Source organism: Neofelis nebulosa, chromosome 15 (genome assembly GCF_028018385.1).
Source record: "Neofelis nebulosa isolate mNeoNeb1 chromosome 15, mNeoNeb1.pri, whole genome shotgun sequence".
NCBI classification, from domain to species: Eukaryota; Metazoa; Chordata; class Mammalia; order Carnivora; family Felidae; genus Neofelis; species Neofelis nebulosa.
In genome coordinates this window covers 68,922,097-69,193,086 of record NC_080796.1, presented here as the reverse complement: position 1 = coordinate 69,193,086, position 270,990 = coordinate 68,922,097, and the positions used below count along the sequence as shown (strand labels likewise).

Below are 270,990 nucleotides of genomic sequence, written 5' to 3'. Positions count from 1 at the left end.
ACACAGAGGAACCAGGAAATATCTGTCAGTCTCCCTGCGTTGAGAGGATGGAGGTAGGAGCTTGGGGAAACCAAGGTGGCTTAGAGGTCATAGGGTAGCATACTAGAGAACAGAGAGGGTGTGCAGAGAAAAGGCTGGAGATCTGCAAAAGCACCCCTTTGAATATTCAGTTGAGTGTGATCAGCATACATGTGTGGAAAGAAACTATTTGATTCCACATATAAGTGAAATCATGTGGCATTTGTCTTTTTCTGTCTGAATTGTTGAATCACTATATTGTGCACCTAAAAATGGGATATTGTCTATCAACTGTACTTCAATAAGAAAAAAGTTTTTTAATGGTAAAAAACAAAACACTTGAGGCTGAGGAAAAACCGTTTGAAAAAAATAGAACAGTGTGTGGAGTGGAAAGCCTCGTAATTCACAGGGTGTTGGGTAGAGTACTAAGAAAGGGCCTACCTAGATTAAATGCGGTTCCTGTCCAACCTAACAAAGCTTAAAAGCAAGACCTGAAAGGATCAAACTTCCTGCGTAATGGTGTCTGCATTATTATTGTTATTTTTAAATTGCTGAAAACAGCCCCTTAATTTTTTTTACAGTTTCTGGGGGTTAGGAATCCATGGAATGGCTTAGCTGAATGGTTCTGGCTCAGGTTCTCATGAGGTTGCAGTCAGTCAGCCAAGGTGTCAGTCATTTGTGGGCTTGACTAGGGCTGGAGAATCTGATGCTAAACTCACTCATTTGGCTGTTGGCAAAAGGCCTTATTAGTTCATTTGCCATGTGGGCCTCTGCATAGGGCAGCTCATGACATGGAAGCTGGATTTTCTCAGTGTGAGTGACCCAAGCGAGAGAGAGAGCAAGCAAGATAGAAGCCACCGTGTCTTTTATAAGCTAATGTGTCAGAAGTGATATAGCAACTCTTCTACATTATTGTATTGGTCAACTCAAGAGAAGCAGAGGTAATTGGGCTGATCATCTTAAAGGCTGGCTACCACAAACATAGGTATAAAAGTCTTTACAAATTTTTAGCAAGTCAAATCCAGTGATCTATAAAATGGATGATGTACCACAACAAAGTGGAGTTTATCCTAGAATTGCATGGTTGACTTAACATTTGAAAATTAATCCGTGTAGAAGGAGAGAGAAGGAGTTTCCCAGACAAAACAAAAAGAAACTAAAGGAGTTTGTGACCACTAAACCAGCCCTGCAAGAAATTTTAAGGGGGACTCTGAGTGGAGAAAAAGAGAAAAGACTAAAACAACAAAGACTACAAAGGACCAGAGAACATCATCAGAAACACCAATTATACAGGTAATACGATGGTGCTAAATTCATATCTTTCAATAATCACTGAATGTAAATGGACTAAATGCTCCAATCAAAAGACATAGGGTATCAGAATGGATTAAAAAAGAGAGAGAGAGATCCATCTATATGCTGCCTACAAGAGACTTACTTGAGACCTAAAGACACCTGCAGATTGAAAGTGAGGGGATGGAGAACTATCTGTCATGCTAATGGATGTCAAAAGGAAGCTGCTGTAGCTATACTTACATTAGACAAACTAGATTTTAAATGTTTTTTTTTTTTCAGTGTTTGAGAGAGAGAGAGAGAGCATGAGCGAGGGAGGGGCAAAGAGAGAGAGGGAAACAATCTGAAGCAGGCTCCAGGCTCTGAGCTGTCAGTATAGAGCCTGATGTGGGGCTTGAACTCACGAACTCATGAGATCATGACCTGAGCCAAAGCCAGATGCTTAACCAACTGAACCACCCAGGCGGCCCATCAGTAAAACTAGATTTTTTAAAAAAATTTTTTTTTTTTTAACGTTTATTTATTTTTGGGACAGAGAGAGACAGAGCATGAATGGGGGAGGGGCAGAGAGAGGGAGAGACAGAATCAGAAACAGGCTCCAGGCTCTGAGCCTTCAGCCCAGAGCCCGACGCGGGGCTTGAACTCACGGACCGCGAGATCGTGACCTGAGCCGAAGTCGGACGCTCAACCGACTGAGCCACCCGGGTGCCCCTAAAACTAGATTTTAAAATAAAGACTGTGGGGCATCTGGGTGGCTCAGTCAGTTAAGTGTCCAACTCTTGATTTCTGCTCAGGTTTTGGTCTCACAGTTTATGAACTTGAGCCCTGCATCTGGCTCTGCACTGAAAGCATGGAGCCTGCTTTGGATTCTCCCTCTCCCTCTCTCTCTGTCCTTCCCCCTCCCCACTCTCTCTCTCTTAAAATAAATAAATAAAAAAAGGACTGCAGCAAGAGATGAAGAAGGGCATTTTATCATAATTAAGGGGTCTATCATCCATCAAGATCTAACAATTGTAAATATTTATGCCCCCAACTTGGAGGCACCCAAATATATAAATCAATAACAAACATAAACTCATTTATAATAATACCATAATAGTAGGAGACTTTAATACCCAATATACAGCAATGGACAGATCAGCTAAGCAGAAAATCAACAAGGAAACAATGACTTTGAATGACACACTGGACTAGATGGACTTAACAGATATATTCAGAACATTTCATTCTAAAGCAGCAGAATACACATTCTTCTTGAGTGCACATAGGACATTCTCCAGAACAGATCACATACTGGGTCACAGATCAGCCCTCAACAGGTACAAAAATATGGAGATTATAGCATGCATATTTTCAGATCACAACGTTATGAAACTTGAAATCAACCATAAGAAAAATTTTGGAAAACCCTCAAATACATGAAAGAATGTCCTACTAAAGAATGAGTGGATTAACCCAGGAATTAAAGAAGAAATGAAAAAAAAAAATACATGGAAACAAATGAAAATGTGACAGTCCAAAACCTATGGATTGCAGCAAAGGCAGTCCTAAGAGGAAAGTACATTGCAATTCAGGCCTATCTCAAGAAGCAAGAAAGGTCCCAAATATACAACCTAACCTTTCACCTGAAGGAGCTAGAAAAGGAGCAGCAAATAAAGCCCAAAGCCAGCAGAAGAAGGGAAATAATAAAAATTACAGCAGAAATAAATGATATAGAAACGAACAAAAAAATCCCAGTAGAACAGAACAATGAAATTAAATGCTGGTTCTTTGGAAGAATAAACAAAATTGATAAAATCCTACCCAGACTTATCAAAAAGAAGAGAGGAACCAAATAGATAAAAACACGAATGGAAGAGGAGAGGTGACAACCAACACCACAGAAATACAAACAATTATGAGAGTACTATGAAAAATTATATGCTACAAAATGAGCAATCGAAGAAATGGACAAATTCCTAGAAACTCACACACTACCAAACCTAAAACAGGAAGAACTGGAAAATTTGAACATACCCATAACCAGCAAAGAAGTTGAGTCAGTAATCAAAAATCTCCCAACAAACAAAAGTCCTGGGCCAGAAGATTTCCCAAGAGAATTCTATCAGACATTTAAAGAAGAGTTAATACCTATTCTTCTCAAACTGTTCCAAAAAATAGAAATGGAAGGGAAACTTCCAAACTCATTCTATGAAGCCAGCATTACCTTGATTCCAAAACTAAAGACCCCACTAAAATGGAGAATTACAAGCCAACATCCCTAATGAAACTGGATGCAAAAATTCTCAACAAGATACTAGCAAATCGAATTCAACAGTGCATTAAAAGAATTATTCACATGATCAAGTGGGTTACAGGGCTGGTTCAATATCCACAAATCAACAAATGTGATATACCACATTAATAAAAGAAAGGTTAAGAAGTATATGATCTATCAATAGATGCAGAAAAACCATTTGACAAAATACAGCATCCATTCTTGATAAAAACAAAACAAAACAAAACAAAAAACCCTCAAGAAAGTAGAAGGAACATTCCTCAACATCATCATAAAGGCCATATTGAAAGACCCACAGCTAATATCCTCAATGGGGAAAAACTCAGAGCTTTCCCCCTAAGGTCAGAACACGACAGAGATGTTCACTCTCACCACTGTTGTTCAGAATAGTACTGGAAGTCCTAGCGTCAGCAATCAGACAACACAAAGAAATGAAAGGCATCCAAATTGGCAAGGAAGATGTCAAACTTTCACCCTTCGAAGATGAAATGATACTCTACATGGAAAACCCAAAAGGCTCCACCAAACAACTTCTAGAACTGATATACGAATTCAGCAAAGTCTCAGGATATGAAATCAATGTACAGAAATCTATGGCATTTCTATACACCGGTAATAAAGCAGCAGAGAGAAGAATCAAGACATCGATCCTACTTACAATAGCACCCAAAACTATAAGACATCTAGGAATAAACCTAACCAAAGAGATAAAAGAAAGCTATAGAAAGCTTATAAAAGAAATTGAAGAAGACACAAAGAAATGGAAAAACATTCCATGCTCATGGATTGGAAGAACAAATATTGTTAAAATATTTAAATGACAAATAACACCAGCATTGTTCACAGGGCTAGAAAAATCAGTCTAAAATTTGTAGGAACCGGAAAAGACACCACATAGCCAAATCAATCCTGAAAAAAACAAAGCTGGAGGCATCACAATTCCGGACTTCAAGCTGTTTTATTACAAAGCTGTAATCATCAAGACTGGCACAAAAACAGACATAGATTAATGGAGCAGATTAGAAAACCCAGAAATGGTCCCACAGACGTATGGGCAACTAATCTTTGACAAAGCAGGAAAGAATATCCAATGGAAAAAAGATAGCCTATTCAGCAAATGGTGCTGGGAAAACTGGACCACTTTCTTACACCATACATGAAAATAAACTCAAAATGAATGAAAGACCTAAATGTAAGACAGGAAGCCGTCAAAATACTAGAGGAGAAAACAGGCAACAACCTCTTTGACCTAGGCCACAGCAACTTCTTACTTGACATGTTTCCAGAGGCAAGGGAAATAAAAGCAAAAATGGACTATTGGGACCTGATCAAGATAAAAAGCTTCTGCACAGTGAAGGAAACAGTCAGTAAAACTGATGGAATGGGAGAAGATATTTGCAAATGGCATATCAGACAAAGGGTTAGTATCTAAAATCTATAAAAAACTTATCAAACTCAGCACCCAAAAAAACAAATAATCCAGTGAAGAAATGGGCAAAAGACACGAATAGACACTTTTCCAAAGAAGACATCCAGATGGCTAACAGACACATGAAAAGATCTATAGGTTCAACTTAATCCCAATTAATATCTATCCTGGCAGCCTTTAATTTACCTTTTTTTTTTTTGCAAAAATTAACAATATTCTAAAGTGCATATGGAAATGTAAAGCCTCAACGACTTTGAAGAATAACAAAGATGGAGAACTTGTGCCTGATTTTAAGACTTATTATAAAGCTACAGTAATCAAGATAGTATGGTAATAATGACAAGTAGACAGATCAATAAGAGAATAGAGTCTAGAAATAGACCCTCACATAGATAGTCAAAAGATTTTCAACAAGGTGCTGAGGCATTTCAGTGGAGAAAGAATAGTCTTTTTAACAAATTATCCTGGATAATTTGATCCAGGATAATTTGATATCCTGGATATCAATTAGATATCCATAGGCAAAAAAAGTAAACTTGTATCTATTCTTTGTCCTACACATAAAAATTAACTCAAAATGGACATAGACCTAAATGTAACACCTAAAACTATAAAACTTCTAGAAGAAAACAGGTGAAGGTCTTGTGACCTGTGGTTAGACCAAAATGTCTTATATAGCACCAAAGTATAATCCATAGAAGAAAACACCAAAAATGTATTAGAACCAAGAACTTCTGTTCATTGCCAGGCAGTTAAGAGCATGAAAAGATAAGCCATAGGCTGTTAGAGAATGTTTGCAAATCACATATCTGGTAAACAACTTGTCTCCAGAATACATAAAGAACTCTCAAAGCTCAATAAAAAGAAAACAACCTATCTTTTAAAATGGACAGTTAGAGCAGATACGTCACAAAGGAAGATGTATTGAAGGTATATTGATAGCAGAAAAGTCCATGAAAAGATGCTGAGCATCATTAAGTTATTATGGGAATGGAAATGAAAACCGAACAATGAGGCACCATGACACATCTAATAGAATTAAAAGAACTGACCACAGCAAAAGTTGGCAGGGATGTGGAACTCTTATATGTTGACTGGTGCCAGTATGAAATGGTGCCGCCATGTTGAAAAATAGTTTAGAAGGTTCTTCAAAAGTTACACATAAATCGACCATATTGCCTAGCAATAATGTTGGAAGCAAGAAGTCAGACATGGGGTGCATGGATGGCTCAGTCGGTTAAGCCTCCGACTTTGGGTCGGGTCATGATCTCACAGTTTGTGAGTTCTAGCCCTGCGTCAGGCTCTGTGCTGACAGCTTGGAGCCTGGAGCCTGCTTCAGATTGTGTGTTTCTCCCTCTCTCTCTGCCCCTCCCCTGCTCGTGCTCTGTCTCTCGCTCTGAAAAATAAACATTAAAAAATTTTTTTAAGTAATAAAAATCAGACACAAAGGTGCACACTATACTATTCCATTTATATATGATGATCAAGAATTAGCAAAAGGAGTCTGCTGAAAAAGGTCAGAATAGTAATACCTACGGAAGGGATATCTACTGAGTTACGGAGCTTGGTGAGTGCTGGAAATACTCTACATTTTGATGAGTGGTGGTTACAGATGTGCATGTATTTGTTAAAATTTAAGCTGAATGCTTAAGATTTGTTCATTTAAAAAAAAATGTTTATTTTGAGAGAGAGTGAGTGAATGGAGGAGTGGCAAAGAGAGAAGAGAGAGAGAATCCAAGCAGGCTCCACGCTATCTGCCCAGAGCCCGACATGGGGCTCGAACTCAGGAACCTTAAGATAATGGTCTGAGCCGGAATCAAGAGTCAGATGCTTAATTGACTGAGCCACCCAGGTGCCCCTTACTTTTGAAATTATGCCTCACAAGAAAAATAGGGACTTTGCTCTCCTGTGTATTTTGAAGTTTTAAAATACACTTAAAAATAATCCAGTGATCAAAGAGAAAGTTTAAACAACTTACCTACAATTCCATAATTCCATAACTTAGTGGATGGCCCAGTAGGGGTTAAAATCCCAAGTCAATCTGACTCTAAAAATCTGTGCTTTTAATTACTCTGTTGTCTGCTTCCTGGTACCCCTCCTCCCGAGCCCAACATCATTCTGAAAAATGCTGGATCCACCAAGCACAGATTTTGAAAGAGAAAGGGAAAGAAATAGTTGTGTGTTGCTCTCAAGGTCGAGGGGGAATGGAAACTGAAGCAGGCAGAGCTTCAAGTGAAAGGCAACTTGGTAGGAGATTGGTTTGGTCTGCAGTCTCAAAGCAGGAAGGGTCATAAGCACCCCAAGAGAGAGACCAGATGATGTCGGCACCAGATGGCTGCCACGAGAGCCATGCTCAGGTTACTGTGAAATAAGGGGAATCACGACAAGGTTATGCAACACCAGCCCCAAGTCAGTTACTGTTCATGAGCCTTTGCTACATTTTCTCTTATTTATAGGAAAGTGTGTGTGTGTGTGTGTGTGTGTGTGTGTGTGGTTGCAGGGAACACCAAAGAGCAGTTCTGGGAATAACTAATCAACATCTGAGAGTAGAATCGGGCTATATTTAGATAAGCATAATTGTTTCAGTGGAAAAGTTTTTCTCATACTTGTCTCCCTCCCTTCATTGTATTCTCAGCGCACATCTGTCCACTGCTCATAAAAGACATACTGAGGGGCAGTGCACTTGGCAGGCTGCACTTGGCCCTCGTCAGTCCCAGAGCAAAGGGCCCGAGGACACTAAATTCTGTTCAGTCCCATTTATTGAGTTGTTGGGAAATGGCATGGGAATCTTGATAATATGCTGCTGGGGATTGAAAAAAAGACACAGCCTACAATTTGTGACTTGGGTTGCAGGTGAAAGTTGAAAACTTCACCACTGCAGAGAATAAAGTTGTAAGACTAACAGCTTTGTGTAGGGGTCTAGTCTCAGAGAGATGAGAATATCTAAATGATGACCCAATTAAAGACCCCTCTGTGGACCAGCATCTATTAGGAAAACCTGTTTTTGCCTCACCCTTCTATCCTTGTATCCATATTTCGGAGGCCGTCCGACAGTGGCCCTCTGGGGGACTTGTTTCTGAAGCTGTCCCAGTACTTTGGCACGTGGCAGTGGCTCTTGGTCCTGCCTGTCCCACCATAGTCTGCCCTGCTGTAAGGGGGGCTGGAGGCAGAGACACTTGATAGTAATGAGGTCATAACTGAAGCCCCGGAACAGAATGTATTCGCTTACGCAGATTTTTATGGCTGGATTTCTCACTTCTCTGTGTGTGTTATAGCTGCTTCCTGTGAGTTAGCCGCCTCCCTGGGGGCCTCGTCCAGGCTGGCTGTAGTCGCTGGAGGCCCCTCTAGCCTTCCTGGTAGGCTTATTTCTGTGCAGTAGAGGGCAGCAGTTTCAAATGCTCACTCATTAGGACAAAACTGGGAACCGGAGGTTCTAGAATGTTGGGCTCTGTCTGCTTATCCCAGAATGCCAGCGCGATTGCACCATGAGCCCACTTTCCACTGTAGATCAACATTTCAGGAGGGGTCCCGCCCCAGCTTGGCCCACATGCATGTGTCTCTCTTCATTGTCACCACTCCCGTGTGCAGAAGGCCTCAGAGATCACTTTGTCCGAGCATTTCATTTTACAGGAGAGGCAGCCGAGGGCCAAAGAAAAGTGACTGCCTGAAGGTCACAATTCTAGTTAGTGACAAAATTCACACTAGATTCTGGATCTGAGCTGGAGTTAGAATTTAGGGGCCACTGATTTATTAAGAGTAATGAAAGGTCTTGGTGTGGATGAGAGAGACTGTAGAATAAGATAAGAATGGGCAGGGTAAGACAGGGCCCAGGACGAGTCCGAGAAAGACTGTTAACAGTATGGATTGTAGAAATTAGTGAAACTTCCAGGGCGCCTGGGTGGCTCAGTCAGTTAAACATCTGAGTCTTGATTTTGGCTCAGGTCATGATCTCATGGTTCCTGAGATTGAGCCCTGAGTTGGAGTCTGTGCTGACAGTGCGGAGCCTGTTTTGGATTTCCTCTCTCTCTCTCTCTCTCTCTCTCTCTCTCTCTCTCTCTCTCTCTCTCTCTCTCTCTCTCAACTTGAAAAGAAATTAGTGCTGGATTTCACTCCAACAAAGTCCTTTTGAAAAAAAGGGTCTGATAAATTCATCAGTACTAAAATGTTCCTTGACAGATTTAATTTTGTTACCTCTCTTGATGTGTTTAGAAAATTAAATCCCAAAAGGATTATTTAAAAAATACTAATCCCCTGCCCCACTCATACTCAACCTCCTCCCAGTCCTGTTGCCTAGAAGTAATCACTTTATATTATTCTCGTAGCTTTTTCTTCTGGTATTTATTTCCATGTTTTCATATATATTATATATGTATATATTTTACGTATGTGTTTCCATATTTTCATATGTATATCCTATGATTTCTTTGTCAGTTTTAGGCATTATTAAGTTTCTGTATGGTGGATGAGGGCTTAGCTTTCTAGTACCTTCTCTTACTGTCTTCCTTCATCCTGCTAATAGCCTCTCTGTATGATTATAGCACACTAATCGATCAAGTCAATATTAGCATTTGCAGTATTCGAGTATACAAATGCATCCCACAATTGCTTGAGATAGTATACTATGATTATGCTTTCTGTATATATACAACTTTTTGTTTAGCTTACAGTTAATAATTTCCTCCTTTTGCCTACTTGCTTAGCTGTCTATTAACCTACTGCTATTCGATGCAAACGACCCAAAAGATCTGTCAACTGCAAAGCAATTGTATTTTCAAAATGTTCAAACGCAGCAGACATCCCTTCCCTTCCACTTTTCTCTGTACTCCCACTTGAACTGGGTGTTCTGTAAGCCTGCTCCACGGCCTTCGTTCAGGTTTTCCCTTTGGCACCTGTTCTCTGAATGTTGGATTCTCTGAATGTCAGCTTCGTTGGCTTACTCCTCTGTGGTGATGGAGCGCATACTCCAGTACCTTCTGAAATAAGGGTGCGTGACACATAAATTTGTTGAGTCCTGGCATACTTTAAAGTATTTTAATTTAATGCCACACTTGCTAGATCATTTGCTGGGTATAATCTTTAAAAAAAAATTTTTTTTTAAATGTTTGTTTATTTTTGAGAGACAGAGCTTGAGTGGGGGAGGAGCAGAGAGAGAGAGGGAGACACAGAATCCGAAGCAGGCTCCAGGCTCTGAGCTGTCAGCACAGAACCCAGTGTGGGGCTTGAACCCACGAACTGGGAGATCATGACCTGAGCTGCAGTCGGACCCTTAACTGATGCCCCAGTACTGACAAACTTTATCTTGAAGGTTCTGTGTGTCGTGGAGGAGAGTCTAACTCTCCTGTGAGCCCTGCTGCTCCTCCCTGCCTGCTTGGCCCTGCAGGGCTCAGCGGCCCCAAGTCTCAAAGGCCCTAGGGGGACCACGTGGCCCACTTCTCATCCATCTCTCCCTGTGCGGGCACTTGAATTTCAATGAAACTTCTGCTCTGCTAAGAGAGTTAACAATGCCCAATCTAATTTATCTTCCTAAAGTTTGTGGAAATCCCTGTTCACTGTGCCTCCTTTCCCATGTGGTCAATCCACCACATTTAGTTAGCAGGTATTGTGTTTATATCTTAGCAGTGGACAGAACTTTAAGTCAGAAAAAGGATTTCTTAATTGTGTATTTTCAGAAATAGAGATTTGGGTGTTGGGAGTCTCTAAAGAAATCTTTATTGAAAACAAAACAAGACAAAACAAAACCTTTTTGTTTGCTGCCTCTTAGTAGTTTAGAAGGAGAAGGAATGTCTTTTTAGAGAAACCAGATGAATGAGTGAGGGCAGTTTGACCCAGAGAGGAATTAGAAGTGAATTATAATTTTTTTAATGTTTATTTATTTTTGGAGAGAGAGAGAGAGACAGAGCATGAGCAGGGGAGGGGCAGAGAGAGAGAGAGAGGGAGTCACAGAATCTGAAGCCGGCTCCAGGCTCCAAGCTGTCAGCACAGACCCCAATGGGGGTCTCAAACCCACAAACCGTGAGATCATGACCTGAGCCAAAGTCGGACACCCAGCTGACTGAGCCACCCAGGCACCCCAGGAGTGAATGATAAATGAAGAACGTCATGTGCCAACTTTCTATGAAAAAAAATTCAAAGTACAAACAAAATTCCTTTGTAGAGATAAATTTTAAGGAGTAGTGTGCTAGTAATAACATTTGAGAAGAAAAGTTAATATACTCATGGGAGAGGTACTAAAAAATACCTTCTCACTAGCAACTGCAAAGAGATTGAGGTTGCTATAAGATCTTGAGCAGCCCCAGGATTGAGGCAAAGATTAGAGTCTTTTTATAGCTATAAAAGAAAGCGCAAAATGTGGATACATGAAACTTATGAAAGGACGGTAGACCCAGTAGCAATAAGCGTACCCAGTATCCAGATCTCGGTTTCCAAATACCATTCTGAAGGGTTCCTTGGAGAAACAGCTGATGCTATGGCTGGGGCAGAGAAACCACCGATGAGCCTGGGGCATCTTGTAGTACCACAAAGTAAGGAAGTGCACAAGCAACCAAAAGGATGGGGCATGCCAAAGCAACACAGGAGTCACCTTGAAAAAGCTCTTAATGGTCAAAGCTGGAATAATTGGAGTAACTAAATAATGCAGTATAGGATTATAACCTGCAGTGTGAAGTAACTATACATGAGTTCATACTGATATGAATAAATGAGTATGTAAGTGGGGCACCTGGGTGGCTCAGTTGGTTGAACGTCTGACTCTTGATTTCAGCTGAGGTCATGATCCCAGGGTTGTGGGATGGAGCCCCATGTCAGGCTGCACACTGGGTGAGGAGTCTGATTGGGATTCTCTCTCCCTCTGCTCCTCTCGCCCACTTTCTCTCTCTCTCTCTCTCTCTCTCTAAAAAAAAAAACAAATTATATATATATATATATATATATATATATATATATATATGTATGTAAGTAAATAAGAAATTAAATAAACAGAGACGAAGAGACAATCTTTCTTAGAGAAGAATTTCAAGTAAAATATGTAGATATTTTCTCCTCCAGGAAGTGGAACCTAATTACCATCCACCTCCTCTTGATTTCCTTGCTCTTTCTGGACGGCCATTCATTCATTCATTCATTCACTTTTTATTTATTTATTTATTTTGAGAGAGAGAAAGCACAGGTGGGGAAGGGGCGGAGAGAAGGAGAAAGAGAATCCCAAGCAGGCTGCATGCTGTTAGTGCAGAGCCTCACATGGGGCTCGATCTCACGAACCATGAGATCATGACCTGAGCCAAAATCAAGAGTCTGATGGTTAACTGACTGAGCCACTGCAGGTGCCCCGAGACCACCTTTTGGTTAGATGTTTTCCTTTTCTGGACTTTGACTTAAGTATTTATTTATTTTATGTCTCTTTGACTTTTAGCTCTGTGTTCACAGTTTCTTTAACTTTCGCATCTGTAGAGTTCTTCTACTGAAATATATTTTTAATTTATAAAAGCTTTCTTTTCATCTCCTTGCCCACTCCTTCCTGCTGTCTTATCTACCCAAGTTATATCTTAATAAAATATAAACCTCTCAACACATTTTTATAACTCTTGCTTTATGCAGTTGTTGTCTGAATCAGGAAGAGAAAAGTGTTTAAAAAAATACATTATACTGTTTTCCTATATACTTGTGTAGTTACTTTTACCAATGCTTTTTATTTCTTCATAAGGATTCAAGTTTCTATGTAGAGTCCTTTCATTTGAGCATGAAGGACTCCTGTTAGTATTTCCTACAGAGAACATCGGCTAGCAATGAATTTTTTCAGTTAAAAAAAAATCTGGCAGTGTCTTAGTTTTTCCTTCATTTTTTGAAGGATAGTTTTGCAGGACATAAAATTCTGGGTTGCAATCTCTTGTTTCAGCACATTAAATATGTTATCCCCCTGCCTTCTGCCATCCATGGTATCAAATGAGGAATCAACATGTAATCTTAATTTAGATCTCTTGTTATGGTGGGTCATTATTCTGTTGATGCTTTCAAATTCTGTTTTAAAAGTCTTGGGCATTCTACAGTATTACTATGATGTAGCTAGGTATAGATACATATAGATTTATTCTCCTTGGAGTTCTTTGATCTTGGCTTTGTAGATTAATGTTTGTCAATAAATGTATGTTTTTGGGTATTATTTGTTCATATATATATATATATATATATATATATATATATTTTTTTTTTTTTTTTTTTTTTTTTTTTTTTTTTTTTAAGTAGGCTCCATGCCCAGTGTGGAGCCTGATGTGGGGCTTGAACTCATGACCCTGAGATAAAGATCTGAGCTGAGATTAAGAGTTGGATGTTCAACTGACTGAGCCACATAGGCACCCCTGTTCATATCTTCTTTTTTGCTCCTTCCTCCATCCTTTTCTTCCATGGCTGCCATCATGCATATGCTAGTACACTCGGTAGTGTGCCGCAGGTCTGAGGCTTGGTTGCTTTTTCTTTTTTTCTTTTCTTTGTGTTTCCCAGACTGGGTAATCACAATTGATCTATTTTCAAGTTCACTGATTCTTACTTCTGCCAGCTTAAGTCTTCTGTTTAGCCCTTCTCGTGAATTTTTTATTTCAGTTGTTGCACTTTTTAACTCCAGAATTTCTTCTTAGTTCTTTTTTTTTTTTTTTTTTTTTTTAATAGCTTCTACCCCTTTATTTATATTATCTCTTCGGTCAGACATTGTTTTCATATTTTTAATTCTTTGGGTATGATTTCCTATAGTTATTAGAAAATATTTATAGTAGCTGATTTAAGGTCTTTGACTAGTAAGTTCAACACATGGTTTTTCTCAGGGATAGTTTTTGTTGACTGCTTTTTTTCCTTGTGTGGGCTCCCCTTTCCTGGTTGTATGCATGTGTCTTTTTATTTTTTAAATTGTACAAATCACATAATACACTGTGGCAATATAGCAATCAGCGTCCCTCCCTCCCAAGGGTTTGTTGTAGTTTTTTGTTGTTGCAGTTTGTTTGTTTAGTGACTTTTCCTGACTAATTCTACAGTCTGTATTCTTTGTGTGTGTGGCCACTGGAGTCTCTGCTATATTAACTTAGTGGTCGGTCAATGATCAGGGAGGGATTTTTAAAAAATACTTCGAACCAGGAAGTCTCCCACCTGTATGGAGGGGTTTTGTCTTGGAGCCCACCTTCAATGCATTGGCCAGCAGTTCACAAGACTTCCTAGTCTTCACTTCCAACTTGCACAGAACTTCAAGGTTGGCCAGAGGTGAGAGCTGAAATCTTTTTCAGATTTTTTCCGAGTATGCCCACAGACATATATATGGGGCCTCCTACATCGCCAGAAATACATTGGGACTTTGCAAAGTCTTCTATGGTCACAGCACACCCACATTTTCCTTTTAAGTTTTCTTTTTGGCCAGCCTCTTTTTTTGCCCCAACTGGTATTGCTGCCTTACATCACTGCAACATTAAACCATTGCCATTGGCTGTTTTTTAAAAGAAAAAAATTTTTTAATGTTTATTTATTTTTGACAGAGAGAGACAGAGTGTGAGCGGGGGAGGGGCAGAGAGAGAGGGAGACACAGAATCCAAAGCAGGCTCCAGGTTTCAAGCTGTCAGCACAGAGCCCGATGCAGGGCTCGAACTCACAGACCGTGAGATCATGACCTGAGCTGAAGTCGGATGCTCAACCGACTGAGCCACCCAGGCGCCCCACCATTGACTGTTTTTGACAATTGACAACATGGTTTTGAGGCTGGGTGTTTTAAAGGCTACTGCAGAGCTGGGCAGAAGGGGTTGAGAATAGCGTAAGTTAAAACTCCCCAAACCTCACCTAGTTTCTTACCTAGATTCAGCTGTTTTTTCTTCAAATAAATGCTCCTCAGATGGGTATAAGCCTTTGGTTAATTTCCCGAGTTTTTTTTTTTTTTTTTTTTAATTTTCTTTTTCAACGTTTTTTTATTTATTTTTGGGACAGAGAGAGACAGAGCATGAACGGGGGAGGGGCAGAGAGAGAGGGAGACACAGAATCGGAAACAGGCTCCAGGCTCCGAGCCATCAGCCCAGAGCCTGACGCGGGGCTCGAACTCACGGACCGCGAGATCGTGACCTGGCTGAAGTCGGACGCTTAACCGACTGCGCCACCCAGGCGCCCCTCCCGAGTTTTGAGAAAGTTCGTTTTGACCCTTTGCCCAGTGCTCTTTTGCTTTTCTGGAGGAGCAGATTTTGGGAGGCATGCTTACTCCACCATTCTGAAAGAGCTTCTCCTTTTTCTAACATTCGGATGCAAACTCAGGTGGAAAGGCATGGAAATGCATGTAAATATATCACCTTGAAATGTCTAAATTGGTTTTTGAAATGTTGGATTGCCACATTAGTATTCCTCCCGGTCATAACACATCACAACACATCCCACACAAGCAAGTGCTTTTATAATCATGTCTCAAGGCTTATGAACCTAACCTCAAAACCTGGAGTTTTAGCATAAAAAAGCACACGTCTCATGAGTGATCCCAGTGACTTTGATTTTTGGAGAGACTAGAAACCGGTGGATGGTGACACATCCATATATCTTATGTTTAAAGGTTACCATTTGGCAGATACAAATAAATTTCTGCCTTGACAGTTTCCTTAAACATATCCAGGCATTGTTCTTATAGGGTACTATTTTTATTGGTAAAGCTGAAGTATCAAATTTTGTGGTTCAGACCAGAATAATTTATAACCAGTGGTTAGCTAAGTACCATGATTCTTTGAGCCTCTGTCCATCTTCCTTGACTTAGGTGCACGGACCAGAAAGGATTTAATGAGTGGCAAAGTTGGAAGTAGAACTTTGCTTCATCCTATAGAAATGCAAGAGATGAGACCCAGGGCCCTCTATCTCTGCCATCGTTTAAAAATTTCCCAAGAGATTCTTTTTCTTACTTCCTGTACTCTCCAGAAGGTTCTCCATAGGAAAGAGCTGTTTAACTCATGGAGCAAAACTCTACCTAGTATTTACAAATCAACCTTTGACTGAAAGCATAATGAAAATGTCATTTTTCAGTTGGGAGGCCAAATAAAAGTTCTGTTTTAGACATTTTTCCTTATTTTTTTTCAAATGTGCAACTGGAGTTATGATGGTAGTTTCACATTTCTGTATTCCCTTTCTTTTTTCATATTGAGCTGTTTAGGTCCCCAAACCCAGAGCACCAATTTTATTTTGATTCGATTCTTCTTTTCTGTGAAAACTACAAATTAACTCCCTTTATATTATTCTAAAAACAGTCTTCCTTTCTTTTTTCCATCCCTGGTTTCTCAAATAATTGCTTCTTTGTGAAGAACCAAACAATAGCAAACCACGGGTAATCTGCTGCTGGTTTAAGTCCTATATTTAACCAGCAAGCTGTTTAATCAGAAACATAATCCGACCTATTGGGTTACCAAATTTTGTCTAATATATCTGAGAAAGATATATCTCAATCTCTGACTGAAACATACTCATCTAGCTTTCCATAGGTAACAGAGATGTTAGTACAACAAAGGACACACTGAAATTGTATCATATCATTTGGTGAAATTTGAAAGTGGAATATTAAAAGCTTAACTAATATTTTACTTTTATAACCCCACAGTGAGTTTTGTGTGTGTGTGTGTGTGTGTGTGTGTGTGTGTGTGTGTGTGTGTGGTTGCTTTTTAAAACTTTTCCTTTTCTTTGTGACATGATTTCCAAATGTACATTTTAGGATATGATTATAATTATACAATATTGTGTTGCAGATTGGGATACTTTGTCAGTTGTTTCTAGAGACAATGTCTTTTAAACCAATTTCAAAATAGAAATAAAACTGTTGGAGAATTAAGATTGAGAGATAGTCTAGTTCAGTGTAGTTGGTCCTCAGTAAGCTTCACCTCTTAACCTCTCTGTGTGCCCCACTCATTCTTTTGATAAATCACTTCAGGTTTTGATCAAATGGTTGGGTCATCTTTACAGCATTTTTTTTTAATGAGATGGTTTCTTTCCACTGGATTGGGAATCAAGATACCTGGGTCCTAATTCTGTCTTGTTATTGACCAGAACGACCTGAGGCCAGATTACTCATTCTTTCCGAGCCTCAGATTTCCTCTTCTATAGAACAGAACAGAGTATGTGTGGGGAGAAGCTGGGCTCAATGAGGTTCAAGTATGACTCAAAAGAGAAATATTTATGGTTATGCAATATAAGCCTTAATTGTGCAGTGCTTTTGACTTTTCCTGATTTTCTTGATAGCCTACCTTTTTCTATGTACACGTAACCTCCACTATCTGAGAGCATTCCTATGAAACCTTTTTTTGTAAATTGGCATAGACAGGACATTGTATACAACAGCAGCAGAATATAGATTCTTCTCAATCTCACACAGATCATTCTCTGTGAGCTGAAGTTGCTGGGGATATAAAGATGGATAGGACATAACACCAGCTTTTAAGAGGTTTTGAGGCTGGTGGATGAGATACTTGCTTGACTATTCAAAGCAGAGGTAGGAGGAGTGGGGCAGGAACTATGTTAGTCAGGGGCACTGGAACAAGGTTCACTGCCAGTGTACCTCTGTGGGAGGGTTTCCTGGAGAAGCTAGTAGATTCCAGTTAGTCATCATCCTCTGTAACTGTGTAGAACAACTTTCTTTTCTTTCTTGGGAAATTTTCTGGAGGAGGCTCTTGAGGCTTATTGGAATTATTTAGGAAAGTAATTGTTTAATAGTTTCCAGGTAGAAGCAGTTAACAGTTGAGGGAGAATTAAGACACTCTGATGAACTTAGATTTGTGTAGGATTGAAATAAATGGAAGGTGGGAGCCTGAAGTGAACAGATGGACCATTAAGGGAGCTGGTCAAGCTTGCACTTAGGAATAATAATTATAAAGATAATGTATAACGGTATAATTATAATGATCATAATGGCTAATGCTGAGGAATGCTGGCACCATTATAAACTCTTGACATGTACTAACTCATAACATTCCTATTAACATTTCCACAGGATAGATACTATTAATATTTCCATTTTACAGATGACAAAACTGAGGCATCAAAAGTCTAGGTCATGGGTAGAATGGCTTCTGCTTAAGTTATGTTGCATGGGACCCTAGAATGGAAACTCGCTTTGCTCATTGTGAGAATTTTGATAAAAGTCTTGCCCAAATGTCATAGTTAATATGTGGCAGAATAGGCAGGAGGCAGTAGGTCAAGGGGAACAAAGTTTCAATTGCGTAAGACATGTGAGTTCTGGAAATCTAATGTATGGTAATGTGAATGTAGTTAACGATGCTGTATTGTATACTTCAGATTTGCTAAAGGATGTATCTTAAGTGTCCTCACCACACACATGCACACACACACAAGTAACTGTATGAAGTGATGCATATGTTAATTAGCTTGATTGTGGCATTTTCTGATGCATGTATGTCAAAACATACGACATGTACCTTAAATATATACATTTTTTGAAATTTGTCAATTATACGTCAATAAAGATTGGGGCAAAACGGCAGACATTGGATTTAAACCCTGTAATCCTCAGAGACCAGTCCAGCCATCTGATGGGTGCGTGCATAGGCGGGAGCCATGCCCAACTTCGCCCCCCGTGAAAGACCTGCCGGCTGCAGACTTGACTACACACCCCACAACAGCCACAAGACCTGGTTCCAGCTCTGCTTGCCCATGATTCTGGAGGTAACCTCATCAGCCCAGGGACCCAGCAGGAAAAGATCTGCCAAAACTAGTCTGTGAAGACCGGAAGAGGCGTCTGCCTTTCAAATGCACAGGCATCAATGCGGGACTACATGGGTCACTAAGAATTAGGTAAATGTGGGGCACCTGGGCGGGTCAGTCAGTTAAGCATCTGGCTCCTGATTTCAGCTCAGGTCATAATCTCATGGTTTGTGGGTTTGAGCCCCACGTCTGGCTCTGCACTGACAGTGTGGACCCTGCTTGGGATTCTCTCTCTCTCCCTCTCTCTCTGCCCCTCCCCTGCCTGCTCTCTCTCTCAGAAAAGAAAAAGAAAAAGAAAAAGAAAAGAAAAGAAAGAATTAGTCACACATGATACCACCCAAGGAGACTAATAAAGCTCCAGTAAGCAACCTTAAAGAAATAGCCACAAATGGCTACCAAAGAATTCATAATAAAGAAGCTCAGTTAGCAACAAGGGAATACAGACAACTACATGAAATCAGTAGATCAATACATGGGCAAAATGAAAAGCTTAACAAAGAAATGGAAATCATAAAAGAGAACCAAACAAATTCTGGAGCTGAAGAATGCAATGACTTCAATAGAGAGTTTCAACAGCAGACTTAATCATGCAGAAGAAAGAATCAGCAAACTGGAAGGCAAGTTATTTGAAATTATCCAATTAGAGGAACAAAAAGAATAGGAAAGAGAAGAAAGTCTACATGACTTGTGGGACAGCAGCAAAAGAACTAATCTATGCATTATGGGAATCCCAGAAGGAGCAGAGAATGAGAAAGGGACAGAAAGCTTATTTAAAGAAATAATGTCAAAGAAATAACAAGTGTTGACAAGGATGTAGAGGTCAAAGGAACTCTGATGCACTGTTGGTGGAAATATAAATTGGTGCAGCCACTGTGGAAAACAGAATGGAGGTTCCTCGAAAAATTAAAAATAGCAATACCACATGATGTAGTAATTCCACTACTAGCTATTTACCCAGAGAAAACAAAAACACTAATTGGAAAAGATATATGCACCCCTATGTTTATTACATAATTATTTAGAATAGCCAAGATATGGAAGGAATCCAAGTGTCCACTGATAGATGAATGGATAAAGAAGATGTGGTATATATATGACGGAATATTATTCAGCCTTAAAAAAAAAAAAAGAATGAGATCATGTAATTTGTGACAACATGGATGGACCTAGAGGTTATTATGCTAAGTGAAATAAGTTAGAGAAAGACAAATGCTATATGATTTCGCTTATATGTGGAATTAAAAAAACAAAACAAACAAAAAAGTGGAAGCAGACCCATAAAAACAGAGAGCAAACTATGGTTGCCAGAGGGGAGAGATTGAGGGAATGGTCAAAATGGGTGAAAGGTGTAGGAGGTACAGGCTCCCAGTTATGAAATGAATAAGTCACAGGTATGAAAGGTACAGCACAGGGAACACAGCCAATGTTATTGTCATAGCATTATATGGTGACAGATGGTAGCTACATTTGTGGTGAGCATAACATAATGTAAAGACATGTTGAATCACTATGTTGTACACCTGAAACTAATGCAACATTGTATGTCAACCATTCTTCAATAGAGAGAAAGAAAGAAAGAAAGAAAGAAAGAAAGAAAGAAAGAAAGAAAGAAAGAAAGGGCTTCCCAGATTTGCAGAGGGAAATGAACATTCAGGTTCCTGATGCCCGAAGAACCCCAGATAGAGTGCACATGAAGAAGTCTTCATTGAGATATTTTAAAACTAAATTGGCAAAAGTCAAAGACAAAGAGAATTTTGAAAGCAGCCAGAGAAAAACAACTTATCACATAGAAAGGACATAAAAGGTATTTTATGCAAATAGTAACCAAAAAAGAGCCTGGGTGACTATAGTTGTATTATACAAAATAGACTTTAAGTAAAAAAACTGTCACTTTCAATAATGGATAGATCATCCAGACAGAAAATCAATATGGAAACAACAGACTTGAACAACACCATAGACCAAACAGACCTATCAGGCATATATAGGACATTTTGTGTAACAACAGCAGAATATACATTTTTCTTAAACTCACACAGATCAGCTGTCCAGAATAGATCATATGTTAGGCTACAAAACAAGTCTTAACAAATTTAAGAAGATTAAAGTTGTATTAAGTATCTTCTCTGACTGAAGTATATGAAATGAGAAATCAATAACAGGAGGAAAATTGGAAAATTCACAAACGTGTGGAAATTAAACAACATATTCTTGAACAATGAGTGGTTCAAAAAAGAAATCAAGAAGAAAATAAAAAATACCCCAAGAAGAACAAAAATGGAAATATACCAACATTTATGGGATGCAGCAAAAGCAGTTCTAAGAGGGGGATTTATAGCAATAAATGCCTCCATTAAGAAAAAAGAAAGGTCTCAAACAGCTAAACGTTACACTTCAAAGTCCTAGGGGAAAAAAAAAAAAAAAAAGAACAAACTAAGCCCAAAGTTAGTAGGAGGGGTGAGGTCATAAAAATCAGAGCAGAGATAAGTGAAATCATGAATAGGAGAACAATTAAAAATTTGAATGAAACTAAGAGTTGGTTTTTTTGAGAAGATAAACAAAATTGATAAACCTTTAGCTAGACTAAGAAAAGACTCAAATAAAATTTGAAACATCCCAACTGATACTAAAGAAATGCAAAGACAGAAATAAGAAACTACTGTGAACAATTATATTGCCAACAAATTGGACAACCTAGAAGAAATGGATATATTCTCAGAAATATACAACCTACCAAGACTGAATCATGAAGATATAGAAAGTTTGAGGGGCGCCTGGGTGGCTCAGTCGGTTGGGCGACCGACTTCGGCTCAGGTCATGATCTCACAGTTCGTGGGTTCGAGCCCCGCGTCGGGCTCTGTGCTGGCAGCTCAGAGCCTGGAGCCTGCTTCAGATTCTGTGTCTCCCCCCCTCTCTAACCCTCCCCTGCTCACGCTCTGTGTCTGTCTCTTAATAATAAATAAACATAAAAAATTAAAAAAAAAGTTTGAACAGATCAATGACAAGTATGGAGATGGAATCAGTAATCAAAACCTCCCAACAAAGAAAAAAGCCTGGGGCCAGATAGCTTCACTGGTGAATTCTACTAAATATTTAAAGAATTAATGCCAACCCTTCTCAGACTCTTCCAAAAAATAGAATAGGAGAGAACACTTCCAAATTCATTTTATGAGGTCAGCAATACTCTGATACACCACAAGGAAAGACAATTACAGGACTAGAAACACCTTGTGGAGAGTAATGGTGAACCACTGAACCATTGCACTGGGACCTGGTCCACTGCACCAGATACGGCGATTGAACGAAAGTTTCGATGGCACAGCCAAGGCTGGCATTTAAGGAAGAAGGACACACATGGGTGGCAATGTAAAGAGGCTGGTCGTGAGTGGAGAGAGTGTCTCCGACAAGTGCGTAGAAATAGGCATGGCAATTTGCCTGTTGTCTCTTAGCCCTAATCCATTCTTCTACACTCTTCTCTGGGATGTTGCAGTTGGCTCTCTGCAAATTACAGTCACAGGATCCTTTTGTTTTATCCCCTAGCCTTCAGGTGGTAGCTCTTTCTGCAGTTATTTCTTCTGATTAGTCAGCCCTCCATCACCTATGTGATCAATTCCTTTTATTAAATCTTTTTTGTTGAAATCCCTAGTGTGGGGTCTGTTTTCCTGACTTGGTCCTAGATGGGTATAAGAGTAGACCTCAGAGGACAGAACTTGAGAGAAAGGTAATGCTCAGGAACCCAGGCAAGTTAGTTGGTCAACAGAGAGCCACAGGTACTGGGCATGCCTGTGTGAGTCTCTGAGCTGGTTTCCTTGTCTGTTGTAACTGGAATAAGGACACCTACCTTCTAGTTAATTTGCCAGAAGAGGTGCCTCTACAGAAATCTGAAAGGGGTGTGATGTCAAGTTACAGAAGCCCACCTGACATAATTTAAAGAACACACGAGAATGCATCTGATAGCTATGGAGTGTCTTATGGGATCCAAGAATAGGAAGAGCACACTGACCTTGGGAAGACCTCGGGCCTGGAAACTAGAAACCTGTTAGGATTCTGACTTGTTTTTGCATTTTCTGCACGTTGGCTTCATTCTTTTCTTCCTGCACACCAGCTGTCTTTGCTTTGACAGTCCATGCTATGCAGAGAAATGACCGCTTACGGTTGTAAAGTCAATATCTCCTCCTTCCGTGAAACTAGTCCAGATTGGATTTGCAATTATGGCCATGGAAGTGGAGGTTACGTAATATGAGCACGGAGTCTGGTAGCACGCCCCTATAAGGGAGGGCCAGCACTGAGGTCACTGTGGATTGAGCAGACCTATAAGTATTTACTATCCTGGGCCTCAGGAACGTTGATAAAACTTGGAATCGGGGCCATGGCCAGATGTTAAGTCTCTAATCCCAGACAGATGAGCCAGATCTTCTCACTTCAGGCTGGGAGTGGTTCTAACAAGGTGGGGGAAGGGAGGAAGACTGACTCTGCAGGGGAGGATCCAGGGATCTTCCACAGTAGGGGGTGGGAAGGATGCAGACTCAGAACCCATGTCTCCATTCTCTTCTGCCAGATGTCTCTGAAGCATATTCCAGCATTCTTGTGAAAAAAAAAAAAATTCTACCTCTAACCTTCATTCTGTTGAAGAAATGGGCTCCCCGCAGGCTAAGCAAAGAACGAGAGCCCTCAGGACTTGATCTGTGTTCTCAGAGACCGCTGACATCCATCCCACGGGGTGATCTCCTATAGACTCCACTCCTGGCATTGGCCTAGGGATGCTTTACCTATTTTTTTCCTGTTTATTTTGTTGGCTCAGATCTCTTAAATGTTTGAAATAAAAAGTATTTTGTGCAATTGCATGATGTTTTGGGAAGACTAATGGATGGGGACTTAAGAGAGATGGTTTTGTTTTGTTTTGTTTTTCTGTGCTTTTCTTTCCTGTATTGTGTGACCTTGGACAAGTCACTTTACTGTGCTGAGACTCAGCTATGAAACCAGGGGACTAGGCTGGTTGACCTCCAAGGCTCCTTCCAGCATACTGTGCACCCGAGGTCAGGGTAGAAGGACTTGCCCTTGCTCTGTGTTGCACAGGTCCCAGGACTGAAACTTGCCTCTCTGGTTGTGAGAATGTTGGCAAAAGGCCACTGCAGAATTCTGTCGGAGTCTGGCTTGGTGTAAATGGTTCCTCTCGGGGGCATGATGGGCCCTGGAGAATGCATATTCCACCCATAAGACGAACACCTGAGCCTTCCCAGAAGCACGCAAGGATTACATAGAATCAGGATCTGGTCTTTATCTTGAAAGGCAATTCGAGCCCTGCTGGACATTCCAAACTGGAATTGTACATGGAAAAATAACATTGGCGCTATAAATTCCTTTCTGCTTTGAAATATGTTGTGTATTAGAAACAGAGAGGTGGTGTTTATGGTGTAACTCAGGGCGATGGGATGGAGTTATGCTTTGAGAGCTGAATGATAGGACACGAAGCAAACAGAGTCTCTAAAGGGAGATGTTTTAGAGGATAAAATGTATTTAATAATGATAGAGAGGCTCCTTCCCAACAGGAGCTCACAGATATGAACCTCTCAGACTTCCCGATGCCGTCGAGGCACATGAGGAAGGAAGGATGAATCCCTCAAAAGCAAGACTCCAATGAACTAAACGTCCCTTGATGTCCCAAGCTTCTTGGATCCCTAACAGTGCAGTTGGTGGGGATCATGTTGTTTCTCTCCCAGATGCCGGAAAAGGCCCCAGCCCGGAAGCGAGACAGCTGAGGGCCATCAGATTTCATGAAGAGGGTTATCATCATGTAGAAGGTGATTGCCCCAAACTGGGCCCCCAGCGTGGAACAAAACACGGCTTCTCTGAGTCCACTCTGCTCCAAAATGCGTGTAGGTGTGCCTGAGGAGCTGGTGGGGGCAGTTTAAGTCGCTGCGAGCGCCTGCCAGGGGGGGATCCCTCACCAGTGGGGGCAGGGGAGGTTCAGGACAGATGGAAAGCAGGACTTTCGACACCGGTGTTGATCAACACTCAGGCTGTCGAGAGATCCTGTTCCCTGGGGACACTGGAAAGTAGGCTGCTTTCTTATCTGACCTGGACGGTTTAGGTTTCCAGCCTTGAGCCTGGAGAAGGGTTGTGTTCCCGGGAGGAGGATGTGAAAATCGTTGTTTTAAAAGCTCTTTTTGTAGCCCTCCCTCTCGTCGGGGGACGGGGAGCCGAGCTGTGCTTCTGAGTTGCTGTGCCTGGTTTTGCACGCCCCCCCCCCCCCCCACACACACACCTTGATCTCAGAATTTCTGCCAAGGTGAGGATGTGTTGTTCTCTCTCCACGGTTTAGAAGGACGTGGAAGAACAGGAAAGCAGGCGGGGAAACCAGATAACCTGGTTCACTAGAAGCGGGTGTAGATGGAGTCTTAGAGGCTCTGAGAGGGTTTGGTGCTAGTGTTAAATGGGCAGAAAGAGCAGTGACAACCCACACACGTCCACCAGCAAACACCCTGCAGTCCATTGCTCCTTCCCTGGGCTTCGGTTTCCTTATTTGTAAAACGAGGATATTAATATCCGCACCGAGGGCGTACTGGTGTTGTGTGAGGATCCGATGAAGTCATGTCTGTGAAAGCACTCCACGAACCGCCAACCAGCACACACGGCATTGCTAAAAACACAGGCGAGTAAGAGCTTCATTTTGGCCATTAACCTCGACTTCCTCTTCGCCTGACTTTTCGCCCCATCCACGCAAGAGTCACAGGCAGAGGGATTCTAATGTTCTTTAAAGTTTATTTACTTTGAGAGAGAGAGAGAGAGAGAGGTAGAGTGAGCAGGCGAGGGGGAGAGAGAGAGAGAGAGAGAGAGAATGAATCCTAAGCAGGCTCCACGCTGTCAGCACGGAGCCCAGTGCGGGGCTTGATCTCTCGAATCGTGAGGTCATGACCTGAGTGGAAATCAAGAGTCGGACACTTAACCGACTGGGCCACCCAGGTGCCTCCAGAATGATTTTCATTTTTAAAAAATTTCTCATTTCTTGGGCGCCTGGGTGGTTCAGTCGGTTAAACTCACAAAGATAGTACTCATGCTTCTGTGGACACAGCTTCATATGATAATTCTTTTTTTTCTTTTTAATGTTTTTATTTATTTATTTATTTTTTTTTTTAATTTTTTTTTTTAACGTTTATTTATTTTTGAGACAGAGAGAGACAGAGCATGAATGGGGGAGGGGCAGAGAGAGAGGGAGACACAGAATCGGAAGCAGGCTCCAGGCTCTGAGCCGTTAGCCCAGAGCCCGACGCGGGGCTCGAACCCACGGACTGTGAGATCGTGACCTGAGCCGAAGTTGGACACTCAACCAACTGAGCCACCCAGGCGCCCCTGTTTTTATTTATTTTTGAGACAGAGACAGAGCATGAGCAGGGGAGGGGCAGAGAGAGAGGAAGACACAGAATCTGAAGCAGGCTCCGGGCTCTGAGCTGTCAGCACAGAGCCTGACGTGGGGCTCGAACTCATGGACTGTGAGATCATGACCTGAGCCAAAGTTGGACGCTTAACTGACTGAGACACCCAAGCGCCCCCCCCCCCTTTTTTTTTTTTTTTTTTACCTTTTTTAATGTTTATTTTTGAGAGCAAGAGAGTCAGAGTGTGAGCAGGGGAGGGGCAGAGAGAGAGGGAGACACAGAATCTGAAGCAGGCTCCGGGCTCTGAGCTGTCAGCACAGAGCCTGAGGCGGGGCTCGAACTCACAGACCGGACCGTGAGATCGTGACCTGAGCTGAAGTGGGACGTTTAACTTACTGAGCCACCCAGGGGCCCCTTCATATGATAACTCTTAAGCGTACTAAGATTCCTGAATGATGAGCTAAAATTAAGCAAAAACCAAAGGAAAGTCTCTATACAGCTGTCTGGACATTCAGACCATTCTGCTGTGAAGAAAACCTAAGTATTTCTATTGCCTACAAGATTTCTTCCATATTGATTAAAAAAATTTAGCTTTTGGGGCGCCTGGGTGGCTCAGTCGGTTGGGCGGCCGACTTCGGCTCAGGTCATGATCTCACTGTCCGTGAGTTCGAGCCCCGCGTCGGGCTCTGTGCTGACCACGCAGAGCCTGGAGCCTGCTTCGGATTCTGTGTCTCCCTCTCTCTCTGCCCCTCCCCTGTTCATGCTCTGCCTCTCTCTGTCTCAAAAATAAATAAATGTTAAAAAAAATTTAAAAAAATTTAGCTTTTATGCCTTAATATATGTCAATGGATTTGTCTGTTGTGGACAGATTAACCAATAACTAGGCACCTTATTTTAAGGATTAAGTTCTAAAATTGGTATTTACGTGCACGATATGACTCCACCGTGTACTGTGTTCTCTGGTTTTGGCCGGTGAGGTATAATTTCTATAAAATCCAGGGATCATCAGAAGTTGTTAATTATTGATGCAGCGGATAATGTGACCTGTCTTCTAGTGTATGGCACACTTTTTCTAAGAAGTGACCCACTTGTGAGTGGGATGGAGCTGTATTCATATTACATGGCCCATTGGTCTCCAGTTTAGAGATAGAGGATGAGAACATGAAACACACCCGACCAATCAAATTCCTCCTCTCAGGGTTCTAGAACTGGGGCCTCAACAAAACTAGTCATTCTCTCCTGTTCATTTAAAGTGAGAGAGAGCTAAGGCGTCTTTTTAGGCTAACCATCTTCAATAGCATGTGAAACGAAGCAGAAAAGTCTGATCTGCTGAAAAATAGGTTAAAAGATGTGTTAGGGATACACAGGAGGGAGAGAGAGAGAGAGAGAGAGAGAGGAGAGAGAGAGAAGGAGCAGAAGTGAGGAGAGAAGACAGTTGACTAGGAACTAGGTTACTAGTGGCTTATTTGTATTTTTAATTCCTTGTGAAGCTTAAATGTACCAACTGGGTTTGTTTCTGTGAATACTCATAGAGTCTTTTAAGATGTATATGTGTGTGTGTGTGTGTGTGTGTGTGTGTGTGTGTGTGTGTTCAAGTTACACTCCTTACTTCCATCTTGTATTTTATTTCCTGAAGCATCACAAAGGTGTCTAATCCCTGGCCATTTGGAGACAGAAATACCATAGTTATTTCAATTTTTAACACTTGTATTTACTTGAACCTTGGCTTGCAGACTAGAAAAGATTTTGAAAAGTCATCTTGAATATCTCCTTACTTCTAATGAATACCGCATCTTGTCCATTCCAGATCTTTCCTATTTTTAGTAAAGTCCAGGTAGGGGAATTCTATACTCTTGTCAGTAACTCATTTTTAGTGTAAAACAGTCCTCATAATTGGGATGTATTACCTCCCATGCAACATAAATCATTCTGATTGCAATGACTCATGTTTCCCAAGCCAAACCAGGGGGCAAAATCTATTCACACAAGAGTAACAAAATGGCATTTTTCCACATCTGTTCCCACAATTGTAGGAATTCCAGCCTTACTCAAAACTCTATCAAATAGCTCTGAGAGTCTCCAAGAAGTTTTTTCTGTGTATTCCATGAATGACTCCTCTCAGCTTTGAAGTGGCACTTGCTTTTTCTTTCCTTCCAGCCGTGGCTTCCTGTAGCAATGGCTGTTGTCAAGCCTGAGAAAACATGGCCCACTCCCCCAACCTGGATGGTCTTCCAAAACGGGGGCTCCAATCTGATCATTCTTCTTGATTCTTTAAATGCCCACTCACATATTTTGGTAAAACATCACCTTGGCTTTTTCTTGCCTTTTTTTTTTTTTTTTTTTTTTTTTTTTTTTGGTAGCATCTTCTTAAGAGTTCAAGGTCAGACTCCAAATCTGGCTGAGACTAACTTCAGTGAGAGACAAGGTATTTTTCTTAGAGCTCTTCCTTACTTTTGACCCAGCCTATGGAGTAGAACCACCTTAAATACTGGTGATTGAAGACACATACCTGTAGGTGTCTCTTCTTTATTAGGTTCTAGATTTACGGAATTATTACACTGCTGTCCACATGTGACCTGTAGTCTCACCAAATCTGTGAAATTATTATCCTCTGGGTGCATTCTTTATGGTGGTGCCAAATAGGTAAACTACTCTAGACCGCAATATTTGGGGACGATTCTAGGACCCATCCCAGGACCAGATGTCTGGAGTTGTCTCAGGCAAGCACCCAGCCAAGGGCCTCCAAGTGCTCAATATACATTTACCGCCTTAAGCCAAGTGTCCTGGCCTCAGTCAGCCTCAGACCTGACTTCAGATTTTCTCACTGAAGAGCTTTCTTACGAGGTTTACCTCTTCTCTTTGTAAAATAACCCTGGTTCTAGTTTTTTCTTAGTCTCGTTTTCTACCTTTGGTCCTCTCTGTGGCTGCCCTCTGAGCTGGGTCCAACTTCTCTGTGTCCTCTTCTATGTGAGGCATAGACACCAAAGGCCACTTTCTGACTGAGCTTAAGGGCCTTGTGGGGATATAATACCGACAGCATGGCTCTTCATGGCCATTCCAGCTGGAGGTCTCCTTGGCCCCTGGTCCTCTTATGAAGTATCTCCTGCTCCAGGCTTACTATGGGAATGTCCTTCCATGGTCCCCTTCTCCTGTCCTTCTCCTGTGTGCCCTGTGTCTCTTCTTGCTCATCTTGGGGGCTGTGCGATCCTCTGTTGGCTGCCAAAATGCAAGCAGAGAAGAGACAGTGATAGCACAGGCCCAGAGGAAGGGGGTCTCTTTAGGAGGAGGCCATCTCTCAAGGCTAGGTTAGGTGTTCATAACCTCTCTGTTGCCATCTACTGTCCTCCCCGGATCTCCTGACCTAGAGTCTCAGCTTGCCTTGCCTTCCCTGTACTCATGGAGAATCAGGACCCCTGGGACAGCCCAAGCCTGTGCTTGGTCAGGAATGATCCACGCTCTGAAGGGTTAAGGACAGGGGCCTTGATGGATGGGAGAAAAGTATCAGGGATATGAGGAATGTCTTTTTCCGTGTCCCCTACACTCCCCTTTCACATGGTCTCTGGCCACAGCCATGGATAGGAGGGAAAGAAAAGAGGAAAAAGGAAAAAAAAAAAACCAAACACTTGTGTTTTCATTTAGCAGCATGAATCCAGGACAGCAATAGACCCACAGAAGCAACAACCAACTGGGAATTGAGTGGAAAAAAATAGGAATCCTAGAACTATGAACTGTCCAGTTTTTTTGGTGGGAGAGGGAATTGGGGGAGGGCTTAAATAAAATCTTTTTGGGGGAGGGCTCAGCTCTGGGCTTTCATGGATAAAACACCAAAGATCAACTCCATGTGTGTGACCCAACTGTCCTGGAAACTTCAACTGGAAGAGAATCCAAAACTTAAGTTGTGCTTATAACTTCAGCCCAAGTAAGAAAAATGAGGTGGGGGGGGGGGACACAGGGTGGGGACCAAGTCTTAGGTGGTGGGGGAGGGCTTGGGGACGCATGCGGTGGGGACATGGCGGAAGGGAGCTGTGTCTTTAATTCTGTCCTATGGTTATACATATTTTTTCTTCTATGAATGGGTTTTGCTGTAAATTATAGCTTTGCCCGCGGTCCCTTGGGTCAAAAGACATAGTCTCTAAACAGAAAACAGCTCTGATTGGTGACTTTCCTTTTTCCCTCCCCAACCCCCTTCCTAATTGAAACCAAATGTGCAATATATTGGATGCTGGGATCCCTGGCGCTCTCCCAGGAATCCTCAGAATGTGAGGTTTCTCTCAAAGCATCTTGCATCAGCCTGTGGACGTATGCCTGCCACCGGGCTCCTTCGCCGGCAAAGTGGAAAAAGAAGAGTTTCACAACAGATTCGTTTTTGGGGGGGGCTGGGGGAACGTGGTGGATTATAACTCTGTTTTCTTCTTTCCAAATCTGTGTGCTCCTCCTGGACGAACGTAAGTTATGTCTTTTTGTTTTTCTTTCCTTTTTTCCCTTTTCTAAAAACGAAAGCTCAGAGTGTACTTCTGATGTCTCAGGAAAAGTTGTAAAAAGGAGGCAGGAGGGGGTTTCAAGCCAGGCGGGGAAGGGAGAGGAATAGGGCACCGTAGACTGGAGAAATCCACGATCTCACATTTTGGTGGTGGTGGGGTTCCCGGATTTATATTTATGGAGGGAAGGATAGGGAACACTAAACCAAAGACGACAGGAGCAAAGCGAAGGAATCCATAGAGCTGCGGGATACAATAAACAGCATTAGCAGAGTTGAAATTGGTGGCAGGCAAGACAGGCCGATCGCAGAGCTGGTTCGGGCAGGGAGAAAGCCGAGCAGGGGAGCCAGGTTTTAGGCATTTCGTGGTGGACTTGAGAGTCCCGAGCCGTGGAGAGGGCAGCTTTTTGTACTTTCGTTTTCTCAGCAGCACTGTTGACTTCATCGTGAGAAGGGCCACTTGGGCAGAGGGGCGTCTGCAGGGCGAAGTTTGGGGTGGCCGGGAGGGGGGCCTGCACGCATAGGACGCTTTTCACCCCACCTGGCTGGCCTGGGGTGCCTTTCCCTTTGTTATCAAATGACTTGGGACTGTTTGCAGCTGGGACCTCTGTGTCCTGGCCGAGGTTCCAGAGTCCCATCGGGGGAGAAAGAGAATTTTTCCAAGTGGCTGAAACTCTCCTGCCAGCAGTTTGAGGCGGGAGCTCGCACCGTTCAAGCCAGTGGGGGGGGGGGGGGGGGGCGGCAGCACCATCTTGCCTACCGTTTTCTGCACCCTTTCCCTTGAGGAGCACGGAGTCGGAGCTCTGGAAAGAGCCTTGGAGATCCACCCGGCCCCTCACCTCACAGATGTCGGAAATGGTAGCAAGGAACTGACATGTTCCGGGACGCGCGGCTTGTGGTGGTGGGGCTCCAGCGGTGGGGCTGAAAATTAAGTCGGGGCTTTCTTGCTGCTGATCTCTGGCTCCTTCCGCCACCTACCTCTGCTTTCTTCTTCATTTCATGGCTGGGATGATGGAGGCACTTTAATGAACAAGTCCCCACAAGGACCCTAGTTACCAGATGGGAGGATGCCAACGGTGGTTCATCTGCTCGTGGTGTCTGTGCTTGTACGGTTGCCCCTTGAACAACAAGGGCCGGGGCATTGACCACCCCCTGCGCATTGAGAACTCACGTATAACTTTGGGCTCCCCCCAAAACTTAACTACGAATAGCCTACTGTTGGCCAGAAGCCTTACCCGTAACAGTCGATCAGCACATACTGTGTATGTTATACGTACGTATATGTGTATATATTATGTACTGTCTTCATGCAATAAAGCAAGCGAGAGGAAAGAAACTCTTAGTGAGAAAACCATAAGGAAGAGAAAATACATGAGCAGTACTGTACTGTATTTATTGAAAAAAGTCTGCGTAAGCAGATCTGTGAGGTTCAAATCCGTGTTTTTCGAGGGTCAACTCTATTTGGTGTACGTGTGCGTGGAAAATAAAGAAGCTAACGCTGAGGGTTGACTGTGCACCACACTCCATGTTCAGAGCTTTCTATGCAATATTTGATGGATTTTCACAGTTCTGTATGACATGGTTCCTGTTTTATAGGTAAGGCTATGAGGGCTTAGCAAAGTGGAAGGAGTTGCTCAAAGAAATGCAGCAAATAAGTTTGAAAGTCATGTAGGTCTGACTCTAAAATCTGTGCTTTTTTAAAAAAATCATTTGCATTTTGTTTTTTCATGTTTTTAAGTTCATTTTATGAAAAAGAGCGCACAGGTAAGGGCGGGGCAGAGAGAGACAGAGAGAAAGAGAGAGAGAATCCCAAGCAGGTTCCGCACCACCAGGATAGAGCCCGACATGGGGCTCGAGCCCATGAACTGCAAGATCATGACCTGAGCCTGAAATCACGAGTCGGAGGCTTAACCGACTGAGCCACTCAAGTGCCCCAACATTTTATTTTCTTTTAACTGAGGTTGTAATGACTGGATGTTTGTATGCATTAGGAAGTGAACCACAGTCAGTCCAGCTGCCGTCTGTCTCCTCACTTGGTGACCCCAAACTGTTTTCTTGGGATAGGAACTAAAATCCAAGTCCCTAGGCTGTCGTGCACCCCTTACCCCTCCACACATAGAGTTAGTTACTTTTGGAGGTGAAGTCTCCATTTCCTTCTGTGACTGCGAGTGAAAGTGCCAGGCTGCAGGGACAGTACGGATCCTCTCCTGAGGCCATTTCTGTGCGCGTGGATGAATATTTATCTGGACACGGGAAGGGGGCTGCAAGTGGGCATCTTTGTGGGCTAATTTCCGTGCGCTTGGTAAATACTTACCCTTGTTATGCAAAGAGCCTGGGATTTAGAGTCAGAAGAACCAAGTTCAGGTTCTGGCTCTCCTTTTTCCTTGGCGTCTGTACTTACTCCATGGGAATAACAGCCACACTTTTCGGCATCGTTGTTTGCAGAGCTATTGGACACACGTGTGTTCGGAAGGCTACGAAGGGCTTAACCATACCCGTTCTTCTAATGATAATCGTTGTCAACACTGGAACCCAGTGTGAGGCAGTCCCAGTGCTGCTGTGGCAGCCAGTGCTGGGGCCAGCAGGAGGGTGGCTGTATGTGGCCGTGTAACTCTGCAAGGAAGGCCTCAGTCCTTAGTGTCCATCTCTTCTGGGTGGAAGCAATCCCTCCAGGTTTTCTAGCTGGAACTCCCCTCTGGCGGCCTGGCCTGGCCATGACTCCTCACCCAAAGAAGGCAGTGGGGGCGGAAGGACACCATGTTGTTCAAGCATCCCCTGCTTCTGTCCACACTGCCTCTGAACACGAGGGGTGTAGTCAGGATCAGTTCATTGGTTTCTCCTCAGAGGAGATCAGCTTTGGAGGAACTTCGTATTTAGCTGAGGATAGATCCTTGGCCCAAGATTTTTTCTCATTGGCACAGACGCATCTCACCCTGTCTCTTACCTCATGTTCCCCCTTCTGTGCCTGGAGTCAGCAGGACTACAGCTGCTCCCGGGGGTGGGGCTGGAGGGCCAGCGGGGCCGTGGGGAGGCCCCTGCCTCTGCTTCTGGTTAAGGTCTGTTTGCTTTATAAACACCAAAGGTAAAGGAAGTGGGGAAGGCATTTTCAGAATCTTTTACCAAGAATCCTCAGATTGAAACTTCCAACGGTATCTGTGTCTGTGGCATAACAGAAAATAAAAGTATTGGTCTCTGCCCCTGGTTCTTGGCACAGAGCCCCTGAAGTCCTCATAGTTTTCTAAGTGATAAGAGCACTGGGGCATTTTTGTTCCAGTCCTTGGTCTCTGACTCTGGTTCCTGATGCGGAGCTCCTAAAATCCTCAGAATTTCCTGGGTGATGGGAATGTCCTTTTGTTCTAATGAGGTGACTCTTAGTGGGCTCCTGGATGGGGACTGGTCACCAGAAAGACTGAGCCATGATTAGAAGCCTGGAATTTTCAGCCCCACCTGCTCTCCTCCAGGAAGGGGAGAGAGGCTGGAGAGTGACTTAATGAGCCATCATGCCTATCTGATGAAGCTTCCATGAGAACCCCCAAAGTATGTGGTTTGGGGAGCTTCCAGGCGGGTGAAAGCTGCCATGAACCGGGAGGGAGGCACACCCCAATCCCACAGGGACAGAGGCTCCTGTCCTTGGGACCCTCCCAGACCACCCCTATGTATCTCTCCTTCTGGCTGTTCTTCTGTATCTCTTGACATATCCTTCTTTATGTAATAAACTGGTGAATGTGTTTCCCTGAGTCCTGTGAGCTGTTCGATGAGCAGCTCAAATCTGAGGAGGGGGTCGTGGGGACCTCCGATTTGCAGCCACATCAGCTGGAAGCTGCAGACCTACTATTTGCAATTGATGTCTGCACTGGAGGAGGATAGTCTTGTGGGACTGAGCCCTCAACCTGTCGGGTCTGCTCCAACTTCAGGCACTTAGTGTCAGAATTTCTGGTTGTGGAAAATCCACAGAGCTGGTGTCAGAGATATTGGGAGTGCGTGAGGAGAGGAAACAGTGTTTTTCCTAGACAGTGTCTGAGCACAGAGTGGAAGCATCACCCAAAGGAGCCTCATCACCCGCCACTCTCTTCTAGCCTGTTAAGTCACTGTCTTCTTCTCTTCTTTTTTTTTTTTTAATTTTTTTAACATTTATTTATTTTTTGAGAGACAGAGAGAGTGTGAGTGGGGGAGAGGCAGGGAGACACCGAATCTGAAGCAGGCTCCAGGCTCTGAGCTGTCAGCACAGAGCCCGATGCAGGGCTCAAACTCATGAACCATGAGATCATGACCTGAGCCAAAGTCAGATGCTTAAGCGTCACTGAGCCACCCAGGCACCCCTGTCTTCTACTCTTCTGATCGAGTCACTCCCCAGACTTTAAGTTGGATGAATGACCTATCACACATGAGGGATGTACTTCAGACTTTCCCTCTGATTGCGTTTTTAATAGACATGCTAAAAAATTAGAGTGACCACCCCCTTTTGTTAATATCACGTCATTCTAAATTAGTGTTAATAACTCTCAGACATGCTTCCCAGTCTCCCCTTTATATGATCCACCTTCAGGCACTTTACATCGCCCACATCTCAAACATGCAACCCAAACACACGTCTCACTGGCATCCAGATAGCTCACCTCCGTCTAAAGACAGACCTCCACAGACATGCTGAAGTCCTGTGCCACCTCACATAAATGGTGACCATCTGCAGTGCAGACACACTGGGCTCTTTATGCCCCTTCCCCTGTTGGAAGCCGTGCACCATATGAATCGACTCTCTCCCAGCAATGACGACTCAGTCCAGAAATGTGCCCAACATCTCCAGGCACCCGAGCGTCTCTGAATTCAGCAACCATCCACCATGAGGGCTGTTCCCCAGTAAATTAGAAACCTCGGTGGAATTTAAGGACCTCCAGACCAATTACATCAGAGTATCTGCAGTGGGGGTTGGGAACCAGTACTTTGAAGTGTTCCCCAAGTGATTTTATTGTGAACTTTGCCGGTAAATGTCCATGTCTGTTGCCTCAGCCTCTCCTTAGCATGGATGAAGGGCGGGCAGGGGAGAGAAACCAGCCCAGGCTACCTCCCCCTCTCCTGTTGTCCTGTAAAGAATTTCACTCTTAGTGCCTCTCTTCTCTGGTTGGCATACCTCCCTCCTCTAGTTGGCTTCTCTGAGCTTCGTGCAGACCTCCTTGTGATGGGCACGACCTCCCTTTTCCCCTTAAGTGGGAGCTTGTGCAGGCCGCAGACTCTTCCAGTGTGAAGTCGGCCAGACATGGGTTCCAATCCCAGCCTGCGCTCACCTGCTCTGGGACCTGGGGCGACCTGCTCAACCCCTCTAAGTCCTCGTTTCCCACCCTGTGAAATCAGGACTATAATCCCCATCTAACATGCATCACGAATGCCACCCCTGAGCACTCAGCGTGATGTTGCTCGTGTAGTTCATAGATGATGTCGATGCGGATGATTTTTATTATTAGTTCAGTGTTGCTGCTTGGTCCCCTTGTTGAAGCACAAAACATCAGCCCAGCTGTTTTCCCGCGGCCTGGTTCTTAGTGCAACAACATTCACCTGCCCAAGGCCACCTCTGCCGAGAATACCACCCAAAGTGCTCTTGCAGCGGAAAGGACACGGGCTTAAATTCTGGCTTAGCCCCCACTTATTAACCATGTGACCTTGGATAAGATACCTAACCTCTTCGAATCTCCTTTTTCCCATCTCATAGGTATGTTATGAGAAATGGGTGCCATTAGATATGCAGGGGGGCCAGCAAAAACCCTCACACATGGCAGATGTTTTGAATAAATAAATGCCCAGTAAATGGTGTCCCTCTCAGTTTTCTGAGGGAACCATTGATTCCTTCTGGTCTAAAAGCCTACCATGTATGCACCCTGGGGATTAATATCTTGGGTTGGTTCCTTTCATTTGAACGCTTTGACTAGGTCATGGATGTGATTTGTTGGAAAATGGCCCTTTGGGATTTGAAAAACAGTTATCATGTCATGTCCTCCCCTCCCCTCCTCCTTCCCCCACCACACGCACCGTTACCCAACCTTTCCCTTATTACCTGAGACACACTTGTGCCTACTACTACTACTACTACTACTACCGTCTTTTCATGGGGAACTGATCACAAGAGTGGATTACTTGGCTTGGAGTCTGCACAACACCAGGAGAAAAAGGATTGGCAATTTGGGGCAGGTAGGGAAGAAGGGATCGTAGAGGTTGTACATTGGGCAAGCTAATCCCACCACAATGGAAAGACTTAGGGTCCATTACAACGAAAAGACAGCCCCATTATGATGAGAAGTATGAGTGACCATGACTACTGCTGTTGTAACTGAACGTAAAATGCATTCAGGAAAGGGAGACCTGAGTTAATAAAAGAGAAATTCAAGTTTTGTGCTTTTGTATAAGTCCTCCAATACCAGATTGGTCCCACCAAAGCCTCCAAGCTGGAGGACGGGGGGGGGGGGGGGGGGGAGGCAAACTGGACTTGCCTTGTTTGCATTCACCTGTTTTTCTGTCCTCCTCTTCACTCCCAAGTCCCTACCTCCCTTCCCCATCGTGCTACACTTCTCTGGAGTTTCCATCTGTTTATCTCTGGTTGTTCTGGGTTCCATTTTATTTGGTTTTATCCCATTCGGCAAGCATTTATTCACTGCCTGTTAGTGTAAGACACTCTGTTTAAAATTTTTAAATAACCATAGCTTAATAAAGGAATTAAGATGTCCAGTCGTCTCTCCAGGAACATTCACCAGAACACCCATCACCTAATGGCTAAAGTGATGGTCTCCCTAAACTTTCTCTGTCTCTTTTCGTCTCACTTGCATACATTTGAATTTGTTATGATAGAGCCAGTGTTATTCAGACATGACTTGGTTGAAAATAATTCTCTTCTTATTTTGATTTCCTTTCTCATTTTTGCTTTCCTTTCTGTTTAAAGTGGAACTCTTTGATGTTTCCAAGTTGCTGTGACTCTCCAAGCAATGGTGAATCCCAGAATTCGGTAGGGTATATACGTTTTAGCTGGAATCTCACCTTGGCCTCCTGGCACTGAGAAAGGTCAGGTCTGGCCCAGCCCAAGTATCACTGAGGCCTGGAGATGCGCTGAAAAGGCAAAGGGCTTAGACTCAATCCGAAGCCCCTGGGTTCAGCTGGGATTCTCCAGGACCCTGGGCATGGTCTGCAGTGGCTCCCTCGGGGGAGGGATTGTGTTTTGTGCCTAGAGAGATACCAAAGAAGTGTTGGAGGAAATGACCTACTGCTCAGAGGTTAATGCCACCTGCTCCATGGTGTGGGGGCCAGAAGGGAGGGTGTGTGAAGCATAGAGCCTCGTGTGCAAAAGGCAGTGAGGGAAAAGAACGCGTGGTAAGGTGTTGGTCCCAGCGCATCATTTTCAAGATTTTTTTTTTTTTTTTAATTTTTTTTTTTTTTCAACGTTTTTTATTTATTTTTGGGACAGAGAGAGACATAGCATGAACGGGGGAGGGGCAGAGAGAGAGGGAGACACAGAACCGGAAACAGGCTCCAGGCTCCGAGCCATCAGCCCAGAGCCTGACGCGGGGCTCGAACTCACAGACCGCGAGATCGTGACCTGGCTGAAGTCGGACGCTTAACCGACTGCGCCACCCAGGCGCCCCAAGATTTTTAACCTCAGACAAGTCTCTTATCCTCGTTGGGCTCAGTGTCCTCATGCCGTGCCTATGAAGTTGGTAGGTAGGTTGTGTGCCCTTTCGGACACGTTTCACAGGGAGCCAATCCAGCACAATTCACCATACACAAGATTGTCTTTAGGGTCTTATGGGCTTAGGCAGCCACAAATGCATTGAGCTGGGAGATGGATTAAAAAGAAGGATGAATAATCTAGTTTTTTTTTTTCTTTCTTTTAAAATTTTGAACACCGTATGAGTTCAGAAAAATCAAACAATTAAAAGCTTGGTGAACTCTCGTGTCCAAGAGAAGTAGCTTCCCCCTGATTTCATGTCTTTACACCAATAGTGCTGGTTTAAAAAAAATAACATTTTTTAATCCATTATGAATTTTATAGCATTCTGGAAAGCTCTGTCATAACTTTGTTTTTGCTGAATTCATTTATTTATTTCTTAGCCAATAATTATCGTGTGCTCACTCTCTGTCAGGTGCTTCTCTAGGTGTTAGTGATCAAGAAGACTAGGGACGCCTGGGTGGCTCCGTTGGTTGAGCGTCTGGCTTCGGCTCAGGTGTGATCTCGTGGTTCGTGGGTTTGAGCCCCAGGTCAGGCTCTGTGCTGACAGTTCGGAGCCTGGAGCCTGCTTCAGATTCTGTGTCTCCCTCTCTCTCTGCTCCTCCCCCACTTGTTCTCTCTCTCTCTCTCTCTCTCTTTCTCTCTCTCTCTCTCTCTCAAAAATAAGTAAACATTAAAAAAATTTAAAAAAGAAGACCAACAAGATGATGGATGTTTATGATCACTCATTACTTTATTATTTTTTAATGTTTATTTATTTTTAAGAGAGAGAGAGAGAGAGAAAGAGAGACAGAATGTGAACAGGGGAGGGGCAGAGAGAGAGGGAGACACAGAATCTGAAGCAGGCTCCAGGCTCGGAACTGGCAGCACAGAGCCCGACGTGGGACTCGAACCCACAAACCACAAGATCATGACCTGAGCCAACTTCGGATGCTTAACTGCCTGGACCATTCATTCATTACTTTAGACAATCACTACTTTACATTCTGGGGACAGACAAAGTTCAGTTTGGAAAATTGGTATCCAGGATTGGGTTAATAAGATTTTACTTTTTAATTTTTTAATGTATATTTATTTTTGAGAGAGAGGGAGAGAGAGAGAGAGAGAGAGAGCGCATAAGTGGGCGAGGGGTAGAGGGAGGAGGGACAGTATCTGAAACAGGTTCTGTGTGACAGCAGCGAGCCTGATGTGGGGCTCAAACTCAGGAACCGTGAGATCATGATCTGAGTTGAAGTCGGACACTCAGCTGACTGAGCCAGCCAGGTGCCCCCAGACTTTGCTTTTTAAATTTGAACCGTAATCCAAAAATAGTGTCCTCGCACAGTGATTGTCAGCAGAGCCGGATGTTATACAAAAAAATAAGATCCAAAGTTTAATATTTTATTCTTCATAATTTATTTTTTAAAAAATTAATAGACCTTATGTTCTAGAGCAGCTTTAGCTTCACAGAAAACTGAGAAGAAAGCCCAGAGTTCCCACACACTCGCTTTCCTTTTGTACACAGTTTCCCTATTAACATCCTGTATTGTTATTACGTTTCTTTTTTTTTTTTTTTTTTTTTTTTGAGAGAGAGGGTTCAAGTGAGTGAGGGGCAGAGAGAGAGGGAGAGAGAGAGAGAGAGGCAGGGCTCACACCTGATGCAGGACTCAAACTCACAAACTGTGAGATCATGACCTGAGCCAAAGTCAGATACTTAACTGACTGAGTCATCCAGGTGCCTTATTACATTTCCTTTTTCTTTTTAAAAAATTTTTAAGTTTATTTATTTTTCACAGAGAGAGAGAGAGAGACAGAGACAGAGACAGAGCACAAGCGGGGGAGGGGCAGAGAGAGAGGGAGACACAGAATCCGAAGCAGGCTCCGGGCTCTGAGCCATCAGCACAGAGCCCGATACAAGGCTCGAACTCATGGACTGCAAGATCATGACCTGAGCTGAAGTCAGACGCTCAACCGACTGAGCCACGCAGGTGCCCCTACATTTCTTTTTTTAATCAGTTACTCACTATGTATTTATTAAACATCCGTTGTATGTTCCACACCAGTTATCATGGGGGTAGAAATGAATAAATCATATTGACGCCCCTCAAATTGTTTATAATGTTGCATATCTACAACTTGGAGGCTCTTGTTCATTAAAAATTTTTTCTTGTGCACTTGGTGCCTGCCTGATTCAGGGCTAAGGTTTAGTACAGTGCCTGGACATAGTAGACATTCAGTGAATATCTGTCGAATATATGAAAAACGAGAACGAAAGATCCAGAAGTAGAAGACATAATCACTGTCCTTAAGAACTTGGGAAACAGCTGACACATATGACAGGGACTAGATAACGTTTCAAAAGTAGAGGAAATAGTATTGGATCTTAGTAAAGGACACATTGGTATAGGCAAATAAGGCATAAAGCAATCAGTGACCGTCCCAGCTTCTTTACTGGGATTGTATCCCTCACCTTCTGGTCACCACTGTCTTTGGTGCTATGGTCTTCACATTATTGTCATAATTCTGGCCACCATTATGTGTCTGAATACCAAACATTAAAAAGCAAACTTCCACATCCCCACAGTAAGGCCAGAGAAGTGTATGTATGTGTGTGATTGTAGTAGGTTTAAAGTGCCCCTACCCCAATACATGCCCATTCCTTTGCTTACCAGGAGCAAAAGGACTTAGGCTGGGTAAAAGGGCACCACCTTAACCCTCACGGGGGCTGTGCAGCCAGGGCATCTCGCAGGACTGTAACTTCCCAGGGGCACGCAAAGCTTAAGAGGAGTGGTGAAGGGTCCAAGGCTGCTGGCACTTGGCCTTGAGGACGTGGCCTCTTGAGACCCGGGGAACAAGCTGATCCAAAGTAGAGAGCAGCGAGGGACAAATTCACTCAAGAGTCGTTAATTGTTCCTGGGACAGAGGTAGTTCTAATTTTTAGAATGTTTACATTTTGTAGAGTTTTAAAATGGAGATAATAATGATAAGATGATATCACAGGAAATCAAAACGAAATCCTAATCCTAATGAAAATCCCAGTAAGTTATTTTTCAGATACTGACAAAATGATTCCAAAGTTTATATGGAGAGGCGGGAGACACTGAACAGCCAATCCAATATTGAAGAAGAAGAACAAAGGCTTACTCCAAAGTCACAGACAGTGTGGTGTTGGTGCAGGTGTAGACAGATAGGCCAATGGGACCGGATAGAGAGCCCAGACTAATACAGTCAACAGATCTTTGACAAAGCAGCAAAGGTGATACGATGGAGAAAAGACAGTCTTTTCAATAAATGGTGCTGGGACAACTGGACATCCTTGTGCAAAAAGAAAACAAATAAATCAAGACACAGAGCCTTCAGAACAATAATCTAGAAGAAAGTCTAGGTGTCCTCAGGTGACCTCAGGTATAGCAATGATTTGTTAGACACAACACTAGGGATATGATACTTTCTTTTTTTTTTAATTTTTTAATTTAATTCAAGGTAGTTAACATGCAGTGTTATATTAGTTTCAGGTGTGCAATATAGTGATTCAACAATTGTATATATCACCTGGTGCTCCTCACAACAAATTCACTCCTTAATCCCCATCACCTATTAAAGACCTGATTCTTGAAAGAATCGATAAGCTAGGCTTCATCAAAATGAGAACCCCCTGCTCTTTGAAAGGCAATGTCAAGACAATGAGGATACAAGCCACAGACAGGCAGAAACTATGGGCAAAAACTCATCTGATAGAGGATGGTTATCCAAAATGTGCCAAGACCTCTTAAAATTCAATGATAAGAAAAGGAGCAGTCTGATTAAAAAGGGGGCCAAAGACCTGAACAGACTTCCCCCCAAGGAAGAACACACATAGCAAGTAAGCAGATGAAAAGACGTTCAACATGATACGTCATTAGAAGACCTCACATGGAAATGGCAGTGCTTTACCACTGCATACCGGTCAGAATGGCCAAAATCCAGAACACCCACTTCACCAAATGCTGGTGTGGGTGGAGCCGCAAGAACTCTCACTCGCTGCCGGTGGGAATGCAAAATGGTGCCGCCAGTTTGGAAGATAGTTTGGTAGGTGGTTTTTTGTTTGTTTGTTTGTTTGTTTGTTTGTTTTTTTAATAAAACTAAACATGCGCTTACCCTATGATTAAACACTCATGCTCCTTAATGCCTGAATGAATTGAAAACATATGTCCATCCAGAAGCTTGCCTCAGGTATTGGCGATGTTTATAGCAGCGTTGTTTGTAATTGCCAAATGCATAACCTGAACAGATAAACTGTGGCACACCCGATGGAATAGTATGCTGCGGTAAAAAGACGTTAGCTATCAGGCCCTGAGACGACTGAATGCCTATTACTAAGTGAAAGACGGCTGATCAGAAAAGGTTGCAGTCTGCAACTCTGACATTCTGGAAAGGAGCAGAAGTCTGGAGACAGCAGCAAGATTGGTGTTTGCTGGGAAGGGAGAGATGAATACGCCGAGCACAGGATTTTTAAGGCACTGAAACTATCCTGCACGATACCAAATGGTAAACACGTGTCATTATAACTTCATCCGAATGTACCACCCCAAGAGCGAACCCTAATGTGAACGCTGGACTTTGGGTGAGAGTGATACATCAGTGTAAGCACGCTGATTGTAAGAGATGTACCACTGTGCTCTAGGATGTTGACGCGGCGGAGGTTTGGTGTGTGTTGGGGGCCCAGGGTGGTTGATACAGGAGGACACTCTAGTTTCTTCTGCTCAGTTTTTGTGAGCGTGAACTGAAAACTGTTGTAAAGTCCCAAATCCCAAATTCCCAGCACTCTGATTTCCTCCTGGCTACTTTCTTATTTGAAGACAGACCTTTTTTTATAGTTATAATGATGAACGTTTCTATTGAAAAGCTATTAATTGTGTTTTTCAGGTAACTATTGCTATTGCATCATAACTTCAATAATATCTTATTTAGTAAAGATAATGGAGGCAAAACCCTTGCTATCAATGGTTGAAAGTATTGATAAAGACTGATGGGTTAATAGCAGGTATTGGGGAAATCTGTTTGCCACATCATTCAAATTGTAATAGCTATCACCTTAAATAACAGTCATATGGTTTTTGTTTGTTTTTCTGGTCATTTGTTTAAAAATAATTTTTTTTAATGTTTATTTTTGAGACAGAGAGAGACATAGCATGAACGGGGGAGTGAGGTCAGAGAGAGGGAGGCACAGAATCTGAAGCAGGATCCAGGCTCCGAGCTGTCAGCACAGAGCCCAACGCGGGGCTCGAACTCACGGACTGTGAGATCATGACCTGAGCTGAAGTGGGATGCTCAACCGCCTGAGCCACCTAGGCGCCCAGTCATTTGTTTTAATTAATGCAACATATAAATTTTCTCACTTAAAATCATAGTATGGTAGAAAGAGTGGAATAGGCCAGGTTAAAAGAGTAAGCTTCTTATTTTTACGTTTTTATTTAAAGTCCAGTTACTTAACATATAGTGTAATACCTGTTTCGGGTGACAGTATAGTGATTGAACACTTCTATACATCACCCAGTGCTCATCACGACAAGTGCCCTCCTTCATCCCCGTCACCTATTTCACCTACCCCCCACCTACCTCCCTTCTGGTAACCATCAGTTTGTTTTCTATAGTTGAGTCTGTTTCTGGGTTTGTTTCTCTCTCTTTCTCTATATTTTTTTCCTTTCGCTCATTTGTGTTGTTTCTGAAATTCTACATATGAGTGAAATCATGTGGTATTTGTCTTTCTCTGACTGGCTTATTTCACTTAGCATAATACATTCTAGTTCCATCCATGTTGTTGCAAAGGGCAAGATTTCATTCTTTTTTATAGCTGAGTAATATTCCACTGAATATATATACCACATCTTCTTTATCCATTAATCAATTGATGGAGACTTGGGCTGTTTCCATAGTCTGGCTATTGCTGCTATCAACGTTGGGGTGCATGTATCCGTTTGAATCAGCATTTTTGTATTCTTTGGGTAAATACTTAGAAGTGCAATTGCTGGATCATAGGGCAGTTCTATTTTTTAACTTTAAAAAAATGTTTATTTTTGAGACAGAGAGAGAGAGAGAGACAGAGTATGAGCAGGGGAGGGGCAGAGAGAGAGGGAGACGCAGAATCTGAAGCAGGCTCCAGGCTCTACACTGTCAGTACGGAGCCTGATGCGGGGCTCGAACTCACGAACCATGAAATCATGGCCTGAGCTGAAGTCAGATGCTTAACTGACTGAGCCACCCAGGCACCCCTTTTCAACTTTTTGAGGAACCTCCATATTGTTCTTCAAAGCGGCTGTACCAGATTGCACTCCCACCAATAGTGCCAGAGGGTTCCCCTTTCTCCACATCCTTGTCAAAACCTGTTGTTTCTTGTGTTGGTGATTTTAGCCCTTGTGACACGTGTGAGGTGGTATCTCATTGTGGTTTTGATTTGTATTTTCCTGATGATGCGTGATGTTGAGCATCTTTTCATGTGTCTGTTGGCCATCTGGATGTCTTCTTTGGAGAAATGTCTATTTATGTCTTCTGTCCATTTTTTAATTGGATTATTCATTTTTGCGGTGTTGAGTTTTTAATTTTAATTTTGCCACCTGTTAGCGGTTCAATTTTGTGCAAGTCTTTTTTAAACCTGTCTGCATTTCAGTTTTCTCATCTATACAGGGCAATATAAATTTTCTATGTCTTCTAGTCCAATTAATGTTAGTCACGGTCCATATCAGCACTCACACCATTTTCACTTTTATGGCTAAGTCTTCAATCGCTACAGTGTCCACTGCAGTTTTCACCCCATCCCATGTACTCTGAATATCTTCGTCTGTCCTCTTATGTTAGCTAAATGCCACCGTCTCTAAAGGCCAGCCTGAGTTTCAGATCCTCTGGCCACCTCAGATCTTACTTCTTGGAATCCCTGGTGTTTTGGGTCATAATCACCTCGTCTAGCAAGGAACATGTCTTAGGTGATCTCTATAACTCACTGTGTAGCCTAACCCATTAGTATTTGCTGACCTGTCAATATATATTCTATTAAGGTCTTATTATATGCCTAGCACAGTGTTGTTTGTTGCTGAGAACATTCTCAGAGGGCTGTCATCGAAGCCTCATATACTATCGTCTTTGAGGACGTAAGGGAGTTCAATAAATTTCTCTTGCTTGGTTATTCTGTGAGATCAGGATGTCCAGAGAGGCAGGTGACTGAGAAATGGTGTAAGCACTGGGCTTGCTCTGAGGAGTACTGGCCTCAGTTCCTGCTTCTCATGAGCTGTGAACATTGAAGAAAGGAACTAATGTCTTCATGAATACAAATGAAGAGGAGTAAACTCACACGTGAACACTTGGTGGGCTTTGGGTATGTAAACACACGCAGGGCTAATTTTTAAAAAGCAGAAAGTAGAGAATAGTTATTCCCAGAGACCGATGACTAGTCAATCTGGATATCAGGATATAACCCCAAATTTGGTTTGACGATGGGCAGAGCTGGTGTCTTTCTCCTGATCACGCTTCTTCTCTCATGGGTTTGCTCAAACCTCTGAGACAAGAAGTCCTTACCTTTCACCCTCCTCTCCGACACTGAGTGTTCACTCTTCTCTGAGACCCCTCTCATGTAAGAAGAATCATAAAAAAAAAAAAAAAAACCCTCTCATTTGAACATTAAGTGTCATGTAAAAAGCGAATTAACTGTTGTTTAATATCATGTTTGGAGGTGAAAAAACTTTTAAACCTTTTGTTCAGTCATTCCTTGCCAAAGGGCTGTCAAGTTAGGATGTAAATTCTAGACTTACGTGGATCCCCCAAAGGACTGTGAAAAGTGACTTTCTAATCCTTTTGCTGTGTTTTTGATGGCAAACTTTGTTTTTGCAGGATAGGAGGTGACTGATGGTCTTACTATTATCTCTTCATGACTTTGCAATGTTTACTTGCCTTCCTCATTTTTATGAGCAATGGTGCTAACTTTGGCCCCTCTCCTGGTTCCACAGGTACCCCACATCCTCCAGAAAAAGGTGGGGGGCGCTCTGCTGCGCTGTATGCTTAGTTGGAGTAAATTCCAGTTCTAGGATCCCGGGTCTCCCTACTTTAATTTTCCAATTGATCACATAGTTGCCAGCATTTATGAAACATATTCAATCAAAGACACTCCGAAAGTCTAATGTTATCCTATAAATGAGATGCAAAGACTTTGCACTCGCTGGTGATCCTATCACCTGGAGCTTCAGGCCTTGGGCAGAATAGTCTGGGAGACAGAAGGCATGCTGAAATAGGCCGAAGGTCTCATCTCTAGGCCTAACCTCCCAAGGAGTACGAATCCTGAAAGGGATTTCAGTGTTTAAGATATAAATCCTCATTTGAGTTGGGCAGGGCAAGGAAAAGTCTGGTGAAGTTCTTGGGCAGGTAAATAGAAAAAAAAAAAAAAAGAGTTCGACACATTACAAATGGCCCCATATTTGTTATCTCCAGACTGTATGGAACATACGAGTCCTGGTCTCAAGTGAGATGGTGCATGTGAAAAGTCTAGATACACTTCGATGTTGCTTTGCACAAAGGTGATTAAGGCACGAGCAGGGGCATTTCCAGTTTCTTTTGGAAATAGGCTGATACTTGGTTTTCCAAGGAAGTACTGAAAAAATCACAAGTGAAAAAAAAAAAGAAACTTTACTGAATGTTCTTATACTTACTGCTATATTATAGTGGTGTTTTTTCTTTTTTATAACTAAGTACTTGGTGGGGTGAGAGGGGGAGGGTGCCACAATACTTCTAGTGCTCAGAGCCTCTAAAGGTCTCGCTCCAGTGCTTGGTAGGAGCATAAATCATAATTGTCATTGCCGACTCGTTCCCAAATTTATTCAGCCACAGTTCCTTGGGGCTGTTGGAGAAGTACTGTGATGCTATTCAGAAATACATTCAAATCCATCCCTATGATGAGGTTATTATAGTTTCTACTGTGTGATCCAGCGATACGCATTAGGGAAGTGGTACGCATCCACCCCATGGGTCACGAGGTGTTAAAACACATTCTCCTTATTAAATGAGAGGTTAGGTGAGCGTGGTGACAAGGCACAGTGCCGTCTAGACCCATGTCATTTCTTCTGATCACATCTCAGCAATTCCCGGCCACACCACTAGCCACAGTTCTTAGGGCCAGCAATATGGCTTCAAGTATAAGGTAAATGATGTTCCACATTCAAAGAAGATGTTCTCTAGAGCCCCCCACCTCAGCTCCTCCTGCCACCCCCCCAGAATAGTACTTTTGCTGATGCTGATGCAGGGTGCTCTGGAAAGTTAACGAAATGGCACAGGAGGCTGTGCGGAACAGACATGCTGCGGGGGGTGGCTTTGGTCATGGATTTCGGAAGGAACGGATTCTCCGCGGCTTACCCTTGGTGAAAAAGGGGGAGTGGAAAAGCTTTTCATGGGAGACAGGTGCCGATGGATAGACTCAGCTGGCTAAACGTCTTCCCTTGGGATTATCCAATTCAATGTTCCTCAAACCTGAACAATGTATAGACATAGTTTATAGGAAAAAATTTTTTGCAGCCTCTGAGGGTAATTGATTATATGGACATCATTAAAATATGTACAAACGTAAAACTAGGTTTATGCTTCTTACGCTTATAGTTCTTTTGCAACGATGAAGCCGAACCAGATTTAGAAATGAAATCACACATAACTATAAACTCAACAAAATAAATTAAAAACATTATTTTACTGTGTCAAATGAGGTAGTTGGTTGAAACTAACCACTAGTGTGGGGGGGTGGGTAAAGATAGAGTGGAACCAGGTGGCCTCAGGGCCTGCTCTATGTTTAATCTCGGTTATTTATTTATTTATTTATTTGATAAAAAATTTAAAAAAAAATGTTTATATATTTTTGGGGCGCCTGGGTGGCGCCGTTGGTTAAGCGTCCGACTTCAGCTCAGGTCACGATCTCACGGTCTGTGGGTTCGAGCCCCGCGTCGGGCTCTGGGCTGACGGCTCGGAGCCTGGAGCCTGCTTCCGATTCTGTGTCTCCCTCTCTCTCTGCCCCTCCCCCGCTCATGCTCTGTCTCTCTCTGTCTCAAAAATAAACGTTAAAAAAAAAAAATTAAAAAAAAAATGTTTATATATTTTTGAGAGAGAGAGAGAAGCACAGTGTGAGTAGGGGAAGGGCAGAGAGAGAGAGGGAGGCACAGAATCCGAAGCAGGTCCTAGGCTCTGAGCTGTCAGCACAGAGCTCAACGTGGGGCTCCAACTCACAAACCATGAGATCGTGACCTGAGCCGAAGGTGGACGCTTAACTGACTGAGCCACCCAGGCACTCTTATTTAACTTTTTAAAGTTTATTTATTTTTGAGAGAGACAGAGACCCCACGAGTTGGGGAGGGGCAGAGAAAGAGGGAAAGAGAGAATCCCAAGCAGGCCCCACACTGTCAGGACAGAGCCCCCCGATTGGAGGCTTGAACTCACAAAACTGTGAGATCCTGACCTGAGCCAAAACCAAAAGTCACCAACTGAGCCACCCAGGCGCCCCTAATCTGGGTCTGTTATTTAAATGTAATTAATATGCACGCAGAAAATGCCCATTGGTATAAGTATGTTAAACAAAGTGTTAATGATAGCCTCAAAGGTTTATAAGTCCAGGAAAATCGAATCTCATACTTCACCAAACTTGGCGAGTAGGAAATGGTCAAATGTCAGTTTTAATGAGGTATCATTTGATAATTTGCTAACTTGTCTATTCACTTGAAGATCAAGTTTAGCGTTGCGGCGGCATTGAAATAGCTCCAGATGAGTATCTCGTGCAGTTACTACCAGAGTTAGAGACAGAACCATCCCGCTTTGTGTATTTCTGCCTCAGGTTTCTGCTTAGGAACCGGTAGGTGTCGGGATGTGGGGAGTCAGAGTCCGCTCCACACATCTGCTCGCAGCACAAACGTGGCACTGATGTCTGTGGTGAGCGGACTGAACAGGCCAAGCCATTCCATGACTCGGCTCTCCCACCGTGTCCCATTTGTGATTGGCTCTTGACTTGATCTGGCTCCCATCTGGCATCCGTGCAGTCAGGGACACAAATGAAAAGGCAGCCAATGAAAGTGCATGGCAGTATCGGGTCCCCATGAGTATTGTATGAAGAGTTTCAAATGATAGAATCGTAGATACAAAATTTTAAAAATTCTCCAAATCTTGCGGGCTGCAAGAATACACTTACACTTGGGAGACCCTGCTTTAAAACTAAGTTCAGACTCCAGTTTTCTCAGGAAAGACTTTCTGATCCGCCCTCTCTCTTTTAAATGTCTATTTATTTTTATTTATTTATTCTTGGGAGGAAGAGAGAGGGAGAGTGCTCTCTCTCTCTTAAATATTTTAATAATTAAATGACCAGGGGGCGCCTGGGTAGCTCAGTCAGTTGAGCTCCTCTGACTCTTGACTTCAGCTCAGGTCATGATCTCACAGTTGGTGAGTTTGAGCCCCACATTGGGCTCTGCGCTGACAGCACGGGGCCTGCTTGGGATTCTCTCTCTCTCTTTCTCTCTCTCTCTCTCTCTCCTCCCCTCCCCTGCTTTTTCTCTCTCTTCCTCAAATTCAATAAACTTTAGAGAAAAATAGAGAAAATATAATTAAACGGTCGTGATGAATTCAGTGATGTTTATTGTGTCCTAAGATTTATGTGAAGCCCTTTTTATAAATATGATCTCACTGAAACCTAATGATAGCTGTGTGAGGTGGGTATTTTTCCTATTTTATATAGAAGGACACACGGCGTGAATCACACAGCAGGTCGGTGGCAGAGTCAGAATTTGCATGTAGGTCTTTCTCATCAGCACACCTGACTTTGTACCACTACTCTGTTCCGGTCTGTGCATCTCAGTTACATACCATGAACTCCCCTCGCATCGTAAGCAGGCACCACTGTTTATAATGAGCTCCTTCTAAGCCTGTCTTTTCCACTGGCCAGTGGGTCTCAAACTTGAGTATCTGTCAGAATCACCTGGAGAGATTTTTTAAAAATGCAGATTCCAGGCTCCACCACAGACTTAGTGAATAAGACATGTTCGGGGCGCCTGGGTGGCTCAGTCGGTTAAGCGTCTGACTTCGGCTCAGGTCACGATCTCGCAGTCCATGAGTTCAAGCCCCGCATCGGGCTCTGTGCCGACAGCTCGGAGCCTGGAGCCCGCTTCGGATTCTGTGTCTCCCTCTCCCTCTGCCCCTCCCCCGCTCATGCTCTCTCTCTGTCTCTCAAAAATGAATAAACTTAAAAAAAATTTTTTTAAAGAAATTTTCTGTAGTGTCCAGGGAAACCTGTATTTTTTTTTTTTTAAATCACTTCCCTCGGGTGATTTTTTTGCAGGTGTATACCTTTGATGCATTTTGAGCAAAAGTGTTTTCGACTGTGGGTGCCTCATGGCTTCTAACCACCTCTGCATCTCAAGGACTTGCTTGCTAAACGCGTGTTGAATAATTCAAAGAATGAATGAAGAAACAATTGTTGACAGAAAATACGTTCTTGAGAAGAACACTCTTTTGGCCAGACCTTTGGAAAATTTAGAGATACGCGCTTAAATATCATGTAATATACTCAGTCTAGACTCTCTTCTGGGGGCTGCCCGTGGCAAGAAGCCTGCGAGAAGGTAGCAGAAAGCACAACTAAGTCTTGAAAAAAAAGAACAAAAACCCGCCGGGTCCTCCGGGATGGGACACAATCTGTCTTCTTCCGGTTGAAGAAAACAAAGATCAATCGAAATAGAAAAGCTTAAATGCCTTTGAGGGCCAGAATAAGGTTAGTTTCCCTAGCGTGTTATAGGCATGCAGTTTTCTGCTTAACTTACAGTTCTGAGGTCAAATGTGGATTAATTCCTTTATTCAGCAAGAGGGTTTTTTTTGAATGCTTCCTAAGTGCCTTGAATGTCATAAGGCATAGTCTTTTTTTTTTTCTTCCCGAGTTTATTACCCAGCAGAAAATTCAGAAAACAGTAAAGCTGTGCAAATGCACGTGGGGCTAGGTGGCCAGTGTCTACAAGCGCGAGAAGCCGCCGAAGGGTTTGTACAGCCAGGGTCTGGAGCTGGGAGCTGCATGAGCCCGGACAGGATTGGATGGGCAAGAGGCAAACAGCAGCAAAGGTGGAGCGTTGGCAGTCAGACTGCTTATGGCCGGCGGCTCGGTTGACACAGAGGACGTGAGCCCGGCGTGGTGGAAGTTGCACGGGGAAGCACCGAGAAAGGACATTGCATAGCTGTGCTTTCTTACGTTAAGGGGAGCTTTGGATGCTGTGGAGTTCAGAATGTTCTTTTGTGTCTTGAAGCAGGTGAAGGATTGTTTTAAGAAAATGAGTGTCCCTGTAGGGGGTAAGGTAAATGGCAGGGGAGAGGGGGTTGGGCCAGGAGACTTATTAGAAGGCTGTGGTCAGTGTTCCAAATGTGGTTGGGTTTGGGCCAAAGTGGTGAAGTGAGCCAGGAGAAGCCTGAGCAGCTGTGGAAGTACCTGGAAGGACACGAGGAGAGAGCATGGCTGGTAATGGTGCCCAAAGCCCAGTGACCCCCGGTGCTAGCGACGTATGGCTGTGAGCACCCAAAGAGCCCATTTTCCCACAAGAAGTCTTGGTTGGAGATCAGTGTCCGACGCTTGTGGCCAGGACCCCAAATTTCCCAAATAGCTGTTTCAGCCTTTGTGGCTGGCAGAGCAGATGGCTCTCAGACTGGGATGTTTGTCGTTTCTCTCTCCTTCTCTGGCTCTCGTCACTTCCCCACCTGGTTCCCACACAAAGGACCTGTCAGTCTTGACACGTCTGCTTGGGACCGACAAAGGAAATCTTGCTGATTAGACAAAGGTGGTGTCTCCCAAAGTGCGATCCCTGGAAACCTTCGGGGTTTTGAATGGATAACAGCAGGAGCAGGGCAAGAGCCTGCGTTCCGTGGTCAAATAAGTTTGAGAAATATTCTTAGAGAGTGACCCAGGTTTCTTTGTTGCAGGAGTCGCCGAGGTCTTTAATATGGTCATAAGCATCTCAGCTGTTCAAGAGAGGGGTAGCTTATAGCACTCCAAAAACTTTCGGGACCATGGAGCTCATTTTTAAAGAAGTGTCTTAGGGGCGCCTGGGTGGCTCAGTGGGTCAAGCGTCCGACTTCGGCTCAGGTCATGATCTCGCGGTCTGTGAGTTCGAGCCCCGCGTCGGGCTCTGTGCTGACGGCTCAGAGCCTCGAGCCTGCTTCCGATTCTGTGTCCTCCCCCCCCCCCCACCGCCCCTCCCCTGCTCATGCTCTGTGTCTCTGTCTCTCAATAATAAATAAACATTAAAAAATTAAAAAAAAATAAAGAAGTGTCTTAAGGGCAGAGGGCTTCGTGGCAGAAAATAAAGAAGTGTCTTAAGAGGAGAGGGCTTCATTTGGAGAAATTGGAGACTAAGGAGTTTGTCTTTAGAATAAGACTCCTGCACTAAAGGTTGGCAGTGAAATGGAAAGAAACAGGAGACTGGAATTTTGGTCTGATTCTCCTGGCTTATCTGGTCACTGAACTTCTCTGGGTCTGTTGCCACAGAGGTCACACTAATAGTAGATGTACTCGTAAGTTCTTTCAACCGTAGGAATCTATAATCATGTGCACATTCAGAAAAAGAACATCAGCTGTGAATTTTCTACTCTGTAATAAGCCGGGTGGCAGAGACAGTGGTGGGGGACCTCGGGGCTGAGGGGCGGTGACGACGAGATGAGTAAGATATGGTTTGAACCCTGAGCTGATTGTGTGGTCGGGCACAGTTACAGTGCTGGACTGATGTAGCAGACAGAGATCAATGAAGTTTCTGGTTTGTTCTCAGGCTCCTGTGAATCCAGCCGTATCGTACAGTGCACCTGCAAGGTGAAGTGGCTAAGTCAATGCTAATCCCCAGTGATCACTTAACCATCTCGTTTCAGTTTTGCTACTAAGCAGTTGTGAGGCCTTCGATAAATCAGCCCTCTGGGCTTGGGTTTTCTTCCTCTGCGAGATAAAGGAGTTGGGTTAGATTAAGGGCTGCGGGTGTTGTGTGACGAGGAGCTATTTTTGAGTGAAGTTTTTAAGTCCCGGGACTTACCTGGAGATGTTCTTCCTCCAGCCACTCAAGGCAGACAGGCCCCAAGGCTTTGTCTTCATTGTCTTTCTTTTCCTTATTCTCAGATCATTTTTTAAATTTCCAGATCATTTCATCCGCCTCAGACTTCTCTTACTGCTTTTATGTATTTGATGTTTCAATAGGTATCTGTTGCACCAAACTCCCTTGAATGGCAGACCCAAGTTTCCATCTGCTCAGCGTGTTTACCTGTTTCCAGCTTTAAAAAAATATATATTTTTATTTATCTTATTTTGAGAGAGAGAGCGAGCGAAAGTGAGGGGCACAGACAGAGAGAGAGAGAGAATCCCCTGGGTAGCTCACTACAAGTCTTTTTGCCCCAGTGAATAAACCCCAAGTATAATACTTGGTAAGCCCCAGCAATACAGTGAAAATTTGGATCTTTTCTCAAATGTTGAATACTTCAGTTGCCTGCCTTCTTAGGGAATTAGAAGGCAGAAGAGAGCTGGACTAATATAGGCGACGTCTGTTCTTGCCACGTGGCCACTTTATTCCCATTAAGTTCCGTGTCCTTTGCTGGAGACAGTGGCAACTTAGAGTAGCGGTTCAGCAACCCACCTGGACACTGTGGCACCACACAGAGTTACACATTGTTTTACCATCTAATGGAGGAAAGAGACCGGCAGAAAAGACAGAAATGACGTAATGACACATGCTAGAATGCAAGCACCCCAACATGTGGAACAGAAAACCCTAGGTGAGGGGTAGAGTGCGCTCATACTTAATTTAAAAAAACATTAGCAAAAACTGTACATCCATATATTTACATTTATGTGTCGATAGTTCTAGAAGACTGCTCAGGTAACTGATAACTAGCGGCGTTGAAGAATGGGGGCGATAGTCTGAGGGGGAAGTGAGACCTACTTTGACTGTAAGCTATCTGGACAGCCCTGGTAGCTCTGGAGACACTCCCAGGGGATCTGTGAGAGCAAAACTATTTCCACAATAATCCTAGGATGTTTGGCTTTGTTTCGCTCTCCTCCCACGATTATACGGTAGAATTTTCGAGAGGATGCATGATATCTGATATTGCAACAAATTGAATTCAGAAGTGGATATGAGAATCTGTGTTCAATTAAGCCAGATATTGAAGAGATTTTATTTATTTTGAGAGTGGGGAGAGGGCAGAGAGAGGGGGAGACAGAGACAGAGACAGAGACAGAAACAGAGAGGGAGAGAGAGAGAATCCCAAGCAGGTTCCACGCCCAGCATGGAGCCCGACACAGGACTCAATCCCATAACCCTGTGATCATGACCTGAGCCGAAATCAAGAGTTGGACGCTCAACTGACTGAGCCCTCCAGGTGCCCCTCAATGAGTTTTTTTTTAATGTAAATTAATGCCACTGTTCTCACTAAGAATTTTTTTTGAAAATAGCTATTGTTATTTAAAAAAATTATGTTAACACATAATCATAATAATTTAACAATAATTTTTAAGAACTTAAACATTAATAATAAAATTGAGTAATTATTATCTTAAATAAATAGTAAATGTAACATTCTGTTTAAATTTCTAGACTGATAGATATCAATAGGTGTAGCCCTCCTAAACAGACTCTCTTTGAGATCCCTTCAGTGCCTGGGGTACTTGGGAGGTATCAAGTTGGAAAGAAAGTGCGAGTGATGCAAAAGTTTGTAATGCTGGGGCGCTGGGTGGTTCAGTCGGTTGAGTGTCCACCTTCGGCTCGGGTCATGATCTCACGGTTCGTGAGTTCGAGTCCCGCGTCCGGCTCTGTGCTGACAGCTCAGAGCCTGGAGCCTGCTTCGGATTCTGTGTCTCCCTCTCTCTGCTCTTCCCATGCTCACACACTGTCTCTCTCAAAAATAAAGATTAAAAATAAATAAATAAATAAAAAGTTTGTAATGCAACATTGCTCTCCCTCCCCCCCCCCATAAAGGGATATCTACAAGTGGTCTGGGGTTCAGTGCTCTAGAAAGTTCCAAGTCCTGTGGCTTGAAGCAAAGACGTTGTGACAACTGAAGACACAGAAGCCAGCTGTCGTCGAGGACTTCGTTCCTCAGAGAATGTTCTGCACCCATGGATGTAAGTAAGGCCAGTCACTGAAGCTGTCACTCCATGAGGCCGGGGGTGAGGGTAGGAGGGGAAACCACCTGCTGCCAGTGTGGCCTCCCTGGAGCCCCTCACTTACCTGGCTGGTGTCACAGGGAATGTGGAGCACGCGGGTTCTGTGCCGAGAGCTGGTGTCAGCGGAGACCATGTGTTGGATTGTATAGGAAAGCTGATGTTGGATGTCAGCTCACTCCTCAGACTTCACTGATCCAGATGTGGCTTGTGCCAGGTTCGCGGCTGATCCTGGGGTGTCTTCCCCAACTCTGAGTGGCCCAGGGTATCTTGGTCTTCCCTGTCCCGACAGGATGCACTGGAATCTTGGGGTTCCTATGTCGATCCGGGTCTCTCCCAACACTCCGATTACATTCATTTATTTATTTTTTTGTAAGTTGCCTTCTTCCAGCAATAATTTGAGGTGGCTTAGAGAAAAATAATAATTCAGAGAGTTACTAAAATCAGGGTCATCGAATCAGAGTCCCATAATAAGCTTTGGAGGAGCTAAATGTATGAGAAAAGCCAGCCTGGGGTACTTACTGTAGATAAATGCAACCCTTAGCCCTGGGACGCAAGGCAGAAAGAGATGTGTGGGACATCTCAGAGCATCCACGAGCAAACTAGGAAGCATTCACCCACCTCAAGGTGTCTGCTCTGGGTGAATCTTGGTCTCCATGGGACTTCTCAGTTCATCCTTTAGTGGACTCAGATCCCATTAATGAATCTAAAATTCTAGTAATTCCATGAGTCTGAGACCTTTTCAGCCTGGAGCTCACCAAAGGCACAAGCCATGTCTCCTTCACGCCGGCATCTCTGGCCTCCAGCACGGGGTCTGGCTCACAGAAGATGCTCGGGGAGAACCTGCTGACTTCCATCCATATGGCTTCTGTAGAACTCGCTGAATGAATGGATGGCTGAGTAAATAATATGGACCCGTGAGTCCTTGGGAGTGAAGGATGAGGGCAGGAGGGACAAGTGGTATTTTCTCACATTTTCCAGGAGATTTCTTCTTATTGTCAGGATGCTCATTGGATTATACACTCCTTGCCATTTATTATGTAAGGACTAAACCTCTTCCCCATTTCTCCTTCACCTCCTTGTGGTGAGAAAATATCTTGGGTCCGTTTCTTCCCACAGATCGCCTTGAAACTAATGTATTTCCTTCCTTCCTTCCTTCCTTCCTTCCTTCCTTCCTTCCTTCCTTCCTTCCTCCCTCCCTCCCTCCCTCCCTCCCTCCCTTCCAATAGACTTCAAGTAGACTCTTGATACTGGAAAAGCTAAAAGGTCTTCACTGGAGCCTTCATGATGTGCAGTTGAGAATGAATAATTCATAGCTACATTTAACCACTAACCAGAAGTTATTGCAGATTTTCTCTATTACACGAGATTCCTCAAACATGATTCATCTGTGGATCATTCCGCTTTACCTTTCAGAAGCTATCACTGTGGACTTTTCTTCCCCTGCCACCCGATCTTAAGTGACTGTTTCCAGAAATTACTATTTCAGTATCCACGGCATATGCAACCTACAGCCTTGTCTTGTGAAGCCCCATCCGGCTGCCTCCCCCCATCTCCACTATCATGTTACACCAAGAACTATTTCAAGTCCTGCTCCCCCAAGACAGAATCCTTCTGGTCTTTTCCGGTGACCAACGTCGGCTTCCTCCTTTTCTGAGAATGACGACATTAAGTATTTCATTCTGTCCAGAGACTTCAGTCTCAGTTTCCTGTGTCTCCTATTAATAGGAGGACCAAGTAATGTAACATCTAAATGGAACACTTGCGAGGGAAAGGCAGTGTTATTAATAGATGCTCTGGAACATGGGGCTGATCCCAATGTATGGTCAAGATCTGGCATCAGTCGCAAATACTGAGAGCAGAGGTTAACAATAGCCTTTGGAGATCAATTCCTCCAGTTCTGTTTGGTTGTTTGTTTTGGGCCCCAGGGGGCTCTGGGGTCCACCCAGCCCAGCCCAGTGTTATACAAGCCCATGGAGACCCTGTCCCCTCATGGATGTTAGAGCTCCCAGGGGACACCATCAAACTCACCACAGAACTGGTGGCCCGTGTTTGTGAGCCAGCATAGCACAGCCTGCCTTCCCTGCCTTTTCCTCCCTCTTCATCCCCTCCTCTGCCCTCCCCCTCTGCTCCTTCCCCTTTGGGTCTTCATTCCTTCACTCTGCCCCCCCCACCTCCTCCCCCCTCCGCGCCTCCCTCCTCTCACTTTTCTCTTTTTGTCTCCTTCTCTCCATTTGTCACTCACACTGTCCTCCTTTCCCTCTCTCTCCCAAAATGGCTCTTCCAGCTTTGTTGGAGAGCAGCTCAAAAGAGTAGTACTGCCAACGTTAGCTTCTCCTTTAAAGGAAAAGTTTGTATTTCCAACCGGAGCTTGATTCTCCCTCGTGACTTAGAAGCTGTCTTTCTCCCATTGCAAGTGGCCAAGGGCTGGTCTGTTTCTCATGAGTGTCTTGGGTGGGAGGTTCTGGTTTCAGGTGTCCCGGAGGACATGTTTTCCAGGGCATGGCGACCGCACAGCCTGGGGGGTTGCACGTGGGGGTGGCGTGGGGACGGGTGGCATTCGGAGCGGTGGCCGGGACAAACCTGGGAGGCATCTGCTTGTTACAGAGCACGTTACGGTTGAGATAAATGAGGCGCTGTGACCACATTGCTACATAAACCTAGGCGTCTGAGATTTTGGAGTTTGGCTGTGCCAGGATCATTACAGGAAGGACAAGGTCAGGATCGGTGTCTAAGTAATCAGAGAGCCACAGCTATTGTGGGTGTGCCACGAGGTGAGGAGAGAAGAGACTGGTTAGAAACTGAGGGACATGCCTGCCCAGGGGAAGGGAGGCCAGGTGTGCAGCTGGCTTAGACGTTTCTAGATGAAATGGGCTCAACAATGTTCTGAAAAGCATGAACTGCGAATGGACGGTGGTGATGTACAAGGAACCGTGGGGCTGGAGAGCAGCGTGGGACCCAAGGACTTTGGGTAACGGCTTTACTTACAAAAATAGTAACTGTTACGGGACACCTGTGATGTGTGAGGGACTCCACAGGTGATTTGAAAGCATATGGATAGGAGTGGGGGATCATTCCAGCCCAAGTGCTCATGGCCAACAAGAAAGGGAAGGAACAAAAAAGAGAGCCATGCTCAAGGAGGTGCCCAGAGGGTGGTGAGTGGTGATTGTAGGGGATGGCACTTGTGGCTGGGGGGGTCCCCGATGGTGGAAGGGGTGGGGCTGGGGCCAAGCATGGGGGTGCCAGGCAGCGGTGCAGTATGCAGAGGGCGAGCTATGGGTTGGTTACTAGCGGTGGGGTTGACCTCAGCAGTGAGGGTGAGGAGTGAGCAGTGGACGAAGATGATGCTGGATGTGGGAATGGAGGGGAGGGGGCAGATAGCAATCTGTGGGGAGCAGAGGGTTAGGACCGAGGGGTGGTGGAAGGGAGAGCTGGAGAGGAGGGTGGCTGCCAGACTGGGGAGAGCTCTGACCGCTGGCTGGTCTGTGACATCTGGACGCCATCTTAGGGATTCAGCATCTGCGTGGGACGTGCCCTAGGAGTGACTTTGCTTTTGAGGATGCCAATTTCAGATGCCCCTCTTGCTGAGTGGGGGTGCAGTTCTGAGCCAGATTTAGGGGGGAAATATTCAGACGCCTAAGAATATATATGCGTGAAACACTTGGAGGCAGCACGTTCTAAGGTGTCAGTCTCTTGGTTTTGCTTTGATCTTCACGGCTTATAAGAGATTTGAGGGTCAGCCACAGACTGCATCGCCCTCAGGGTACATCTAGGGCTGCTAGCAAGAATCTTATTTCCGTTGTTTCCATTTTCATTGCCTTATAATTTCTCATATTATATTAATTATTTTAGCCTGAGATTGTGGGCTGCAGGAATGATGTTAAGTGTTTCTGGCTGGCAACATTTCCTGAATTTCTTTCTGAGCTTGAACCTATTCAAAATTCTTGCTTCCTGGGGCATGGAGCTTCAGGTTCCTCCCCTTGTGATGGATGAGAGGGGTTGGGGTATCCCTTCTAGACGTTCATAGCCTTTGTCAGGATTTTTCACTGATGTCTTATTGTCTTAGACATTCATGTGACCTCTTATACTGATTAATTTCTTTATGTGTATGAGCTCCTCCTCCCCCACCCCCACCCCCACCCCCCCAAAAAAAAAGATTGCGAGAACCTCTTAGCCAAGGTCTGAGTCTTTTTGTCAGGTGGTTTTGCTTTTGTGTAACATCTAGCGTAGTATTCCACATGCATTATCTGTTGGGGGTTAAGAAACGGGGTTGTTGGTGGTGGGCAGCTGGAACCCATCTGCTCCCATGTTTCACCCTGGAACTGGGTTTTATAGAGGATGGTCCAAAGCAGATCTTTGCTAATCGAAGCCTCATTCACTGATAGCATCGGTGTCAGCTAGGAGCTTGTTGAAGACAGAGTTGCATGCCTTAGACCTCAGAGTCTGTAATTTTTTTTGTTTTTAGTTTTTTTGGGGGGGGATATACATACAGAGCATGTAAGTGGGGGAGAGGGGCAGAGGGAGGGAGGGAGGGAGGGAGGGAGGGAGGGAGAGAGAGAGAGAGAAAGAGAGAGAGAGAATATCTTAAGCAGGCTCCATGCTCAGTGCAGAGCCCAATGAGGAGCTCAGTCCCATGATCCTGGGATCGTGACCTGAGCCGAAATCAAGAGTTGGACGCTCAGCTGACTGAGCCCCCTGGACACCCCTGTAATTTGATAGGTGTTTGAGACACACTGGTCCCCAGATGTAATGTGTACAAAGCACCTGAGGATTGTGTTAATATGCAGCTTCTGATATTATTTTAGGTTCCTTAGGTAATAGTAGACAAGTAGACCTCAAAGTTTTCTCATACCAAAGCAGCAACTTCCTTCCTAAGGGTGTCAGTGAACATCATTCGCTCCTCAAACTGATACTCCTGCACAGAACACAGGGTTTTTGTCAGGGTTTGGCACACTACAGCCTGTGGTCGAAATCCAGCCTGCTGCCTGTTTTTGTAAATAAAGTTTTATTAGCACACAGCTCTGCTCATTTATTTGCCTAGTGCCGATGGCTTCTTTTGTGCTACATAGGACAAGGTGAATAGTTATGACAGAGACCTTATGGCCCACAAAGCCTAAAATACTTACTCTCTGGGCCTTTACAGAAAATTTTTAAAAAGTTTGCTGGTAGTGGCTGATGAGATGAACCCAAAATATTTCCTTGAAGTAAAGGAAATAGTTGTAGTCTTTTGTCCCAGTGGCAAAATTTGCAAGCCCGTCTTAATCTATCATGGAGAAGCTAAATCATAAAACAATTCCCTAGTGGGCAATGAAGTGTCTTGAGCCCCAAATCGATCCAGATATCAGTACCAAGGAGTCTGTGACTTTCCAAGGCCCATTTTATAACAACCTCCTCTAAAGAAATGATTGTAATTTTATTGAGCTGACTCCTTCTTCCACAAATCGATTCCATGGACTGTTCAAAGTGAGTTTTGACTTTCCCAAAGAACTGGGAGGATCCAAGAGGAAATCCTGAGGAGAAATGTGCGGGACCAAGGGATCAAACAGCCTGGAAAGGGTTGGGTAGAATCTCCTGAAACAGTAGCCTCAGCCCAGCCCACCTCTGGGCTGTTCCCTGGGCAGCCAGATTCAGACAGTGTGGGCTTGGAGTCCTTCTTTCCATTCCCTGGGAGAATCCCACCACCTGTCTCTTATTTGGGGTTTGTGAATTGTGAAATGATGGCACACTCCAGCTCCAGGCTTGCTGCGTGTATGCCAAGCATACAGAGATGGAAGGCAGAGGCTGGGGCCAAGGAGCAGGAAGTACAGAAAGGGGGGCTGCTGGCCCGAGGCATCTGCTCTGCAAACACAGTGGAGCAGGGGGGTTGTGGGCGGAGAGAAGGCAGCCCCATGTAATCGCTCAAGGATGTGGGCGCGCAGCTCTGATCCCCTGGCTCTCCTTCCAGAACCGAATTTCAGAGGAGATGGGTGTAGGAGAATTAGGATCCCTTTTCCTTGTCCAGGGGTTTTCTGGGGCCAGCGTGATTTGACGTGGGATTCTATGGGATTCTTTGCTGTAGCCCTTGGAGCTCTAGGTTTCCTTCGTTTCTTTTCCCATCGTCTGCATAGCCCGGGACACTAGCAGGGTTTTGTTGAGGGGGTGTAGACAAGAGTGAGGAGTCCCCTCTCAATTCCAGACTTTATTTTACCTCCAAACTATTCTGAGAGGTTGTAGGAATGAGTTGGCGCCTCCTGTATTGTTATTTCTTCTTTCATCCAGTGGGTGGATATCCACTGAAAGCCTACCACGTAACAGGATGGTGGGAAAAGCATGAACTGGAGAGTCACACAAACCTGGGTGCAAATTCTGGTTTCTCCACTGTGAGCCACCCACTCCCCACTCCCGCTCCAGTTGGCAGGTTTCCTCCTTCCTCACCCCACTTTCCCCACATCTCCCTGAATCTTCGGCCGGGCCAGAAGATCCCTTCTCTTTGTGTTTGTTGTAGCCCCATAGTCTGGCTACGTACAGTATGACGGGGAAATCATCCGTTCAGGTGTCAGCCTCTCTCCCCACGTTGTAAAGTCATCCATGGCAGGGATCTCTGTTAATAGTTTTTACCCTTAGCTCCTGATACACCTGGATATTATGGTGATTCTACTATCTGGATCAGTTGGGATTTGGTAGATGACAAAGTACTGGAGAATCATGAAAATACCTGGAGACATCCTAGTCCACTTTTCCTGAAGTGAATGGTTGAGGGGGTTGGGGGGAGGTTGGATCTGGAGACCCAGGCTTGTGAGGCACAGCTTGGGTGGATGAGTTGACAATGGACAAGCAGCTCTGTGTCTCCCGCAGAACATTATACGCTCACAGCAGTGGGGGCATGTCCTATTTGTTTCTGTGTCCCTTTATGTTCTTAAGTACAACCAAGAAAGCGAGTAATTAGACAGTTGGATTTTGATGGACAGTACAAGACCAAAATCTTCCACCCGTCAAATCTCCCCATGTTCGTGACATGCATCTATCTTGTCTTGAGAGCCTGGAGAGTGGAACCATTATGTAAAAAACATAGATTTGGGGAGAAGAGAGTAAATTCAGTTTGAAACACGTCAAGTGTGAGATCTGCCTGTCACACACGCAGGACTGGATTGCCGGAAGGAGGTGGGGGCTGGAGCCTTGTGACTTTTCACATGTCTGGGTTAGTTCCCCAAACTAGACCCAGAGCTCATGGTATAGCCTCTGTGGCACTTAATGTGTACCCATTAAAAAGGACCTGGTGCATATTTACTGGTCCACTCTAAGATTTGGGGCTTCCCACGTAATAGAGATCTGCTGTAGATGCTTGAGCAGAGCTATAAGACGATATAAATTTTGCCCCAGGAAGACTCGATTTTGCTGCAGTGTGCAAGAAAGATTGTAAGGGAAGGAGGCAGAGGTGGGGAAGCTTGTTAGGAGGCCAGCAAAAGGGCAGGTGCGCAGTGAAGGAGTCTGAGCAGAGCTGTACCAGGAGGAAAAGAGAAGAGGGGGGTTCTGACTATGGAAGAGACTGGTGACTTGGCTGGCTCCATAGCATCAGCCCTAGCAAGTCTCCTTGCTCTGGGAGGAGCAAGGACCAGCCGTGTGTGGCTTTGGAATGAGAGCCAGCGACTGCGTCCAGAGGGAGGTGATGAGAAACACACAGGCCATGAAGATCAGGAAAGCACCATTAATCTTTTCGTTGCAAACTACTCTCCAGAGCCCTGGGAGAGGGTGCAGAAGCCTGTGTGTGTGGACTCGGACCCTTTACTGGGAAATACAAGATGGAATCCCCCTTAATAAGCACAGAAGAGACAACATCCTGGAATCGGAGAGGCTGGGAGAGGATGGGGTGGGGTGGGTAGTGAGGAAAGGGAGGGGCGGAGCACTGGTCAGAAGACAGGAGAAAACAAAAGTGGTCCAGGGTGAGTAGACCTTGAATTTCATAGAAGCTGTATTTCTCTCCCCACCCCCCACCCCCAGTCTAATTTTATGGAGAATTTTTTCTTCAAATATGAAATTAAAAAAATTTTCTTCCAATTTATTTATTTTGAGAGAGAGAGACAGCACAAGCGGGGTAGGGGCAGAGAGAGGGAGAGAGAATTCCAAGCAGCACAGAGCCCAGCATGGGGCTTCAAGTCACAAACTGTGAGATCATGACCTGAGTCAAGATCAAGAGTTGGATGCTTAAAGAGCACCTGGGTGGCTCAGTCAGTTAAGCATCCGAGTCTTGGTTTTACCTCAGGTCATGATCTCATGGTTCATGGGTTCGAGCCCTGCACTGGGCTCTGTGCTGACAGCTCGGAGCCTGCTTGGGATTCCGTTTCCCTCTCTCTCTCTGCCCTTCCCTGCTCTCTCTCTCTCTCTCTCTCTCTCTCTCTCTCTCTCTCAAAAATAAATAAATAAACATTAAAAAAATAGTACAAAAAAGAGTTGGATGCTGGACTGGCTGAGCCACCCAGGCACCCTAAGATATGAAATATTTTCAAAATTAAAGAAAAGTCATTAAAACAAAGAAACGACTTTCATTCAATAAAAACTCTGGTTTTTAGAGTTACATGTTATTTATACGTATCGTAATGCCCCCAGCATTGTAAATCAATTCGATGAGGTGTGTGAATGACCTTAAAAACTGTCTATACTATTTGAGGTAGGAATTTCCTATTTATGAATCTGTTCTAAGGAAATACTCTGAAGGGGACAAAAGTTACACACAACAAGGTAGGTAGCATTAGGTAGGAAAAAGAAGTGATCTAAAGGCCCAGCACTGAGGGTATGGTTAAATATACAGGTTATAAGCCTTTAAAATGATGGTTTTGAGAATTTAAAAAAAATTTTAATGTTTATTTTTGAGAGAGAGAGAGAGCGCATGAGCAGAAGAGGGGCAGAGAGAGAGGGAGACACAGAATCTGAAGCAGGCTCCAGGCTTGGAGCTGTTAGCACAGAGCCTGATGTGGGGCTCGAACTCACGAGCGGTGAGATCATGACCTGAGCCGAAGTCGGACGTTTGACTGAGTCACCCAGATGCCCCTCGTTTTGAGAACTTTAGATAATTTCAGAATTTATGGTTTTATATTAAGTGAAATTAGAAGTTTCAAAGTTGCATAAAGGTATTAAATAATGATGTAAAATCCACAGAACAAAAACTCTGAGGAAAATATGTCAAAATATTAACTGAGTTTGATTTTTTATTAGCTGAGGAGCTCATAGGAGCCATTTTGGTTCTTCATAAGATTGAAAGTTCATAACTAAGCATGCATGGCTTCTCTATTAGAAAAGAAGCTATGTAAGTTTTTTTTGAAGAGGAATGATACTATGAAGGAGTAATTGTAGTTTTTAGAGAGAAAATATGAAAAATCAAGGTGGGCTCTTTCCTTCCCTGGGACTCTGAAGGTCTTTCCTTGCTCCCAATCGGATGTCCTCTTGTGTGCCTGGGGACAGAAAACAGCAAGTTTGCTACCTTACCTCTGCTCTCACACACGTAGTAGTTCTCTGTCATCTACATGGAAAAAAGACCCAACCCCTTGGTCTCCTATTCGACATCTTCCAGAAGCAAATCCCAACTCGCCTTTTCCAGTTTGTGTGTATTTTCTATGTGTATTTTCTCCTCAGATCAAATCCCCTCTCAGACTTGCTATTTCTTGTATGTGTCCCCACCTTCCCATTTCTGAACCTCTGCTTGTTCAGGGAACAGCATGTTCACAGAGCGAGTACAAAACGCGGCCAAGCAGGCCAGGGGATTGGTCGTGCTGTGTGGTCCTGGCCAGCCCATCTCACCACTCTGATTCTCACATGGCGCACCTGTGACATGAGGGAGGTAGTGGATGGTTGCCAAGCTTCCTTGCAGCTTCAAAGCCGGGCAAGCCGTGTTACCTCAGTGTCCCAGGAGGGGACAGCTGTCTGTTCCTTGCCCCACGTTGTAACTGCTGCCCTTAAGTGTCCCTCCCCCTCTCCACCTGTCAAATCCTGCACTTCCTAGCTCTTGTCCCTTTTCCCTCGTGACGTGTCCCTTGGGGTTCCGATGAACAACATGTGTATTGGCCCTTTGGCCCCTCATACGTACTATGTCTTCTCAAAACCATGGCTCGGGTCAAGGATATAACAGATACTCCCATCTGCATAAAAATTCAACTCCACGGGGTAAATAACAAATTAAGTGAGCTTCTGGGATGAAGTGCATACTTCTCTAGATCCTTTGTTTATGGTCCAAACAGAGCCAGCTTGTGATCCCCACATACTTTGGGGGAGAGGGGCATATAGATCATTTACAATATTCCCCAAAATCCTAAGAAAAATCACACATGGGCCTCACAGCAAGTCTGTTTATTTTGAGTCAAAGGAATTTTTTTTCTTTTTAAGCCAGCACATAAATGTGAACTTCACAGCCCGCCCTTCTGCCAACCACTGGTTTGACCTTCAGCTCATGGGTAGCTCCCACCATGACCAGAGCCCTTCTCTCCCTTCAGAGTTCTACAAACACCTGCCTCCCCTCCTCTCTCTCTACTACCCGTACGTCCACATGGGACAAAACGAAGAGGTTGGTTGAGCTAAGTGAGGTGTACCAGAACGTTGAGGGCATCGTTGCCATGTTCCAGCCCAAAGGCCACTCAAGAAGAAGGGGATCAGAGTCGTCTTCTGACTCAGCCTCACAGGAACAGCCAGGGCAGCTGGGCAGTCCCCGGCTGCTTACTCTGTCTCTGCCCATGGAGCATTCTGCTTCCTTCTGTTTCATATTAACAGCACAGGAGACTGTGAGCTGCTTAAGGGCAGAAAACTTGCCTTGTTCATCTTTGTAGCTCTTTCTAGAACCAAGCATGGTGCTGAACCAAGGGGACGCCTTCGTATTAGTGGACTGGATGAGTGAACACACAAAGGACAGACATACTCCGATGGCCCTGGGGGCAGTGTGAACTGTGGAGAGCTCGGGGTGACAGCCAGGGTGGACCACGGGCCCTTGCTCTGACTTACTTGTTATGTAACCTTGAGCACGCCTCTTCATCACTGTGGGATGAGTTCCCACAGCTGAGTTTCCCAGCTGTTGAAAAAGTGTGCGTGTGTGTGTGTGTGTGTGTGTGTGTGTGTGTGTGAAGTGGCTGGTGATTGAAATGTGTACCTTCGGGAACGTGTATGTAAAATCGTCTGGCATAGGGTTGCAGTTGAAGAGTAGGCATTTATGTAACACTTTTTTCCCCTTAAACATTTGTAAAATTAAAAGAACCTGAAAGTCATCAAATAAACATAACTCAATAATCTCAGCATTTAAGAATGATATAAAATGAGAAGTAAAGTTTCCCTTTCCAGCCGTTTCTTTTAATTCCCCAGAGATAACTGCTTTCCTTAACATTCAAGGTTTTATGCTTATTCTTTCTGATATTTTTCCAAAGTTGCACAGGCTTACCTATATGCACACATACCCACATTTCCAAATGGAACTAGTCACATCTATTTGTCTATCAATTATCTATCTATCTCCCCACCTACCTATCATCTATCATCTCTAAGTCAGTTACTTAAAACAATTTTTAATATCTATTAAAATTTTTTTAATGTTTATTTTTGAGAGGGAGAGAAACAGAGCCCAAGTAATGTTTATTTATTTTTGAGAGAGGGAGAGAGAGAGAGAAACAGAGCACATGTGGGGGAGGAACAGAGAGAGAAGGAGACACAGAATCCGAAGCAGCCTCCAGGCTCTGAGCTGTCAGCACAGAGCCCAACGCGGGGCTCGAATCCATGAACCGTGAGATCATGACCGGGGCCGAAGTCAGACACTCAACTGACTGAGCCACCCAGACGACCCTCTAGCTACCACCTCTTTTCCAATGTTCTCAAGATGATATCCCAGTGCTGAGGCTGGCTTAGGTGCTACAAATGTGGCCCGAGAATTACAAAGGACACCCCACCAATGACACTGACCCCCCACCCTACCCCAGGGCAGTGTCTAAAAGGGGCCTGTGGGCACCTTGTTAAGATTGGCATTAATGGACATCTTCCTCAATTATCTGCAGGAAATACCAGCTTTTATTAAAATATTTTTTAAAAGATATAAAAACAGCTGCATTGATAGGCAGTTACTGGAGACCAAGAATTATTTCATAGAATTGGATAGAGGCTGGCCGGAAGGAGAACAATTCAGCCTGGAAAAATGCAAACTGATGCAAAGAACTTGAAATGTCTGTAGGGAACAGGGCAGGGCCTGGGCTGAGACAGAGGCCTTTCCCTCTGGTGACAAATGTAGAGGACAACTGTAGAGAAGACCCCGTGACCGGGGCACCTGGGTGGCTTAGTTGGTTGAGCATCCGACTTCGGCTCGGGTCATGATCTCACGGGTTGTGAGTTTGAGCCCCGCATCGGGCTCTGTGCTGACAGCTCCAGGTGGATTCTGTGTCTCCCTCTCTCTCTGTCCCTCTCCTGCTGGCACTCTGTGTGTATCTCTCTCAAAAATAAATAAACATTAAAAAAAGAAGTTTTAAAAATTAAAAAAAAAAAGAAGATCCGGTGACCAAGATGAATCCAATTTTAATACAGTATTAAAATAGTCAATTTGGCAAACTAACCCATGGGCTGGTGGCCTGTTTGTGAACAAAGTTGAGTTGGAAAGCCCCTGGGAGTGGGCGCTGAGCAGCAGGGGGCCTCCACACTAATTCTCTGACACACGGAAACCCTGGCTAAGCATGTGGATGTTAGACACATCAGACCTTAGTCTCCGATTTATGGGACGAATACTGCTGAGGAAAAAGAACGAATGAATTTGACTATTTTTGTTAGTTGCCTAGAGCTGCCTTAACAAACTGCCATAGACTGGGTGGCTTAAGACAATAGAAATCTATTGTCTCACAGTCCTGGAGGCTAGGAGTCCAAAATCAAGGTGTCCGCAGGGTCGGGGTCCCTCTGGAGGCTCTACGGAAGCGTCCTTCCTTGCCTCTTCTACTCCCAGTGGCTCCTGCAGTCACTCCCACCCCTGCCTCTGTGGTCACATAGCCTTCTTCCCTGTGTGTGTCTCCATATCTCTGTGTACCTAAAACTGGGGGTTCATAGTGCTACAGGGGGAGCACCCGGCACAGCAGGCATTCTGGCACTCGTACGTCACAAGGCGCCCACAGCAGCCCCTCTACCTGTCTTTGCTCTACTCTCTCGCATCTCTGCCATCTAGAACAGGGCATGGCATCCGGCTGACACTCAACGAATATTTACTGACTGGATGCATCTTTTCAAGGGCTACCCCGGATGCCATCATTCAGTGTTCAACCAGAGAAGCAGAACCGGTAGGAGATATACGTCGGGAGGTTATTGCAAGGACTTGGCATAGGTGACCGCGGGGGCTGCCTCGGCCCGTGCCCAACCCGCAGGGCAGGCCACCAGGGAGGGCAGGCTGGGGATCTTGGTGCTGGGCTGAAGCTGCTGTCCCCAGTGGAACTTCTTCTGCAGGGAAGGCTCAACTCTGCTTCTGTGGCCTTTCAACGGATCAAATCGGTTCCATCCAGCTTATCTAGGATGATCTCTTATATAACGTCAACGGATGATGCACTTTAGCCACATCTACAAGAACAAGTTGACGCTAACCTCTAGATTAGTGTTTGAATAGCTGGGGACTAGAGCCTAGTAGTTGACAGACCCAAGACTATGGCCCCCATGATTAAAGAAACCGTTGCCCTCTAGTTTTCTCTTGGGCATCGACCACGTAGCTAATATCAGCCTGAATACTTCTGACGATATTGACTGAATTCAGCTCTGCTGCTGCCTCTGACCCTGAGCTGCCTGTGTCGGGTCGGATACCCAAAGGCTCACACGGTCTGAAAGGATAAGTGGCTCCTCTCTGATTTGCCAGAAGCGAGCGGTTATGTTAGCTGAGGAGCCGGAACATTAATTTCAGAGATTTGACCCTGGTGCAAGTTCTGTGGAACCAGAGGGTAGAAGGATGCTTTTTGCGTTGGCCCCAGTAAACATTCTCTGCTTGTTATGGTGGTTGAAATTCTGGACTGGATCTTTTATTCGTGGGCCAGGAGGTTCACAGTAAATTAGGGGTGTGGTCTGGCCTCTGCACGCTGTCAGCACACACACATGCTCTGTGACATGGGGGCCGCCCCGAGAGACCACAGGCGGCGGTCTGGGGGTAGGGGGTGCGGCGGGGAGTGGTAGACAGCACTGGACTGGGAATGAGCCCCTGCTGCTAACTTCTCACCAGTGAGGTCCATGGTCAACGTGTCCTGATACGGACAGTGCCAGGCTAAGCAGTAGGCTTTTAGGATTGAGTGGTGAGCAAGACGGTCCCTGCCCCTCGTCCCCTCCCGAGCTTCCTGTTGAGCAATTCCAATGAGTAGTAACGATCACGTCTTTATTTGTGGCTTTCATTGAAGAGTAGTCGGTACACAACGTTCCATCAGGTTCTGGTGCACAGCACAGTGATTGGACACCTCTACAAGCTCGGCCGTGCCCACCGCGAGTGTGGCCGCCCGCTGTCACCAGGCAGCGCTATGGCAGGGCCCTTGTGGTCCCGGTGCTGCACCTCTCCTCTCCGCAGCTTACGCATTCTGTAGCTGGAAGAATGGTCATAGCTTTAGTATTTCCTGAAGGTTATCGGTTCCCAAGGGTGTGGGTTATGCATGCGGACGTCGGGGGTTAGTGTGGGTTAGGGGCAGGGAGCCTCTGGAAGGAGATGATTGATTATTAATGCCTTTCCTGCCTGGAGTCACGCTCTTCGTCTGACCCTCTTTTCCTGTCCTGTGAGTCCCCTCCCTCGGCTGTGTTGGGCGGCCTGGGTCTCTGCCGGCCTGGGCCTCCCCTCCTCAGAGACCTCTGTTCAGAGAGTCTCTCCAGCCTGACCTTTGCCCAAGCTCTTGTCTTGAATCTCCAGCTGCCTGGTGGAAAACCCCTGGTGGAAACCTCTAGTAGGCATTTCAAAGGCGCAGCATCTGTGCAAGAACTTAACGTTTCCATTATATTCTTCCTTCCCTTTCCTGTCTCTGATAAGTTTGTTACGATTCTTTTTTCTTTATTATTATTATTTTTTCCATTTGGGTCAAAAACTTCGTCATCTTTGACCTACCCTCCCTATCATGCCTGCCGGTCATTAGCCCCACCCTTTCTGTTCCCTCAAGTCTCTTCTCTCTTTATTTGTCACCCCGTCTGGGCCACTTTTCCCGACAACCTCTACATGGCAGGTTTCCCTCCGTGTTAGTCCGTCCTTTCCAGAGCTACCAGACCTCATGTTCATGACAGACCTGGCGGGGTCACTCTTAACTGGGAAGCCTTCAGTGGATCACTGCTAGGCTCCGTGTCCAGACGCTGGGCTTCTAAGCCCGACCCTGCCACTTAAACCAGCCGGGTGAGCTTGGGCAAGTGATTGCCCACCCTGTGCTGCGCTGCGTCCCCTGCAAAAGAGTCATGCCCATCTCATACAGTTGTGACCTGCTTAAACGGGTCAGTCTGCACGGGCAGTGCTGGTAAAAGTGCCTGATGTCCTGGGAGCATTCCATCCAGGTAGATCCTCTGGCCCCACGTTCCTCCACGTTTTCTCTCTTATGCCTGGACTTCAGCGTTTTTCTAACTCTCATTGTGTGTCATAGGCCAGAATCGTTGTTTGCAAACTAGTCCACGCACTAGTGGCTGGACCTACATGGATATATGATGTATTTGTCTTTCTTCACATCCTGCTGAAGACTATATATATACACCCCTGTGCACATACAGTAGACTATATACACACACACATATACATATAGATTCACATATACTCTCTTCTTTGTTTTTTAATTAATGGACTCACTGTTCTGATGATGCTTCTAAATTAAAAAGACTTACTTGGGCAAATCCCTACCCATTGTGTGACAGTAAAAGAGTCATTTTTCAAAACTATCCAGAGGCTGGCTTTTCATCACACTAATGATGAGATTCGCCTATTTGCCAGTGTTCCCATCTTTCTGATAAGGGTGGACGGTGCTGACTGGTCTCAGGAAAAGTTTCTCAGGAGCAAGTTCTCAGGGACTCTCTGTCCCTATGAAACAGACCCGCTCAGAGACACGGAAAACTTCTGAGATGAGCTCAATGGAGGTACTTTCCTGTGATGAAAATAGCAATGCGAGCTCGTGCCGGGGACTTCAGGTTCCCAGAGTATAATTAGGAGTTTTCCCGACTCATTGCACACTGTAATTCATCATTATGTGCGTCCTTTAATTATGGGCTCTAATTGTCCATTTTAGTTCTGTAATTAGATATAAAGACGTTAATTTTGTAGATATTGTAATCAACTCAAATGTCCTTCCAGATTCTTTCCCCTACCCTGCCTTTTAAAGAACATTAATACATCATTAAAAGGCTCGTGCGTGGAAGGAGCCTCGCAGAGGGCACCTTTTGGGAGCCAGTGGTCCCTGGTTCAGGAGGGATATGGAGGCATTATCCTGCCTGTGTCCCCCATAGACCCCCACGGGGCCTGATTCCACATAGCAGCTTCGTGTTGGAGGCATCATGCCGGGTCCAGAACAGTGAAGAACGCTTTTGACTCATATGGAGACAATTTTTCTTGACTAGAAAATTTAAAGGTGACACCAATGCTTACTGAATCATGGGAGAGGAAAGAACTCATGTTAGGGCAGCTCTGGCTTTCTGTTTCTCTCGTGACTTATTCAAGATGAGAATATGAGGCATTTTAGTTTCATGAAATTTGTATTTTTATTTATGTATGGGCAGCAGGTTATCTATTTATCATATTTATCTGTGTATTTATGTATCTATCATCTATCACCTATTATCTATCAATCTATCTATCAATCATCTATCATCTATCTGCCTATTTATATCTATCTATCTATCTATCTATCTATCTATCTATCTATCTATATCTATCTATCATTATCAGAGAGAGAGAGAGAGAGAGGGAGGGAGAGAAGTTGCTTTACCTTTAAAAAGATACCACCACAAACCTTAATTAAACTAGAATTCATTTTGTAAGTATTGTCAACAAATCAGGTCTCCATTTTTCCTCCATCTATAGTACTCTAAAAAAAAAAAAAAAGACTAACTCCCGAGTTTTAACCAGTGGCTTATGCTATGCCCATTTTATTCTATTTATTCTACGTACTTACCTACTTGCCCCCATTGATAAATCTAGGCAAAAAGAGGCAATGTGGTAGAGTAGAAAGAGCCTCACTCGGGGTTCTGGCCCCTTTCTCGTCTCCATTACTCAAATACACTGCGTGATTGTGCCAGTCTCTGACTTCATGTGCTGTCTATATGCTTCTGTCCCTCAACTTCCTGTCTCCAGCCCCGGCCTTTCCTCTTAGTTCCGGACACAGATAACAATCAGAGCTCTTGATATTTCCTCTCGGATGACTCATAGGCACTTGAAGCTTTGTGTGTCCCAAACCGAATTGGCTTTTCCTCTAAACTCTTTGCTCTTTTCTTCCCAAACTCAATCAGTGGTGACACATGCACTTAGCCAGTCAGGCCAGAACGCTCAGTCATCCTTGCTCGTTCCTTTTTCCACCCATGAGCCGCTAGCAAGCCGTGTTTTGCGCTCCAGAGCAAAGCAGGTCTGCCGGGCTCCCGCCGTTGCCCTGTTCTGGCTACCACCACGGCCTGCCTTGTGACCATGACCGAGGTAGCTCTTTGTTTCCACCTCCAGTGCTTGTCTGTCCCCACCTTTCCTCCCAGTGCCAGCAAACACAGTGGCCTAAAAAAATATACATATTAGTTGATGTCACTCCCTTGTTTAAGCTTTCTCATTGATTTCCTTTGTATAAAACTCAAACCTCTTCACCAGCTTGGGCTGCCGTAACACAATGCCATAGACTGCATGGCTTACCCAACTGAAACTTACTTCCTCATAGCTCTGGAGGCTAGCAGGTCCAAGATCAAGATTGGGAAAGGTTCAGCTTCTGGCGAGAGCCACCTTCCTGGCTGTAGACCGCTGGCCACCTTCTTGCCGGGTCCCCACAGGGCACAGAGGGAGAGCCTGTGAGCTCTCTGGTTTCTCTTCTTACAAGAATGTTAATCCTATGGGATCCTGTAGGATCCACCCCCACCCTTATGACCTTATTTAACCTTAATTACCCCCCTATAGGCCCTGCCTCCCTATACAGTCACAGCAGAGGTTAGGGCTCCATGGTATGCATTTGGCAGGGGGGGGGGGGGGACAATTCAGATCACAGCATGTCACTGTGAGGCGTGGCTGTGAAGCTCTCTGTGGCACGGGGCTCTCCACCCACTCTGGTCGTCTCCACCCCAGCCACTTGGGGTTCTTTTTGTTTTGAACGGGCCAAAACCCTTTTCTGCTGAGGCCTTTCTTGCAGGCTATTTTATTTGCATGGAGTACCCAGCTTCACCAGGCCTTTCTCCTGGAGGCTCCTTCTCATTCTTCAGGTCTGGGAGTCATCTCAGGGAGGGCGTCTCCACCTGCAGAGACCCTTCGCATTCTCAGTCACTGTGGGCTGGTCGTTTCTGTCACAGGATTCAGCGTACCCCAATAACGTAGACCCTTAACTCGCTGATAGGGTATCCAGAACGTAACACAGAACCGGGAACACGTTAGATACTCAGTGACAGACGCCGAAGAATGAACGAACCAGCAACAGGGACTGTGCCCTGCTAGGAGTTAATAACTCAGAGCAGGATTAACCCTCTTTCACAGGTGATCAGTGAACAGGGCAAAGTGTGACATTTATCTTTTGATGCGAGTGGACCACCCCTTTGCTGTATGTACTGTTTCACCAACAAATCTCCCCTTTTTCCTCCAATTTTTTTTCATCACGGTAAAATACATGTAACATAAGAATACCGTGTTAACCATTTTTAAGAACACAGTTTCGTTACATTAACTATACAGTGGACCCTTGAACAGCACAGGGTTGTGAGACATTGACCCCCTGAACAGTCAAAGATCTGTGCCTAACTTTTGACGCCCCCCCCCATCTTAACTACTAATAGCCCACTGTCGACTGGAAGCCTTAGTGAGGACATGAAGAGTTGATTCACAGATTTTGTTTGTTACATGTATTGCATACTGTATGGCTACAACCAAATGAGCGAGAGGAAGGGAAATGTCATTAAGAAAACCATAAGGAAGAGAAAATGCATTGGCAGTATTGTACTGTGTTCATGGGGGAAAAATCCATAGAGAAGTGGACGCATGCAGTTCAAACTCATGCTCAAGGGGCAACTGTATTTGTAACATGCAACCATTACCTCCCTCTCTCCTCATGGTGCTTTCGTCTTGCAAGACCGAAACTCTCCACCCGTTAGGCAGGAGCCCCCCTTTTCCTCTCCTGCCCAGCCCCTGGCTACTGTCGTTCTACTTTCTGTCTCTGTCAAAAATGCTTTCTACTAAGACTCATCTACTTGGTCTACAGGCTTATGACGTTATGCTTCTTCCCTTTTGCTGTGAACACACAGTTCAGTCAGGAGTCTGAATGTGAGTGGTGTAAAACACCGTACAAAACTTATCTGTCATCTGTTAATGACATTGTAATTATTGTTCTTTTGGGTTTTTTTTAAAGTTTATTTATTTATTTTTGAGAGAGAGAGAGAGCGAGCGCGTGAGCTGGGGAGGAGCAGAGAGACTGAGAGAGAGAATCCCAAACAGTGCAGAGCCTGACACGGGGCCTGATTCCACGAACCGTGAGATCATGGCCTGGGCCAAAACCAAGAGTTGGATGCTTAACCGACTGAGCCACCCAGGCATCCTTGTAATTATTCTTAATAAAGTGAATATCAATGTCAGAGACCCATGTAGAGTTGTCCTTTCTAGAAGCACTTTAATGGGGAGGGATAAATGGTACAAACCATTTTCAAAATTGGGAACTGAGCAGAAACACTGCTTCACTCTGCAAAACCTTCCCGAGAGCTCCTCGTGGTCCAGGGACCGTGCTGGACGCCGCACATGAAGAAGTGTGTAGTACAGAGATCACAGGCTAGCGGACAGGGGCAGGTAGACGATGACTAGAAGAAAGGGACGCCTTTGCTGTGCCGCTCCTGCCACAGGTTGGATGGGATCGCAGAGGCGTGCGGTCAGTTCTGTGGGGCGATGATGGTGGGAAGGGAAGGCTGGTGGTCATGTCACGTTGTGGGGTGTTTACGCGGCAGAATGAACCCGTGAGCAAAGGCCTGGAGGCTAGAGAAAGGCTGGGGCTTTCAGGGAGCCACGCTTTGGCCCGCTGAAGCAGGAGTTACAAGGAGAACATGCCTGGCCCAAAGCCTTTCACATAGTAGGCACTCAGTTAATGTTTAGTAAATAAATGAGTGGGTCACAATGGCCTGGGGGGTGGGCTTGAGACTTCGAGAGAGGGGCAAGATCATGGAGGGCCTTGTGTGCCTTGCTGGGGACCGCGATGGCATGGAGAGGTGGCCCCGGGGGATTTCTCTAAGCAGCGCAGAGGGAGAGACAGGCAGGTGAAACGCCACCACCTGGGCGCTGATTGGAACGTGTAAGCACGATTAAGTTGAATGCATGTGTTGGAGAAAGTTGGGAAGTGTGTGTGTGTGTGCGTGTGTGCACTTGAGTTGGAATACGTATGTCTATGTTTGGGGGAGTGTATGTGTATGTTTGGGGGAGTAAGTTGGAATGTGTGTGTGTGTGTGTGTGCAAGTGATTTGGGGTGTGTGCGCGTGCGCTGGAATGGCCTATATGTTAGTGCAGTGGAGCGTGTGTGTGTGCATGTGCACACACATGCGTAAATGCGAGTGAGCGGTGAGGAATGCTTTCTACTGAGACTCATTTATTTGGCCTGAAGGCTCATGAAGTTATCCTTGTGCCTTACTTCCGATCACATGCTCCAAGTCACATGCAGAAATGGGCAGAACAGCTCAGACCAGTGATTCCGTCCTGACTCATGCTAAGCCGCTTCCAGCCAAGTTAATTAACTGCTCCCTCCTCGTGCTCACACAGCCCTTTGCTCTATAACACTTGTCACACCACTGTTCTTAAGGGTTTATGTAATACTTTCCCCTTGCTAGCCTGTGAAATCCCTAAGGACGGAAAAGTGTGTCATTTCTCTTTCTGTCCCCAAAGCCTTTTCGGGCACGTAGTAGGTTCTCAGCTAATGTTTGTTAACAAACTAAAGGAAAAGCAGCTGTTTTGTAACTTATTTAGCCAAAATTGGCTGGTTACTTAGAAAATCTCATTATTGCCTCCTGGACTTAGGAAACAACAGTAATAATGGTTACCATTTTTTAAGAACCTACTACGTGCCAATTACAATGCCAGGTACATTATGTGCAGTGTTTTTTTTAAAAAAATGTTTATTTATTTATTTTGGGAGCCGGTGGGGTGGGGTGGGGGAGGGGAAGGAGCAGAGTTGGGGGGGGGCGGGGGAGAGAGAATCAAGCAGGTTCCACTCAGTGCAGAGCCTGATGCGGGGCTTGATCCCACCACCGTGAGATCATGACCTGAGCCGAAATCAAGAGTCGGATGCTTAACTGACTGAGCCCTCCAGACATCTCTCATGTACGGTATTTTTTAAAGTCCCCCGAGGTTCAAAAATCCTAGGAGGTAAATATTATCAAGTGCCTTCTACAGATGACACAGGTAGGCTCTCTAAGGTGAAGTAACTTGCCAGATCACAGTTGGAAAATAGATACAGCTGGAACCAAAGCCTGTGGCCTTAATTCGTGTGCTCTCCATCCTGCTGTTCCCCGCGGTGCCCTATCCCCAGCTCTCTCTTCCCCGCACAATGGGAAAAGTTGCTCCTTTTCCTGTAAGGAATAAGAGGGTTTAATTTGGTCAAAGGGCAACAGTGTTTCCTCTGTGCTCAAAAGGAGGTTTGGCCAATCACAGAAAGGGAACCAAAAACAATATTATCCCAGAGACATGGCCAGTCTGGGTTAGTGCCAGCTCTGGATGCTGTGGGCTGGTTCCCAGGAGTGCAGGAAGAATGATAATCGTTCAGTTGAGATCCAAGTTCATGGCGGTGGGATGAGGCTAGAGATTCTCTTTCCCTCAAATGTTTGCCTTTTTCTTTTCTTCCCCAAGGATCTGGACAGGATGTTTTCTACCCCCTGGGGAGCCACTTCCCAATTCTACTGTTACTGGGTTGAAGACTTCAAATTTATTGTGGGTTTCCTGTTTCCAACTCTGTGTTGGTTACTTTGGTGGATTTAGACAAAAGGGTGAGGCGTTTCTATCTCCAGATTGCCTCGCATATATAGTTGGTATTCTACTAATATTCTATTTGTCGATGGGTTCTCATTGGCTAGTTACTCTTTGCAAGTCTCCATGCATGGATAAATCACGGTTCATCTTTTCAGTCTCCTCAGCTCTTTTCTAGGTGGGTTTCTCATTGTCAGGGGTAACCCAGGGAGGCGGAGGAAGCACAGAGGGGCTTACAGCAGAGACAGGTGGGGGCATCTGAGGGAAGTCTTCTAGCCAGTTCCTTCCTTCCTGACTTTTCTACACTCTCCAGCTTGGATGACTCATCCACACAGACTTTTCATTTAGTGTCTTGGGTCTGAAGGGCACCTCCCAGGCAGCCTTCTGCTGTGGGAACCAGGCAGAAGCCAACATGGGGGTATGAATTTGGGGGAAGTCAGTGATTTCAGGGCTCCTGGAAGGTATCCTACTTCTGAAGTCACTTCCTGGATATTATTTTTATTCTCTCAGCTTTGGGCTCAGATCTCTAGATATGCTGTTTGTCACCTCTCTCATTTCATATTATTGATGTGTCGGGGCTTTGGCAAAGGTTTTGTGGTTGTTGTTGTTTGTTTTTAAAAAAATTTTATCGATGGGAAATCCTCAGACACCTCTTTCGTAGGCCCCAGGTCACAGAGTTTTGGGCAACTTGTAGGGAAAGCAGGGCATGAATTTGGTGAAACCTGAAGTCAGTAAAGGTCACTCTTCTGGGGAGACACTGAGTTCTGCACAGATCTGTCCACAGAGGATAGAACTAAAGAACATGGCTCTGAATCCAAACTGTGAGTGAGTTCAAGAGTCAACTCTCCTACCTACTAGTTGTGGGACCTTGGGTAGGTTAAGTAACTTGTTTGAGCCTTAATTTACTCATACGTAAATTAGCAATGATCGTAATTCCTAACCTCACAGGGTCGCTGTCAGCGTTCAATGAAGCAATAGATATAGAACACTAAAAATGGTACATGACACATAGTAAACACTCATTAAAAAGCTATTGTTAATACTTGGTTGCTAAAGGTCTGTCCTACCTGGTGTGTCAACCTTTGTCAAATAAATCCTCTGGGATTTAGCATTAGGAACCTATGCCTGCAGAAAGTCAGGGTGGGAGGAACCTTAGAGATTGTCTAATCCAAACATCTCTTTTGTAGATGAGGAAATGTAGGCCCCGGGTTACAGAGTGAGTGACTGAGGCATGAGAAAAGAGCGTCCAGTCTGCTGCCCAGGACGCATTTCTCACAAAGCTGGCCACCCTCCAGGTGTGACCTCACATCTCCCTGTAAATCCATCTCCCGACAACCACTTGTACACTTCCAATTTCTATTAGAGTCTCTCAGATAACGAGGTAGGTTGTGTTAAAAAACCCCAGTGAAGTGAAGAAACTGCCCAGCCGCTGGCCTCCAGCTTGGTTTTGGTGAGGGGAGCTCAGTGGAGTCTGAGAGACTGGGAGACCCATGGGTAAAGGAGAGGCCTTGGGGCAATTTGACATGGAATGAGAAATGCAAAAATTCTCAAAGACGTCGACGGACATCTTATTTTTAAATCAAAGACTTGGGTAAAATGTTGTCATGATGCTTCCTGCAATGCTGAGGCACGTTCTTAACAAGAGCAACACTTCCTAGCTTCTTTCTTTCTTTCTTTCTTTCTTTCTTTCTTTCTTTCTTTCTTTCTTTCTTTCTTTCTTTCTTTCTTTCTTTCTTTCTGAAGGCCTCAGTTCATTGGCCTCAGACATAATTAGAGCGACATCAGGAAAACCGGACTCCTTTGAAAAAAAAGTGTAAAAATAAGACAACCAAATCTTGGAGAAAGTTTCCTTTCTGGGGGAGAGAACTTTACTCAACATCCTATCAGCTTGAACGCATTCCAGTCTTTTTTCTATAAATGCCAAGTCTTATAAAATTGAAACTACAGAGCTAAACATTTCTAAGAAAACCCAAGTCCTGTTCTTGGTTCAGTCAGGGACTTGCTGACTTTTCTCAGGGAAGTCAGTCTGGAGAGCATTGCATCCTTACATTGAGGGTTGGCATCTGCTTCTGCGATGGAGTGTGGTAGAATGGAGAAAGTATGTTCTGGAGCCAAAAGGTCTGGATTGAAACCAGAATTTAAGCCTGAGCTCTGCTTCCCCATTTGTTGGATGACCTTGAGAAAGTGTCTTAACCTTTCTGGATCTGTTTTCTAGCCTTTATAAAATACATTACTGCCACACAGAGGTTGCATATGCTGTTGAATGTGTACTGTGCCCAGCCTCGACGAAGGCGAAAGGTTTCCAGGGCCTCATGCGAGAAAATATCTCATCTATATGGTCTTCAGTTGCAGTTTGGTTGATTGACTTATGCCAATTTACAGTTGTGGGTTGATTGAGAATCTTTGTTGTTTTTCTTTATGCTGGCTCCCCAGGTCCTCTTCTCTCCATGGTGACAGGGGTACTTAGCAGACCATTATATCCTTCTGTTTTTATTAATCAAACCATCCAAACCCGCCTAGATCCCAGGAGACCCTGCATGGATGGTGGGGGTGGTAGGAGAGTGAACGTTCCCAGCCCAAGGATGTTCACAGCTGAAGGGAGCCATGACTTGTGTGCGGAACTCTGCTTCTCTGCCCTGAGTCATCTGATTAGCTGCTTCATTTTTAAGGGAGGAAATTTAATTTTGGGTCCTCTTTGGAACATTCAGGGGACTCTTGCCATGTTCAGAACAGCCTTGAGCTATAACCTCATGAGGCCCCTGATGTGTCTGTGTGTCTGCTTTGGGCCAGACCCAAGGTTGTGCCCTGTGTCTTATCCACAGTGAGGGTGGAGGGTGGGGAGGGTCAATGTTTATCTTGGTGGACCTCACTTGAGCTGGACACTGCTGCTTTGTTGGCTCAGGCTGAAGTATGGTTCTCCTTTTTTAATTGGCTAGGGACTCTCCCCCAGGCACTTGGTCTGCCAATGATTTTGGCCCCTGCTGCTCAGACCCTTGGGGATCATAAAGAGAGCATATTTCCCTCTGTCTGCCCCAACCCAGCAGCAGTCAGTTATGAGTGGCATGCATGGTTGCAAGAACTATCAGACCAAAGGTCTAGCCAGCGACCTGGAACTTTCCTTCTTTCCCTAGCGGGGAAGGCTCCCTGAGCAGGTGGGCTTGTTAGAATATGTACAGCCTGTGACAAACAACTCCAGGGACCAGAACTAGGTGGCCCGTTTGCTGACTAGCCCAGGCTGGTGAAGCGTAGGGCTATTATCATGTTAAGGATTAAACAAACTAATATATTAGATTGAAATACATGTAATTGCTGACGTTTTAACTGTTTTGAATCTATAACGTAACAAAGATAGCAGAGTGCTCTAAAAATATGGCTCAACTATGTGCTATTTGCCAGAAACGCACTTCAAATGTAATGATAAAGCCATGTTGAAAGAAAAAGGATGAAAAAAAGTTATGTTATGCAAATATTAACCCAAAGAGAACAGGAATGGCTGTATTAATAGATGTGAAAATCCTTAACAAAAAATTAGCGAATAGAATACAATAATGTAAAAAAGAATTGTATACTATGACCAAGTGGGATTTATTCCAGGTATGTAAAGATGGTTCAGTATGGAAAATCATAGGATCATATTAATTGATATGGAAATAGCACTTACAAAATCCAAAACCCACTCATGATAAGCACTCTAAGCAAGTTAGCAATAGAAGTGAGTTACCTCAACTTGATAAAGAGCATTTAGAAAAAGTCTACAGTTAATAGCACACTCAATTGTGAAAGACCAAATGCTTTTTCCCCAAGACGATGCCATTTATAATCACTCAAAAACACTGAAGTGTAAATCTAATAAAACTTGCACAGAACTTGTATGCTGAGGACACCTAGGTGTCTCAGTTGGTTAAGTGTCTGACTTTGGCTCAGGTCATGATCTCCCACTTCATGGGTTAGGGCCCCGCATCGGGGCTTATTCTCTGATAGCTCAGAGCTTGGAGCCTGCTTCTGATTCTGTGTCTCTGTCTCTCTCTGCCCCCATCCCTGCTCATGCTCTGTTTCTCTGTCTCTCTCTCTCTCTCAAAATAAACACTATATATAAAAGAATTTATATGCTGAAATTTGTAAAGCACCAAGGAAAGAATCAAAAGAACTAAATAAATGGAGAGACATACTATGTTCATGGATTAGAAAATTCGATGTAGCAAAGATGCCAATTCTCCCCAAACTGATATACAGGTTTAACACAACTTCTATCAGAATTTTAGCAATGTTTAAAAAATTTTTAATGTTTATTTATTATTGAAAGAGAGAGAGAGAGCACGAGCAGGGGAGGGTCAGAGAGAGAGACAAGGACACAGAATCTGAAGCAGGCTCCAGGCTCTGAGCTAGCTGTCAGCACAGAGCCAGATATGGGGCTCAAACTCACCAACCATGAGATCAACACCTGAGCCAAAGTTGGATGCTCAACTGATGGAGCCACCCAGATGCCCAGAATTTTAGCAATTTTTAAAATGAATATAAACTAGATTATCTTAAAATTTAGATGAAAAGGGCAAGGAACTATAATAACTAGAATAATTTTGAAAAAAAAAAGAATAAAGTGGGAGGAATCAGTCTATCCTATTTGAAGACTTATACAACTATAGTAATCAGGACTGTCCTGACAGATCACCACAGTAATCCGTGGTACTGGCAGAAGAGTAGGCACATAGATCAAAAGAACACAATAGAGAAAATGCCTCTGTGTGGCTTTATTTTGCGAAAAAGCTCTAGACTCAGATTCAGGAGACCCAAGTTTAGGTTGCAGGACTAGTATTCACTTGCTGCATGCCCTTGAATGAATGACTTCTTCCAGTTATAAGTCTTTGATTCTCTGGGTCTACATCACTTAACTTTTTCTGTCTCAGTTTCCTGTTCTATTTAATGGGGACAACCTGCCGTCTCTTCCTTATAGCCTTCTGTTTGACCAGGGATGACAAAATACCTTTCTATTTTTTGTATAAAGAATTCTACAAGCTGAAAGATTTGCTACCTTGATTGTTGTCAATAATACACCTCCACACCATGAGAACTCTACTCTGTGCACCTGAAGCCAAATGCCAAGAACATTAGTGTAATGTGTTGTTAATGTGGTTTCTTTCTTCCCATCTAACACCATCAATTCTTCATTTGGACTTCTTAAGAAGCACAAGGAATAGGACTCATTTTTGAGGAGCTATGTTTAGGGTTCTCTAAGTCCCAAAGTTCCAGACTTGGTTATGTGAGCTCTTGAGAATGTCTGTGAATAAGAGATTTTATAGTTGTTTAAGAGAGGTTCAGAGAGAGATGATATGTTTCCCAGTAGACCGATTCTGCTTGTGTGGGCAGAACAATCTTGAAATGATTCAACCAACCAACAACCAACCACTTGAAGAGGATTTTATGTAAATTCATGGGGTGTGGGTACCGGGAGCTTTGCAAGCCATATACATGGAATACAGACACACAGATACACACATGCATGCACACACACATGCACACACACACACACAGACTAATGCCACCTTATGTGATTATTACCATAAATATTCATGGTTAAAACCAAGCAAAACATTTTTTTTTTTTCAATGTTTTTTTTTAATTTATTTTTGGGACAGAGAGAGACAGAGCATGAACGGGGGAGGGGCAGAGAGAGAGGGAGACACAGAATCGGAAACAGGCTCCAGGCTCCGAGCCATCAGCCCAGAGCCTGACGCGGGGCTCGAACTCACGGACCGCGAGATCGTGACCTGGCTGAAGTCGGACGCTCAACCGACTGCGCCACCCAGGCGCCCCACCAAGCAAAACATTTTTAAGCATATATGATGTTGATAACACCTAACCTTGAACTGGGTCACAGAACTTTTCCTTCTCAAACTATATATTAGAATAGAGTGAAGCAGAAATAGTTGTGGTCTTTCATATAATGTACAAATGCAATGGGATAATTGGGGACCCACTGCCTTAAAGTCATTTCTCCATGTATCTTATCATGGTGTGGTTACCACAATAGTCCTACCATTTTCCATTTCTTTATTTGAGTCACTAAAATACAAATATGTTATGTGGAGGGTCAGCAGAATTATTTATAAACTAGCTTATTAGACTGGGAGTCAGTTTGCAGATCTGGGTGAGGGACCTGGGTCTAATGCCAAGGCTCCTTTAACAAGATGTGTGTTTTCAGACAAGTCCACTGGTGTCCCACAGCCTCATAGTTACCTGCACACTGAGGAGGTGGAACTGTATGCTCGCTGAAGTCCTTTCCAGGTCTTATATCTGAAGAGACAGTGTGCTTCACAGGTGAAGAGACTGTCTTACCAAAATAAATACTGTGGAATTCTTAGCCACTCTTTTTAACCCTTTGACCCATTTAACCCTTGAAGCATCCTATGAAGAAGGCTTTGTTATTATTCCCATTTTGCAGATAAGGAAACTGAGGCAGAGAGAGGCTGCAATTTGCCTCAGGTCACGTGGCTATTAGTGGCAAAGCTGGGCTTCCTATCCATATGGTATAGGATCTATATCCTGGACCTTCAATTTATCACCAGACAGTGCTAGACAACTACTAAAGAGGAGAGACTGTGTCCTCTTTGTCTTGTTTGCCACACAGCTTTGTATAGGTCCTCAGTAAACATACATCGTTCTTATTGAAGATGATGCTGCTGATGGTGATGAGGTCAACATTTGTTGACTTCTATTGGTTGCAGCCTCCTGTGTTGTGAAGAGTGTAGCAAAGCTGATGGTGTTAAGCTTCGTTTTCTCTTGTTAATGTTATCCACATAAGGGGAAGGTTCTGCTTAAGGGCCCAGGAAGGATCCTGACAGGGTGGAAAGTGGGAAAATCCAGAGCAGGAGGAAGGCAGTGAGGCTGCCACGCTCTGGGCTCTTCTGGCCTCTCCTCTGCCTGCCATTGTCTTCATTTCATGACTGGTAAGGTGGTCTTGTGGGTTCCTATGAGACAGAGTTGCACCTCTCTGATGTCCCTCCAACTGCCCTGAATATGGGAGAAGGAAGCAGAGGCCGGTCATTACCTAGACCAGGAATACTGACAAGGGTTTGCTCTTTCCCGTGCACCTAGTACACTTGTCGAAGCCTAAGAACAAGTGTGGCCACCATGGCCATAAAATGGCACTACTGCTTGCTATCCTTTCCCCTGCCTCTGCAAGTTTGGTGCTCATGATGTAGACTTTCCCTCCCAACGTGAGAGCCCACTTATGATTTCTGAGAGTGATCATGGTCGAAGAGCAATGTTGCTTTGTTTTGCATTTTCCCTTAAATTTTGTTTTATTCATTTTATTTCATGTTGTTGGTTCTGTGTACCGTTGAAAGGACATAATCAGAGATGTTTTCGCAGCTACCCCAGGAAAAGAGCTCCGATCCTAGCAGCCAGTTGCCCTGGGTGTTCTTGTCCCAGTTCTGGTTTTAACTGAGTGTGATACTATGATGACACTCTGACCCGTGTTCTCTCGTGACCCAGATTTCTGGTGGTGATGGAGCAAGTGCCTCATGCACTGAAACAGAGGTGACGCTGCCTGGGCCATGGTGGGGATGGGGAGAGGTTGACTTCTAAGACCTCGACCTCATCCATTCTGGCCAAATTGCAGTTACACACCTCATCCCATCGCAGACGATGCGTATTTGGGGGTACACATGCCAAGCACTAATGAGGTAGTAGGGCGGGTCGTTTTTGCGGGTACCCTTTCATATTTTGGTGCGGTCAGAGAAGCAAAGCGTGATGTAGGTGAGCCTCTGGTGTTTTCCTCACAGGTTTTGAACCGGCAACCATATCTACTAAAACTTTCCAGGCTGACTCAGTGCAAAGGTGATTGTTTTGGAAAATCTGAATGAGATTGGTTGGGGCAAGTTCAATGTTATGCAAGTAGAGCGATGGGGGCACTTGCAAGAGCCTTTGCTTTGGACTCATTCTAAGTGACTTTTACCAAGGGGATTACTTGAGCAGGGGTCAAGAGGGAAACCAGGAGACCAGCAGATTTCTCCAGTCCAAACACCAGCACACACGAGTGGGCACAGTCTTTTGTCCCGTTCAGCCCGAGACTTCTTTGTGTCTTCTTTTGTCTCCTTTACACTGATACCTTTCCGCCCTAGTGTGAGGGGTATGCTATACTAGCCAGCTGTGCGTGGCGCCTACAATTTATCAGATACTTCCCGTTTCGCACATGTTCCCTCCAAAGCCGCGTGCAGTAGGTACAGTTGTTATATTTTTACTGATAGGGCAACCGAGGCACAGACAGGTTAAGTATCTCACCCACGGTAAATGAGTGCTTTGGTCAAGATTTGAACTCAGGCAGCTCCTGGCTCTAGAATCTAGACTCATAACTACAACCCTGCGGTGTCTCTATAAAATCTACCAGTGTGTTCTGAGCTGTGCGTGTGTTATGAATCTGTCTGTAAGAAAGACTCTGCCCTGACTCACGGAGGAGGGGTGTCCGGGGGCGGGGCGGGGGGGGGTGCGGTGCGTCAGTAGAGACGATCATCCAAGAGCTGTCCTGGTTTGACCTGAGATGCTGGGGCTTCCAGAACCCCGGCTGGAGAAGGTCCAGGGAAGGACAAAGGGGTAGAAGGTAAGCTGCGAGTCTCCCTGGCGCCCAGCACTCGAAATTCGGCTGGTGCTGGCCGAGAACCAGCTTGGTGATGCTGGCTCTCCTCAGACTCTTGTCCGTGGACTGATACCCTGGTGGCTTTGTGTCTGTCCACTGATGATGGAGACCCAAACCCTGGAGTCCGCTCACAGTGTGCTGCCAGAAAATTGCACCCCCCCCCCCCTACTTTTATTGCATGACCCGGGTTTTTAAATTCAGTCCGACGGACGGGACTTTGTTCTAGTCATCGGTGCTGGCTTTGTGTGCTGTTCCGTGCATCTTTTCAGGCTGGCGTCGGGGCTGCCCCGTGGGCTGGGACCGTGGCTCTGGGGCCGGTTGCAGTGTGGTTAACCGCTGCAAGGACAGTGAATGGAAAGATAATCATGCACTGTCATGTAGCTGAATTCATGACTTTGCACATGAATCCACATGCGTGCCCACTGCGCGTGGCAATGGCCGGTCCAAGTGCCTGAAGAGCCCTCACCACAAACAACCCTGTCGGGAGGTGCGGTTGTTAAACTCATTGTAAAGTGAAGAAACGTTGGCACAGAGAGTAAATCACTTGCCCCAGGTCATCTGGTAAACAAGTGAAGGAAGTAGAATAGAAACTTCTGCAACCAAGGACCCTCATCCGTGCTCTTGACTGCCAAGGGCATCCCACCTCTCCTAGGCTAGGCTTTCTAGGGGTTAAAGTGGTGAATAATGTAGGACCTTCCTTCCAAGACTGTCTCATCAACTTAGGTTTTTGCTAGTTTGGGGGTTTACTTTAAGTTGATGGACTTCTGGAAAAAATGTGAAGTGTCATTTACAAGTAATATTTCAAGTTTTGTCTCAAGCTAATTCTTCAAAGGGCTCACTTACCAAGAGCACAGAAGACAACGCTGAACCATTAGGAACGAAGATCATTTAGTCCCATCTTATCTGTGGTATAAGAATAATGGCCTTGTATACTGAACACATCCTGTGAGTTGGGCATTTTCTAAATGATTTACGTATATTTCCTCACCTGATGCTCATAATTGCCCTTGGGAAGTGGACCATGATTATCCCTATTTTGTGGAAGGGGAAATCGAGTTTCAGGGATGTTATATAACCTGCTTATAGTCACACCGTTAGTAAGCTGTAGGCCTGGCTCAGGAATCCGGGCAGCCTGGCTCCAGAGCCCCATGTTCTTAATTAACCACCACTCCAGGGTAGAAAGATCACTGGGTTTGGGGTTAGGTCACTCACACCGGCTCTGCCAAAATGTCAACGGGCATAATGCCAGCCAAGTCACGTCTTTTCTCTGATTCTCGTTCATTCATTCAACAACGACTCGTTGCGTACCTACCGTGTGCTGGGCATTGTTGGCACCGGGCACGTCCCGGTGAGTAAGACAGACCTGGTCCGTGCTGGGGTAGGCCTTACAGTTGAATTTTCGTTTTCTTGTTTGTAAAAGATGAGAATTAAAACATGTTAAAAACATTGCTCATCCCTTTGAAAACACATGCCTTTTTTTTATAACTGTAAAACGGTTCCTCCTTCCCTAGTGTTCTTTGAAATTTCCGAGTGAATTACCATGACTAAAAATAAGTTAAATCAATTATAAAATTGAGTAATTTTTGTTTGAATTACACTGGCCCTCCTCCATACCCCGAGGGTGAGTCTGATGCATTGGCCCCCCCCAGCCCTGGGCTGTCCTTCCGTTGACAATCCAACGGATGGTGTTTCCAATCCAACAACAAAGGGACCTACAGTTCGGCTTTTAATTGCTTTGAAATGCCTGGGTTTTGTCTTTTTAATTTGTATTCATTCTTTTGCTAATTTGTGGCTCCTGGGTGTGTGTGGCAAATAAAACTTTGCTCATTCCTTTTACTGAAAACCCCTTACCCCCACCAGGCATTGTTGAGAGTCATGAATTCGTTCACCAACTGACGTTCCCTCATCCTGTTTATGGAGGGAACAACAAGGGACATGTCCGTGTGGCTGACATAGGGGCCCAGGGTTCCCTCCTCATTCAGGGACCCTGTGAGTTGCATGAGCTTTGGGCTCTGGGAAGCATCTGGGCTGTTTTTATTGAGATTTGCCTGGGAAACCAGGCTTCCCAGAGCTCTTAGGAGCACCAACTGGCTCATCGATGCCCCCTGAGGCTTGGGCTTCTCAAACAGACCTCCTTGCCCTTGACCCTGCTCTCGCCCCCGGGTTGTTTTGTTGCTTCCTGGATGCGGAAGGTCTCGGGGATGGTGGCACCACGCTGAGTAAATGAGCACCACGTGTGCTGGTTGGTCGGAGGAGTAGAGGACAGGATTCTTTAAACATTTTTTAATTTTATTAAAAAAAATTTTTTTTAATGTTTTATTTATTTTTGAGCTAGAGAGAGGAACAGGGAATCCAAAGCGGGCTCTGTGCTGACAGCCGCAAGCCCCATGCTGGGCTCGAGCTCGCAAACTGAGACTGTGATCTGAGCCTAAGTCGGACACTCAACTGACTGAGCCACCCAGGTGCAACTCCCCCCTTCAATTTTTCTGTTTTGATAAGAACACGTAACATGAGAACTATCCTCTTGAACACATTTTGAGTGTAGGCTACGTTGTTGACTGTAGGTGCAATGTTGGAAGCAGATCTCTGGAGTGTGTTCATCTTAGCTGAAACTTTATGCATATTGACAGTAACTCCCCATTTTCCCTCTTCCCCCACCAGCCCCCTGGAAATCATCCCAGCCTTTGACTTTATGAATTTGACTATTTTAGATTTCTCATATAAGCGGAATCATGCAGTACTTGCCTTCCTGTGTTTGGCTTGTTTCAGTTAGCATGGTGTCAGTTACAACGGGAAGAATCTGCTTCCTTGTGTTCCAGAAGGAATGGTAGGTGGGGGAGAATGCAATTTAATTTTTTTTTTTTAAACGTTGACTTATTTTTGAGAGGGAGAAAGACAGAGCATGAACCGGGGAGGGGCAGAGAGAAAAGGAGGCCCAGAATCCAAAGCAGGCTTCCGGCTCCGAGCTGTCAGCACAGAGCCTGATGCGGGGCTCGAACTCACAAAACTGGAGATCATGACCTGAGCCGAAGTCGGACGCTCAACTAACTGAGCCGCCCGGGGGGAGCGGGGGGGGGGGGGGGAGGGCAGGAAAAATGCAACTTAATTCGACGGACATCAGTGCAGGCACTAGGCTCAGTGCTGTCATTAGACATGAAGGAGCCCGGTGTCTCATGCTGTGCTGGCCAACCGTTTGACAACAGGCTCTGTGGGAGAGGGTGACAGGTTTGCTGATTTCCATATTCTCACCGCGGTCGATTTCCAACTACTGACGTGGTGTCAAATGGGCTTGCGGAATTCTCGAACTTTTAACAGTTCTCATCAGGCTAGGCAAGCTCGTCCTGTGGTCTACTGCCACTGTTTTCAAAAAGTTGTCATTTTTGACTCCAACGTGGATAAAATACAGTGCGGCTGGAGGAGAGCACAGGTGGAGTGTAGACAAGGCAGGAAGGCATCATGGGGGGGAGTGATTCAGTTTTGTGGTGGGCACATCCACACGGTGAGCTGGGGACCTTGGGGGCACCTCCCATGTCTTCAGGTCAAGGGGGAAGTGCCTTGGTCTACCGGGAGGTCCCTCACGTCCTCGGGTCACCTCTAGCGGGCTAACCTTTTCTCCTGCGTTGACCCGCACAAACTTTACCTCCAGCCGGTCCAGCCTCGTCTTGGGAACGCAACCTTGCCTCGGTTCACACCAGTCTCCGCGTTTGGAAAGCCCTCGGTCCCCATCTTCCTACCTCCTCGTGCCCCTTCACCAGCTCTTCCGGATCACAGAAAGCACGAGCCAGAAGGGATAAAAGGTGGACCAAGTGGGGCCCGTCGAAGTGAGGAATGTATGTTCATCCAAGGTCACTGTTAGAAGGTGAAAGGCAGACAGCAGAGTCAGAAAACATAGTTGCAGCTTTCATGAGCACCGAAGGGCTTGCGCTGAGAACACAGAGAGAGAGAGAGAGAGAGAGAGCTCCTGGGGCAGAAAGAGAAAGACGGAAGTGGGGAGGGGAGACTTGTGCAGGAACTCACCAGAGGAGGTGTCCAGGTGGCATGGATGAAAAGATGCTTATCTGTGCTAGTCAGTCCCCGGGAGGTGAGACACCCCTGCCTACCCACCCCAAAGGCCAAAACTAAACAGACTTGCACCACCACCCTACTGCTGATTTGGAACAATGGAAAGTCACACAGGTTGCAGGCGAGGGTCGAAATTGCTACAATCGTTGCGAAAACGTTTTTGGCGGTATTTACTAAAATTGAGCATATTACTGAGACTCAGTAATCACTCTCCTAGAAACATAGCCCAAAAGCACATACGTGGTTCACCTGCAGGCGTGTCCTGGAATGATCATAGCAGCATCAGTAATAATGGCTCCAAATTAGAAATACCCAGGGGTGCCTGGGTGGCTCCGTCCGTTGAGCGTGCAACTTCGTCCCAGGCCATGGTCTCGTGGTTTGTGGGTTTGAGCCCCGTGTCGGGCTCTGTGCCGACAGCTTGGAACCTGGAGCCTGCTTCAGATTCTGTCTCCCTCTCTCCCTGCCCCGCACCCCCCCACCCCCCTGCTCGTGCTCTGTCTTTCTGTCTCTCTCTCAAAAATAAATTTAAAAAAACGTTAAAAAAAATAAAAAGAAATAAAAAAGAAATACCCAGATGTTCATCAATAGTAGAAAATAAGTTGTGATTCCACTCGTGGGGTGGAATCCTATACAGCCCCCAAAAAACAATGACGTGTTGCTCCGCATAATAACAGAGACGACGCTCATAAATGTAATATTGAATGAAAAGGGCCAGACACTAAAGAATACAGATGGAATTATTCCATTTATATAAGGTTCAAAACCAGGCAAAACTATTTATGGGATTATAGAAGTCAGCTTCCAGGGTACCTCTGGGGAGGAGCAGGGTGAGCGGTGGGTGGGAGGGTCACACTGGAAGCCTCTGATGGTATTTTCTTTCTTGCCCTGAGTGGTGAGGAGTGTGTTTGTTTTGTTATAATTCCCTGAGCTGTCCATGTATGATTTGTTGTCTACCTCCCCGTTCATCTTACATTTTCATTAACCGAAAAACAGAGGAGCTTCTGAATGAAAATGTTAGAAATAGAGGTCAGCGTGTGTATTTCTGGACCACTCTTGTGTTTTCTCTTTTGGCGTTTTCTATTTTTATGAATTTAATCTTCAGACAAAATATATTGAGAGTGACTGTATGCCAGGAACTAGGTTAGATACTGAGGACAAAACAGGAAACAAAATGGAAAAACTTGTGGCTTTCATGGAACCCCCATTCCCGTGGGGAGAGGAAGGCAAATCTATAAAATGTGAGATGGTGATGAGTGCTGTGAACGAATATAGAGGGTAGGAGGATAGGGAGTCATGAGCTGGGGTGAAGATTTGGGCACTGATTAGGTGTCATTTTATATCGAGTGGTTGAAGAAGTCTCTCTGATAAGGCAGCATTTGAGCAGGGACCTGAATGAGGTGACAGAGTGAACCCAACAGGTATGCGGGGAAAGAGCATTGCATGCAGAGAGAATGGTACGTGCAAAGGTCCTGTGGTGGGATTCCCCAGCTTCCCACGCCAGAAACTTAGGCCTCATTCTTGGCTTGTCTCTCTCTCCTTCCCCCTCATATTCAAACCAGATCTCCAATCCATTGGATCCATACCTAGATACCTCCATCTGTTTCTACTTTTTCTCCATCTGTCGTTGTCTCTTTGGGAAACAGTTTCCCTTTTTTAACAATTTTTTGTCCTCTGACAGGGGCCCCCTTTATGCTCAGATTAAATGCCCCACAAGACTTCTGCTGTCCTCTCTGGTCTCATATCTTCCTGCTTGTGCCTTACGTCCCATGCTCAGGTCACGCCAAAGTGACAACATTCCTCAGCTTCCCTCTGAGCCCTCTGGTCTCTGGGCCTTTCTCCACGAGGGTGCCCCTACTTGTAGCAAACCTTCTTCTCCCCACCTGCTCATTCTAGGCTTTGCACATCCCAGAAGTCTCAACTTAGATGTAGTTGATTCTGGGAAGGTTTTCCTGCCCTTTAACCCCGGTCAGGTGTCACTCCCAGGGGTGTCTCCCCATCGTCACTGTCTTAGGCCATTCTGTGACGGCCACTGATTTTTCTGAGCTCCCCACCAAACTCAAAGACTCAGGTGGGAAGGAACTGTGGTTTGTGCCTCTGTGCTTACCAGTTCCTGACGTTTAGAAATTGCACAAAAAATATTAAACGAATGAATGCATGTTGACTTAGATCCCTCTGATATGACAAGAGTCAAGTAATGTTTTTATGGGTAACCAATGGAACTGTTTTACGCTCAAAACAATATTCATCGGTTCACAAAAAGCCAAGCCTGCTGGGTTTAAATTCTTATGCCTGGTCGTTTTGTGTTCCATAATTTCTCCAACACATAAATATTATCCCACAAATTTTAATGTTACCTTATTTCACTCAGTCCTACGTAAAACATCCATTCAGAGAACCTGGGATCTGTGAAAACGTTCAAATGTAGAGATCCAAATGTTTTGCTCAGGCAGCAGAGCGATATCATTATTGTGACTTATTTCTAGAGTTGAAACTTAAATTTCTAGAAAAAGAAATCAGAGTTAAACTTTATTCGTTTTGTCAGGTTTGGGGCATGCTAGGTGGATGTTCTTTCCAATTTATCATGACTCCTTCATATGGAAATGAAAGCTTTTAACATGATGACAGAGTGGGAGACGGGAAGAAAGACCAAGTAATTCCTTCTTATGCCCACGGTTTGTACCCCGGTGAGACGGGAGGTTACTGATCCCTGCCTGGCACGAGGATCAGAAGAGATTGGACCAGGGACTCGAAACGGGCATGGGGCACTGTGCCAAAGTCTCTCAAGTTGACTTTTAAAAACGGTTTCAACAGGATGATTTGAAAAATTATAAATGTTTGAGCATCAGGTATACCTAGAGCTCCTGTCTGTTGAGCCCTTGCTGGGTGGCAGGTGCTGTAACTGCTTTAAATAGACAATCCTATTTAATTTTAATAGTCATGTGGGATCAAAACCATTATGTCCCCATTTTGCAGATGAGGAAGTAAAGCCCAGACAGGTTCAGTGATTTGCCCTAGGTCACACAGCAGATCTGTGGTAGTATTGAGCTCTGAGCCCATTCCCTTTTTCATTTCATTTCATTTCATTTCATTTCATTTCATTTCATTTCATTTCATTTCACTTCATTTCATTTTACTTATCTTATTAATTCCAGCATAGTTCTATGTTATATTATATTATATTAGTTTGTTATATTATATTAGCATGTTATATTAGTTATTAGTTATATTAGTTTCAGGTGTACAATATAGTGATTCAACAGTTCCATGCATCACCCAGTGCCCATCATGACAAGTGCACTCCTTCATCCCCATCACCTGTTTCACCTACTCCCCCCCCCCCCCCCCCCCCCGCCCCGCCCAACCCCTTCCTCTCTGGTAACCATCAGTTTGTTCTCCATAGTTAAGAGTCTGTTTCTTGGCTTATCACTCTCTCTCTCTCTCTCTCTCTCTCTCTCTCTCTCTCTTCTTTTCCTTCACTCATTTTGTTTGTTTGTTTCTTAAATTCCACATGAGTGAAATCATATGGTATTTGTCTTTCTCTGACTTTTAGTTAGCATTATACTCTCTAGATCCATCCATGTTGCTGCAAATGGCAATTTTAATTCTTTTTATAGCTGAATAATATTCCGTTGTATGTATATACCGCATCTTCTTTATTGGTCCATCTACCGATGAATGGACTGCTCCCATATTTTGGCTACTGTGAATAATGCTGCTATAGACATAGGGATGCATATATCCCTCTGAATTAGTGTTTGTGTATTTTTTGTGTAAATGCCCTATAACATGACCACTAGATCATAGGGTAGTTCTATTTTTAACTTTTTGAGGAAACTCCACACTGTTTTCCAGAGTGGCTGCACCGGTTTGCATTGCCACAAAGAATGCACGAGATTTTCCCTTTCTCTACATGGTATGAGGTATATTTCATTGTAGTTTTGATTTGCATTTCCCAGATGATGAGTGATGTTGAGTATTTTTTTTTCAGGTGTCTGTTGGGCATCTGGATGTCTTCTTTGGAGAAAGGTCTGTTCATGTCTTCTGCCCATTTTTAATTGGGCTGTTTTTTGGTGTTGAGTTGTAAAAGTTCTTTCTATATTTTAGATAGTAATCCTTTATTGGATACGTCATTTGCAAATATTGTCTCCCATTCTGTAGGCTGCCTTTTAGTTTTGTTAATTGTTTCCTTTGCTGTGCAGAAGCTTTTTATTTTGATGTTGTCCCAATAGTTTATTTTTGCCGTTTTCCCCTTGCCTTGGGGAACCTATCTAGAAAAATGTTACTATAGCCCATGTCAGAGACCTTATTGCCTGTGCTCTCTTCAAGGATTTTAATGGTTTCCTGTCTCATATTTAGGTCTTTAATCCATTTTGAATTTATATGTGTGTATGATGTAAGAAAGTGGTCCAGTTTCATTCTTTTGAGTGTAGCTGACCAGTTTTCTCAAAGCCATTTGTTGAAGAAAACTGTCTTTTTCCCCCCACTGGATAGTCCTTCTTAATTGTGGTTTTATTTCTGGATTGTCTATTCTGTTCTATTGATTGATGTGTCTATTTTTGTGCCAGTACCAGACTATTTTGATTACTGGAGCTTTGTAATATAATTTAAAGTCAGGATCATGATACCTCCAGCTTTGCTTTGCTTTTTCAAGATTGCTTTGGCTACTTAGGGTCTTTTGTGGTTCCATACAAATTTTAGAATTTTTTGTTCTGGTTCTGTGAAAAATGCTGTTGGTATCTTGATAGGGATTACATTGAATGTGTAGATCGCTTTGGGTAGAATAGACATTTTAGCAATATTTGTTCTTCCAGTCCATCAACATGGGATGTCTTTCCATTTCTTTGTGTCTTCTTCAATTTCCTTTATCATTCATTCCCTCTTTCTAATCAAGGCTGCACTGCCTCCCATATTGGACAATAAACCAACTGACTAATTTTGGAGCTAAATGCATCTTACCTTAGGGTATCTATGACTGTGGATTATCCATGGCATCATCTACCCATTATGTTCCAGTACTGGTTAAAGGATAGGAGAGCCGGGATAGCAAATTCCATGCAAATGTGGGCATCTGACCTACAGAAGACTCTTAACATCCTTTTTCATCCAGTAACCACAAAATAAGCTTCACTAAGCAAGGGTTCATAAAAGAGCTTTATTTTATTTATTTATTTTTTAATTTTTTAATGTTTTATTTATTTTTGAGACAGAGACAGAACATGAGCAGGGAAGGGGCAGAGAGAGAGAGAGGGAGACACAGAATCCGAAGCAGGCTCCAGGCTCTGAGCTGTCCCTACAGAGCCTGACGCGGGGCTCAAACCCACGAACTGTGAGATCATGACCTGAACCGAAGTCGGGTGCTTTAACCGACTGAGCCACCCAGGCACCCCAAGAAGATCTTTAAATTGTAGGCGGGGTGGATAAATGTAGTCCTTGAGCAAAAAGGGTCCCTCCTCTGGGGAAATTGTGATCCTGGAGGGGGTGAGGGAGAGAATAGGCTGGCCCTCCTTCCCTCTCTGCCCCCCCCCCTCCCCCCTCGGGCTCAGCTCTGGCCAAGGGCGGGTTTGTTTGGCTGTGATTCTTTTCCTTCAGTTTCCCTCTCTCGGTGTCGGTGTCATGTTTCAAGAGCTCCAGGCCCCTGCCTGTTTCAGCCTGAGCCTCCGGCTTTAATCACTGATCCTCGGCCAAAGCTGAGGCAGGGTTTGCCAAACGACATCGATTGGATGCACATTTGGTGGGGGCGACTGCTGGACGAGGACCTCACCAATCCCTAGCCCCAAATAAAACGGACAGTGACACTCTCCTGGTTGGGACCCAAACCACTCCCTTATTAAGAGAGGCCCCTTTCCTCTCTGCTCCCCACCCACACCCTTGCCGCTTGCCCTGCTCTTACTGCTGAAATCAGAGCTGGGCCATGTGTCTCACAGCCTTCTTCCCGGCCATGCCCTCTACCCGTCGCTAGTCTCCTCTGACGGAAAGTCCCCACTTGCCTGAGGTTCCAGAATTCCCTTCCCAAACTCTGGATCTAGAGTCCCTGTACTTAGCGGGCCAGAATCTCCACTTCCCGGCTGAGGTTTCCAAGTGAACCAGCGCCTGCTCCGTGGGCATCTGCTCCTGCTTTTGCAGAGCCTCCCGGCACCCCTGGGGGGAGGGGAGACACATGTGTCCGGAGTCTGGTTGTTATCTTAGGGGGAGAGCGCACTGGAGAAGTAAGGACCCCTCTAGGAGCGACTTTCTCCGTTCATTTGTTCGTTGACTTCATGGAATTCACAGAACAGGATTATTGGTTAGAGTGTGTGCCTCTTGCAAGAGATGGAATTCAAGATCGTTTTGCTTTTAATGTTTATTTATTTTTGAAGGAGAGAGAGACAGAGCGTGAGCAGGGGAGGGGCAGAGAGAGAGGGAGACAGAATCCGAAGGAGGCTCCAGCCTCCGAGCTGTCAGCCCAGAGCCCGACTTGGGGCTCGAACTCACGACCCGTGAGATCATGACCTGAGTCAGAGTTGGACCCTTAACCGACTGAGCCACCCAGGAGCCCCTCAACATAGTTTTTAAGAAGAACCAAGGACTGCCCTCCCAGGAGCCCACAGAGCAGCTCAAACAACCAGAGCCAAAGTAGCCTCCTGGGTAGGTCGTAAAATCCAGGTCCTAAGAACCCCCTGGCAAGGAGAACTGGAAACTGCAGAATCTCAAGCAGTCATTTGCCGGGAGCTGAAGTATTCCCCTTCCCCCCGAAGTCTATAACTTAGAGCATTAGGACATACTTGGAGAGACACATTCCAGGGAGAGGTGGAATCCAACAATTTTGCACGTGAACCTGGACCGCTTTTTAGAACAAAAGAGGTGGGGCTGTTCCTGGTATGTTTGTTTTCACTGCCAACTTGTTGTCATGTCATGATTATTTAATATGTAGGAGCCCAAGCCGGGTACCAAGGGGAGTCAAATATATTTACTACGAAATGAGACAAACTCCAGTTGTTTCAACACCCCCGGTTGTGATAATCATAGCTAAGACTTGAGGCTAAGGCCTGTTCTAAGTGTTACCTCATTTATTCCTCGTGATGATCCTTTTGGGCAGGACTGCTGTTGGCACCCATCTTTTAGATGGGGACACTGAGGTGTGAGTGCTATGTAATGCGCTTAAAATCACACAGCTGGTGTGACGGTCAGTGTTGAGATTTAAAGACACCCATTCTGGGGGCGCCTGGGTGGCGCAGTCGGTTAAGCGTCCGACTTCAGCCAGGTCACGATCTCGCGGTCCGTGAGTTCGAGCCCCGCGTCAGGCTCTGGGCTGACGGCTCGGAGCCTGGAGCCTGTTTCCGATTCTGTGTCTCCCTCTCTCTCTGCCCCTCCCCCGTTCATGCTCTGTCTCTCTCTGTCCCAAAAATAAATAAAAAACGTTGAAAAAAAAAATTTTAAAAATAAAGACACCCATTCTGGGGGCGCCTGGGTGGCTCAGTCGGCTGAGCGTCCGACTTCGGCTCTGGTCGTGATCTCACGGTCTGTGGGTTCGAGCCCCGCGTCGGGCTCTGGGCTGACAGCTCAGAGCCTGGAGCCTGCTTCGGATTCTGTGTCTCCCTCTCTCTCTGCCCCTCCCCAGCTCATGCTCTGTCTGTCTCTCTGTCAAAAATAAGTAAGACATTAAAACAAAAATTAAAAAATAAATAAATAAAGACACCCATTCTGGAGCTCCCTGCTGAGCTGTGCGGCCCGCTCGGGTTTCGGCGGTTGTAGCATTGATCGGACCAGGGTCATCCATTACTAACCCCAGGAATCTATACTCACTGATAACAGAGACAGCTGCCAATTAAGTAAACCCTCTCTGACGGTGATAGAGAATATAGAACCTGCTAATTTCTTGGTGCCTCATATTTGCGATGTTATCTTCTCGTCCTTGCACACGCGAACTGTCTTAGAATGCTGTGCTGAGCGACACTGAACACTGGGGCAGCTGACCGTGGGGGGGAAACTGGGAAGGTGGGTGGGATAGTTGAGAGACAGGGAGAGCAGATAAATTTGCAAACTCTGTGGGGCACCGTGTTCACACACAGCAGGCCAGGGATCCGTGTCTCAGAAGCTGTCCAGGTAGACGCTCTGCTTACCAGAGGGCATCAGCCCCTTGCTGTGGGCATGCTTGTGGGCGTGCTTGTTCAAAGCATCAGGAGAGCCACAGTCTGAGACTCATGCAAGATGCCTAATCCTGCTGCCCCTTTAGGCCTGCCTGGTACAGAGAATATGGTTTTGTTTTGTTTTTTTAAGTTTATTTATGCATTTTGAGAGAGTGAGATCAGGGGAGGATCAGAGAGAGGGGGAGAGAGAGAATCCCAAGCAGGCTCCGCCCTCTTAGCACAGAGCCTGACATGGGGCTCGAACTCATCTGAGCCAAGATTAAGAGTCAAACACTTAACTGGCTGAGTCACCCAGGCGCCCCAGAGAATATGTTTCATTCACCCTTTCTTGTCCTTTATTTACACTCTGGATGTGCCATGGAGATTATTTTTCAGCAAATAGGGAGGGATGGTACCTCTTGAGCAGGGTTGAGATCCAGCCCCATGATTAGGGCTGCTACTCTCCTGCCTCCTGCTGTGTGGGCACAGCTCCTTCAGGGCTGGGAGAAGGTCGAGGTCAGGAACATTCCCACCTGCTGAAGCTGATGCCTGGGAAGGTCACAGGCGCCCTGATCCACTCAGCTCCCTTTTGAGCCATAAGGAAACTCTGAGGAGTCGTTTAGAGTTTCCTCCCTAATTGTCCCTTTGCTAGCTTTAGAGGGTTTCTCGTACAATTCAAGGTCTCTTAAGAATGTGCTTCATTTCTTTTCTCTTTCTTTTTCTTTCTTTTCTTTTCTTTTTCTTTCTTTCTTTTTTTTTTTTGAGAGAGGGAGAGAGAGAGAGAGAGAGAGAGAAAGAAACGGGGCTCGAGCTCACCATATGCGGGGCTCAAACTCACAAACTGTGAGATCATGACCGGAGCTGAAGCCAGAAGCTTAACGACTCAGCCACCCAGGCCCCCTGAATGTGCTTTATTTTTAAAGGCTGTCCTGGGGGTTTTCAGAGGAAAAGGAGGAGAGATTAGTAGGCTTACCCAGGCCTGAAATTGCTCTGTTTGGTGAACAGGGTGAGGAGTTTTCAATCTGTAATCCTTTTGGGGTTTTCTGTGCTGTGAGGATGGCCTCTGGGGGCTCTTCAGGTCCTTATTTACCCCGGACCTGCCATAGAGGGCAGGCCTGGACTGTTAACTTATGTCACTGCACCGTGATGCCTGCAGACAGGGCGAGGGAGCAAGGAGATTTGGGGAACTGCCTTTAGGCATGAGGATTTCTCAAGCCTGCCTCAGAAAGTGAGTGCTGAATTGAATTGAAACTTGTCTTGCTGGCATTAGAATTCTAAGTGCTGGCCTAGCTGGGCCATTAATGATTTAACGGTTGCCTTCGTAAGATCTGTGCTGGTTCCTCTCGCATTCTTTTATATTCTGTTGTTCCCATTCTGCATTTGTTCTGGACACTCCTACTTCCCCAATATCGCTCATTTGCTCTGTCCTGCACTGCACATCCAGATTTTTGTGAAAACCTGACTGTGGTAGTTGCCCTATTTGGGGACTGCTCCCTTTTAGAAGCTTGGGTTTTGAAGGGCACGCAACACTGTCAGCGATGGTTTGCGGCTTGATGTGGTCATGTGATCTGGTCCCCACGAGCCGCCCTGCAGGTGGCTGGACACTCTCGTGCCATCCTGTTTCCTGTTTGGTTCGTTCAAAGCATGAGAAAATAAAAGCAAAATGTGGGCTCTCTCAATGTATTCAGTTTAAGTTCGTTTTCATTTCCTTTCTGTAAGATGCACTCCTTCTTTCTTTTTTTTTTCTGTTTTTTTTTTTTCGCACTCCTGATTTCTACAAATGCCATCAATTTTATCCAAGTGAAAACCTGGTTTTAGCTTATGACACCCCGGAAATAAGAATAAAAGCCGAGGCTCCCTGGGAACATTCTGAGGCATAAATGGCAGGATCTTTGGATTTGCAAACAAACCATTCACATAATGCTCAGAAAGATCTCTTCTTCCTAATTAACTTCTTTTTTTTTTTTTTTTTCAACGTTTTTTATTTATTTTTGGGACAGAGAGAGACAGAGCATGAACGGGGGAGGGGCAGAGAGAGAGGGAGACACAGAATCGGAAACGGGCTCCAGGCTCCGAGCCATCGGCCCAGAGCCTGACGCGGGGCTCGAACTCACGGACCGCGAGATCGTGACCTGGCTGAAGTCGGACGCTTAACCGACTGCGCCACCCAGGCGCCCCCTTCCTAATTAACTTCTATTCTCATCTACCCTCTTGTCTCGAGAGACACGTGGCTAAATTAGTTGGGGAGGTGAGAGCCCACGTGCGCCCTGACTATAAGCGTACGTGTTTTTGAATCAATGTTGTTACTCATGAGACAGCTTCTTTAAACTGCCACGGGCCACACAGAGGTGGGCGTCCAGCACATTCGCAGTGACCCTGACTTTTCCCTGAGACTCCCTCAGCACATTTTTTGTTTCCAGAATCGTAGGACTCTAACCTGATGATTCGTGTTCCCGTTTTCAGCCTTAGCTCACCCGATGTTCAGCAGCATTGCCCTGGCTTCCCCCTGGCAAGACCATATTCTGCCACTTTGAGTGAATGTGCTCCTTCTTATCAGCCCTGGATCAGGCTGGGGACCCTCAGGCTTGGGGCCTCGTGAATGCTATGCCTCTTGGGCTCTCATGGAGCCCGCGGCCATGACCTAGATACTTTTGTCTGTCGTGTTCCTGTTCAGGGAGCTAAGCCCAAGATCTCCTGCAACTCATTTGAGTGCCATGTAGGAGATTCGTACCCAGGGGAGTGTTTTGTCCCTGGGCAGCCTGAGACCCTGGGACTCCAAATTACCTGGCTGGTGTTGAACTTTCAGAATTTTTATCCCGTGTTTCAGCCTTGGGACCCTGGTGGACATGCAGACTTCTACCCAGAGGAAGTGTTTGCGTAAGAGGATTGGTATGCTGGGGTTGCGTCATTCTTTTATTAAATGGACATTAAATATGTATGTTTGTTAAAATGTGCATTCAAAGCAAAAATTTGGAAGCCCTGGGACTCTAATTTTGGGATTTGAGGCCATGACAAGCCGTTAGAGGAGATGGTTCTGGGGAGCTGCAGGTATGAGGTGTGGCTCAGTCATTAATCACCTGCAGGGCACTATGGGGACACGGCAGAGTCCAGGCCCCCCGAACTGCTTAGAGCTGCTGAGACAGAAAAGGAAACCCTATGGTGTGTGGTCCAAACCAGTGCTGTCTTTCCCATATTCTGTCTTCCACGTGTGTTGTGGTAGTGAAACAAAATAAGAGAAATACTGAACAGTGCTGGCTTATATTTCAGTGGTATTTAAGACGCTGATAAATAATTTAGGGTCTGGAGAGATCAGGACACGAGAGGAGGAACTGAAAAACAGAGGTAATTTACCAGTGTATGTTTATGGATTCAAACCCTTGACTAACTGGGATTTTATGACTGACCGCAGTAGATCTAATCATTCTTTACAACTATTAGGTGGCATTAAATACGTTGACCACATTTTCTTGGAAAAGTGATCAATACTACTCTCCAGATCTCACTTCTAACTGAAGCTCAAAGTTACTTTAAGTAATTTAGCTGTAGTAGAGCAAAGTCCCGATCAGTCACCTTTGCCACAGAATCTGGGCCAGATGGCATGTGCCTAATGAGCAGTTGTGTCTGGTCGTGTACATGGTGTGAGCATGTGAGTGTCCCTATGTCGACAAATCATATGGCTTTTGGGCCATACGTCATCATTGTGTGAAGCTTCAAATCTGCATCGGCACAAAAAAGAATCTTTCAGCTCATATATGCCTCCCTGTCCTCTGTATTGGACTGGTGTCAGCTTACCCTGTGTTTGGCTGTGACGAACAGATACATGGATTATTAATACTGGAAGGGATTTTAGAAGTTAGCTAGCCAAGTCTCTTGCACAGAGAAGGACTCTTCCCTGGTCTTCTAAATAAGATGATTAGTCAGCCTCCCCTTGAACGCTTCCAGGAATGAGGACCTCATATATCCACAAAGAAACACACCCACATTTTGGATGACTCTAATTTTTAGGACATTCCCCCCTTATTTTGGGTTGAGATCTGCCTCTCTGCAATTTCCTTAGTTATGACTCTGAAGCTCCGTTGTATGTTCGGACAGTGCATCACATTTTTGAAGACCAACAACTCCTAGTGGAATCTTTCCTATTGATTCCTATTGTCTGTCGTGTTCCTGTTCAGGGAGCTAAGCCCAAGCTTATTGATTGATTTTTTGCCCTGGTAAAACATTCCAAGGTCCTCCAACGAATCTTCTTGTTTTCTTTATAGAGAACTTCCCTCTTCCCACTTGAACCTGTGGACTCTGGAGATTCTACGCCCTTATCACAGGGTCCAATACACCCTCCCTGAGGAAAGTCTGATTCTTCTTATGGTTCCAGCTGTACAATCTGGAATTCTTCTCTTTCTCTTCTTTTCTTATTTTCTTCCCAGCATCCTCACCACAGACGTTATTGTGCACAAAGTACCGAATCACATTCCTTACTTTTGCTTCTTTGTAAATACTGGCACTCTTCCCTGCTTCCTTGTTGCATTATTTCTTCCATTTTCCTTTGAAAAATGTTCACCTCTCCCATCAGCAGGAACAAAGAGAGATACTCTCTGTTAGGTCCTTTTCTCTCTCCACCAGCTATAAAACCAGATTGTATTAACAGCCCATGGAACCGATGATTTCAAAAACACCAAAAACAATATAAAGTCTTATATTCACTCTTGTTTTGCATAGAAGTTGGCTACCCAACTGGATTCACAAGTGTGACTTTGAGTATAGAATATTCACTGAATGTCTGTCGGTACTGAAGTCTCTGGGTATGGAGTTGTTGATGTGGGCTTAAAAGTAGCTGCTTCTAGCCATAGAAGCATTTTTTTTTAGATATGTCTCCTCAGGCAAGGGAAACAGAAGCAAAAATAAACTATTGGGACTACACCAAAATAAAAAGCTTTTGCATAGCAAAGGAAACCATCAATAAAACAAAAAGGCAGGATGCTGAATTGGAGAATATATTTGCAAATGATATATCCAATGAGGGGTTAGTATCCAAAATACGTAAAGAACTTATACAACTCCACACCAAGAAAAAAAACCCAAAAAAACAACAACAACAAAAACAAATAATATGATTAAAAAAATGGGCAGAGTGCCTGAATAGGCATTTTTCCAAAGAAGACATCCAGATGGCCAACAGACACATGAAAAGATCAATATTGTTAATCATCAGGGAAATGCAAATCAAAACCACAGTGAGCTATCACCTTATACCCTTCAGAATGGCAAGAATCAAAAAGACAAGAAATAACAAGTGTTGGTGAGGATGTGGGAAAAAAGGAACCCTTGTGCACTGTTGGTGGGAATGCAGATTGGTGCACAGCCACTGTGGAAAACGGTAAGGAGGTTCCTCAACAAATTAAAAATAGTAATACCATATAACCCAGTAATTCTACCCCTGGATATTTACTCGGAGAAGACAAAAACATGAATTCAAAAAGATATATGGTCCCCTGTGTTTATTGCAGCTTTATTGTAAATAAATTGGCTATTGTAAACATGGCCAAGATATGGAAGCATCCCGTGACCATTGATAGATGAATGGATAGAGAAAACGTGGCGTATATATGTAATGGGATATTCTCAGCCATAAAAGAATGAAATCTTGCCGTTTGCAACAATAAGGGTGGCGCTGGAGAGAATTATGCTAAGTGAAGTAAGTCAGAGAAATATAAATTCACTCATGGGTGGAATTTAAGAGACGAAACAAATGAACAAGGAGAGAGAGAGACGAACAAAAAAGCCAGACTCTTTTTTTTTAATATGAAATTTATTGTCAGATTGGTTTCCATACAACACCCAGTGAAGAGCCAGACTCTCAAACACGGAACAGACTGGTGGTTGCCGGAGGGGAGGTGGGTGGGGGGACAGGTGTAATAGGTGAAGAAGATGAGGAGCCGCAAACTTCTAGTTATAAAATAAGTAAGTCACAGGGATGATAAGTACAGCACAGGGAATATAGTCAATAGGGTAATGATGTTGTCTGCCGGCAGGTGGAGATGACACTTGTCGTGGTGAGCACTGAGTAGGGTGCAGAAGGGTTGAGTCATTAGGTTGCACACCCAAAACTGACAGCCACCGTATGTTGACTCTAACTCAGTTTCAGAAGTAGCCGCTTCTGCACACAGTTTAGATTTTGTCTTCTAACTATTTCAACCTCATGACTCTCATCCTCCTCTCAGAGCTGCAGCTCTTTTCTTCTCTACTACAGATTGTAATCGCATGAACTTTGGTCCTGCTCCTTGTCCACAAGGCACGGAACATGAGAGAGGACGTGTCCTTGGCATGTCCTTTGTTTTTCAGATTAAGAGACAGAATCTCAGGGAGAGTATGGGGCTCGTCCAAGGTTACACCATTAGTTGAGCAGCGGGCCAGGCGCCATTTCCACTGAACCACTCAGCTGGCTAACTCTATTGGCTTTTGTAGAGAACAGACTTAAACTGTGGCATCTCTGATTTACATTGTGTGTGCGTGTGTGCGTGTGTGTCCACACAGGCATACCTTGTTTTGTTGTGCTTTGCTTTATTATACTTCGCAGGTGCGTTTTTTACAGATTGAAGGTCTGTGGCACCCCCGCGTGGGACAAGTGTTGGCACCATTCTTCCAATAGGTTTTGCTCACTTTGTGTCTGTGCCACATTTTGGTAGTTCTTGCATTATTCCAGACTTTTCCATCGTTATTATATTTGTCATGTTGGTCTGTGATCAGTGGTTATGACTCACTGAGAGCTCAGGTGATGATTAGCATTTTTTAGGAATAAATTAGTTTTAATTGAGGTATGTACTTTTTAAAAATGTTTTTAAGTTTATTCATTTAAAACCTTTTTTTAATGTTTGTTTATTTTTGAGACAGAGACAGAGAGTGAGCGAGGTGGGGGGGGGGGTGGCATTCAGAGAGAGAGGGAGATACAGAATCGAAAGCAGGCTCCAGGCTCTGAGCTGTCAGCACAGAGCCCGACGTGGGGCTCAAACTCGTAAACCAAGACATCATGACCTGAGCTGAAGTCGGACACTTAACCAACTGAGCCACCCAGGTGCCCCTGAGTTTATTTTGAGAGAGACAGAGACAGCTCGAGTGGGGGAGGGCCAGAGAGAGAGGGAGAGAGAGAATCCCAAGTAGGCACTGCACTGTCAGCACAGAGCCCAACGTGGAGCTTGAATTCACAAAACCGTGAGATCCTGACCTGAGCTGAAACCAAGAGTTGGACGCTTAACTGACTGAGCCACGCAGGTGCCCCAAGGTATGTGCTTTTTAAAGACACAATGCTATTGTACACTTACTAGACTACAGTATAGCGTAAATATAGCTTTTATATGCACTGGGAAACCAACAAATTCATTTGATTCATTAATTATGATATAAGCTTTTTTGTGGTGGTCTGGAACGGAACCCTCAGTATCTGTAAGGTATGCCTGCATACAGCTTTTCCTCTTTCCCACCTAGCGCATTGTCTGGTATTTGATAAAGTTGTCAAATGTAGGTTAGGGAATGTTTAGAGCCTTTTTTCCTTTTAAAAGTTGGGAATGCAGGACACCTGGGTGGCTCCGTCGGTTAAGTGTCCAACTCTTGGTTTTGGCTTAGGTCATGATCTCATGGTTCATGAGTTTGAGCCCCCCATCGGGCTCTGTGCCGTCACTGAGGAGCCTGCTTGGGATTCTCTCTCTCTCTCTCTCTCTCTCTCTCTCTCTCTCTCTCTCTCTCTCTCTCTCTCTCTCCCCCCCCTCTCTGGCCCTCCCCTGCTTGTTCTCTCTGGCCCTCCCCTGCTTATTCTCTCTCTCTCTCTCTCTCTCTCTCTCTCTCAAAATACATAAATAAAATAAATAAATAAAAATTGGGGAATGCATCTAAAGGGAAAAGGAGTGCAATAAGTAATGGGGAATACAGTATAACCAGGGAAGTCAAAGCTTGGGAGACTGTGGAGTTTGTTTGGAAACTTCTAAAGCTTTGTGCTGGGTGCCGGGATGCCTACAACGGCCATATATGTCAGTCCCTGATCTCCGTGAGTTTATAATGAAATAAATATAGTTGACCCGATATAAATGGGATAAAAATAGAGACAAGACTGAATCATATGAAAAAAATTAACTTGCAGATCAAGGCAGAAAATAATCAACATCAGTGAGGAGTTCAGAGAAGGGAAGACGATGGAGAGCTTGCTATTGTGTCGTTGTTTTTGGTGGAAGGTGGTGAGTGTGAGGCGGGAGGGAGGCCAGATGGAAAATGAGAAACAGGTGCTCTAGAACAGTCTTGTCCATTCAGTACCAGCCACAGGTGGCAAAAGGGCCACCAACCCACAGTCCACTTAAGCTCCTGGAAGACACTGGGAATGATGGAAAGGGAACGAAGGTTTAGTGAACACCTACTGTACATCAGTCAACAAATATGTCCTGAGCACCTGCTCCATGGCGGGTGCTGTGTTTGGTGTTGGGGATTCAGCAGTGGTCAACAGGGAAAGGTCTCTGCCTTCATGGAGCCTAAATTCAAGTGCAGGCCAGTCCATGTGGTAGGAACCAAACATCCCAGGTCCTGGTTTTCGTCTTCAATGGATTTCGCAGTAGCTTCCTCCCCACCCCACCCCCCATCCAACCCCAGCCTTTTCTGAAGACTCTCTAACTTCCTGTGGCCTAGTCCTATCCTCTGCAAGTGCGCAGGGATCCCCACGAGATAGGTGATGCACATTCCTGCAGTAACTTCTGGCCGGGATCCTGGCCACAGAAGCTCAGTCCTTCATTTGGCTTCGGAGACCCTTTTAAAATATCTGACTGCCATGATTGTTGAAGAGACTTATCCTGCAAAGAACCTAAAGCTTGGGAAAGAGCAGCCCATGGGTGTTTACTGTCAAACACACATTTTTGGCAAATTGCCTCTCAACTTCCTTTTCTGGGGAGGGGGCACCATGTGCGAGGGGGGCAGGGCCTGGACTGGCATGGTGCAGAAAGAGCAGCTGTCTGCCCCAACCCCTGTCTGTCCCGACATAAACACTGGCCGCTTTCCCTCGTCACTAGGGACTGCCTTGGAGTGGTGGGGGGCCAGACAGCCAGAAAGAGGCAGGGGGCGGAGGGGCCAGGTTTGCTGGATGAGGGCGCACGTGGCCCTGTCCACCGGCTGGTGGAGGACTGCTCGGCGTACCCGCCCTTCGTCCTGATCGGGTCTCGACCAACACCACATACTGCGTGATAAGGCCTCTGCACAGGCGCAGGTCGTTTTACAGAATATGAGTTTCCTGGGGACCCTTCTGTGGTGAGCTGAACAGCATAGCTCTTGCCTCTTGACCTGGATCCCCTGTAGATTGGCCCTGTGTTTTTGGGGGGGGTCCCGAGGGATGGAGCCTCGGGCTCCAGGCCTCCCCACGCTGTGCACCCGCTCCTTCCCGGCTGGTGAATGCTTGTGTCCTGCTCCGCGGGCGCCTCCCAGGACCCAGGGGGAGGCTCGCCTCATTTCTGTGGAGACCTTTGGCTGGACTTCTCTGCCTCTCCCAGAGGTGAGAGGCAGCGGTTCCTGTGGCCTCAGGCTTGGCACCAACTCATCTCTGGGGGATCCAGGACCCAGGTCTCCAATCTCGCTATGGCTAGGGCCTCTCTGTCCCAGAGTGACCTCGCGGGCTCGCTCTCTGACTGGCTCTTCACGGCCCCTGCCGTCGGTGATTTTCATTCCAGATAGGAGCCAATGGATTCCTGAAAGGGACGACGTGGGCTTCTGTCGCCATCTCTGCTCTGGCCTTGGTCTGGCGGTGCTCTCCTCTGTGGTCTGGACCTGGAATGATGATGGACGCAGGCTGCTCGTTGTTTTTGTTTCGTGATATTTAAAGCCACCAAAGCTCTCATTACTGTAATACAGTATGTGCCTGGGTTGGAGGGAGGAGCAGAATCCCCCCTGGATCAGCGGGCGGTTCTGTTCGGTTGTGGTGAGCCTGGGGACGTGTTTGGCCCCAGGCCTGATAGAAGTCAGCGCGTCAGGGCTGAGGGGGGGCCTTGGAGCCACACTCCATTCTTACCCTTCCCAGCCCCTCACTTGAACAAGGGGGAGGCTGAGCCCGATCAGGGAAAGGGATTGCCACTGAGGTGACGATGGTGAGAAGCGGAGCAGGGACTAGAACTCAGATCCCGAGGCGGACTTGCGGTCAGGTGGTGAAGCTTCTGCCTCTGCCCTCCTTACTTGTTCAAGATCCTTTGAGGCCCTGAGCCTAACTTCGTATCTGTAAGGTTATGTTCCATTTCTTAACGAAGTAGGCCTTTCAAACTGTCTGAGCTTCAAGAACCATAGAAACGGCTACCGCTGACGAGAACTTTCTACTGCCCCGAATCGACCGTGTGTGTAAGTTTTGGCGTGAGCAGAACGGGCAAGTGTGAACACTGAGCTGTCCTGATGCCGTGATGCCAAACCCAGCTCTGGGGTCAGGCGCCTGAGAGGCTCAGGTCAGTCAGTGGGAGACAGCAGGTGCCATGTTGGAGTCAGGCGGGAATTCCCTCCCAAAGTCGGAGTCACATGCTGGCGGTATGACCGAAATCTTGCAAGAATGGAGTCGACCATACCTTTTGTGCCAGATGAGAATGTCCCATTAGCCTGGTAGTAGGGGTGGCTGTGGAAGATGTGGGCACAGCTTTGGAACCATCGTAACCGTCCTATAAGTGACCATCGATGGATTGCCGTCACACTTGCTACCTGTGTGATCTTGGGCAGATTGTCTCTTCTCAGTCTTTTTGTTTGTACAACGAGGATGTAATAGTGATAGCCTCAGAGAGGTGTTCTGAGGACCACGTGAGAAGATTCAGGTAAAACTTAGCATACTCTCCGGCATCTCGTATGTGTTCCATAAATGTTTATCATACTGTCATAAGCCCTGAGGTGCAAAACATTCCTGCCCTTCAGGAGCTCATAGTCTTATGAGGAGATAAGATTTTCACACCATATGCAAGCACAGGTAGGGAGTGTAGAAGCTCCTTCCTGTCATCTGCTAAGTTAAGGAGTATCAAAGCAATGGAGTCGAAGGAGGAGACTCCTTTAGGCTCAGAAGAAGTGCCAAAGAGAAGCCTGGTGCTCCGTCTTCTCAGCTGGTAGCAGGTGAACTGGGACTCCTGGACATTCCTGGACACTGCAGACCCCTCAGGTCACCCATTCAACCACCCCGGCACCTTCACTACATATCTCCAGACTCTGCTCTGCACTGGGAATTTGGAGAAGACCTTGACAAGGTCCATCCCTCCAGGAGCTCACAGACTAGCCAGAGAGAAATATAGATAGATATATATTCACAGATAGAAATATAGAAATATTACAGCTAACAAATGTTATATCCATATCTACTTATGTCCCGAAACCAGTCATCTGAGCCCAAAGTGGGATGGGGTGGGTCCTAAGCTCAGAACCAGTTTGAAAGAAAGTAGGGATCTACTTGGTGAAGGGGGGGCAACTCAAAGCCATGAGCTCCTGTTGGAAGAAGCTGGTGGGTGTGAGCCTTCTGCCGGAAGGGTGGGGTCAGTTGCTCTAAATCAGAGTGTTCTGAGACTGAGATTGAAGCATCTCCAAGGCCAGGATGGGGCAGGTCCTTGGTTCCACACTTGGCTCTGATGATGTGGTATCTTTGAGCTGGGCTGGGAAGTTGGGGGTGGTGAGTGGGCCTGGCGGACTGGGGAGGGTACTCTTCAGACATCAGGGGTGAGTGCCAGGCTCTGGTGACTCAATGGGGGAACTTCCTGAAGGCAGATGGACTCTGCAGATGTCTCATACCCTTAAATAAACTTGTATTTTCTGCACCACTTGCTTCAGAGGCTGCCAGTGAAAGTAACAGAGAAGGGAAGGTCCAGTCAGCAATGTGAAGGAAGTGTGAAATGGAAAGTGTGAGAAGCTGATTTCTCTTGATGGAGGCCATTACTGTTTTGGCCGGGATGGCGGAAGCTGCAGGTACTGAGGAAGTGACTTGCTTGAAGGAAGGGGTAGGGACCCGGAAAGGAATCTCAGACACTTGGTTCAAACCCAGCTGCCGAATGAGGCTTTCGAGCTCTGCGATTTGGGCAGAAACTCTTGGGCTGTGTTTGTCCAAGGCGCTGGGGCCCGTGAGCCTTGGTGTCTGTATGTCCCTGGACCCGCAGTTGTGTGACACCCAACGTTCCACTTTGCCCTGCCAGCCCCGGAGTCAGAGCAAGATGGGAACTTGCTCAACCGCTGTCTTGTTTGTTTTTCCAAATGTCTGTATGTGCCAGTCCTGTGCATCTCCCGCCAAGAACCAAGACCGATGCTCTCTGTTGTATCATCTCCAGGTGACCCAGCCTGTGCCGGGCTCACAGCAGATGCCCAATGGACACTTGTCACCTTGACTGTTGACCTTGTGTTCTTCTCATGCACCATCCCATTCATAAAACCGCCACTAAATAATACCGAAATGCTAATAAGTGCCGACTGTCTCCCAGGCACCCTGCTGTAAGCCCTTTATAGGCACCATCTTGTTGAGTTATAACAATGACATCATTTTCCACCTCTACCCACATCTCACACTTCCCTAATCTAGAAAAGTGCCCTCCAGCCCAGAGATGAATTAGTATCTGTCTGTTAAAAGGGTCTGACCTGGGGTGCCTGGCTGGCTCCATCAGTAGAGCACATGATTCTTGATCTTGGGCTTGTGAGTTCAAGCCCCTTGCTGGGTGTAGAGCGTACTTTAAAATAGAATAGAATAGGGGTGCCTGGGTGGCTCAGTCAGTTGAGCGTCGACTTTGGCTCAGGTCACCATCTCACAGTTTGTGAGTTCAAGCGCCACGTCGGTCTCTGTGCTGGCAGCTCAGAGCCTGGAGTCTGCTTCTGATTCTGTGTCTCCCTCTCTCTCTCTCTGCCCCTCCCCAACTCATGCTCTGTCTCTCTGTCTCTCAATAATAAATAAACATTTAGAAAAATTTGATAAAAAAAAAAAAAACAAAAGCAAGGACTTCATGTTGTTGTTCCTGCCTATTTTATTTTATTACCATTGAGATGGCCCGTCAGTCAACCTACAGCGTCCTCTGAGCACCAGCTACACAGGTGCCGGTTGATCCCCAAATAAAGGGGTGGATGAGGGAGGCATGCTTTTTGCCTCTAACTTGCAGATCTATTGAGGAGACGACGCATAGGCACAGCAAGAGTAAGACAGAAATACAGATAACCATGAACATTTTGGAGCCGGGCCCTGTTCCACGCACTTCTTGGCGATAACTCATTCCATCCACACGTCCCTCTGTGGGTGCCATGCTTACCCTCATCTTGCAGCTGAGGAAACGGGCGCCAGGGCTCAGGTGTGGGGCCAGGTCCACACAGCCGGTGGAGGAGGAGACAGGATGTAGACTCAGCAAGAGTGGCCTTGACAAGGTGACTCAGAAGGAGCCACCAGGGAGTTTGGAGGCAGAGCTGGGCGTTCTCAGGGGCCCAGGGGCCACAGGAAGGGGTGACCCACTGACTCAGGTGCTGCTCCCAGATTCACCGTTGAGCCCTCCAGGGTTTTATCCTCTTGAACATGACTTCTGGGATTAAGGAGAGGGATGTATCTCTTGTTTACCGTTATTCCCCATGTGACCCCTTTACTATGTGGCCCAACTCTTCACTGTAAGCATGGGAGGCAATGGAAAGATGGGTAACAAGTAAAAACCAGGCCACGTTCCCAAACCAGTACTTAACGTTTGTGGGAGGCAAGGCCTTACTCAGGGAGGTTGTTCTAGTCACTTCTTACCGCGTAGTCACCTCACAGCTCAGACGGACCGCCACGGTATCGTTACTATCGCTGTGCCCCCGAGGGGACGAGGCTCAGCCGGGCTGTTCTGGCTCCGGGTCTCTCCTGTGTTTGCAGCAGACGGCAGCTGGGGCTTGAGTCACCTGCCAGCCCTCCTCGCTCACTCCGCGAGCTGACCCTGCTGTCTGCTGGGACCTCAGCTAGGACGGGCAGCCTGGATACCAGCAGGTTGTGGCTTCTCCGTGTGGCCTGGGCTTCCCAGGGCAAGGGCTCTAAGAGAGAGGGAGCCAAGTGGCGGTGTATCCCCTTTATGGACCAAGCTCTGAAGCTCCATAACTATCACTTTTCCTGCATTCACTTTGTTGGAGGCAAGACACTCGCCCGAGCCCGTTCAAGAGATGGGAGATAAGCTACCAGCCCTCACTGGGAGACGGTGGCAAAGCCACCGCAGAGATTTTCCCAGTAACTTCATTCTGGTTTAAGGAGACCAGTTATCTGGGACAGACAGGGCCTGAGGAAGGTGTGTGTGCTCAGAGTTTTAGGAAGGAAAAACAGGACGTAGGGCCAGGAGAGGTTGTGTGACAGAACAGAGCCAGTGTGGAGGGCCAGGGCCCCGGGCACAGCCTCTGACCAGCGTTTGCCTGTGACGAGGCTGCTTGGCTGTTCAGGCTACCTTACTTTACTCACCTTTAACCAGAGAGTTTGAGACGCGTGAGCTCTCCGGTCCCCTAAGCTTCCATTGTTGTGCATGCGTAATTTTGAGGACTAGTGCCTTTCTTTCATAACTTCCAACCCCCTGTGACCCGAGTCCCTCCTGCCGACTTTCCTGTGCCCAGGAACGCGTACAGGCCACCCTCTGCTCCCTGGCACATGAGCTGGGGCCATGAGGAGCCTGGGACAGAGGGTGGGCTGGGGAAGGAATTGGAGGCTGGGTGGGAAAGATGTTCAAGTGCAGGACCATGGAAGCCGGGGGTACCCGTGATCTATCTAAATGAAGAGCCAGGGATTGCTGGAGCTCAGAGAGGCTGGGCCAGCTGCCCAAGGACTCAGCAGGCCCAGGGGTACAGGGTTTTAGGGCCTCTCATGGGTCTTTCTGTGTTTGGAAAATGCCCTGCCTTCACTCTGTATTTACTCTCCTTCCTCCTGCTGATGGCGTGAAGGCATTCGATCTGACATCCCTCGTGCTAATGATATAGAAAGTGACATCAAAGTGATGGCACACGTCAGTGTCCTGTGCCCCACTCCGTCCCTGGCAGCTCTCCTCTCCCCAGGTGTGAGGGGGAGGGGGGTAGGGGGAGGTGGGGAGAAAGGATGAGATGGCCACCTGGCCTTTCCCCCTCTGCCTCTACTCTACAACAGACTCAAGTTGTCTCTGTTTTACGACCCAAGGAGTGAGCTGGAGGGGAGCACAGTGCTCTTCTAACAAAGGCAGGAGCGTGGCCTGCGAGCCGTGAGGGTTACCTCGGGTCTTCTGGAGCATGTCCCGTGTGTAAACACGGATCGGGCCACTGGGGGGCCTTTGGCTTAGCACTGCAGGGATGTATTTGGAGAAGCACGAGGTAGGGACTCCCAGAGGAAAGGGTGGGAGTGAGAAAGACTCTAGCAAGTCTTGGGGAGCCAGATAACGCCAGGTTGGCCAGGGTGTGTGTGTGTGTGTGTGTGTGTGTGTGTGTGTGCGCGCGCACGCGTGCATGTGTGCTCACACGCGTGTGTTTGGGGGCCCATCTCTTGCCAAAACCAAGCTCATTTCTGCATCTTTGTTTGCTGAGTATTAAACAGTGCGAAGATTGCTCTTTCCATTTGTTGAATCTGAAATGAAAATGAGTCAGCAGGGAGGACCCAGGGCCCTGAGGGTCCCCCGAGTGAGAATGGACGGCCCTAAAGCAAGTGGGTTTTTGTCTCCCCGCCAGGCCCTGATCTTCAACACGCGCAGGTGCACAGCTGGGCCCACACCACGCCTCGTGTGTCTGCTCCCACTCGACCGAGTGCTTTTATCTCACTTCCCATTCCTGTCTCTGCCTTGTCAGACCCCCACCCTTTCCGGAAGGGAAGGCCTGTCTTTAGGTAGAGGGGCCAAGGCTGGAGGCATAGATAACTTTCCAGGAAGGCAGGCACTTCCTTGTTGGACCCTGTCACGGACTCAGTGTGAAGATGTCTGCCGGAAATCTGTGACTTTTTATTTTTCGCCAGAGGGGCGGTCACCTCAGATTGTCTCCAGCTTTGGGATCTGGGAGGACGGACTGTCTGGGGAGAATGACCCTTCTTGCTCTGTGCTCAGGCCGTATCCCTGAACACTTGATTATGACCTGGATTCAAGTATATCGAATCATAGTTTGAATGTCCCGGAGGGATTTGCTACTCGAAGGACCCGGGCACTGGATCATTGTATAAAGTGAAGAACTAGTTTGTGATGTGGACCCCTGCTCAGTGATTTATGAGTCCAGTTAAGTAGATGGAACATTCCTGTGTGCTGAATGTTATTTTAATCGCGCCACATGGAAACTTGTTATTCAAAGGTACCTGGCTCTTTGGGGTGGTGCAAAGAATTCTTCTGTAATGCGGATGAACATTTCACAACGTATGAGTTTGGCAACTACAGGCATTTCTTAAAGTGGGGTGTACCTCTAGTTCTGCGTCAGAGAGAAACATGGTTTGTGCTCATATTCAGACTTGGGGGACAAAGGCAGGCTTGCTCTGCCTACTTTCCATATCATCACAGGAAATGATGGTACCTTTTCCCCCAAATAAATTCAGTGAACTATTATAGCTACATTTCTAAAAGTGTTTCAGTTTATATCTAAATATGTGTCATCTAAATTTTGATGTCTATCATCTATCTATCATCTATTATCTATCTATCATCCATCTATATATCTATCTACCTATCAACCATCTATCTATCTATCTATCTACCTACCTACCTACCTACCTACCTATCATGTGTTTTCATTTCTGTAGTAAAAAAAGAGACACGGTGTAGGGCTCGTGCTCTGGAGCCCTGAAAGGCTGTTGTGCCACCAGTGTGGAGGGAGAGAGTTGAACTTGCTCCCACCCTTTCTCACTCAGCAGCCCCCAAATCATTTCCACACTCCACCCTCACCTACTATCCTATTTGGGCACTAGAATAGAGCCTGTTACTAGGGAAACAGTCTGATGTTCAAGGCAGTTGGAGAAGGGGAGTGTGGTCGTCCTCAGGTGTGTATGACCTAGAGCCACAAGAGACTTGGGGCTGACCAGGAGTGAGCCCTCGGCGTGTGAACCGTCCGCAGGATGGGATGGTGTCCGGCAGCGAGTGCGACTTGCTTTGCCACCATGGTGTGGCCCGGACTACGTTTCAGAAAGAGGCTTTAGGAAGCCTCAATCTGCGCAATTACCCAGATAATTTGTAAGACATTTGACCTTCTAGATTCTTGTGTTTTTTTTTTTAATTCTTGCTTATTTCTAGTTGTGGCTGCCGCACTCCCATCTGCCCTCCATTTACTTGCTGGTTTTCCTGATGGCTTTGACCCACAGCCTGTCCAGGTCCTGATGTGGGTGGTCCTGAGATGGACAGCTACCCGTCTCCTAGCAGGCCCGGGAAGTCCTGAGCCACGCTCTCGTTGCAGTCAGTTTGGAGCGTCCATCCAGCTTGACCCGGGGAGGGGATTTTCACTGAGAAGAGGGAAGTGTGGGTTTTTTATTACAAGGGACACATTCTCTCTGGGCTACCTGCCCATTGATATTCCTTGGAAAAATATTGGGTTGTGAGTGAAGAAACACTGGCCTTAGAGTCAGAGCAACTGGAATTGATTCTTAAGTCTAGTTTTGTGACCCAGGCAAGTCAGAGTGAACCTGATTTTGATATAGAGAGAAACAAGGTCTTTGACCTTAAATGACTCAGGGTCCGGCATGACAGATGGGTCAACGTGCCAACTCAGAGCATGTAAGTCTATGTAGGTTGTGGGTAAAGTGACTTAGGTCCTTACTTTCCTTCTTCGTAAAGGACAGTGGTAATCTTTCTCCTTAGAATTGTTGCAAGGCCCACTAGTAATGCATCCATAAGCATCCACTGAAGTACAAGCGTTCTAAAACAACAAAATAATGTCTAAGTGGCAATTCTCAACTGCTACTGTTGTTGTTGTTGTTGTTGTTGTTGTTGTTGTTGTTGTTTGCCTACTTTATTCATGTATAAGATGTACCAACCGATAGTATGTCTCAATCCCACAAGTGATTCTTCAGATACAAGACAAGTTCTCCATGTACCTCTAACCTCTGGGATATGCACGGTTGGTTGGAAAGCATCCTCCAGCTTCTGATAGACTGCCCCCAGGAAATTGGTTTTTGTCGGAAAAACCAATGTAAAAGGCAGTAAAAAGGAACATATTTTCCTTGTTAAGAATCAACACAACAAACAAGTCTAGAGTTTCCTTTTGATCACCATTCCTGGTCTCCTCTGCCAAGCAGTCCAATCTCTGAGGGAACTACTGTTACCAGCCTTGTCTCCTGAAGCTCCTTGCTCTGTCCCCACTCACCCTCTTATCTGAGCACCAGAGTGAGCACTAGAGTGAAGCTTGTTATTAGCACGGTATTTACCCTTCTCAATCTTTTGTGTATACATACGTGTATGCGTGCGTGTGTGTGTGTGTGTGTGTGTGTGTGTGTGTGTGTGTGCACTTATCCACAAAGGTACATAGCATGCTCTACATAAATCTTACAACCTGTTTGTTCATCCAAAAGTAGTCATGGACGCCTATCCAGCTCAGACTTTTAAAGTCTTGCATAGTATTTCACAGTAGGAATATACCATCATCTATAGCATTCTCCTATTCATAGAAATTTCCCCAAGTTTTTGTTAATAAAAAAAATATATAGCACCAACAGTGTCTTCACATCCTTGCCAACATTGTCCTTGTTTTTGTTTTTGTTTTTTGATAATAGCCACCTGACAGGTGTGAAGTGATACCCCATTGTGGTTTTGATTTGCATTCCCCTGATGATTAGTGATGTTAAGCATTCCCCCCCCCCCCATATATCTGTTGACCATTTGTATGTCTTCTTTGGAGAAATGTCTATTCAAGTCCTTAACCCATTTTAAAATCAGGTTATTGGTTTTTTGTTATTGAGTTGTAGTAGTTTCTTATATATTTTGAATGTGAATCCTTTATCAGATGTATGGCTGACAAATATTTTCTCCCATTGTATAGGCTGCCTTTTCACTCTGTTGATGGCTTCCTTTACCATGCAGAAGCTTTTTAGTTTGGTGTAATCCTGCTTGTTTGTTTCTGTTGTTGTTCCCTGTGCATTTGTCATATCTGTGAAATCATTGCCAAGACCAATGTCCTGAAGCTTTTCCTGTATGTTTTCTTCGAGGAGTCTTAAAGTTTCAGGTCTTACATTCAAGTCTTTAACCCATTTTGAGTTGATCTTTGTGTGTGGTGTAAGATAATGGTCCAATTCCATTCTTTGACATATGGGTGTCCGGTTTTTCCAATGCCATTTGTTGAAGAGACTATCCTTTCCCCTCTGTGTATTCTTGGCATCCTTCTCGAAGATAAGTTAGCCACAACCTCTATGGAAAATAGCATGGGGGTTCAGTAAAAAATTAAAAATAGGACTACCATATAATCCACTTCTAGGTATTTTCTCCAAAGAATTGAAATCAGGGTCTTGAAGAGGAATTAGCTCTCCCATGTTCTTTGCAGCACTAGATGTGGAAACAATCTAGATATCTATCCATATATATGTGAATGAATAGAAAAATGTGGTATATGTACACAGTGGAATATTATTCATCCTTTGAAAAGAAGGACATTCTGTAATAGTCAACATCGAGGAACCTTGAGGACATTATGTTAAGCGAAATAAACCACTCACAGAAGGACAAATACTGCCTAATTCCACTATATTAGGTACCTAAAAGAGTCACATTTATCTAATGAAAGAGTGCAATGGTGGTTGCCAGGGGATGAGGGGAGGGGGAAATAAAGTTAAGGTTGAGCAAGATGAATAAGTTCTAGAAATTCGATGCCCAACATTGTACCCACAGTCAACAATAATGTATTGAATACTTAAAAATTTGTTAAGAGAGTAGATCTTTTGTGAAGTGTTCTTACCCCAATAAAATAAAATTTGAGGAAATATTGCAAAGCACTTCTTTGTGAGTACCTCGTTAGGCAGATACCTAGGTCTTTCTCTAGGGTAACTAATAATAAGGGAAATATAAGGATCATAAGGCATATGCATTTTTTAGAAAAATTTTTTATTTTATTTATTTTTTAATGTTTATTGACTTCTGCAGTGGGTGGGGCAGAGAGCGAGAGGGACAGAGGATCAGAAGTGGACTCTGTGTTCATAGTAGCAAGCCCGATGTGGGGTTCAAACTCACCAACTGGGAGATCATGACCTGAGCCGAAGTCTGATGCTTAACTGACTGAGCCACCTAGGTGGCCCTGCTTGGCCCACTTTTATAGTGGTTTTCAAAAAATGATCTACAGATCTATATTTATACCAGGAACTATATTGTTATAAAACTCCAAAATTTATCTTAGCCTATTGTTTATCTGTTGATGCTTTTGGTCTCAAAGACATTTAAAATTTTGATGGAAAATTTTATCATTTTTGGATTTTGTTTTCTACATCTCACTTGTGCAGTCCTTCCTTACCTTTAGCTCCTAGCAAATGCCCTTATATTTTCTTGAAATACTTTGATAGTTCTCTTTTTGCATTTTGGGAATTCTCTTTTTTCATGTGTAGGCTGTGGATATACTTTTATTTGTTTTTGAAAACAAATGAACTGTTTCACTGATTTTATTTTATTTAAAAAAATTTTTTTTAACATTTACTTTTGAGAGACAGAGAGAGACAGAGCATGAGCAGGGAAGGGGCAGAGAGAGAGGGAGACACAGAATCTGAAGCAGGCTCCAGGCTCTGAGCTGTTGGCATAGAGCTGGACACAGCACTCGAACTCACAGACTGTGGGTTCATGACCTGAGTCAAAGTTGGACACTTAACTGACTGAGCCACCCAGGCACCCCTGTTTCACTGATTTTAAGTGCCCCTTTTATAAAATAGTAAGTTCCCATTCATATGAGTCTTTTCTGGGTTGCCTCTTCTCTTCATTGTTCTCCTTATATGTTTCTGCGCCAATCCCATACTCAGAGAGGCCTTTCCTGACCACCTTGCCTGAAATAGCCCGCATTCACTCTCTGTTGCATCACCCCATTTTATTTTCTTCATGACACATACATCTCTTTGGATTTCTTATTTATTTACTTGTCTGCTTGTGCATTACAAGCTCCATGATGACAGCTCCAAGCTGCCTTTTACAGCGCGTGGAACAGCACCTAGTAGACACATAGAGAATAGTTACTGAAAAAAACGAATGAAAGAATACTGCTTGGCCAGGGATATTTGCATTTTGAGCTTTATTTTCAAAGATTGAATAAATTGTCAGGGGAATTTGTACTATCAACCAAAGAAATGGATAGGAAAGGGCCTTTCTACCTCCTTGAAGTTCTTCTCTGTATGTTTGTGGGTTCTGTTCACATGTCACATTGCTTAAATCCGGAACCCTCGGAGAAACTCATTCAAAGGTGCAGAATAGGGTGATGTAGGCTTATAATAAGCCTTGGGTACACTTCCGTTTAGGGTGTGGAATTGAGTGTGGCCAGATGTAATCACTGAATATATGGCTCAAGGCAATCATTAATTCCCTCTGCAAATATTTACCCAGCACTCTGGTGGGTGTGCAGAACGCAATGGCGAGTAAAATAAACATCGAGTTTATGGAGGGGATGGGGAAGACCCTACAGCAATGAATATATGATCAGAAACTGGGATCACTTCTATGTAGACAAATAATGAAAAGCTTTCAGAGCATGTAACAAGGAAGAGGGCCAGAGAGGTTTCCACAGAGGAAGTGACCGTTGAACAGAGGGTTGATCTGGACAAAGAGAGCCTGAAGTATCCCGGCAGAGGCCATGAGGCAGAAGCAGGAGAATAGCTTGGGTCTTGTAGGTGAGGCCAGATCAAAGGGGAGTGCAGTATAATGACAAACAAAGACAAAACAAACAGTAACAACAAAGCCCATGTGGATGTTGGAGTGATACAAACTCTGGGTTCACGTGAGCACCTGTCAACTGTGTAATCAGATCAGTTTTACTCTCTTCCTGCTCAGTTACCTTGTTGATGAAAAACAACCTCATTGGGTTACTGTGGATATTACATGACAGCGTCTTTGGCCCACGTTAGATATACACACTGTAGTTACCATACCTCTGAGTTTGTTAATGGTTCTTCTGTGTTCGTTAGCTGCTGACACCCTAATTTGAAGCCAGCAAAGTAGAAATAATCACTTGTTCTGGAGATTCACAGCCTGAAACCCTCAAGTAACAGTTTCCAAAAGGAAAGTCAGTCAGATAGTTTTGAGCGTCTAGTAAGTGCTGTGTAGTTCAGTTGAAAACCATTTTTGAGTGCATGCTTTATACAAAATGGAAAGTATTCTTTTAAAGATACAAGAATGAGCCATTTTGAAGGTAATGACTAAATGGATTTTTTTTTATAACTATGCCATGTAGGATCTATTAGAGGCAAAATCAGCGTATGTTTTGGTTAAGGGAATGGGGTATAAGACATTCCTTGTAGAGGGAACTTCTGGGGAAGGTTATAGAGGGGAGAGGTTATGGCCAACAACTCATGAGAAAGGTGCCCCAAGAGAGAATTGTGGGACTCTTCTACCAAAGGAGAGAGTGGTTAGTCAAGGCAGTGCTGACAAGGCTGAGTGGTTGTGCACAAGAAACTTGGGTCTTTGTGGAAGGACATCCTGGACCATGGTCATGGCTAGTGCTAGATTATAGCTATGACCAATGTCTCCAAGATCTGCCCATGTCTTCCTTTCTCTGGGCATATTAGTTTGGGGACTCCTTTATGAAAACACAGTGTTTCTGCTGCTGGCAGTGACTACGCACACTGAGACACATATTTTACCCCATCCAAATCAATTCCATGAAGCCACACTTATCACCATTTTGTGGTCTGTGGATCACCCACCCCTGACCCCCACCAGAAGGCCACTTTAGTCTTTTGTCCTTGATTTGTTTTGGCTTCATCCTCTTCAAGCATTTGAATATCTGCCTTTCCTTCCCTCTTTCTTTCTATCTATCTTCCTTCCTTCCTTCCTTCCTTCCTTCCTTCCTTCCTTCCTTCCTTCCTTTCTTTTCCTACTTGTTTATTGAGGAGGGCAGGTGAGAGTTCTATCACCTAGAAAACATCATAGAAAGTTTCTGCTTCCTCAACAGGTGTCTTGGCTATGTTCCCTCTTTATTTACTCCATTCCCATTATAGCCCATTAAAATCCTACTCATCATTCAAGAGCCTGATCAGGTCAGATTTCTCCATGAAGCCTTCTGTAATCACCCCAGCTTAATGGGATTTTGTCTTCCTTTGTAATTATGTATTGCATATTATTTATAACAATGGGTCCATTGTTGGTTTGGTTGATGATTAGTGTTACCTGGCAGAACCTTTTTAGTACAATTTTTATTCTAGAATAACTTCATACTTGCAGAGTCAATGCAAAGATAGTACATAGAATTCCTATTTACCCAATACCCAGTTTCCCCTATTATTAACATCCTACATTAGTACAGTAGCTTTGTCATAGTTAATGAAACAATGTTAATACATTATAATGAACTAAAGTCTATACTTCATTCAGATTTCCTCAGTTTTCCCCTATGTCCTTTATCTATTCCAGGATCATCATCCAGGATGCCACTTTACAGTTAGTTGTCATGCCTCCTTAGGCTTCCTTAGCTGTGACAGTTTCTTAGACTTTCTTGTCTTTTGTGATCTTGATAGCTTAGAGGATTATTCAATAGGAATTTTGTAGAATTTCCCTAAAATGGGACTGAACTGATGTTTTTCTCATGATTAGTCTGAGGTAATGAGTTTTTAGGAGGAAGACCACAGAGGCTATCCTGTGCCATTCTCATCATATCATATCCAGGGTATATATTAACAGTATGACTTATCAAAGGTGATGTTAACGTCCATCACCTGGCTTGAGGTAGCATTTGTCAAGTTCCTCCACTGAAAAACTACTTCCTCCATTTCCATACTGGACTATTTGGGAGAAGGTCACTGTGTGCAGTTCACCCTAAGGGGAGGAACTATGTGCCACCCCCTTAAAAGCAGAGTATCTATATAAATTATTTAGAATTCTTTTGAATGGGAAGATTTTCTGTTCTCCCCCTTTTGCTTATTCAGTCATTTATTTATATCAACATGGACTTGTAGATATTTATTTTATTCCTTGGGTTGTAGTCCAATATTACTTTATTTATTCTGTTGCTCAAATTCTTCCAGCTTTGACCACTGAGAACTCTTTCAGTTGGTTCCTGTGTCCTGTTGATATATCCCCATCACTTGGGGGGATGTATACTTTCTTGATTTCTGCCACTAAAAGATTCTCCAGGCTCATATTGTATATATTCTGCCCCAGGCCTGGGATCAGCCACTTCTCCAAGGAACTCTGACTCCTTTTATTGGAGAATGGTATTAAAAACCAAGATCTGGGCACTAGGCATACTTGTTGCTATTGTGGTGTCTGGCTTTTAGGCCCTCTCAGCTGATACAGCAAAGAGATGCATGTGTGTATACTAACCTGTATATATGTAGGTATCTGTAAATATTCCCCATATATATATATATATATTTTCTTGGTTTAATATTGGAATCAATATCAAAATTGTGAGGACTTCATAAATGTAAGTTTTAGGTTATCACCGTTCACAATGTGGGTAAGTATTAATCTTAGTAAAACTTTGTTACTTGCCTATAGTTTTGGTAATTGTAATTTCATGATCTGAGTTTGGAAATTCTTACATTATGTGATTATTGAATGTCCCACAAGACTCTCCAAGTCTGTGACTTGAAGTCCTAAATATAGAAATAAAGGCTGTAAGAACCCAAACATAATAGTGCAAATTGTATCCATTCATTTTGATAGTATCTGTCTCACTCCTCTCCTCTCCTTCTCTTTCTCGTTTGCTTGCATTTTGGTGGGCTGCAGGCTCCAGTTCCGACACCATCTTCTGAGATGACTTCGATTCCCAGAATACCCTTGATGCTACTCCTGCTGCTGTCCATCTTGAGTTCTGCAAAAGCTCAGGTTAATCCAGGTAACACGGCCATTGCTCAGCCACATGCTAGAAGACCAGCTGAACACTCAAGTCCATCAATGTTCATCTTGGCAAAGGCCCTGCCAAGGGTATCCAAAGGGTTATCTTTTCCCCTTATTCCTTCCTTCCTTCCTTCCTCCCTCCCTCCCTCCCTCTCTCCCTCCCCTCCTTTCTTCCTTCCTTCCTTCCTTCCTCCCTCCCTCCCCTTCCTTCCTCCCTCCCTCTTTTCTTCCCTCCTTCTCCTTCCTCCTTCCTTCCTTCCTTCCTTCCTTCCTTCCTTCCTTCCTTCCTTCCTTCCTTCCTTCCTTCCTTCTTTCCTTCCTTCCTCCCTCCCTCCCTCCCTCTTTCCCTCCCCTCCTTCTTTCCTTCCTTCCTCCCTCCCTTCCTTCCTTCCTTCCTCCCTCCCTTCCTTCCTTCCTTCCTCCCTCCCTCCCCTTCCTTCCTCCCTCCCTCTCTTCCTCCCTCCTTCTCCTTCTTCCTTCCTTCCTTCCTTCCTTCCTTCCTTCCTTCCTTCCTTCGCTTTCATGATGAAACTTGTCTAAAGCAGAAACAGAAACTAATATCCTCTGTCTATATAACATCTTGGCTATTGTGAAAGGGCTCTTGATATAAACTAGAGTGGAGTAAATGGGAATTTTAAAAAATGGGAGGCGGAGGAAGCATCTGTTTGCTTCTGCATCTTCTTGGAAACAGGAAAGAATTTTTAGATGACTTGGAGAACTTCCACAGGTTGGGTTTCCAGTTATTTTTGGCTGGTTTAGGCCTATGTTTTACTTGGATGTCATGTTGTGCTTCTGGGACCCTGGTCTTATGGGATCTCAGGCAGTCTTTCTTTCCTATCAGGTGTGGCCATACTCAAAAATAGATGTGTCCAGAGAAATCTTTTAGTTCTCCCCAACTTTTTAAAACAATTGTATGTGTGTCTCTCTCTATATATTTTATTTTATTTCTATTTTTTAAATTAATTAATTACTTAATTTTTAAATTTACATCCAAGTTAGTTAGCACATAGTACAACAGTGATTTCAGGAGTAGATTCCTTAATGCCCTTTACCCATTTAGCCCATCCCCCCTCCCACACCCCCTCCAGCAACCCTCTGTTTATTCTCCATATTTAAGAGTCTCTTATGTTTTGTCCCCCTCCCTGTTTTTATATTATCTTTGCTTCCCTTCCCTTCTGTTCATCTGTTTTGTATCTTAAATTCCTCCATATGAGTGTATCTTAAATTCCATCATATGAGTGAAGTCATATGATATTTGTCTTTCTCTGACTAATTTCACTTAGCATAATGCCCTCCAGTTCCATCCATGTGGTTGCAAATGGCAAGATTTCATTCTTTTTGATTGCCGAGTAATACTCCATTGTATCTATAAACCACACCTTCTTTATCCATTCATCCGTCAATGGACGTTTGGGATGTTTCCATACTTTGGCTATTGTCGATAGCGCTGCTATAAACATTGGGGAAAACTGCATGTATATTTTAACTTTAAATTGAAGTACACTTGTCTATTACCAGAGTAATGCCTCTTAACAACTTACGTAAAGTTGGTGATCCAGTCTGGGCTTGGTTGAAGTATTCTTCTGATCTCTGGTTTCATGCACCTATCTGGGAGTCAACTGGTTATTGGTTCATCTAGGATGGCCTTGGCTCTGGCGACTGGGCAGCTTGGCTGTCCTCTCCTCTAGCAGACTAGCATGGATATGTTTTAATGGAAATTGCACAGGAGCAATAGCAGAAGCAGAAATGCGCAGCATTTTCCAAGCCAATGCTTTAGTCACATTCGCTGAGATCTCATTGGCCAAAGCAAGTCACATGGCCAAGCCCTGAGTCAGAGTGGGATGGCATAAAAAAAATCACATGGGGATGGCCTGAATACAGGGAAGGGTAAAGGATTGCAGTCATTTTTTTTTCCATGTTGGCACAAATATAAATATAGGAAAGTATACATATATCCTTATACTTAGTATAAATGCTCAATGTGATGAATTTTACAAACTGAATACATCCATCTAAGCAGCATCCAGATTAAGAAACAGAGGTTTACCAGATTTCAGAAGCTCACCTCATGCTTCTTTTCAGTCACTTCTTCTCACCCTCACTCCAAGGGTAATCATTATCCTGCTTTATAACAATATAGATTAATTTTGCCTGTTTTTATACTTTATATAAATGGAAGCAGATGATGCATAAGTACTATTTCGCATCTGGCTTCTTTCATTCAATATTTTGTTCATGATATTCATCCACCCTTCTGCATGCAGTTGGCAACTGTTTGTTTTCATTGTTGTGTGATATTACTTTGTTTGACTATTTTATTTGTCCAGTCTACTGTGGATGGGAATTTGGATCGTTTCCAGTTTGGGCCCATCATGAATAAACCTGCTATAATCATTCTTGTAAATGTCTTTTGGTAGAAGTGTGTATTCAGCTTTTTGGGGGCATATACCTGGAAGTGGAGTTACTGAGTTATATGTTACATACAGTATGTTTTTCTACACATTACCAGAGTTTTCCAAAGAGGTTTTACCAATTTGCCCATCCCACGGTAATGTATGAAAGTTCTGTTGCTCCGTGTTGTATATGGATTTTTGAGGACATTTTTCTTTTGTCCTCTTCATATAGCATGAGGGTACATTGTGAAAATCCTCACCCTCTTCTCCTAACTAGAATTCTGTCTCTGTGGGATATTCTTTATACCTGAAAAGGAAATATAATCAAAACACCTTAAAATCAAGGATTTCTTGTTTTAATAAACCCAGTGCCTTATTACTTTCTTGTAATAAGCTTAGTTGGTTCACCTCAGATCTGAACTTGAACACCATTCCTTCATTTCTCTCCTCTGTATTCCTCCCACCCCATTGAAGTGTGGTTGCTTCCTGCTACATTGAACAAGCAAATGGTCATCTCCCTGATTCGGTCTCCAAGGAAGGGTCACTATGTGTGCACAGAATGGTAGCGTGTTTTCGTTCCAGGCACATTCACAGAGACTAGGATGATATGAGGACATTTTGACGAATGAACCAAAAGAGCTAGTGTTCTGTGTTCGAGAGCATTGTTATAGCCCTGTGGCAGGGAATGAGCTGTGTGAAGACAGAAAGCAGTTATCATTAAAACATTTTCCCCATATTCCTGGTGCCAACCATTTCTGTTGGCTCTTTTTTTTTTTTTTAAGTTTTTTAATTTATTTTGGGAGAGAGAGAACCAGAGAGAAAGGGGGAGAGAGAGGGAGAGAGAGAGAGAGAGAGAGAGAGAGAGAGAGAGAGAATGAATCCCAAGCATGCTCCACACCATCAGCGCAGAGCCCTACGCAGGGTTTGGACTCATGAACTGTGAGATCATGACCTAAGCCGAAATCAAAAGTCAGAGACTTAACCAACTGAGCCACCCAAGTGCCCCTTCTGTTGCCTCTTTCTCCCAGGGAGAAAGGAAGAAATGTCTTGACTTGCAAAGATCTTTATAGAACATAGAATATTTGAGGTATGTTGAAGAACTAATCCTTCTCTCTACCATTTCTTCTGTTTTACCAAGTTAAGCTAGAGACCAGCAATGAGAAACGGTAATCAGTGTTAAAGGATTGAGGCACAAATCTTGGGGTCTGTGGAGTCCTAGGGCCTGCATACTGATGAAGGTAGAGTAGATACATAATAAACGCATGTTGATTTATGGATGACTTTTCAGAAGTCCTTATTGGTTTCTACTGAAAGACGAAAATTCTTGGCCAGGTAGGTTTTCCCCACAGGTTGGTGCCATCTTGGACCAGTCGGGAGAACTGGGTTGTAAACAGATCTTAAAATATCGACACATATTTTAATAGAGTATTTGCTATAAAATATTGGCTGGCAAATAGCAACTGGGCTAAACATTAAATTTAATTAATATAAAGTCTACAACCAGCTCATTAGTTTAAGCCCGTTGTGGAGATTTCATCATGGCTGCTGGTGTCACGCCATGGAGGCTCCTGGGTAGTACTAGTGTGGTATAGGTAGTAGGTCATGACATGATGGCAGGGAGGCCGTTGGTCCACTGCTTTAAAGCACCAGAGCTTTGACAGCGGCAGCCAAGCAGGTAGTGAGACAGGTAGTAATAGTGGCATTTCCAGTAATGGCAGGCTTCAAGGTGGCGTTGTCACTGGGGGCTGCAATGTAGGCTCTACGGGTCCACCCAGGAAATACTGACACGCAGGAGTATGTACACAGTTCTGAAGTGTGGACAGCATGCCTTGCCAGCTTCCCATTGTAACCGTGCACCAGGGACAGGGACCGGATGACTGTCGATTCAATGGAAGGTCATTGGAAGAGGTTGAGGCAGTTTCCTCTGTCACAATCATGGCTCAGGAGATCAGTTAGCTAGTCTCCATCAAACAATCATACCAACAATTTGTGAAAAACATTTCTACAAATCAACAAATGATGTGGACATTGTTAGAATATTCTGCCGAATGATTTGCAGTTTACCTAGAAAATAGTATTTAACTCATTGGGGTGCCCAGGTGGCTTAATCGGTTGAATATCTGACTCTTGATTTTGGCTCAGGTCATGAGCCCAGGGTCGTGGGATCGAGCCTGCATTGGGCTCCATGCTGGGTGTGGAACCTGCTTAACATTCTCTCTCTCCCTTTCCCTCTGCCCCTCCCCTGCTCATGCTCTCTCTCAAATAAAAGAAAAAAGAAAGACAAGAAAATAGTATTTAACTCACTTAGAAGGTGATTCTGAGGAAAAACCTGGTTATGATCCTGGCTTGGTCTTTAATTAGTTATGTGAAATTATGCCTGCCATTGTATTTCTCTTTGTATTTCCTTAATCCTTTCACCTGTCGTGATGGATTAGGTGATGTTGGATTAGGTGATCTGTGAGAGCCTTTCTGTCACAAACTTACTGTGATTTTATGGTGTGGGAGCTTTACCACCTATACTGGAAGATATGGATGGGCTTTGGACTTGGAAGCAGGGTCCCTGATCTTGCATGGCTGTTCTTTGTAAGAAAATCCACTTGTCCCCAGCTCCCTGGCACTTCTCAGGCTTGGGGTTCTAAAATCTGAACTTTGGAAGAACCTCGCCTTTGAGGTTAAGCACAAAGAAGATAGCTGATATATATATATATATATATATATATATATATATATATCAGTGTGTACACACACACACACACACACACACACACACCCTAAAATGCCCCCTAGTGACAGGTTAGGTACACAAAGCCTGTCCCAGCCTAATCTGTAGGAGTTTCATAGTACAAGAAGCTTTTTGTTGGGCAATTTTTTTCCTCTGGAGGTGGGTCTAAGAAGAAGCCTTTCAGGAAGAAGAAATAGCATGTATGCAATGGCCAGAAGGGACGGGGAGGAACATGGGGGGCTGCCTGGTGGAGGGTGCTGAGTGAGAGACCCAAAGGGGCAGCCTTTTCATCCTCTTGTAGATCCTTGGGTGGGGCGACTGGACTTAACAGGAGAGCCTGAGAGTACCTCCAGGACAAAGGGACATCTCTAGACGCCACAATGAAGTATAAGAATAGTCTGGGTTATGATAGTGGTTTGATCACCTGGCCAGGTTAGACGCCTCCAGGCTTCTCCTTCAGTGGTCAGTCAGGGCCCAGAATCTTAGGGATTTCGAGGGAGGAGGACGAGTAGAAGTGACCTGATTGTCCTGGACACCAAGCCCAGGGGTCTGAGGTCCTGAAGACTCAGCCAGCCAACCAGACAGTTGCTGTCTGTGAGGAGCACAAAGGCAGTTGGCCCCACCCTCTGACTTGGCCTGTGAGAAGTGCTTTTACTTGGAAGAGGGAGAAACCGCTCTTTTCCCTAACAGGCAACCCAGGCATTCAGGATGCACAGGACAGAGCCAGGGCAGGGCAGTGTTGGGACTTCCTGTTTCCGTTCCGCATTTTCCCTTCATAGGAGGCAGGAAGCTTACTAGCAATTCAGAACCCTGGGGTGGGGGAGTCCTCCTTTGGTGTCTAGAATGCTCCTACTTTCGGGGGAGGGACAAAGACATTAAAGGGTTGGGATTCTGAGAGGAGGAATTTCTTCTCCTATAGACTCCTGTAGTTTTAGGTTCATCACTGTGGTTTTGTTGTTTCCAGCATCAATCCTACATCCCAGTGAGTTCTTTGGACCTAGGCAACTAGTGTCCTAGGCTATTTGAGTTGCAATGAACCTTAACGATATCCAAGTCCCTCTTCCCCATTTTACAGGTAAAGGAAGTGATGTCAAAGGGAGTGAGAGGTTTGTCCACGAGCACACATCTAGTGAATGGTAAAGCAGGAGCCCACGACTCCCGTCTCCCAGCTCCAAGGTCATTCCACCAAAACCACTCAGCCCCTCAGGGAGCCAGTGAGGAAATGACCTTTCTCCAATAATCATGTAATAGCTGGGCAGCCTGATGGCTACTTTTCTGTGACCGTCAGTGTGCATTTAAGGGGGTGACAGGTAATTGGGGTTTGAGGGATGGCCTGAGGCGAAGGAATAGAAAAGACTCAGAGGATCATGCAGAGCTCGCTCTGGGAAACTTGGTCTCATTAGCATGCCCAGTAAGCAAGGGTCTAGAAGCCCTTTGGTACTGACTCAGCCTCGCAAAGATACCAAAGCTCCAGAGATACCCTGGTTCCCTTCTGCACAGCGTTCTCCCCTTCTCCTCACCCCCTTGTCTACCGCCAAAGCTGATACATGTAACTTTACTTACACACATTTCCAAATTGGAAAATCCTGGGCTCTCATCCTTCATGTCCCCAGAGATGTGTGAGAAGGTTTGTGGGGCTTCATCTAATGAGAATGTGGCACTGGTTTCAGATTTCTGAAACCAGACCCGAGATGCTAGGGCTGTGTGTGTGTGTGTGTGTGTGTGTGTGTGTGTGTGAGAGAGAGAGACAGAGACAGAGACAGAGACAGAGACAGAGAGAGATTGCTTGTTTGCTTTATTCAGACTGAGCAGGGCCCTCAGAGGGAGATAAAAAGGCTGCGAAGGGACCTCCCTGCTTGAATTTCTCTTAAGCAAGCAATGCGTGATGCTGCCCAGATTGGCTCTTTCTTGCTTATATGTTTGTTTGTCGAGTCTAGCCTGAGGGTGGCCTTTGGTATCCTTCCTGCCAGTAAAAGGATCTTTCTCTGGGGACAACCGAAGCTCATCTGCCCCTTAAACACCCTCTGTTGTGCCAAATAGGGAAAAAGAGAACGCAGAGTTCAAAGGGGAATACCAACTAACACTCAACCAGCACTTAATATATTCCTGGTGCCATTCGAAGTGGGCATCAGCAAATTTAATCTTTGCAGTAATCTTATGAAGTAGGTAGTATTGTCTTTCCAGCTTCACAGGAGAAACTGAGGCCCAGAAACCTTAGGTAACTCACTCAAGGTTGCAGAGCTAGCTAAGTGGCAGAGCTAAGAGGCGCCCTTGACCGGCAAGTGTGCTCTTGACCTCTGTGCTCCTGGATTGTCAGACACACGGGATGCTCACGTACTACCCAACCAGGTCAGCTCCCCAGGGTCTGAGTGGTTGAAATACTGAAGGTATGAATGTGGGCCAGACATGGAGGAATTTGCCAGGCTAGGTGGAAAGAGGAAAGGAGAGCATTTGAGCTAAGAAAAGGCTCAGAGGCACAAATAGGAAAGTAAAAGTGTGGAGATGGTTGTCACTGAGGGGTCATGAGGGCAACAGTGAGGTTAGGGTCGTACCAGAAACAGGAGCCACCTAGCTTTGGGATCCCCAGTGTGTGACAGGTACTTTCCGATCAAAGGCTTTGTCCTCACCCGGTGATAACAAAATGGGATGTCATGTCCTTCCTCCCAGGTTGTGAGTTCTTTCCACTGCCTCCCCTCCCCCCCCCACAGTTAGATTCCTTATTTTACTTTTTTAATAAATTTAAATCGCCTTCACCCATTTTTTCCACCCTCTACCCCCTGCCTCAGGTAACCACCGGTCTGTTCTCTGTATCTGTGAGCTTTAAAAAAAAAAAATTTAATGTTTTTCTTCATTTTTGAGAGAGAGAGACAGAGCGTGAGTGGGGGAGGGGCAGAGAGAGAGAGGGAGACACAGAATCCGAAGCAGGTTCCAGGCTCCGAGGTGTCAACACAGAGCCCGTTTGAGCCATGAGGTCACGACCTGAGTCAAAGTCAGACACTTAACCGACTGAATCACCCAAGCGTCCCTTATATATATATTTTTAGATCCCACATATAAGAGAGATCTCCGTCTGACTTATTTCAGTTAGTGTAATGCCCTCAGGTTTTATTCGTTGTCACAAATGGCAGGATTTCCTTTTTTCTCATGACCGATATTCCACTGTATACATATACCACAATTTCCTTATCCATCCATCCACTGGTGGACACTTCGGTTGTTTCTGTATCTTGCCTATTGTAAATAATGCTGCAGTGAACGGGGGTGTGTGTGTGCACATATCTTTTTGAGTTAGTGTTTCATTTTCTTCAGATGAACACCCAAAAGTGGGACTGCTGGGTCACGTGGCAGTTCTATTCTTAATGTCTTGTAGAGACTCCACACTGTCTTCCCTAAGTGCAGAAGGATCTCTTTTTCTCCACAGCCTTGCCGACACTTATTGTCTCTTGCCTTTTTGACAGTAGCCATTTTAAGAGGTTTGAGGCGATATCTCATCGTTGTGATGTGTCTTGCCCTGATGATGAGTGATGCTGAAACTTTTTTTTTCATGTACCTGCCGATCACCTGTATGTCTGCTTTGGAAAATGCCTGTTCGCATCTTCTGCCTGTTTTTTAATTGGACCATTTGGTTTTGTGCTATTGAGTTGTAGGAGTTCTGTATATCTTTTGGATATTAGTCCCTTATCAGATATATGATTTGCAAATATTTTCTCCCGTTCAGTGGGTTGCCTTTTTATTTGTTGGTGGTTTCCTTTGCTGTGCACAAGCTTTTTAGTATGATGCATTCCTGCTTTTTTATGTTTTTCTTTTGTTGCTTTTGGTTATGGTGTCAGATTCAAAAAATCATTGCCAAAAGCCATGTCAGGAGGCTTACTGCCTATGTTTTCTTCTAGGAGTTCTATGGTTTCAGGTCTCCCATTCATGTCTTTAATTGATTTTGAATTAATTTTTGTGCATGGTATAAGATAGTGGTCAGGTTTCATTCTTTTGCATGTGGCTGTCCCATTTTCCCAGCACCATTTATTGAAGAGATAGTCCTTTTCCCATTGTGTGTTCTCGGCTCCTTTGTCATAAATTAACTGACCATGTACGTGTAGATTTATTTCTAGGGTCTCCATTTTGTATGCCAATACCATACTGTTTTAATTACTATAGCTTTGTCATATATCTAGTAATTGGGGGACATGATGCCTCCAGCTTTGTTCTTCTTTCTCAAGATTGGTTTGGCTATTCAGAATTTTTTGTGGTTCTATACCAATTTTAGGATTATTCGTTCTATCTCTATCATTTGTTTAGGATTATTAGAAAAACGCCATTGGAATTTGGATCGAGCTTGCTTTGGCTCTGTAGATTCTTTGGATAATATGGACATTTTAACAATATTGATTCTTTCATCCATCAGCATGGAATAGGTTTCTATTTATTTGTATCTTCTTTGGTTTCTTGTATTAATGTTTTGTGCTTTTCGATATGCAGGTCTTTCACCTCCTCGGTGAAAGGAGGAGGAAAATTCCTGGGTATTTTATTATTTTTATGCAATTATAAAAACGGGATTTTTTAAAAATTTCTCTTTCTGATACTTCATTATCAGCGTATAGAAATGCAACCGTTTTTTTTTGCGTATTGATTTTACATCCCATAACCAGGATGCAGGATGTCCTTTTGCTATCACATTTCAGCAAATCTGAGACGAAGATGTTCCAAGAAATTAGACAGGCAGTAAGCCTTCCCGGGTCCTCTGTCCGGATTGTTCCCTGAATCGGTGGTTCTTCTTGACCCTGAGGTCTCATTATAGCGTGGAGAGTGAGTGCAGACATACTGTGTGATGCCAATGTGGTTTGGTGAAGAGACCGGGTGATGGAAATAAAGAGACCTCAAGCCTGGTTCCACTTCTGTCACTATCTAGCTTTGTGACTTTAGCTAAAGCTCCGTATCTCACTTTGCTCACTGACACAACGGGGGAAAATGAACTCTGCCCTCTGCACCTCACGTGGCTACGATAGGGGGACCAAATGAGATAACAGAAGTCAGTGGGCTTTCGAAAGTGATATGCAAATATTGAGGGTTGTGATTTGTTCCTTTTGGAAGAAGAGAAAAATAAAATAAACCAAATACCATAAAACAATGGTTTCTATGTAGCAGACGGTGGGGGAGGAAAGAGAAAAAGAGTTCATTAGTGACCATTATGGTCCCTTGTGGTCTCCAAGAGAGACTCAAGTTACCTTTGGGAAGTGGGGGCTTCTAACAACCCTGAACTCTGGCCATCCTGACTCCAAGGGGACGCAGGGCCCTGTGCCCAGGCGAGCTTATCCATGGCAGTATGTTTTTCTGAGGAGAACAGTGTGATTGTTGGCTTAGCTTTTGGTCCTAGCCAGCAGGCCTCTGAAGAGCATGGATGTGGCAAGATAGGCCTCCCAGAATTTTTCGTGGTTTGGACACATACACAGTGAAGTAAAGTAAAAGTTAAGACATTCAAAACAGTGAGGTTTTTGGGGGGGCTTAAGTAGGAGGTGATGAGTTGTTAAAAAATATGCAACTTTTCCCCCCTGCTGCACAGACATTTATGACTTTGGTCTTTGTCTTATTTCGTGTGGCAATGATCTCTTGTGTATTCATGGCCAATACCTATGACAGTACCTGGCTTATATAGACAATCGATAAGTGCCTGAGGAATAAGGAGAAGACAAGAAGGAAGGGGGTCAAGGGCCTCCCAGGCTTCTCTATATTTTTCTTCAAAAAAAGCATCTAAATTATGCCATTTGAGGTTTGGTCTCACAAAGATGTTAGGAAGCCGAGAAAGAGTTCATAAGAATATCAACCCTTTGGGGGCGCCTGGGTGGCTCAGTGGGTTGCATGTCCAACTTCGGCTCAGGTCACGATCTCACAGTCCATGGGTTCGAGTCCCGCGTCGGACTCTGTGCTGACAGCTCAGAGCCTGGAGCCTGCTTCCGATTCTGTGTCTCCCTCTCTCTCTCTCTCTGCCCCTCCCCTGCTTGTGCTCTGTCTCTCTCAAAAAAAAGCCCAACCATGAAGTGTATTTTCCCTATATATACAAGCATAGCTAACAAGAAATGATTCATCCTGGCACAGGAGGAGCCCCGGCTATGGGGAGAAGAGGGGAGGGGGTGGGTAAGTCCACCTTTGGAAAGCTATAATTTTAATTTATTTGCTTTTAGTAGGTTAGACCAATATTCAGGACTCTGTAGTAGCTTTCTTACTGAGAAACTCGCTCAGCTGTGATTGATAACTATGCATTTGGCAAATGTGCAGAGTGAGAAAGATGCTGCTGGCTACAGCGATCACCCGTCTCTTCCAGAAGCTCTGGGGTTTTGCCCCATAGCGAAGCTTCTCTACCTGCACAAAGCCCAGAGCCAGCCCTGTGCCCCTGCTCCAAACTGAGGAACGGCTGAAAGGGGCTGCAGGAGGTATATCCCCTCTCAGATTCTCCCTTCTTTGAAGTTCTAGTCCCCTGTTCTAACGATCTGTTCGGAGAAAAAATCTTCTATTTGGGTGTTTTGCCCGTTTTTAACTTTTTTTTAAACCTCAGAGCAGTCAGATGCTTTCAAATAGATGATTTATAAGTTTTATCTGCATCTTTCAAGTGCAGGGGGGAGCACTGGTTACTGTAAGCTACTCCATCCCACCTGGAAACAGAAATAGAAAGTTAACTTTTACCTTATTGCCAGATTATGTTAACTGATGGTGTCTTGCTTTTTGAATTGGCTAGTGGGAAGCTCAGAGCCAGATGTGAGGCCCATCACCAGCAAAGGTATATAGACCCACATGCAGTATCTTTTGGATATCAACCTTAGCTCTTTAGCTTATCCTTTTTTTCCCTATTCTCTTTCCCCTGAACATACATACGTTTATTCATTTATTAATTATTTTATACCATTTGGGAAGCCAATTCCAATCTCTGTTTTAGAATGAGTCAGGGTAAAAATAGTTAAAATATAAATAACATCTATAAATAACATCTATCCAGTTTTAAGCATTATTCTGCCTTAAATTTTTTTTTTACATTTATTTCTTTTTGAGAGACAGAGCACAAGTTGGGGGAGGGGCAGAGAGAGAAGGAGACACAGAATTCGAAGCAGGCTCCAGGCTCTGAGCCATCAGCACAGAGCCCGATGTGGGGCTCGAACTCACAAACCGTAAAATCAGGACCTGAGCCGAAGTCGGACACTTAACCGACTGAGCCACCCAGGCGCCCCAAGCATTATTCTGCTTTAAACATCACTAAGTACTTGATATATATTAACTCATGCTTCCTGATAGCATTCTTATAAACAAATACTATTATTACCATTAAGCTGAGAGGCTGAAAGTTAAGTAACCTTCCCAAGACCATAAAACCTCCACATTGCTTTAGAAAGAGTGAATGTAACATTTAAAACAAATAATCCTCTCTCTTCCTCCTTCTGAGTGTCATATCTGGAGCCCTATTATATTTCATGAAGCATGCTAAATTCTTTGTATTCATTATGTTAAATCTCCACAACAGCCCTCTTGGCAATACTGTTAAAGATGAGGAAATTCAGGTTCAGAGAGGTTTACTAACTTGTCTTGAAGTCCCATGATTTGGAAGTGGCAGAATCCAGTTTTAAGCTTCCAGACCATGGCCCCAGTTTTCTTCTCAGTTCCTGACCTGCTGTCTCTTCAACTCACCTTCATGTTTTTTAAATTAAAGAAAAAATGTTTATTATTTATTTTTGAAAGGGAGAGAGAGAGAGAGAGCATGCAAGTGGGGGAGGGTAGAGAGAGAGGGAGACACAGAATCCAAAGCAGGCTCCAGGTTCCATCCAAGCTGTCAGCACAGAGCCCGACATGGGGCTCAAACTCACAAGCCGTGAGATCATGACCTGAGCTGAAGTCAGATGTTTAACCGACTGAGTCACCCAGGCATCCCTTCAACTCACCTTCTTATTGGAAGGAAGGACATACTATTCTACCATGAAACCTTCACTGACTTTGGCAGCCAGGAAGAAGAATGTATCTTGACTGACCCTCACTTTGATACCCTGGAATCCAGTACAGCCTGGGGACTCCTCTTCCAGAGCTCTGCAATAATTGTTTCTGGAAAGTATTTTGGGCTTCCAGGAAGGCTGCAATTCTAAAGGGCTAATCCCAAGGGGAATCTCAACTTGGGCAAAAGGGGTGTTGGCAGAATCACCCTATGTGCCTAGAGGAACCCAAATAATCTTCGTTGGCCTCTAGTAGCATCCCGCTGTATAGATATTTACCTGAATAATGAACCAGTCTGGAGTAGCAGCCAATGTGGAGCTTGGGGGAACAGGGACCCAAGTGACAGCTTCTCTAATGGGACCACCTTGTCCTTTCTGGAATTGGAAGAACTTGATCATGGTAGCCTGGGGTTGAAGAAAGAGGAACCAGGGATCAGGAGACATGAGTCTCAGTCCTGTGCAGGAATTTCAGTCCTCGTCAGCTGTGCGTCCTTGACTAAGTCATTTCACCTTTTGGGGGCTCAGAGGTTCTAACTAATATTTGATATGGAGCCATTGGAGGGGTTGGTTTTCTGAAGCCCCTTCTTGGCTCTGAAGTTTATGATTGCAGATGTTCTTTTAGACCAGAGACCGTCTTGGGTCCCCTGGTTGACCCCAGTGTCCCCCCTCCTGGTCAGTCTGGTCTTCCTTGTACCCAGAGAGGCCCAGGTGTCAGCTCTCCATGCTTCAGGACTCACGTGTGCCATGCGTGTGTTTTCCTGGAAGCTGCATATAGGACACTCATTGATGGGTAAGCTTGTGGTCTGGAACTAGCAGGGAGATGGTAAACATCACGGAACAAGCTGCCCTTTCAGGCTCTCAACCTTGGCAGCATAGTATGAAAATAATTCTTGGGAAGCTGGAGCCTGGTGGCAGCTGCCTGCTTCTCCTCTGCCTGCCTGCCAGGCCCTACCAGAGCTCAGGACAGATCGAGCTCTGCCTGGGCATGCGGTGGCCGGCACTGGTAGTTTTCCACTCTGGGAAACTGGAAAGTGAATTGGCTTCTCTGTCCAGGAGATTGGTGGGTAGTGGAAGTGTCAAGAACCACCAAGAACAACTCAGCAAGCAAAATCAGGACACCCTTCTTTGCTGCTGGGTCTCTGGGTCCCTCGCTGTCCCTTGCTGTCCTCCGCCTTTCCATGCTTCCTGATCTTTCATAATTTGGAGTTCAGAGATGGATGGATGGGATCTGATAAAAAAAAAAAAATGAAGTGGGCTTGGGGAAAAGCACAGGGGCCTGACATTTAGGATTTGGCACTCTGAGTCTTTGCTATTGGCTGGGGTCCCTTCCACAGGAGTTTACCAAAAATAGGCATATTCACTAGGAAAACCGCACTGGTACCGCTGAAAAGTGCCACGTTGGTTGCCCTGGGCCAAGGCTTATCCTGGTTCCAAAGACCCACTAGGATGAGGAAGGCCATCCAAGATCAGCTTGTCTTTTTTCCTCTGCCCTTTCTCTGAGGCCCCTGGGAATATTGATTCACCAAGAAACTTCGCCTACTGGCTGCTTTTCTGGCTCTTATCTCTGAATTCCCTATCCTCATCCTTATTATCTTTGGTTCCAACATCTAGACCTCAAGACCCACTCCAATTGTCTCAGGAAGCTTTGTAATATCTCTGGCTCAGAGCCTTGCTCTGGCATTGAGCTGGAGATCTTCATCAAGGCATAGAGTGAGACTCCCAGCTCTTTCCCTCACCAAAGCTTGGGGACCCCTCCTTAGTGCAGCTTCTTGGACCTTTATCCAGTGTCCATTGACTACAATTCATGCTAAAGCTTCTCTTCCTCTCATGCAAATGCCCACAAAGCCCTTCAAAGAACATCCCTGAAACTTGGTGTCCTTTGGTGATTGCTGAGAAATGAAACAATCCTAGAGAAATGAATCAATTACAGAACCTGCCCTCAAGAGTTCAACACATGGTGAACTCTCCATTCATCCAGCCTTGGGTTCATCCATCCATCCATCCATCCACCTGCCTTCTACCCTTTTGCTTACTTATTTATTTGCCAAATGTGTATTGAGCATCTAATGGGTACCATGTGTTGGCAGCTGCCCAGCAGGAAAAGGAAGAATCTGACATGATTACTATTCTCAAGATTGCTTACAGTTTCACTAAGGAGGTAAACAAGCATGAGTGAACTAGAAAATCTCTGGTGAAGGTTGTTACCTAAAAGAACACCCCACCCATCTCTTTTATCCCCCTATCATATTTTAGAGTTTTCCGTAGTTTTGTCATACTATCTGAAATAGTAACAATTCATAATAGCTATTGTCAGACAATTTGATTGCCTATTTGAGAATCGAAAATCTATTGCCTCTTGTCTTTCTCCTCTACCAGAATGTAGGATCCGTGGGCTAAGTCATTTTATCTGTCCTGTTCACCACTGTATCTTCACAGCAGGAACTAATTTGTTAGATAAATTCATAAGCATTAAATAAATTAACATTAATGTTAAGTAAATATATTTGTTAAATAAATACATGAACAAAAAGATGGGTTGCAATAGATATGTAATGCCCCAGAATTACAAAGAAGTCTTATATGTCTGCTGCCTGGTTAAGCATCATTAGTCAGGGCTACCCTTTCCTGACTTCCCAGGTCTTTGTTTTTAAGCCTCCTAATTAGGAACAACAGAAAACTCTTCTTTTATCACCTTTTCAACAGATATTTATTGAACACTCAGTTAATACCCAGACACCCTACTAGAAATGAGGCAAACAACAGAGAGAAAGATAGACAAGATCCCTGGCCATATGACACTGAATAGTTAGTGGAGAGACCAAAATGGAACAATTATTTGTATTGAAACAAACAATTATTTGTTTTACAAGTGTGAAAAGTGCTAAGAAGGAAAGCAGCGCACTGTAAGAGCATGTAACAGAAATTCCTAATTTCCCCAAAGGCTCGGAGGAATTCTCTAAGAGCTGGAGGATGAGCAGGAGTCAGCAGGTAAGGGAGGGGAGGGGAAGAACATTCCAGGTACACGGAACATGACATGCAGGGAGACCCTGAGGCTGGAAGGTACTTTGTGCACTTACGAAGTCAGGATGAGAGCCAGCAGAGATGTGCAGAAAGCCCAAGGTGAGGCCGGAGAGGTAGGCTTGGCCCGATCCCGCAGACGTCATGGGCCACACTATCCCAGGAAGACTGGACAGCTGTTAGAAGATTCATGTCAGAATAAGATTCTAGGAAGCTCGCTTGGGCTGCTGTGTGGAGAAGGACTGGGAGAGGAACCGGAGGAAGAGCTAGAAGGCATTATAGTCATTCAGATGTGAGGTGGCAGAGGCTGGGCCCTGCATGGGAGGAGTGGAGAAGGAGAGAGACAGCTGGACTCAAGAAATTTGCGGGACGTAGTGATGAGGGACCATAAGGCAAGCTGAGGGCAAAGCACAAGCCAACACACGCCCCTCCCCCGCCCAAGTGGGATCTGTGTGACGTTCCTCAGGCTCTCCTGGCCACCCAAGAACAAAGGAAAGGAAAGAAAACAAATGGTTAACTGTGATAGAGATCACAATCATGCGGGACATGAGTCTCCTTCAGGTTACAAATGTCTTAGTAAATTATAAGAAAAAGGCAATTTTATCAATACACTGATCTCCAGAAACCTGTAGACTCAGTTTCCTGGAGCCCCAACATCACCCTCCATAGTGTTGTGGGGACAAAGGCAAGAAGAAAATGGCAGGTAAAATTAAATTTCCGTGTGACCTGCAGCCCATTGACAAATACCTGAGGCAAATACAAAGTATAACATTTCTCCAGGAACGCCCTACTGTCTTAATGTCAATGGCTTCCTAGAGGGAAAACAACCTTAGCTTGACCCTAGCAAGGCTGTGGCATCCTAGGAGTCCTGTTTAGCAGATGAAAGTCCTTCTGGAGGCTTCCCTTTGGCCTTTCCCTCCCCCAACTCCATAGTACATAAGCAGTCACTCTTTACAAGCCCAGTGCAGCACTTCCTGCCCACGGGTCCTGTCCCTGTGCTTTAATAAAGTCACCTTTTTGCACCAAAGACATCTCAAGAATTCTTTCTTGGCCATCGGCTCTGGACCCCTACCACCCCGAAACCCCATCCCTACGAGCGGTAGGATTTGCTAATAGAGCAGCTGACTCCCGAAGGACAGGTTTACTTCCCACTCCTCCACTGCTCCTAAAGCAGAAATAAACATGTCACGTGTCATTCCAGAACTCTTCCTGTCCCAGAGTCCTGTACTGGTCCAGGTTCAGGGCCACGTGTGCCGCGGCTCAGGGAGGCCTTCCAGTTCTCGACATGGTGTTGCCACAGCTGTCCACACGTGGTTGGCTTACACCCTTCCGTGCGAGGGAAGCACTGGAGGGGATGAGGAGGAGGGGCGCACTCACACATTTAGAATTTTCTTTTTTTATGTGGACAAATTGCAGCCTCGTTTCATCCCCCGGTTCTTCAGTTATCAAACCTGAGCAGCAGCAGAGTCACCTGGAGGGCTGGTGAAAACCTGGTTGGCTGGGCTCCGCCTTCAGAGTGATTCAGTAGGTCTAGGGTGGGGACTGAGAATTTGCATTTCTTTTCTTTCTTTAAAAATTTATTTTATTATTTATTTATTTATCAAAGCAATTTTTTCAATGTTTATGTATTTTTGAGAGAGAGACAGAACCACGTGTGGGGGAAGGGCAGAGAGCGAGGGAGACACAGAACCTGAAGCAGGCTCCGGGCTCCGAGCTGTCAGCGCAGAGCCCCACGCGGGGCTCGAACCCACAAAATGTGACCTGAGCTGAAGTCGGACGCTTAACCGACTGAGCCACCCAGGCGCCCCCTAATTTTTTTAAAAATTCAAGTTAGTTAACAGGCAGTGTAGTCTTGGCTTCAGGAGTAGAACCCAGTGACTCATCTCTTACATATGACACCCAGTGCTCATCCCCAAAAGTGCCCTCCTTAATGCCCATCACCCATTTCACCCCTCCCCCCACAATGGAATTGGGGAAGTTATTGGCAAATGACATGTCAGAGAACTTCTGTTTCTAACAAGTTCTCAGATAGTGTTGGGGGCTGCCGGTCCTGGGAGACCACTTTGAGGATCAAAGCCTTAGCCCAGTAATTAAGGGGAGCAAAGAGCCTCAGCCAGGCAACTGGCCCTCCTTGGACACCAAATAGAGTATCCTAGCTGGGATCTCTCTCTCTCTCTGTCTCTCGGTTTTTCTCTCCCTTTCTTTGTTAAATATGGAAAGTACCTATATAGGCATAATTGGAACACAAAATAGATAGGGTTCCTAAGCCCGGGAAATACCAACATGCTTCATACAGGCAGCTGCAGCTAAGGCAGCTGTGTTAAAACTCCCTGGTTGCTGTTCCCAGGACAAGCAGTGCCTTGGTGGGGAAGTTATTTGCAACAATATCGTGACTCACCCCATGCGACCCTCTTTCCCCATTTCTGGTTTACTTTAGATGTTCCGAGAAACAGAAGTTCTCGTTACACTCATGGCCCAGTGACTAGAGATTCATGATAGCCAGGAATGCAAGCCCAGTGGGACTGTGAATGTGGATGTCCCTGGACTTTGGAATGGCCCCAGAGAATGATCATGTGTCCAGGCTGGAAGGGACCTGGAAGCATGGTTTCCAAGCATGGCTGCATAGCAGAATCACTTGGGAAATTAAAAAAAAAAAAAAAAAAATGTAGGTTCCTGGGCACAGTTTCAGACCTACCGAAGAAAAATCTCTTAAGACAGAGCTCACAAACCTATATTCTACAACCTTCCCAAGCAATTCTAAAGCAGTCGGTCCATGGACTGGCTTTTGGGAATCACTGCCTTAGAAAACATCTAATCCAGCTCCCCTGATTTCCACAGGAGAAGACTGAGACCCAGAAAGGATGTGAACTTTGCTCAGATCCTGGAGTGGATTTGAAATCTCTTTTTTTTTTCCTTCAGAGGTTGTGTAGCTTAGAGAGAGCCGTCTATAGAGTCCGAATCTAAAGTGAGTTAGTATTTACTCCATGAATGGCCTTCGGCAGTTATTTAACGTCTTACCTGTAGATGGGGGATTCGTGAGAAACAGGAAGTAATGAGTGACAAAAATACCATATCGTCTGACATGTGATAAGCGCTGTTTATAAGTGGTTACCATTATTACAGTATATCGTCAAATTGAAGAGCCTGCTGATTCTACTGTACTGATTCTACTGATTCTACTGTGTCACTCTAAGAAAAAACCCCAGCCAGTTAAGCTATGACTCACCATTTGCTTGTGAAATGCGTTCAGATTTCAGATGTTAGCGCGTGGAAAATAATGGGAGATGCAGTCTTCCACTTCTCTTTCCCCAACCCAGCGCAGATTCCTACCATTATTGAATTAAGTAGTTAAATGTCTGAAGAAGAAGCACACTTAGTGTGCTTGAGGAGCAGCCAGGAGGCCAGCGTGACTGGAGGGGGGAGTGCGCTGGACGTGAGGTCCAGGATAGCCCGGGATCAGCTCTGCAGGACCCTGGAGACCACGTGTGTGTTTTCAATGTTATCATGAGTGAAATGGGAACTCCCTGGAGGGTGCTGGGCAAAAGAGTTACGTGGTCTGACTTACATTTTCATAGATAAATGGGACAAGGTGGACAGAAGGACGTCTGGTTAGGAGATTATTGTTTTATTCCAGGATCGACCTAGAATGGTAGTGGCATATGTGGAAAGGAGGTGGGTTATGGGAATTCTTTAGGGTGGCTAACGGGATTTCCTCATCGGCTGTTGGGCTGGATATGGAATACGAAAAGAGTCAATGGTGGCCTCAAGATTTTTGGCTCAAGTAATTGGAAGAGTGGAGTTGGTTGAAATGGAACAGACTGGGGGTAAGGTTTGCAGGGTGACATATTTAACTCCACTTCATTCTAACTCCTAATCTATGTCTACCTGTGTTTTCAATCAATATTTTTGAGCACCTGCTGTCTCCCCAGATGTGCCCTGAGAAATAAAGTTGAATAAGATCTAATCTCCCCGCCTACGCCCTTTTATCCCCCCAGAAGTTTGCCATCTGTAGGAGAGATGAGACTCACACACAGACAATTATATGACAAAGCACTATGTACCGAAGGCTATTAAACAGATACTAAAAATGTCGGACGTCGGAGTAAGGAGAAATTTACCGAAATTGGTACTATTCCTTCTTTAAAAAACACTTGCTTTAGTTGCAACCAAGTTCATTACATTGCAAAGGGACAGTGCTAGATACTAACTTAAGCTAGTCTTTCCACTTCAGATGTACGAACCTCCTTGCTGTACCCGAAGCCACTAAGAAGGCTCTTTTCTCGACTTCTGTTCCCTTTCCATGAAACATTCCACCCTCCAAGAGTCACCTGGCTGTCTTCCTTCACTCAGATCTCTGCTCAGAGACACCTTATCCGAGAGACCTTCCTTATCTCTTGACATGAAAGAGCAGCTATTTCCTTTCCCTGTGTTCTTTTCTTCACAACACTTGCCACTTTTTCTCATCTTATATATTTATTTGCCTCTTGTCTTTGTCCCCATACTAGAATGTAAACTCTGGCAAAGGGTACTTTGTTCTGTTTATGCCTATATTCCCACGGGGCTCAAAAAAAAAAAAATCATGGAATGAATGAATTAATAAAAATAGGAGCTTAAAACCCCTATGGATTTGGAGAGCAATAAGTTGATTACCACACTGGGAATGGAGATAGGACTGGGTCCATGAATAAAGCTTTGTTTTCTGAAGGGAAAGAAGGTGCCAGAGGCCAGCTCTCTTACGAATCTGCAATGCTTCTGCCTACAGCCTGGCGTGTTGGGAGAAACAGCTTACATCTTGCCATTCCTTTGGTTAGAGCAGAGAGCGGCAGTCTGGTACATTGGACTAACTTTGGATTAGGACCCCTTCATAGCCATGGGACTCTAACTGGTTTTCTCATGTGTAATTTGAGAATAATAATACATGCCCCGCCTACCACACAGGGTTATCGTAAGGGTAAACAAGATGAAAACAATGGGACAGCACTTTGAAAACTGTGAAGAATGAACTGTATTTTAGGAGTCAAGATAGCAACTGGGGGCACCACGACATGAATGATAGCCAAAGGTGCAAGGACCGTCTACCTTGGCCGGCCAGGTCCCCTCCCCAGAAGATCGTTGAGGGATATATACACGCAGAGAGCAGTAACAATGGGAAAGCAAAGTTACTTTATTAGTAGCTGGCTTGGGTCACAAATGCCAAGGCAAGTGTTCTGGTAACCTGGACTGGAACGTGTAGCCTGTGAGATAAAGGTGTCCAGAAGCTTCTCCTGGCCCATTAAGTCACTGGTACTGAGGGACACTAAGCAGCAGTGCGAAAACGTTTAGCACACCCAAAAACATGCAGGACAAGCATCTGGGAGGGGGCCGGAGGAGGCCTTGAGGCAGGGCATGGCCTCCACTGCATAAAGGGGTGGAGCACAAGAGAGGGCGCACCCTGTGAGTGATTTCTGAAATGTTCATTGACCTCACTCACTGGTAATTTGGGCCCCACTGGCATTCTGTATCAGTATTTCCTCATCCTTACCCCTCCCTTCAATTTTCACATTCCAGAGGGTTTAGAATTTGAGAACTTGATGCTTCATTCCTGAACAGCCCAGAATTACACTCGAGATTCAAACATAATGATTATTTGTAGAACCTGTCACCCCAGATGCAGAAGTTATACATTTGACAAGAATAGGCAAAATGATACTAGATCCCATGTTCATCTCTTGATTTAAATTTGACTTGGAAAATGCAGGGGACAGGAACATGGAAGTGTTTTGGTGGTGTATATGGCCATGATTCTTGCCAAAGTGGCGGAGTCTGGTTTTGCTTCATCGTGCTGTTTCTGGAAGTATCAGATGACATCATGCATGTTGCGCGTTGTCAAATGCTTTTTCTGCATCTATTGAAATGATCATATGGTGTTTATCCTTTCTCTTGTTGATGTGACATAGCATGTTGATTGTTTTGCAAATATTAAACTACGCTTGCATCCTGGGAATAAATTCCATTTGATTGTGGTGCATGATTTTTTAAATATATTGTTGGATTCAGTTTGCTAATATTTTGTTGAGGATTTTTGCATCTATATTCATGAGAGATATTGGCCTGTACTTCTTTTGTTTTGTGGTGTCTTGATCTGGTTTTGGTATCAGGATGATTCCTTCCTCTTGTGTTTTTTGGAATAGTTTGAGAAGAATAGGTATTAACTCTTCTTTAAATGTTTGGTAGAATTTGCCAGTGAAGCTGTCTGGTCCTGGACTTGTGTTTTTTGGGAGGTTTTTGATTACTGAGTCAATTTCATTGCTGGTGATTGGTCTCTTCAAATTTTCTATTTCTTCCTGATTCAGTTTTGGTAGTTTACGTTTCTAGGAATTTATCCATTTCCCCTAAGTTGTCCAGTTTGTTGGCATTTAGGTTTTCATAATATTCGGTTACAATTGTTTATATTGAGAAAATTCCTTTCTACTTCTAGTTTGCTGAGAATTGTTATCAGGAAATGATGTTTGATTTCAGCAAATGCTTTTTCTGTGTCTTTTGAAGTGACGATACAGTTTCACTTTCTAAATCTGTGGCGAATTACACTGAATGATTTCTGAATGTCAAACCAACCTTGCATTCCTAGAATAAATCCTACTTGATCATGGTGTATTATTCTTTTTATATATTCTTTGATTCAGTTTACTAAAATTGTGTTTAGAGTTTTCGTATCTATGTTCATGAGAGTTATTGGTCTATAGTTTTCTTATAAGCTTCCTGTTTGGTTTTTGTATTAGAGTAATAGGATTTCATAAAATGAATCAGGAAATATCCCCTTCTATCTTCTCCTCTTTAATTTTCTGGAAGAGTTTGTGAGTGCTTGGTAATTTTTCTTTCTGAAACATTTGGCAGAATTCAACAGTAAAGCCATCTTGTCCTGGGGTTTTCTTTGTAGGAAGGCTGTTGACTATATATTTAAATTTTTTAGAACATAAATGATAACTCAGGTTTTTATCTATCTCTTTATAAATGAGCTTTAGTGGTTTGTATCTTTCAAAAATTTGATTATTTTATCTAAGTTGTTGAAATTATTGGCATAACATTGTTTATAAGATTCTCTTATTATACATTTAATATCTTTAATTTCTGTAACAAGGAAACTTCCTTCATTCCTGATGTTTGTACTGTTTTCTTTTTTCTCTCCCAATCTGGCTAGAGATTCTTTTTGCCTTTTTTTTTTTTTTTTTAAAGTCTTGTCAAAGAACCAGCTTTTGGTTTTTTAGAGTTTCTCTATTGTTTTTCTGTTTTCTATTTCACTGGTTTCCACTAATAATCTATTATTTCCTTTCTTGTAATTGCTTTGTATTTTATTTGCTCTACTTTTTCTAGTTTCTTAAGGTGAAGACTGAAGTTATTATTTAGAGATTATTATTTAGAGTTATTATTTGCTCTTTTCTAATGGAGGATTTTACTGTGGTGATTTTCTCCATAAGTACTTGTCAAGTGGTATCCACAAATTTTGTTATAGTTTCATTATCTTGCAGTACAGAATACTTTCTAATACTAATACTTTTCTAATACTTTCTAATTTGTTTTCTAATTTCTTCTAATTTTCCTTTTTTCTTTGCCCCTTGGCATATTTAGGAAAGTGTTATGCTAGTTTGAAAATATTTGGGGATTTTCCAGATATCTTTCTATTATGTATTTTTTCTAACTAGTAATTGCATTATGACAGAGAACATGCTTTGTATGACTTGAATATTTAAAATTTATTGGGGCTTGTTTTATGATTCAGAATATGGTCTATCTTGGTACATATCACAGGTGCACTTCAAAAGAATGAATACTCTATGTTTTTCAGTAGAATTCTATAAATGTCAAGCTAGGCAAAAACCAGTGGATAATGTTCACATCTTCCGTATACTTACTGATTTTTTGTCTAATTGTTTTACCAATTATTGAGACGTAAGTATTGAAATCTGCAACGACATGTGGTTTTGTTCATTTTTCCCTGCAGCCTTTTTTTGTTTTATTTTGTTTTGTTTTGTTTTGTTTTGTTTTGTAAAGCTCTGTTACGTGAATAAACATTTAGGACTGTCATGTGTTCTTGATGAGTCAACCCCTTTATCATTGTGAAATACCATCGCTATTTCTTGTCTTAAAATCTGTTGTGTCTGGTATTAATATAACCACTCCAGCTTTTTTTTTTTTAATTACGTTTTCGTGGTATATCTTTTCGCATCCTTTTATGTGTAAACTTACCTGTGGTTTTCTGCTTTCCTTTCAGTGAATTGAACTTTTTATGATTCAGTTTTATCTTTTGTTGATTTATTAGCCATGAACCTTTTTGAAAATATTATTTTAGTGCTTGCTTTAGGGTTTGTCATGTACATTTTAATTAAGTAAAGTCTATCTTGTAAGTGATAGTATATCACTTCACATACAGCAAAAAAATCTAACAAGAGGGATGTCTGGGTGGCTCAGTCGGTTAAGTGTCCGACTTTGGCTCAGGTCACGATCTTGCGGTTCGTGAGTTCAGGCCCTGTGTTGGGTTCTGTGCTGACAGCTTCGAACCTGGAGCCTGCTTCAGATTCTGTGTCTCCCTCTCTCTCTGCCCCTCCCCTGCTTGTGCACTCTCTCTCTTTCTCAAAAATAAACATTTAAAAAATCTTCGAACAGGATGCCTTCCGTTTTTCCCTTTTCAGCCCTCATGCTATTGTTTTCATGCATTTTAGTTTTGTACATATTATAAACCCCACCGTATATTGTTACTGTTTTTATATAAATAGTCAATTACCATTTAAAGAGATTTAAATAACATGAAAAATCATCTTAATCTAAATAGTCAATCACCATTTAAAGAGATGTAAATAACATGAAAACTCATCTTATATATTTACTATGTAATTACCATTTCCAAAGGGACATTTGTAATCATTTTTATCTTTGTTCCTCTGTTCATAATGTATCCTTTTTCTCTGGCTGCTTAAAAACTTTTCTCCTTATCACCTGTTTTAAGCAGTTGAATTATGATGTACTGTAGTATAGTTTTCTTCACGTTTCTTATGGTTCAAGTCACTGAGCCTCTCGGGTTTATAATTTCATCAAATTCGAAAAGAATTTCCACCATGTTTTATTCAAATAATTTTTTGATTCCTCTCTGTTCTTCTTTAAGGAATCCATTTACATGTATAATAGGATATTTGCAATCGTTTCACAACTTATGTTCTATCTTTTTGTTTGATTGATTATTTGAGTGATTTGATTAATTTCTGTCATTGTTTCATTTTGGATAATTTCTATTGCTGTCTTTAAGTTCACCAATCTTTTCTTTAATGTATAATCTTCCTTTAATCTTATTCAATGTATTTTCTCATATAGTCAAGTTTCATCTCTAGAAATTTTATTTATATCCTTCCCTATCTCACTTAGCTCTCCTTATATATATTTATTATTTTTTTAATTAAAGTATAATTATCACACAGTGTTATATTAGTTTCAGGTGTACAATATAATGATTCAACAATTCAACATTTCTCAGTGCTCATCAAGATAAGTGTACTTTTGTTCCCCTTTGTCTGTTTCTCACATCCTCCTCACCTACCTCCCCTCTGGCAACCACTAGTTCTCTGTATTTAAGTGACTGGATTTTTGGTTTGCCGTCTCTTGTTTTGATTTATTTGTTCATTTGTTTTGTTTCTTAAATGCATTTTATGAGTGAAATCGTATGATATTTGCCTTTCTCTGACTGACTTATTCTACTTAGCATTATACCCTCTAGGTCCATCCACATTGTTGTAAATGGCAAGATTTCATTCTTTTTTATGACTACCATTCCATTATATTCCAATATATACCACATATCCTTGATCCTATGGATTAAGTCTTATGGATGGACACTTGGATTGCTTCCATATCTTGTCTATTATAATTAATGCTGCAATTAACATGGGGTACAGGGTGCCTGGGTGGCTCAGTCGGTTAAGCGTCTGACTTTGGCTCAGGTCATGATCTCACAGTTCGTGAGTTTGAGCCCTGCATTGGGCTCTGATGACAGCTCAGAGCCTGGAGCCCACTTCGGATTCTGGGTCTCCCTCTCTCTCTGCCCCTCCTCTGCTTTCTCTCTCTCTCTCTCTCTCTCTCTCTCTCTCAAAAATAAATAAACATTAAAAAAATTTTTTAAAAACTTAGTAATCCCTTCAAATTACTGTTTTTGTATTCTTTGAGTAAATACCCAATAGTGGAATTACTGGATCATATGGTAATTCTTTTTAAAAATGTTTTTGAGGAAACTCCATAGTGTTTTCCACAGTGGCTGACCTTATAACAATATAATTATAATTGGTTTAATTTTCTTTTTAAATTCTTTTGTTTAATGTTTTTGTTTTTGAGAGAGAGAGAGAGAGAGAGGGAGAGAGACAGCACAAGAGGAGGAAGGGCAGAAAAAGAGGGGGACAGTGGATCCGAAGCGGGCTCTGCACTGACAGCAGAGAAGGCCATGTAGGGCTGGAACTCACGAACTGTGAGATCATGACCTGAGACGAAGTTGGACGCTCAGCCACCTGAGCCACCCAGGCGCCCCTCTTCTATATTCTGAATCAATTCCATTGATTGATTGTTTTTCTCATTATAGGTTCTATTTCTCTGCTTCTTTATATGCCTGCCATCATTGTACCTATTTATACTAAAAAACTCTTCATTGTTTATCTGAAATTTAAGTTTAGGAATCCTGTATTTCTCTGGCAACCCTAGATTCCCCCGACCTCTCCAGACTCTTATCCTTGTCTCCTTGATTGGGAGCCCTCCAAACTCTGCCTTGTTCTCACTCACTGTGGACTCTGCCACAGCAGTAAGTTGGTGCCACTGTAGGACTCATCTTCTTTGCCCCCTCTCAGGGATTGTTGGCCTTTGTTATCCCGTATTCATTGTTTGAAACTCAATGTTTTGAATACTTTGTCCATTCTTTGGTTGTTTCACCCAGGAGAGTCAATCTGGTCCTTGTTCCTCTATCTTGGCTGGAGGTGGAAGTCCTTCCCCAGAGGCCATTGTTTATAGCCAGAGGTGAAAACATGGTGCTGATGGGGGCCAAAGCTGTGTGTCCAGTACTTTCATAGGACAGTTGGCTTTGCCCTGTAGTTTTGTGCAATCAGCTACCTAGAAAAACAAATGCTTTGGATCAGGTGGTACCTGGTGGCGGTGAGGATGACTCAGCACCTTTGGGAAACTGGTTAGTAGTACACATCTGCTGATAAGGTAATGGGGATGGGCCATGGGCTTATTACCAAATAAAAGAATAAATCAGCACATTGCATCACATTACATTACTTGGGTCTGGGACTGAAAGATAGATGTGGCTGAAGGTCCGTGCTTGGGGGATTGAACACTACTAAGTTTGGAGGCAGGCCCAGGGAGAAAGGCTGAGAGAGTCAAGGTGATCAAACTGCGGTCATAGAAAGCCTTAGGAAGATGTAAGCCTCTGTTTCCCTGTCCAATAGTCAATCACATTCTTCCTAGAAGGGGATGGGGCATCCATGGAAATAAAAAGAAAAGTATTTCCTCTCTTTTTCCCTTCGGTGTCTCTTGGTCCAGCCATATGCCGCTATCCTCTGGGTATGTCAGGAGGCCACATTCCAGATGAGGACATCACAGCTTCCAGTCAGTGGTCAGAATCCACAGCTGCCAAATACGGAAGGTGAGGACAGAGGCCCCAAGAAAGCCCAAGCCACGGGCTGGATGCACTTTCTGGCTCAAGGGGCTGGGGAAGAAGGGTGGGAGCTGGTAGGCATGGGGGAGGCCTGTCCTGTATGTTTTCGGGGAGAAAATTCAGGGTTTGGCAGCATGTGCTGGTCTGGCCACCCCTTCCCAATCACAGGGCCTTGAGCCACCCTGCCCACAGCAGATGGGTTCATGGATATGCAGTGGGTTTGCTTTACTTCACCTTCTCAGTGTGAGAAATTACAGGAAGCTGACTACCGTGGTGGACTGGGGAAGGCGCAGATGGGGTAGGACACTGGAAGCGAGGACACCCCATCCTCTTGTCAGTGGGTGTCTGTGAAACATTATTCGCGGTGCAAAGCATCAAGGTTTTGAGCAGACACTGAGGACTCCAGCAAAGTCTTCCCTTCTCTCATTGAAGGGCCATCCTCACCCACAAAGAGTATGGTGGGTTCCTAGTGGCCTAGTACCAGGAGTCCTCCAAAGCAACGAACCCCCTTGTCAAAAGCTACTCTGCTGGTGAGGGTCTAATCCTTCTCCTGGGATCTGATTTTTTGGTCTAAAGTGTTGATTTCTGTTCAAATGGAATCACCCACGAGAAAAGCAACCTTAGTAAACCTTCTCCATAATTTCTGAGTATGTGAAAGACGAGAGTGATGGTTGGTGGGGTTGGAAGAGAACGGCAATGAGTAGGTTGACATCTGTGAGAAAAGGAACATTCCAGGGAAGAGGGAAAGTGGTAAGACGTTCCCAAAAGAAACCTTCCACTGATTTCACAATTTTGCTCACTGGTAGCTTAGCTTGGAGGTAATAAAATGAAACCAGATTATTTACTGCTCTCCTGACATGCTCCTACCCCTCACTCTCATCACGGGTTCCCATGGCGTTTTGCTGGGCTGCCATGCCCATCCTGTTGGTCAAAATTCCACTGCATTACATAACCCACACTGGAGATCTTATGATCCTTCCCTCCTCCTTCCTATAACTTGATATCCAAGCAAGGGGTGGCCACCCTTGTTATGCTGGGACTGAAAGTGGAACGGGGAGGTAAAATGACTCATGGGGGAGTAGAGGGCAGAAAGAGTTTCATTTCCCTTGTGGTCTTTAAATCAGGGTGGGAAATAAAGGCTACATCTGATATGAAGGACTCTAGCCCTGGTGGTGACTGTCTATCTGGGTTTCATGGTGCCCCAGGGACAGAAGACTGTCAGGCTTGAGGGGAGACCCAAAGAGTCTTTTTAGACTGGGGTCCCAACTTTTTAGATTGAGTCTTGGGTTGGATACATTTTCGCCCCTCAGGACAGAGCAGCTGCTTGCTCTGGATTGGTAAACAACTCTAGTTCCATGGTTCCTCTCTGTCTCCCACCCCTTGTGTCAAAAGGCTGGACTCAGAAGAAGGGGACGGAGCCTGGTGCCCTGAGATTCCAGTGGAACCTGATGACCTGAAGGAGTTCCTACAGATTGACTTGCACACCCTGCACTTTATCACTCTGGTGGGGACCCAAGGGCGCCATGCTGGGGGCCATGGCATTGAGTTTGCCCCCATGTACAAGATCAATTACAGTCGGGACGGCACTCGCTGGATCTCTTGGCGGAACCGGCATGGAAAACAGGTAGGAAGAAGAGACATCCAGACCCTGAGATGTCCAGGACCATATTTTGACTTAGGCTAGAAGAGGAAGTACACAGGCTGTCTTGTAGGTATGTGCATCCACAGACCTGGCATGCCCTTGTAAATGTGTGACTGAGGAGGAGGGAGGGTGGGGAGGGGGCACCGGGAGGAATATCAAGGCTGCTGGGAAAGCTGAGTGGATACATTCTGCTCCTTCAATTAAAAAGAGAGGGTCCATGAAAGAGGCTATGAAGAAGACTCAGCATAACCTCACAGCATCTCCCCACTATTTCTCTTCTGTCTCCTCAGGTGCTGGATGGGAACAGTAACCCCTATGACATTTTCCTAAAGGACTTAGAGCCACCCATTGTGGCCAGATTTGTCCGCTTCATTCCAGTCACTGACCACTCCATGAACGTGTGCATGCGAGTGGAGCTTTATGGCTGTGTCTGGCTAGGTAGGTCTCTAGAGACAGAGCGTATGGACCTTATTAAGACCTCCAACTCCTGGAACATAAAGGCAATTAAGTCAGAAAGGTATGGGATTAGTAATCTCTGGGGTGAAGTGATTCCCTGTAGGTTAGAGTCAAGAAAGGACATTGTTCCTCCACCCAAGGCTTCATTCCATTCCTGGAATAATGCATTCTGAGTCACTTCACTGACTGCTAGTGAGGAGTGCTCCTCAGCAGTGCTCCCTGTGTACCCAGATTGAGTCCTATGTGGATACACTGAACAAGTGTACCTTTGAAGTCACATGGAGCTCCCTGGGGTAGTTGGTCTGAGCCATAGGTACACTTCCTTCCCAAAGGCACTGACACATCTGTGTTTCCTTTGACAGATGGCTTGGTGTCTTATAATGCTCCAGCTGGACAACAATTTGTACTCCCTGGAGGCTCTATCATTTATCTGAATGATTCTGTCTATGATGGAGCCGTTGGGTACAGGTAAATCCTGGGAAACTTTGGTCATCAGAATGGGAAAGTGGCCACTAGAAGAGATAATATTTTATTATGGCTTGGAATCAATAATCAATCAACTGGTCAACCAACTAGTGTTTTTTTTTTTAGGCCCTGTACTAGGCATTGTGAGATAATTTAGATGAAGTAAAACATGGAGTATTTATCTGCAAGTAACGTTTGCCTGTTTTGGGAAGACAAGGGAAACAATAAATTACACAAAACAAGAGCTAAAATTGTAGTATGGCTCTAGGTACGGTAGCCATATTTTTTTGACTCTTAAAACAGGACATGTGGTCTGACACAAATAATGGCCTACTTATGGAGACAAAGGGCCAGAAGAATTGAAGTTATAAGTATAATAAATTGGACAGGTCAAGAAGTTCGGGAAGAATGAACCCCATAAATAGAAATGCTTTAGAAATTATGAAAAGGACACCCGTAAGACTTACAGTAAACAAGGAGAGTTTCCATGATGAGATGATAATTAGAGCAGGGGAGGCAGGTAGCAGGGAGCAGAGGAAAGAAAGCAGGGCTGAGGACAAGAGTGGCCTGACTGCAGCAGAAGCTTGATCCGGGAACAGCAGGAGGGCCCAATGGGTAGTCCTGAAGTGGACCTAGGAAGGGCCATGGTGGAAGAGTATGATCAGACACAGTGGGAATTTAGGGTTGGATGAGAGCTTTTCCTCCCTATCTCACTTCACTCTGAGCCTTGCCATTTTTCTTCTAGTCCACTTCCACACTTTTCTCTCTCTTAGCTTGGTCTTTGCCTGCAAAGATTGAGCCTGGGAGAGAGGTTAGGTCCGGACCAGATGATGGAGGTTTCTAGTGGTTGAGAGAGGGAGAGATTAATCTCAGGAAGGGGAGTGAGGGATTATAGCACTTCCATTGTCTTAGGTGTAAAGAATAAATTCCTGCCCCACCAGCTGCCATCCCCTGAGTGAAGACCTGACTCATCCAATATTCGATTTCCAGCTACATCCTTTCCATGTGCTTAGTCACCGTTCTTCCCCATTCGCTTAAATTATCTGGGCATCATTTCACTCAGCCACACCCCAACTGGCATATGCTTGAGGCATAGAGGAAATCAGAGATCAGTTGAATTCAGTTTAGTTCAATAAATCTTTGCTGATCCTCCGTTACTACCTGCAAGGAATTTGGCCAGACTTGGTAGGTATTCAAACATAAGGAAGTCCTTGATCCTACCTTTAAGAAGCTCACCGTTAGGAATGGGGACTAAGCCAGGATATAAATTGTTGTGATATAAGCCCTGGAGTAAGAGATCGTAGGAGTGCTCTGGGGATCAAGGGAAAGAGCAAGCCAAGGTAGGAGAAAGCACAGCACTGGGAGTGAAAACACCTGGATTCACATAATAAAAGTTAGTTCTGTTTGCTTAAGTGATAAAAATGTATAAGAAAAGCATTCTGTAAAGGTAAAGTGCTAAATACATATAAGTTTGTATCTGATTGGGAAACCAGCAAAGACATGATGGAATAAGATGAAATCTGAAGCAGGCTCCAAAGGATGGGTGGAGCTTTCACAGGTAAACAATCTTGAAATGGCATTTCAGGCAGAGTCAATAGCATGGGGACAAAAGGACGACCCTGTAAAGTTTAGGGGAATGCCTGGTAAAGATCAATAGTTTAGTGAACCACCAGCCGTATCTCTGTAGCAAAATAGTAGATGAGAAGCACTATAGGGCAGATTACATCAGATTTTGGAGGAACTTGAATGTCAGGGCCAGGAGGAAGGGGAGGAGGAGTTGACTTTCTCTTCATCAGCATAATCATTGATAGAACACATCACTGAAGATTTTTAAACTTGGGGAAGGACACGATTGGCACGGTGCTTTAGACAGATTAATCAAGCAGGTCGCAAAGGTTAGATGTGACGGGAAAGAGGAGGTGATGAGGGACATTTTCTCATTGCAAACACTATCAGGTAAAAAGCGTGTGGGCCCAGGGCGGTAATGGTGACTGTGGGAACAGAAGAGGAGCAGCCATCCATGTGGGGACCGTTTGCAATCTGATGGGGTGTAGGGGCGAGACAGTAGGGTGAGGAGAAGTAGATCAAACAGTGGGGATGGCATTTATTCACTCAACAGGTATATCTTGGTGCTTCCGGTACACCAGGCACCTTCACTGAGCGTGAAGGAAAAGTAGAATGGGCAGAAATGCAAATGGATTTAGTTTAGAAAAAGGGCAATGATGGGGTTACAAACTTTGGGACATAAGTTTAAGGGACTGGCAAGACATTCAAATAGATAAGGCAGGTAACTGGTAACAGAAGGAAAGATCAAGAATAAGATTTGGATACAGACTGCCTCCACTTGATAACTGAGGTAGTGAGGTATCTCTTTGGAGTGTGCCTGAGTGGTGAGGTATTAAAGTCATCCAATTCAGAGTCTCAAGAATAGATAGTTTTAGGAGCAAAAGTTCCTTTTTTAAAAACTAAAAAAATTATGGAAGTAGTATATGCTTGTTATAGGAATTCTAACAATTCTAAAGGATATGGCAGGGAAAGTTTCTCTGCTTATCCCATCCCCATTTGATTTAATTTTGACTGCGAGAAATTAATTTTTAATTTGTGTTGCTTTTCATAAGAGTTTCATGGGGATTTATTATTCTGGGGACAATGGGAAATATATTTATTGCAAGTAAACTTATGTTCTCCCAGCCTTCTGATCTGTAGAGAGAAGAAAAAGATGGCAAATCCTTGGAAGGGACACCCAAGCTCTGGTCACTGTGGATAAGGCCAGTCAAATTTTATAATTTGCCAAACATTTTTCAATGAACAAACAAAGCGTATCTGTAAGGCTGGCATAATCACTCAATTATTTTTTTGTAAACTCACAACTTTTATATAACCTCAAGGGGTGCATGCATTATCGCTTGAGGGTGAGTATCCCAGTTTCTTCACTTGGGAGACTCCTGATTCATCGTTTAAATCTTGAAAGGCAGAGCTTGAGGAGAGAGAAGTTCCAGAAGTTCCTTGCTCTGTCTTTCATAAAGAAGGAAGAAGGTCTCTGTGTTCCTGAAATAGTCAATCTGACATAAATACACAATCATCCCATATACCAATCAAGCAAAGCCTTACAATCAGAAGTGGAAAGACTGCCAAGCTAGAAAACAAGACTAAATCCAATGCCTGAGACCCTCATGTAAATAATGCCTTTTATTCCATGAGTCTAGTATTCTACCAATTTAATTAAAATTACATATAAATTAGTAGTTAAATTTGGGATTGATCACCTTCCCCCCCCCCCCTTTAGTTGGACTCAAATTGGGTTGTTGGATGTGGGGTAGAAGAGAGCATGCCTGGCTTATCTGGAATTGATTCACTGAAAAATGACAACATACAGTCAAAGGAGAGTCAGAAAAATTTCCAACAAGCTCTGAGACTGTTTAGTGATGGTCAAATGCTACCATCTACTGTAGTGTTCATTCTATGCATTGATCCATCCATTCCCTCATTTACTTGTTAATGGATTAATCAAATGCATTTGATAATGTTGACTTATTATAGAAAAACTTATATTCAGTATGCAAGGATAGGTAAGGATACAACAGATTATAGAAAGCTTTTCTTAGAAAATGATAAAATACTGTTTCAAAGCTTTCCTAATGAAGGAGTAAGCATTAAGTATTTTGTAAAATTCATTGATATGAAATTCTTTGTTCTCCATTGATGCAGGATAAATGAGTCAATACTATAAAATATACTGGGTTTTTCACAATCCTTGAACCTTCAAGATAATCAACTCTTACAAAACCCCGGGGTGAAGAAGCTGGGTAAAGGCTCTTCCACGAATGTGTAATTAATTCCAGGCTCATTTCTCCCTTCTCCCTTCTCTTCCTCTGGCCTAAGCAGCATGACCGAAGGGTTGGGCCAGCTGACAGATGGGGTGTCGGGCCTAGACGACTTCACTCAGACCCATGAATACCACGTGTGGCCAGGCTATGACTACGTGGGCTGGAGGAACGAGAGTGCCCCCAGTGGTTACATCGAGATCATGTTTGAATTTGACCGCATCAGGAATTTCACCACCATGAAGGTCAGTGGAGTTAGGTGCGGTGGAAGCCAAAATAATGGCAGTGAGAAAAGGCATGCTAGAAAGATCCCTGGGTGTTGCCAGCAGAACTGGATTCAAATAGGTGTTCTGCTACCAAATAGCTACATGCGCTTCACAAGTCACTTCATCTCTGTGGGCTTCCTGCTTCATTTGTGAAAAGGGGGCTTAGACTAGGTCACTGTTTCTCAATGTTTTGTGTCATTGTTCCAGCATCAGCGTCTAGGTACCATTAGGCACAGTGGGTCCAGTGTCTAGAGCCCACAATACTTTGAAGCCCTGTGGAAATGTTTTAATTTCTTTTAACATCAGGGGTAAAAAAAGAACTTGTAGGGTCAAAAATTATTTTCATCTACTTAACAACATGGTTTTAAAATACGATTTTGATTTTTTTTATGGAGGGAGGGCCCACAAAAGCAAAAGTAACCAGAGTCCATGAAAATCATTTTATGGCTCTGCCTAGGGCTCTCCAGGGACAAGACATACTTTTATCAGTAAAGCTGGCTCATTGCGGCTCTGATTCTCAATGAGAGAATTGAGTATTTTGTACTTTGTCTTTGGAATCATTTTCTACCCCTACTCTGTTTCCTCTACCCATGCAACCCTGAGAAATCATTCTAGAAGCCTCCTTTCTCTTCTGTCTCCAGAGTTCTTTGTTTCCTTGTCTGTGGCAACAACACATCTGTCTGGTTGTCTTACTAGATTTCAAGCTCCTTTGACCTGAACTCTAAGCTTGAGTAAAACTGGGGCTTAGCAGTAGAAAATCCTTTTGTTAAATGTAAGAGAGACCCCTGAAATTTTTGTGGTTCACATATAACTCTTACTGGTCTGTGAAGGAGCCTTAGAGGAATTCCAGTATGAGGCCCAAGAAAGAGAGTGGGCAAGTGAATTGGACCTCACACATGGATTCTGTTTATCTGTTATTTCCCCTATTAATAGCTGGGTACAGAATATTAATGGCCAGTAAATTGGTAACTCTGCCTCTATTTCAATATTTGTTTCCTAAATTCATTCATTCCTCTTTGTTCTTAATGTAGCAACAGTATTTGAAGTATACGTAGCTCTGTGCTAAGTTCTGGGGGTAAGCGGATGAATAAGAAGTGGTCCCAGCCTTGGGATGGTTTGCAGTTCAGTGGGAGAAGGCACTATTTATTTGCAAAAGGAGGTATGTAGGATGACATGGGGACCCAGAAGAAGGAAATCTGTGTCATCATTAAGGGCCCCTAGTAAATCAAAATGTGTTATTCTTGACACAAACTCGGAGTCAAAAAGATATAGAATTTATATAAAAAAGAAATAAAAATAAAATGGATGCCTTATATTACTATTATATTACTATTATATTACTCTATTATGTACTGCCTATTCTAATACTATTCTATTACTATTCTATTATATAATTATAATATTATATTCCTCTCTATTATATTACTATTATATTACTCTATTACGTTTACTCTCACATGTTAATGTGATAATATCTCCTAACTGGATTACTAGCCATTAGTTAAATGAACAAACATTTAAGATAAGAACAGAAGGAGCAACATTCACCCATCTGCCTGGATATTGTCGAAGGATGGCTCCTTGGCGGTTATAAAACATAACCGTGTGCAACTGTGTGTAACGCATTATTCTTCACAGGTTCTTCTGGGAAAGGGGGGGTGTGCATATGCACAGTAACAAAGATATACCTCAAGGGAAAATTTATTTATATTGCTGAATAATGATATATCCACATGCACCTATGAACATGCGTATCAATTCACAAAAATGTACCATTGGGACAGTTTTTTTTGTCTCACAATTAATAAAATGTATTTTAAACTCTCCATGAAGTTATAATATTCAGTCGATAGACTTTGATCTTCCTGAGCCCCCCGTAGCTCCTGTGTAACTAACTTATCACACATCAAAATTACTCAAAAGCGTATTCTGCAGTAAGCAGGTGCCAGGAACTTCTAAGGAGCTAACTCAGGGTCAATCCTGTCTAGGCCAAACAGTTCTCTGGCATATTTTAATTTTTCTGAGACAAATCAAATGTAAGCGATGACTTTCAGGTCACTAACATCTAGAGAGTAGTTACTGCTTTCTCGGCAAATTACTGCTCATTTTCCCCACCCCTGAAGTGTAGTCAAGATATACCATTGACATATATTGATATAGTTTTAAAATGTCTTGTGTTTATTAAACAAATATGTAAGTCCATAGGGGAATGAAATTCTATACTATTTATTGGCATTCTAGGAGAATTCCCCAAACATCTGTAAGATATATCATTACCTCCCCTACAGGCTTCTTACCCAACACTTGGCAGATTTCAATGTTTATTCATTTTTGAGAGAGAGAGAGGCAGAGGGAGAGAGAGACGCAGAATCTGAAGCAGGCTCCAGGCTCCGAGCTGTCAGCAGAGGGCCCGACGTGGGGCTCGAACCCACCAACTGTGAGATCAGGACCTGAGCCAAAGCCGGACGCTTAACCGACTGAGCCACCCAGGTGCCCCTAACACGCCGCAGATTTAAAAAAAAAAAAAAAAAGATCTGAAAAATCTATTCAAGCTGCAGTTGGTATTTTTTTTTTCTTAGTTTTGCTCCATTGACTTGCGCTCCATAAACTGGAATGGTTAATGCATCCCAAGGAAGGTACTAACAGATGTTTTCATCGTTATAACATTTACGGGAAAGTCCAAATGGAAAAGTTGGGGCACCTTGTTCCATTGCTGTGCAACATGCTATTGGCAAGAGCACTGGACGAGGCATTTAGGGTTCTAGACTCCGTTCTGTTGTTGACTGGCCACTGGCAGGTCAAACCTAGCTGAGCCCTAGCTCACGGGGACATAAAAAGTCCAAGTAGGTGATTCTATTCTATTCTTCCAGAGCATCTCTGCTCATTTCTTTGATCATACAATTGCTATAACCATTGCTGCTGCTGCTTCAGCTGAAAATAAACTCCGAACGGCAGTCCTGTATTTGCCATCCAGAATGCAGAGGAGGGTGTCAACGGCAGTTGAAGGGTTGCAGTTCGGGGCCTGAGCAAGACATGAAAATGCAAGCAGCAAATATATTCCCAGAATGGCGATGATACTTTTCCAACCTATGAAGCCTTGTATTTTTTAAATTATTTTTGTAATGTTTATTTAGTTTTGAGAGAGAGAGACAGAGACAGAGTGCGAGCAGGGGAGGGGGAGAGAGAGAGGGAGACAGAATCCGAAGCAGGCTCCAGGCTCTGAGCTGTCCGCACAGAGCCCGACGTGGGGCTCGAACTCCAGCCGTGAGATCATGACCTGAGCCGAAGTTGGACGCTTAACTGACTGAGTCACCCAGGCGCCCCTGGCCTATAAGGTCTTTTAATTAAGGGGACAGTGACCAGAAAGGCTCCATTTTCCACGTGTGACTGAGCCAGAGGAAATGTCACTGAAGTGTCACAAGAGACCTGACCTAGTTACAAATATGCATATCCCATTTTTAAGGGACGTTAGACACAGCAAGGTGTTCCAGAGGAACTGTGGTGGGATCTTTCTTTATGACCTTTTGAAAGCCATACAAATATCCCGGTGAAAGAGTCACGACAGCAGGGCAAGAGGATACAAGCTGCTTCCCAAAAGGCCTTCTTTTCTCGTCTCAGAAAATATCTGTGAGGAAGTTCCATGCCCTCATCGGAATGGCTTTACCTAAACTGAATTTAATTACAATAGATAATTAAGTCTTGTGTCCCTGGCTGAAAACTGCTAATAAATACGTGGCACTTGACATGAGATTTCTAAAGAGAAAGCTGAAATTGTTTCACATTGCATCTTATTTCTGCTTTCACAACTACCTGTTAGAAGGAGTGGACTGGCTTTTAGCATGTACCTGGGAGGAAGGAGGAGGGCGGGCTCCCCTTACCTCAGTTCAGAATAGCTTGATTCTGGGTGGACGACAAGTGGGCTGGAGAGGATTAGAGACTTGGGGGTGTTAAGGGCAAGGAAGAACCCAAGGGGAAGCTGGTCCAGCCCTCATTTAGCAGATGAGGCAACAGGAAATGAGGTGGTCAGGGGCACACAGGTGCAGAGAGGTGACTGGGGAGCCACCGCGGTTTTGGAGGAGCAGACCGATATGCCACACGCTCTGAAGTTCCTGGAGGGGCAGATCCAAAAGACAGCAGAGCACCAACTACCCACCAAGGGCAGTGCTCAGAGAAACCGGCGCGGCTAGGATTTTGTTGGGTTAGGTTGTCCCCATGCCACTTATTGGAGCCAGCCTGTCACTCACGGGCCTCTTTCCCTGTCAGGTGCACTGCAACAACATGTTTGCTAAAGGTGTGAAGATTTTCAAGGAGGTGCAGTGCTACTTCCGCTCTGAAGCCAATGAGTGGGAACCTAACGCCGTGTCCTTCCCCCTTGTCCTGGATGACGTCAACCCCAGCGCTCGCTTTGTCACGGTGCCCCTCCACCACCGCATGGCCAGCGCCATCAAGTGCCAGTACCATTTTGCTGACACCTGGATGATGTTCAGTGAGATCACCTTCCAATCAGGTTGGGAGCTGGCGGTGGCGGGGGGGGGGGTTCTCCTGTGGACATGGGGGTCGGGTGGTGAAGGAGGAGGGTGGCGGGTCTCTGAGAAAGAGGGTTGCACGGCGGCTCCTCGTCGACGGACAGAAGAATCTTCTGTGTGACTAGAATATTTACTGGGCTCTCCCATATTGTCTAAGAGCCATGTAAAATAAAGCATTAAAACGTGAGAGTCCAATGTGTTAAAGCTATATCAATCAAGCCAGCTAAGGGGAAGCACACTCTTAAAACATTTAAGTAAGAATTTCTAAATATACACAGAAGTAAAGAGAACAGTGAACCCCACTGGTCAGTCACTCAGCCATACTAACCACTGATGTTTTTCCATGCTTGTTTTATCTGTCTCTCCCTTTTGCTGTCATATTTTAAGCAAATCTGAGACGTTATTTGATTTCATTACTAAACATTTGAGAATACGTCAAAGAAAATAACATCGTCTTTTTAAACATGATGCCTTATGAGCTTAGAGCATTATAACATCTAACAGCATTTCTTAGTATGTAATTCCTTAATATTATCTAATATAATCTAATTTGTTAGTATTATCTAATAGACAATCATAGATATGTCTAATGTCTGCAACTACAGCTGGCTTGATTGAATTAGGATCCAAATAAGGTCCTCTTGGAAGATTTTCTTTATTATGTTCCTAAGTGTCTCTTTTAATATAAAACAGTCCTTTTAAAAACATCCATTCTGGTTTGACTGATTGCTTTCTTTGATGTCATTTTCCAGAGCTTCTATCTTTTGTCATTCCAATAGACTGGAGGTGATATCTACAGGCTAATTTGATTCAAGTTCGATATTTCTTTTTGTCAAGAATTTGTCATAGATAGGGTTGTGTCCTTTACGTTCAACCCCATCATGGGGATGTAATACTAGATTCTCTCACCTTTAGTGGTGCTAAGATTAATTTCTGGGCTCAGGTTGTCTCCATGAACTAATGACCACTGCTTGAATTATTTATTTCATTAGGGATTCTAATTCTTGCATTCCTTCGGCATTTATTAGCTGAATTTCTTCAGATTAGTAGAACTGTTCCTCATGAACTTGCTTACCCTGAAATACAGTTTACATTGGAAGGACAGGATACACGATTAATATTTTCTCTTTTCAGTGTTGAGGCCCTAGCAACTTCTAATAATGTCTAATGAATTTTGTTTTGTTTTTCATAGTTGTTTTTTTTTTGGTATCATTACGCACTCGTTGCATTTTTATAAATTCAATATGTTTAATCAGTTGCAAACAGTTTCCTTGAAGGAAAAAGCCTCTTAGCACTGTCTACCCCATGCCCACTCACCCACCGTATTCTGTCCACATTTTGCTGAATTTGGGTCTGAATTCCTGTGCGCGCTTTATGATAATGTGTGGTCACAGCCCTCTGAACCACTGTTCCTTAAACTTTTTTGTACCATGGCAGCCAGTGTCACTGCAACAAACATTTCACAAAACAAGAGTTGTCCTTACTATATAGATGAGTGGTGATTTTTAAATTTAGAATATTATATGATTTCATTTTTGAGAAAGCCTGGTGGCAACCCACTAAATGGATTTCACCATGTGCTAGGTCACAATCTACCTCCAGAAAAATCACTACTTCACTGTCTTCTCCCCTGCTCTGATTCGCCCTTCTTTTGTAACAGATGCGGCCATGTACAACAACTCTGGAGCCCTGCCTACCTCACCTGTGGCGCCCACAACCTATGGTATGTGTGATCTCTAGTTACAAAAGGTCAACTGAGGGTATCTTCAGAGGATGGAGATGGGCAGAGATTCGCAAGGGCCTAACTGTCTGCGTAGGAGGCTTTATACCAGGTGCTTTGGATGAAGAGTAGCTCTGGGAAGGTAGGCCAGCCCACCTCCAAAGCAAAGGACCCCCAACTCACTCTTCTCACTGCCGTTCCATGTGACTCTTCAGCTAAAGGAGAGTCTGGAGTTGCTCCAGTTGCTTCATGAAAGTTCAGGTTGCTTGGAACAGAAACACAGGAAGGGACATTTCTGAGTAAGACCCATAGTGGGGGTCTCAGTGAATGGATGGAAGTCATTAAACAAAATGCTAGTCTCTCTAATTGGAGATACATGCAAAAGCGTGTCCAGCACCTCAGATGGTCACCGGTCATATGAGTAGCAATCTGGGAAATACAGGTGATTGAGTGTCTCCAAAGAGAACTCTCAGCTACCTCAGCGTTTTTCACAGAATGAGAAGGGTGAAACTGGCTCTTCACCTGTTTTTCACAAGGTATGATTGGGGGCCAGTAGATCCAGGCAATGGTAATAAAGGAACAAAATTTGAGGATGAATGCAAAACCTCTCCATTATCCAGTCTGATAGGTGAGGAGGAGAAGGCTACTGTCCCAAGGAGGAGGCCTGTACAGTGTAGAAGCGAAGTACTACGTGAGTAGCAAGACCAAAACGAAGCAGAAGTGTTGAGGTGGCATCTTGCAGAATTATCCTGAAGGAAGAGTTTCTACCTCCCTGTCTCTGGTCCAGTCCTTCATGCCTTGCCTTGCCCCATAAGATGATGGTGTTTTCCATCTTTCTTTTCCTGATCCCAGATCCAATGCTTAAAGTCGATGACAGCAACACTCGGATCCTGATCGGCTGCTTGGTGGCCATTATCTTCATCCTCCTGGCCATCATTGTCATCATCCTCTGGAGGCAGTTCTGGCAGAAGATGCTGGAGAAGGTGAGGAAATGCAGAACAGTCATGGGATAGGAACCTATCCCACCCTTGCCTAAGTCACTGTTTCCCTAGGAGAAAATGGCAAACTATAAGAACTTATAAGTGCTTACAGCATTAACTGGGGCTACTAAGAAGCCTGGAAGTGGCGAAGCTTGTTATTGAAAGGAGTCAGAAAAGAACAAGCTAAGTCCATTTTCTCATATTTGGAATGGAGAGTTTGGAACCTCCCTAGAAAACTCAGAAAACTCTTCCTAATACTTTGAATCTCAACTCAAGCATCTCCCTTGAAGGTTTTGATTCACTGGGTTTGGCAGGGGGGAGTGCAGGAATCTGTATATATATTTTTAATTTTTGAATTTAAAAAACCTAGCTGAAACTTCTGATAATGCTATTCCTTCTCTTCTGTTACAGTTTACATTTGTGTGTGTGTGTGTGTGTGTGTGTGTGTGTGTGCGTGCACGCATGCACACACATGCATGTGTGTGTGTGTATGTGCAGAAAAACATTCAGCCTCATTAATATCCAAGCCAAGTTTCTTGTAATCTTATTTCTACTTCTTTGTGTACTTGGAAGTTATGATGATGCATCTTTCTGAGTCCCTCCTCAGATTTGTTTTGTCCAGTCTAAATTATCTGAGTAATTTTTTATACATTTGTCTAATACTTGACAGTCTGCAAGGACTTTTTTCACATGTATTATTTTACTTGAACCTCAATGAATACTTCCAGTGAGCTGGGCAGAGTAGTTATATTGAGCTGTTTTTCTGTTGAGAAAATGTGACGTGCTCAAGGTCATACAACTGGTATCCTATTTTCTATGCTCATTCCCATCTTGAAGTTTGTTGACGTTTTTCTTCCAAAATATGTACATTCCACCCAAGATGGAATATCTATGACTTTCTTTGGTTTCCTAAGGCCAGATAGCAGCTTTCTGGGCACTCCTGCTAAGCATCTGATGCTCTTGGGGTCTGCTGATGATTACATATGTCTACATTTGGCCGTGGACGTCTTCACTTGATCAATGAGTTCAAAGGGATGTGGACCGTGAGATGTTGTAGAAGTTCTGAGCTGTGAGGCATGATGAGGCAATGTTAAAACCTTCTTTCTTCTAGAATTCTAGAACCTACTGGGTGTCTAGATTCAGGATGAGGGGCATCAAAGAGTACTGGTGGTAGTAGAAGCTGGTGGACTAGAGATTCATGGGACAGCTGGAAGCTACTGTATGTCCTTGAGTAATTTGTTATGACTGCATTTTCTTTGGGAAGAGGGAGTCTGTGTTCTATACTCTATGAGCTATTTCTTTCTTTATTGGAACCAGAATTTACTGGACTTCTCTGGGTCTTTCTTCTGAGTCTAATTGGAATATGTTCATGGGTTGGAAGATGACTGTCGGATTGGAGACTCTTTAAGTAAAAGCGAGAGGAAAAATTTTGCCCTGGAATATTTAACTTGGTCCTTCAAGAAGTCCTTTCTAACCCTGTATATCCTAGTAAGATAACTCTGGATGCTCTTGAATGACCCAAGATTTCTTCCTGGGGACAGAATTTGTGTGTGTGTGTGTGTGTAAAACCCTTAAGCATGCACATATATTCCAAGAAACATTACTCAAAATAGCTTTAGACTAAGCATTACTTGTAGGATACTTTCAGTGGTGTCATTTTTTCTTTGAGAGAGTTAACCCATATTTACTGAGTACCTACTATGTGCTAGATCCCATGCAGTATCGAGGACGTTACTGCAACAAAGGACTTTTCAGTCTAGGGGATGAAGCAGACATCTAAGTTTCTCCTGAGCAACCAAAGTGTGTTTGTTGGAATGGAGTGGAACATTTTACATGTTCAAATCCAAATAGTCACATAATTCGGATTCTGGCATTTTCCTTTGGAAGGAGCAGGTAGGTCACATTGAATAGGATGCCAAAACAATTTGTTATTTTCATCTTCCTCTTTCTTTACCAGGTGTAATTCACCTCAGTATCCTCAGGGCTTTTCTTTCCCATTCTGTAGCCATTTTATTTTTGGCTAGTAAAATGAAGGATTGAGGACATATTATCCTAACCTACAGGGTCAGAGTGATCAGGTGGACTGCAAACCCATCATGGTGCAGCATGTTTGTTGACTGAATGAGCATTTTAGTGTATGTCTACGCAAAATCAAACCAGTTGAAGGATAAGTCTGCAAAAATCCATTATTTAATAGAACATCAAAAACTCTGCAAGATTGAGAAGATCTTTGATTGGCTACTGAAAGGTTCTTCTAGTGTCACGTAAATAACGCTTCTAAGTGCTTCAGTGAAGGCTAATGAATGTTGGCAGCATGGAAGTTCGGATGTCAGATTCTGCCTTGACACAATGAAGGATTATTCTAAATTTCTATGACACAGGTATTTGTGGAACCAGACTGTGCCTTATCCTGTCACCTGTGGTGCTTCCAGAGTTTAAGAGTAACAGAGAGGTATCTCGGCTGAGTGAAAGAGCTGGGTTTGAGGAGAGGAGGAAGTGATGATCCCCCTTGTACCAACTTGCCTTCACCATCCTTCTCCTTCAGGCTTCCAGGAGGATGCTGGATGATGAAATGACAGTCAGCCTGTCCCTGCCCAGTGAGTCCAGCATGTTCAACAACAACCGCTCCTCATCGCCAAGTGAGCAGGAGTCCAATTCCACTTATGATCGCATCTTTCCCCTTCGCCCTGACTACCAGGAGCCATCGAGGCTGATACGAAAACTCCCAGAATTTGCGCCGGGGGAGGAAGAGTCAGGTGAGGATGACCCAGTGGCAGAGAATGAGGGAGACGTCTTGACAGGGATTATGAAGGTGTGATGCTTTGCTCCTACTCAACCAAATCTTGGTTTGATCGAGAGAAGTCCACATTCTCCTGAGAAGTTCACACCCTTTTTCTAGATTGATCTGCTGCTTCTCCTACCCTAATCTGAGCGCCTCTCCTTCACTACTGCACATAGCCGGTGTTTGAAGGGACCCCCAGGTCAGAAGAGGAAAGGTGTTCCCTAAGTGTTAACACCGGAAGACTCAAAGCAGTCCAACTAGTCTGATCTCCTCATTTTCCATAGGAAGAAGATGAGGAAGCCCAGATAGGGTACTCACCCACTACTAAACATCATTCGTGGTAAATTCAGGACTAGCACTTCCCCTGGAGAAAACAAATACATGAAGCTAAAGACATCCTAGAATTCCCAATTTTTTTGGCCATCTAGATAATAGAGTTTATCTAATTTTTGTTGATTTATCTTTGGTGAAAGTTTATTAGAATAATACAAAAAAATTTTTATGACAGCAAATATTTCTTGCCTTTCTTCAGTAAAAGCATTGCTTTGGTAAAACTGTGCCAATTGATTCACATCCAGGTTTTTTTTTTTTTTAACGTGTTTCAGAGTGACATCAGAAGGGATTCTGGGGTCATCGCTGGGGCTCAAAGTAGCTTCACCATAAGGTCAGCAACTGAAGAGTGATCCAAGTCAGTAGAAGAACTGGCGGGGGGTGGGGGGGGCAGGAAGAGCTGGATAGAGAAGTAGACAGGACTAACTGGGGTGCATAGGCTTTTCGAGGGCTCTTTTCAAAGGAAGGAAGGAAACTAGCATGTATTTATCATTCCGCAGACAGCAAACATTGAAGGAGCACATTGAACTCAGGCAATTTTACAGAGATAGCAAGAATAAGGCATATAAACTAATTTATTTCCTAGGTTGAACTAAAGTAATTTATGTATTTTCCAAAGTCTTAAAACATCTCCCCCCTCATGTTTTAATGTTTATTTTTAATTTTTTAAAGTTTATTTATTTTGGGAGAGAGAGAGAGAATGAGCTAGTGAGTGAGAAGGAGAGGCGGAGAGAGAGGGAAAGAGAGAGCATTCCAAGCAGTGTGGAGCCTGACAGGCTTGATCTCATGAACCATGAGATCACTGTCTGAACCAAAATCAAGAGTCGGACGCTCAACCCACTGAGCCACCCAGGTGTCCTGTAATGCTTATTTTTTTAAGGAAGGATATATCTTAAACTAGATCATATAATCAGAAAGTTTTTTAAATCCCTAATATAGGTTATTAAATCAATGATGGTGTCTTAAAATTAAAGAAACGTGATTAAATCTTCAAACTTTAATACTCCTGCCCTTATAGTGCATGAAGTGGCCTATAGCTTCACCACAATCCCATTAGATTAGCCAAGGAGGTTGTTGGTGATCATGCAGTTTGAAAAGAATAAAAGAGAGAAAATGATGGTCTACATTCCAAAGGCCCTAAGAAAGAGTCTCTAGAGGAGCCATTCTCCAAATGACAATGGCATGGGGTATGGTGGGTGATCTTGGGGGCGCCTCCCAGTCTTCCTGTCAAGATGCCCCTTGGAGTAAGACTCATTGCCCATGTCTTCCCAGGCTGCAGTGGTGTTGCAAAGCCGGCCCAGCCCAGCGGGCCCGAGGGGGCGCCCCACTACGCGGAGGCTGACATTGTGAACCTGCAGGGGGTAACCGGAGGCAACACCTATTCAGTGCCTGCTGTTACCATGGACTTGCTTTCAGGAAAAGACGTGGCTGTGGAAGAGTTCCCCAGGAAACTCCTAACGTTCAAGGAGAAGCTAGGAGAAGGCCAGTTCGGGGAGGTGAGTTGAGTCTTCCATTGGGGTCTCCAGTTCTTGGTATCTCAAAACTGTCCAGTAGAGCATAGGACCCCTTTCCAAAGTGGATTCATACTAGAATGTCTCCTTCACTTATCTCTCCTCGCCTTGTCTTCCAGAAGGCTGGTATTGGGTCAACCTCATCTCTGCGAAATAACAGAGACCCTGGGTCTTCTGATTTCTGTGTAGGAGGTTTTTTTTTTAATGTTTTTTATTTTATTTTATTTTATCTTTTAAATTTATTTATTCTCAAATTGGTTTCCATACAACACCCAGTGCTCACCCCAATAGGTGCCCTCCTCAGTACCCATCACCCACCCTCCCACCCCCCCATTAACCCTCAGTTTGTTCTTTAAGCCAGTAAGTCACTGGACTTCAGATATCCTGAAAAACATTCAATATTTTCAGCAACTTTTACGATAGGTTACAGAGGGTGGGGACCCATAAGATGTGATCATCTTTTATAAACTGTCCAAGAACATCTTGCTGCTTGATAGGCACTTTGTTTTCTTCCTTTCAATGGGAGTTATGTGTAAAGTGGTCAAAAACAACCTCGCCCCTGACTTTAGTCCCAGAATCAGCCACCAGGGAATGAACTGCCAACTGAGATAAGGAGGAGCACTCTTCCCAATTGCCCTCCGAGTGATGCACGTAATAGTGACTTTGCACTCTTCCATCGGTCACATGAACCTTCTGAGAATTCCAAGCCATGATTTAAGTGGCAATAGGCACTTCAACAGTGCCATCTGAACTCTAAATGAAATATAAGAATGTGTTATTGGTTTTCAGTATGGGTGGCGCTCTACCCTTGGGTAGGTTTGGTGTTGGTGGGGGTAGAAGGGTCCATGGCATCTGTTTGTGATGTTGTAGGTACTCATTCTGTCCCCTGGGTTGAAAACACAGGCTCGTTACACTGTTGATAATACATCGGGGTTACTTACATTGCTGACGCCATACCAAAGGATGACTTAGAGAGGAGATTGCCATGTCTTTTGTATGATCCAATAACTAAACTCCCTTGAGTCAAAGTTGGAGCATTTATGCCAAGTGACATTTTATAATGGACTGTGCTGTAATAAAATACCATGTTGTAGATTCGTTGACATATTTAATGTTCCAATCAATGTATGTTTCTTTCACAAAGCAGTAACGTATCATATCAGCTGGGTACTTTACCCTTGTGTGTGTCAACCATTTGAATTAAAGGTGTGTCGCACGTATCTTAACAGTCTCTTGATGATTTTTGCTGGAGTTGTTAAGAGTTAGCTTGTCTCCAGGAAATGCCCAGCAAGAGCACTGAGGCATCTTCAGGAGAAACGATGATGCTGAAAGTAGGTGACTTTTGTCTAGGTTCATCTCTGTGAAGTGGAGGGGATGGAAAAGTTCAAAGACAAAGATTTTGCCCTAGATGTCAGTGCCAACCAGCCTGTCCTGGTGGCCGTGAAAATGCTCCGAGCAGATGCCAACAAGAACGCCAGGTCTGTGGTCTGCATTTTGAATTCTCCCTTATGTATTTCACCTTCGGGATCAGGAACACCCCTGGAAACCTTTGAGCAATTTTTCTTTTGAGATGGGAAGGTCTGTGAGCTGCCTCACCTTTCACTGTTACGCTTTATTTTTCTGATGGGCTGTCGCCCTTGTCTCCTCTCCCCTCCATCCCTGGCAGACGCAAATGCCCACCATCCATCGAATTAGCTACCTATTTACCTCCTAACTCCTTCTGCACAGAGCTGTACTTCCCAACACACACAACAGCCTGAATATTTGCTCCTGCCATGGTTATGCACAGACATACTCCTGAATGTCATTACCATGTCTTGGCAGACTTCCACGTTCACACACATCTCTCTTGCTGAGTCTCTTCCGTTCTCCTTTTTTCGCATCTCTACTTACTTTCTCATCCCTTTTTTTTCTCTTTTATGCTTCTTCTCTTCTGTGTCCAGCAACCCCCCAAGTGAGAAGCTACCTCTACTTGGAAAAGTATCCATGGACCTCAAAGCAAAAGGATCCACAGTCCTTTTAGCTGTTTCCCAAACTGGCTAATAGTCTCTTGGATCCTTTGCCACATAAATTGCAGTTTCCAGCCATACTCCGTTGTCTGACAGCCTTTCCATTACAGTAATGGTGAGTTAATCCTCACCCAGGGAGGCGTGCTGGTTGAAAGCTGGTTGTCTGTGTCTCAGAGAAGTCTGCACATCTGGGTAACGTATGTATTTTCCCATTTGTGTTGACTCGATTAGTCTCACTGATACTCACAGTGAGAGAAAACTTACTATTCCTATTCCCTAAATTATTGTCAATTCCACGAGTGGTGGTAGAGTTTCACTAAAAGTGTTGCAATGGACAGGATGTGGAATGAAGAAAGGTGAGGGAACAGAACTGGAATTTCAACTGTGAGAATTTCAATCTTTTTTTTTTAATGTTTATTCTTGAGAGAGACAGAGAGAGAAAGCAAGCGGGGGAGGGACAGAGAGAGAGGGAGACACAGAATCCAAAGCAGGCTTCAGGCTCTGAGCTGTCAGCACAGAACCCCACACGCGGCTTGAATTCACGAGCCGTGAGATCATGACCTGAGCCGAAGTCAGATGCTCAACTGACTGAGCCACCCAGGCACCCCTGAGAATTTCAATCTTAAGGACATCAGTATGCACTGATGACATCCTCTGCCTCCCTTAGAGAGATGGAATATTCTTTATATTGGCCTTAGCACACGATTGGAGAGAGTGGCCAGAGGAAGAAAGCGTAGGATGTGACAAAGCCTTTGCCCATTGTTTTGGTTGGCGAGGTTTGGTGTTTCTCCTCCTGTACCCACTGCACTTTAGCAGTGATGGGTGACCTAGACTCTGCCCTGCGCCCCAAAGCTGTGGAAACCCCTGGTTTGGAATGGAGGGGGAATCCAAGAGGGCAGGTTTCACATCACGACTACATTGATTTCAAGGGTGTTATATTAACACTATATGACTGCCAGTCCAGGTTCCTAGAAAACTCACTGGAGATGACTCCTCTGCTCCGATATTTCCAGAATGTGGGCCAGTGGTCTCACTAACGCAGCTATTGTTACTGGGAAGGTGATAGCCCACTTTGTGACTCAAGGGTGGTTGTCACTAAGCACTCAATCGGTTAATGGTCTTGGCCACTCGAGTGCTGTTTTTGAAATGACCCCTCATTACCACCCTGAGCTTTCAACAGCTCTGTTTTGAATGGGCTACTCAGTGTGTGTTGTGACTGACTGCTGGTGTGCCCTGTATCAGGAAAAGCCAGTATGAGGGGGGGAAAATAAAAGAATGATCAGATAAACCAGAGGATGATTATTCACTTTATAAAAGATTTCTTTGCTTTATTCATAGAGTGACTCCATGGCTTTTTAAAAAGGTAAATCCCCAGGGCACTTAAGATACGATTACCAGCGAAAAGTTTGATTTCGCAGCCTCGTTGTTAGCAGCGTGTATTCGATTCAGCAAATGGTAATCATTTTCTACGTGGTGGGCCTTCTGTCAGGTTCTAGGGATTCAAATGTGAGCAGATCATGGTTCGTGTTCTCCAAAAGATTTCAGTTGAAGAGGGTGCATCCGATTCCAGGGTGACTAGAATGAGACAGTGTCCGGGTGCCAACTTCTCTGTCCTCTCAAAGGTTATCCAAAGGGAGACAAGACTTGGAATAATGGGTGGGACCAGGCTTTGCCGTGTCTTCTTCCCCCTCCTGTTTCTAACCCTGGCAACCTCTGGGTTTACCCGTGTCTGTGTCCTCCAAAGGAACGATTTTCTTAAAGAGATAAAGATCATGTCCCGGCTCAAGGACCCAAACATCATCCGCCTCTTAGCTGTGTGCATCACCGAGGACCCTCTGTGCATGATCACTGAGTACATGGAGAATGGAGATCTCAATCAGTTTCTTTCCCGCCACGAGCCCCCCAGCTCTGCCTCCAGCAACGCACCCACTGTCAGGTAAGCACGCCAGCTCGTCTGTCCCTTCTGTGTGTTCCTGAGACAAACCTGGGCTCTGAAGAAGCGGAGGGGTGAACTTGAAAGTACCTTGGTGTTCTGGGATGGCAGGGAGGTTAGTATGCAGGGAATAATGGAGCAACTGTCCTGCGGGGGAAAGCAAGGAGATTCACGGAGAGCAGAGAAAGGATGCTGAGGTCGAAACTCCAGTTCGTAGGAAGCACCCAGGGAACGCACGCCTTTCACGGCTCCCTCTTTCCACAGGCTACTTTCTCTCTTCCTTTTTATTCCCTCAGTTATGCCAACCTGAAGTTTATGGCTACCCAGATAGCCTCTGGTATGAAGTACCTTTCCTCTCTTAATTTTGTCCACCGAGACCTGGCCACACGAAACTGCTTGGTGGGTAAGAACTATACCATCAAGATAGCTGACTTTGGGATGAGCAGAAACCTGTACAGCGGTGACTACTACCGGATCCAGGGCCGGGCAGTCCTCCCTATCCGCTGGATGTCTTGGGAGAGCATCTTACTGGTGAGTCCCTCACGTCTGTAAGCCCTACCTTAGCGACTGACGTGGAGGCAGGTGCATATGGCACATAGGGACCCACTTTTAAGTTTATTTATTTATTTTGAGAGGAAGAGAAAGAGAGAGAACATGAGCAGGAGAGGGGCAGAGAGAGAGAGAGAGAGAGAGAGAGAGACGGGGAGAGAGAGAGAGAATCCCAAACAGGCTCCACACTGTGAGCACAGAGCCCGTGTCAGGGCTTGAACTCACGAACCGCAAGATCGTGGCCTGAGTCAGACCAGGAGTCGGATGCCCAAACGACTGAGCCAGCCGGGTGCCTCCACTTTATAATTTTTATTCAACGCTTGGTATTCTGGACCATGAGTGAATAGTTTTTCAAATGTCTCTTTTGGAGGTGTATTTTCTGGCCGTGTATATTTGAGATATTTTATTGTTGGTTTTATACCACTTAGCTGATTTATGGAATTTTTAGACTTAAACATTTACTTCCTGCCATGCTGCACACAGTTAATTTTGTCTTAATTGGCTAAATTAACATCGCTGAGAAAAGCCTGGGAGCAATCTAGCTTTCCTTGTTTATAGTTAATCTGTTTATTCCTCTTTCATGTTCTTAAAGGATTCATTAATTAAATTTGAAATGAAAAAATATATACAGCTATTTCCTTTCTCTCACCAAGATATCCATTATTAGTAGTTTGGCATATTTCCTTTGAGGGTTATTTTCTGTACACACATTTCTGTGTGTATATAGATGTGTGTGTGTATGTGTGTGTACATATACGTGTATATATATGTATATGTATATATATACACAGTAGCCTCCCTTTATTTGCAGGGGAGATGTTCCAAGACCCTCCAGTGGATGCCTGAAACCACACGTAGTACTAAACCCTATATATATTGTTTTCCCCCATACATACATACCTATAAGAAAGCTTAATGTATAAATTTGGCACAGTAACAGGGTAAAAACAATAATAATATTGTTATATTATATCGTATAACAAGATTCTGTTTATAACAAGATACTGTCATCAAAGTTACGCAAACACGGTCTCTCTCTCTCTCACTGTCTCCAAAATATCGTACTGTGCTCCCCCTTCCTCTTGTGATGATGTAGGATGATACAATGTCTACATGAAGAGATGAAGTAGGTGAACTGCGTAGGTGTCGTGAAGTGGTGTTAGGCTACCACGTAGCGTGGGCAGAGCGTTCTTGGCTTCTGGATCGCAGTTGACCGTGGGCAGCTGAAATCGTGGCAAGTGCAACCACAGATAAGGGGGACTCCTGTGTACAGATAATTACATTCCATAATTGGGACGATACGATGCACATACAACTCTACAACACTAGCATTTCCTATGTCATTAAACGTTCTTCAAAAAGGTGATTTTAGGGGCGCCTGGGTGGCTCAGCCGGTTAAGCATCCAACTTTGGCTCAGGTCATGATCTCCCGGTTCACGAGTTCGAGCCCTGGGTCAGGCTCTGTGCTGATAGCTCGGAGCCTCCTTCACATTCTGTCTCCTTCTCTCTCTGCCTCTCTCTCTCTCTCAAAAATAAATAAAACAGTTACAAAAATGGGATTTTAATGGCTGCATCATACCCTATGGTGTGTGTATAGCCGATAACTTAATGATATCTCTGTAATTTGAGATGTCAGTGTTTTTCTGATTCCCACTTATTATGAATGCTGCCGTGTATACACCAGATTACATAAGTCCTTACAAGGATCTTTACCATCTACACGTGACTCACACATTTTTCCCATTTCTGATGTGCTTATTGAGCAGTGCTCTCTTTGAAGGTATTATGGAGTGTTGTAAAAGATTATTAGTCTGGGATTCAGAGGGTCCTGTTCCAAATCTCAGTTTTTCCATGACTAATGGTCTTGCTATCCAGGAGATTTTTAGTAAACGTCCCTTGTCTCACTTTTCTGACCCAAATAAATAAGGATAAATAACCTCATCTACTTGAGGGTTGTACTTATTGAATAGAAAATGTGCACGTATTTAATGCATGCTGATTACATCTGAATCCCATTGCCGTCACGTGTTAGTCTACCCTTCAAGACTGGGACTCTCGCTGACCTGGGAAGCAAGGGTCCTGCATTCTCCCAGGGACTTCGGGCGCCTAAACTAAATTTCTCTGTGTCTAACGTAAAGGCGATTGACTTTCCATTCTAATTTTGCCATTCCCATGGGCATTTTCCCAAGGCTACCCTACGGCCTGAAGTTTGAGCTTCTGACACTTGGTGGGAGAGTCAGGTGGCTTACGGCTGCACCTCTTTCAGCCCTGGGATCTCATCCCCAAGAGAAGCAGGTCTAAGCTGAGGCCACGGGGGACAAGACAATAATCTGCAGCTTGAGGCCCAAGCAACTTCATTTTGTTGTTGTTGTTGTTAAGTTTGTTTATTTTGAGAGAGAGAGAGTGTGCAAGTGCACGAGTGGGGGAGGGGCAGAGAGAGAGGGAGAGAGAGGATCCCAGGCAGGCTCCACGCTGTCAGTGCAGAGCCCATCACGGGGCTCCATGTCACGAACTGTGAGATCGTGACCTGACCTGAAACCAAGAGTCGGCCGCTCAACTGACTGAGCCACCCAGGCGCCCCATTTTGCCATTTTAGATTCTCCAAGCACATCTTGGCAGTCCCGGTCTTCCTTGCCCCGGGGAGTGGAAGGGGGTGACCAGGTCATGCAGATCTCACCTGCGCATATCATGCACCGGCTATTCTGGTTTCCTCTTCTCTTCCTTACGTGAACAGGGCAAATTCACGACAGCGAGTGACGTGTGGGCCTTTGGGGTGACTCTGTGGGAGACGTTCACCTTTTGCCAGGAGCAGCCCTATTCCCAGCTGTCTGATGAGCAGGTCATTGAGAATACTGGAGAGTTCTTCCGGGACCAAGGGAGGCAGGTGAGAACTGCTGGGGGTGGGAGGGTGTGCACCTGGGTGCTCCACAAGGTGAGAAGAAGAAAGTCCTGACTTAGCAGGATAGCTGGAGTCGGGAGATGGGCTATGTGGATGGCAGTCTTTGGTCACTAATTATCCAGAGAACGTGAAAGACTGAGGTCCGCCCCCCACCACCCCTGCCAGCCATGCACTCTGCCTGATCCACATGGCAGGGATCCGTTCCGCCAGGTGCCTCCGCGACTCGAAGACAGCAGGAAATCAAATCCGCTCTCTCTCTATTTCTTGCTGTGGACCGTATGGTTCATCTTCCTGGTTGAAACACTAAGAACAAAAATATAAGTTTAAAAAATGAATAAGGGATTCATTGGCAGTACCTAAAAACTTGGTTTGGACTAAATATTTAGCAACGTTTCTGGACTGTTGTGCCGGGAGATGAGCAGATGTGTCCAGAACTCGGAGAACAGCGGGGTCCCACGCTGACGAGGGTCCCAATTCCCAGTCAGGATACTCTAACATTTCTTTAGTGACTCGGTTTGTAAAGACCCCGTGACCTGTCGGATTTGGAGCTTGCTGATGTGGCTGGAGCACTGAGCCTCCCCAAAATGGCCTGGCCACAGCACCCTGGAGGGTGGCAGTTGAAGCCAGCTAGTGAGAGGGAGAAGGCCTGCAGAAAATGAAAACGTAGGGGCGCCTGGGTGACTCGGTTGGTTAAGGGTCCGACTTCAGCTCAGGTCATGGTCTCACGGTTTGTGAGTTCGAGCCCCACATTGGGGGGGTGGGGGAAGAAAAGAAAAGAAAAGAAGAACTGAAATCCTTAAATACATCGAAGTAAGCAAAAGATAAGAAAGATAAGCAAAAGATAAGAAGAGATAAGACAATATGCAAGTTGAAAGCAAGAGGAAGAGGGCCTGGGATTTCCCTTTATCTTGCTGCTCTGTAGATCTTTTGGGAGCAGGGGATCCAAATGACCTGTCTTGGTTGTAAAATAATTGCGTTCGTACCATGACAAAGGGCAAATTCACTCCTGTGTGCAGTGGACCAAGGCCAAGTGAGCGGACCAAGGAAAAGAGTGATTTTTCTACTGGACTAATACATCATGACACCAGGTTGACCTATTCTAGTTTTAATTTCTAACAATGCCCAGGATTTTATTTTTCTTATTTATTTTTAAATACTCAGCTTAAAAGGGTCCCCCAGTTCATCTTCACTACTAGTAGTGAGCCAAATGTATTTTCACCCACTACCAAGGGGTCAAATAGCAAAGTTAAGTTATTGAATGAAGCTGAGGTCAAAATCAGATATTACCATCATATGCTCAGTAAACTTCTCCCCTATAAGCAAAAGTTGCAATTTTCGATAAAAATTTATTACATTTAGCACCTTAATCACTAAACATAACTTGTCAAGTTAAACTTTATTATAGTCTACAAAATTTTATTACTTTAAATCTTATTCCTAAAATGTCCGTATTCAAATTTTAAGTTTGACATTAGAGTGTAGGGACAGCAGTTTCTCAATACTGTCAGCTGCAAGGTGGACTCTGAGGTCAGCAGACTCCTCTGCGTGGCCCAGTCTGGGACAGGGGGTCCCAGAGAACATTATGGTAGGAGCAACATGGATATTTCCAGCATTCCGGTGTCTGCATCCGGCTGGGGTCCTATTCTGGTAGAGGAGCTGAGACCACCTAATTCACTTTCTGCCCCTGCCGTGATGGGCTCGGCCAAGATAAACCTCAACACTTGGGCCGTAACCGGAGGACTTGGTGTTCTAACAACTTGCTTTTCAGTCTGAGACCTCTTTTTGGCTAGAGTTTCGTCTTTTGTATGACAGTGGGGACCTCAGAATGGTTCATCAGGAAACGCTGCTGCAAACAACTAGGCAAGACAAGCAAAGGGACGGGGGCCGAGATGTGAGCGGGAAGAACAGACACCACACCTGTTTTAGTTTTCAAGTTCAAGCAGGGAGGGAGGCAGACAAAACTATAATGCAACCACACTCCCCCCCCCCCCACCCTCCGCTTCTTAACATCCTTGTTTTCTGTTCACCTTTGTTTTCAAAGACCTACCTCCCCCAGCCTGCCATCTGCCCTGACTCTGTGTACAAGCTGATGCTCAGTTGCTGGAGAAGAGACACCAAGCATCGTCCTTCGTTCCAGGAGATCCACCTTCTGCTCCTTCAGCAAGGGGACGAGTGACGCTATCACTGCCTGGCGACATTCCGATGGCCCAGGTCCTTCTCATGAGACCTACCACTCACCCACGCCTAAGCCACTCCATCCGGACGTTGAATGGGCCCGGGGGACGGAGGCTTATTCACTTCTCTGTCTCTGTCCCTGGTCTGCCTTCACTCCACTCCCCCACTCTCTACCCCTGACCCATATATACTCTTTTTTTTTTTTTTTTTTTTTTTTTACATTAAAGAACTCAAAAAGAAAAAAAAAATCCTAGGAAAGATAAAATCTAGTAAAGAAATCTTACTTAATATACCAAAGTGTTGGATAGCAAGCTAGACAATTTAGATAATTTATAAAGGTTAAATATGCTATGTTTATAAATGTGCAAATGCTACAATATTTTTCCATGTCACCTTTCAAAATGTATCTTCAGAAAGAAAAAACTTGAAGAATACTGATATCTTAGGAAACGTGGGATTAAGCTTAGGGAAGACGCTCGGTAAGCGTGGAGAATCCGATGAGATGGTTGGTATTCGGTAACTGATCAGAGATTTCTGAGTTTCCTAATGTGGCCTCTGGACACGTCCTACCCTCTGCCTTTCCTTCTCCTGTCAAAGTGGATGATACATGCTTGAAAAACCCCAGGTTCTCAGAATGGGTGTTTTGTTCATTTTGTGGGCGGGGTCAAGGGGGAGGTCTAGATGCATAGGAGATACAGAGAGTGTGCGTAGGAGAGAGCGTACCGCAAGGCCGTGTGAAGGGGAATCGTCATTTGCCAAAAAAGTACCTTGTGCGTGGAAAGGTTCCTGAACAGAGAATGGACATAGGAAAAGAAGTCTATGGAGGGCAGGTAACACGTGGGCTATTCCCTTGTGATTTCTGCTGAGGGTCCCCCACTTGCTCAGATATTTTCAGGCATGTGTTTCAGTGAGAGCCTGGTGTTGAATCAGTAGAGACTGGTGTTTTGATATCCGTACCGTGGGTCCTTTGGTTCGTCTTTTCCAAGTCTTTCAGCTCTTTTATTAGGTGCATCCCCTAGGGGACCCGTGGGCTGGGGTGTGTGTGTGAGTTTCTCTGGCACAAATACCCGAAGGCCCTGTGGAGTAGGGAGTAGGTCTGTTCTGAGTGTTTCCAAAATTTTGACCTAGGGCCAACGAGGGAAAGTCGCAAAGAGATAGCTTTCCACTCCTTATTAGAGCGAGCATAAGCAGCAGAACACACGAGGGTGAACGGGTCACCTCCAGAGGTCGGGGGGAGTCCTTTGTTGCCAAAGAGTTTCAGATGCAGGCTGAGGAGGCAGGCAAGGAAGGGAGAGGCTTTGAAACCCAAGGTAAATGGTTGTATGAGATGGTTGACCCTCCGAGTCCTTGATTGCAGAGAGGCACAGGGTGAGTGTGAGAGAGAAGTCCCTCACTGCTCCTGCTTCGTGTGGAGGCTCTTACCCCGGCGGATGGTGCGGCCAGCAGGAAAGAAATCCTGGGGTTCTGGGTTCAGAAGCCACGGAAACTGATACACTATCTAGTAAGAGTCCCCTCGGAACAGATGATGAGCTCTCTCCTCCACGAGGCCTCAGACTTAATGGGAAGCAGGAAAAGGGGCCCCTCCATTCCCTCCGAGGGAGCAACAAGAAAAGGTTACAGAATACGCTTCCCAAGTGTAAGAAATAGTCTTGAGATCTTGGGTCTGCTTCCCTAGCCCTCACCCGGCCCCCTGTGCACAGTCGCTCAGGGACTTGACTGTCCTCCCTGGTTCAGGCTTTAACATCTCTCCAGGCTACCGCAGAAGGCAAGTGCCCAAGTTCCCCAGATGGTCTTGTGACCCAAGCAGACACCTTCTCCCATAGCTGCCCTTCGACTCTGGGCTCCGGTCTCTGCCAGGGCTAACCCTGCCAAGATCATCGGCGTGGGGGTCAGGAGAGCATTGGCTTGGAGCTCTGATCCTACTTCTGCCTCAAGCCAAGTGTGTTATTCTTCACACTTTCTGGAATCACTTCACCTTTCCGGACTTTACTTTCCCTAGCCGTAAAATGAGGGGACGGGGTTAGACGGCCTTGAAACCTCGCCCAGTTCTGATAGGTTCCGTGCTGGCTGGATAATGCATCTAGAGTTGACGCAGATTCTGCCATCTGGTCACGTGGTTGTCCTGCTCTGCCGATCGCGGTCAGCAAAAGCAACGATGCAGGGAAGGCACGGTCATAGTCATAGTAACAGCGGCCGCTTGTGCAGCGCTTTCAAGTTCATCAGGCATTTCCATAGACATTATCTCATCTGACATTGCAGGGCCAGACTCATTGTCCTATGTCCCAGGACCTGTCACATGGCCTTCAAGACCCGTGTTAACTTCATGTATTCGAGAGCTCTCTAGAGAAACAGAACCAATAGGATACATATGTATACACACACACACACACACACACACACACACACATAAATTTATTACAAGGATTTGGCCCATGTGATTAGGAGGCTCAAAAGTCTCACAAGCTGTCCCCTGCAGCTGCAAACCCAGGGAAGTGGGTGGGGCCCAGTTCCAGGAAAATGGAGGGCAGGAGAAGACTGACGTTCAAGTTCAGCAGTCAGGCAGAGAGAGCAGACTCCCCTCCTGTCTTTTGCATCTTTTCCCGAGCGGCCCACACCAGAGAGAGCAGTCTGTTTCACTCAGTGCACCAATTCAGATGCTGAAGTCCTCTGGAAACACCCTCACAGAGCCACCCAGAAACCCTGTTTCGTCTGGGCACATTGACAAGGAAGTTTAATCACCTCGCTGCAGGTGAAATCCAGGCCTACGGCCTATCCTCCGTTATGCACCTGCCTCTGGTAGACTCACATGCAGCCCGCGCCCACGGCTTCTTATGTGGCCAGAGAGAATAACATCATCTCCCCGTCTTTGCCTAATCTCTCCACTTCTTTCTTTTCACACTTCTGCCTCAAACCACCGCACGCATTCCATGATCCCCCATATAAAAAGAAAATCATATTGGAGATAAACTGAACGTGTCTGGATTTTCCTGGCCTTGAGCCACAGAGTAATTGGTTTCACGTGGCTCCCAAGCCCGTTCAGGAGGAACGGAGGAAGAAGGAGGAGGAAGCTTTCTGGCACTGAGACTCCTACCTTAGAGACCCTGCTCTAGCTCCTAGCCCGGCCATGCCCGCAGAGCCTCGCTGCATGGACCAAAGAAACCCAATAGCAGGACATGGTGAAGAAGGCTTAGTACGTAGAATTTCAAAGTAGCTCAAACTTCGATGAGAAAGACGTAGCTGGGAGCTTTGAGAAAAGGAGATAGGAAAGGGGACAGCGAACCACGGAGGCCTTGTTGACCTTCGGAGTGAGTCATCCCCTTCGCGATAGATACGAACTACTTCATATCCAGATCGTGTTTTGGGATCGTCAGATTTCACGTTGTACTTTTGCTGGTGAATGTGCTGCTAACTAGGTCCAAATCCGGATGTGCTGTCCAGACGCCTGTGTGATCAGAAGGGATCTGGCACGGAAGGAGGCACAGAGGGGAAAGTGTGGTCTTGATGCCGTGGAAAGCTCACGTACAAGTCCACAAGACAGTATGAGGAAGAGCATTATATGGAAATGGAGTAACCAACAAAGAAAAAGAATAAACGAATGTGCATGTGCCTGAGTGGGGAGGCGGGTGGGGACTAGAAAGAAGGCTACACAAAAAAAGGTAAGGGAGAGTGCAGGGGAAGGACCCTGGGCGAGTCAGGGCGGCAAGGCAGAAACAGGTGGGGCAGGTGAGAATCCATGCCGAAGCACGAAAGCAAGTCTCGGAAGAGAGATCCGAGAGAGGGCAGAAAATGTAAGTGTTATTGGAGATAAAAGGTAAATATGTGTAGGGAAAGAAATTCTGGATGGCACAGATGATAAAAGTATTTATTAAAAAATGAAAAGTCAGGTGCGGTGTATGAAAAGGAAGGGAGCTTTTCAGAGTTTTTGGAAAGGGAAGGTCCTTATGAAAACACATAAGCAACCATCAGGGAATGACCTAATTTCAGACGGGGGCGGGTGAGGGGGCGCCCCGTCGAAGTGTATTCTGGACCCCGCAGGCGCTGGGGATAACGGTGGTGGGAAGAGATCATTCCTTTGCTTGAACTGGACTGTGTTTCCCAAGTGCCGCTTTGGAAATGATTTATGGCAGTTCACGGGGCGTTGTTTCCCTTCCCTTGCTTCTGTCCATCAAATCCATTTAAAATAATGCCCATCACTGCTGTGCCCAGAAAAGCCACAGGGAAACACTGAAATAATAGGCCGAAGTTAGACAAGACCAAATCTCACTTGATATCTATGCGGAGAGGTATATGCCACGTTGGAACCATGTGTTTCTCTAGTCCCATCCAGACTTCCCACGAGGAAGCCATGATGTGGGGCTGAGCCATATGTTTTGAGTAAAGGGGAACAGAAGAGGGGGAGTGTCTGCAAGAGGGAGAGAAGAAGATATTCCAAGGAAATATTCCAAAGCAGAACAGCATCTTGTTTTGCCCAAAACTGAAAAGGAAATGAAGAAAATTACAGCCAGGGCCCAGATCACTTCCAGCATATGGTTAATAAGTCTTTGATCCTAACTGGAATTTATGTACCTGCCGTCTTGGCCTTTTCAGTAAGATCTCTGACCTCTGGCAGTGTATACGGTAGGTCCCTAAAAATTTCTGGAATACTGATTGCAGATTCTGATCTATGCTGGGAAGTCCTTCTTGAGTTGAAAGTTAACATTTTTATAGAAACAGATGAATGCCTTTTCCACTTGGTAAATGCCTTGGAATGCTGAATCAATACGGAAAGAGACCAGAATGGTCAATGGTGATTGGATTTCTGGCATTTTTAGTTCTCTGGCACGATTAGCTGCATTGCTTGATGGGGCAGACAAGTGGTGGGTAATTATTTACTTGGTGTATCTTGTATTTAAAAACTTGTTATTTTGAAATACTTTAAGACTCACAAGAAGTGATAAAAATAGTAGAGTGGTCTTTCCCTAACACCAGGCTTTCCCCATTGATAACATCACATGTGACCGTAGTCTATTCTCAAAACCAGAAAATTGACATTTGAAATATTATTCATTAAACTGCAGACCTCACTCAGATGTCACCAGTTTTTTTACATGTATTTATTTAGTTTCTAGATACTTTATCCCTTTCTGATTTGTAACCTGGCCCTGCATGGGATGCAGCAGGAAACACACTACAATCCTACAAAATTCTAGAGAGAATACAACAAATTAATGTGTTCCTTTGTCAATGAGAAAGATCCTGCCTAGACTGCTTCCACATTTTCTGACTAGTTTTGCTGTTTAGCCTCTGGAACAACCCAAAAACAACTCAGAAGGATTTGGAAACACAAAAGACAGTGAGACCCGCACGTAGTTTGCTGGCTAGAGAATCAGTTGTAGGACGTTCTAGATGGTTCCTGCAGTTCCTACAAGTGGTAAGATTTGTAATGGTGGCAAGCAGGGGACTTAGGGTAAACGGGTCTTTTGGTCAAGAGCTAGGTGGCACTTAGTTGATGGCACCAGGGCCGGCTTGTGGAAGGAACAGAGTACGGTGGCATAGGGTCCCCTAACGTGTGATGAACACGATTTTTGGGGTAGTACAGACATTTAATTTGCCTAAATACCAATTCTTAAATGGAATGGCAGGTACATTGGACCAAATTAAATGTAAACACAGAAGCAACTTTGGGGGCAGTTGAAACTCTGGGTTTGTGGATCGCAGCTGTGAGTTTTGAGATGGCATCTTTAATGTGCCCTATTTAAGGGTCACAAGGTGGTAGCCGTGTTCACACTGCTTAGCCTGTGTCCTGTAAAGTTCCAAGCACATAGTGAGCACTCAGCAAATATTTGCTGAGTGTTGTTTTTTGAATGAATAAAAGATAGAAACCGAAACTTGTCATTCAGCGTAACTGGGGTGAATTTAGGGAGAATTGCTTTGCTATATCGTAGAGGGTTTATTTTCAAACGAAGAGAGAGAAAAAAGTGCCCAGACTTGTACCTGGTGAAGTTCATTCTCAGTTTGTATATTTTCTAACGATGACATTGATCTATGGAAATACCTCATTCCTTGAGGTGTTTAGACAGCAGTTCAAGGCAGTTCTCTGCAATGCACCCCAGCAAGAGCCCCAAACCCAGCCCATTTGAAGCTCTTTGGTTTCTCCTGCAGACACCTGGTCAAGAACTTGTAAAGGAGAAAGGTCAAAGTCCCAAGCAGGCCTGTGCTTACCCACATTCACAATTGCATATAAGGGGAGACTTTGCACAAAGACTTACTGGGAAAGCATAATGTGATAAGGCAATTACTTTGAGTGAAAACCTGTTTTCTTGCAAAGAGGCTTGGAAATAGTTGAAATTGGGGAGGATTCCTGCAAACACACCAAGAGTTTGTAATCTAGCCTATTCATTTTATGCCCTTTACTACTCATGATATCCTATTTTTTTCTACCCTGTTGTCTGGTAACTTCCTAAGGGTTGAGTTTCTGAATCAACACGGCTCACTCTTCCTACGAGGAGGGAATATCTGAGCCTCATTCTGCAGGCTTTGGAGGATGATGTGTCTTGTCAAGGGGCAAAGAGCAAACTGACTGATTTCTGCTTAAAACTATCCTAGTCATTCCGAAACAGAATAGGTAAAATTCTCTGTATTAGAAAAGGAAACAAGATACCAATTGTATATTTTCTTTATTTATTCTCTGTAAGTCTGTCAGATGATAAATTGTAAATAACAATGATTAAAGAAATATGCTACTGACGGATCCTTCTTCTGTGCAAATAGCGCCGGCTCCTGGCTTTGCGATCTTCACTCCTTACAGTCTTTCTGGAGTAGTGACGGGGCAAGGGGGCAGAGCCAAGGGTGTGCGCGGGGTGCGCGGGGTGCGCGGGGTCGGTAGAGGGTCTCTTGCGCAAGCCTGTCTCCTATTCCTTGACTGTGTCTGGGAAGGAAAGCGTCTGGGTCTCTGGCACATCCAAACGTACTAGAGACCTGGAGTTTTGTGTCGTCCCATTAGTCCAGCTCTGGAGAGTCCAGTCCGGAATTAATTGAGGATGCTTTATTGTTATTACAAAGTTGTGTTGCCTGATACATAGAAATCCCTCCCAAATCCAAAGATCGTCTGGCTCGAGACAGACCACGCATACAAAAAGCGACAAAAACTATGAACAAACAGAATACAGACCAAGTCTTCATACGACACATTAAGATGAACCTCCCCTCCCCCCCCCAAGCCACCCCCACAACATGTTTCTTGGTCTCTGAAGAATAAATTTATACTTTGAATTTTCTGAAGAATTATATGTTTTTTCAGCGATGGCCATGGTAGAGAATGGATAAAAATTCTCAGAGGACAATAATTCACGAACGCACACTCAGACCGCCAAAGTATCTAGTGTGATTTCAGTACCAAAGGCCCGGGGATGCAAATATCTGTGCGGTGGGAGTGGGTTGGAGGCAAAGGAGAAAAAAAACTAACAGGCAGAACAGAGATGTTCAAAGAGGTCCAATTCCATGGTCAACACCTGTCGCCAAGCTTTAAAGGTGGGTGTGAGTGATACAGCATAGGTATATGCTGTGCATGTATCTGAGTATGTAATTTGTTCTGAGGACACATATTAGGTCTGCTCTTTTATGTTTTATTTATTTAAAAAAAATTTTTTTAATGTTTATTTCTGAGACAGAGAGAGACAGAGCATGAGTGGGGGAGGGGCAGAGAGAGAGGGAGACACAGAATCCGAAGCAGGCTCCAGGCTCTGAGCCTCGAACTCACACACCGCGAGATCATGACCTGAGCCGAAGCCGGACGCTCAACCAGCTGAGCCACCCAGGCGCCCCTGCTCTTTTATGTTTTAACTAACAACTTCGGGGACTCTATTTTGCTTAATATTGAGCACTACAAACTGATTTGTCGCTACTTACAATTTCCTGTTCATTTCGTATTTGAAAAGGAAATATACACACTCATCTTCTGGTCCTTGAATCACACCGAACAATAACTCCTTACGGATTATATGTCTTATAATAAGACATATCACCTCTTGCTACCTGAGGAAATGGGTAAAATCCCACTCTTAAAGCAGGTTTGGTCCAGGCTGGATGTACAGTGATTGGAAGAGGAGACGGATAAAAAACACCCACAAGAAATGCTACATGGCCCCACGGTAGCTGTTTTGTTTGTTTTGTTTTGTTTTGTTTTCTGGCCCTGTTTGCAAACCAGAGACAAGTTAGTTCTGGAGAGGTTTCTGAGGACCCAGAATAGAGCTCTGTCATGGGTGCTAAAGGTAACTTTACTGATCTTTGTCTACCTGAGGACTGTTTCAGGTACCATAAAAGAAACCAAAGATCGGTTTCAGGGTTCAGGGTAGAGCAAAATTTATTTTATAAGGCAGTAAATAGTCAATTTACTATGGTGATCAAGGGACCAAGGTTTGCCAGGGGTAAACGGGATCAATCATTGTGTACCAGGTTCTTCGGGTTTCCAGGAAAACAGCTCACAAACAATACAAACTCAAGATGACTAGTTTGGGAAGATGAAATTCATACTAATTCACCAATCAGTAAACTATATATTATAACTTTTACTGAGCTGTGTCCTACACGTGATAAAATATTTTTTAAAATACAAAATTCAATGACATGTGTTGTCAACAGATTTCCGTTCTCTTAGTCTCTCTGGCCCCTCTAGTGGTTCAGCCCATCCCGTGAATGTTAAAGAACTTTGAAAGCCCCAACTTCAAATGAAAGAAGGAAGCAGAGACCAAGGTTCCCCCCTTGGATGGGACGGACATCACGCTAGTAGGAGACTGCCCGTCTCACTCTGCTTTTCCTGCCTTCACTTAACTCATAGTCCTGTACTCTTGTCATCCCCAGATTGTGGTGATGCTGACTCTCCAGAATCTGCACCCTCCCCCCACCCCTGCCCTCGTAGGAATGAGTTTGCCACGGGACAAACACGTTGTATTCCCTTTACATGTCACTTCTGAGCCCTAGGACACTTTAAAAGGAGCCTTTGGGTCTAGACTGTAAATATTGGGGTTAACTTTAGTCTTAGGACTCCCAGAAAATATTGTGAAAGTGTGGTTTCTTTAGAATGGTTGAAACATGGGGTAAGGGTAGGAGCTGAGTTCCATCCAGAGAACAATAACGAAGTTTTGGGGCCCTGGGCAGCTCAGTCAGTTAAGCAACCAACTCTTGATTTTGGCTCAGGTCAGGATCATAGGGTCATGGGGTCAAGCACCGAGTTGGGCTCTGCACTGAGCATGGAGCCTGCTTGGGATTCTCTCTCTCACTTTCTCTCTCTCTCTGCCCCTCTACCCCCTCCCCCACTCTCTCTCTAAAAAATTGAAAAGAAACTGTGATTATTTAGGAATCCAATATTTAAATAATAGGATTTATTTTTAATATAATTTTATTGGTATAAGATAAGGGATTTCTAAGCTAGCTGATATTATCAGTGGACAGAGAACCAGTTCTGAACTCGGGTTCAGCTGCTCCCCACTCGAAATCAACACTCGAGAAACAAGTGATGGTGGGAAACAAAGGATGCTTTATTCAAGGAAGCCAGCGACCTGGGAAGATCGTAGACTAACTTCTCAAAGACCATCTCCCCATCCAGGTGAAGCTGGAGCGTTTTAAAGGAGAAGGCATGGGAGAAGGGAGGGGGGCCGTGTGCAGGAGAAGCAGGCGCACAGGCAGTTAGTTATGTGTCCACATGACCCTGCACAGACTTGCTGGCCTCCGTGGCACCCGTTTTCGAATGTAGTCCGGTCTTACCTTCTGGGAAAGTTTGGTTCTTTACTCCTTAAAGCCAGAGGCACATACACTTGAAGCAACTTAACTCTTACAACCGGTTGGAGTGCTGTTACAATATCAAATTAATCAAGACCTCTATGATTTCAAAAGACAGTATAGATTATATCAGTCTCATATTGCTCGGGGATCATTGCTGTGTATAAATAATTGAAACTGTTACAGAGGCCATGAAGTAGATTAAAGCGTGTTCCCTAGAGTTAGATACACGATGTGCCGAGTTCCTTAGCGTGAACCGGACTAGTGATGGTCACCTTGTTACCAATGCACGATAAATATAGAAACCTGGATTAAGCATTAGAAACTTTAATAGCACTTGGGCAGAAGACTCTTTTATGTGTTAAATCTAATAATAAAAAAATCCGGGCTTGAATTTTGCATCCTTTGCCTTTTATTTCATTTTTCTCATAACTCATTGCTCTCGTATTTTTCAGGAGTACCCATCTGGGATGGCTGGGAAAAACAAAAGGGGTTGTTTATCACAGAGTTTGAGAAGCACTGAAGTAGGAGTTTATAGTACACCACTGATAATGTCCTATGAAGTTCTTAGGTTCTCAGGTTCATAGATGTTCCAAATTTTGAAAACTGGCAACTCATCCATGATTGTATAAAAAATTTTTAAGGAAATCAATGTTCATTTTTCCAAAGAGGATTTTTTTTTTTTAGAGGAACAGCAGGTCTGGGATCAGAAGCTTGTCTGTAAAGTGGCACAGTGCCTGGATCTACACATCCCAAAAGGAGTAGAAAACGAAGTAGATGACAATACCCAAACTTTAGCTCCTAGACCCAAATCTTTTCTCTAAAACAAGGAGTTCTGGTGCAAACATCCTGAGGCCTTCCTGCAATAGAGGCCAGGCGTGGGCACCAGGGTACAGATCCCGTGCGTGCCACGCACCCCGCGCCCCAGTGCTCTGCTGGGGGAAAGCCCGACCCAGCAAAGGGCAGGTGCAGCAGGAGCCGGGTGGGTCCCGCGGGACACCTGAGCTACGGAGGGACGACGAGCGTCCGGATTGGCTCGGGTGCGGCTCCGCCCCTCGGCCTACCTCACCCCACCCGGGGCCCGGCTCCTAGAGCGCACCGCCGGCCGCGATTGGAGAAGAGCCGATGACGCGAGGGGAGCACCGTCGGGTCCTGATTGGACAGCAGCGGCGTGGGCGTGGCCGAGGAGGGCTTCAGGTTTCCACCGCTCGCGAGGCAGTGGCGGGTGCCGGCTCCGCGGCAGGGCGGCGGGGTGGGAGACCATGCGGAAAGCGGTGTTGGTCACCGGGGCGAGCAGGTGAGGCGTCCTCGGCGATCGCGGCGGCGGCAGCGGCGGGTCAGGGGTCTCAGGGAGCAGGAAGTACGGGGCGGGCCACCGCCGGCGACCGCCCCCGGGAGCGCGTGTCCCCGGCCTTGCGCGGTGGGACCTCGCGCGAGCACCTGCCCCGCTGTTCCCGGGTCCCCGGCGCGCGACGTCCCGGCGTCCGGCCGCGCAGGGGGCTCGGGAGCCGGTGCCGGAATTGAACGTGACGGCGGAAAAGCAGCCTGGGGGCGTCGCGGGGGTCCTGTTGGTGTCCGGGACAGGGGCGCTCTCCACGCCGACCCCCGCCTCCTGCACCTGGTCCGTCTTGTGGTCCCGGTGTCCTGTCTGTGCAGGACGCTGCACCCCGGATATGTGTCGACACCCGTGAGCAGGAGGACGGGGTGGGGGTGGGTGTGTGTCACATTCCATCCAGCACAGAGCTGGACGCCTGCACACACTGTTACAAAACTAACCGTCTTCTGCAAAGTCCCGGGAGGCGCGCACAGCACCATCACCGCCCGTTTCTAGTTATTCCAGGGTTGCCCGCGTGGACTCCGCCCCCTCTGTTTTCTCTTTGCACTAATGTGAAGAACGTGTGGAGGCGACACCCCCCCAGCCCCAGCCATTCTCCTGCCCGTTGCAGTGGGGAGGGATGAAGGCAGGGGATATGTCCAGTGTCATCCAAAATCCGTCCACTCGGGGCTACCTAGCCGCATCCCTATTAGCTAAGCCAGCGTGGCAGGTGTCTGTGAGTGGCCTGGTTTAGCGTGTCCTCTCCTCAGTGCCCTGAACAACGGATTCGGGGCTTCCCAAGCTGTCCTTGAAGTGACCCGAGTTGATTTTGTATGTTTGCTTCTTTTGCATACGTTGTGATGGATGCACTTGGATAATTATCGTAAAGACCTGCTATTCTCAAGTGAGGAGGAACAAGTGTAAATATACCTGATGCTCTGTTGGCAAAGCCCAGGCTCCGGCCGCTCCCAGCCAGGCTGGTCTGAGTACTGTTCCCACCTACTGTGCAGTTTCAAATGCCTTTTCTTTTTTATTTTTTTTTATTTTTATTTTTTTTTAAATTTTTTTTTTCAACGTTTTTTTATTTATTTTTGGGACAGAGAGAGACAGAGCATGAACGGGGAAGGGGCAGAGACAGAGGGAGACACAGAATCGGAAACGGGCTCCAGGCTCCGAGCCATCAGCCCAGAGCCTGACGCGGGGCTCGAACTCACGGACCGCGAGATCGTGACCTGGCTGAAGTCGGACGCTTAACCGACTGCGCCACCCAGGCGCCCCTCAAATGCCTTTTCTAAGGAGTTTATCTATCCTTGACTCGTCCTCTTTCCTGGTGCCCATCTTGTATTTCCTCTTCCTACCTTCTACTTAATCGCGTTGGGTTTTTTCTCTCCTAGTGGTTATTCAATCTTGTAGTAGTTGAGAGGAACCTGCCTCCTGCCGCGGTAGTGAAAGATCCATCCAGTCCTTATCGGGAGCTGCTCTTGCCCCTGATAGTGGCCACCATACCAACGGGGCGTGGAGCCCTTGCCCTTGAGGAACCTAGACAGCAGAGTCAAACATGCACACGGGAAACAGCTCATATGATGCTCTTTTCAGCTCTTGCTGGCGATGCTCTGAATCACGTTCATGAGTGTCGTAACAAGTACAGAAGGAACCCTGCTTGCAGGTTAATCGCTGCATTGAAAGACAGCTCTCATTTGCAGTGCAGTTATTTGTGGGTGACAGCGTTTGCAGAATGAGAGAAACAAACGGGACGGCGTCCTGAGAGAGGGACTGACTGTTCAGTTGGGGTAGGGGGTTCCTTTCTTTTCATAGTTTTTGAGTCTTTTCTCCCCGCCCGGGCCCCTCATCGGAGCTCACGTTGACAAGGTCGGCTCTCTGAACCGGAGGAAAAGGCCTCTGTGGCACCGCCTGAATTAACGCATATTCCGTGTCCGAACTGACCCCCAGCGGCGTTGGCCTCGCCCTCTGCAAGCGGCTGCTGGAGGAGGACCACGAGCTGCACCTGTGTCTGGCCTGCAGGAACAGGAGCAAAGCGGAAGCGGTCCGCGCGGCTCTGCTGGCCTCTCGCCCCCTCGCCGAGGTCAGCATCGTGCAGGTGGATGTCAGCGACCTGCAGTCGGTGTTCCGGGCTTCCGGGGAGCTCAAGCAAAGGTACGCCTTTTGCTGATGGGTTTTCTCTCACCTGATTGCGTCACACAGCGGCGAACAGAATAGGAAAGGGTAGGGAAACCTAGAAAGAAACAGGCGCGGCGCAAGCCGTAGTTGTGCTGGGGAGATCCGTATGGAGCGACTCATCGCACCTTCGTGCTCAGTCGTAATCGTGATTATCTCACGGGGATGAATTTATGAGGACGCCTTGATGTGTGGTCAGTTGCGTGGACAGCAAGGTGATTCCTTTCTGAATGCGGTTTTTGTATCTTTCCTGTGTCACACCTGCGTGAAGTAGGTTGGGCCTGAGTGGTTGGACTTCCTGTCGGTTGGATTGGTCTTAGAGCCCACGTCTGCATCCTATTTCTTCGGAGATTTTTTTCCCCCACAGGTCCATAAAGATTTGTTCACATCGACACAGTAATTGGCGTATAACAGGTATCTGAGAAATATTTGGTGTATGAAGGAATAGGGTCCTTGCACATATAACTCCCTAGAAAGTGTGCACAAAATTGCATACAGGTGCACAGTGCATTTGTTTTCTGGGGAAAGAAGGCATGCTTTTTTTTTTTTTTTTTTTTGTAAATTTTAAATTCTAGGAAGAATTTATGATCCAAAAAGGTCAGGAGCCCTGCACTAGTCTGTACTGAGCCCCGGAGATATGTGGAATACTTAATTTTCAAACATTTTTGTCTTTGAGGTCCTTTTTTTTTTTAACTTTTTTTTTAAACATTTATTCATTTTTGAGGGACAAAGAGAGACAGAGCAGTAGCGGGGAAGGGGCACACAGAATCCAGGCTCTGAGCTGTCAGCAGAGCCCGACACGGGGCTCAAACCCACGAACTGTGAGATCATGGCCTGAGCCGAAGCCAGACGCTCAATGGGCTGAGGCACCCAGTCGCCCCTGTCCTCAAGGTCCTTAAGCCACTTTGTTTCCGCGGACAGTAAAATGATGTCCAGTAAAAACGAGGAAGGCCTTCTTGGTAAAGGCACCTACTGAAGAATGCAATTCGTGTTTTGCGTGTGGGAATTGCTGGCCATTTGCCTGTCCCTGTTCCAAAGACACAAGGGACAGGGTGAAGGTGGAAGCCGGCCTTCTTCACCCGGCTCTTCTGGATGCAGCCTCACCCTGTTGGGAAATCTCACTCCTCACTAGTCCTGAGCTCCTGGAATTTTCTGCCACATCATCCTTCTAAAAAACTGAGAATATCTACATTTCCTATCCTCTGCTCTTCCATAACTTTGACTTTCCAAGTCTGTGAAACCGCTCAATAAAGGTATTTAAAAACTCTAGCGTCAGGACAGACGTTTCGAGCTCAAATCAGGTTTCAGGCATTGTTTTCCCCAAACCTTCTCAGCCAGCGTGTCTTTTCTGTTTTGTAGAGATTTCGTGGTGTTTCCTCACTTAGCAGAGAAGAGCCTTTGTCCTCAGTTAAGAGTAGCCCGTGCTAGTACAGTTGACTTTCGAGATTTTAAGTTGTAACGTTCATAGTATTGACTTTTCTCAGTTGCCTTCAAAGTTTCAAGATGTTTAGTTATCACAAGCTTCGTGACTTAGCATTTAGTTTGAGTTGTAGTGATTTCGCAGGGATTTGAGGCCGCAGGGCAGTAAGGTGGAAGGGAGCACGAAGGTAATACGTGTCTGCCGTCAGCATTTTGTGCAGCTTTGATGTATTTATTTCATCAGCAGAACAGCTCTTGCTGAGTTGAGTGGTGTCTCCCAAAGTTAGGACATGATAGTTGTAGCGAGAGTCACAAATTTGGGGATGTGTGCTCGTGTCCAGACATATCCATTACTATGTCAAGAATCTCCTGGGGCGCCCGGGTGGCTCAGTCGGTTGAGTGTCCAACTTCAGCTCAGGTCATGATCTCACGGTTCATGAGTTCGAGCCCCACACTGGGCTCTGCACTGACAGTGTGGAGCCCCACTTGGGATCCTGTCTCTGCCCCGACCCTGCTGCTCATATCTGTCTGTCTCTCTCTCAAAATAAATAAATAACCTTAAAAAAAAAGGATCCCCTGCACTTAATGGCCTCAAATGGTTGTCCATGATGGTAGACCCGAGGTAAATTCGAGCCAAAGAGAGCTTGGGAAGGTCCCTTCCGTTGGCTAATTCAGCACCATTCCTGACACCTGGGTTTTCTGGCCGCACAACTCTCTTCTGTAAGCTATGTGCAGAGGAAAACCAGTAAGAAATTGTAGTTCCATTTTATCCAGACTAGAGCACTTAATGTTCCGTCACTTAATCTTTGAGAGAGGTAAGTATGCCATTTTACTGAAGCCAGACCTGAATCTGGCATTCTGGTGCAATTTCCACCCTTTGCTAAACATTTCCTTTCCATTCCTAGCAAGATGTGTTCATGTTCTTAGATGGAAGTTTGCAAATTAGGTGACGGAACATCCAACAATAGATGGGCCCACATGACTGGTGCTTATGTGGATGGTCCAGTAGTATCCACGTCAGCATGTTTAAAAATAATTTTTTATAACTTTTTTATTTTTGAGAGACAGACAGACAGACAAGGTGAACAGGGGAGGGCCAGAGAGAGAGACAGAGACACAGAACCCGAAGCAGGCTCCGGGCTGTCCGCACAGAGCCCGACGCGGGGCTGGAACTCCCGAACCGTGAGATCCTGACCTGAGCCCAAGTTGGATGCTCAACCGACTGAGCCACCCAGGCACCCCTTCCACGTCAGTATTTTAAACAGTAAATTTAGTAATTAGAGTCATTTGGCTGTTCATTACTTGTAGACTGATCAAGAAATGTTTGTGTGGGATCTGAATTGGTGAGCATGGATGTATTTTAAGGTCCCAGCTTTAGTAGCTACGGCCCATGTTGTCTTGGGCTGCACACAAGAGGGCACGGAGACCGTGTAATGCTTAGAAGTCTAGGGGATATTCTGAATATTCATGGTGTCTGTGAGTGTCACGAGGGCAGGCTTGCCCCTAGCTCAAGAGGAGTACACTACATTAAGTCTTACATGGGGTTTCAATATGAAAGTGCTCCCTCTAGTCCACATTTCACTGTTCTCTCCATGACGGGTTCCATGACATGTGCCTTCCCCCCATTCAGCTTCCGTAATCTCGTATTCTTATGAGCCCCCTTCATCTTGTGATACAGAGGAGCCGGCCACGAACAGTGACAGGTTTCCACATGCATCTTTTGCTTCAGTAGATATCTTGGCATTCAGGTTCCAGCATTAATGGATCAGATTGGGCGATTATCAATATGATATAAATTTTACCTATCAGCAGGGAAGATGTGACTCTTTTTTTTTTTTAATGTTTATTTTTGAGACAGAGAGAGACAGAGCATGAAAGGGGGAGGGGCAGAGAGAGACACAGAATCCGAAGCAGGCTCCAGGCTCCGAGCTGTCAGCACAGAGCCCGACACGGGGCTCAAACTCACGGACCGTGAGATCATGACCTGAGCCGAAGTCGGACGCTTAACTGACTGAGCCACCCAGGCGCCCCTGTGACTCTTTAAAAAAAAAAGGCAAAATGTTTCTAAGACCAGAAGGAGAGTTGGTTTAGTAGACCGAGGGTGGCCGTGTGCAGATCCTAACTGGGAGGACGGAGGTGGGAGGAGTGTTGATCTGAGATGTAACTTCAAAACCCAGCCTAGCTCCCCAAATTCTGTTTGCAGCCACTGTCAAAAAAAAAAAAAAAAGAATACTCAGATATTTCTTGTGGCTAAAGAGAAACCGTTGAGAAAGAAGTGGGTGTAATGTGTGATGTGTTGTACATTCCCTTCAACTGGCTGTGGCCGCTTTTTTTGGTTCAGAAGGTGTTTTCTGTCCCTCATAGGCTTTCTTTATTCCAGTTGCCCTCGGGATAATGAACCGTCTTATCGTGGTGTTTTCCTTGCAGGTTTCAGAGATTAGACTATGTCTATCTGAACGCTGGGATCATGCCCAACCCACAGCTAAATATCAAAGCGCTTTTCTCTGGCCTCTTTTCAAGGTAATGTTCAATTTCTAGATGAACCCAGTGGAAGGAACCCATTCCTTTTTTTGCCTGGTTTTGCCCTCGGCAGGTTAAGTTAGGGGGCTGAGGGGCGGTGGAGAAGAGTCGAGACAGGAAGTGTTGCAGCCGCATCATGAAAGAAAAGCATCCGTCTTTTGTGGGAGAGGCTGGAAGTCCTGGATCTCAGGGTGTTCTAGGTCTCCAGGACATTCCAGACGGCTGGATGTTTCAGAAGGTGCATTTCCAGTCTGCCTGGGTGTGATTAGCAGCAAGAACATTTCAGAATCAGGCAGCATTGTCCGCGAGACTCCAGTATCCACGAGACCTGCTTTGGAAGTATCTCCCAGCTCTGTGGCAGGTGCTTTGCCCGGTGAGCTGGGAAGCGCGCCCAGCTAAAGGTGCCCCTGGGAGATTCTCCATACGGAGTAGCACAGTGGCTCCAGAAGTGTTTGACCGTGACCTGTAGTAAGAAATATACCTTATTTTGTGACCTCGTGTACTTATAAATAGATATTCATACTCTTTTTGCACGCTCCTTACTACGTTGCTACTTTTATTTTACTTCTCTTCCATCACAGACACACACACACACACACACACACACACACGCTGGTCTTGACCTAATAAGTTGATCTCGTGGCAAATCACCGTGTTAATATGTTGGGTGCTTCAGGAATTCCCCATAGAAAACTAACCTGTGTAACTTTCGCAGTTAAACATCAGTTTGTGCTGGGGTGAGACATTTTCCCCTTGGCATGGCTGTTATTTCCCCATAGAGGTTCACCTGCACCCCAGTGCGGGAAAAGGTGAAGAGACTTTTAGCAGCAGGTTTTTTGTGTCAGGTTCCTGTTGGTGGTAGGAGTTAGAAGTATGTAAATATGTCTCTGAATTGGGAGAAAGGAAGCATTTTTGCGTCTTATTATGCACTCACCGTGACACAGTCCGAGAAATCGATATTTTTATTCTTTTTAAAGAAACATTTAGGGCGCCTGGGTGGCTCAGTCGGTTAAACGTCCGACTTTGGCTCAGGTCACCATCTCATGGTTCATGAGATCGAGCCCCGCGTCGGGCTCTGTGCTGACAGCTCAGAGCCTGGAGCCTGTTTCGGATTCTGTGTCTCCCTCTCTCTCTCTGCCCCTCCCCAGCTTGTGCTCTGTCTCTCTGGCTCTCAAAAATAAATAAAACATTAAAAAAAAAAAAAACCTTAAAAAAATGTTTACTTATTTTGTGAGAGACAGAGTGGGGGAGGGGCAGAGAGAGAAGGAGAGAGAGCATCCCAAGCAGGCCCCGCACGCTGTCAGCACAGAGCCCGACACGGGGATGGAACTCACGAACCGTGAGATCATGACTGGGGCTGAGGTCGAGTCGGCTGCTTAACCAGCGGAGCCACCCAGGAACCCCACGTTTTTATTCCTGATGTTATAGGATCAAGGAAAATGTAGTTTTGGGGCAGGGGAGGGGCAGCAGGGAGCGTTTTTCAGGATCTTCAGTTAAAGAAGCTTTTAAAAGTCATACACTTGTCTTCTCCTGTTTCAGAAAAGTGATCCATATGTTCTCCACAGCTGAAGGATTGCTGACCCAGGAAGATAAGATCACTGCCGACGGGCTCCAGGAGGTGTTTGAGACCAACGTCTTTGGCCACTTCATCCTGGTAAAAAGACTTGAGGCTCATTCGGCTCACGTTAGTGTTGTAACCTTGAAGGCTCACATGGCTGCAGCCCAGGGCTCTTTGTTCAGCTCACAAATTCCTGGCTATCATTAAGTCATCGAGTACTTAAATAGGATGATCGCTGTACTCTCTGAAAACATTGCTTCCCTAAAGCAGTGTATTGATACATTAATTTTTTCTTTTGACATTGGCTCTAGAGAGTGGAGGGAAAAGCGCGAAAGAGGCACACGGCGTGTGTGTGTGTGTGTGTGTGTGTGCGCGCGCGCGCGTGTGTGCACGCGTGCGCAGAACTGTGAGAAAGTATACCAGTCCTGTTCTGAATGTTCTTTGACACTGGGCTTGGCATCAGACAGGATGGGGTGGTGGGCAAGCCGTTGTTAAATGGGAATTCATACCCGATCTTTTATTATCGTGACTGCGGATTCTTGGGTGTCTATACTGCGTTACAGTTCCAGGCACGCGCGTGGAGTTAAGCGGGAGATGTGCAGTTTGCCTGGCTTGTTCAGTGCTCTTGCCTCAGGCTTGACCCCCATAGGACAGCTTTACTGTGCGTGAAGTAATGCCAGACCACGTTGCTGGTTGCCTGTAATTCCTTGGTGTTGTAGGGACTCCTTCTGATGCTGGGTTGGCCAGCGCAGAACCTGTATTTCTGACACCTTTTTATTCGCCGCCACCTGTCTCCACCTTAAGCCTAATTTCCCTTAAAATTGGACCTCTTTCAGCACCAGCCTGTATCTGCAATAAATGAAGGTGTAGCCAAACTCTGGAACAGTATGGACCCGTTCAAAGACATGTGATAAATATTTTGCACTTCTGTGGGACGGCTTCTAGCATTTTATCATAAAGAAGGACTAGCGAGGCATAACGTGTATAGTGTGGTCTCATGTATGTAAACACAGGAGAAGATGTATCCTCACAGAGTGTAGATAAATGTGTATAATATTTCTAGAATGATACAGGGGAAGCTGGGAGCACTGGTCACCTTGATGAACTCGGGTACCAGGGTATCAGCAAGGAGGGGGAGTTTCATGTTTCAGTCTATAACCTTTAGTGCTGTTTATTTAATGCGATGTGGTGTTACTTTTTCAATGGCAAAAGTTCATTAACACGTAAAGTCAGAACGGGATTGAATTCTTGTCTGGTCTTTGTTTTTATACCTTTCCACAGATCAGTTATCTAGTATTTCCTGTATCTTTTTATAATACTCGTTCTTTGCCCTCTTCTTGAATTATTAAATTAATCGATAATGATAGAAGATAATTATTGCTATTACGACTCTGTGAGTTTTTTGATGAGTCTAGTGTTTAAAAATTAGGTTGTTCAGAAGATCAAGTATTGGGGTCATCTGGGTGAGGGGAATGGCGGAGGAGAGTGGTGGCCGTGGGCAGAGTTAGCATAGGTGTCCTGGTGACGCGACCCAGCCTGTGGATCCTTTGACAGGTGGGCAAGACAGCTGGAGTTTGGGAATTGATTTATCTAATAAAATAATCAGGAGGCTTAGAATGCTTTCGACTCTCTTCAAATAGGTTTAAGAATCTTACCACTTTCTATGGAACACAAACTTGGATTCTAGGTTCCAGGTGTCAGTGCATTTTATAAATGGATCCATCCCAAGTTTGATCCATATGCAACATGACCAAACTTTTAGGATCGTTACAAAGTATAGAGGTAATTTCCGTGAAGTTCCAAGCACAGAGTGGTACCAGTTAACTTGATTTAATCTCGGGTTTTTGAGTTTCCTTGCTTGCATTTGATTTATTTGTTCATCACAAATGTGGATGGAGCTCATCTGGAAACTTTCCTAGGTTTTTCTTTAGTAAGTTTTTTGTTTGTTTTCCAATAGTTTGATTTACAGAATTATTGCAAATATAGTACAGAGAGTTCCTGGACCCCCAGTTTTCTGTCTTATTTAACACCTTTCCTTGATGTAGTACATTTGTTGCAATCTGAGAACCAACATTATCATTAGCGGGAGTCCAAACTTCATTCAGATTTCTTCAATTTTCTAAGATCCCATCTTGGATACCACAGTACATTTAGTAGCTGTCCCCTTAGGTTCCCCTTGGTTGTGACAGTTGTTCAGACTGCCCTTGGTTTTGATGACCTTGACAGTTTTGAGGATCACTGCTGAGGTATTTTGTAGGCAGCCCTCAGTTGGGATTTGTCTGAAGTTTTTCTCGTGGTTAGACTTGAGTCATGTGTGGGAGGAGGACCACAGAGGTTAAGTACCATTCTCATCACATAATATCAAGGGTGTGAACTGTCAGTGTGGCTTATCAGCATTGATGTTCTCTTCCATCCCCTGGCTCAAGGTAGTGTCGGTCAGGTTTCTCATTGTCAAGTTCCTCTCTGGTTTTTCTCTCCTTTTCTATATTGTACTCTTTGGAAGAGAGTTAGTGTGTGTAGCTCACACTTAAGAGGTTGTGTTTGACCCCCTGAAGGGCCGATTAGCTACCTAAATTATCTGGAAGCTTTCTGCAAGAAAGATTTGTCCGTTCCCCGTTTAATTCTTTTTTTTTTTTAATTTTTTTTTTTTTTTTAACATTTATTTAGTTTTGAGAGAGAGTGAGTAGGGTCGGGGCAGAGAGAGAGAGGGAGACACAGAATTTGAAGCAGGCTCCAGGCTCTGAGCTGTCAGCACAGAGCCTGATGCGAGGCTTGAACTCATGAATCATGAGATCATGACCTGAGCTGAAGTTGGATGCTTAACCAACTGAGCCATCCACGCGCCCCCCGCCCCCCATTTAATTCTTTATTCAATCATTTCTTGGTCGATTTGATCTCAAAAAAGCTAAAAAAAATCATTTATTATATTCACGTGGGCTTGTGGATACTCATTTCCTACTTTGAGTTGTAAATACCGTATTTTGTGCAAAAAAAATGATTTGCTCAAGTTGTGTCCCTTTGGGCCATTGGGGGTGCTGTCTGTTGGACCCTGCCTGTCTTTGATGTAGCCTCATTGTCATGGTTTCCCGTTTATGTTTTGAGCATGCCCGTTCTGGCACTACACGATGCTGTGGGCTCATCGGTACATTTCCTGCCCCAGTCCTAGAATCCGCCTTTTCTCTAAGGAGATCTGGTTCCTCTTGCTGGACAGTGGTATTAGAAACCAAGATTCGAGGGCTCGTTGCTATTGATGCATCAGTAGCTTCTAGGCTGATGGAGCAGGGAGAGAATCCGTGCATAGTAACCCATGTATATGTTAGTATATGTTATAGTGATGTTATAGTAGATGTTATAAATATTTTTATATGTAACCATCTGTATCTTTATGAAGCTAAACATCAGTTCGTCTGATGTCTCGAACTCATTTCCACATGGATCATTCTAGCCTCCTCTCTCGGGTGTCTGTAAGAGCCGCCCCGGCAACGACCTACCTGTTCAGTCGCAGCATACATTTATAGAAGTTTCCCGCTTGTTACCCTGTATGCCTCCAGTAGATTTTGATCCATTTTTTGTTCCTTTTTTGTTCTTTTTTAAATCTCCTTCAGATTCAGGAACTGGCACCTCTCCTCTGTCACAGTGACAGTCCTTCCCAGCTTATCTGGACATCGTCTCGCAATGCAAGGAAATCGAATTTCTGCCTCGAGGACATCCAGCACAGCAGAGGCCAGGAGCCCTACAGCTCCTCCAAGTACGCGGTTGACCTGCTCAGCGTGGCTGTGAACAGGAACTTCAACTCGCGGGTGAGTCCTGTCTCCGTGACGCAGACATGGCAGGGTGGTGATTTCTGAACTACTGTTGATTTCCTGGTCACCTTGGCTTTCTGTTAACTGTTGTCACTTAGAAGATGCAGTACTGTTTCTTGAGCAGGATTGCCATGAAGACAAGGGAAGACATGAACAGGAGTGACAGGTGGTGCGTGTAAAAGTTTTAGGGCAGAGATAATTAGCTCCTGGCCTTGGGTACACGGGCATTCATTCGCCGTCCCGTAGCTCCTCAGCAGCTCTGGCTTCCGCAGCAGAACGGGACCCACGAATGATGCGAGTACCTACTGTGAAGCACCTGCTGCGTTTCAGGTGCTGTATCTTTACCTGTGTGTGTCATTCCATGCCTTTCCTGTCCCAGGGACAGTGCGGACAGTAGGTCTGAGTATCCCCATCTTCAGATGAGGGTTAGGTGATTGCCCCCAGCCGTCACGCACAGCTCCTTACTAATGGTAGAGCTCAGAGTTGAGCCCAGGGCCGTGTGACTGTAGGTTGGAATTTTCCCACTAAACCATGCTGTGTCCCAGTGTCTGCCATATCAGGTGCTACAGGACAGCCAGGGGTGACAAAGCCTTCTGCACAGTGGGCTTGGGTGACGCTCCAGAGCTCTGTCTTTATGAGGACGCTGGGTTTAGGGGGTGTGTCTTTGCAGAAGGCAACCCTTGTCAGTCTCACTGGCTCCTGTGGCCTCTGTGGTCTGGAACTCACTGCTGCTCTGAATGTCTCTCTTGTTCGGGTCTAAAATCTTAACTGAAAATCTCCAGTCTTTCCCATGGCATTTTCCTTTGTTTGCTTTGACTCTGCTGTTTGAGTGTGGGACTGTGGGGAAATTTAATTCCACTAATATTTACAAAAGACCTACCGCGTGTAGGGCACTGGGCCAGGCTTAGGGTTGCAGAGAAAGGAGAGAGAAAAAGATAACCAAGGAGCTGTCTGCCCTTGCCGGACCTTCTCTGATGATACGTCAGAAATAGTCTAAGGCTTTTTTGTTTTTTTAATTTATTTATTTCTGAGAGAGAGCACACACAGGAGAGAGGCAGAGAGAGGGAGACAGGATCTGAAGCAGGCTCCGCACCGTCAGCACAGAGCCTGATGCAGGGCTCGAACTCGTGAACTCTGAGATCGTGACCTGAGCCGAAATCAAGAGTCAGCCAGTTAACCGACTGAGCCACCCAGGCGCCCCCATAGTCTGGGCCTTCTGTGATAGTCTAGACCTGGTTTATTCTGGAATGGACACCTTGTCAGGTGGAGCTCTCTCTTCTGTGGTCCAGGTCCTAGAACCGTGCCTCTCAGTGAAGAAGAGTTGAAGCTGAGAACGTTCCCCTAGAACTGGATTGGAATCCTTGGACAAATTATCTCATCTCCCCGTGCCTCCGTTTCCTCATCTGAAAAACAGTGCCTGCTTCACAGATTCGTTAGGACGGTTGAAGAGGGGCCGGGTGTGATGCAGTCGCAGCCGTGGTCTCGGAATGTGCTTGTGCGTGCGCGCGTCTGCACGTGTGTGCACACGAGAGTGTGCCTGCTCACACGCACATGTCGGGTTTGCAGGTGTGTGCAGATGTGTATGTGATCGCGTAGGTGGTGTGTGCACATGTGGAGGTGCCCCGGGTGTACAGAAGGCGTGTGGTCTATGTGTGTGCACCTGTGCTTGTACGTGTTTGTGTGGCCATCATCATCAGGATTATTATTGTTATTATTATTTCTTGAGTCCGTGTGTTGGTCTAGTTGTTAGCCTCCTTCTGAGGTTTCTTGAGATGTTTAAAAAGTTGTCACAACTGCTTGTTTCTGGCAGCTCCCTTTTGAGGACAAGGTCAGAGTGGATTAGCTGCTCTTTTCGTAAAATGCTCTGGGACTTTGTGTATGTTTTAATTGTCCAGTAAGCTTTGGGATTTCATCTTTTACAAGAAAGGGAGTTTTGGCTAGTGCTGCTGCCTTCTAACATCTGTATGATTGGTTTTCCTTTTTTTTATATATACGTTTATTTATTTTTGAGAGACAGAGAGAGACAGAGCATGGACAGGGGAGGGTCAGAGAGAGAGGGAGACACAGAATCCGAAGCAGGCTCCAGGCCCCGAGCGGTCGGCACAGAGCCCGACGTGGGGCTCGAACCCACAGACCGCGAGATCGTGACCTGAGCCGAAGTCGGCCGCCTAACCGACGGAGCCACCCGGGCGCCCCGGAAGAACTCCATCCTTTTAAAGGCTCGTAGCACTGGAAGTGCTGGCGGGTCCGTGCGGGCTCCCTGGTAGAGTTTAATCGTTCATTAATGACCCGTCACACGCGTCTCCGAACCACTCAGGTCCTCACAGCTGATTCCCTATGACGTGTGGGGGGACCGTGTTCTTGGACGAGGCTGCCTCCTTGTTTGTTTCTTTTGTTGCTCAACGTTAGAACATCACGTGTCTCAGGGACCTTGGGTTTCAGTTCACAGGTTTCTTCGCTTAGGACTGAGTAGGCCCTGACTTCCTAGCTAGCTGCCAGAATAAGAAATCGTCCTCAGCTATCTGCGGGGGGGGGGGGGGGGGGGGGGGGGGGCTATGTTACTTTCCTGGGGAGAATTTGGGGTCGCTGATGAGTCCAGGCTCTTAACTGTTTTCAGGGGACCTTTGGTGGACCACAGGATCCCCGGGCATTGGATTGTCTGTGGCAGGCGCCACCAGACCTCTGCAGCTCTGAATAAAGAAAGCAAAACTCTAGCTTCTGTTACCCAGGGCACTTTCTGTCCACTGACCAGTTGGTGGTACACTGATGTGTCCTATTTTCTTTTTAAAGAAAACATAAAATTACAAGCGAGAAAAGTAGGAGTTAAAATGGTCAGCAGCTACGTGAGGTAAAATGTAGTAAAAATTGACCTGAATAAACTAGCAAGACGAATCCCAGTGCTCCAGGGATGAGTAAAGCCCACACAGGGCCCTTCCTGGTAGCTGGGCTCTCTTCCTAGGGCAGATCTTTCTAAAATGACAGGTGCCGGGCTAGGGAGCTGATGGAGGGCTGGCTGCGCGAGCGGTGTCTTTGTGGTGCCACACGCAACCCTCCATTCCCCTCTCACGGCACGAGCTCCCCCCTCGAGCCAGAGGTGTTCTTCTTATGTGCCTGCGGGGGGCAGACCCAGGCTTTTAGGTTTGGCTGTCTATGACGTGTAGACCAGAAACTTCTTGAAGGCAGACACCGTACTGGAAATGTCTTCTTCATCTTCAGGACTTACTACGATCAATAAACTGGCCTTCGATTACGCCAACACGTCGCAGACTCCGGTAACCGGATCCTGCTTTTCTCTTCCAGCCTCCAGCGTGGCTGTTCTTTGTACTGGGAGTTTCTTGAAAGCAGAGACCCTGTCTTAACTAGTTTTTGCATCCTGAGTGCCTCTCTGTAGCGAGCTCTCCGCACGTGATTCTTACGCCGAAATGGCTTGCCCACCTTCAAGGGCAGCTCAGAGCACAAACCCTCCGCGCCCTGGCTTCCTGGCTCATTGGCGTCTCTCCTGCATTCAGGAGCATGTAGATGGGCTGCGTTGGTATGCACGGAATCTGAGTCTTACGACTGCTCCTGTCTCTGCACCCAGGGTCTGTATTCCAGTGTGGTGTGCCCGGGTACCATGGTGACCAATATGACGTGTGGAATTCTCCCTCCCTTTGTGTGGACACTGCTGATGCCAATCATATGGCTGGTGAGTGACAGACACTTCTGCTCCTACTTTCTCTTCGACTGGGGACCCAAAAGGTGTGTTTAAGGGTTGGGAAATGATCTAAGCAGTTGAACCAGAAGGTGGCAGGGTTTCACTTCATTGGAGGTTCCTTAGTAAGGAACCTCTACGTCTCCCGCAGCACCACCCATCTGAATGGCCCCTTCTCTTTAAGGGAATGAGCCTTTGATCATGCATCGTAGCTCCCAAGAGTTCTAGGATGGCATAATTTGGGGAAATCTGTGTTAGGTGACGTTAAAGTGGATTTCTCTGAGCTGTCAATGCATTGAAAGTTCCCACAAGAAGGGAATGGCTGTGCATTGTGTGACCACGGAACCATGTTTTTGCTCATTTGTTTTTGTTTTGCGCTTTGGGCATGTGGCAGGACCAGAGTTTCCACAGTACACGTTAGAAAATGCTTGCTTACGGGAAAGGTTTCTCTCTCGCAGAGCTCTGGCAGAAAACGTCCTTCTGTTGTGGCAGGCAAGGGGAAAAGATGAGAAGGAAATACGCCTCCGTGTTAAAAGTGGCTGGCTCAGAGTGATGGCGATTATGTGATATTTCTTTTCTAGACTTGTGATACTTAAGTGTTCAGTGATACGAAATGCAAGTTAACCTTTTTTCAGTATGTGAATGAATAATGCTTTGGTGACTCCTCTAAATCACCACAAAATAACTGTCGTTTTCTTTTCCTCAGCTTCGCTTTTTTGCAAATGCTTTCACTTTGACACCGTACAATGGAACAGAAGCCCTGGTAGGTCGCTAGAGTTGCAGTAGCTTGTACGGTCGCTAAGCAGATATAAATGTATTTACGTACGTATTTTAAATGTTTACTTATTTTTAAGAGAGAAGGAGTGCGAGCGGGGGAGGAGCAGAGAGAGGAGGGACAGAGGATCCGAAGCAGGTTCCGTGCTGACAGCAGAGAGCCCGATGTGGGGCTGGAACTCACGCACCGTGAGATCGCGGCCTGAGCCAAAGTCGGATGTTCAACCGACTGAGCCACTCAGGTGCCCCAGAGCGGATATAAATTGCAGCTCACTGATAGTGGAAACAATCTCAACGGAAACGATAGGCTATATAAATCATCAGCGTCCTGTTTTGGACTAAGGGGGACCATAAGGCCGAGTGCAGAGTATTAGGAGTGAAGTTTAAGTTTAGTATCCACCGTAGCCCTGGACACCATGGTTGTAGGGACAGCACGTCTGTGGAAGCAAAGTCCGCCAACAGCTAGAGAGCAGAGCAGCGGAATACTACAGGGGCAGGCAGAGCAGGATGGTCGCCGGGCCCTCGGTTCCATGGAGAAGGTCATCTTGCAGGCCAAGAGTACAGGCGACATAGTCCGACTCCCGTTTCCTTATACGAAGATTCTCTTTCCCCTGTTTAAATATTAGAGAATCGGTTTGTTGCTTTGTTAGAAAACCAGTGCGTTTCCTTAAATCACACGTGACAAGTGGATCCCGTGTGGCAGACATGATTAACTATGGAAGTGCTGTCTCTGAGGGTTTGTCAACCCAGGGCCCAAGGGTGCCCTCTGCTAACGGATCCGAATTGTCACACGAGATGAGGCTTATCTGTCCTCTGTCACTGTAGTGCTTTTACTTAGCAGCCTCTTAAATCTTGGCCGAGTTGAAATTAACCAAGGAAAACATGAAAGAAATTGGTTGCCACTCTTGTTTTGGTAAACGTTGCAGAAATGAATGCATTTATTATAGGGACATAAATTGATTGTAGAAGCAAGTGCTTTTAAGCCACTTCTAATGAGTCCTTAATGTATTTGCCAAAGCATTAGAGACAATGTGATTACTCATTCACATCCCAGATACTGAAAATCAGGTGTGGCGGTCAGGTATATACTGAGCGTCGGCGGTGCGAGGAACACCTAGAAGACAAAACCTCCAGGTACTAAGGTGCTTAGAGTCGTATCTGGAAAAAAAGAGAATGTCGAAAATAAAAGTAGGCGAGAAAATAAGACATTCTGTCATCGGGTGGTAAGTCCTCAGACTAATCACCGGGGAGTCAGTGGGAGCCGGGCTGGTTGAAGGAGACTCTGCTTCCTTGGTCCGGGCTCTGAGGGACAAGTTGGCTCTGGACAGGACAGCGTGACCCACGTCACAGCTTAAAGAAATCTGTTGTGACCCTGCTGTTTTTTCCTAAGATGTCGGTGGATGAGTCAGTATCCCCCTGACTGCCATTTAGTGATGGTTGTAGACGCTGGTGGATGTGGCTGGATGGGGATTTGGGTACAGCGCACGCGCAGGAAGGATCTCAGGTGAGATTCACCTCCTTACGTGGGCTAAGCCGGAGCGGCCAGAAGCACAGTGGTTGAGGGCGTGGACTCTGGAATTCCACGGATTCTCTTCAGATCCCACATCTCCGGTTTCTGGCTGCGAACGCCGGGGCACATGTTTTCATTTGCTTTTATCATTATCTGCAAAACAGGAATTCCAGGCACGGACGAGAGGAAGCTTTACTATAAAGGGTTTCGTGTGTTTCAGCGTTAACGATTTCAAAGAAAACGGTCCTAATGAAAACAGTATAGTTCTGGCAGGTGCATGGACAGGTCAGTGGAGTAGAATAGGAAATTCGGGACAGGCCCCCAGCACACAGGCATCTAGTATATGACAACGATGGCCTTCCAAATTAGTGGGAGAGAGGGGTTATTCTGGAAATTGTGCCAAAAAATAGAACAGGATCTTCATACTTCACACCCAAATAAAGCTCTAGATAAATTCAAAGATTTACAGACGACGGAGTTAAAATATATAATGACTGGAAGGAAATATGGGGGACGTTTCTAAATCGTCTAAGAGTGTGGGGGCGTCCTTACTCCCAGGAACAGACTGAACATTTTGATTACATAAAAGTAATCAAATTTTGTGTGACCCAAATCCTCACTGTAAATCTACTCCAAAGACTAACCACGATGCCCAAGAAAAGGTACCTGGCACTCATATCACAGTAACAGGTTAAGTTTCTTCCTGGTTGAGGAGCTTCAACAGTCCAGAGAAACAACAACCTATTGGAACAGTGAGCAAAGGGTGTGAACAGAGAGTTCTTAAACTGTCTTAATCACACGGAAAGGTGCTCGACCTTACTCATACTAGGAGGCAGCCCCCTTAAGGCTGTAATGAGATGGTTTCTCAACTCTGATCAGCAAAGGTTAGAAAGTTTGGTACCGCGCTGTCCTGCCAGGGGCGTAGAGAGAGAGCGTTCTCCCATCTAGCCAGCGGGAGGGTTGACTGACGTAGCCTGGATCAAGGACTGTTGGGCAAGATCATTCAAAATAACACACGCACGTCCCCTTGACCCAGAAATTCCATCATTGGTATTTATCTTACAGATGTTCTCAGACTTCGATCATTCACTGCAGCGTGGTTTGTACTAGCAGAGACTGGAGACAGCGTGTATGTCCATCCTTTGGAAATTGATTGTGTACATTACATCCTTGATTGATTGTGTCAGTTTCCATCCATGAGATAGAACACTGTTTCTTTAAAAAAGAATGAAACAGCTCTCTGTTTACCGAGTTGAAAATACCTCAAAGGGCTGTTGTTCAAATGAAAATGGCAAAGTATCGAATAGTATACATTTGGCTTCCATTTGAGTAAGAGAAAAGAATATACAAGCTTTTAAGCAAATACCTTTTCTTTGGAGGAATATGTAAGATACTAGCTTGCTTCCAGAGGGGAGAGCTAGGTGGCTGGAAAATTGTGAAGGTAGGGAGACTTACTTTTTACCAGTATGTCTCCTGAATGGTGTTCACGTTCAGGCCTATTAAGAACGTGAAATAACGTAACAATATATCGTGTACTTACCGTGGCACGAGCTGAGGATCAACTCTGAAAAAGCTCGTCTCCATGCCGTGAACTTCAGTTTGGGATTAAGGGGAGAGATGGCTAAAACACAAGCGTTTCTTTGCTTTAAATAAATTTTCAAAGAGGACTATTAAGCAGATTGCCCTACTTCCTTCTGGGTACAGTAGTGGCTCATGAAGACGTTACAGTTCGCTGATGATATTCAAGAGAAGGTTTAGAGTTTGGAGCTTGGTAAAGTGCTGATTATCAATCCCCACCAGCCTCACTCATGTCGGGCAGAAGAAGAATCATGGACACCCTCTTCCTTCCTAGGTATGGCTTTTCCACCAAAAGCCCGAGTCTCTCAATCCCCTGACCAAATACCTGAGCGCCACCACTGGCTTTGGAAGCAATTACGTAATGACCCAGAAGGTAAATGTGTTTACACTGTGGCTCGGCTGCTGAACTGGCCCTCATGGCGTCCCGGCTTCCCTTCCCTCGTTTCCCGTTCTGGTCACTGGCATCTCACTGGCCTGTTTTCCTTTCCATCTGCTCCCTCCTGCCTCCTGCCTCCGGGCCTTTGCATGTCCTCTGCCTGAATGTTTACCTCTTCTTTCAACTGACGGACAATTTCTGCTTACGCTTGAGACCTCGGCTTGTGCCTCAGCCCTGTGTGACCCGGTAGACCAGGTCCAGTGCCTCCGTCGTAGGCTCTCTTGACATCTCATACCTCTTCTGTGTAGGATTCATTCAACGCCGGACTTCTCTGGCCAACCGTAAGCTCTGTGAGCAGGAGGATTATACCCCCTTTTCGAGCACGTTGCCTCGCGTGTGATAGGTGCTCAATAGATGTGCTGCAACGTGGGTGAAACGTGAAGCGTCTGAGTGAAGTTAACTTCCCTTTGGGTGTTCAGTTCTGCTCGCGACAGTTACTGGCTTCCGTGCATTGGTGTTTTCAGGAGGCAGGGGATGAACTGTGGGGAAAAAACCCAGAGTGCTGTTTTTTAGACTCCGTATAGTCTTTCCAGAAAGAAGTCACACATGGAGTGACATAGGAGAAAAATAGGGAAATTTCTTCTGAACTTACAGAACTATTTTTGTTGTATTTTTGTCCCTGTTAGCAAGGTTTATTTCAGCCTCCCATTTCCCACTGCCTCATTTACGTGGGAGGCATTGGCATAAAATAAAATGAGATGGAGGCAGACCAGTTACCCCAGCGACGACGTCGCATAATCGGCGGTGGTCTTGTCTGTGTGAGGAACGTGAGGCCTAAGGGGACTGTGCTCTCACTTCCCATGGTGTCTGTTTACTAACAATGAACCTCTGAACCTCCAGCGTTTTCCAAAATATGCTCTGTGGGATTCTGGTTCCTTGAGAAGATTTGCAAAAAGCAGTTTGTCAGCCAAGTTTGAGAAATGCCTCGTATTTTACTCCCCCTTTTCCGAGGCCTCCACGATGCACACTGGCCCAGGACAGGCTCTGAGCAGTTGCTGCAGTTCGTGTGTGTGTGTGTGTGTGTGTGTGTGTGTGTGTGTGTGTGTGATGTCTCATCCTGCTGTTTCTGTTTCCTGACTCTATGACTTGTTTTTCCCTTCAAATTTTATGTAACACTTCATAGTATCCTGAAGAAGAAATCCTTGGGAATTCTATTGTAAGTTAGTAAGCTTCCTTGTTTACAAATTTTTGTTTTCTTTAACATTTGTTCAGTTTTGAGAGGCAGAACGTGAGCAGGGGAGGAGCAGAGAGAGAGAGGGAGACATAGAGTCCAAAGCAGGCTCCAGGCTCCGAGCTGTCAGCTTCAGTGCCCCACACGGGGCTCGAACCCACGAGCCACGAGATCATGACCTGAGCTCGAAGTTGGATGCTTAACCGACTGAGCCACCCAGGCGCTCCAATAAGCTTCCTTTTGAAAAGGCCCTTAGAGGGAATGCCTTGTTTATGAACGGGGAGAAAATGTTCAATTCCATACACCAAAATATTTTACTGGCATTTCATTGAAATGCATTGGAGAAAGTGTTTTAAATGTTGATTAATTCAGAGAAGTCAGCTTTCTCCTCTGTTCAGAGGGGGGGTTGAAGGAGACCTCGAACACCTCTTCCAGTTCCATTATGGAAAAATGCTTGACAGGGTTTAAAATGAATGTAAATGTTATTTCCAGAATGTTAAGTTGTCTTTGATTTTCAGCCTCTCAGCTCTGGGAAGAAAGAGACTGTTTTTTCCGAAGTTTAGGCTCGGTGTTGACCTGAAAAGAGACACCACTTTATTTTACAGTGTATCACTTAAAACAGAAGAGTGTGAAATAACAGCAGGTTAAACAAGATGAAAGGTTAGATTTCTTGCGCGTAAAAGCAGTATTTTGGAGAGAGGTAGTGTTGGGCCGGTCTGGCACCCCCCAAATTGTCAGGTCCCCAGGGTCCTTCCGTCACCCCTCTACCGTCCATAAGGTGTGACGCTCATTCTTATGGCTCAAGAGAGCAGTACAGAAGCAGGGAGAAAGGAAGGGATGCCCATGCCTGTAAAGGAGACTCCTGGGCAGTGCGACATGCTTCCACTGAGACCTCGCTGGCCAAAGTGTGAATGCATGGCACCCAGCATCTTCAATGGAGCCTGGGCATGTGGGCTTTTATCTGGAGGGCAGTGCACCCAGCTGAAACTAGGGCTCCGTATGAAAGAAGGTGGACATTAGGTAGATGGCGGTTTGAGTTCAAAAAAAATCTTTTGATCTTTCTGTTTTGCCCTTATATGACAGTCGGTTGATGTCTTCTGTTACTGGATGCACAGGGGTTAGCGGGGAGAGAAAAACCAGACCTTTCAGTCTTGCTGGGCAAGGGCAGCGTCGGGAGGTTTGGTGAGTGCTGGAGTTTGGTCTTAACACGTCCTCAGGATCTCAGAGTCGGAAACCCCGGCCCTGTTCTCTTGTTTCCAGTTCTCTAATGTATGTTGAAGGCCTTCCTTTTACACAGAGCCCATTTGTTTCATTTTTCCTCTCTGGTCATCGCTGTCTTCGCTTCTTTTCTAGATGGACCTAGATGAAGACACCGCTGAAAAATTTTACCAAAACTTACTGGAACTGGAAAAGCACGTTAGGGCCACCATTCAAAAAAGAAATCATCAGAGCTGACCGTTATCCCCTCAGAAACACTGTGTGCCTTCTGCGCATTCTGGACTTCCGTTGAGTTGGACGATGTGCACTTTTGGGAGACCATGAACTAGAAGGGTCTCTTTTCCTTCCTTTCAGGATTCTAAGACTGTGTGTGTGTGTATGTGTGTGTGTGTGTGTGTACACATGAGAAAAAGATGGGTAAGTAAAATATCAGTTACATAGTCTCCAGGATGGTGTCACAGCAAAATTGTGCGAGGGTCACCCAACCAAGTATGTGCTCATTGGTTCTGCCAACTGGAGCCCAAGGCCCACGGCGTGGGATGAGGTGTGGACCCGAGTAGCCGTGACACAGGCACTCGCTGGCCTTCCACTTGGCCTGCTCGAGCAGGAGAAAGTACCGATCGCCCTCTGAGCGGTAATCTGAGCTGTGTCCCTTTTCTTGTGAACGGTTTTCTTAGGTCTTGTACCCGATTTCTTCCTCCACATGCTGCTTCTAAAAATCCTGACGTCGTTAGAATCCTAACAGTCCTAATACAGATACCCATGTAGTTCATCGCAGGAACAGAAGTGTCTTTGTGTTTGCACCACTTGAATCCTGTCTTCTTTTGAAAGTGTCTTTTACTGATGTTGAGGTGGCCTGTGTTAATACCTCGCCCGACCCTTAGCACCATTTGCAAATTGGTTCGTTACCGACCAACCTGTGTTCGTGATTATATTTTAACGTTGGCACACTTGCAGCCAAACGTGATTTACTCCCGTTGTTTCAGATTTTCCAACTGAATAATTGCCGGTGAGCTATCCGCTAGTGTCAGCAGCAGCTGGAGGTGGTTAGGGTTCAAGTTTGCGTGATGCGAAGACAAAATGCTGTGAGATGCCTGGATGGTTTTGCCCCGAATACAACCGGCACCCTACCGGGATTGTAATAAAGCGAGCAAAAGTTTGAATGACTTAATAAAAGCAAAACAGGCTCTAGAAATGTCATTTCCATACATTCTAAGTGCGGATTTTGGTTATGGTTTCTCTAATTTTGTTGCTAGAGATGCTGTTGATGACGTTAAACATTCTGTGCGTGAAGAGGAGGACCGAATGGTTCTGCCCGCCCCCCGGTGTCTTTGGGGTTGGAGAGTGGAGGGCAGGCTGGGTTGAACTCTCGCAGCCACTCACTCTGCAAGTTTGCAGGAAGCACTTCATTGTGGATCTCGGGCTCCACATCAGGGAAGTGGAGTAGTTAGCCTCCTGCTTCCTGTGGTCACGGGTGTGGAGGGACATTAAATGCAATAACACATGGGAATGAATAAAGAGCATTTTTTGAGAATGGTGACAGTACGGTTTTTTTTAATGTTTATTTTGAGAGAGCGAGAGAGACGGAGAAAGAATGTGAGTGGAGGAGAAGGGGAGAGGGGAGAGAGAATCCCAGGCAGCCTCCACGTGGGGCTCGAACTCACAAACTGTGAGGTCATGACCTGAGCCAGAATCAAGAGTCGGATGCTCAACCGACCGAGCCACCCGGGCGCCCCAGCCATACAGTTTTTATCAGAGATGAACAGGCCGGAACATCCTGGTTCAAATGGTGCCACGTACGGTGATGACTGTCCGTGTCCCATCTGACTGAGAATTGGTTGGCAGCATCCAGACCAGCAGGATGGTACCAGGGGAAGAGTGTGGATTCTGGGGCTGGGCGGACACTGGATCAAATTTGGGTTCAGTCATTAACTAACTTAACGACTTAGGGCAAATCTCTTCCATTTATACCTGGATTTAACTACAAAATATTTAATATTGCTACCAGTGTGACCTCGAAGGATTGTGAGACTATATCCTAGTAGATGCACAGTCAGCACAAACTATTATTTATTTCTGTTCTACAGGAAGTGCCCCAGAGGAGACTTGAAACATGAACTAAATCCCGGTATCCTGTCATTTAATGAGGCGTCAGTGGGTTGGGGCTCTGCATATTTTCTGAGCCATTTTATCAGGTTTCTTTGAAATAGAGAACAAATCACAGCTCCCCCGGCCCCCACCAAGTACATACCCCAAGTGGCATACCTCAACAATTGGTTCTTGTCATTAAATCGTCTCAGATTTCACTGTCTCTGTATATGAGCGTGGCTACTAGATTGAAGAAGAATCGACTCCTGGGAAGTTGGGCTCCAGGAGATGCCTGAGCTTCCTCTTCTAAATGGCTGATCAGATTTCTGTGGACTGGTGCATTTATTCCGATTTCCACGATGGGTTCAATATGAGTAGTTCATTCATGGTGCAGGTATGTTTGGGGCGCTGGCTCTGCCCCAGGCCCTGTTGGGTTTTGAGGATGTAAAGTGAGCATGTGGGCGATAGAATGGGGATTCCCAAACGCATTTAATAGGTGTTCCCAACGGAAGGAATTGAGAAACGGGAAAAAGGCAATAGTTGAAGAGAGAAGAGCTGAGCATTCGTCAGAATTGATGGCAGCCGTGATCACAGGAGACGGGGGAAATGACAAGTCTCAAACCCAAACAAACTTGGACCCAGTAAACTGGAGAGACCCTGAGAAGCTGGCTTGCCAATCAGAGAAAAGAGATTACCAATGAGAGTTCATGAGACTGACAGCAGATTTCTTCCAGTGTTATGTTCGAGAAGACAGGAAAATAGTAAGCACTGAGTGACATTAGACCCATCTGAACTGTAACTCAGGAGTGAGGCTGAAATAAAATTTTAAGACAAAAGTTGCAAGTTGATCTCTAACCCTTCACGAAAGCCTTTACCTCTAACATCCCGTTTTTGGAAAAGATTCCTAAAAGGTGTATTTGAGGCAGAAAATTGAATCCCACAAGGCAAAAGTGAGATGCACCAAGGAATAGTGAGTGAAGATATTTGCAAGCATGTAGATAAAGCCTTAAACACCGACTTTATCAAACAATAATAAAACTGGCTAGTTTCAGGAGGAAAGAAGGCTAGGTAGAAATAGGCGAGCTGCAAGAGTTGATTACAGATGTTCAAGATACCGTTCAGAAGAAAGAGATTGTGGTTCACTTTAACTCTTGTTTCCAAGACCATTTTATGAAGCCAGCAGAACACCTTTACTAAACCCAGACAAGTGTAATACTTTGAAGGAAAATCGTAGGCTGAGTTCATTTAACATGGTTACAAAGATGTTGTAACTGAATACAGCAATATGTTAATAAACAAAACTAAATGTGACCAAGTTGTATTTACACTGAAAATACAGAATAGCTGAGCACCAGAAGAGTTAATAATTTATGATGTTAAAAGAATAAGGAGGAAAAGTAATATGCTCCTCTTGGTAGATGCAGAAATAGATTTAATATGTCAACACTCATGCATAATAAAAACATCTGAAGAGATCAGTAATAAGAAAGGAACTTTCATATCCGGACATAGCAGGTACCCATAATGCCACATTCAATGAAACAATGGAGAGCATTTTTTTTAAAAGACAGGCACAAAGTACGTATGTCTACTCTGCCCATTTCTTTTCAACACAGTACTGGAAGTTTGAGCCAGAGTATAAAACAAGACAAAGAAATAACGTGTAAGGATCAGAAAGCAAGAAGCAAAGTAGCCACATCTTTGCAGACGACGTAGAAATCAAAAGGATCAACAAAAGAGGGGTACAAATTAATTTTTTTAAAAAGCCACTTGCATTCCTGCTCGTCAGAAAGTTACATGACTATTAGCAAGAGAGTAGTTAGACGATAAAATTCTGCAGAGCACATTAAAGCTAATGACCTGCAGATATTTGTGTCAATAGGGATACATCTACAAATATGTAATATTGAATAAAGACAAACTTCGGAAGGATGTATACAGTTTGGTTCCACTCAGAGTTTAAGAACACGTTCATATGTAGAAAGCAAACGTTACATCAAGTTAAGGATACTGGTTACTTTTGAAAGCGGGCACAGCACGGGTTTTGCATCGGTGTCTATATATTTCCTAAGCTAGATTGTGTGCACATGTACATAGTTCAAGGTTGTGTATTGTGTGTGCTCCTCTCCTGCAGTTGTTTCCTTGGGGTTGTGCGGGGGAGGGAGGTAATTAGGGTGCTTAGTTCATGGGTTTTGCTTCTCATTTGTTTTCTGCCCTGATTCTCAGTGGACTCCTTTCTGATCTCCTCGTCTGAAATCTCATCACACCTGTCAAGTTTTCTCACCTTCCCCTTTTTTCTTCTTTCCCACTCATTACTACCTATCATATGTATTTTAATTATTTGTCTTGTTTGTTGCCTTTTAACCCTATCAAAGTATAAGCTCCAGGAGGGTTGGGGGACTTTTTGTTCTTGTTCATTGTTGTATCCCCAACACTAAATCAGTGCCTGGCACATAGTGGGCTCTTGATAAGTACTTGTCACATAAGTAAATATATAAACAATTGATTAAACAAACATTTATTTGGATAAAAATATCCTGTTCCTTGCTCTTTCTGTTTTATAGCCTTAACTGTTTTATTGTAGCCATATTAAAAAAGAAACGAACTATATGACAATTTCATACTTTTTTTCTTTAAAGATTTTTTAAATGTTTTTTATTTATTTTGAGAGAGAGTGAAAGAGCGTGAGTGGGGGAGTGGCAGAGAGAGGGAGAGAGAATCCCAAGCGGGCTTCATGCTGTCAGCAAGGAGCCTGACACGGGGCGATCCCACCAGGCGCGAGATCATGACCTGAGCCGAAATCAAGAATCGGACGTTTAACTGCCTGAGCCGCCCAGGCGCTCCTTGGTTTCACTCTCTTACTGTGGAATGGTGTTGGGAGTACCAAGCCAGAATTTACGGAGGTTCTTTCTGCTGTTACTGCCACCTTCAAAATCACTTTGTGCGATACGATTCCTTCTTGTGGAAAAGAAAAAGTAGTAAGAACAACCTGAGTGCAGAGTGAGCTCTATTCCTAGTAATGAAACTCCACCCCACCTCCCCTACCCCCCAAAATGCATGTTTCTTACCTGGCACCTGAAAATCTGAGTTCTTTCCATTATCTGATAAATCATGTTTTTTATCGCTATGAAATAACAGACAAGGGTCTGTTGATGATGGACGGTAGAATACTGGATTAGAGAGGGCCCATCTCAGTCTTCCTGGGGGTTATTCCTTGCTATCCAGTTTGACTCCTGCTTCAAGGACAGGAATTCTGGGAAGTTTTATAGAGGGTTTGTAGTGGGAAAGAAAAGCCCCAGAGACTCTTGATGTTTAAGAACCACATTTGTTGTTGTTGTTGTTAGTGATTCATAAATGAGTTTACCTGTGGATAGGTGTCATAGGTACAACTTTAGATATAGGCTATACGCAGATTTCTTTCTTCCTTAGGCTAGGAAGTAACTCTATCCCATTCTATTTAACAACTGGACTGATGCTATATTCTCTATGTCTTTGATTACAAAAGGATCTCCATTTGTAAACATTTACATTCTGTAATTGAAAAGAAAGCATATTTATTCACAAGCATGTATTTTCTCATTTCTGAGACTTTTAGAAAGGGAAAATGGTTTTTTATTTGTACCTATGAGTAAGATTATAAGATATTTAAAAAAAACCCAATAAATAAAAAACAATACAAAAAATCCCATCACATGCTTTAGTTCTGAGCCTGGCTGGATGCGTGGGGATTTGAAAAGAATAGCTATGAGGAATAGGAGGGAAGGAAAAGAAAGGAGGGAGTATTTGATTTCAAGACAGTACTTATTTTTTCCCTGCTTACAACTGGAGGCAAGCTCATTCCAGAGAGATTTACAGAGAAATCCGTTATAACGAGTTAAGGGTAAGTCATTTCATTCTTGGTCATCTACGACAGTTCCGGCACAAGGAGGGGATCAGAGCTGGATTTTAAAGTTCAGAGTAGAAATGGATGAGGAAGATAGCAAATAGCCAGCCAGGGAGAGAGCTGGCAGATTGTTAGTAAGGGACTGGATCAAAGACTGTACAGGAATAGGGTTATCACGACCAGGCTGTCCTGCCGAGTGTCCAGAAACCAAACTATCCACAACAACAAAACAAAAGTCAAGACGAGAGCACTGGAGTTCTTGGAAGCACACATGGAGATGTGGACAGAAGGACGATGTGATGACAACTATCCTTTACAAAATACAACAATTTAACAGCTTGAGTAAATGACATTGCGATCCTCCCAAATGCTGTCCTGGCTTCTCTGTCATTTTTAACTGCTCAGCCGTTCAAAGTCTGCAGCGGCTTGAAGGTCACTTTTTCAGTGGAGGCCAAGTTGAAGTTGAAGCCAAGTCTCTGGAAATACAAGCAACTAGGTCTTTCCCGCAGGGTGCGGGGTTGGGGGGTAGATGGCGGGGGGCGGAGGGGGGGGGCTGCCAGCAGTGCTCCAATGCCTTGAAGCCCCCGGGGCTCAATTTTCTCTGGCTGTCACTCCCAGAGTCTAATGAGTACTGAACCTACAAGACCCAGACCCTTCCCTCATCTCTACAGGGGTGAGCTCTTCATGGAACAGCCACACACCTGAGTTTCCACTCTTTCTTCCCTCACGTGGCACCACTGAGCCCTGGACCTTTCATCTGGAGTCCGTGGACCTGGCCCCAGAATGGGACTATTCTGACTTCCGGGAGTTTTAGAATTGACAAATACTGATCTCTTGCTCCTAGAGGAGTTGAGGTGGCCGAAAGGTATGGGTTGAGTTCCACTCAGATCATCGAATTCCTGAATTGTCCAGACCTCCGAAATTCAAACAACCAAACAAATTGGTGTCGGTGGTTTCTTCAAGATAATCTGGGGACAACTGCCTAACAATCGAAAGAAGTTGGAGTTGTTTTGGAGTTCTGCATTGCTTGTGGTAGGCAGATTTCAAAACGTGCCCCATGATCTTTGCCCAGAGTGACTCTCATGGTTGTGTCGTCTTCGGGCACAGTTGACCTTCAGATAGGGAGATGATCCCAGAATTTTGAAGTGGGCCCAGTGTAAACACACGAGCCTTTATAAGCAGAAGAGAAATAGAGCTCAAGTCAGACCAAAGCTAGAGTAGATGGGAGTCTGTGGCTGCTCAAGAAACAAACCATCATATTGTGGGAAGGGCCATGTGACCGGAGAGGATAGGTGTCCTGTAGAAGCCAAGGTTGGTCCCCTACCTGACAAACACCAGGAAAAGAGGGACTTCAGACCTGCTGTGCAAGGAGCTAGAATCCTGCCTAGCCAATACCTTGATTTTAGCCCAGTGAGACTCTGAATCAGGCTGTGCTGGGGTTTTTTTTTTGTTTTTTTTTTTCAAAAAAAAATTTTTTTTAACGTTTATTTATTTATGAGACAGAGAGAGACAGAGCATGAACGGGGGAGGGTCAGAGAGAGGGAGACACAGAATCCGAAACAGGCTCCAGGCTCTGAGCTATCAGCACAGAGCCCGACGCGGGGCTCGAACTCACAGACCGCGAGATCATGACCTGAGCCGAAGTCGGCCGCTTAACTGAGCCACCCAGGCGCCCCTGGTTTTTTTTTAATTTTTAAAAAATATTCATTTATTTTTGAGAGAGAGAGAGGGAGACACAGAATCTGAAGCAGGCTCCAGGCTTTGAGCTGTCAGCACAGAGCCCGACACAGGGCTCGAACTCACGAACTGCAAGATCATAACCTGAGCTGAAGTTGGTTGCCTAACCGACTGAGCCACCCAGGTGCCCCCAGGCTGTGCTGATTCTAATATCAACCGTGCTGGACTTCTGGTCTACACAATCGAGAGACAATACATTTTTTAAACTGCTGACTTTGTGACAATTTGTTATGGCAGGCAAACAATTCCTTACATCAAATTAAATTCCAGTTGGAGCAGTGATGAATAAATATAATTACAAAATAAATTATATCTGTACAATAAATTATCATAAAACCAAATGAAATCACAAACTGGGAAAAAAATATTTGGCACACATGTTGAGAGTCAATGGTGTAATTAACCTAACTAATACTTAAAGAAGGTACATAAAATCAAGGTGAATTCTAAAGATGCTTAATCTCACCCATAATAAAATGAACTCAAAACTATGCAAGTTACTATCTTTTCACTGATCACATTAGCAAATATCGGAAAGGTTTTGTATGGGGGTGAAAGAACAGGCATTTTTATTTAATCCTGTCTGTGATGTAAATCGTTTGCCCCTTTGAAGAACAATTTGACAGTCTGTCAAAATTTCAAATGCACATATCATTAGCAACTCTACTTTTGCAAATGTATCCTGAAGATACAAACTCCTAAGTATGTACCAAGATATCTATACAGGGCTACCATCACTGCTCTAAAACCGTTAGTGCTGAATGTGCGTTAGAACTTAAAATTGCCTGCATTTTAGAAAGATAAGTGTGCATACAACACATATTTTTTTTGCAACAACTCCAGTGGGAGTTGGGATAACAACCTGTAATGAAACCCAGTAACATGTCAGCAAAAAGATATATGAATTCACATTAAGTAGTATAAAGAGTATAAATAGCCTTACATTGGTTCAAGCTATAGTTTAGCTGCCAAATGAGCGTGCCAAAAATTTGAAGAGACTTGCATTTTTTAAAGCTGTTCGGGCTTCGGAATTGCAGACAAGGATTTTAGACAAGAACATTCATTGCAGCATATTTTTTTTGGTCCTGTAACAGCAAAAGAGTAGAAACAACTTAAACATCTTTATCTAGCCACGAGGGTACTGGGTAAAGAATGATGTCATAGCCATAAAAATGTAATGAAAATATTTAAAGTAATAAAATTATTAAAAATCCTTAAGTAAAAAGACTGTAAGGAGGTATATATGGGTTGATGTTATTAAGTGAATAAAAAGATGCTGTGAAGTGTATATTTTGCTTCCATTTGTGTTACACGCGCGCGTACACACACACATCACACACACACACACACACACACACACACACAGAATCTCGAAGGACAGAAAGAAACCAGGGTTTTGTGACAGTGACTGGTTTTTCTGGGAAGATGAACTAGACAGGGGCTTTTCTCTGCGTTTCTCTTGCACTGACTTTGTAGTTTATATATTTTATCTTTAATTGCCAACATGTATTACTCAAAAAGAAAAAAAAATCTCCAGGATATTAAATGGTTGCCTCAGATTTCTCTGTCCCCAGGTATCCAACACGGCCCTTGCCACCTCTCTGAGGGTGGATATTTGGGAAGACGGCCCTGAGTAGCAGAGAAAAAGCGACGGGAAGAAATTGAAATATTTTATAGACGTTCAGTTTTAACCACAGGCGGCAGAAGGGGATCACCTCTTCTACATCATGAAATTACATATCCTGTCATAGTACATATAATTCCTTACCAAAACCCAGATTACTTGCCCCTTCCGCCTGGAAACAAAGAAAGACAAATGGAGAGTTCTCTGGAAGGCGACTGAAATTAGGAGTGTCGTGGCAATGGAGGGATTGGAACGTGAACTCGAAAATGATACACTGGCTCGATTTTTACATTCAAAAGGAAGCGAAAGAACAAATGAAACAATGATTGAAAATGTTAGTTCGTGGGGAAAAAAGCTCTGGAACAGCTGGAGTCTGTGGCGGAGGACGCACAGGTGCAGCCTGGGAGCCAGGTGGCCCAAGGGGCCCCGCCGCGCGTCTCGGCCAGTAGGGGTCGCCCTCCCGCCGGGAGTGGCGCGGGACACGGAGGGCGAGCGTGCTGGGGACCCGGGGCTGCGCGGTGGGCCGGGCCGCAGGGGTCGTCGCGGGTGGAAATCAACTCTGGGAATCTGTGGCCCCCCCGCTGGGTGCTCGCTCTTCTGCCCGCCGCGCGGTGGAGGGTGGTCTTGGTCAAGGGGCGAGCGGGTGAGCGCCCTCCCGCGGACCCCACCGGAGGCACCTGCCGGCTCCACCCGGGGCGGTGGCGACCCGATCCCCTAAGCTCGCCGCCCCCCATCCCCCCGCCCCATGGCGCCCCGCGGGGGGTGGGGGGAGAGGGCTCAGCGAACGTGCAGTTGAATCAACCAGATTCAGCAGCAACCGGAGTCCCGCCGCCACGCAGATCCAAGCAGCGATCCAGGCGTGATGGGCACGACCAGCCCTGACTCCGCTCAGAACGGGAGCCGGTGGTCCTGACCCCGGGGATCCGGGATGGTTTCCAGTTGTGTGCCGTGTACCCTTCTCTCCGCGGAGAGAAGATCTGATTATCTTCTATTTAGATCTAATGATCAAGTGGGACAGGAACTGGGGGGAGGGAGCTTGTGGAGCGCACTGGCTGGCTTCTGTCAGTTCTTGCTGGGCGACTAACCGATTGGAGGGAAGAATCATTTACCTTTCGAATATGGATGGGATCAAAGACCACCAGAACTCCAGTGCCTCATCCTGTTGACTCTGTTTCTGGATGTTTGGCTCATTTGCCTTTCCAGCGCAGGCCCACGAAGAGGCAAGGCTTTAGACATTAACCGATACATTTTGTTACTTTTGGAAGCCGGCACTTACAGTCTATGCTGGTGCTAGATTTAACGGGTTTAATTAAAATTACACAGCACTGACTGTATTTCCCTATACTCTGTATTAACTAGAACAGCTCTTTAGTGCTTGAGAGCACCTTGGCCACACCCAGTGAATCCTCAGCCTTCCAGGCACCCCAACCTCCGGGAAGAGACACTGCCTTCCACCCAGCGGCCCCTAAATGGTGCCCATGAGCTCAGAGACAGTCTTGGAGAAAGCTATGTTAAACAATTAAATAACATTAACCAGGTACTGGGTACAGCTCTAAGTATGCGATGTGTATTTTTCTGGTGATTTTAACGCTATGGGGTAGGCACCATCATTATTCACGTATTACATACGAGGCAGAGGGTAACTTGCCCAAGGTATAGAGCTAGTAAGCAATAGAGTCAGGGTTCAACCCCGGCCAGTCTAGTTTCCAGATTCTGTACTTCTAACTCCTACATTAAATCTCTCAGGGCAGCACACTATATGCAATTTCCCTTCAGGGGAGGTCCCTTCCGCAAGATAGAGCAAATGTATCTGCATAGAAGGTAGACAGTTGACCCTGGGGATACTGGACACCACGCCCTCTATCTTCTTTTCCTTGGAAAAGAATAGTGCGTTTCCCTTGTTCGGGAGGAGGGGCCTAATCTTGTCTTACTAGTTGCAGCTAACGATACCACGTTTGTGTTCCGTTTACAACTTGGAGATTACACTATGCGCAACTAAATGCTGGAATCCTGCTTGATCCTACGCTGGACAGGAAAGCATTTTTCTCTGGCCTCTTTTCAAGGTAACTTCTATAGTCTAGATGTATCCTTGGAGTGAAAGTCTTCACTTTTCTGCCTCGTTTTGTCCTAGAAGTACAAAATCGTGGTGGCAAAACACGAGGGGAGGTGGAATAGGGTGAATGGGGGAGGAATGGGTATTGCATATTATGAAAGGAACATTTCTATGGTGAGAAATGCTGCTGGGCATGGATGTTTTATTTTATTTAAAAAAAAATTTTTTTTAACGTTTATTTATTTTTGAGATAGGGAGAGACAGAGCATGAACGGGGGAGGGTCAGAGAGAGAGGAAGACACAGAATCCGAAGCAGGCTCCAGGCTCTGAGCTGTTAGCATCGAGCCCGATGCGGGGCTCAAACTCCCGGACCGTGAGATCATGACCTGAGCTGAAGTCAGACGCTTAACCGACTGAGCCACCCAGGCGCCCCTGGGCATGGATGTTTTAATAGGATTCAAAGTCTCGGGATACTACAAAAATTGGATTTTTTTTCAGGCTGGAATAGGCAATTAGTAATACTTGGAATGAATGAATCAATGTGTCAGCGTTTTCCTTCTTTACAAAAATCAGTCAAACCAAAACCTCTTTACTCCATTCACCCAGGCAACTTACAACTCCAGTGTTTTGCTCTTCTTGTAGCAACATTCAGAAGACCTGTCTTGAATGTCTGTCTTCAATGCCTCTCCTCCCTTCCTCTCTTAAATCCACTTCAGACTTTCACTCTCACCCCTCTACCCAAACAGCTCTTAACCACCTCAACAATGACCTTCACTGCTTCTTGGCATGGAGTCTATCTTCTGGAGCCTTCAGCAACGTTTGACTCCGTGGATCACTTCTACTTTAGCGAAACCCTTTCTCACTTAGCTTCCAGGACTCGGTGCTTTCCTTCCTGATGGTCCTTCTACCTTGCCAGTGATTCCTTCGCAAGTTCCTTTTCCCTTTGACGTCTAAATGTTGGGGTTCTCTGGGGTGCAGTTCTTCATCCTTGTTCTTTGTATACACCTCCAGACCCACCCGGCCCCTTGGTCCACGCTGCTGTGTGGCTAGAGTTGCTGTCATTATAAACGATCTACCAGAGCCCCCCGCCATCTGGCTTCCAGTTGGTTTTAGCCATTGGAAGGAGGAGGTGAGATGGCAAGATGGGAGAAAAGGAGAATTGGAGTGTTTACTTCCTTGGGTCCCTCCCTGCTGAGCCAAAGTTGGGAAGAGGCTATGTTTCACTGAAGGCCACAGCCTCAGCAGGTGCCCTCTTATAGCTACAGCCACAGCCACAGCTCTTTTTGGATTCTGGTGTCTGTTGTTTCTTCTTGCCTTTCACTTAGGAAATTTCCGAGGATTTTAGGAGCTCTGTGCCAGGAATGGGGGACGAAGACCAAATGTGTATTTCTTATTATTAATCACAGTATCACCATAACATGTCCAAAAGTGAGCTGGTTTTCAAGGTCCAGTTCTGGGGGCACCTGGATGGCTTAGTAGGTTAAGCATCTGCCTTCGGGTCAGGTTCATGAGTTCGAGTCCTGCATTGGGCTCTGTGCTGACAGCTCAGAGCCTGGAGCCTGCTTCGGATCTGTGTCCCCATCTCTCCCTGCCCTTCCCCTGCTTGCACTCTGTCTGTCTCTTTCTCTCAAAAATAAACATTAAAAGAAAAGTTTTGTTTCTTGTGTGCCCTTTGTCACTCTGACCATCCATCTCAGCTCATCTGGACGTCATCCTGCGGTGCCTCGAAATCTCATTTCAGTCCTGAGGACAGGCAGCGCAGCATAGGCCAGGAACCTTCCAGCTCTTCCATATACTCCGCTGACTTTCTGAGTGTGGCTTCAGCCCACAGGGGAGGCCTGTTTCGGTGATGTGGAAATCGCAGCAAAAGAGTCTCTTTATTACCATTTAATTCCTGATGATGAGACTGACCACCAGATAACCACCATCGTTTCACAAAGCACATTGCAGCCACTTGAGCAAGATTGCCGGGAGGACGAGGTAGAACCCGAGTGTTGCTAGGTGGCATGAGGGAACGTTCTAGAGCAGTCAATGGGGGTTCGTGGCCTTCCACTGACAGGGAGCTCATTCTTGCACGCTCTGAAGCTCGCTGGGGCCTCTCATGTATCTAACGAATGGTAATAAAGCAACGGTGATCTGTTCTGGCGCTGTACCAGACTATCTGTATTAGCTCACAAGCCTGTGAGGCACCTGGGATGTCTCCATATTCCAGAGGGGGCGACTAAGGTACAGAGGAGACTCTACTTACCTAAGGTCAGTAAATAACCCACCGCTACCCTTTCCCTTCCCACGTGTGCACGTGCACACAGGGATTACCGGATAGGCTTTATTTCCGGCAAACTGGGCCTGAGGCTCCCAGTAGATTTTGCTGGTCCTTTCTCTGTGAACTGAGATCACCCTGCACGGATGCATGTCGTCAGCCTTCGCTCTGGCGGCAGAGCCTGCCTTACGGGCACAGGAAAGAGAATTTGCACGGCCTGGGGGCAGGCCAGCTCTGGGTGAGCTCAGCGTGTCCGCTCATTCCCTTTGTTTCATGTCGTGTGTGAGTCACCCGTCATCCCACAGGGCGGACCGGCAGAGGTGGCCGGAGGTCCAGCAGCTTCTGGGCAATGTTGTGGAGCCACACGTCATGGAGCTTTTGGAAACTTTGGGTCTATATATACTTGTGAGAGAAAAGAGTGGAAAGGCAGTAATGTATTGCTGTGGAAATAGTTTTGACCTCGTGGGCCCTCTGCCCGAGTTTCCTGGATCACACTTCAGGAACCATTGTTCCAGCACCAACTACTGCTTCTTGGTGTTCCCCCTGGGTTCATCAGGTAAACTTTTGCTCCCAGAAAGTTCTGGAAGGGGTCAGAACAGCGGGTGCAATGAAATTATAAGAGGGAGGGGCCCGCGAGGCTGTGACTTTCTGCTCTCGTTCTTTTTCTAACATTGATTTATGTGTTGGGGACTCTGAGTTTTTGTTCCGAGATTTCCTTGCCGAGGGACTTAGTGCAAGTTCTAAAAATAAGATGGCAACATAGCTCTCTCAGCTCTTCTGAGCGCTCCTTGAGGTGGGGCTCATTACTCTTTTGGGGGGAAGTTCTGGGTCAGTATTTATAAAATGCTTAGAACAGTATCTGGCATACAGCAGCTACTGCTATATTAGTGTTTATTAAAATAAATAAGTAAAAAATAAATAATGAGTTGCCAAGGGCCGTGATGGTGAGTCTAAGGCTATTTACCTGACCTTCCCCAGAGGATATTAGGGGATTCTCATTTAACCACACAAGGAACTAGATTTCCTTTATGAATTCTGCCCCGATGGGGACATTGTGATAGCCTGAAAGCCAAAAAAAAAAACCCAAAAAACAAAAAAACAAAACAACCCAAGGAACTCAATAGGGGTTGTGCTTTAAGGGATCACAGACTTCTGTCCCGCTGACTAGGGAAGAAGAAAGGCCTCGGACTTCTTTTATTCGGGGCGGAAGCCAAACAAGGGCTAGCTCACGAACGTCAGCATTTTCTATTCCTCACTTCGAGGAAAAGAATTAAGGTTAAGACGATGAGGACTAGCATACTTTGTTACTGAAAATAATTATGGTAAGGTTATATATGATAGTTATAATCATATCACGTAATTATGTATAATCATATGGTCTGTAATTATGTAACAGGATTATTATCGTGCTTATGAAAAACAGATCAAAATTTAGATTTAAAATGAATGGAAACCAAGGTGACAAATAGTACATAAGTTTCAAAGATACATGATCAATAATGAAGATAAATCACCCACGATTAAACTAGATAAAATAGAGCAATTTGGCTGTGGGTATCCCTGAAGATCAAGCCTTTATATGAAATACAGTAAGTGGCTATGCACACAAAATGCTATGCTGTTCATTATAGGGGCAGAATTTTCTGGAGTGAGGGGACCTTGGCTAAGCGTCTCACTTTGAGGCTTCTCTGGGGCCAGAAGTTCCCCCTTCTGGGGACACGGCCCATCCCCCAGCCATTTCCTAGGTAAAGGCACCGGAGAGCTGCCAGTGTTTTTATACTAGAAGATTCCGGGGATTAGAGCCTTTGTTTCAAACTGCAGCCTCCTTTCACAGAGTGGACACGCAGTACGTGGTGGTCAAACCTGATGTTCTGTTTCACAGAAAATTAAGAGAACGTTTCCTACACTTGATCTTAGCCAAAAGGCCGAGAAGATAAGAGAACGTTTCCTTAGGGCGGTAACTTGCAGATACTGATGACTTAGTGGGTATCTGATGACTCCAGATGCTCACAGTGCCTGCCCCCCTGCCCTCAGGGCCTTTATTCCCGTGGTGCAGGGGTCCACATTTGGAGTCCTGTTTCCTTTCATGCGGCTGCTGCTGGGGCCCATCATACTGTTGGCAAATAAGGAGTATGTTTTATTTATTTTTATTTATTTATTTATTTATTTATTTATTTATTTATTTATTTTTTCAACGTTTTTGATTTATTTTTGGGACAGAGAGAGACAGAGCATGAGCGGGGGAGGGGCAGAGAGAGAGGGAGACACAGAATCGGAAACAGGCTCCAGGCTCCGAGCCATCAGCCCAGAGCCCGACGCGGGGCTCGAACTCACGGACCGCGAGATCGTGACCTGGCTGAAGTCGGACGCTTAACCAACTGCGCCACCCAGGCGCCCCAGGAGTATGTTTTAAGTATAAAAGTGCATTCACTGTGGATCATAGAAGACGCATTTCAGGTCTGGGAAATGAAGATAGCGGCTATTTATGTAAATTGAAAGTTTTAAGAGTTTTCAGAGTTTACTTTGCCTTTATCCTACCCATTCCAGTGGGTCCTGCCCAGTAGGGTTTTGTCTGACAGTCTAGTCCCGCCCACGCAGGATTTTCCAAACTAGCGTTCCACGCGAGGCGCGAGCCTCTTAGCATTTACCATCGCGAGCACTTAGCACTTACGAGAACGGCCTGCTTCCCTCATGTTGGTTGCTTGGCTCGGGGGAACATATAAATGTGGGGATGAGGGAACATCAACGGAGAAACTATTTCCCCAGCGTGTCCTGTAGGAATGTTACTCTGCTGCAAAATGCTGGCTGGTAATAAAAGCAAGTAGGGCAGAAAGAAAGGAAGGAGAGGAGAGAGGAGAGGGAGAGGGTGGGAAGAAGGAAGGAGGGAAGGAAGAAAGGAAGGAAGGAAGGAAGGAAGGGAGGGAGGAAGGAAGGAGGAGAGGATGGAGGGAGGGAGGAAAGAAGGAAGGAAGGAAGGAAGGGAGGAAGGAAGGAAGGAAGGAAAGAAGCGAGGGAGGAAGGAAGGAAGGAAGGAAGACAGTAACAAAAAAAGGGAAATTTCCTTGGGAATTCTTTACCGCGAAACCTCCAAGATCTTTGTTATGCTAATCCCATGTTAGGGCGTCCCTCCCCCCACCCCATGATGCGGTGCACCCCAAATGCATTAGATCGCAGATCCCCTTTTTGAGAGCATCTTGTGGCGAGAATGCCCTGTGAATACACTCTGGAGACTGCTGTCCTTCCTATATATTTATTGTTGTCGTAATGTTTCTCCTTTTTGAGGATGCTTACAAACAAACTGGCAAGAAACATGCTAGCATAGTAACCGTGTTGCCTCTCCGTGACCCTGGCCCAATGACCAAAATGTTGCAAGTTGTTAATGAGTGACCTGTCATTCTTTGCTCAGCTGTGCTGTTTGTGAATTCCTTCCCAGCCATGCCTTCCGGTGGCACAGATCGGTGGGTGAGTTCTAGGGCCTCAGAACCCTTTTCAGCACCGTCACCCCGAAGCAGCTACCATTATGGCCCAAACTTTTCTTGGGTCACGTGCATTGTGACATATGTGTCTTGTATCACAGGGCATTATGCTTGCACGTTGGGGTGTCTGCCCCCCACAGCCTCTCTGTGAGCAGCCTCCAGCCCTCATCTGGCCCGGGGAGGGGGTCCAAGAGCAGTGTCACTCTTCTCTTTGCATCTCTGCCACTACCTCGGTAGTGCCTACTCCTAACTAATACTTCATAGCTGGTGGCTGGAGGGGCGCCCGGGTGGCACAGTCGGTTAAGCGTCCGACTTCGGCTCAGGTCATCATCTCACGGTCCGTGAGTTCGAGCCCCACGTCGGGCTCTGGGCTGACAGCTCGGAGCCCGGAGCCTGCTTCAGATTCTGTCTCCCTCTCTCTCTGCCCCTCCCCTGCTCATGCTCTGTCTCTCTCTGTCTCAAAAACAAATAAAAACATAAGTGGTGGCTGGATTCAAACCAAGTAAAGGATTTACTGAAGGGGAGATTTGTCGTCCGAGTGACAAATCTTGCATCGATTTTCTTATGAGGCTTTCTCTTTTTGAAAAGAGCCAGTAACGCTAAAAAGCAACCTAGTGGGAGCGTTCACACTTTGCATTTTAGAGCGCTGGGGGGAGAACAAGTCAAGAGCATGGGTATTTACAGATGTACTTGCTAAAACTCCCTGGGATAGATAGAAAGTGTGGTCCCCAGTAATCCCTCCCCCTCGTACACACAACACACACACACACACACACACACACACACTTGCAAGAACCTTTATTCCTGATGCTGGAACACCGCTGGAAACAGAAATGGTGAGAGGTGAAATCAGACTTTCTATATCGAGTTTGGGATCGCGTAGCAAGAAAGCAGGTCTTCCAGCAGTGATGGGAAGGGCGATCCGTCGGGAAAGGCTTCATGCATCCGGTGGGACTTCAGTGGGAATAAAGGGATGTCAGCACAATCGAAATGTGCCGATGTGATCTTTTTCCGATCTCTTATGATTTGGGCAACAGGAGACAATCACCCAAGACTATGTTCTAACATGATGTTTGGTTGTGGACAGGTTAACAGACATGAAAAAAAGTAGGTGTGTGCCACGCACCCAATATACACCCTCAGATAGACCTCATTTCTTCAATTCTAACACTTACATTTTCATGTTTTAACTTCTTGGAAATTGTGATGGGTCTCCCAGTCAACAGGATGTCAGTTTAATTGGCAGCATTTTTTTTCTTTCTTACTAGAAAATAATGGTTCATGTCACAAAATATGGTATCCTGGGTCAGATGAAATATGGCAATGAATATTTATGTGCCTATTTCCATATGTATAAACGTACATGCTCGTGCATATGTATATCTATACTCACATCGGCGTTTGAGCTTGTGTTAGGGATGTAGTTTGCTGTCCTCTGGTAATTTGGAAAGGATGAGGTGCTCTAGTAGGCATAAGGCTTAGCCCTTTATTATCTGTCTAACCTGCCTTTTGGATGTGACTGGTCTCCATTTTTACTCGGAAAACTAGCAGAATAATAATTCTATGCCAAGCAATGTCTGTAACACATGTTGAATTAGTTATGGTTGAGGGGTCTGTTTAGATCCATGTCTTCCCAGCCCATTTTCAAGTCCCAGGAGATTAGGGATTTGTGTCTTGTGTTGACACAGGCTGTGCTAAGTTATATTCCATAAGCCCGAGGGCAGGAGACAGCCGTGATGGGACTTTTTTTCCCTGAAGTAACTTGCGAGGACACTGCTCATCAGTTGGTCCTACTTCCTTCCTCTGGCTTATTTTCCAGGTACATGCAATCACCAGAGAGATGACAAATATAAGAATAAGGGTCTTATAAGGTTGTTCACTGTCAGGTACTAGGTGAACGGCACCAGAGACTCCCTCCCTTGGCTTCGGTAGGAATGAGTCCTACACATTCCTATTTCTTTTCTGGTTGTGCCCATTCCAGCAAAAGTCTGAGTCTCCTGGTCCACTCACCATTATCGCAGGCCTTCGAAGCAGTGGTATGAATCCCCCCAAAGTACTGTTGACCCTTGAGCAACAACATGGGGGTTGGGGCATTGACCCCTCAAGCAGTTGAAATTCCACATATAACTTTAGACTCCCCCCAAAACCTAACCACTAATAGCCTACTGTTGGCCGGAAGCCCTACCCATAAAATAAACAGTAGATTAACACACATTTGGTATGTTATATGTATTACGTGCTGTCTTCCTACAATAAAGTAAGCTAGAGAAACGGAAATGTTAAGAAAATCATAAGGAAGAGAAAATCCATGTACAGTACTGTACCTTATTTATCGCAGGAAATCCCCTTATAGGTGGACCTACGCAGTTCAAACCTGTGTGGTTCGAGGGTCAACTGTAAGTTACGTGAACATTGTTTAACTGAAAACTGCCTCCTCTACAACTTTTCCAGACCTTTCTCTGCTTTTTCTCTCCAAGCGCCAGCCACACTGCTCTTCCTTCGGGACCCCCTAACCCCATGCTTCTTCTCATCTTAGGCCCTTATCTCAGGTTCATCTTCCTTCTAGAAACTCACCTCCCCTTTTACCTTGGTGACGTCTCCTTTCCCCCTGGGAAGCCTTCCTTATCTCTCCGGATGAGGTCAGGTCCCCTGTTCCAGGCTTTCTTAGCCCCTGTACTCCTTCCTAGCACTCATCATAATCGTGATTAAAACATTAATTGAATAATTACTGTCTTACTCTTTGGTGTCTCTGCCAGAGTAAAAGCTCCAAGAGGGAGGGTTATTTATGGGTGTTTTCTGTGTCCCCAACATCTGGGATGGGGACTTTATAGAGAGTATCCAATAGAAAACACATTGAATGAATGACCAAATAGGAGAGCTCTCATTAACTGAAAGGAGTTTTCCCTTAAGAGGTGAACTATTTTTGAGTCATCCTAAGGCCGCTCTCGCTTTGAGCACCACCAGCCATGAGAGTTGGCGATAGACGCTGTGGTTTTGAAGGCACTGACGACAGAATACAGAAAGAGGGAAGGTCTTCTTAGGCTCCGAAGGGTCTTTTTGCAAGATGAGCTGTAATAGGAAAAGAGAAAACTCATCGTTGGCCTACAGAAACTGTGTATTATTTGATCGTGGTCACACTCAAGGCCAACTTCAGTTAGCCTCTTCATGTTTTTCTCTGTGGCTCTTGTAGAGTGCGTCATAAGATCATCGATTTGGGAGGGAAATTGGGAGGAGAGAGAGCGGTGTGTTTTCTGGACAAACACCAGCCTATCAGATGTCCTTATTGGATTAGATTACAGGCATGAACAAACAGCATGGAAGTTGGCTGGACATGCACTGATCATGCCTTGTTTTCTGTTCTCTGTGATGAAAGGACAGACCTATCACATAATGGTGTTCAGTAGAGGTATTTGTTAAATGAATGAGTTAATGAATTCCCAAGCAATAGGGCAGTGAGCATTTTATCCCCCGGCCAGTAACACCACATTGCATATATTGCCTTGGCCGGGCATTGGAATGCTTAATAAAAATTGGGCCCCCTAGTGGTATTAAAACTGATAAGACAACAAGGAGAGGAAATGAGGGAGAGACAGATTGATCTGGGGGAGAAAGGGAATGATTTGAACAGAGTCACAGCATGCATGTGATCTAAAATCCAGGCACGAAGTGAGAGTTTGTCTCCTTGATGTGTCCTGGGCCTCAGGCACGTCACAATATGTTGCCCTCAGTCTTTTCTTGTTGACAGTCCGATAGATGAGCCACTAACTGATTCTTGTCCCTCAAATTTTTCTCTCGTTCTTAATCTTTGTCAGAACAAACAATTTCCCCCCACCCCTAATTTACTTTCTACGAATCCCTTCGAGATGCCATCTCACACACAAGCCTCTTCAGCGGGTCCAGGGGAGCTCAGCCTACCCCAGTCTTCAGAGTTTGGTCCCCGGGGCCTTCCCCGGGGTGAGGTGAGGACTGTGGCCTTCATGTGGCCCCAGTCCTGGGAAGTGACACCATCTTTCATGTAGACGTCCATGCCAGGAACTGGATTCCATCCTCAGAATCCCATCTTCTTCCTTCAGAGCTACTCAGCCTCCAGGCTCTCCTAGTTATTTTCCTTCTAAACACTTTTCATCCTTCTCATCTCTATGACATGCCCATGGTCAGTCCTTCCACCTCTCTACTATGGACCATGCCTCTAGCCTCATCCCAATTCTTGGCCTGTTCCATGAACCTCTTCTCCCCACTGTGGCCAGAAAGGTGTAACTAAGCTGCCTTCCTTTCCTTAAAAAGCTGTGAAGTGCCCAGACCCAGGCACAGCCCACACTCCTTGGCATCGGATGCGAGAAGATCTGTCCCTTTTGTGCCTTAACAGGCACATATTTACGAGTAGCATCCCCGAGCTCACTCTCAGAAGTGCTCCGGGTTGGGTGGTAAATTATATGGTCACCCAACACATAAAGCCTTTTATGATCTGCCTCCCACCCACTTGTCCAGCTCTGCCTTCTGCTCCCCACTGCCTGGGCTTCCTCCTCAGTCTCAAGCAGGATGATGGCAGCCGTTCAGGGAATCACGCGCAGGTACGACAGCGTCTAAAAGACGAGCACAACTGTTTTCTCCGTGTTGCTTTCTTGGGACTGGGGAGACCTGTTCCAGAGCCCTTGGCTGACTTCTCCTCATGTCTGATTGGCAAGGATCGAGTCACATGCCCTTTGCTGAAAGAGTTCCTGGCAGGCAGAATAGAGTCACCACGATTGGTTTTGTTTGACCCTTTGGGGTAGACTAGATGTTAGAGAACAGAGCCCAATAGTGACTACAACGCCAGTCTTAACTGAATTTGTCTCTGGGTCTGTTCATTCTCCTCAATGGCAAACTCCGCGAGACCAGTGCCGGTTGCCCAGTGCTTGGAGTTAGCGATTATTGTTGTTGAGGTGGAAGTAAGCAAGGTTATGGAATGTGGGCAGAAAGAGGCTTGATCCCAGTTCTTTTGGGTGGAAGTAAGCAAGGTTATGGAATGTGGGCAGAAAGAGGCTTGATCCCAGTTCTGTATTTACTGCCTATGCAGGATCCAGAATTCAGATTTCTCACCTGTGAAATGAAGCAAAGATTACTGCCCAACACAGGTAACCTATATAAAGTGGCTGAAACAGCCACAAACATTGCCTCGCCTTCTTACCATTTTTGTCATTTTGCCGGAAGACATTTTTTGAGTGAGGCCGTTGTCACGTTTGTGTGTGTGTGTGTGTGTGTGTGTGTGTGTGCGTGCAAGCAGGGACACCTGAAAGGAAAATAGTCTCTACAAAAAGTGTCATTCGTGCTACTGTCATCTGGAATTTGTAAGCTCTTGGTTGACTCTTAGACTGACCTGAGGAAAAAAAAAAAACCTTTCCTAATCTAGTTTTTGTTCCAAGACAATGTTTCTAAAGTGCGGCTAGCAAATTACCACAGCACCCGAAGATGATTTATGCACAAAAAATTTCATGATTGTATCATTTAGGGGAACATAATTTCCCCTCAGACATTCATCATAACGTTAGCACATTAGAGACTTAGGTCCCTTTGGAGAGAGACGCTTGTCTTTATTGTTTAACCCGTGGTCCCCCAAACTTATTTTAGCCCAGAGTTCTTTTTTTTTTCCTCTGGCACTCAGCAACATCTCTGGGAATGCCTTCTAGGGAATCATATCAGTCTAATAACTAAACCCCTGGTTCTCAAGGTTAGGTGCTCAGACCTCCCATCTTCCTCACGAGGGAAGGTCATTGGTGTACATGGAGTCTAGACTCTTTAGACTCTAGACCAGACTCCAGGCCAAAACTCTAGAACAACTCTAGACCCAGGTTATTGGTGGCAGAGTCACTGAAGGCGAGTATTTTCATTTTCTGTTTGTTTTGAAGAAGTCATCTTACGCCTTGGGACTGAGCTTGAACTGCTTCATGCCCAAAGCCTTTCCCAACCCCAATATCCTATGAAAAGCTCCAGGATGAGTATAAATAAGATGGTTATTTCTATTTTATCAAACATAGGCTTCTTTTCTTTGTTTCTTTGTTTTTTTTAGTGATATTTAGGTTTAAACAGTAACGTGGGGGTGAGCTGTAGAACCCTTCACCCTAGGGGTTCTGATCACTCTAAGTCGGATTTCAGAGAGTGTGAATTATTTCCTGAGTGTGGATCATTTACAGCCTCTGCAGGGCTGCCTCTGGGGCAAAAGTATAGTAGACATGGCTGAACAATTATTGCTTGTTCTCTGTTTTTTAATGTTTATTTATTTGTTTTGAGGAGGGGGGGCAGAGAGAGGGGGAGAGAGAGAATCCCAAGGAGGTCCCTCCCTGTCACCCCAGAGCCCGACATGGGGCTCAAACTCACAAACCATGAGATCCAAGAGTGAGATGATGACCTGAGCCAAAATCAAGAGTCAGACATGGAACCAACTGAGCCACCCAGGTACCCCAACGATTATTGCTTATTTTCTATACTGAAGGAATGTCTGTTGAGAATCAGTTGTAATAGGAAAAAAGTTTATACTTTTAGTTGCTCAGATAATTATGAATGAGTCTTGAGTTCAGAATTGAGGTCCCTGTTGTGTTTTTAATATAGGGGCTTGTCTCTTCTTGGGTCATGGCACCAGTAGTTAGCTTCTGCCCCCAAACCAGGGCGTTACGGGCAGCAAAGCTCAGATCTGTCAGCGTTTCTGCTCATGAGGGTCCCAGCTGACCTGGTAAGGGACAGGGTTGGGACCATGAGATCACATGTCTTCAGTTTGCCAGTAATTCCTAGAGGAGCCCAACTTGCTGGTCTCTTTCCAATTTATAGCTTTCCACCCTTCCTATACATGTTAAATACCACCCATTTTAATCCAAATTTTATTAATCTCGTTTTCCTTTAATTTTAAGACCAAATTATATCTATTTTTGCTTTCACTTCCAGATGGACCTGGATGAAGACACTGCTGAAAATTTTTACCAAATTTGCTAGAATGTGAAACGCGTATTAGGTCGACTGTTCACATCTCATATCTGAAACTGAGGATGAAGCTCCCTGAAACACCGCCACCTCCCACCCACATGCCGAGAGCTGCCATGTTAGTGGGAGCATTTGTAGTGAACCAGCCCAGGTGCCCTGAGACCATGGGGCACCTGGCTTTCACGGCCAGGTTAGAAGAGTGTTGTGTGTGAGTGTTTGCGTGAGTGCGTACCGCCTAAGAAAATGAAGGAAAAGTCTTTAGGGAAATTATCTTTCAAATATGAATGCTTGCACATATTCTACAACATTCTACCTAACGTTTTATGTAATAATGTTAAGATAACTGTTGGAATCGCTCATTGTTCTGCTCATACCATCCTATTTGCTAGGGCTTAGCCCGAAGGGGGGAATAGGCTGAGGCCCCAGTGATGGCCATGTAGGAGCCTACTTCCCACTTCCGGTGGCTTCTCCAGCACTGTCAGACCTCCTCCTGCAGTCTTAGCTTTTATCCTTTGCTTTCGAACATATTGTCTGTTGTCTCATTTCTTTTGCCTCAACATGCACAAATAGTCCTCAGCAAGAGTGTTCAAAATTTCCGAGTAATGGGGCACCTGGGTGGCCCATCCGGTTGAGTTTCCAACTTTGGCTCAGGTCATGATCTCACAGTTCGTGAGTTCGAGCCCTACATCGGGCTCGCTGCTGTCAGCACAGAGCTCTCTTCGGATCCTCTGTCCTCCTTGCTCTCTGCCCCTCCTCCTCATCCTCCTCTCTCTCTCAAAACTAAGTAAACATGAAAAAAAATTCCCAGCAGTGAATTGCAGAATTAGACATCTTTATCGATAGCTTGCCTACATTTTCTCTTGTCACACACTTTTGGAATAATATTTTATTACAAATAGTTTTGAGTTGAGAAGCCCCATGCTAACATTGGGTTTGATTCCAAGCAACGTGTGTTAAGTGTGTTTGGAGTCTTTGTATGTATAGTTGCACGTGTTTTCCTTTTCCTGGGAAGGTTTCTTCCTGGCCCAGCTTCGTGGTGCAACTCGAAGGGAATTAAACTTGAGCAATTCAAAGTAATTGAACTGATTACATTAAATCTCATCCACAGTTTCTAAGTGATGCAGCTGTTGGGACCCAGAGCATGTTCGCAGCAGGGGCACGACGATGGGAGGACTGGTGCCTAGTTCATACAACATCTAATTAAGGAAATTTTCTCCTATAAGTCTCAGGTGAGCCACATCCCCAGCCCCATCTGAGGTGAGGTTGTGTAATAAGCACGTGTGTTCCTTGTTGAATGTTTCTCAGCACGATGCTCTTCCATGTAAAGTAGACTGAGAAATCCCAGCTCGATGACGTGTAACCATGGGATGGGGTGGGGTGGGGGGCTCTTCTCCCGGTAACTACTACCAGCTTGGCTTAATCCGACCTCAGTCTGATCCGACAACTTCCGGTCACTTCTGGTTTACAAGTTTCATCTCTGGTAGACATTCTTCGACCACATTAGATATTATCACTTTGGGTCCTCGTCCGATTTAAAGTCTTTCTTCCCCACCCCAGTGCAGCTTGGGCTCAGCACAAGTGTGAGGTTGGACCTCCCCTGTCTCCCTCCTTCTGCCCTCAGTGTCCCAATGCCTGCACAGGGCTGAGGTCGGGTCGGGCGAGGGAAGGACTTGGCTCACACATCCCTGGCTTCCCTTTGTTTTTTAATTTTTATTTTTATTTATTTATTTTTTTTTTTAATTTTTTTTTTTTTCAACGTTTTTTATTTATTTTTGGGACAGAAAGAGACAGAGCATGAACGGGGGAGGGGCAGAGAGAGAGGGAGACACAGAATCGGAAACAGGCTCCAGGCTCCGAGCCATCAGCCCAGAGCCTGACGCGGGGCTCGAACTCACGGACCGCGAGATCGTGACCTGGCTGAAGTCGGACGCCCAACCGACTGCGCCACCCAGGCGCCCCTGTTTTTTAATTTTTAAAAAAATGTATTTTAGAGAGAGAGAGAGCTCATGAGTGGGGGAGAGGGAGAATCTCAAGCAAGCTCCATGCTCAGCGTGGAGCCTGAGGCAGGGCTCGATCCAATGACCCCGGGATCATGACCTGAACCGAAATCAAGAGTCAGACGCTCAACCGACTGAGCCACCCAGGTGCCCTGGCTTTCCTTTGTTTTTCAGCAGTTCTTGCTATGCTGGTGGCTGTTGCTGGTGATGTGGGACCGTTGACTTCTGTTTGGTTGGACTGAGCCTCTGCTGTCCTGGGGTTCTTGGTGTGGGGGCGACGCCCTCCGAGTTCTCCTCCCTTCGCCTTGCCTTTGGGGCTTTCACCCTCAGGGGGCCTGCTGCTCCAGAGTTACTGGGAGCAACTTACCTAATCGCTGCGGGTTGTGGGGACCTTTGGGGTCCCTCTCAACAGCCTCCACAACTTCGGGACCCTGAGCAACCACCTCAGAGTTTCCAGGTGCCTCTGCCTACAGGTGAAGCATGGATCCCCTGCCCATTGGATGGGTTCAGGTATCAAGGTGAAAGCCCCCTTTTCCTCATGGGGGGGGCGCTAAATGGAGAAGACATTCTCCTCAATATATCTCTAAATACATGAATGGATGTAGTAGAAAGTGTCATATTCCCTCAAAATTGAAGTACTCAGTTTTCCTTTTCACCATTTCTTTCTAATTTGATTGTTTAAGATTTTTATTTATAGGGAGAAAGTATTTCAAAGTGAAAATGAGGACACAAGCCATTGGACAACGGTGCCACGACCCCCCCCCCCACCCCCCCCGCCACCCTCTTTTTGAGAGAGAAGTTAGGACAGGAAAGCAGCATCCTGGCCTTTGTGCCTCAGTCACACTCTGGAACGGAGAGAGTCGCTTGGCTTATCATGAGGCTCGATTTTCTTTTCTGTAAAACAGAAGCAGTCGTCTCACGGATTTCCTACCCTTCAGAGGGTTTTGCAAAGATTTAATGCAACGGTATATAGGTTGGGGTTTCTTAAACCCCTTGCCTGGGTTGCGACAACTAGAATTGTCTCTGGACACTGCCGAATGTCTTTTGGGGAGCACGTGTATCCCCAGCTGAGACCAGGGTATGAATGAGTGACTTCAGATGACTGGGTACAAGCCTTCCTGGAGCTTGATATGCCTTGCGAAGCCCAGGGATTTCAACTGCTCTTCTCCTTCTCTTCCTCCTCCTCCTTCTTTTTTTTTTTTTTTTTTTTTTTAATGTTTTTTATTTACTTTTGAGAGAGAAAGAGAGACAGAGTACAAGCAGGGGAGGGTCAGAGAGAGAGAGGGAGACACAGAATCCGAAGCGGGCTCCAGGCTCTGAGCTGTCAGCACAGAGCCCGATGCGGGGCTGGAACTCACAAATCATGAGATCATGACCTGAGCCGAAGTGGGACGCTTAACCGACTAAGCCACCCAGGCGCCCCTGGAAATGAACAATTTTGTGGCAGTGCATCACATGTCATTCAAAGTAGCGTGTCCAAAATACTGGCGTTAGAAGCACAGACAGATCCGGGCCCGTCAGGTCTATGAAGACACAAGCACAGTTATGAGGAGGCATGTGCAGAATGTTTATTTCTCGAGCTCACAAGACTGAGGTGTCCTTGGAGTGGAGGATTTGATGGCGTGTGGAGCAGAGGCTCAGGCTGGGGCCACCCTCCCGGCTGCCTTGGCGATGGCCCGTCCTCCAGTGGCTGAGCCAGAGAAAAGGCTCACGTAGAAGTAGGATAAGTCATTTTTGGAAATTCACCCTTGGAGGGTGATTGTAATGGAGACAGATGGGGTTTAAGCAGAAGACGAGGAGGAAGAACGAAGGAAGGACGTAAAAGAAAGGGCTGGGGGCACTTTGCAGAGGGGTTCTGTGAACTATGTGACCCTGTTCCTGCTAGCTTGGTCCCGGGCCAGTGTGAATACATTCAGTATCCATGAATCGGTTTTGTCACCCCGGCCCGCCTTCCTCTGTTGCTTTGCTTCTGAGAGAAACGTCAGATGTTAGAGGCAATGTTGTAAATTGTGTATTATTCTGTTATTAGGATCCAGAAAGTGTGATATGAGCACGTGGAAACGAGAATGAGAAGGCTAAAATGGAGCCACGTGGAAAGGAAAGAGGTGAGGCAAGGACTTCCCGATGAGCCCAGGGCTGTGGCAGGAGAGAGCAGGGTTTTTGTTTTTTGTTTTTTTGTTTTTTTTAATTTTTTTGTTTTTTTTTAACGTTTATTTATTTTTGAGACAGAGAGAGACAGAGCATGAACGGGGGAGGGTCAGAGAGAGGGAGACACAGAATTGAAACAGGCTCTGGGCTCCGAGCTGTCAGCACAGGGGCCCGATGCGGGGCTCGAACTCATGCACCGTGAGATCGTGACCTGAGCCGAAGTCGGCGCTCAACCGACTGAGCCACCCAGGCACCCCGAGCAGGTTTTAATTATAGACCGCATGATGGTAACTGTTTCCAACTGAGTCCCTCTCCCCGCATGGATGTTAGATGTGAACTTGAAGAGAAGAGCTATGTCATTGTGCCAGAAGGTGGCACCATAAGAACTTCCTATAAGAAAAGGTTGGCCAACGTAAGCAGGACCCTTCATATTTTTCCTTTCAAAAAAAGTCTAGTCGTCAATGTAGATTCATATTTTTGATGACATCCGCAACATATGCGCACCCCTTAAAGTGTTGTCAGAAGATTCATCTCTCCCCTCCTTTTTTGTATACTTGTATTGCTCATTTAGTGAGAGATTATATCCCTGTAAAAGGAAAAAAAAGAAAAACCTGAGGGTTTAAAATAAATTGACATATATGTATATGTGTGTGTGTGTGTGTGTGTGTACCTATATATGTGTATGTATACATACAATTACTTGAGGAATACATCTTTTTAGCAAGTTATTGTGAGGTTACACTAGGTGGTTAGAGAGGAAGGAAATTAGATGCTCACCCTGTTCTTACACTCCTGTCCTGTTCTGGGCTGTAAGGATTCCTTGTGCCCGAATATCTCCCCAATGCTAAGCAATCTCTCAGACTCCGGGGGGACCCTGTGCCGGAGGTAGTGGGCATTTCTGACCTTAGCAAACAGCTCTAAGAAGGTAGGTGTGATGGACTCGCCTTTCAAGTTTCTTGCACATTCCGTGGGATTCAAGGGACTTTGTTTCCCAGCATTGGGGTCTGGGTTTAGGCTGGCATCCTTTGGTCTGGTCTCATCCATGTGTGCTGTTCCACTTTCACAAACTGGGCTGCAACCAGGGCCTTGGTCTAGGGTGTTGATGGAGACGTCTTGCTGTTGACACAGAATAGAGATGCCCTTGTTGGAGTCTTTGCCTTTTGGTGGGCTCATGAAATCTTCTTCTTGGGCTTGTGGCTTCTCGGCTGTGAAGTGAGAAGCTCTATAATTTTGAGATAGCGACTGCTCTTTGCTTTTCGTGGCGTCTTTGAAGCCAGCGTGATGGAAAAGAGGCATCTGGGACTTAGTTCTGTACATTTCTTGGGTCATGTTGGTGGCCAGCACTCTGGGGAAGGAGGTAAAAAGAAGAAAGATCTGTGAAAAACAACAAGAAGGCCCATATTTTGAGTTTTCCAGTTGTCAGACCATGGTCCCCTTCAGTTGGTATCGGCTGAGGTAATGAAGTGGCTGAGAAGGGGGTGGTCACAGAATGGGGAAGTGTCTTGTTGCTTAAGGAGAAAAGGCAACATTTTCTCAGGGAGAGGATGACTTTGGGAGGTCAGTTGGGAAGAGGGATTCAATGGCATCTCCATGAGTTTAGCAAGCATTCTCTTACCTAACGTTATTAGTGTGTGGACCTCCATGCTTCTTCCCTCTTGGTGGTGAGGACACAAGGACGTCTTCTGGTCTCTTCTGAATTCCATTCCGCAAATCAGAGGAGAGCTTTTTCTTGACAATATCTGCTTTGAGTTAATGAATAAGTGTTATGGGTTGATTGTGTCTTCCCCAAATGTCACATGTTGAAGTCCTAATCCCCACAGCACCTCAGAATGTGATCTTATTTAGAAATAGGGCCTTTGCAGAGATAGTCAAGTTAAGATCAGGTCATTAGGGGGAGCCCTAATCCATAGGACTGGTAGCCTTATAAAAAGGGGAAATTTGGACACAGACACAGACAGAGGGAAGACAGTGTGAAGAGATGTAGGGGAAAGACAGCCATCGACACTGTAAGGAGAGAGGCCTAGAAGAAGTCCTTCCCACACAGCCTCAGAAGGAATCAACCTTCCGGACACCTTGATCTTGGACTTGTAGCCTCCAGAACCATGTGACAATAAGTAAGTCACCCAGTTAGTGGTTCTCTCTTATGGAAGCCCTAAAAACTAATCTAGTAAGAGAAGAAGGGAAAGGATGCTGGACTCTGGGCAAAGAAGGAGCATGTGAATACCCTCTGACCACATACACATAAGGCTGATCTGCCATGATGGATGAAGACAGAAAACCTTACAGCTATCCCCCAGTGTGGTGTGACATGTTAATAAGGATTTAGAAACACTGAGATCAGAGGTTTAAACCGGCTTTGGGGCCCGTGGAGGTTTTGCTTTTGAATGTTGTATTTGGCAAGCCTGGTGTTTTCAAGGCAAAATAACTAGGTGTGAGTGATACCCAGAGATGGCGCCCTATTGTTTCATTCACCTCAATTATGTGACCTCCTTCTCGCCCAAACCACGAGCGGCAACTGCTGGCTATGAGTAAGTGGGTTTTTCACTCTTGGAGTAAATGTTTCGGCATCTTGTAGTCATGGTCGCTGTGGAGGACCCGGTTAGTTTTCAAGACACCTCATGAGTCGCTCACTTGGGGTTGAAAGTCTTGCACTGGTTTGGTTTAATGGGAGTGGGTTCCCTGAACCTGCACTGGGGTTAGCAGGCACCGGGCAGAGGGAACATGTCCAGATGAGGGGACTAGAATTCACATTCATCTCCTAACACTGTTTCATCCGATCATTGCCTTGGAAGGTAGTCGAGACAAGAGACAGTCTTTTGTGAGCCCTTCTTCCTCCGTCACCTGCTTGTGTGTGTGCGTGCCTGCCTGTATGTGTGTAGGTCTGAACCATGTAAGAACTTCATCTATTTCCTATAAGCCAGGAGATTTTTAAGCTACTTCTCCTGCCCAGGCCATTCTTCTGCAGTTTAGCCCTGTTGGGCCAACAGGCTCAGAAACGAATGTATCTTTTCTCCAAAACTTGATCTTTCTCCAGGGTTCTCCTGTGGAGGCATGCCACCTGTATGCATCCAGCTATCCAACTCACAAGGCTGTTTGGATGCCTGCCCTGTGCCAGGCAATAGACTCTTGACTCGGGTTTTAGTTCCTCCAGGACGCATGATTAATCACAAAGCTCTGACAATTCCACTTTCCGAATATCGCAAAATACTTCTTTTCCTCACTTGGCCGATTCCCCAGTTTAGGCCTGGGCTTTGGAATTCTCCTAAACACTGCAGCCAGAGGGAATGTGTCATCTCCCCACTCCCAGACGCGATAGGGTGAAATCTAAACTCTTTTGGAAGACCCATCACCCTCTTCGTGATCAGAGACACTGTCTACACCGCTTTGCGTCTACACCGCTTTGCGTCTACACAGAGCCTCTCTCATCTTCTCCTCGCCCCTTAGCCTCCTCAGTACCGGGCTGTTTGTAGCAACCCTTGTGCACGCATGCACACGCGTTTGTACGTGCTCTTCCTTCTCGCAGGAGCGGCCTCACTCCACATGTGCTCACGACAAACCACACCCCCCCCACCCCTTCATTCTCCCCCTCCTCTAAGATTCTGCTTACACTCTGCCTCTTTGGGGAGATCTCACCTCAGTTCCTTTGATAGACATAGGAATCTTCTTACACTCATGTCCTACTATGCAAATAACTCTAATTTAGTAATTAGTATCTTGTATCATCATTTTTTCACAAGCACCGCTACCTTCCAAATCAAATGTGAACATCGAAGGGGGCACAGACCATGGTTTTTTGTTTTGTTTTGTTTTTTTCACATTTACATTCCTTCATCTATGGGAGTAGCTGTCACAGTGCTTTGTAAAGTCCGGTCCACGAAATACCTGTCCCAGAATAATCTGCCTTAGTACCACCTCAGTTGCGAATGTAGATTTTTGAGCCCGATTCCCAACCTGCCGATCCAAATCTCTACAGATGAGGGCTGGGAATATGCACTTTAGACAGTCCATCACCTGGCATATAGTTGAATCTCAGTAACAATTTTGGTGAGTGAATCATGGGAAAACACTGCCCAGTACAGTGCCTGATAAATACTGAGACTTAATATATATTATTTCTTCCCCTTTCCCTTAACTTTACCATCTAAAAGTCTGAGGGTTAGAGAGGATATAACTTTCTGAAGGACGTAGAGTTGGAGGCCCCTGAATCAGTTTTCTGCCTCCTGGTCCAGATTTTCCCCACACCCCCTGCCGCTGGGGCAAACTCTCTACTCGGCCAGCACAGCCACCTACCTCGGGGCCTGGCCTTTTGCATGACCAGCGCCCCCTCCCTGAAAATAGGTATATGACCTTCAGTGTCCTTTCTGAGAATGGAAGTGGGATTCAGCCAGATGGCTTCGAAGATTCTTTGCCAGTGTGTGAGCTCTTAGTCTAGTTTGTTGTAACCATTTAAGACAGGGAAATGGAAAGCGGAGAAGTTCAGCTACTTGCTCTGTGTCATCTTTCAGACCCAACCTGGGTTAGAAATAATCCCCAGACCAGCTGTTTGGACATTACTCTTCACTCCTGTGTCCATATATTAGCTGTGTAGACCTAAACACGTTTACATTGATTCACGATGCCTGGTTTTCCTCTGGAACATGCTGCAGCATTTTCAGAGCTTCTGAGTTCCGGCACCTGCCTTCAGTGAGAAGGGCCGTAGTTTTGCCGAGCTGGGGTGGATCCTTTCCATGCTGAATTTTTTTTTTTAAATGAAATTTATTGTCAAATTGGTTTCCATACAACCCCCAGTGCTCATCCCCACAGGTGCCCTCCTCAGTGCCCATCACCTCCTTTCCCCTCCCTCTCACCCCCCATCAACCTTCAGTTTATTCTCAGTTTTTTTTTAAGAGTCTCTTATGGTTTGGCTCCCTCCCTCTCTAACTTTTTTTCCCTTCCCCTCCCCCATGCATGCTGAATTTTGAAGTAATATCACAACCTAATTATTTCAAGGATGGATGCGGTTTCTATAAACTACACAACGGTGGCAATTTTCAACAAAGCAGTAGCAAGGTTTAATCCTGTAATCATCTTTTATTGACTGATTGATTAAGGCCTAGGAGAAAACACTTATATGACACTGATTGTGTGTTTAGGTGCTGTTCCAAGTGCTTGCTGAATCCTCAGATAACTTCACAAGGTAGGGAACGTCTTTCCCATTTTACATGTGAGGAAACTGAGGCACAGACAGGTCCAGCAAGCCACCCAAGACCTCACTGCTAGGAAGTGACAGAGTCAGTGTTTCAACCCTGACAGTCTGGGTCCAGAGTCTATGTTCTTAGCCACCATGTTTTTTTTTTTAAGTTTATTGTTATTTATTTTGAGAGAGAGAGAAAGAACAAGACGGGGAGGGGCAGAAAGAGGGAGACAGAATCCCAAGCAGGCTCTGTGCTGTCAGCACAGAGCCCAAGGGGGGCCCAAACTCACAAACTGTGAGATCATGACCTGAGCCGAAATCAAGAGTCAGACGCTTAACTGACTGAGCCACCCAGATGCCCCAAGCCACCATATTTTAATGGGATCATTGAGAAGGGAGTTCTTCTTCTCAATTTTTACTGAATGGTGTAGACAGCTTTGGAAAGTCCGGGATTCTGGACACAACTGTGTAGTCCTTCGTTCTGGGACGACCAGTAGCTACGAACTAGGAACTAGTTTTTGAAGTTAGTTACATTATTTTTGTTATCACTACTTAACGCTATAGTCTCTGTGAACCAGATAGCCTTCTGAGCGATGTATACATTTGGAAAGGGTTATTCTGTGGAGACTGGGGGTGTTTTGGAAGAGCAATGTTATCAAGAATGGGAGCACACAGCTTATAGGTAAAGAGACCTCTTTGGGAAAATGACAGAAATATTTGCCCTTTGGCTTATGGAGTCAAAAGAAAACACAGTACCAATACACCACAATGGCTTATTTGAAATTTTCTAATCGAAGCCAGATCTGCAGGCTCTAGTGGGAACACACGTTAAAGCCCAAGAAGGGTGGTTGAGAAGTTCCTTTTGCCCAGAAGGCAAGGAGGCCCTCCGTGTCTCCAACATTGGAGAGTGTTGAAAATGGCGGAATGCTCTGTCCTCAGCCCTCTCGGAGGGCGGCCATCAGTTCGAGGATAGCTGCTCTGTGGTCGCTAAGCCCGGGGGTCTTTTTTTGGCTGTTTTCACTTCCCTTTCCTAAGGCGGCTTGCGCATTGACAGTTGCTCAATCCATGGTTGTTGACCAGGTGTAAAAAAAAAAAAAAAGAGGTGAAACCAAATCCACCCAGATGTAGTGAAAGGACAGCGGAAGGAGACATAAGAAAGAAGGCAATGAAGAACTTAAGCGAGGCAGAGCTCATCTGAAACACAGAAGTGACTGGAAGCCTGAGAGGTATTAGCTCAAAAAGGCTTGTTGTGTGAGCCTGTCCAGCGAGCTGTGTACATGAGGAAGGAGGGCTGTGGAAGGGAGGGCAGCCTGAAATCCAGGTCGGGTCAGGGTCTTGCTTCCTTGGGATTCAGGCCCCTGAGAGAGCCCTCTTAGGAGGTGACGGTGTCACTCTGGCCTCAGCCCGATGGCTCGCCGCCCTGCCTGTCCCCAGAGCCGGAGGCCTCACCTTCCCGCAGCCTCTGCAGTTCTTTCTGGAGCTGTCTCTGCTCGCGGGTCAGCAACTTCACGTGGGCCAGTCTCTGCAGTCTTTGGCTGAGCCTGGCGTCGGCCTGCCTGGCGTTCTTCCTCTCCAAATCGAAGTGCTTAGACAGAGGCCCCCTGACCATGTGCCTCTCCATCCTCTTCCCGATCTAGGGGCAGTAAAACAAGATTCTCCCAGGCCCCGCCATTCACCCGATAGAGCAAGATGGGGACCCAGACCCCTGGCTTTCAATCAGGTTTCAGCGTTTGATGAAGTCACACCATTGGGAAATTTTGCCCTATCCTAATGGATTCCCAGATTGAGGGCAAAATCATTGCCCTGAGGCTCAGTGTCCTTGTCAATAAGATAGTGATAGATGATAGGGTCCCCCAGGGCCCCAGTCACACTGCTGTGAAGATCAAGCATACGAATAACTCTTTGGGAAAAAAATAGAAACACTTTACATCTGTAAGGCATGATGCCCCCAATAAAAGAGATCCTTCTGTTCCTTGAAGCCTCCCCAAAAAACCTGGTCAGGGGTCTAGAGAGGATCTGGGACTTAGGCGGAGACATTCTGGGGCCCCTTCTGTTCATTCATTCACACATGCATGGGTCCACGCAGCCTGTTAGCCTACCAGGTGCTAGGTGCTATGCTAAGTGCTGAGGGTGGTGGTGACTGAGTCACAGTGTCTACTCCCAAGGGGGCTTTCAGACTTGTGGCTGTGGAATCCAAGGATCCACACCAAATCTGAACAATCAACATTTCGAATATGGGAAGGGTCGGGACCTACTGGTCACAAAACGGTGCAGGCATCCCAGACCAGCAGTCTGGGCGGCACTGGTGAGACAGCTTGGGTTGGACGCCCTCACCCGTCTTTTCAGAGCCCCATGGTCTCTGCCCTTCTCGTCCCCCGATCCCCAAGCCCAAGCTGGCTTCCTCCTCTGGGGAACTCTATCGCACACACAGGCTGGACACACCTTCCTGGCCTTGGAGTCCTTTGCAATACATATTCAGCGCTGAGAGCACAATATGTGCCCAGGATATAAATGCATCGCTATCGATGGAGATTTGGTGATAATAATGCAGGAGAAAGCTTGGCGTTGAAAGGGAGGATAAGGCCAGGGCCCAGGAAAGACGCGTTAAGACGGCTTGCTTTATAGTCTAAGTGTAGACTGAACTTTAAACAAAGGACGGGTGGGTGGCACTTACCTACAAAGCCAGGTTGCTCACCGGGAGAATGCTGCTTGTATCTTTTGCGGCGTGAGGCTGAGACTGGATTAATGCACTTGTTTTCCTTCAGAAAATTTAGGAGTTTGGTGTTGAGGAGCGAGGAGGGAGAGGCCGGGCGGGGGCGGGGGGGGGTGGGGAGAATGTTTGAATACGCTTTAAGCTCTCTCCCATGCCACCTCCCCTACATGGGCATGCTAACTGCCTGGACACGGGCACCAATCCCAGTGCTCTAAATAGCTCTGTGAGTTAAGGAAGCCTGCCAGCTTCCAGCCCTCCCAGAGCGGGGCCCACAGCGCTCCTTCTGGGTTGTGTCCATGGGAACCAAGAATGAAAGCAGAGAGTGTCTTGCTGTACTCACAGTCTCTCTCCTTCCCCGCCCCCCCCTCTCTTTTTCCTCCTGGTTTGCCATACCCTCCCCTCCCCCCGCCCACTACACTCCTTCCTGCCTCTTGGGAATCACGCTCCCAGAGAAGACACCCGGTTTTGGTTTTGGCTTTTGCCTTGGTCGGATTGTGCACATTTTGTGGCGAGAGTCGTGAATTGTTTCTTTCTGCATTGTTGCACACCCTGCTGACTTTTCTCGGGCTTCTACGCGTCTTGTGTACTTCATAGCTTCTTGAGATTTTCAGCTGTGACCACAGAATTAGGCAAACTGAACTTGAAGTTGACTTTTGTCATCAGAGTTTGGAGAGCTGCGGCAGAAGGCCAGTTGAACTACGGGTTGTAGAATAGGATATTAAGTGGGATTTTTACTGTTGCCGGGGGCGAGGGGCGGGGGGGCTTTGCTGGAAAACAAGAGGCACTCCTGTGTCAGTCTAAAGAGGACTGCCAGTCCTAGGACCTGTCCACCCCCCCTTCCCCTCCCCCCCCCCCCCCCCCCCCAGCTTGCTGAGAGGAACGAAAACAGCCCTATTACCCACAGTCATCACCTAGCAAACAAGCTATTATGAAGAGATTACTGGGGACAGGGGGAGGGAAAGGGGAAAGCCATTATTCTCTCCGCAGGAGGTAATTCCCTTCCCATCCCTTCCCATGAGGTAATTCTCTCACCTCCAGAATTTAAATGAAGGCGCTGGGGGTTCCAAGAATACCAACCTAGAGCTTAGAGTGCCAGCAGGGGAAGAGACAGGCAGCTCGCTCCCCAGAGGGACTCGATGACCCACAGAACCTCAGAAATATTCCCCTTCGCTGCCACCAGGGCTGATGATGGTGACGGATTTCTTAGAAAAGCTGGTTACTCCGTGTCATCTTGAGAGAGAGCTGAGAAGGGAGGCTTGGAGAGATAATCCAAGGCTGGAGGGCAGGAATGAGCCTTAGTGTGGTGAGTGTGGAAGGGAATGGTGGCCAAACCCATCCTAGCTCCCCTTGGTCCTTTGAGAGTGCCAAAGAGGACCTCGACAGCTTCCTGGCTCCACGTGAAGGGGCAGAGGGGTTATAGAAGGAGGCAGAAACCATGGAAGACTCTAGGTCAAATAAGGTAATACTTCACCAGAGCGGGTATAGAACCACACGCCGGGCCAAAGGAGCAGGGACAGAGAGAGCTGACTGAAGGTGAGCTTCCTCATGAAAATACATCTTAAGAGCAGAGCACAGTAGGAAAATAGGAACCTCACAGGTCAGGGAAAGACTAGTAGTGCCTCAGCACCACCCAAGCAGCCGTTATACAGGAAGAGCTCTGCCCCTTCTGTTCCCCTTTGACCCCTCAACCTCAGAGGGGTCAGATATTGAGAAGACAGGGAGGGGAAGTATACAAAACAAGACCATGTTCCTCGTGCCACCCCAGGGGTTGGAGAAGGAAGACTGGTAAATTCTCTCCCAAGTCCCTTGGAGTCTAGTGAGGGAAGGGTTTAGATTGCATATGGGATTGGAACTTCAAAGTGGACTGGACTTTTTATAGCCAAAGTGGCCGGAAATGTGGAGAATCTGCCCATGATGCCATTAAAGGGCAAGAAAGGAAAATCAACAAAGATAGTCATTGCAAATGTAAAATTGTCGTTCCCAGATCACATCTTGCTGTCACCACTAGAAAAAGGGGCAGTTTCAACTGATCATTTAAATAGTTATGATTAAAATAAATTTTACAGAGTGTATTTTATTTATTTGCATTCATGCACTTTTCTGTCTCTCTGCTTTATGTGGAGGTAGCATCCTTTTGTAGTAAAACACATCTGTGATCAAATAATTCTGTTATTTATTTATTTATTTATTTATTTACATTTATTTATTTATTTTGAGAGGGAGAGAAAGCACAAGCAGGGGAGGTGCCAAGAGAGAAGGAGAGAGAGAATTCCAAGCAGGCTCTGTGCTGTCAGCTCAGAGTCTGACACACGAATCATGAGATCATGACCTGAACTGAAATTAAGAGTCAGATGCTTAACTTACCAAGGCATCCGGTTGCCCCTAGTTCTGTCATTTAATACGATGTATGACTTTGTTCATTAATTTGTCGTATTCCCTGGTTTTCCTCATCTGTGAAAAGGACTAATAGTGTATGTTCATCATAGGACTTCTAATAGAATTGAATGAAAGAAGAAATGAAAAGTGTTTGTGCATAGTAGATATTCAGTAGAAGTTAGTTCCTGGTTTCCAGCAAAGATGGAATAGCAGGAACTAGATGGACTCTTCTATATGAATCCATGTAAAAATCAGACAAAATTCATGAAATGATTTTTTTTGTTCCATTGGACATCAGACAGATAGGATAGCAGTCCCTGAGAGAGCAGAAACAAGCCAGGGATCTTTATTATTGCCAAGCTTACTGCTGGAAAGAGTTTGCAGGCCACATCATAGGAATGGGCAGACAGGCAGTGGATTCCCTGAGTTGAGGAGACAGAGCTAGAAGTCCAGTAAAACAAGGCAGCTAGGATCAGCAGGGAGGAGTACCAAATTCAAGAAGCTCAATGAATCCCAAGCAAAAGAAACACGAATAGAATGACTCCAAAGTATACAAAATCTAACTGCTAAAAAAAAAAAAAAAAAAGTAATAAAGAAAGAGAGAAGACAACATTTACCAATATCAGAAATAACAGAGGGGACATCACTACAGACTCGATAGATAGTAAAAAGCGAATAGAGTATTATAAATAAGTTTACACCAACAACCTGACAAACTAGATGAAAAAGACAAATTCCTTGAAAGACATAAAATGCCAAAGATCATTCAAAGACATTGATCAACTAAATACCCTCATACAGATGAAACAAACAGAATTTGTAGTTTAAACCTTCCCGCACAGTAAACTGGGCAATTCTACCAAACATTTGAGGAGCAACTAATACCAATTTTACAGAAACTCTCCCAGAAAATTGAAAAGGAGGCATTATTTTTATGAGGTTAGCCTAACCTGGATACCACAACCAGAAAAAGACATTACAAGAAAAATGAATACTATAGAACAACATTCTTTAAAAAATTTTTTTAAAATTGTTTATTCCTTTTTTGAGAGAGAGAGAGAGGCACAGAGCATGAGCAGGGGAGGGGCAGAGAGAGAGGGAGACACAGAATCTGAAGCAGGCTCCAGGCTCTGAGCTGTCAGCACATAGCCTGACGTGGGGCTCGAACTCATGGAGTGTGAGATCCTGGCCTGAGCTGAAGTTGGACACCTAACTGACTGAGCCACCCAGGTGCCCCAACATTCTTCGTGATCATGAATGTAAAGGTCTATCTTATCAAATATATCAAATATATAAAAAGGATAATTCATTATGACCAAATGTGGTTTTCCCAATAATGGAAGGGTGATTAACATTGGAAAATAAATCAATGTGAATCATCATATTAACAGACGAATAAAGAAAAGTATATAATTAGCTCCCTCGATAAAGAAAAAGGATGACAAAATCCAAAATTCCTTCTTGGTAAAATCTGTTAGCAAACCAAGACTGAGAGGGAACTTATTCAGTCTCATAAAGGATAGCTATGAAAAGCTGATAGCTAGCAATCGTGCTTAATTGTGAAAGATTGAATTCTTTCTCATAAGATCACAGACCAAGCAAAGATGTCTACCTTCACCACTTATATTCAGTATTGAGATTAAATTGAAGTTTTAAAAAGCAGCAAAAACCATTCTTGGTGATAATACAGAGCAATTGAAACTTTTAGGCCTTGCTGCTGGAAATGTAAAATTGTGTAACCATTTTGGAAAAGAGTTTGGCAATTTCTCATAAAATTTAGCATATACTTACATAAGACCCAGCAATTCTACTCGTAGGTATTTAACCAAAAGGAATGAAAGCATGTACCCAGAAATAAAAAAGCCAAAACATTGTTACATACAATGACGTGAATAAATCTTCAGACATGATACTGGTGAAGGAAGCCAGTTACAAAAGACAAAATGATTCTATATATTTAAAATATCAGGACAGATGCAATTACTCTGTAGTGACAGAGAGTAGATAAGTGGTTGCCCAGGTTGAGAGGTGTGGATGAAGACTGATGGCAAAAAGGAATGAGGGAACTTTCTGGGGGAGATAGAGGTGATTATATGTTGCATGCATTTGTCAAAATCAACAACCTGGAGACATCAACTGTGAATTTTAAAGTATATAGATTATACCTCAGTAAAGTTGATTGAAAAAATAACGAATTTCAACTTGTCAAAAAGATTCAGGAGGCTTCTGCTTCCACCATGAAGGATTGAATTCTATGGGAATTGCCCTTCTCCCTTAAAAACCTGGAAGACTGAACAAAATATATAAAGCGACTGTTTTCAGACATTGGACAGACGGTGCACGTTTGTGATCCCCCTGAGATAAGATACAAACAAGGTGAGCTCTGTACCTGCCCTAAATTAGTGCCTAGACGAAGTTTTCAGGCTGTGGTGCAGGAAGGGGCAACTAACACAGAGCCCAACTGTCCCTTTGAGTTGAGCATCCAGACAATGGGGTTTGGGCAGGCTGCAGAGGGTGAAGGTACAGAACAGAGTACCAAACAGGACGTAAATACACGGGAGGGGGTAGGAGGTCCAGAGATCTGCAGAGGGGTCCCTTCGAGTCTTTGGCAGAATATTGATCTACTTATGCAAGGATACAATGTCCAACAAAACTGTGGATTAACAAATAAAATGGGGTATATTCATATAAAAAGAACTACCAACACATGAAACAGCATAGATTAATCTCAAAAACATTATGCTAAGAGAAAGATGCCCATAGAAAAGACTAAATCTGGGTGATTTCACTTATAGAACATTCTAGGAAACGTAGACAATGTGATAGAAAGCAGACAGAGGCTGCTTGGAGCCAGGGTGGGGAGCACAGATTGACTTGAAAGGACAAGAGAAAAGTTTTTGGGGGGTCCTGGAGATGTTCTAATCTTATAAAAAAAATATTGATTGATTGATTGATTGATTTAAAAAGAGAGAGAGCAGGGGAGGGGCAGAGAGAGAGGGAGAAAGAATCCCAAGCAGCCTCTGTGCTGTCCCTATGGATCCTGACACGGGGCTCGATCCCACGAACCGTGAGACCATGACCTGAGTCGAAATCAAGAGTCAGATGCTTAATCGCCAGCGTCCCGAGATGTTCTAATCCTGACTGTGATGCATTTGCATAAATATTTCATTCATCAGAACTCCTCAAACTGTATACTCAACATAGGTGAATTTTATTGGCTGAACATTCAAGTAAAGCTGATTTTTCCAAAGAGAAGAAGAAGAAGAAGAAGAAGAAGAAAGCCACAAGAATCCTTCTGAAAAGGCTCTATGGACCAACTGTGTTTGGAGGTGGTTTAGGCACCTTAATTTTCTGTCCTGAAAATTAAGAGGGAAAGGATCCAGCATCTATGCTGTCTTTCCTGTACAAACTGTATTTTTAGGACACTGAAAGAGTAGATGGAGGAGAGGTTTTCTAGAAGGTTTGCAGCTACTTGCTCAGAAGGAACGAGAGCAGTGAGAAAACAATTGCTTTTAAGTCTCTGTTGAAGTCACAAATCTAGGCAACAGTCTCAGTGGTTCTAAAACCTTGGGTGGAAGGTCGAGGGGGGACTTCATAATGGAGGCATCAGCTGACACACTTTGAAACCATGGTTTAATCTTAGAGCCGCTAAACAGGGAAAAGCAAACCTTTTATTCATCATGAATACGCTGAAAAAATTCACTTGCCTCAAATATTCTGAACTCAAACCCAATCAAACCTCTAGGTCTGACTGACAATTCATAGCAATGTGAAGAAATGAACCAACAGCTAGAGAACACCAAATCTAGAATGTGGGTCTTTCTAAAGAATTATCTGCTTTGTTTTGTTTTTCTGACAAACGTATAGCAAGGGGAGAAAAAATCAAGAAAGGGCCGCTTCTAACAAAATCATCTTAAGGGAAATAACAACCGAGGCGATGTGTGGACTTCTTTAGATCCTGATTCCCACCAACCAGCTGTGAGAAGCCCCTGTGGGACAAGCAGGAAATGTGAACAGAGAATGGGTATTAGAAGAGTTAAGGGGTTTTGCTGATTTGACTGGTTGTGATAATGGCTTGGCTCTTATGTTAATAAAGTCCTTATCAGTTCGAGGTGCATATTGAAGGCTTTACAGATGAAAAGACATGAGATAATATTTTGTATCTGTTCTAAAATACACCAGTAAAAATAAAATCCTAAAACTAGTGCCTAAGTGTGTGCATATGTGGGAAGAGCTGACACGAAAGTGGCAAAAATGCTGATAATTATTGAAGCTGGGATGTGGGCATGAAAGGGTTTATTAGATGAGTCTTTCTAATTATGAACATGTTTTAAAATTTCCATAACAAGTAGTTACAATTTTTTTTTTTTGAGGCAGCCAGATTGAGGGGAAGACTGACTATATTCAAAGGAGTGATAGGTACACTTTTAGCTGAGTTTTAAACAGCAATAACGGAAATCAGAAAACCGTGGGATATCTTCAGTATCCTGAAAGAGAACATTATCAATCTGAAATTCTTTTTTTTTTTTTTTAAGAGAGAGGGCACAAGTGAGCTGGGGAGAGAGAGAGAGAGAGAGAGAGAGAGGCGGGGCTCACCTGGGTCTCGTGTTTTTACTCAAAGCGGGGATCGTGCTCACCCGATGTGGGACTCGAACTCACCAACTGTGAGATCATGACCTGAGCCAAAGTCAGATGCTTAACGACTGAGCCACCCAGGCACCCTCAGCCTAAAATTCTATGCACAGTAAAAGATATTTTCAGACGAACAAAACAGAGAATTTGTTCTGCACTAAATAAGATTCTAAAGGATGTACTTGAGGCAGAAGGAAATGTTCCTAGATGTAGGGCCAAGATTCAGGAAGGAATGAAGGGCAGAGTATGAATATGTGGGTACATCTAAATGAATACAGGCTCTATAAACCTGAGATTTGGAAAATAAGATATGTAATGCACAGTAGTAAAGTATGGGGCTTTCAAAGGAGGAGGGTGGTGACATGTCCTGAGTTTCTTCCATCGTCCAAGAGAAGAATAAAAACACTTATTAACATTACATACCTGTAAACTAAGATTCATGTTACCATGTCTGGGATAACTACTAAAAGGATTAAATAAGAGAGTATGATTTACAAACTGGTACAGGATAAGAATGCCAGTGGAAAAAACGGTCTAAAAAGGGAGAGAGAAAGATGGGGAAAGAAGAATGTATAAAATAAGGTGGAAATTTAAGTCCAAACATATATCAGGAATTGTGGATACAAATGACTAAATGCTCTAATTAAAAGACTGAGTTTTTTTTTTTTTTTTTTAAAGAACACTACTGGCACCGAAATGGTTATAAATCTAAATACAAATGGAAATGAGGAAATCATGTGAGATTTCTCTATTAAATTAAATGATGGTTACTGAGATGATCCAAATATTTTCATATTGTTCCCCCGAACATGAACTTGATATTTATAAGGTGAAAATTGAAATAGGTATAAGAAAAAAACAGACACCCAGAATCACAGTGGAAAAGGTTAATTCGCCTGTATCAGTAATTAACAGAATCAGTTAAGAATCAATAAGGACATGGGGCATTGGAACAACACAGTGGTAAACTTCACCTTATGAACATATAGAGAAAATCACCTTGCTGTTAAGAAAGGTTCCCTGGGGTGCCTGGGTGGCCCAGTGAGTAAAGCATCTGACTCTTGATTTTGGCTCAGGTCATGATCTCTTCGTCCGTGGGACTGAGCCCCACGTCAGGCTCTGTGCTGTCACTGCAAAGCCTGCCTGGGATTCTCTCTCTCCTTCTCTCTTTGCCCCTCCCCCAGTGGCTCGCGCTCTCTGTCTCAAAATAAATAAACACATATAGACATTTTTTTTTTTTTTTTTTTTTAAAGAAAGTTTCCTGGAAGCTGTCACAAGGTACTTCTGCTCATACCTGACTTGTTGACTTGAACTTGAGCTAGCTTCAAAAAAGACTGGGCAATGTGGCTTTTGTTTGTCTGGTTTTTTTTTTTGTTTTTTTTTTTTTTGAATGTTCACCACACTTAGTAGGTGACAGGCTACAATCAAATAAGCACTGCTTGGGGCAAACGTTGTTCTAAATGCAAATGCAAAGCCTGAAATAACTGGGAGTGCTCTCTTATGAGGTGGTTTATCCAGATGGTCAGAATATGTGAATATGATGTTTTTTATTTTTATTTTATTTATTTATTTATTTATTTTTTAACAGAGAGAGAGAGACAGAGCATGAACGGGGGAGGGGCAGAGAGAGAGGGAGACACAGAATCCGAAGCAGGCTCCAGGCTCTGAGCCATCAGCCCAGAGCCCGACGCGGGGCTCGAACTCACGGACCGCGAGATCGTGACCTGAGCTGAAGTCGGACGCTTAACCGACTGAGCCACCCAGGCGCCCCAATATGATGTTTTTTAGATGATATTTGAAACAAGGCACCATCACATACATGCATGCGTTCTTACAAAGAAGTTCAAAATCCCCCCATGTGTTTATGGACACCAGTCTGGAAACACCTGGGTCAGGGAATGAGGCTCACACACAGATTTTCAAGATACGGCCCCGGCCTCGTGTCCCGCTCTCCCACATCATCTCCTGTGCTGTTGGCATTTCTGCAAAGACTACATGAATTCCTGAGGCTCCAGGTCTCTTGCTGGCCCTTTTCTCCCTCCCTTGGCTCTTTGGAGGAATAGGAGCTTGCCAATGGGACAGACGGGCACCCTTATCACCCCAGAGGGAGCTGGGCACACTTTTCTCTCTGCTCCCTTAACGTATGTAAAACATATAGTACATTCGACATTATTATTACCACTATGTTATTATTATCACAACCCCCAATAGGGACCATTATTGCACTGCAATTTTTTAAAACGTCAGTATCCTCTAGCTATTTATTTCTTTGTCTGTCTCTCCCACCGATGTGCATACTCCTTGAGAGCAGAGACTTGAAAAAAGTTCTTGGTCTCTTCAGCAGGTAAGTGTTCAGTGCGTGTTTGCTGAATTAAAACTTCCTTAGGAAAAAAATACTCAGCAAGTTAAATAATCTTCCCTGGAAACTTACACAACTCAACCTTCAAATTTTCCTGTTAATTAATAACCAAGAGGATGTTGGGGCTTCTCTTACCACACTGAAAAGGGGAGAGTGGTTTTTTGTAAGAGAATGCCAAATGTCTTACTAACATTTCGAGTGGGGAAGACTGTAGCCTACGGGACACATCCGTGCTTGTCATGGTTATCTCATATTATTGAAACTTGACTCCTTTTCCCCTTTTGTCTCCACAGCTGGCTCATTCTCGATTTATAGATGAGCTTCTTGCCTTTTGTCTTCCCGTGTTATGTTGGAACATTCTGTGAGCTTGTTGGCCTTCCAAGCACCAGCAGCCTTCACCAGGGAGGAAGGGGTACACTGAGGTGCCTAGGACATGTTTCTTTGGTGGGGATGGGGTGTGCTAGGAGCGTGGGCTGGCCAAACACCTCTTTGTTTCTGGTGACGAGGCTTCAGCCTTCATCACACAGTGATAAGGGCAGCAGCCACCCTTATCAAGGAAAAAGTACACAGAGTTATTGGACCAACACGCTCCTAATCTCCCCATCTGTTTCACGGGTAACTTTACATGGCGTGTGGCTCTCCATACTGACATAATCCTGTAATATCCACCCCGCCTTCAAAACTAAACATCTACCTCTCCTCGCGTGCTCTGAGCGTTCAAGAGGGACTGTATTAGTCTCCAGTCCTGCCATAGCAAAGTGGGCAGTTTAAAACAACAGAAATGTATTCCCTCCTAGCTCTGGAGGCTACAAGTCTGAAATCAAGGTGTAGACAGGACGTGTTGTCTCTTATGCTTCTGGAGGAGGAGTCTCCCAGCTTCCGGTAGCTCTGGACTTGACTTGTGGCAGAATGCTGCTGCTCTCCGCCTCCATCCTCTCCTGGCTGTCTCCTTTCTGTGTCTGTTTTTATGTCTGTTCTTGTCTTTTTGTATTCTTTTTTAAAGGACTACTTATTTTTGAGACAGAGAGAGACAGAGCGTGAGCGGGGCAGGGGTAGAGAGAGAGGGAGACACAGAACCCGAAGCAGGCTCCAGGCTTCGAGCTGTCAGCACAGAGCCCTATACCCGGGGCTCGAACTCACAGAGTGTGAGATCATGACCTGAGCCAAAGCCGGACACTTGACTGACTGAGCCACCCCGGTGCCCCAATGTTTGTTCTTGTCTTAAAAGGACTCTGGTCACAATGGATTAGGGCCCACCTGATTCTGTGTGAACTCATCATTTTAAATTGATTATGTCTGCAGAGACCCTATTTTGAAGTAAGGTCACATTCACAGGGACCAGGGAAATCCTATGGAACCCTTTCTTTTGAGTTCCCTTAATTTTTTAGTTCTAATTTTTGCAAATAGATAATTTGTATATGTATAGTTTTAAAATGTTTATTTATTTATTTTTGAGAGAGAGATAGAGAGGCAGAGAGATAGAGACAGAGAATCCCAAGCAGGACCTGTGTTGTCACTGCAGAGCCTGATGTGGGGCTTGAACTCATGAATGGTGAGATCATGAGCTGAGCTGAAATCAAGAGTCAGACGCTTAACCAACTGAGCCATCCAGGTGCCCTGTATGTTTTTTAAAATAAAGGCATTGCTGTCATTAAAAAATTTTTGTTTAATGTTTCTTTTTGAAGGAGAGAGAGACAAAGTGTGAGCGAGGGAGGGGCAGAGAGAGAGGGAGACAGAATCCAAAGCAGGCTCTAGCCTCCCAGCTGTCAGCACAGAGCCTGATGCAGGGCTTGAACTCATGAGCCGTGAGATCATGACCTGAGCCAAAGTCAGATGCTTAACCGACTGAGCCACCAAGGCGCCCCCCCCCCCCCAAATTGCTGTAATATTAACATTTACTATATTCACTAATAGGAGTTACGCTATTTTAATGACCCAACATATCCTGTTAATCTATTAAAAATTTTTTTTTACATTTATTTATTTTTGAGAGACAGAGTGAGACAGAGCACAAGCAGGGGAGGGGCAGGGAGAGGAGACACAGCATCCGAAGCAGGCTCCAGGCTCTGAGCTGTCAGCACAGAGCCTGACGCGGGGCTCGAACTCCTGAGCCAGGAGATCGTAACCTGAGCTGAAGTCAGACGCTTAACCGCTTAACTGACCGAGCCACCCAGGCGCCCCAGTCTACCTTGTCCCCATTACTGATTCCTCTTTTCCCCTTGAACTGCTTATCCATTACTAAACCCTCTGTACCCATCCGTTAGAATACCTCTTGCTTCCATTTCGTCCTTAATACTCACTGCCATCATGCTTTTGACTCCTAAACCATGATAACGGACTCCTAACTGATTTCTCAACCTTGGTCTCTCCTCATACCGTTGGATTAGTATTCATGTAACCCCATTGTTTAAAACTTTTCTAGAATATGTCTTTGATGAATGAGAGAAATGCTTTAACTTGGGAGAACTGGAAGCTTGACATGGAAACAACTCTATAGCGTGGGTGATAGAAGGGTTCATGTTCTGTATGTCTTACCAATATGGCATCAGGACACGTAATATCCACAGCAACGAGCACAATGATCTCCAACATGCCCAATCATCCAAGAGAAGTCAGATTTTGTCACTCACTACTTACAAACAGAGATAATAGAACCAGTATAACTTAGATATTGAATATTGATATAAAAGAGATTTTTGTAATAATATTTAATATTTGGTAGGTATGAAACGAAGATCTACTTTGTGCAGAAAATTTTGTCGGTAAAATAGTGGAAAAACGTTCTGCGGGCTCATCAACCTATTAACATTTTGAAATGCTTCTGTCTAGTCTTTAAGGAGGAAAAGTGTCTAATGAGGGCGGTTTAATGAATGTCTAATGAATGTGTAGTCTCTCTCCAGGCCACCACAGACCTCCTTACCCCTCTTATTATCCCTACCTCTTCAGTCTCGAACTATTTCAACTTAGCCAATACATGCTTATTCCATGTTCAATGTTTTCCACACGTTCTTTTCTCATGTCTAGGAGCTGAGCTGAGGCTTCTTCTCCCCAAACCAAGCTTCAGAGGAATTGGGGTCTTGAGGATTTTCCAAAGCGTCTTGAATCTTATTGCGCCACCTGCTGGAGAGAAAGGAAGTAAGGCGATTGCAAACCAGCAGCACCCGGGAACCTTCCCAGAGGAGATCTTCAAGAGTGGGGGGCAAGAGCACGAGAGAGGACGGTTCTGGCCACTCTCCATGGAGACCCACAGGCATCTCTGAACATTCTGACCTGCCTTCTTGCTTCTAGGAAGACGAGTTCAACTTTGAACTCAACTACCCTGTGCAGAGAGGCTGATGTCCCTCTTTGTATGATCCCATCTGACCTCGTCCCTGAAATGGACAAATTAAAGACATCCTTGGCTTCCAAGATCCATTCAACTTCCCCTTCACTGAGAAGAGAAAACCTGGGAATGGCTTCGCGGATGCAAACAATTGAACTGGAAGCTCCCGGAGGAGAGTGGAAACGACCACGGAAGAGTATCAGTGTCTCCTCACGTGCAGAAGACCGACATTCCTTTCAGGCTCTTCCCTGTACGTCTCTCCCTCTACTCCCATCCCCTCCTCATTTCCTCCATCTTTGCACTGGATGGCGGTTCACAGGCTGGGTTATTTATCCAAAGAGGTTACTGTTTGAGAAGCTAGAGTCCTTTCTTGAGATTTGGCGCTTCTTGCCCTCACATCCACTCCCTTCTTAAGGAGCCCCAGAGCCAGGGATTCTGTTCCTGCCCATGGCCGCCCATTCTGAAATTCTGTCACTGCCACTATCAAGAAGTTTCCTCCACATCAACTGTCATTCTTTGCGGGTTAGTTCAACACACACATGCACTGAGAGTTACGCTGTGCTCAGTAGTTGGAGAGCTGTGGAGAAGGTAAAAATAATTCTTGCTTCGAGGAAGTGAAAAGCAGGTTGAGGGGAACTAGTGGGTAGAAAGATGAAGAGATTCCAAAATTGAGTTTGTTCCCCTTTTTAAGGTATTCTCTGTACAAAAACAGGTCACATGTTTGGGAAAATTATGACCAGAGAGAAATGACTTCAATAAAAGGCCATCTGTTCTGGAATCAGCAGAAGCATCTGAGTTAATGTGGGGACCATTTGTAATTAAAACCAAGAAAAGAAGAAGTCAGATTTACTTTTAACACAATGAGGTCAGGGTTACTATTTTGCAAGTAGAGCTAAGGACTTTTTGTTTTTACAAGGAATGTATAGGTTGATCTATATGATCATCGGGACAAAATTAAGTTCTGAGGCACCAAGTGTGTTAACATTTTAGGTGAATTAGGGGGGAAATACGATGGAGGGGTGCCTTGAAGCTGAAGCACCTGTTTTTCTCTCCAGGCTCTGTCCCACCTGCCCCATGCCCCGGCCCACCTGCCCACCCACATGCCCTAATCCATTTTCTACTTCCTTTTTCCATCCCTAAGACCAAGGCACATCCTTTCCTGATTCCAAATTCAGCAAAATTTGGACCAAAAAGAACGTCTTGGAGATTGAACTGATGTCTGAGGTGGCAGAATTTTCAAGACACAAGAAGGGTTTGGGGTGAGGCTTGGTTATTCCCTCAGGTGTAGGGTGTAAAGGTGGGGAGGTTTGAAGAAGAGACTCAAGGGCATTAACACACTCAGCAAAGGAGAGGGCTTCCACTTGGAAACACCTGAACCTTTAGGGCACGTGCCCTCATGGTCAAGGGAGTACTTAGTGATCAGTGACGATGATGGTGATGATATATATCCGGTCCCTATTTGGCCTTCAGACAGTTCGTGAATCATCCTATATAGAACTCTTTTTTTTTTTTTAAACTTGTTTTAAATTTACATCCAAATTGGTTAGCATATAGTGCAACAATGATTTCAGGAGTAGATTCCTTAGAGCCCCTTCCCCATTGAGCCCATCCCCCCTTCCACGACCCTTCCCTTAACCCTCAGTTTGTTCTCCAGATTTATGAGTCTCTTCTGTTTTGTCCCCCTTCCTGTTTTTATATTATTTTTGTTTCCCTTCCCTTATGTTCATCTGTTTTGTTTCTTAAAGTCTTCATATGAGTGAAGTCATATGATTTTTGTCTTTCTCTGACTAATTTCACTTAGCATAATACCCTCCAGTTCCATCCACATAGTTGCAAATGGCAAGATTTCATTCTTTTTGATTGCACAGTAATACTCCATTGTGTGTGTGTGTGTGTGTGTGTGTGTGTGTGTGTGTATCACATTTTATTTATCCATTCATCCATCGATGGACATCACTTGGGCTCTTTCCATACTTTGGCTATTGTTGATAGTGCTGCTATAAACATTGGGGTGCATGTGCCCCTTCGAAACAGCACACCTGTATCCCTTGGATAAAAGCCTAGTAGTGCAATTGCTGAGTCATAGGGCGGTTCTATTTTTAGTTTTCTGAAGAACCTCCATACTGTTTTCCAGAGTGGCTGCACCAGCTTGCATTCCACCAACAATACAAAAGAGATCCTCTTTCTCCGAATCCTCGCCAACATCTGTTGTTGCCTGAGTTGTTAATGTTAGCCATTCTGACAGGTGTGAGGTAGTATCTCATTGTGGTTTTGATTTGTATTGCCCTGATGATGAGTGATGTGGAGAATTTTTTCATGTGTTGGTTGGCCATCTGGATGTCTTCTTTGGAGAAGTGTCTATTCATGTCTTTTTCCCATTTCTTCACTGTATTGTTTTTGGGTGTTGTGTTTGAAAAGTTCTTTATTGATATTGGATACTAACCCTTTATCTGATATGTCATTTGCAAATATCTTCTCCCATTCTGTCAGTTGCCTTTTAGTTTTGCTGATTGTTTCCTTCTCTGTGCAGAAGCTTTTTATTTTGAAGAGGTCCCAGTAATTCATTTTTGCTTTTGTTTCCCTTGCCTCCGGAGACGTGTTGAGTAAGAAGTTGCTGCAGCCAAGATCAAAGAGGTTTTTGCCTGCTTTCTCCTCCAGGATTTTGATGGCTTCCTGTCTTACATTGAGGTCTTTCATCCATTTTGAGTTTATTTTTGTGTCTGGTGTAAGAAAGTGGTCCGGGTTCATTCTTCTGCATGTCGCTGTCCAGTTTTCCCAGCACCACTTGCTGAAGAGACTGTCTTTATTCCACTGGATATTCTTTCCTGCTTTGTCGAAGATTAGTTGGCCATACATTTGTGGGTCCATTTCTGGGTTCTCTATTCTGTTCCATTGATCTGAGTGTCTATTCTTGTGCCAGTACCATACTGTCTTGATGATTACAGCTTTGTAGTATAGCTTGAAGTCTGGGATTGTGATGCCTCCTGCTTTGGTTTTCTTTTTCAAGATCGCTTTGGCTATTCAGGGTCTTTTCTGGTTCCATACAAATTTTAGGATTATTTGTTATAGCTCTGTGAAGAATGATGGTGTTATTTTGATAGGGATTGCATTGAATATGTAGATTGCTTTGGGTAGTATCGACGTTTTAACAATATTTGTTCTTCCTATCCAGAAGCATGGAATCTTTTTCCATTTTTTTTTTTTGTGTCTTCTTCAATTTCTTTCATAAGTTTTCTATAGTTTTCAGTGTATAGATTTTTCACCTCTTTGGTTAGATTTATTCCTGGGTATTTTACAGTTGTTTTGTGTGTGTGTGTGTGTGTGTGTGTGTGTGCAACTGTAAATGGGATCGATTCCTTGATTTCTCTTTCTGTCACTTCATTGTTGGTGTATAGGAATGCAACTGATTTCTGTGCATTGATTTTATATCCTGCAACTTTGCTGAATTTATGAATCAATTCTAGCAGGTTTTTGGTGGAATCTTTTGGGTTTTCCATATAGAGTATCATGTCATCTGCGAAGAGTGAAAGTGTGACCTCCTTCTGGCCGGTTTGGATGCCTTTTATTTCTTTGTGTTGTCTGAGTGCAGAGGCTAAGACTTCCAATACTGTGTTGAATAACAGTGGTGAGAGTGGACATCCCTGTCTTGTTCCTGACCTTAGGGGGAAAGCTCTCAATTTTTCCCCATTGAGGATGATATTAGCTTTGGGTTGTTCATATATGGCTTTTATGATCTCGAGGTATGCTCCTTCTATCCCTACTTTCTGGAGGGTTTTTTATCAAGAAAGGATGCTGTATTTTGTCCAATGCTTTCTCTGCATCTATTGAGAGGATCATATGGTTCTTGTCCTTTCTTTTATTGATGTGATGAATCACGTTAATTGTTTTGCAGATATTGAACCAACCCTGCATCCCAGGTATAAATCCCACTTGGTCGTGGTGAATAATTTTTTTAATGTATTGTTGGATCTGGTTGGCTAATATCTTGTTGAGGATTTTTGCATCCATGTTCATCAGGGAAATTGGTCTATAGTTCTCCTTTTTAGTGGGGTCTGTGTCTGGTTTTGAAATCAGGGTAATGTTGGCTCTATAGAAAGAGTTTGGAAGTTTTCCTTCCATTTCTATTTTTTGGAACAGCTTCAAGAGAATAGGTGTTAACTCTTCCCTTAAATGTTTGGTAGAATTCCCCTGGAAAGCCATCTGGCCCTGGACTCTTGTTTTTTGGCAGATTTTTGATTACTAATTCAATTTCCTTACCGGTTATGGGTCTGTTCAAATTTTCTATTTATTCCTGTTTCAGTTTTGGTAGTGTATATGTTTCTAGGAATTTGTCCATTTCTTCCAGATTGCCCATTTTATTGGCATATAATTACTCATAATATTCTCCTATTATTGTTTTTATTTCTGCTGTGTTGGTTGTGATCTCTTCTCTTCCATTTTTGATTTTATTTATTTGGGTCCTTTCCTTTTTCTTTTTGATCAAACTGGCTAGTGGTTTATCAATTTTGTTAATACTTTCAAAGAACCAGCTTCTGGTTTCACTGATCTGTTCTGTTTTGTTTTGTTTGTTTTGTTTTGATAGCATTACTTTCTGCTCTAATCTTTATTATTTCCTGTCTTCTGCTGGTTTTGGGTTTTATTTGCTGTTCTTTTTCCAGTTCCTTAAGGCGCAAGGTTAGATCTTTCTTCCTTCTTTAGGAAGGCCTGGATTGCTATATTCTTTCCTCTTATGACCGCCTTTTCTGTGTCCCAGAAGTTTTGGGTTGTGGTGTTATCATTTTCATTGACTTCCATATACTTTTTAATTTCCTCTTTAACTGCTTGGTTAGCCCATTTATTCTTTAATCGGATGTTCTTCAGTCTCCAAGTATTTGTTACTTTTCCAATTATTTTCTTGTGGTTGATTTCGAGTTTCATAGTGTTGTGATCTGAAAATATGCACGGTATGATCTCGATCTTTTTGTATTTACTTAGGGCTGATTTGTGTCCCAGTATATGGTCTATTCTGGAGAATGTTCCAAGTGCACTGGAGAAGAATGTATATTCTGCTGCTTTAGGATGAAATGTTCTGAATATATCTGTTAAGTCCATCTGGTCCAGTGTGTCATTCAAAGCCATTGTTTCCTCATTGATTTTTTGATTAGATGATCTGTCCATTGCTGTGAGCGGGGTGTTGAAGTCTCCTACTATTATGGTATTACTATTGATGAGTTTCTTTATGTTTGTGATTGATTTATATACTTGGCTGTTCCACATTTGGCACATAAATGTTTACAATTGTTAGGTCTTCTTGGTGGATAGACCCTTTGATTATGATATAATGCCCTTCTGCATCTCTTGATACAGTCTTTATTTTAAAGTCTAGATTGTCTGATATAAGTATGGCTACTACGGCTTTCTTTTGTTGACCATTAGCATGATAGATGTTTCTCCATCCCCTTATTTTCAATCTGAAGGTGTCTTTAGGTCTAAAGTGGGTCTCTTGTAAACAGTATATAGATGGATCTTGTTTTCTCATCCATTCTGTTACCCTATGTCTTTTGATTGGAGCATTGAGTCCATTGACATTTAGAGTGAGTACTGAAAGATATGAATTTATTGCCATTATCATGCTTGTAGAGTTGGAGTTTCTGGTGGTGTTTTCTGGTCCTTTCTAATCATTGTTGCTTTTGGTATATATATATTTCATCTTTTCTCCCCTCAGAGAGTCCCCTTAAAATTTCTTGCAGGGCTGGTTTAGTGGTCACAAACTCCTTTAGTTTTTGTTGGTCTGGGAAACTTTTTATCTCTCCTTCTATTTTGAATGACAGCCTTGCTAGCTAAAGAATTCTTGGCTGCATATTTTTCTGATTCAGCACACTGAATATATCCTGCCACTCCTTTCTGGCCTGCCAAGTTTCTGTGGATAGGTCTGCTGCAGACCTGATCTGTCTTCCCTTTTAGGTTAGGGACTTTTTCCCCCCTTGCTGCTTTCATGATTCTCTCCTTGCCTGAGTATTTTGTGAATTTGACTATGACATGCCTTCTTGATGGTCGGTTTTTGTTGAATCTAATGGGGGTCCTCTGTGCTTCCTGGATTTTGATGTCTGTGTCTTTCCCCAGGTTAGGAACGTTTTCTGCTATGCTTTGCTCACATAACCCTTCTACCCCTATTTCTCTCTCTTCCTCTTCTGGAACCCCTATGATTCTGATGTTCCTTTTTAATGAGTCACTGATTTCTCTAGTTCTTAAATTGTGCTCTTTTGCCTTAATCTGCCTCTTTTTTTCTGCTCCATTATTCTTTATAAGTTTGTCCTCTATGTTGCTGATTCTCTGTTCTGCCTCATCCATCCTTGCCGCTGCTACATCCATCCGTGATTGCAGCTCAGTAATAGCATTTTTAATTTCATTCTATTTTTTACTTATTGTATCTCTGCAGAAAGGGATTCTAATCTATTTTCGACTCCAGCTAGTATTCTTTTTTTTTAATGTTTATTTATTTTTGACAGAGAGAGAGACAGAGAGAGAGAGAGAGAGAGAGCATGAGTGGGGGAGGGGCAGAGAGAGAAGGAGACACAGAATTCGAAGCAGGCTCCAGGCTCTGAGCCATCAGCACAGAGCCCAATGTGGGGCTCGAACTCACAAACCGTAAAATCAGGACCTGAGCCAAAGTCGGACGCTCAACCGACTGAGTCACCCAGACACCCCATCCAGCTAGTATTCTTATTATCGTGATTCTAAATTCTGGTTCAGACATCTTGCTTGTATCTGTGTTGGTTAAATCCCTGGCTGTCGTTTCTTTGTGGTCTTTCTTTTGGGCTGAATTCCTTCGTTTTGTCATTTTGAAGGGAGAAAAGGAATTAATGAGGTAGAAATATTAAAATTAAAAAAAATTAAAATTAAAAAATTAAACATGCACACACACACAAAATCTAATAAATGATGCTAGATCCTAGGTGTGTTTTGGTCTGGGTGTTGAAAGTGGTTTGACAGATTAGACAAAAAAAAGGGGGGGGAAGGAAATCGTTTGAGAATTTGAAAAAATGAATACACTGAAGTAGACTAAAGTGAGATGATGGGAGTAAAATAGAATTTGAAAAAATTTACACAAAAGTAAATAATATAGTAGAAAAAATTAAAGAAAAATATTTTTAATAAAAATTAAAAATAAAAATGAATTTTTCTCTTTTTGTATTCAGGAAAAAGAAAAGAAACAAAAAAGAGGAAAAAGAGAAAAAAGGAATTGAAAATTTGAAAAAGTGAATACACTCTAGTAGACTGACATAAAATGATGGAAGTAAAATAGAATTTGAAAAAATTTATACAAAAGCAAAAAATATAGTAGAAAAATTAAAGAAAATATTTTTAATAGGAATTGAAAGTAAAAATGAAGTTTTTCTCTTTCTGCATTCAAGAAAAAGAAAAGAAATGAAAAAGAGAAAAAAGAAAAAAAAGGAAATCGTTTGAAAATTTGAAAAGGTGAGTACAGTGAGGTAGACTAAAATAAAATGATGGAAGTAGGATGGAGTTTGAAAAAGTTTGCACAAAAGTAAAAAATATAGTAAAAAAATTAACGAAAAATATTTTAATAAAAATTGAAAATAAAAATGAATTTTTTCTTTCTGTATTCAAGAAAAAGAAAAGTAGTGTAAAAGAAAAAAGAAAGAAAATTGAATAGATGGACCTGCTAACAGACTGAAATACGACTGAAATTACTTCGTTTTCCCCTTCGTTTTTGTGTGTCTCGCGTCCGTCGGATCATGAAGCTCTTTATAGTCCATAAACTAAGCCGGGGGTGAGATTTGTGTCCTTGAAGAGCAAGGTTGCCCAGTGGGCGGGGCTCAGTGTAACGGCTCCCGTCTCCACTAGATGGCGCTGCTAGCCTACTGGGGCGGAGGTTGCGGCGCTCGTAGGTGCGTATGCGCCTGCGCCGGAATGGTAAAAATGGCGTCACCCGGCTACCCGGTCTGTTCTCCCAAATCGGCAGTCGGGCACCCGTCCTCCGTCTTCAGCTCTCGTCCACTCCGCGCTTCTTCACTCTGTGTGACCGGGCCCCAGGCAGCAGCTCTCTCCCGAGTTTTGTCTCAGACGCGGCTGTTTTCCCCGGCCCCTTACTTCCGAAGGACTGCGGCCTTGACCCGCTCCGCCCCTCTGCGGGAGGGTCTCCCCGAGCAATGGCCAAATGAGCAATGGCCGAATGTCGGCTGCACCCAGGGACGCCCGCTGGACCCTGCTGCTGCCGGTGCCCCGAGACTGCGCCGAGGTGCCAGCCCGGCCCAGAAAAACTTCGCGAGCTAGGGCAGCAGCAGCGTTTCAGGGATGATGGGAAATCACAACACATCTGGCACCAGGGCCCACCCCCAACGACCCTGTTCCAGCACCAGCGAATGTGGCCGTTTTCTGGGGTCTGCTGGGACCAGGTGGCCTCACAATCTCCACCAAATGTCCTTCTGGCAGTGGAACCGCCTTTTCCCGTGTGGCCCAAGGACCTCCCGGCCTCCACTCTGCTCCTGGGGATTCGCCCTTCCCACCAGAGCACCGCCAGGTAGGGAGCTGCGGAGTTGCAGCCTTTGCGCTCCCCTTGTTTATGGTCTTAATGGAATTGAAACCCTCTCCTTTCTCCTTTCTCCCTTTTCGGTTTAGTCCCTGCGGCCGTTTCCAATTTTCCACTTTCTCTCCAGCTGCTTTTGGGGAGGGGTGCTTTTCCCGAATTCTCCCCCCTCCCCAGTCTCCGTCCTCTCTCCTCCCGCAAAAGCGGTTCCCTATCCTCAGCGGCTTCTCGCTCCCCAAATTCACCTCTCTGCGCCGCGTACCTGCTGAATGCTGTGGTTCAGGTTGCGCAGATTGTTGTGTTCATCCTCCGATCAGTTGTCTAGGTGCGTAGGATGGTTTCGTGTTGGTCTGGCTGCATTTCACGGACGCGAGACACACAAAAATCTTCCGTGCTGTTCCTCCATCTTGGCTCCTCTCCTGTATAGAACTCTTAAAAGTGTGCTGGAATTAGGTTTCTTGGGCTCCAGAAATAACCCCAGGCAAGAAGTTAGTGCCTGCGCCGAATTTCAGAAGGAGGCCTCCAGTTATAGCCTTTCAGGTGAAAACTTGTTGTGGTTTGTGAATCTGGCAGCAGGTGGCGCTGCTAAACCACTCGCTTGGCGTTCAGGCCTCTGCGCTGCACTGGGAGCGGGAAATGCAGGCGGGAGGGGGGTGGAGGTGAGAGCGGGGCTGAGCCGGGTTTCCACCAACAAGGGGACCCTCCCTCCGCCTTTTCCTCACATTGAACGTTGGCCGGTCTTCCAGTCCTCCAGATCCCGTTTTGTGAAATGGGGTTTTCATTTTTTTTTTTGGCGGGGAGGGGGTTATTCTTTTAATGGGACTTATGCTGCGGCAATGTTTTTTTCATGATAGAATTTGGGATACATTTAAAAAATACCTTTTTTAAATTATTTATTTATTTATTTAACGTTTATTCGTTTTTGAGAGACAGAGAGAGACAGTATGAGCAGGGAAGGGGCAGAGAGAGAGGGAGACACAGAATCTGAAGCAGGCTCCAGGCTCTGAGCTGTCAGCACAGAGCCCGACGCGGGGCTCGAACTCACAAACTGTGAGATCATGACCTGAGCCGAAGTCGGACGTTCAACCGACTGAGCCACACAGGCGCCCCCAAAATACCTTTTTTTAAATGGTAAAACTATGCCACGTGAGTTGATTCCATCTTTGGTGTGAGTGAAATTAAGACGACTTTTCTGCATCCAAGAATTATTTTTGCAGGGCCCTGCCCAAAGACCCACATCAACTCTTCATCCTGAACCACCTAAGCCATTTTGAAGTTAAATTCATCAAATAGCAGAGAGGACTTTTTAAAAAACCATAAAATGATGATTGTCATTATAAAATTTTGCCCGGGCAAGAGGTTTATGTTCTTTTGCATCACTGAGGACTTTGTTATTATCATTTCACTTATTTTGGTCATCAGTTCTTCCCCCAGTTCCTAACTGGCCGAAGCTTGTCCTCCCAGGAGAGGGATGCACACAGCCCCCATCATCCACCCAGACAGCGCCCTTCCTAAGGGGCGGCTCCCTCTTTTCTGTTCGTCTGAACACTGGCTGAGCACCTGTTCCACCTCAGAGAAGAATCTCCTTTGTTCTCTAGGCCTTTTTCTCCTGGCCGGTTCGCTCCAGAAGTTTGCCTCTCTGACACCTGTCCTCACAGCCCCAGGCCACCCTCGGTGGGTGCAGACTGACCTACTTCCATTTTGTGACTCCTTATTTTATATTATTATTTTATGTGTATATATCATTCTATTACT

At 44.9% G+C, this 270,990-nt stretch overlaps 3 protein-coding genes and 4 long non-coding RNA genes across 31 annotated transcripts; 4 read left to right on the top strand and 3 right to left on the bottom strand.

Annotated features, from left to right (window-relative positions):
* Positions 1 to 13,281: 13,281 nt before the first annotated feature.
* Positions 13,282 to 19,868, top strand: LOC131495833 (uncharacterized). Its single transcript, XR_009254145.1, has 2 exons — positions 13,282 to 14,894; positions 15,141 to 19,868. It is a non-coding gene; the product is annotated as an uncharacterized LOC131495833 (long non-coding RNA).
* Positions 19,869 to 29,926: 10,058 nt separating this feature from the next.
* Positions 29,927 to 185,715, top strand: DDR2 (discoidin domain receptor tyrosine kinase 2). Of its 10 annotated transcripts, none has more exons than XM_058701528.1 (18): positions 29,927 to 30,011; positions 55,227 to 55,372; positions 123,053 to 123,161; positions 150,808 to 150,910; positions 152,315 to 152,546; positions 152,855 to 153,002; positions 153,383 to 153,488; positions 157,371 to 157,554; positions 161,839 to 162,082; positions 163,762 to 163,824; positions 164,674 to 164,804; positions 167,347 to 167,557; positions 169,186 to 169,409; positions 170,775 to 170,902; positions 173,178 to 173,369; positions 173,663 to 173,897; positions 176,650 to 176,799; positions 178,856 to 185,715. In XM_058701528.1, exons 2-18 carry the CDS (start codon positions 55,367 to 55,369, stop codon positions 178,988 to 178,990), a joined length of 2,601 nt encoding a protein of 866 aa, XP_058557511.1. In that variant the 5' UTR covers positions 29,927 to 30,011; positions 55,227 to 55,366; the 3' UTR covers positions 178,991 to 185,715. The 10 variants fall into 10 exon arrangements, with proteins under 10 accessions (XP_058557511.1, XP_058557518.1, XP_058557516.1 ...); XM_058701529.1 differs by lacking the exon at positions 29,927 to 30,011 and adding an exon at positions 30,424 to 30,537; XM_058701535.1 differs by lacking the exon at positions 123,053 to 123,161.
* LOC131496195 (uncharacterized) lies at positions 69,721 to 72,629 on the bottom strand. The gene is made up of 2 exons (XR_009254375.1): positions 72,484 to 72,629; positions 69,721 to 69,939 (listed from the first exon to the last, which is right to left on the bottom strand). It is a non-coding gene; the product is annotated as an uncharacterized LOC131496195 (long non-coding RNA).
* A 4,207-nt stretch (positions 185,716 to 189,922) lies between the features above and the next one.
* HSD17B7 (hydroxysteroid 17-beta dehydrogenase 7) lies at positions 189,923 to 213,447 on the top strand. 10 transcript variants are annotated; one of them, XR_009254540.1, is made up of 11 exons: positions 189,923 to 190,042; positions 192,011 to 192,214; positions 196,082 to 196,174; positions 197,714 to 197,828; positions 201,338 to 201,532; positions 205,116 to 205,220; positions 205,933 to 205,989; positions 209,363 to 209,461; positions 210,648 to 210,680; positions 211,779 to 211,877; positions 212,049 to 212,149. XR_009254540.1 is itself a non-coding variant. In XM_058702278.1 (10 exons), exons 1-10 carry the CDS (start codon positions 190,008 to 190,010, stop codon positions 212,148 to 212,150), a joined length of 1,038 nt encoding a protein of 345 aa, XP_058558261.1. In that variant the 5' UTR covers positions 189,923 to 190,007; the 3' UTR covers positions 212,151 to 213,447. The 10 variants fall into 10 exon arrangements, 8 of the variants coding, with proteins under 8 accessions (XP_058558261.1, XP_058558263.1, XP_058558262.1 ...); XM_058702278.1 differs by lacking the exon at positions 211,779 to 211,877 and having other exon boundaries at positions 212,049 to 213,447; XM_058702280.1 differs by lacking the exons at positions 205,933 to 205,989; positions 211,779 to 211,877 and having other exon boundaries at positions 212,049 to 213,447.
* Positions 213,448 to 216,640: 3,193 nt separating this feature from the next.
* On the bottom strand, positions 216,641 to 222,664 carry LOC131496555 (uncharacterized). Of its 2 annotated transcripts, XR_009254549.1 has the most exons (4): positions 222,355 to 222,664; positions 220,565 to 220,706; positions 217,070 to 217,365; positions 216,641 to 216,956 (listed from the first exon to the last, which is right to left on the bottom strand). It is a non-coding gene; the product is annotated as an uncharacterized LOC131496555 (long non-coding RNA). The 2 variants fall into 2 exon arrangements; XR_009254548.1 differs by lacking the exon at positions 222,355 to 222,664 and having other exon boundaries at positions 220,565 to 220,987.
* A 491-nt stretch (positions 222,665 to 223,155) lies between these two features.
* Positions 223,156 to 261,483, top strand: LOC131496554 (uncharacterized). Of its 6 annotated transcripts, XR_009254545.1 has the most exons (6): positions 233,511 to 233,605; positions 235,950 to 236,175; positions 237,094 to 237,214; positions 240,012 to 240,087; positions 245,263 to 245,306; positions 260,408 to 261,483. It is a non-coding gene; the product is annotated as an uncharacterized LOC131496554 (long non-coding RNA). The 6 variants fall into 6 exon arrangements; XR_009254546.1 differs by lacking the exons at positions 233,511 to 233,605; positions 260,408 to 261,483 and adding an exon at positions 223,156 to 223,308 and having other exon boundaries at positions 245,263 to 246,811; XR_009254543.1 differs by lacking the exons at positions 233,511 to 233,605; positions 260,408 to 261,483 and adding an exon at positions 225,674 to 226,114 and having other exon boundaries at positions 245,263 to 246,811.
* On the bottom strand, positions 240,394 to 248,343 carry CCDC190 (coiled-coil domain containing 190). The gene is made up of 5 exons (XM_058702286.1): positions 247,978 to 248,343; positions 246,753 to 246,936; positions 241,746 to 241,869; positions 240,908 to 241,475; positions 240,394 to 240,716 (listed from the first exon to the last, which is right to left on the bottom strand). The coding sequence occupies exons 2-5, from the start codon at positions 246,922 to 246,924 to the stop codon at positions 240,600 to 240,602; spliced, it is 981 nt and encodes a 326-aa protein (XP_058558269.1). The 5' UTR covers positions 246,925 to 246,936; positions 247,978 to 248,343; the 3' UTR covers positions 240,394 to 240,599.
* Positions 261,484 to 270,990: the final 9,507 nt, after the last annotated feature.

Excerpts from the sequence above, each read along its gene's own strand:
- DDR2 (XM_058701527.1), top strand. The coding sequence starts at position 30,312 with ATGCTGGGATCCCTGGCGCTCTCCCAGGAATCCTCAGAATGTGAGGTT. Across the intron at positions 153,003-153,382 it reads TTATGGCTGTGTCTGGCTAG|ATGGCTTGGTGTCTTATAAT; the intron begins GTAGGTCTCTAG and ends TTCCTTTGACAG. Across the intron at positions 153,489-157,370 it reads GATGGAGCCGTTGGGTACAG|CATGACCGAAGGGTTGGGCC; the intron begins GTAAATCCTGGG and ends TGGCCTAAGCAG.
- HSD17B7 (XM_058702278.1), top strand. The coding sequence starts at position 190,008 with ATGCGGAAAGCGGTGTTGGTCACCGGGGCGAGCAG. Across the intron at positions 190,043-192,010 it reads TTGGTCACCGGGGCGAGCAG|CGGCGTTGGCCTCGCCCTCT; the intron begins GTGAGGCGTCCT and ends ACTGACCCCCAG. Across the intron at positions 197,829-201,337 it reads TCTTTGGCCACTTCATCCTG|ATTCAGGAACTGGCACCTCT; the intron begins GTAAAAAGACTT and ends AATCTCCTTCAG.
- CCDC190 (XM_058702286.1), bottom strand. The coding sequence starts at position 246,924 with ATGGAGAGGCACATGGTCAGGGGGCCTCTGTCTAAGCACTTCGATTTG. Across the intron at positions 241,476-241,745 it reads CCACACACTAATAACGTTAG|AGTGCTGGCCACCAACATGA; the intron begins GTAAGAGAATGC and ends CTCCTTCCCCAG. Across the intron at positions 240,717-240,907 it reads GACAGGAGTGTAAGAACAGG|GGATATAATCTCTCACTAAA; the intron begins GTGAGCATCTAA and ends TTCCTTTTACAG.